The 288358-nt window shown below is 37.3% G+C and overlaps 10 protein-coding genes, 1 long non-coding RNA gene and 1 pseudogene across 31 annotated transcripts; 3 read left to right on the top strand and 9 right to left on the bottom strand.

The window, feature by feature from the left end:
* Positions 1-13900: 13900 nt before the first annotated feature.
* tcea3 (transcription elongation factor A (SII), 3) lies at positions 13901-28378 on the bottom strand. 16 transcript variants are annotated; one of them, XM_049480465.1, is made up of 24 exons: positions 28129-28378; positions 26841-26903; positions 25170-25275; positions 24867-24975; positions 24571-24714; positions 24384-24479; positions 23441-23536; positions 22703-22810; positions 22445-22582; positions 22143-22238; positions 20541-20666; positions 20356-20418; positions 20108-20167; positions 19813-19875; positions 19637-19699; positions 19460-19522; positions 19016-19078; positions 18739-18816; positions 16809-16969; positions 16662-16718; positions 16202-16356; positions 15230-15376; positions 14790-14861; positions 13901-14339 (listed from the first exon to the last, which is right to left on the bottom strand). In XM_049480465.1, exons 1-24 carry the CDS (start codon positions 28195-28197, stop codon positions 14331-14333), a joined length of 2205 nt encoding a protein of 734 aa, XP_049336422.1. In that variant the 5' UTR covers positions 28198-28378; the 3' UTR covers positions 13901-14330. The 16 variants fall into 16 exon arrangements, with proteins under 16 accessions (XP_049336422.1, XP_049336424.1, XP_049336423.1 ...); XM_049480467.1 differs by lacking the exon at positions 19016-19078; XM_049480466.1 differs by lacking the exon at positions 20108-20167.
* A 39066-nt stretch (positions 28379-67444) lies between these two features.
* tent5ba (terminal nucleotidyltransferase 5ba) lies at positions 67445-74963 on the bottom strand. The gene is made up of 2 exons (XM_007251781.4): positions 74489-74963; positions 67445-69159 (listed from the first exon to the last, which is right to left on the bottom strand). Exons 1-2 carry the CDS (start codon positions 74642-74644, stop codon positions 68134-68136), a joined length of 1182 nt encoding a protein of 393 aa, XP_007251843.1. The 5' UTR covers positions 74645-74963; the 3' UTR covers positions 67445-68133.
* A 12252-nt stretch (positions 74964-87215) lies between these two features.
* On the top strand, positions 87216-89452 carry LOC111193843 (piggyBac transposable element-derived protein 4-like; annotated as a pseudogene).
* An 11858-nt stretch (positions 89453-101310) lies between these two features.
* Positions 101311-111006, bottom strand: zdhhc18a (zinc finger DHHC-type palmitoyltransferase 18a). Of its 3 annotated transcripts, none has more exons than XM_007251783.4 (10): positions 109402-111003; positions 109155-109315; positions 108496-108645; positions 108155-108292; positions 107599-107650; positions 107027-107129; positions 106100-106212; positions 105821-105923; positions 105464-105534; positions 103508-103699 (listed from the first exon to the last, which is right to left on the bottom strand). In XM_007251783.4, the coding sequence occupies exons 1-9, from the start codon at positions 109641-109643 to the stop codon at positions 105493-105495; spliced, it is 1104 nt and encodes a 367-aa protein (XP_007251845.2). In that variant the 5' UTR covers positions 109644-111003; the 3' UTR covers positions 103508-103699; positions 105464-105492. The 3 variants fall into 3 exon arrangements, with proteins under 3 accessions (XP_007251844.2, XP_007251845.2, XP_007251846.2); XM_007251784.4 differs by having other exon boundaries at positions 103613-103702; positions 109402-111004; XM_007251782.4 differs by lacking the exon at positions 105464-105534 and having other exon boundaries at positions 101311-103699; positions 109402-111006.
* A 625-nt stretch (positions 111007-111631) lies between these two features.
* Positions 111632-116202, bottom strand: pigv (phosphatidylinositol glycan anchor biosynthesis, class V). 2 transcript variants are annotated; one of them, XM_007251786.4, is made up of 3 exons: positions 115939-116192; positions 112896-114062; positions 111632-112328 (listed from the first exon to the last, which is right to left on the bottom strand). In XM_007251786.4, exons 1-3 carry the CDS (start codon positions 116026-116028, stop codon positions 112032-112034), a joined length of 1554 nt encoding a protein of 517 aa, XP_007251848.3. In that variant the 5' UTR covers positions 116029-116192; the 3' UTR covers positions 111632-112031. The 2 variants fall into 2 exon arrangements, with proteins under 2 accessions (XP_007251848.3, XP_049336324.1); XM_049480367.1 differs by lacking the exon at positions 112896-114062 and having other exon boundaries at positions 115939-116202.
* Positions 116203-118131: 1929 nt separating this feature from the next.
* On the bottom strand, positions 118132-145622 carry arid1aa (AT rich interactive domain 1Aa (SWI-like)). Of its 2 annotated transcripts, none has more exons than XM_007251787.4 (20): positions 144359-145622; positions 133700-133894; positions 132586-133206; positions 131280-131393; positions 129732-129972; positions 129479-129571; positions 129212-129382; positions 127039-127363; positions 126430-126572; positions 126210-126313; positions 125372-125581; positions 125027-125231; positions 124722-124854; positions 124469-124641; positions 123570-123711; positions 123326-123451; positions 123001-123097; positions 121906-122743; positions 121488-121618; positions 118132-121406 (listed from the first exon to the last, which is right to left on the bottom strand). In XM_007251787.4, exons 1-20 carry the CDS (start codon positions 145265-145267, stop codon positions 119481-119483), a joined length of 6897 nt encoding a protein of 2298 aa, XP_007251849.3. In that variant the 5' UTR covers positions 145268-145622; the 3' UTR covers positions 118132-119480. The 2 variants fall into 2 exon arrangements, with proteins under 2 accessions (XP_007251849.3, XP_007251850.3); XM_007251788.4 differs by having other exon boundaries at positions 124469-124635.
* Positions 145623-153206: 7584 nt separating this feature from the next.
* Positions 153207-160259, bottom strand: LOC125802503 (uncharacterized). The gene is made up of 2 exons (XR_007439633.1): positions 159517-160259; positions 153207-153429 (listed from the first exon to the last, which is right to left on the bottom strand). It is a non-coding gene; the product is annotated as an uncharacterized LOC125802503 (long non-coding RNA).
* Positions 160260-161592: 1333 nt separating this feature from the next.
* On the bottom strand, positions 161593-164543 carry gpn2 (GPN-loop GTPase 2). Its single transcript, XM_007251789.4, has 5 exons — positions 163499-164543; positions 163260-163416; positions 162211-162371; positions 161979-162109; positions 161593-161848 (listed from the first exon to the last, which is right to left on the bottom strand). Exons 1-5 carry the CDS (start codon positions 163913-163915, stop codon positions 161776-161778), a joined length of 939 nt encoding a protein of 312 aa, XP_007251851.1. The 5' UTR covers positions 163916-164543; the 3' UTR covers positions 161593-161775.
* Positions 164544-165803: 1260 nt separating this feature from the next.
* Positions 165804-169303, bottom strand: snip1 (Smad nuclear interacting protein). Its single transcript, XM_007251790.4, has 4 exons — positions 168997-169303; positions 168131-168260; positions 167238-167761; positions 165804-166708 (listed from the first exon to the last, which is right to left on the bottom strand). Exons 1-4 carry the CDS (start codon positions 169155-169157, stop codon positions 166450-166452), a joined length of 1074 nt encoding a protein of 357 aa, XP_007251852.3. The 5' UTR covers positions 169158-169303; the 3' UTR covers positions 165804-166449.
* A 694-nt stretch (positions 169304-169997) lies between these two features.
* On the top strand, positions 169998-173481 carry dnali1 (dynein, axonemal, light intermediate chain 1). The gene is made up of 6 exons (XM_007251791.4): positions 169998-170224; positions 171042-171163; positions 171254-171423; positions 172209-172384; positions 172506-172670; positions 173380-173481. Exons 1-6 carry the CDS (start codon positions 170144-170146, stop codon positions 173437-173439), a joined length of 774 nt encoding a protein of 257 aa, XP_007251853.3. The 5' UTR covers positions 169998-170143; the 3' UTR covers positions 173440-173481.
* On the bottom strand, positions 173478-192069 carry gnl2 (guanine nucleotide binding protein-like 2 (nucleolar)). Its single transcript, XM_007251792.4, has 16 exons — positions 191878-192069; positions 190086-190170; positions 189829-189923; positions 188776-188915; positions 184891-185075; positions 184682-184748; positions 183770-183928; positions 182804-182917; positions 180004-180132; positions 177801-177905; positions 177539-177697; positions 176339-176446; positions 175272-175798; positions 174872-174957; positions 174138-174217; positions 173478-173945 (listed from the first exon to the last, which is right to left on the bottom strand). Exons 1-16 carry the CDS (start codon positions 191939-191941, stop codon positions 173811-173813), a joined length of 2238 nt encoding a protein of 745 aa, XP_007251854.3. The 5' UTR covers positions 191942-192069; the 3' UTR covers positions 173478-173810.
* Positions 192070-243787: 51718 nt separating this feature from the next.
* Positions 243788-286251, top strand: rspo1 (R-spondin 1). Of its 2 annotated transcripts, none has more exons than XM_015606461.3 (6): positions 243788-244663; positions 250936-251542; positions 258387-258578; positions 267872-268015; positions 272855-273067; positions 284500-286251. In XM_015606461.3, exons 2-6 carry the CDS (start codon positions 251446-251448, stop codon positions 284652-284654), a joined length of 801 nt encoding a protein of 266 aa, XP_015461947.3. In that variant the 5' UTR covers positions 243788-244663; positions 250936-251445; the 3' UTR covers positions 284655-286251. The 2 variants fall into 2 exon arrangements, with proteins under 2 accessions (XP_015461947.3, XP_007251855.3); XM_007251793.4 differs by having other exon boundaries at positions 250933-251542.
* Positions 286252-288358: the final 2107 nt, after the last annotated feature.

The following is a 288358-nucleotide window of genomic DNA, read 5'->3' as shown; positions in this document are numbered from 1 at the left end:
TTTTCATACTGCAATAATCCATAAGATCCATAACAGCTAGATCTAGCATTGTAAGCAGCACAAGACCATGACAGGTTCAACTTCCTCCAAGAACAGAAAGCTGAGGCTGCAGTTGGCACATGCTCACCAAAACTGGACGACATGGAACGGTTTGATAAATCTCAACTGATGATACACACATGTATTTCCTTGTAACAGAAAAGTGTATTAAGTACATATTTTAAAAGTATACTAAACATGGAAAAGTATATACTTTTTAAAATTATAATATGTACTTAAATATGTACTAAATGTACTATTTTGGAACAATTTATGGCAGTATATTTGTTGTAATTGAGCTACAGTTGCAATTAAGCTATATTTAAATGCAACATAAAAGCATTAAATTGTGCTTCTGAGTGCTTTTTTCATTCAACTTCTGCAAACTGTAGTAAACACCTTTTAATACACTTGAAGTATTTTGTAAATATACTACTTTGCATATACTGGATAAAATACACTGAAGTGCACTTTAAGTATTTACTGCCACTATATATATATATATATATATATATATATATATATATTCTCTGCCAGCACAACATATATTTTAAAGGATATTGCTTAAAAATACATTTTATGGAAATAAAATTAATGAACAATCTCTACCAATCAGTGACGACTAAAATGCTACAAGCTATTTGAGTATTTCTGCTGATAACATTGGCCAAAATGTACCAAATTTCTAATGGCTTTTAACTCTAGGATTGTCAGAACTGTTAATTCATTACAACAGTCTCAAACGTTGTACTGTAATAAAGAACAAACATCCAGTGTGACAGATTTACCAGTGGAAATGTCTGGTTAATGAAGAAAAGAGAGACAGGTTTGTTGGAGCAAAACAATCATAGTATCTCATACCAGGTATATTCCTTCATGGGTATATTTCACCCATCTTTTATTGGCAACTTTTAGCATGACAAAACAATGGTCATCACAAACTGGCTTGGTTCAATGTTCTTTATGGTCCTTCCCAGAATCTTCAAGATTTGCAGCATGAAGATGCTGCAGGAACAACACAAATCTGCAGAAAATGTGATCTTGTAGGATTCATGCCACATGAATTTAGGCTTTTCTTGAGCAAAGAGAGGACTCACCCACTAACAACATAGTGTTTTAATGAATTGATTGTGTGCAATCAATTATATAAATGTTTCTCTTCCCATGTTTGTTTTAGTACTTCACAGAGTGAAGAAGTGCCACTCATTAAGTAGTAAAAGTGCACTGATGGACTGCTGCTGTGTGGATCTTTCTTGCTGCTGTCTTCATGACAGTGACTGATGGATCTCCATTACACACAATTTAGTTACGCAACAGGCTTAGTCACTTTGGTGATGTAGATGTCAATCTTCTTTTTACTTTGTTTCTAAACTGTGGGTGACTATAGAGCTGCTGTATTTTATGCCTTTATATTAGTTTAAGCTAATATTGTTTATTTTCTGCTGCAATCATTTTTTTTCATCTGCCGTCTCTGCTTTCACCTGCTTTTCTGTTTACTGTACATCCTGTCTTTTACAGTTGCATACCTGTCAAGTTTTGGACTTAAAAATAAGGGATTTTTTCCGCCGCCCCAACAGCCCAAACGAGGGAAAAAAAAAAAAATATATATATATATATATATATATATATATATATATATATTTTAATATATATATTTTTTTTTTATTTAATAGATTTAAAATTGAAATTGAAGGGTGCACAAATGTACAAAAAGGACATGGATCAGATATATTCCATAAGTAAATAATAGTCCTAAGGGGCCTACACAATTAATAATCTTTCATTAATACTTCTTTCTATCGTTCAGTCCACTCCTGATCAGTTCAGTTAATTTCAGCCCTCTCCACATTTTCTCTCTCTCCAGCTCAACCATCTCTTCTACCCCTTCTAAATAATACATTACATTACATTATAATACATTACCACAATACTTGAGATTTAAACAAATTCTAACAAACCCTAAAACTAGCCCTGAACTAATAGAGTTTGGAAATGATAGTTATTGGCTGATCAGGCACATAAGGGCAGGGCATTATATATATATGTAGATTTTTCTCAAACCCTGAATATCTATCTAGCTAATTCTAAAGTTAAGCTAACTGAGTCACAAGCTGGATTTTATTAAACACACAGTGGGTTTAATTTATGTTTTGATTCAGAGAAGAGTCTTTTTAACCAGCTATCAGAAACAATCTCATCACATTTTACATGGTTAATTACCTTTCTTTTAGAAAAATCTCCGTATATCCAGATTAGTTTTAACGACAGCTGCTCCGACTAGCTGCCTGAACTCACAGCGAGGGGAGGGGCGGGGCTTCCCGCACACTAAACTGCGCTCCGCAAAACCAGCTAGCTGATTGGCTGTTTCTGCTGAAAGGCGGGACTTTCTCCTTGAACCGGCACCACGATTGGTTAAGAGACACACAGCGGTCAGTGCATTGTCGCCTGTGGCCTATATATTTTTTTATTTAGTATAATACGGGAAATTTACGGGAAAATACTAATACGGGAGGACGGCGGGACAGAGGAGTAAAATACGGTAGTTTCCCGGCCAAAACGGGAGACTTGACAGGTATGCAGTTGCTGTAGAATACAACAAAAGCCTAAATGAAAGATATAAAAAGTTATAGGGGGTTGAGACTATCCTTTTGGCCTTATGAGCAAACATTCTTCAAATAGGTAATAAATCTCTAATTAAGTGCAAAGCTTATTTAAGACTTTTAATTTCCTGAAACTTTTTTAATAGTTTTTATGTGTCTGCTGACATTTGCTAAGGATTAACATTTGCCTGGTGTTTACTAAGCTCTCACAAATCCCAGGAGTACATTACACGTGAATATTTCTTGTATAATTGAATAAATTATCTGGGTTTTTTTTTCAGTTCCCAAAATAATATTTTAAAATATTATTCTAATAGTAAATAAAATAATTTATTATTTTACTTATATTCATTAATTATTTTTTTATTTATCTTCTTACCCTGTCAGGGTTGCGGTGAGTCTGGAGCCTACCTGCACTATTTAAAAAAAATATCTATAAAAAAAAGAGGTAACTACCTGTTAGCAGACATTTTACCATTATAATTTTATATATATATATATATATATATATATATATATATATATATATATATATATATATATATATATATATATATATATATATATATATATATATATATATATATATATATATATAACTGCAGTGCATTCACAGTTTAATTGATGATGTTGTGATGAAGGCTACACCATTGTTTGAAGGCCACTCATGATGAGCCAGTGGCCTAGCTTAATTATCACTTAATGTGAGGGACAAAACAAATCATGAATACTATTAGCATCTAATGAGCTTCGCCTGGTCTTGTCACAAACAGAGGTAATGAATTCTAGTCTGCGGGGAACTCTGTAGAAAACAGACCCTCAAGTTATATTCTTTTATTTTAAAAGTCTTTTAAATCGTTGCATTGTGTTTTGCTGTGATAGAATCTGCACATATAATGCATATAGTATATGTATATATTGTAGCATGTAGTCTATTAAACGGCAAACTCAGAAAACTACATAACCTGTTGTTTTCCTCCAAACAAAGAAGGAATCTGTGGACTAGCTTTGTGTGTTGGTATCTATACAGTGAAAATTTCGACACTACCTTAAACCTTTAACGTCCTCCCCAATAAAAATGCAATGGAATATTTCCTGATTTAGTGTTTTTCTATTGATTTCTGAACTCTTAAAACTTTATGAATATTAACTATGTTTTTTTTTTTTTGCATTATTTGCATCTTTTTTCTCATTTTCTGCAAATATTGAATTTAAGAGAAATGTTGTCCATAGTTTATAGAATAAAACAACAATGTTCATTTTACACAAACATATTCCTATAAATAGCAAAATCAGAGAAACTGTTTCAGAAACTGAAGTAGTCTCTTAATTTTTTCCAGAGCTGTATTTCGTCTTTTTTATCAAACTTAGTTTTGAACATGAATATATTAATACAGAGTAAACAAAAAAAAAAACATATTTTAATACCTCAGCATGTAATGGGTGAGAAGTCCTATCTTTAAGGCCTTTTTGTTCATCACAAAAGAGATTGAGAGACTTGACAGATTGAGAGAAAAATTCAAAAAGATTAAAACCAAAAAAAGGTTGATAATGAACAGGGAGGAGGGTATATAGTGACAGGAGAGAGTGATGGAGGAAAAAAAAAATATTACAGAAGCAGAAAACGTTGAGTGTCAGCAGGAGTGTCAAAGCTGCATTGAGTTATGAGAGACTGCATGGTGTGCTAATCTACATTTTCTATTCCGCACTCAGTAAGTTGTAGTTTAGAACAGCAGGCCTGGCAGAACGTGTTGTTTGGTACATATTTGTATAAAGATGATTTATGGCTTTGTATTGCGGTCAGTGCACATCATAATAATGTATTTTTAGTTGCAGATCTACTATACACTCAAACACATCTCTGTTACAAAAATTCTTTTTTTTTTTTTTATATAAATGGAACCATATATTTGTTGGCATTGCTCAAAGAAACCTTTGTAAAACTTTTACTTTTGTGTAGACTGTAGAGTGGATATTAAACCAATTCTATAATATCATTATGCTACATCTATTTTGCAAATGAAGCTTTGTCTTTTACTAAAATGATTTCTCCCTTATGTGCCACCCTGTTTAAATTCAGGTTATTCCACTGATACTGCCACTTATCAGTACAAACATTTGAAGCAATTTGGAGTTGAACTGTGCTCCCATTTTATGGATTGTTTAGCATTAACTGACAAATATGACAAATAATTTTAATGTTTTGACATTTTGATAAGGTCAACCATGTTTAATATAGGTTTTTAGCCTTGGCTCATTAAGAAAATGTCACATGGACACCGGGTTGGGAATAACCAATAGGTGAGCTCTTTCTAGAACCAAACCAGTAGCAACTCACCCTGTTCAATTAACCAGGGCTGTATTCAAACTCTGCAGATTTTTCTTTAGAACAACCCATTCCACCAACAAGAACATCTGCGGCCAAAATCTGCTTTTGTTTATCAAGTTAAAAAAGCTATAATTGTCATTTAATCTGAGCACAAGTAGTACAGTGAATCAAAAATACTTTCCTGCAGGACCATCCCAGCTAACAGGGAATGTTTTTAGAACAGTTTGCAATGTTTTGGACAAGGTTCCAAAAAGGTTAGAAAGTAACATTACTAAAATAATATTTCAGGAACATTCTGAAAATGTGTGATATAATAATGGTTTGTGTCACAACATTATTAGAAGATTTTTACATAACGGTCCAAGCTCAAATATTAACATCATGTAAATGTAAAAATGTTTCCCAAAAGGAAATAAAACATTGACACAAGTGACACTGCAGTGGTGTTACAAGAATGTTAAAAATGTTAAATTAATGTGTTCTTAGAACATCCAGGTTGCCTTTGTGGTAGTGCAGATGAGGTTTGGGTGGTGGAAACCAGGAATCACCACACAAAGGAGAGTCAAAATACCTCCAGGTCAATTCCAACACCAATGTAAATTTATTAAATAATCATAAATTGAGGAAAAAAATAGAAAAAGAAAAATTGTACAAAAAAAGGAACTAAAATGCATAAAATCTGACCAAAAACACAGCTAATACTAAACCAGCTAATAGTTGCCCTCTCTTACCTTCAGTTTCTTGCACAAAATTGAATCGTGTCTTACAGGACATTGCAGGACATTGCAGGACATTGCAGGACATTGCAGGACATTGCAGGACATTGCAGGACATTGCAGGACATTGCAGGACATTGCAGGACATTGCAGCCTCAAAATAACTTACCTTTTAGCACCCCCTCCCCCACAGGTGTCTCTACCTGCCCTTTTATACCTGTAGCTCCACCCCTCTCATAATTGGGCCATACCATTACTACAGGTAGAGGAACCTTAAAGGTATACACACACATACACACATACATACATTAATGTTGACATTATTTCCAACACATCAACATACAGATTTTTAGACATGTCATTGAATGGTAAGTTTTAATATATATTTTCATTTTAACTTTTCTTTTCCACAGGTGTTCCAAATAGTAAGGAATCCCCCCCAACCCCAACCTAGTAGGACAGCCGGAGCTCCAAGGATACCACAAGAACAGGAGTTAACATGGCCGCCATTCCCCAGGAAGCCCCCCATGGACAACAACCAGGTAAGTATATTTAGTATACTTACACACCTAGTGTTTAATTAATGTCCCCAGCAGTGCTGGTGATGTGGCCAGGCCTCTGCCATCATCACAACTTGATATTTTAACGATGTTAACTGTAACATTCAGAAAACACTTTTCTTTTTTTTTTCTTTTTTTAGCTAGGATGGTGCCAAATGGAACAAACAATGTGATACAAACAATATAAAGTAAAAAAGGTGTGAACATAGATCTAGAACAATAGAATTAATACAATAAATAGGGCAGACATTAGACAATTAACAGGCAGGACAGTGCAGCGCCAGCACAATACTTTCTAAATGTGTGTATTAAGGATAAAATGCAATAGCATGTATGTAACATGCTATTATATGCACATATACACAGTTCATTTATAACATATATCATTTTTTTAACTTTATTTATTGATGTATTTTCTTTCAAGAGCAGTAGTACAGAACATGTGTGCTTACAGGACAATACAGGTATATGTCTTACTCAACAGGATCCCCTTATACAATTCCTCAAGTAAGAAAAAGAAGAAAGAAAATGCAGCTTTATCTAAAAAAAAATACATATAGTACGTATATATTAAAAGAAACAATTTTCAAGTTTTTAATTGTAGGTTTGCAGTTATGTTTTCCATTAAATACACTTACTTAACTCTTTCCCTCTATTGTTGTATTGATGAAGGCTGAGGTTTTACCCAGGAGAATGTAATAATTTTCTTAGCAATGAAAAGAAGAATTATTGCTATTAATATCTGTTTTTTCCTTTGATATAATTCCTAAACTTTCTATATTTAGGCATTTGTTTATTTCATTTTGTATTTTCCAATATTCTAATCATTTTGGGCAATCCCAAAAAAAAAAATCTCCAAAGGAGTTTTATTGCAGTTTAGTAAATAGTAACCCTGCATGATTATCAGTCTTTGCCGAGCAATGACAAATTGTCTTCAGATGTGAGAGAACACTCCATGCATGCTGGCAGATTGTGATAAATGTGAGGAATACTAAGCAAACAGGGACTTTCAGCACAGCAGTGTGTCTGCAGCTACACGATGCAACAATTATAACTTAAAATCTATGACTGTATAGAAGAGTTGTGTTTTGGCCCATGAGTGCTGTAAGAAAAGCTCTTGAGGGGGTGAATAAAAGACTTCTGCTCAGTTAAGCAAAAGCCTGTTCTGCTGTCCCACAGGGTCACCTCAGTCCACTGCAATACAAAAAAAAAAATCATATAAAGACTTGAATGTCCCCAACCAGGGTAAAGTACATAATGCACTGACAGATGGATGCAGTGTGTTCTCTTTTTTATTATTTTTCATATTATGGGAGGGAACGTTGAAACAAATGTCCATAGGGTCAAGTATGTGAATAATGATAATGTGGTCACAGTTTCTCAATCACTTACATTTTATATGAAAAATACATGGCTCACTAATGTTCACTTTTTCACCTTCCCCACACCCCATCTCTGTCTCTCTCTCTCTGTCTCTCTCTTTCTCTCACTCTTTCTCTCTTTCTGTGTGTCTCTCTTGGTGCTGTGCATTTACTTTATAATTGCTCCAGGCATTCGTCCACAATGCGAATGGTAATCGCCTCATCAGAGTGTCCTCGCCGAGGTCAGCACAGTGCCGCTGCAAATGCATGTCCACAGCGTTGTAATGGATTTGGTGTCAGTGAGGTTTAGAGATGAGATGAATTCCTCAGAGGGAGCTGAACGTGAACTTATTTGCCTGCTGACACTTTTCTAAACTGGGAGACATTAACTGGAAACACAATTCAGTGCCTCCCACACACACACACACACACACACACACAAGACTTCAAAAAGATAAGATTGGAGCATGTGTTCAGGTTGCTGCAGAGGTGTTAGCTACTGTCAGGCTTTAATAATGATTTCACCTACACACACCTACATGGGTTTTTTTAGTCTACGATTTGTCTCTTCAAGGACATCTGAATACTGCGGGTTTGAGGGAAAGTGAGTTTGACAGAGGCTGTTCATGAACAGTGTTATAAAAGATCCTGAATGGCCCTGGTCCCTTACCTTACCTTGTCAGTTATTCAGTTTGCAAAGCTTGTGTTAAAGCCTTTAAGCATCAGTTCTTTCAGAAGACTCAAGGACGCAAGTGTGCATTAGACCAAACCTTAACAATTTGATGGACAATTGAAAAATATATTTATTAGGTAAGAGTAAAAGTCTTTAGCATAGGCCCAGTTACCAGACCAAGTTCGTAGCGTCTGGTCACTCGCAGATCCTGCCATACATGGAAGGTAGAAATAAAGCCAGTTACCTGAGCAAACAAGTGGGATCAAACTAGTGGTGATGGGGAGGAGGGAGTGAAATTTCTCTTTTAAAAGTTAGCAAAGATGGCATGTAAGTAGAAACCTTTTAAACCTCCTAATTAAGATTAATTAAGACCTAATTAATCTAAAAAAAATGTAGAAACTTTTGACTGGGATTCCCGCCATCTTGTCTTCAATCAATTTTGTGAATTGTTGTCATGTGACCACTAGGGGCCAAAAAGTCAAAGAGGGTCAAAGGGTCAAAAAAGGTATCATGGTGCAGAGATACAGAAAAGTAATGTCCGCATATGAGGACACAAGGTCTCAAGAGGTTAAGTGCAGGTGGAAGCTAAAAGAATAGCTGGCATATGTGTGAAAGAACAGCATTAAAAGTACCTTCTGGTAGTACTTTTGCTGAGAGTTCATTTTATGGGTGCAGTTTTTTTAACAGTACAGTCAAAATTGTACTAAGGTAAAATTGTACTATATTGAGTAGCTGAAAGAGTGCACAGTCTTGTTCTTTAGGATTTTTTATCTTAACAGCTTGCTTTTTTAACACCATCGGCACCGCTGTCTCTGTACAGTCATCTGTTAGCTGATGTATCAGAGCTAGGGGTCCGGTGCTATCCTCTGTTCCTCTGTATTCTATGTTGGTTGTTTTCAAAGAGATGGTGGCTGATAACATATGTATTGGAGGAGGTAAGCACTTGGGCGTAAACATTTACTACTATGAATCAAAGCCCATCATATTTGCTATAAGCTGATTCCACTGTAGCTAAGGTAGTAAATAACCATATGTACATTTTGGGAAGGACAAAAAAAAGATATGGTGTGGGACATGTCCCCCCCCCCCCCCCCCTCTCTGGTTCCAATGTCAATGGTGGGAAGCATTGCAAGTAAGTGATAGGGGGGGTTCTAATTAGTGTGTGGGTTAGTTGGGTACAACTGCATTCATATATGGTTATACTGAGTGGTGGAATAATAGTATACGTTCTCTCTTCTGTATACTATATACATTGAGAACATCACTGTTCTAGTTCAACGATCTGCAACATCATCATCCTCTATATTCTAAAGTCAGGCAAATATATATTTTTTCATTTATGCATTCACATGTGTGCATTCTGACTCGTTTACCCCATAAATATATTATTTTCAAGTATGGAACAAGTGGTTTGAAAGTTTGAATCATGTCATTAGCATATAATATTATGTGAGAAGACTGAAAAGGGGGATAAAAAATACAGTATATTTTAATATACGAGAAGACGAGGGTGGTGATTGGTTTATAAAACTTTGTTGTGAGCAAATGATTAAGGCAGTGGTGGAATTTATAGGATGTTAGATTGGGAGAAAGAAGGGCTTCAGGCGTGTTCTTCCTCTAAAAATTGAATTATTTCAAAATCCCACTGAACTATCCTTTCCCTTTCAGCGCAGCTTCATTCATCTCTGCACTGCACTGTTACACGTTCTGAACTGTGTGTAGGTGGAATAAGATATTAAACCATTCTACCATTTTTCATGAACAAAAGTCTCTGGTCCTTAAGGCATGATGATGATGATGATGATGATGATGATAGCAATGATGACAATGATGATGATAAAGACAATGAATGAGGATATTAAAACATGCAAGTAAACTAAATATGTTAATGTTATGCTTAGTCACACACTAAACTGCCTGTCGTCAATTATGCCCGCTAAAAGGCTTTGAAACCAAACCATAAATGTCTGCATAATCAGGCTGGACAGATAAGGTATTATCTGGAACAATGTAGAAACTCAAGCTCCTCAGAAGCTGCTCAGTATTGCCTTATTCAACGGTACAAATTACAATACCAATGTCAAGGAAGTCAAATTAAAGCATCTTAAAGCTTCTAGTGCTGTGTAGCCAATTAAAAATCAGTCCCAGAGGATGCATGAGCTTTTTATTTATTTTGCTTCTTTTAGGTTTGTTTGGACCACATAATTTAATGCCTCAGTAAATTTAATTAATTTGATTTGGAATTCAGTATAGGTGTTATTTTCATTATTTTCCCCACCTCCTATTCCCACTGCCATTATTTGACAAGACGTAAAGGTTTCACTGTTGCTAAAAGTACCAGCATTGTGACACAATAACATGTTGTTTTGATACTGTATTAAAACATAAATTAAAACAATGGCATAAAACTGTGGCTAAATGTGGAATCTTTGAGAATATTCACATAAGAATCAAGGTTAGCTGTTCAGTGATTCTTAGAGAATTGTGTGTTGCTATCATCACTAGTTAATACATTTATGATCCCGCCCACTGCCTATTTCCTAGTCCTATTTCCACATTCCAGGTTGTCAGGTAGGGAACATCATAGCAGGTAAACAGAGTGTGCTGCAGCTTCAGCATTGTTCTTCAAAAGTCCATGACCAAAGACGGAGGAAGCTAGAGTAAATATTAGAAATGTGTTTGTTAGATGGAGACAATTTTTAGGCCAAAAGTACTACAAGACGGATTCTGCGGTGAATCATTTTACCCTAAAATGGTAAGGTTAGCTAGGTAATTTGTCACAACCACTAGTAAGAATTGGCATAGAGGACACATTGGAGCACTATAAAGCCCTACACAGTGTGATGAAATGTGCTAATCAAAATGTGCGTGATTATAAACTCTGGGCTGTCTACAGATTCCCCCGGCTTCACCACGGATCAAGCTAGATCTATTTTAGTTCAAGTCTGCTCTGCTGCTACTCCGCTGAGAGATACTTCCCTCCGGGTTCAGCAATATTTAGCATTTCTCTTCAGAAATATTGACTTGCTGTCTGGTAGATTAGATGGGTAGCACTGTCTGTTTGCAGTTATGCAGAAAAAGCACTTTAATATAGTCAAGGTCACAGGCTATAACGTTGGAGTGTGTTTAAGAAAGAGGCAGAACTCTGTGGGGAAATATGGGTGACCATCTAAAGGATTCCAGAGACGACTCTTTATAAAATGCAGTTGTCATGGGAACAGCTGATCCAATCAGAGCTGTCCCTCAATAATAATTGCCCAATATGTGTAAGAGATCAGTTCCAGGGTCAGTATTTGGCCGTAGTGATTGAACTCTAGGGCTGTGACCGAAATGGCTCCCTACTCCCTCATTAGTGTTCTGCTATTTAGGGAGACACTATGTAGTTCACTAATTAGTGATTTGATGGGTGAACAAAACTACCAAGTGTTAGAAGTTTGGAAATTGAACTCATCAGTGCTGTAGTTAGATATCTAACCAGGCAGAGACAGAGCTTTTAGTCCTGCTGATGGACATTTGAAGCTGTGTTTATGTTCGTTATTATATGTAGATACAATGCACAAAACACATAATACAAACATGCAGATAAACTCATTTAAATATCGTTTTTTGTAGTTAGTGATATTTAAGATATTTAAGGTATTTATTTAAGATCATGTTGGAATAAACCCTGTAATATTGTTAATGTGAATATTGTTAAGTATTTTGGCGGATTTGAAACACGTTTTACGCAGTGAATTGGTTTTGTCTAAATCCCTCTGTAACAATCTGGCAACCCTAATGGCTCGCTGTCCGCTCCGTTTCTTCGGCTGTCTGTTGCTTAGTAGTGAAACCCACAATGCATTTTGGGACACATTTACTATAAATCATGATGCATTATGGGAGTTTTTAGTGCCCTCAAAATCACGTTCGAATTACCCCTTATGATTCGGACACTCAAAGAAAAATGGCTGAAATACTCAATAGTGCCTAGTAAATAGGGAGCCATTTCTGTCACAGCCTAAGTTTGCTGGAATTTTATTAATGTTTTTCTTACTTTTTAAGAAATATGTTTTTCCTAAACTGTGGCATATATACTAGTAAGCTGTGATAATTACAGACATGTAATACTTTAATGCTTAACCCACATAACCACTGCATATCATCATTAGTGACTTCTCAGTTGCTGCTAATAATATAATAACTGAGAGTGAATATTTCAACCCAACAAATATTTGAAATTATTGAATGCATTTGAAATGCACCCCTAACAACGGAAAAAGTGTCAATGCTATTTCCACATTCCGGGTTGTCATGTAGGGAACACCTTACAGGTAAGCAGAGTGTGCTGCAGCCTTTCTTGCAGCATTCTTTTACAAAAGTCCATGACCAAAGAGAGAAAAAGTAAATATTAGAATTTTTATTGTTAGATGGAGACAGATTGTATCACAGAAGGACTACAAGATGGATTCCGGGCTGAATATTTTTTCCCCTGAGACTGCAAGGTTCGCTAAGTAATTTATCTTGTAAATCAAAAGTTTGGCTCCTCATCATAGACTCAGTTCAGTTACTGTATGCATATATTGTTATGCAGATCATTGCTATTTCAGAAGTTCTTGAGCTCATCTTGTGCTTTTTTTTTTGTTGTAACGAAGGTGGAAAAAGTGTTGGACTGCAATTCTATTTTGAAGTAAGATAAAGGTTACCATGAACAATAAATTTTATATTTAAAAAATCATCACACTGATATTGTATCCCATGCAGATTGAATATTCTTGTAAATGTGTCTGGTTGTGGCATAGCATCTATGTCTTTAAGGCAAGCTCTTAAGACAGCAGCAGTATGTGGATGAGCATTGTCCTGCTGGAATAGTGCACTGGAGTGTGTGTTCAGAAATATTAGTATCACTTGTTGCAGGACCTAATATATGCAGGACCTATATAATCTGGCATTGAACCACACCATTACAACAGGCCACTAACCGCAGGGCCTCCACACATGGATTTGGTGGTCATTCTGAATCACTCAACAACAGTCTGGCAAGGCTACCTGCTAAGATTCATTCCTGTTGTTTTTATCTATATATACAATGGTATTCCGTATTTGTGAGCTCTTACTTTACCCACTAAAAATAGAAGTACAGATCTTGAGCTCTAATTGTGAGGACCTCTCTGCATGTGGTTAAACCTAGGGTGCCATAGTAATCCAGCTATTTAATTAAGCTACACAATAGCAGGAAGTGTCATGGGAGGAAGGCCATCCTTGAACACTCTGTGGCTCTGTGGGCAGTGGTATGAGAAATAATAAATCTTGAGGTTTCAGTGCTAAAACAGGATAATTTTACATTGGGTCAATCATTTTGTTTCAAGCGTAGCGAGAGGGCAGTGAATAGAGGATGAGCAGCAGAGCATGGTACTCATTAAGGCTCAAATATAGAGACAGGGGCATCATTACCCCTGCTTTGCGTCATTAGAAAACCACGGGCGCAAGAGAATGGATTCATCCCACGTGATACTGCCTTTAGTGAAAACAGGAACAAAGAAAAACATGTTCTCCCGCATCCAGTGTTTACTATTATAGTGTCAGCTATACATTTATCAATATATAAAAATAACACACCATAGTAAAGAAATTGTAAACAAACTCCACACTTTTACTATTTTTATTGAAGAACTGCAGTGCAACTCTGAAGAAAGCACAATTTGAAATTTCATCCTACATTTGGATTTGATTCAAACAGGACATTTTCATTTTAATTTCACCTCAGACCATGCATTTGGCTATTAGTAGAAAAAAAATGTGAAGCAAATTACAGGACTCTATAAAGATAAAAATTTAAATAATTTCTTTGAATGATACAAAATTGCAAATTTTTAAAACGCTGCACCATGTGTCACAGTTTTTATTCAATGCAGAATTACTAAAATAATTTAATTAGAAAAACAATGACCTGTCTCATTAAAGATCATTCCGCTTTGTAAAATCACACACTACTGTATATTCCATCCATCATCATCCAGGTAAAAATGGGCAACCAGATGTCTCCATGTTGTGCTGAAGAGCTTTGAATGGGAAGTCAGCAAAACTAGAAAGAAAACAAGGCACAAATAATTGTTATAGAATAGATAATCAAACAAATATGTATTTATGTATAAATTATAAAAAAGATGTGAATTTTTTAACTTTTTAAATCTTTAAAGAGAATTTTTAAACTTTAAAATTATTCTTCGCACTTAAATGTCTCTTTTACAAATAAAGTTTCTTTGTGCAACCAAAATGTTTTTTGGAATGGAATCACTCAAATAACAATTTGGAGCATGTTTATTTTTAAGAACAAAAACAAAAGAAAATGTAATCAAAAATTAGGGGACCAAATATCATTATATAAGGTATAATGAGGTACAATAAACGTTTAAGCTTTAATTACAATATTTACTAATAACTACACACTACATACAAAACCCTATGACTTGAGGTAGATGGTAAGTAATAATATAAGCTGGCTTAGTTTTTGTTTTGTACATGAGGTCCTTACCTTCCAGCGGTTTCCACACTCATTGCACAGCACAAACGTGGTCATAGGCTCATCAGCACTGCGAGTTTGCACCTGTGCAATAAAAATGGCATTTAATTAACTTAATTAATTATAATTTTTATTTAGAATTATACCCCATTTCTGGAAGGCTAATTCCCTAATCTCCATTCAGAGGAACTCCTCCTATCACTACCAATGGCTCTAAAACAGTCAGACATCTGTACAGCTGACCAACATCACACTAGGAATGATGTGGAGAGGAAATACTATAAATCCACTTTGCTGAGAGAGAAGGGTTTATTGTACTCTCTTGGACTCTGGCTGCAATTAGATTTTTCTTATTTAAGGCAGATGAATATCTGACACGTTCAGAGAAATATACCTGTCTATCATGAAAGATTTGCTTATTGAATAAGAATAGTTATTTAAAAAAATAGTACCTGGTTGTAAGTACAGTTCTTTTTCTTGCACTTGCCGCACTGTAGCAGGTCAGTAGTAGTTCCACCAGTCTTTGCCATCTGGTGCTCACGAATAGCTTCTTGGGTCATAACATTCCTCAGCTGTTTTAGCTCATCACTGGCCATCTCCTACGTTAGATAATATCACACAGATCCATTTAAAAGACCCCATATCTTCATTACATTTGAAGGACAATAGGTAGGCTACTATGCATTGACAAGCTTTTTTAAAAATACTTTTATTTCTAATTTTTCTCCTCAATTTACAAGGCCAATTACCCACTCATTAGGACTCCCTAGCATCACTAGTGATACAACAACACCACGAGGGTGAAGACGAGCACATGCCTCCTCCGATACATGAGAAGTAAGACTCTGCCTCTTTTCAAACTGCTGTGGATGCAGCATTGCCGAGTAGCCAGCATGCTCGGCGGAAAGCGAAGCGACTCGGTTCTGATACATCAGCTTACAGGCAGCTAGTGCTGAGTGACATCATTCGTTGGAGTGATAAGGGGAAAGAGCGCCATCTACCCACCCAGAGAGTGCAAGGCCAATTGTGCACTCCCAGGGCTCCTGTAGCCGAGGGCAAGCTACGTGAACAGGATTCGAACAAGCAGCCTTCCGATCATAGTGGCAGCGCTTAGCCCACTGGACCACTCTGAGCCCCATCTACTAACACTATTAAAGAGCTATAAAATGCTTAAATTTGGGGCTAAACATTTTAATTGAAGGACCCTTTAAAATCATACGTTTAAAAATCAGTAAAAATATAATTAATCTTAAGACTTTTCTACTTAATACAATTTAAATGTAGCTGTTTTAAATGCCTGTACATCTTCACTGTTTCAGGTATAAGCATTTAATGCATTAATTTCCAAATATATGATGGTGACCTGTGAAAGTGTTTTGCTGTTTTCACACAGGATTTTAGCTACAGTGCTGAAATCTCTGTACCTCAGCAGTCATAGTGGCAATGCGTCTCAGATCAATGGCTCCATCCAGGACATTCTTACGCAAGTTGGGATTCTTTGGATCCTTCAAATTGCTGATGCGGCTACGCACTCTGTTTTTATACTTCATATCTGTGGCTTTAATCTCCTGGTAGATATTTAAGGACAAGGTGCAGTTAAGGTAAGAAACACTGAAGGTTAAATTTATGCGTGTCTGTTTTATCACAGTGTGCTAATTTTCATCATTTCATCATGCTGAGGAAAGCCATGCTGAGGAAAGCCTTCAGTTTTAATGATTTTTGTCTAAGACTATAAATTAGTTTCTAGTGTTTACCATGCTAGATTTATACCACACTTCATCTAGAACAAAATAATATAGTACGTGGGGTACATTACTTGTAATAAACATATAATGGTATATAGTAAAACAAGGCAAATGAAATCAGATAAAATAGAAAGGATATGATCTTCAATTTCAGCTCCCATGGCATCACAGTTCGCCCCATAATCTTTGTAGTCATCTAAAGAGAAGCAGAAGTATTCTGTATTTTATCCAAAAAATAAGTTCAAATCTTCTGTGTAGATGTTAACTGTCTTCTACCGTTTCTTACCATCTGTACGCAGTGCAGCGGACAGCATTTCGATGCACTTGTCCCTGATAGAGTCCCCTGTAAGTAAGCGAGGGGACAGAGGTCCAGATCCAGAGCTGAAGGAGGGTGACATGGGGCTGGTAGGTGTGGTGGGCGTCTTTGGAGTCTCAGGTTTGCTTTTCCTGTGCAGTGAAAATAAGAAGCAACATGGTGCACAATCAGACTCATTTCCAGGCAGTACAGTATTGATTCCAGTACCTGACTGAAACTGCATGCCTGGGTGTGGGATAAAAGGTTGTTATGGTGTGGAGCATGAAATAATGGTGCTGACATTACACTCTTGTTGCAGAATGCATTTAAATTCTTACAGCAATGCTCTAGAATATAGTAGATGTAGTATAGTATAATATATCTTCCGTGGACAGTAGACAGTAGACATTCAAAAACAGTAATGCCTTTTTAATACCCTTCATTTCAAAAGAAACAAAGAATGTCCCAATAAGTTTTTTTTCTTTCAATATAGTTTATGCATTCCATAGTTTGGGACAATATGACCTCCTACTGTTTGTTTATAAATGTATGTTTTTATTTTCAGAGGTTAAAATACAATATATTTCTGTGCTGTGGCTGTGAAGTGTTTTTATTTCTAAGCACGCCCCAATTACTTACAGACACCATATACATAGAATTAAAAAAAATATGTATATATAAATACAGCTCTGGAAAAAAATTAAGAGACCACTTCAGTTTCTGAATCAGTTTCTCTGATTTTGCTATTTATAAGTATTTTATAGGTTAAAATGAACATTGTTGTTTTATTCTATAAACTAGGGACAACATTTCTCCCAAGTTCCAAATAAAAATATTGTCATTTAGAGCATTTATTTGCAGAAAATGAGAAATGGCTAAAATAACAAAAAGATGCAGAGCTTTCAGACCTCAAATAATGCAGAAAACAAGTTCATATTCATAAAGTTTTAAGAGTTCAGAAATCAATATTTGGTGAAATAACCCTGTTTTTAATTGCAGTTTTCATGCATCTTGGCATGTTCTCCTCCAGCAGTCTTACACACTGCTTTTGGATAACTTTATGTCACTCCTGGTGCAAAAGTTTAAGCAGTTCAGTTTGGTTTGATGGTTTGTGATCATCCATCTTCCTACTGATTATATTCCAGAGGTTTTTGATTTGGTCAAATTCCAATTCGATTTGGTAAACTCGTCATTTTTAAGTGGTCTCTTATTTTTTTTCAAAGTGCATGGTTATTTTAAATTACCCCAAAAAATCTAACAATCTTCAAAAAACTAGGTTTACAACAACAAAAAGCTTTATTCCTGAGGGGCACCACAGTTTCTTGTTTTCCCTGCTTCTCTGTCACTCTTAAGTGATAATTAGCTGAGAATATTATTTACGTGAAACTGAGGTGCAAACTAACCACATGAGAATATTAAAACAGAAATTGCAGAAATTGCAAAGCCTTAGCCTCTGTCAAAATGTGTATATATATATATATATATATATATATATATATATATATATATATATATATATATATATATTAGTCATTTTCTATTTGATTTTGGTTTCTGACCAAGCTGACCCCATGATCTGCAATTATTATATGTTTCCTAATCTAACAAACTCTAATCAAATCATCATCTGTGTATCAAGTACATCATGAGTTGAGTTCTATGAGTACAAATGGAAAAACACAAATGTGCAGTGTCTGCCTTTGCCTATAAGCACTCTCACAGTCATGGGTCTGAAAAACACCTCATACCTGCTGAAATAAGGGTTCTGAAAAATGCATGAGGCTGACTGGCTTTGAGCTGCAATCAGCCACGGGCAACACTTACTGCACAAAAACGCTGCTGGGTACCTGTATGAATCTGAAAAGGAACGACAGCCTTAAGGGGGGAAAAAATGGAATAAAGTGATTAGATAAAACATTACCGTCCATCATTGCTGTCTGTAGACATCTTCCTTTGTAACAGTCCTGGGTGAGCAGACTTGGAGCTGTGAGAATCCCTCCTGGAAGCACAAAAACAGACAAACCCCTTGCTGATTAACTGCTTTATATCTTTTTTACTGAATCTCAGCATTTCAGTGGAGTGTATAGAGACGAGACCAGACAAGAATTAAGCCATTTGAGACATTAGAGAGTTTAGATGTTTCTGTACTTTAAAATCTTGATAAAGTTACTAAAACAAGTGTGCATAATCGTCCTTGCCTTTCTCCTGAAAGCTTCTTTGCTGGTGGGGAGCTGGAAGACTTTGAGTTTGTTGAGTCCCTTCTGAGGGGAAAAAAAACATGTTTTATGTCTATGGAAGTTAACAGAATAAACCAAAGCCCATAACAGCTGAAGGCTACCACTGGTGGCCAACTTTAAGAAAATATACATGTTTTCAATTTCTGTTATTTTCCACCTAAAATAATAATTTAGCACTAAGGTAAGGTAGCACTGTGGATATGACAAATAACACTGTATACTATAAAATGTACATCAATTACTAAAGTAAAGGTTAATATTCCTCTGTATTTGTATTAATGTGTTAATTCATAAAAAAACTTTATTGTTACACAGTTTTTATATAAAATGTAAACGTCTATGCTTCTATATTTTAAAATCTCAATAAAGTTACGAAGAAAAACAAGTGTTTTTCACTGTTCTTGCCTTTCTACTGAGAGCTTCTTAGCTGGTGGTGAGCTGGAAGACTTTGAGTTGCTTGAGTCCCTTCTAAAAGAGAAAAAGTAAACAATTATAGGTATCAAGAAATGTTTTATATCTAAGAGCATTTACAGAATAAAACAAAGCTCAGAGTAGCTGAAAGATAACACACATACACAATACCTCTGAGGTTTTGAGTCTCTTGACTGCTGCCCCTGGCTTGACTTAGAATCAGTTGTGTCTTTCCTGTATAAAAAACAACATAAACAACATCAAACAAACAATATAAAACCTGTAAAAACTGTATATTCTTCACCAATAAAAGTTTAACATATTTTAGTGCATGTTTTTAACCAGACCTTTCCTTCTTGCCCTCTAGGGTGGGTTTTTTAGGCTGCTGTTTGAAATCTGTGGAATCTTTTCTGAAAGAAAAAAACAAAAAAAAAAAAAAAACAATTAAACTATATATTACCTATATAATGAAAATAATAGGTATATAGTGGAAATCCCATATAAACATGCTTAAAACACATAAGCTGTGCAAACTCTACCACAACCAGCACCATCTTCCAACTACCTAAACATAGCCAAACTAATCCATGCACTGATGCTGCCCTCTGCCTTTCATCCATAGTGACACACATCTATTCCAACCTCTCTTTCTTCATTTCCACAGACAACCTTTTGGGTGGTTTACTGTCCCCAACGTCTCTGCTGAAAAACGAGCACCATTTCAAAACTCTGATATTTATCAACACATGCAGGTCAAGACATTCCCTTTTTGGTTATTTTCTTTAAAACAAACAAGAAAATCTTTAAAACAATGGCCAATTACACACCAATCTTCCAAAAACAGCGGTTCAGTCATTCCAAAAAACACTAATAAATCGCATGCTGCACACCTGTCTTTACTGTGTTCGGAGGTCCGCTGCTGTGTATTCTGTTTTGGAGCTGATGTTTCTTTTCTATAGGTATTATGATATGAGAAGAAATTTTTGGGCTAAAAATTACATATAAAAAAAGAACAGGAAGCTTAATTATCTTAGTAACACAAAACAAAAAAACAAAATTCTCCTTTAGTCCTGACCTTTCTTTCTCTTTCTCCTTTCCTTTGTCTTTCTTCATGTCTAATAAGGGGCGCTTTGGAGGAGCGGGAGGATGAAGATGAAGAGGAAGAGGGGGAAGAGGAGCATCAGGATCCGCAGTCTCTTTTCTGAACGATAAAGAATGCACTATTGATAAAAAAATAGAACCCTTACCTAACCTCTACTCTATGTATTATGCTGTCAGATAGCTGAATGTATAGACAAAAGCATGCAGTATGTAACTATGCTAGATAAGACTGTAACTGTTAAAGCAAACCACATTCAGATTAGTACTCCAACAAAAAAGAAATGGCGGTAATAACTATATGCAATGTGTATTCTGTTTGATAGCATTTTCAGAGCAGTGGAAAAAAAAAGATTTATCAAGGCAAATTATGCCCCGTGTCACCCAGTCTGAAAGGTGTTAGGACAAACTGTTGAATATTCTGGATCTCAGAATGCTCTGGGAGAACGGAGGTGTGCTATTCATCAAAGGTAAGTACTTTTTATCATAGTTTTACTACACCAAAAGTCCATTTTACAAAGTAGTTCTCCTTTAATGACTGACTGTATTGTTTTATAGCACTTTTGTAGTTATTAATAGGGTAATAATATAGCAACTTTGGCTGTCCACCTAGAACTCAAATTCAACTAGTAAAAGAATCATATAAGCGTCTAAAGAGTTATTTTAATGCCATGACCATTTCTACAAACAACAAAGATATTCAATTAGGTATCTGAACCTAAACACATTTTAATTCTTACAAATTTCCCTGATTTCTAATACTGTCTTTGTATTTGGCTTCACAAAGTTTCATTATTAAGGTGTTATCTTGTTAAGAAAAAAAAAAACAGTTATAAATATTTTAAGTACCGGAAGGAAAATGTGTTAACATTCCACTTAATATTCCTCAAGTTTAGAATGGTATCAGTAAAGTACTGAATCCTAGCTCCAATTTCTGCATACAGAATAGTATCCTTTATTTAAAGTATTTCATTTTTTGAGAGAGCAGATCTCAACACACAGTTTCTTATAATGTAAGACATGTTGTAAGACTGGTGCAGTAGTTTGGACAATTCAAAAGTGTTAAAAAAAGCTCAGTATTTCCTAAAAAGCAGGCTAAGAAATGTCACCAAGTGTAATGAGGAATTTTCAGTAGTTTTCTACTATTTCAAATTCTATATCTTCTGAGATAGTAACACTTATCAACCAAGGGACTACCAGAGGAGACACATACTGAAGTTGGACAGCCTCACAGTCCTGTTTTAAATTTGTGGCTAGACCTTAAAAAATGAAAGTTGCCAAGAATGATGGATAAAAAAATCCCAAGTACAAGAACTGAAAAACTTCTAGCTGTTACAAAATGTTTTTGCTACTGACTCGAGAAAGTGCTTAAACTGAAAATGCTCTGTATTGTAAAGAATAGTTAAGAGTTTTTGTTTCAGTGGCCTCAGGTGAGGCACAAAGAAAACAAACAAAAAACAGATTTCTATAAATTTCATTAACATCTTTTTGCCACATGCAGTTTTGCATTATACATTATATCTCAAAACCAAACTAGTAGATACTAAAACTTATTACAGCATGCCAAGCAAAATATGACCTCTCTCTTTTCTCTAAAGCTGATGGTTTCGGAGGGGGAGGATGCAGATGAAATGGCAAAGGAGGAATTGGGGCATTTGGATCTGGAGCAATTTTCCTATGTGGAGAAACAAACATTTTTATTGTCTTGCTCAATGAGGGGAAAATATATATTGTTCCATTTGTGGATGACAATGGAAGAGAACAATGTTTACTAGTAGGTTACTATGTTCTAAAGCTGAATAGAAATAAATAAAATGTCTTTCTTAAAAAAATCTTTCTGGAAAGCATTCAATATAAAAGCATGCAGTAATACAGGCTGACCTCTCTTTAGGAAGGTCTAGAGAAGGTCTCTTAGGAGGAGGAGGAGGTGGAGGAATAGAAGGAGCATGATGAGGAGGGGAACGATGAGAGTGAGAATGTTTAGAGACGGTGGGGGGCAAAGTTTCTGATGTCTCTTTCCTGAAAATGAATAAAACTCTTTTATTTTCTTATAATAACACTCAATATAATCGTTCTGATGATTTAAATCATGTTCTCAAACATGCAGAATGTTCATCACTCCACTCCACAGCCTCTGACCTGTCTCTCTTCACTTCTGGCTGACGTTTAGGAATTCGGATATGAGGAGGAAGAGGATTGTGAAGATTGAGAGGAAAAGGACAACTTTGTGGATTAGAAGCCTCTTTCCTGTGTAATTAAGTTTGTATTCAGAATCTCAAAAATACATGTGGCAGCAAAGTTTAAGTAAAAGTCAAAATGAAAAGTAATAAAGTCAGATCCAAGTCAATTTCTACATTCCGAATGTAAATAATGTCACAGTTTGCAGAGTTAAATGCAATTCTGGATACTGATTCTTAGACCTAAGCTTTGTAGAAGTACAAAATAATACACCTGTGTTATACAATGTGGCACCTCTGTTATACAGGAAACAGGAAAGAGACATGTCTATTCCCTTTATAATGAAATTATGAATTATTTAAAAAAAAAAAGTAAAAAAAAAATTGAAAATTGAATATTTATGCTATCTAGTGGGGTTCTCATTCCTATTTCTGGAGATCTATCACTCTGGAGATCGCAAATTTAACACACCTGAGTTTAGAATGTTAACATGTCCCCGAAGGCGTTAATTACCTGAATCATGTGTGTTTAAATACAGGAAGATAAACTTTGCCATGTGGTACATCACCAAGACTAGGGAGGAGTACCCCTGCCATAAATTATCTCAGTATATACTGTATACAATTATAATTCACCATTTAATATTCTATATGACATCGCCTACAAAATGTGCATGCAAATTTACAAAAAATATCTAACCTCTCCTTCTTTACTTCTGTGGATGAACGCCTTGGATGAGCAGAGTGAGAATGAAGGGGAGGCGGAGGTGGAAAAAAATCCACTGGAGCGTCTCTCCTAGATAAAAATGTGCCAAGTCATTTGGAACCCGTTAAAGTGAAGAACAGGCACATCATGCTGTTGGCATGCAGCATCTAAAGAAGCTGGTGGGTTTCATTTATGCATTTAATAACACTGCAGTACAGTCAAACTAGTCAGAAAGTGAGTGCAAGAAAAACCTTGTGTGAGAAAATTTGTTAAAGGATATTAGTTTAGTGCCATCAAGATGTAATCGCTAAGAAAACATATCATTTATCATCCTAAATTTCACTATTCAACACACTGAATAGTCGTTGGGTGTTGGTGTCTTTCTTCCCTCTGGATCAGACTTTTCCCGCTGTGTAAGCTTGCCTTTATTTACCACAATCCCATCTATCCTTTTGTTTTTCATTCCTTTTTACAGATATTTGCATTGATTCATTCAGGACACACATATGTATTCATGCATACCCATTAAAAAAAATATCCATCTCATACACTCACACACATCTTGTCCAAAATGTTCCTTAAAAATGATGGGGTGGTAGATCTTACAGCATTTTATTAAGACTGCAAATATTTGCATATTTGATTGAATATTCTGAGAATATTCTAACATTAGCACAGCACAGCACAGATGACAGATGATGATAAACATTAACACAAGTAACATGAACATTTTTTGAGTGCTATTACTGTATATTTATTTCTGAACACAATTAAAACAACAAAAAAACTGGTATGCAAGCGTTAGGCAAGCTGAGCCACCATCAAAAAATATGCATATGAGCCACACGTATTTGAACAAGTTAAATGTTTGAGCTTTAGAATATTAACTGAATATGAATCCCGTGCACATGCTTTGAAAACATTCACCAGTCCTAACCTCTCCCTCTTCACTTCCACAGATGAACTCTTGGGAGGAGAAGCAGGATGGGGTGGTGGAGAACGGGAGAAAATGCTGGAATTGAAAACATCCTTCCTACAGAACATAAGAACTCTTAAATCTCGTGCCTTAGTCCGTCTCACCGTTAAATGGGTCAAGAACTAGATGAAGGTTGGATATATCTCACCTATCCTTCTCCTTTGCATGATTACTCAATTGTTTCTCCTTTTTATGGTCACTTTCTTGTTTTTCTTTCTTTACCTCCACCTCTTTTTTCTCTGTTTTGTGTTTGTCAGTAAGTTCCTTGTGAGAGTCTGAATTGGATTTTGGGCTGATAGAAGAGAAAAATGAGATTTGGTAGAATATACATCAATCTATTTCTCCACTGTTTACCTTCTGCTGCTATAAAATATTCAGCTGACCCTTTTTGATTGCAGATCAAAGTGTCACACATACATAATTTATGCTCTTCTCAAGGCTTACCTTGACTCTCTGTCAGGAGAAGGTCCACTGGATGATTCAGTTTGCTTACTGTCGTCACTCCCATTTTTCAGTTCAAGGGGTCTTTCATCCTTTTGAGAATGGGCAGATTCTAACACACATGTAAAGTATGTGTTTATGTACTAATATCTTAACAGAGCCTTACTTGCAAAGACCATTTATGAACACAAAATAAATAGAATTACAATTAGTAAATGTACTGTGAATATACATGGTATAAATGTATAAAATGAAGTAACAGAACAGAACTCATTAAAAGTAAAAGAAAAGACACATTTAACCTACCCAGAAGCCTCTTCCAGTTTTTGATAAGAATCTTAGCCAGAGAGATGACATCCTCGTCCGTGCAATGCTTTCTTATTCCATTGACGGACATGCCAATCCTTGTGTCCTGAGATTAAAAGAAGGAAAACATACAGTCAAACAGTAAATAGTAATAAAAGTGTCTCAATATTTGTTGCCAATTCTGTAATCCACTAAGTACTGTATATTCTCATAGCATGTTACATACTGTATCATTGGACCTTATCCTCACCATGCATATTCAGATTGCAAGGTGTCAGTACTGCACTGTCCTGTCTGTTAAACCATCTCATTTATGCTGTTTGTAGAACTTTATGTTGTCTATATTGTACTATTTGTTCTATGTTGCACCATGGTACCGGACTAACCTAACTACAATGCACTGTGTACTTGTACACTGTAAAACATTACAGCCACATTAAGTTATGTGAACTTATTTGTTCTTTTCAATTCCAATTGCCATGACAAGTTTAGTATATTGAACTCAAGTTCCTTCGTTTTACATAAAAATAATTTAAAATAACATATTGTCTTAACTTCCTGTGAGTTATTCAAATTTACCCAAGTTTATTCAACTTACGTTTTTAAGTTATTGGTTAAAAAAAATGAAAGTGTGAAGATTTGAAAATGCAGAGAGGTAGAGTGATAGGCAGCAAGTTAGAAAAGACTGGAGTACTTTTTACAACTTTAAAACCGTGGGCACATTGGGCTAAACACTTTTTAACCGACGCATAGCAGTTAATAATAACAAGGAGCAAAAAACTAAAGGGGATTACTTTCAGCTGCGTGAGTCACCAACACTCCAAAAAGTAATTCTGTGTTTTAGTCAGAAGAACTAATGTTATTAAGTTGAGTGAACTAACCGGCCAGTACAACTCCATTGTTTTCAACCGGAAAACTTAAAAAGGTTTGTTGAGCCAATGAAAAAATGTGATTTCAACCAACTTTTAGCTCTTTCTACAGTGTTGGTTCGTGCAGCTTTCCTATTGGTTCCTGGTACCATATATCTGCATATTGGGTGTAGCCGCTCCCTTACTTACCATCTTTGTGTTGTCTGTTGCCCAAAGCTACCTTATTCTGGGCGTGCACTAATTATAATATATAGTTGATTGCCAGGCCAATATTTGCATATTGGGCGTGGTCTCTCCCTTACTTACCATCTTTGTGTTGTCTGTTGTACAAAGCTACCTGATCCTGGGCGTGCAGTAATATAATATATGTGTTGATTGCCAGGCCTAAGTGTTGTAGGCTGTAAGAGCACATTAACTTTGTTGTGTTTGTAGTGATCATAGTATGCATAGTATTACTGAAGTTTTACTAACTTGAAAGTGTGTGTTTAAATACAGCTGAATTGTTAGTTTATTTGACTAAACAGAACATTTTTTAAAAAAGGACAAATTAAACACTTGACTTGTTTTAACTCAGTGCATCAAGTTGAAACAATAAGTAATGAGTATTTGAACAACTTGTTTAACTTAACATCTTGAGTTCATACAAATGTTTCCATCAAGTTGAGTTAACTCAGCTTTTTAAGGCAGCAGGGGAACTTATGTTGCTGAGTTTAACCAACTTAAAATGTTTTACAGTGTACTTGGTACTAGGTGGAATGACAGCAAAGCCCCTTGACCTTGTCCTTGACCTGTCTGATCTTACCTGAAGTAATTTAAGAGTCATATTGAAATCTTTCAGCTCTCTCAACAAGTCAAGAGCACCTTCCTGCAAGAATAAAAACAACAGAATTACAAAACAACATCTCACAAGTAACAGCCTTAGCTCAAACAATTAATTAACGTATGCATCATGATATTAAATATTTGCAATTAGACAAAGAATGGAATAATATTTTGCATTTCAATATATACATTTTATTTGGTCTGTTTATTCTGTTCTTTAAACTAATCAATTTTTTGCTATCTAATGTATTGCTAGGTAAGTACACTGCCTGGCCCAAAAAAAGTGCCACCAAAAAAGGTCAACACTAATATTTATTTGGATCACCTTTTGCTTTGTTTGCTGCACGCATTCACAGTGGCATTGTTTAGATAAGCTTCTGCAACTTGTCACACTACGTTTAAATTTCTGCTTTCAAAAAGGTGCTGTTTTTTTTTTTACATTGTTTCAAAAGCAATGTCCTGATGAATGAACTAGGAGAAATGCTACAAAATGACTTAGAGTTGCCGTTTTGCAGTGTGTTTTTGTGGGACATGAATGGGTTAAGGCAGCATTTTGCTCTGTTTGGGTCTCGCTGTGTTGAGCTGGGCTCGTGACCGCGCCTCCTCGACCTTGTGCGCCATTCAGCTGCTATCAGGAAACGCACGCGCACACCTTCTCAACAGAAACAAACAGAGCTCAGCAACCGCGCAAAATTATTAATGAAAAAAAATCTGAAATTACAAATATACTGGAGAAGAAAAAACATTGTTCATTTTAAATCGAATCAATGAAATATATATATATATATATATATATATTTTTTTTTTCCAAGATAGTTTGGCAATGCAGAGAACAGCTGCATTCAGATTCAGTTCCTCTTAAAAAGTGAAAGAGAAAATGGACAATCTTTTTTTCTGTGTGACAGAGACGCCATATGCATGCTGCACGCAGAGCAGAGCTACTGGGTCTGCAGTGTTTCTGCAGTGGCACGTTTGTTTACAGCGACCCCCACCATTTGCTAAATGCGCTCAGTCCTCTGCTGCCAGACACCTGTTGTTCAGCGCGCGCGGTGTCCACCGTGTCCACCGTGTCCAGAGTGATCCCGGCGAGCCTCACACCCCCACTTACCTTCAAAAACCAGCAGATAACAGGAGAAAACAGCGCTCTCACACCTTTAACCCCCAACCAGAGCGCGCCACGACCCGGGGCAGCAGGAAAACCCGCGGAAAACACGAGAGAAAAGTAAATAAACCAGGCGAAGCGCGAGTCTAAATAAATAACATCTCACCATGTTATTTCTAGACACCATCTTGTCTAGCTTTTTAGCAATCCGGATCAGCTCCTCCTCTCGGGTCATTGTGCGCGCATGGAGTCCCGCTTTCAGCACAGGGGCGAACAGGGCCGAGGCGCTTTTTTCTGCATGTAAAAAGTGTGAAAATAAGCGAAATGTTGGAAGTTCTGTTCCCAGTCTGAACTTGCTCTTGCGCGGTCCGTCAGGCCAGGGGGCGGGGCCTCGCAGCGCGAGCCAGAAAGCCAGTCAGTCAAAATGCCCTGGACTCAGTCCAGAGGCTAAGAATAGAGACAGTATCAGAGCTGAGTTCAGTACACACACTGAATGGAGAGTATCGAGCAATTCTGCACTTTACACACTGTAAAGCCACCATGAAAACAAACATACAGACCCACAGTGTTAAAAAAAACACAGTCTAAAGCAGTGTCATGCACATATTAAAGCACTTTCTGCTTATATACATCACATGCATTCATTTAATTCAATAATTTACGGTTAATGAGCTGATTAGTTGGATCATGTGTGTTAGAAGCAGGTAAACTCTGAGAAAGTGCAGGGCAGGGGGCCCTAGGACCAGGAATAAGAAATAATGACTTGTGGTAAAAAAAAAAAAAAAGAATGAAGCCAAACAGGTTTATTCAAGTTTGGCTTAAGGCTTAATGTTTGAAATTAAACATTAACTGCTTCTAAGCATTTGAGTTAAACAAGATGTTATAAAGTTATATATCTAGTGATATAGGCTATGCTCTTTGGCTTAATTAATGGATTAACGTTTTAGTCAGTGGAGTGTGTTTTCCCGCCTTTTGGATGTCTCGAGCACAAAAGCTTGACACTCTGTATAGTTTTATTTATCGTCTTAAGGAAGGACTCTACTGTTGTGTTCTTTAAAGAATTGAATGGTCTGTTTCCCCACTCGCACTAAAATTCGAGCCCCTGCTCTAAAAACACAGGACAGATTCACAGCTAACAGCTGCTTCACAAACCGCCCAGCAGAAGGCAGCCTGGTGTCAAATATCATCAGCTCTCTGTCCTGCAGTACTTTAGTAAACTACTTTAGTTTCAGTACATGTTTTTAAAGACCTGTCGAATAGCCCCAGACCTAATGTAAAAGTGTTTCTAGCTTTTTGTATTTCTAGGACTTTGCTAACAACAGTCGATCATAATGGAAATAATGAAACCCGAAAAGGCAGTAAAATATAACTGACTGTGACTTAGTAAAATGGTAAAAATGTGTGTTGTAAGTAGCTTACAATTAAATGACTAAATGTAACTACACTGTAAAAAAAAATAGTTAAACTATTTTATACAATTCAAATAAATAATACTGAATCAAGCAACTCAAAGATAAAACTAGGTTAGATAAAAATGGTAAATTTGTCATCAATTCAAATTTTTCCTATAGCAGGAATGAACATGAAAAGGACAGATGTACAAGAGTTTAAACAGCAGCCAGGCGGCAGCGTAGTTTCAAATATAACAGTAAGTTAAAAATATTGTGACGCTGCAGTACTTACATATGGTGCTATTTTAGGATTTAGGTTAATAAGCTATTTCAACACTTTGGAAGATTTTGAACTTTTGCTCTCCTTACAATAAATCTGTCATAGGTTTTTGACACCTCCTTACTCTGGTGAACAATTTATTCATGTGTTGTGAGAACAGGAAATCAGCAGGGATAATTTAGTCTGCACAATAAAGACAGACAATGGAACAAACAGGATTAGGGCTTATTGAAAAAAATCAAGAGTTCTAGTTGTAGAGTTGCTGTGACCTGACTTGTTGTGTCTTTTTCTATCCAACTCTTGTAATTTGAGACCATCCCAAATGGTCAAGGCCAGTGTGTGTGTGTGTAAATTTAGTCCGGTACAGAACTAAAATAGAAGAGAAGCAATCATTTCACACCATAGTGGTGACCCACTAGGATTGTACACTCAAGATGTAGGCTTTTGTAGGATCTTTGCCACAATGGCTGAGGAAAAAGGAGCATTGCAACTGGTGCTTTAAAGATCTCAACATAAGTGAGATCTAAGTGAGAGGCAAGGCACTTATGATATAAGAACACACTTCTAACAAGAAGAGCTGAAACAAGGGAGCGAGCCTCTAATGTGTAGCATTGAGAAATTGCACGCTTGTACAAAACAAGTTTTTTTGTTTGAGAAGCATATTAAAGTAACATCTGATGGCATTGTCCAGCAGACATTGGTCAGAGAAGAGCCACCAAGTACCAGCTGCCCCTTTTCCACCCCCACCTTTACAGCTTCCACAGAGGAGAACAGCCTGGCAGAGCAGCAGATGAGAACGGTTACCTGTAGAAGGCAGCAGAGAGTTGAAGAGGATCTGATTAGCCCTGAAGACTAAAGGCTGAACACCGCTTTATTATTTTAATATTGAATGAACAGTAAACAAGTGAATAAGTACAGTGCAGTGTATTTAATAACAGTGGGCCTCATTTATCAAGCATCTCATAGTAAAGGTGCTGATCTAAGATCACCTCTCATCAGGTGTCTAGAATAGAATTCAGTAAACATTAACTGATCCAGGATCAGCACTTTTACTAATAGAAGTTTGATAATACAGGCCAGTTTTAGTAAAGTTCTGAAACTGTTAGCTTTTTGCTGTGTGACCACATTGTCAGCATATTACCAGTATATAGTTCCTGTCCGTTTTTGACAGGGTGAAATCATTTAGTTGTTAAGATTTCATTATTGTAATATTGATTTAACAATGAACTACAATGAGCTACACAATTTGTTTTAAGTGCAATAGCTAGCCAAGGGGTTGGTGGTGGGTGTAAGGTTGTTAGTCACAAGGCCAAGGTGCAACTGGTATCTAGGAGTAGGGAAGAGGAGTTTTGGGAATTGAGGTGTGGTCCAATTCCCTAATTTTTTTTATTTCTTAACAACACTTATTGTTGACATTTTAGATTAGGTGTTTGGAGCACCTTCACTGACTGACAAATCATTGGCCACATTAGATGATGGACAGTAACTGGACAATGTTTTCTTCAACATACAGTTTACAGGTAATTTCATAAACATATGCACTTGTTGTGTTCCATAAATAATTTGATGGCAAAAAGCATTTTTTCTATTTTTTTGATGGGTCATGCCAGTCCACACAGAAGGTGGAAATCTACCTATGAGGAAAACTACCTGTGAGGACTTTGACATACACGCCTTTACTCTGCAGATTCTCTTGCGCTGCTTTTGTCTAGCATTCATGCAGAAGAAGATCCACTGATGTGGTGAAAGGTTCATGCATCAGCGCAGTCTCACCGTAGCATGGTTGTTGCAAAGCTTTTGTACTACCGATGAAGATCATGGGATCTAAGAGGTTGTTGAATGTACATTGTGTCCAGTCTAAAATACGGAATGCAGAATGAGCAAACAATCAGTGCTTCCATTAGATCCACCTACACACTTTCTTTTAAAGTCCTTTTAAAGTAGTTCTTAGGTCAACATACACACATATTTGATTTGTTTACTTTTTTTCTGTGCTGTTTTGTTGTTGCCAATGCCTAAATATTAAGAAACATTTAATTGTGTAATAATCATTCGTTTTTTTATCGGGTGCTTCACACTCAACTTCACATGCTCTTTTACAAAAAGTACCGACAAGCCTCTTTTACCGGAAAGTGTACAATCTTGCACTCCAAGCATATCTACAGTATCTTTTTGTGAGATCATTACTCACTATGGAGAGAGCATACTTCTGATTGTTCCTCCCATATTCACCCTAAGTCCTTAAATACAATTCCAATCCTTTACTGCTTACATAGCTGTAATTCTATTACTTCTAATATCAGTATCTGTATCAGGCACAACCTCCATTTATTTAATTTTCAGTCAAAATGGCAATTTAAGTATAACTTTTCTTCTATATAAATAAATAACATTTTTATATATATATTTTTTATTTAATTTCTGAAGAAGTTAGATAATTTGCTTGTATAAGAGGAAAGTCAAATGAAAACAAATTAATTAAAGGCTACAAAGAAAATGGGCCTCCTAACAATTTGGGAAAGTGTTGGTAGTGGTTAGAGCACCTGTTTATTAATGACAGATATGTGGGTTTTATACCCAGGTTTCCCAAGCTGCCACTGCCAGGCCCTTGAACCTGCCCTTTTAACCCTCACTGCCCCCTGTGTGGCAGTAAAGGCTCCTCCAGGCATGTGTCCTCACAATATCACTGTGAATGTGTGCTCTGCTCAGTAATGTGTGTGTTCTCTGCACAGATGGGTTAAAGGTGCAGGCAAATCTTTATCTTGTAAAGACATTTTAAATATTGTTTAGCCTGCATCAGATAAACAGCTTCAGAAAATCAAGATTCACTAATTCCTTCAGATCTAGAAAATCCACACATGTATCTGTTTAACTCTGAGGGTTAAGAGGGGTGTGTAGCTCATCAAGAACCCTTTGCTGAGAAAGGCAAACAGAAAATAATAAGAAGAGCATGTGTGGTGTACCTGCCGCTTTGTTTGACAAACTGAAAGCAAAAGAGAAGGAATTAAATAATTCAATATTATTACCACCTCCACTGACCGTACAGGAGCACTTAATACTTCTGTTCCTCTGCATATAGAATTATTCTTATTTTAACCTGTCATTCAGTGGTCAGGACCTTACAGAATCACCACAGAGCAGCTATTATTTGGTTGGTTGGTGGATTGTCTACTGACTACAGTCCACCAGAAATATCCAAATAACACAAACTGTGAAGCAACAGATGAGCTTCTGTCTCAGACATCTCATCTACAAGATGTAACAGCTAGGTTGGAATGTCTAATAGAGTGGGCTGTGTTTTTTTTTTTTTTTTTTTAGTTTTTGCTATCGTACCTAATGGACGTTTTATACTTTTTTATTTTTATTAGATTTGTCCTAACTTGCCGCCCGTACCAGACTGAACACTGTGATGACATCAGTGGCCTCTCCCAAACATTATTCCTTCTTCTTTTCCTTGAATTCTGCTTTCATCCGAAACACTCTCTCTCTTTCCGAACTACAGCTATATAAATGCAACATACATTTAAAAAGTGCTGAATGGCAGCAGGTTTGAAGTTATGTGAAATAGATCTGTCATTACACGCTTGGAGCATCCCACATCAGTCAGCAACTCCAACCAGCTCTGGGGAGAAAAAGACAGACAACAAGAGCAGTTTGCCGGGAAGGTCTAGTTTTCTAAGCCACAGAAAGCCACAGCTTGGTTCTGTTCTTGATGACCTCCCACTGCAATTTTATGGTAAGATAATGCATCTACCAGTTTCAAACAGTAAGCTGCAGGGAGCTTGTCAGGAGCCTGTGGTGTTTTCACCAATTACAGACCAAAGACGCCATGCTCGGGCAGTTATGGAGGCTTTGAGATGACATCAGACCAGAAAATGAATGATTTCACCGAACTGCCGTTTTTTAGGTACTGCGTTTCCCTCTAATAAAACCCTGGGAAATGGCTAGGCAGGACTGCCGTGGCATGAGCATTCACCATCCACCACTTTAAGAAGTATTTATAGATTCAGAGTTAAGACGTTTTTGGCTAATTTGTCACCACACACGTTTATATAGAATCTGAAGGAGGTGATATTTGCCAAGGATGTGGGCCACCCAAGCACTTAGCTCTGCATGCCACCTGGTCTGCCTATATGCTTAATGAACCTTCATTCAAAATCACTGCGGTGTGTACTCCTAACTCTTAATTACCTCCGTAGTAGACTCCCAGCAGACAGGAAGTCAAGTAAGCAAGCACTAAATGAACTCAATGATCCCACAAAGCTGCACAAGCTAGAATGTTTAAACATACAAGCAATTTTTAGTAACACTTTATAGCCATGTTTAATATGCATTATGAATTGAGTTCTTTATGCATCATAAACTGCTTTTATAATATGTCATACCTCAATACCAAGTCTGCCTAGAGCATTATGACTAAAAAGCTGCTGCCCATTTATAAACTAACTCTGAGCCACACTTTGAACTATGCTTATATTATAATAAGAATATACAGTATTTATCTTGAATATTACAGTAGAGCAGTTTATATTCGTTTGTAATGTATTATAACACCTAATAATGTATTTAGTCTAATAACGTATTTATGTGCCCCGAGTAAAACGACAGACTGTTATCATAGGAAAATATTAATAATGATAGCTGTATGATATTTAACCCAGCCATATAGCATATGGTGAACACAGCTTAGGCAGCAATATGATTATATGATTCATGATGAATAATTTACATGACTGTCATATGTCTATAAAATATTTATTGGTTCACATGTTTTTAATGCTGTATGAATATACTATAATTTGTTGTGAATTTGTTCATTACGTCTCATTATAGATGTTCATGATATTTACAGAAAGTAGGCCTATCATGATAATTACTTGAAATTAATTATTTGAAAACATCTGGAATATAATTAAGAGGAAGATGGGTAATTACAAGCTATAAAATCAAGCTGAACGGCTTGAATTTTTAAACCAGAAGTGGCATGAAGTTATTCAAAAGCAGTGTGTAGGCCTGGTGGAGGACAACATACCGAGATGCATGAAAACTGTGATTAAAAAACAGGGTTAATCCACCAAATATTGATTTCTGAACTCTTAAAACTTTGTAAGTATGAACTTGTTTTCTTAGCATTATTTGAGATTTGAAAGCTCTGCGTCTTTTTTGTTATTTTAGCCATTTCTCATTTTCTGCAAATAAATGCTCTAAATGATTTTTTTTATTTGGAATTTGGGAGAAATGCTGTCTGTAGTTTTTTGAATAAAACAACAGTGTTCATTTTACTAAAACATACCTATAAATAGCCAAATCAGAGAAACTGATATTAAAACTGAAACTGACATAAATAAATGTGAACCCTTTTTTAATTACAATGTCTGAAACATTTTGCTCTTTAAATGTGATGTAATTGCATTATATATATATATATATATATATATATATATATATATATATATGTATATATATATATATATATAGTTGCTACTATATAAGTGTTTTGTTAGTGCCATAAAAAAGTATTTCAATTATTTCTGGGAAAATATATTGTCAGTTATCTTTATGATTGCAGTAATAGCTTTAAAGTTAAGGTAGTGTTACTTTAACAGGAGTTCAAGTGGTGTCCTCTTTTAAAAGATTCTTAAAGACAGAAGTGTGTTAGTGTGCAAATCTCCTCTTGCTCTCATTTCCCTGCCTACCTGCCGTTAATCCTTTGTGAGAACATCCCAATCCCATTACGCTGACTACACTTTTCAAGTCGCCTACTTCAAAATGTTTACTTACCTACAAGCCCAATTTCACTCAATTAGTCTGTTTGCGGAAAGCACAATGAGATAATAGCGTTTAAGCACACACTGAGAGGCACTACTTCAGATCCCTAAATGGCATAATAAGTTTAGGATGCTGTCTGGGATAATCTCTTTATGGGTACTTTGTGAGTCGAAGAAACTAACAAATATGTTTTGACTTGTTTTTGACTGTAAATCTTTTCCTTCCTAATTATCCTTTTCATTAATCCTTATTTGCTTACTTAATCAATAGAGACACTGAGTGCAGTTCAGTCACTCTTGGATGGAAATAGGAAAAGTGTTTGTACAGCATAGCAACAGAACCCGGCCAGGCTGAGTTTTATTTTTCACACAAGAGAGTATCTTCACTTGCTCCTCTGAACCTGGAATGATTGTATACAGAGAAACTTGTCTCACTGTCATAATCAGATTAGCTCAACTCAGCTGTCCCCATCTCCAGTGTTTACAGCTCTATAAACAAAGTTTTGTATCACCAAGACACATGTGCACACACTTGACCGCCTTAACATTTCCAAGAGAATTCCTTCCCCCGTGACATCATTCAACGTTTCAAGGCATATTTGAGAGTTAGGTGCATAACCATGGTGACTGACTCCTAACTAACCGGACGCTTACACAACCATGTGGAAATATTTACGCTCCTAAATGAAGTGTGAGTTTATGTCAGAACATTATAGCACTATACCCTAAAGACCAGTTGGGAACAAAAAGAACAGAGAAGGCCTAACGATTTCTGAGAACATAAAAATGCTCTATGTGGGCACAAGCATTGGGACAGCTGGTCATTATTTTTTTCTTCTACCCAAGGAAGGATTTCTACTAGATTCTGGACAATGGTAACCCCATCTCATCCCAAACTAGAGCTTAGATTCTCTGCCCGAACCCGACCTGACCCGAGGCCCGACCCAAACTCGGGCCGGGTTGGGCAGAGATTTCGACCCCTTTCCTCTGGTCGGGTCACGCCTTGTTTTTAAATGCAATTTTAATTTCATGTAAACCTATGGCATGCTAATCACAATACAGCAGTAACAAATCAAACTGTGTTATAAAAAAATGTTGCACAAGTTAGAATGAGCACTGTGCACACATGAGCCCCTCCACTTGTCAACGCATAGACTTATTATTGTTTTATGTGTTTTACACTAAGACTCTATGCTTAAAATATTTTAAAAAATTCCTAAACATTGTTAATTATATACGAGTAGACAGGGAGATCGGTTCTTAATAAACATTGTTCTTAAATAATAGGTCTATGCTTCTTTAGTGTTGCAGTGTTCATTAACATCATTCTGATCAGATTTTGCTCATTTAAACAGTTTGAAAATGTTTTGAAAAAGCTCAGTTTTAACGCTCTACTTGCTAAAAAAATGTCTTGTTTAAATCAGACTCAGGCTCACAAAAACAGTTTATGGGGCAGGTCGGCTCAGGCTCGAGCAGAACATGCATGGGCTCATGCCGATCTAAGCTCTATCCCGAACTGCCCACCTCATTCCCAACTTCCCAATTTATACCCAACTCCAAACACTGGATGAGGCACAAAACACCGTTTCAGAGAACACAGTTCTACCAGAAAAACCTTAGTAGCAATAGTGCAATAATATATATTTTAATCTTGATAGTATTAACAATGTGATCAATAGATGTTGCAATTGTTGCACATCCTGCCATACATAGAAGGCAGCTGGCAGGACCGAAATGGAGGCAGTGAAGTAGAAGGAGGGGAAACAAAACAACATGTCTTAAAAGACATGAGTGACATGCATTTGAGTCTCCTAGTAGAACTTGTGATAAAGCTTTTATTTTTACTGCTCCACAGTTTAGTGCTTTATTTCCGTCTAACCTACGCCTGCCATTAGGCAGGATGCCAAACTTCATGTTTGTTGGCTTTAGACAGTCCTATTCTATTGGCAATACATCTCTACAGGGACTACACATTTGCACATGTGTTTTATCATTTAAATACTAGGGATACAGCCAGGCCAGCTTTTCCAATTGGTTAGAATATAAACTTAAGCACTGCATTAAAAGAACAACACAATTAGAGTTTTACAGAAGAATCAACCAGTCATGTATTTAGGTAGAGCAATTTCGTAAGAAGAAATACCACTTCAGTCTCAGATACACATCATTGACTGTGAACAACAGCAGTAGTAAAAAACAGGTTTCAGTCAGCTGTTAGATATGTAACACAGGTTACCTCTATCTCTATTCCAGAGCTTTTTCATTTGTCCTGACGGTGTACGATACTATTACGTTTCTTTCTGTATTCTGCAATGTTGGCTCAGCCCTGCACTAGACAGTGAGAAAATGAATACGACACAGGCTGAAATGTAGGGGTAAAATAAAAGCAGAAGCATGAGGATCTTCCAAATGTTTCTGAGCTGCTCTTTCAAGTTCTCACAAGATTTATAGATGCCACATGAGGTTCCAGCAGCCTGGAGGAAACTGGGGAATCTTATCCAAACTCTCCAGTGGTAAAACCCCTTCAGAGGACGCCAAGGTCATTTGCAGGTCAGAAGGAAATGGCCAGTAAAGTGAGGGGATGGAGGTGATGTCAGCAGTGTGAGGCCCACAGAAGGTGATGTCATGAGAGGCAGTGGGCCTGTTGGCAAAGTCACTTACTAAACCCAGACGTGCTCAGCCCACAAGAGGAGAAGCAGTCCACAGGGGCTCAGAAGTAATGCTGGGCTTTCCACCATTCATGAAAGATCTTTTTGTCCACTCTGCATCCTCTTTCTGAAGCCGAGAGGGTCGAGGTTCAAGAGAGAGGAGGGCGTGTGACTCACATCCATGCTCAGTTTGTTGAGACTCGTACATGAAGCGAAACCAAGCAAAGAACATTTGTTTATCTGTTTGTTTATGTGTTTTAGCTGGGGCAAAATTATAATGTCTGCTTCTTGTATGATTTAATATCATATTAGGAAATCAGAATAGTATTGCAGTAATGTAGAAACGCACTGGAATGAACCACAATTTTATTTAAAACATTTTTTTCCCATTTTCTCCCCAATTTACACGGCCAATTACCCAACCCACTCATTCAAACTCCCTCTCTCAGTAGTGATGCCCCAACACACCAGGAAGGTGAAGACTAGCACATGCCTCCTCTGATACATGACATCAGCTCACGGATTCCTTGTGCTAAGCAACATCCCCCTTAGAGAGCAAGGCCAATTGTGCTCTCTCAGGGCTCCGGCAGCTGATGGCAAGCTTAGCCTGCTTAGCCTGCTGGAGCCTCCTGGAATTAATCACAATTTAAAGGGAGATTATACAGTGGAACATAAATATATTTGTCTCCTAACATCTCCTTTGCTCTTCACTTGTGGAATATACCCTTCTTCTCCTCACCATTTAGATTGTTCTGGCTCTCATTTGGTGTACATTCTGGTGTGGGGGCATGGTTAAACATGGCTCTGTAGAATAGATAAAGCAGGCTTACTATCATTAATTTTACATTTATCCTTTTTAGGTGTGCTATATGTAAGATTCTGATCCTGTAAGATTTCTGAAAGTTCTTCCAAATATATTATAATATAAATAACCAACCCTCAATTATTATACACCAATTACTACATTTTCTCCTTTACTATTTTACTAATTTACTAATTTATTATTTTTTAATTTCCTTCAGGAACTAATAAACATGTCTAAATATAACACATCTTTCAGTAAAAAAAAAAAATGTATTTTTTTTTTAAGAAAGAATGACTAATTTGTCCTGTTAAGGAATGTGGTTGTTCATTGGTTACACAGCAAAACTGTTGAGCTACCACTTTATTCTGGACCTGTTTTCACAAATCCTGCCCTCTAAAATATTACAACTGAACTGACACAACAGACGTTTTGTTTTGAAGAGCAGTAAAAGCATGTCTGCTCATGGTCTTAATCCAATTTTACAGACATCCATGTTCCATATTGATAAATAGTCATATCAATTATTTTTTAATAATAAGAAGAATATTGTCTGTGCTACTCTTTTCATGTGCAGGAGATTGGGCCATGTTCTACCAATTACCACATTTATCATTTGAGGACGAATGCCAATATATTGCCCTGTAATAATATTATGGGAGCCTCCATGTCTATGTTACCTTCTGGCTCTCTGCCTTTAGTTAGGCTGTTTTATTCAGTTCTGCCAGAGTCATTTGCCACACTCTGATAATGTTTTAATATTCTCAGTTTTGCATAAATCCAGTCCAAACTAATTTCATCATTCTGCTTTTCTGAATTTACAAAATTGAACCCAGCAAAATAGAATGCAAACAAATAAAACAAAAATTAAAAAAGACTCAGAATTAAATGAAACTGTCACACACAAGCACAAGCTTTAAATCTTCCATTAGCCCCAAATCTAACTAATATCTTTATAGTGGATACAGGCTGACAATTCAAACCAGTTGGAAATGAGGCTGAATGAGACTGTGTTTGGTCCTTAGTGAACAGTAAATTACGTTTACTCTCTCTCTCTCACACACACACACACAGTTTCCTTAGCAATGCCGTTTCAAAAAGGCCTCACAAATGCATGTTTTACTGTTGACGTGAGCATGTGTAAAGTTCCTTCGAGCCATTCTTTCCAACTGTTTAACTGATCTGAGGAATAACAGTGCTTCAATTTTCTCATCATCCAAACTATCTTGGTGGAACAATAGAGGTCATGCAAATAATTAGATAAAAGCAATCCTGTCTGCTTATACTATTCCTCAAAATTCACAACACAAACACATGCTGCCCATACACGGAAGTAACTAGGAAAAAATGTTTTAAACAAACTTACAAGCTTAATAAGGACAGTGGTTCTACATAACTGAATTGAGTTTTGAACTCAGCATGTGTCAACATAAAAAAAATAGTTATGTCATTACACGAAGCCCTTGTGTTATAAAAACACACTTAAATGTGGCATACACAACTTAAACACTCATAATGTTTACCAACCTCAGATAAATTACCTCAAAATAATTTATATAAATTAGGTTCATTAAACATACTGTATATATTGTCCATTCCAAATTAGTTAACTATATAATGTACAGTACAGGCCAAAGGTTTGGACACACCTTCTCTTTTTCAATGCGTTTTCTTTATTTTCATGACTTTTTACATTGTAGATTCTCACTGAAGGCATCAAAAGTATGAATGGAGTTTTGTACTTAACAAAAAAGGTGAAAAAACAATTTTATATTCTAGTTTCTTCAAAATAGCCACCCTTTGCTCTGATTACTGCTTTGCACACTCTTGGCATTCTCTCAATAACCTTCAAGAGGTGGTCACCTGAAATGGTTTTCCAACAGTCTTGAAGGAGTTCCCTGAGGTGTTTTGCACTTGTTGGCCCCTTTGCCTTCACTCTGCGGTCCAGCTCATCCCAAACCATCTGGATTGGGTTCAGGTCCGGTGACTGTGGAGGCCAGGTCATTTTTTGTTAAGTACATAACTGTGTTGATGTGTTCATTCATAGTGTTGATGACTTCAGCGAGAATCTACAATGTAAATAGTCATGAAAATAAAGAAAACGCATTGAATGAGAAGGTGTGTCCAAACTTTTGACCTGTATTGAGTTAATATCATAGTCTTTACATTACTTACATACACAATTTGCATTAGTGGTCTTTGTAGCATTCATCTAAAGCCACTCTCAGCAATACCACTGAGGGGTAACTGAGGCCAGGCCAGGTAAACAAATAGTGGAAGGTAGCCTGGGGGTAAGTCTACACATTGATGGTAAGTGAAAAAGGAAGACACTCCCGATATGCTAAAAGATGCTGCCAGGAGCAAATGGGAAAAGTGTAAGATTTACTCACTTAAGTTGTACTGCCCAAACCTAATGCACATGAATTCATTACCAAGCTCCAGAAAGACACTTTTAAGCCAAAAACTGCCAGTAGCCAATGAAATGACTTTTGTTGACCATGCCAAAACCTACCTTGAGTATCTTGAGTTTTTGAGAATACTGAAAAGCTCATTTACTTGATAAAAAAAAACACTAGGCATTCATGTTGAGATGCAAAACACAATTGATCTGTCATGCCAATATATTTTCTTTATGTTAAACCAGGGGTGTCCAAACTACAGCCCGCGGGCCGCTCCAAAAAAGGAAACGGGCCGCAAATGGCCCGCGGGCCGTAGTTTAGAGGTATTTTAGAAATAGAATGAAAGTTGGCCCGCTGTTAAGCAGGTTTTTATAATGTGAGATTCAAAGTTTGAACGCAAGGTCTCAGAAACGGGCCAAAGAGTCTAAAAGTGGCGAGCGTGAAGTTGAAGCGCAGAAAAACAGGCCAAAGAGTCTAAAAGTGGAGAGGGTGTGCAGTTTTAGCGCAGAAAAACAGGCCAAAGACTCTAAAAGCGGAGAGGGTGCGCAGTTTTAGCGTAGAAAAAAAGGGACAAAGAGTCTAAAAGCGGAGAGAGTGTGCAGTTTTAGCGCAGAAAAAACGGGCCAAAGAGTCTAAAAGCGGAGAGAGTGCGCAGTTTTAGCGCAGAACAAACGGGCCAAAGAGTCTAAAAGCGGAGAGGGTGCTCAGTTGTGGCGCAGAAAAACGGGCAAAAGAGTCTAAAAGCGGAGAGGGTGCGCAGTTTTGGCGCAGAAAAAACGGGCCAAAGAGTCTAAAAGCGGAGAGGGTGCACAGTTTTAGCGCAGAATAACGGGCCAAAGAGTCTAAAAGCGGAGAGAGTGCGCAGTTGTAGCGCAGAAAAACGGGCCAAAGAGTCTAAAAGCAGAGAAGGTGAAGTTGTAGCGCAGAAAAACAGGCCAAAGAATCTAAAGGTGGCCGTAATTAAGGAGTTATTAAAAGACATCATGAAATTAAACATCAATTTGAAACAAAATGATCTTAGTTAAATCTTAGTTAAACACAACAGTCAAAGATAGATAAAGATAGTAAGTCAAGTAAAATGATGTGTAAATGAAAGTAATCAGGAAAATGTATTATTTAAAGTGGTATATTTCATTATTTGTTTTATTACAGAGTCTGTGGCCCGTGACTTCAAATATATTTCTCCTTCTGGTCCCCAACGAAAAAAGTTTGGACACCCCTGTGTTAAACCAACAGCCACTAAAAAACATTTTTATGAGTGCACACTTGTGTGGCATGAAGCTGTGTTACAAAGAAGGACTATCAATGATTCTTTTTTTTTTAAGCTTCCAGGAGCAGCACACCTAAAGAGCATTTATTCTGCTATTCCCATTTGGTTAAGCTACATTCAGCAGTTTAGCTGGGTCTGGAAAATTGGAGCAAATGCCAGAGAAAATATTCCAGCAGACTGCCCCAAATCTCCTTCCCAGTGTAAACTGAAGCCGGCAACTGGGGAGGAAAAAACACTCACGTCTAAAGAACAGAAATGAATCACATCTATCCAGGGAGATGTAATGTTTATTATAAATTCTAATTAAGACTTGATTGAGTCAGGGATTGGGCTTTCTTGTCAAGAATACAATACAGAACATCTGTTCTAAAGTGGATGGCTCTAAAGAGGACGGTGCTGGATAAAGTAAATGTCATGATAAAACAAGACGCCCAAAATGATTTGATAGTTCTTTTCAAATGTGTGTTTTTGTGTGTTTTTCTGACTTAACAACAGAATAAATGAATCAATAGTACTACGGCCTCTTTCTATTCCTGCTGTGGCTCTGTGTACATCAATACTTTCTAAATATTCAGAATGATGTAGCCAATTATCTAAGCAGGCCTGCTTACAAAATGTAAAAATGTACACAATAAATTAGGAGCCATTATTTTGGATAATCTAAAGCAATGCAATATCAAGATTATCGACTGTCAGTTTATGCAGTTGGTCGAAATTAACAAATGATATATTACTCCTTCTGAGGACCACCCCAAAGGGTACTGGCTCACAAAGAACCCTTTGTTCAAGCATTAACTTTCCATTACCAGAGAAAAGTGATACTTTTAGCAGACCTGTTTCTCTCATCAAGGACAGTGTCACGAATGAGGATGGAGGGATGGACGTAAGTGCACAATATATTTTATTTAAACAAACTAGATTATAAAAACAGAAAACAAAACACGGGTAACGCAATAACTCAAAAAAAACAAGATAAGGATATAAATCTAACTAAGACAAAGACTAGAAAAACTGAGGAAACATGAAACTCTAAATATAACTCTAAACATAAAATAACCTGAGAACACAAAGATTACAACCTGAACAAACTTGGAACACTTACATACAGAGGACAAGGATACAAAGATACTAAGGATACAAAGATACTAAGGATACAAAGATACTAAGGATACAAAGATACTAAGGATACAAAGATACTAAGGATACAAAGATACTAAGGATACAAAGATACTAAGGATACAAAGATACTAAGGATACAAAGATACTAAGGATACAAAGATACTAAGGATACAAAAGACTCAACACTGAACGCTCAAACAGAGGGGCTTAAATAACTGAGGAGAGTGAGGAACACCTGGGCTTGGATAACGAGGGGGCAGGGTTACAAACAAGACACAGGTGAGAACACTAATGGTTAGGGCGGGACTAGGGCGGGGCTAGGGCGGAAACAGGTACAAAAACACAACACAAGCACATGGCAGGGAACACATGACAGGTAAACAGAGGGGCAGGAGCACAATAGACCAGGAGAGGGAGACACAACGAGACAGACACGGGCTAAACTGTGACATTACCCCCCCTCAACGGCGCCACTACCAGAGGCGCCGAGAGAGAGGGAACAGAAAAACAAGACAAGGCTAGACAAGACCAGAGAAAGAACACAGGGGCAGGAACTGAGACAGGAGACTAGACAGGAGAAACATACTGGGACTGGAATGGAGACTGGGGAGGCGGAAAAAACAGAGACTGGACAGGGGACGAGAACTGAGACTGGACAGAGGGCTGTACATTGGGCAGGGATGCAGAAAGGGCAGGGGACATGAACAAAGACTGGACAGGGGACGGAGACTGGACGAAAGACTGGACAGGGGACGGAGACTGGACGAAAGACTGGACAGGGGACGGAGACTGGACGAAAGACTGGACAGGGGACGGAGACTGGACGAAAGACTGGACAGGGGGCGGAGACTGGACGAAAGACTGGACAGGGGGCGGAGACTGGACAGGGGGCTGGACGTTAGACTGGGACAGAGACTGGACTGTGGAGGAGAACATAGACTGGGCTAGGGGCTTAGACTGGACAGAGGACTTGGGCTGGACAAACTGGGACTGGACAAGACAGGGCGATGGAACCGGGACAAATACACTAACTGGGACTGACACAAATACGGTGACAGGGATGGGAACAGAAAAACCACCGGGGACAGGAATGGGAACAAACACAGACACTGGGACCAGGACAGGGAGAGACATGGGAACAAACAAAACTTGGGGATGCCCAGGACTGGCTAAAGTCTGTGGGGTAGTTAGAGGGGCCAGCCTGGGCACAGTTCTTGGGCAGAGGTCCGGGGGCCTTGGGGCGGGCCTAGGAGCCCGTGACCTGGGAGCAGGCCTGGGGATAGGCCTGGGGGCATACAAAGTTCTGGGAGTGGGCACAGGGTCAGAGGCGGCCGGAGCCGCGGGCACAGGGTCAGAGGCGGCCGGAGCCGCGGGCACAGGGTCAGAGGCGGCCGGAGCCGCGGGCACAGGGTCAGAGGCGGCCGGAGCCGCGGGCACAGGGTCAGAGGCGGCCGGAGCCGCGGGCACAGGGTCAGAGGCGGCCGGAGCCGCGGGCACAGGGTCAGAGGCGGCCGGAGCCGCGGGCACAGGGTCAGAGGCGGCCGGAGCCGCGGGCACAGGGTCAGAGGCGGCCGGAGCCGCGGGCACAGGGTCAGAGGCGGCCGGAGCCGCGGGCACAGGGTCAGAGGCGGCCGGAGCCGCGGGCACAGGGTCTGGAGCAGTGGGTACCACGTGGGCGGAAGGCACTGCTGGTGCTGGAGCTGAGGCTTGAGCAGCGGGAGCTGCTGGCGCTGGAGCTGAGGCTGGAGCAGCGGGAGCTGCTGGCGCTGGAGCTGAAGCAGCGGGAGCTGCTGGCGCTGGAGCTGAAGCAGCGGGAGCTGCTGGCGCTGGAGCTGGAGCAGCGGGAGCTGCTGGCGCTGGAGCTGGAGCAGCAGGTGCTGGAGCTGGAGCTGAGGCAGCAGGTGCTGGAGCTGGAGCTGAGGCAGCAGGTGCTGGAGCTGGAGCTGAGGCAGCAGGTGCTGGAGCTGGAGCTGAGGCAGCAGGTGCTGGAGCTGGAGCTGAGGCAGCAGGTGCTGGAGCTGGAGCTGAGGCAGCAGGTGCTGGAGCTGGAGCTGAGGCAGCAGGTGCTGGAGCTGAGGCAGCAGGTGCTGGAGCTGGAGCTGAGGCAGCAGGTGCTGGAGCTGGAGCTGAGGCAGCAGGTGCTGGAGCTGGAGCTGAGGCAGCAGGTGCTGGAGCTGGAGCTGAGGCAGCAGGTGCTGGAGCTGGAGCTGAGGCAGCAGGTGCTGGAGCTGGAGCTGAGGCAGCAGGTGCTGGAGCTGAGGCTGAGGCAGCAGGTGCTGGAGCTGAGGCTGAGGCAGCAGGTGCTGGAGCTGAGGCTGAGGCAGCAGGTGCTGGAGCTGAGGCTGAGGCAGCAGGTGCTGGAGCTGAGGCTGAGGCAGCAGGTGCTGGAGCTGAGGCTGAGGCTGGAGCAGCGGAAGCTGCTGGTGCTTGAGCTGGAGCAGCGGAAGCTGCTGGTTCTTGAGCTGGAGCTGAGGCTGGAGCAGCGGAAGCTGCTGGTGCTTGAGCTGGAGCTGAGGCTGGAGCAGCGGAAGCTGCTGGTGCTTGAGCTGGAGCTGAGGCTGGAGCAGCGGAAGCTGCTGGTGCTTGAGCTGGAGCTGAGGCTGGAGCAGCGGAAGCTGCTGGTTCTTGGGCTGGAGCTGAGGCTGGAGCAGCGGAAGCTGCTGGTTCTTGAGCTGGAGCTGAGGTTGGAGCAGCGGAAGCTGCTGGTTCTTGAGCTGGAGCTGAGGCTGGAGCAGCGGAAGCTGCTGGTGCTTGAGCTGGAGCTGAGGCTGGAGCAGCGGAAGCTGCTGGTGCTTGAGCTGGAGCAATGGAAGCTGCTGGTGCTTGAGCTGGAGCTGAGGCTGGAGCAGCGGAAGCTGCTGGTGCTTGAGCTGGAGCTGAGGCTGGAGCAGCGGAAGCTGCTGGTGCTTGAGCTGGAGCAATGGAAGCTGCTGGTGCTTGAGCTGGAGCTGAGGCTGGAGCAGCGGAAGCTGCTGGTGCTTGAGCTGGAGCTGAGGCTGGAGCAGCGGAAGCTGCTGGTGCTTGAGCTGGAGCTGAGGCTGGAGCAGTGGAAGCTGCTGGTGCTTGAGCTGGAGCTGAGGCTGGAGCAGTGGAAGCTGCAGGTGCTTGAGCTGGAGCCGGCTGTAGAGCTCGGGCAGCGGGTGCTGCTGGAGCTGGCTGCAGAGCTGGGGCAGCGGCGGGTGCAGCTTGGGCAGGCTCGGAGGGTTCCAACCCGAGGAAAGGCGCTGGGAGCGGAATATCTCCTCGGATTTGCTCGGCGAGGAGCCGGAGAAATTCAAGGTCCGCCTTCCGAGTAGCATGCCACTGTGCTACGTCCATATTTAGGTTGAGTCTTATGTCACGAATGAGGATGGAGGGATGGACGTAAGTGCACAATATATTTTATTTAAACAAACTAGATTATAAAAACAGAAAACAAAACACGGGTAACGCAATAACTCAAAAAAAACAAGATAAGGATATAAATCTAACTAAGACAAAGACTAGAAAAACTGAGGAAACATGAAACTCTAAATATAACTCTAAACATAAAATAACCTGAGAACACAAAGATTACAACCTGAACAAACTTGGAACACTTACATACAGAGGACAAGGATACAAAGATACAACGGATACAAAGATACTAAGGATACAAAGATACTAAGGATACAAAGATACTAAGGATACAAAGATACTAAGGATACAAAGATACTAAGGATACAAAGATACTAAGGATACAAAGATACTAAGGATACAAAGATACTAAGGATACAAAGATACTAAGGATACAAAGATACTAAGGATACAAAAGACTCAACACTGAACGCTCAAACAGAGGGGCTTAAATAACTGAGGAGAGTGAGGAACACCTGGGCTTGGATAACGAGGGGGCAGGGTTACAAACAAGACACAGGTGAGAACACTAATGGTTAGGGCGGGACTAGGGCGGGGCTAGGGCGGAAACAGGTACAAAAACACAACACAAGCACATGGCAGGGAACACATGACAGGTAAACAGAGGGGCAGGAGCACAATAGACCAGGAGAGGGAGACACAACGAGACAGACACGGGCTAAACTGTGACAGACAGACCCGGCAAAAACTGATCATCCTCATCTCTCGCTTTAAAGCAGAAAAACAGAATTGCTTGTTTAATTCTCACTAGACTTGCTGAATATATCTCCACTAAAGCACACTACAGCCAGTCCCTATTACGCATTAAGTGGTTTCAGCAGTAATAACAGAAGATCTTTGATATAGCAAACTTTCAGCAGAATTCTTTCACTGAGAACAATGATGAAATCATTTCAGTGCTGTCTGGAACCATTTTCAAAAGGTTTATTTAACACACAAGATGTTCTCATGTCATACAGTTTATATATAATCATTGACTTTTCTGAAGAATCCTCGAAGATCCTTCTTTTTACTGGTGTAGGAAACCTGATATGAAGACGGTTAGAGTGTTTAAGTTACAGATTAAATCAGTTCCATCTGTTTCTGTGTTTGGAATTTGACAGATATATTTCAGCTGGAAGAGAATGTCTAAGAATAGTGATGAATCATTTTAATTAATCTGTTCTCAATATGTGACATAGAGAAATAGACTTTGAGAAAAAGAGAAACTTGGACAGTGGAAAATCAACAGCTGATTTTGTCTAAAAACAAAGTAAAGCATAGCATAGGAGGGAGATATTATGTGACACTTATAGATAAGCACATATTATATTTAGATCAAATTTAAAATATACTGGAAGCCTGAACTTACATTTTACAAACAAAGTTTTTCCTTCATTTCATGACATTAACTTAATCTTAATCTTAACACACTACATCACTTTCAAAGTCGTCAGATTGCTACAACAGCTTGTGCAACCTGTCTTGCCTTAAAATTGTTGTGGTTTATATACTGCATGACTGATCAGTAACAATAAATTAGCAAGAGGAATTCCAACTGACTGTCTGGTTTTGTTATTAAAACAAACAAACAGATGTTCTGGTAAATGAAGCAAAAGCATTTACAAAATAGTTGTCTGTTATTAAAAAGTAATATTTATTTATTATTAATCAGACCTACTTTCCAATTTTGTTTTAAACTGCTAATGCCAGAATAGTATGATTTGAGTGACGGGGAAAGGGTGGTCTATTATGGGGACTAACTGGGACTCTAACCTGCAGATATCTGTGAGAACGTGGAGTAATGAACCAATGTGCCACTCTGGGAACTCAGTTCGATTTCGATTATTGTACTCTACTAATGATCTCGACTGTTATTTCTTTCAAGGCATTTTGTCTACAAACAGTGTATTATAGTTACGATAAGCTAATTCATGTTCCATGTGTAGTTAAGTTACATAATTTTGTCAAGGTGGGGTCAGCTAATATGGGTCAACATGTAAAATTAGCTAAATTAGATTGTATGTTTACCACACGTTAGTGGAAATGGAAAAACGTGAATAAGCTAACCACAATAGAAGCACAAAACTCATTATTTGAATGTACTTACCTCTCCCTTATCCCCTGACTTGCAACAGACCTACCTTAATTTGCCACAGATCCCTCAGTCAGACGAAGTCTGCTGACATATTCCTCTGTGTACTGTCTGAGGTTTTCAACATGACAGAAATTGTGTTTTTTTTTCAACTGATCTAGTGGGTGAGGCTCTGTTGGGGTTTGACGAGTGAGGAGTAGTGCCGGTTTTCTTACTGTGACCTATAACAATAACAGAGCCATTTTAAATGACTAATAGAAGCATTTGATTCCTGACATCACATCGACTCTTTTAACTGATTCACAGATCACGGTGGATGTTTTTTTTGTGCTTGGACTGTATATAGAGGCAAATGAGATCCAAGTGGAAACACAATAGCATGCAAAAAGTGAGTTTTGCATAATATCATCACACAGAGACCAACAAAAGAGGGATTTTAATTTTGTTACTGAAAAACTATGAAAAACAAGAGGAGAGCAAAACAAAAGATTTTTTAGAACTGGAGGAAGAAACATGTTGCAGACAGATTCTCAAAGCCTATAAGGAAAGAAACAAACATGCCAATTTTGAAAATCGTTAAATAACATGGAAGCAAACAAATAAAAGAAGTGAAGAATAATGTGTTGGAAGATTAAAGGATAAAGTCATATTTGGATATGGATAACTGTCACCCACATTCGATTTGAGCCTTCATGTAAGACTTAACGTTCCCATAAAAATGTTTTAATTGCAAAACAGGGCGGATGTTACTGAAGCATTGTGTTCTTTGAAACGATTTTATATGGCTTACAGGGAGGTTATTTATAGAAGCTGAGCTTTGTGAGTGTGTTCCTGGGGTTGTGTTTATTTTGTTTCTCAGCGAGGAAAAAACTTTCGCCTCCACAGAACCCATAAAGTCCTTGGCGTTGGAGACGGCGAGGAGTAGAGTCCAGACAATGGCACAGTGTTCTCACAGACAGTGGGATGCTCTGTCAGTTGGGCCATGATGTCCGCTCCCTTCTCTGGGAAAAGCCCATGTCTGAGCTCACGGCAATCTAGATAACACTGCAATCCCCTCGCAGGCCTCCGCTTTCAACCGGCCAACAAGCTGTGATAACATCATAAGCTGATTCCTGCCGCAGACTTCACACAAGAAGCACATGTGTGGGAAGAGACGACAACCAGCAGAGCACCTCTGAGGCCAAGAGCCCCACCTGAACATCTGGCCTTGAGGAGAACAGCCCACAGCTTTCATCTGGCCTTGGCCAGGATGGGGGGGGGGGGGGGGGGGTGAAGGATGGGTGGCTCCTTAGATACTGTAAATACAGAGAGACTGAGAGAGCTCTCTGTTTTCTCCTAAACTTCATCAGCATAAACGTATGCCACGTCTGCAGCGGAAGAGTCATCTTCACGACCATTACCAGTGTTTTATAATCATGCTGTACACCCCTGTGCTTCAACATTTCACACCACAGCTGGAAGTAACTATTTCCTCCAACGCAAGAATCAGATGTTACTGGTAAAAGTTCCAATTCCATGAGGAATTTCTTTTTAGAGGGTTTCTTTTACTAGATTTAGATTTTTAACAGTGATATTCTCTAAAAGGAGGGGATAAGTAATGTAACTATGCGACACAAACAGCAGCAGCTGTGATTGGTCTGCTGAGCCGCCAACACTTTCCTGCCTTCACGGTTTAAACTGCAGTTGCAGTCGCATATGTATAAACATGGGCAGCTGCATAGGGTTTGTCACTTAAATATGAAAACTTCAATATAAAACTGCAAATTAGTTGTTTTACTTCCAGGTAGTGCTGCAGCTTGTGAGCAACTTATGCACTAAAGCTTTGGTCCTATCTGGATGGGATTTGTTTTTCAGGGTGTCCTGTGGTAACTTTCTCTTTTATAGGAGGGGTTCTCTGTGATTTAATTCCCATCCAGAACGACCATGTATGTGTTTTTCTCAGATAATTTCTCAAATTAACTACTGTTATTCGCTGAACTCATGGTAGTTGACCTTTTTGAGATTTTGAATACCCCCGGAAACCTTAATTCCCTGGACAGTGATAGGCAGTGGCAGTGAACTTTTAAAGAAGTTTTTAGTCCCACAGCTTTAGTTGAAGCCACCTTAAATAGCCAACATTCAGAATGTTTGATCAGTGTAATGATTGTTGCCCAACTCAGTTACAGATTTTATTGATTTAGTTTTTTTTTTCTATAAAATGCAAACACCAAGCACCACAGTTGGTGGGCCTTTTTTGGGAATAAGTCCAGGGCCAGTCCGCCCCTGATTACAGTTGTTCCTGGAAGTTCGCATGGACCTGAAAGTCATGGCAGTATTGGACTTTCAATAAGTTCTTGGGTCTGAAACCAACACAGGATCTAATCTATTCATACAAAGTCAAGGCATACCTAATATGTGGTTAATAATCCTTTAGCAAGGAATAGATTTCGCTAGCCTTCTACAAGCTTCTGGCAAAATTCCTGTCAAAAACTTGTCAGAATTGGTAGAGTTCAGTTAAATGAACTGACTATCAAGCACAGACCTGACTGGCAAATCCATATATTTGAGGTCAAGACTTTGCTAGGTTTTAATGTTTGCCTGCTTTATCTACACTATTACACAACCATCTCTGATGTGTGTTTACTAGCTTATGATTACGAATTCTGAAGTAATCTTCTGTTTTATAATTCCATTCCATGTTACAACCACCACCATGTTTAACAGTTCATACATTTTTTTCTCTTTGTGGTTAAATGTCTCACCCTCTATCTTTCAAACATCTGTGTTTCCCCTGATCATAAAACGCCCGTGCAGATGGCTTTTTCTTTTTCCGTGTGGTCAACTGCAAACTTTAGTCAAGCTTGAAGGTGTCAATTTTGGATGGTAGCCTCTCAGTGATATAAAACTTGCATGAGTGCAGATAGTGACACTGGTGTTCCAGAAGCTTCGAGTTAATAGCAGGCCTGTGTCTTAGTGGTTATTCGGTTGCTTAACAACCATCCAAAGCGATTCCATCTCAGATGAGGGTGACAGATTGGGTTTTTTTTATCCAGCCCTTGGCTACATCTCTGAATAACTTCAATACCTTATGTTTTAAAGCTAAAATAAAAAGAGTTCTGATTTTTTAGATCTGCTTCTTATTACTTTTGTTCTTTGTAGTACTCAATCCAAAAGTGCTGAAGAAAAACGTTTCATAATCACCAACAGAAAGTTAAAAATCCTTGACCTTGGTGAAATTAAAGGCATATTGGTACCACTTTAAAATAAGACTACGTTTATATATGACTTCTAAATGGACTTCTAAATGAAAATGCCTTAAAAATCATTAATAATCAGTTATGTGGCTGTGGGTTCACTATTTGGCAAACAACAAGTCTACGTACCTTTCTAGGTGTGTTATATATGTGTTATAACTGATTATTAATGTTTTTTTAGGCATTTACAACCTAATTAGTAACCATTAGTAAACTATTTATAAACCCTTTATAAAGTTAGTCTTATTTTAAAGTGGTACCGACATTTTTGACCTTCCAAAAGCACATACTTATTTATCTGTTTGTATGTTTATGACACTGTATGTGCAGTTTATATATATTTTTTCCTAGTATAGCTGCATATTGTATATTCATTCTACCCTAGAAAAAGAAAGCCCAATATGGCCATAACATTCATGTTTGTGACGAGTGTTTGATAATATACTGTATACTGTTTATAAATCCCTTTTGGATTCAAGTGCAGGTTATAACTTCTTCCAAGTTATTTTCTTTACTTTTACAAGTTACTTAATTTTAGCTTCTGTCCTGAATGAGCCTAAATTAAATACATTTATGTTTTTTAATACAAAAAAGAAAGAATGACTGATTTCCATGGTTGGTATATGGATATTTGTTGGCAGAGCACATTTGATAAAAAAAAACATTTACAGTAAGTGGAAGTCAACAGTTTCTCTCAGGCATCTCACTTGCAAAATTCTTTTAAAGATTACTTCATTTTTGCGAACCAACAGTCATTCTTCATGGTATCATTCAGATAACTACTTTTGCAACATTGATTTAGTAGTGAAAGATCTCTCTGTGTAATCAGCACTAGCTTATATCAGTAGCCTCTTCCTCCCCGCTCTTCACTTGCTACACTTCACTGGATGTTTGCCCTTGGCCCCTGACGGCCCATCTGCAGCCAGAGTGTTCTCTGTGCAGCTCGGGCCTACTGGGCCACCTAACACAGGCATGTGTTTGGTTTGGGAGTGCGGAAGCTCAATGGGGCATTGGGGCTTGGGCGGGCGGGCAGTGGCTCTGCCCCCCTCGCTGGGTAAACTCCAGCCTGCAGCCCAGACACTGCCCCCATTCAGCAGGTCCACGTGCTGGGGATAAAGTTGGGATTGTTTGTCAGCGGGCTGTAATGCGTGGAATGCGGCGCTCCGGTTCCCCTCTGGGAAAGGAGCATGGGAGGGGGAGAGACTGCCCATCCCTCACTCTCTCACACTCCTTCACTTATTGTGTCCCCCTCTGCCAGCTCTCATTCTTAATTTTAGACTCCTTTTTTCTTTCTCTTCCTCATATGGTGCACAACTGAAGTCCAGCCAACTTCAATTGCCCCTCAATATTCTATTGTTATTCTTTTTCTTTTCTCTATATATTAGACTTAATTAAATACATACATCATGTATAAAAAAGTAATTGATCTGTACTTTCTGTTTTTACAGATTGAATTTGCACATTTATAGATAGGACACCCTTTTTTTTAAATATATACTGATATGTTAAAAGTCATGTGAAAGCAGTATGTACAATAGGGGAGGGCGATATGGCCCTAAAATAATATCACAATATTTCATGGTATTTTCACAATAACGATACTCTTGGCAATATGACAAAACACTGAATTAATGAAATGAAAATTGAACTGTACTATTGCAAACGATATGATATGGCACACCTCTAACTGATATATAAAAAAAATACAAGAATGTTATCAGATTTGTAACAGAAATCAATGATCCAGAATGTCATGTCATGTCATCTCTATATATTAAGGATTTAATAAAAAAAAATAGATACTGGACATATATAATCTGTCTCTATTAGATACTGTATATAATGGGAAATAAGAACAGCATGAATGTTTCTTTTGCTAAAAACAGCGAAAAAGTAGTACCCTAATGTGATTATAAAAGGTGGGTGATATGGAACGATATTTCAGGATATAATATTGTTCACAATATTGAAAAATGTTGGCGATATTATTGCGTACGATACGATATGGCACACCCCTACTATACAGTAAATTGATTATGAAGTGTTACTTCAAGGAATGGCTTGGGGACACTCACACCTGAGTAAATTGTGAGGTGTTATCTGGTAACTGAGGCTGAACACTGACCAGTGTGCTCATGGCAAGGCAACATGAATTATCAGAGTTTGAGTGAGGCCTGATAGTGGGTGCCATATATATGGCACATTCCATTTCCAAAGTTGTAGGGGTATTTTCCATTACTTGATTCACAAGGTCACATGTGCACTGGGAATACGGCATAGAAGATATTAGTGAAATATGCATGACCTGTGATATCTGGCTAGATTTGTCTATGCGAAAAGACAAGTGACTCTGGCAGATATTACAGCTGAATTCAGTGCAGGAGGCACACATGGATATCCTACAGTTCAATGCAGTGTACTTTAGCTTCCATGGGAAATGGCAAAAGTGATGGGACATGATGCTATTTTATGTCCAGTGACTTTTGGCATGTCAGTGTACAATACTCTATATTTGCTTTAATACATTAAACATAGTAAGTACATACAGTAGTACAGTTTGAACTATTACATGTAAAATGTAACTTTTTAAACGTTTTAAAATATAGCCTCTTCTGCTTACTACTAAAACTTTAGAGACCCAAGAGAACTCTCAAATTTTCCACTTACCACAGATGCAGTTAAAGATTCATTACCTTTTTTCTGGAGCCACAAGTCTAATGTTGCACCAGGTCTTCACTGAGGTTGCACACACTTGAGCAATGTGGTTTGGGGTGCAGCTTGACTGACTGTGGACTATAGAAATGAATAAATCTTCATGTCATCTACTGAATGACTGTCTCGAGATCCACTGTAAAGTTTTGTTAATGCTTATAGTTCACAATCAGTATTATCACGCCAGAATTCAGCATTTCCTTACTGAAGACCCAAGACCAGTGTCTGTTGTGTGTTTTTTGTGAGAGCTTTTTTTAGAATGGGTTACTCATTAACTCACTCACTATTTACTATATATAGTACTTGCTAGTATTTGCTATATAGTGAACTGACTAGGGAACGAACAAACAAAAAAACGTTAACGTTTGTGCTGCTCTCAGGACGTCTCACATAACACCACTCCACTGCATTATGGTATACTTGCATAATAGAGTACATTGTCTGTACACTACATTTTGAATGCATTATAGGTGTTTGATAGTGAACTATACAGGGAATGTACAAAATGTACAAAAATGGCTTGCACACCATATAGTGCACTGTTTCTGTAAGAGTGAGCAATTCTTTTTTTGTAATCAAGTTTTTTAATGAAAGTTTTGTAGATAACAGATGTAACAAACAGAGTGTCACACAAACCATGTACAATGTTTTCTTATCTCTTTTAAAATAGTGAGCAATTCTAATATGTAATGCGTTCATTTCTAGTGTTTGCTAGCAAAGTTAGCCTCAGCTACAGTTGTGCTGAAGTACAGAAGCAAACTACCTTAACTAAACTTAAACAAACAGCTGGGATATGTTTTGACACCCAGTAATACCCCAGCCAATCAGTGTCCAAAAAAACACCTGAGAAAACAGGTCAGTGTAAATAACAGCTTAATATGGTGCAGAAGTATGTGACTGAAATCAGAAATTAAACTTTTATGAAATATAGATACTTATTGCTCACAAAACATTGGCAAAATTTTTTTCTGAGCTGTTGATGTTCAGTATGTCTGATAGGAATAGCTGATGTTAGCCGACTACAATTGTAGTTCTGTTCTACCAAAAAGGTCTTTATTTGTTATGAATATTTTTTTGCTTAGCAAATTAAGAATATATTTTTTTCAAGTGTTGTTAAACTGCTAAATCGTTGCTGTCCAATAAAAAACACTTATCTCCAAAACATCAACTTTACAGGAGAGAAAAAAAAACTTGTAAACTTTCAATGGAAGTCAATGTAAAAAATTTATTTCAGGTCATTTTGAAGAGTTTCTATTGGTCTGTTCATCAAGAAATGTTGGCACAGTGTAAGGGACAGTTTGTCTGTTCAAATTATGTAGTGAACTAAAAATCGACAAAAATGAAGATATGTGTTTTTCATTGGACAGCAACGATATATGCTATATTATATTTATTTCATCTATGTTATTAGCTAATCTGCTAGCTGCTAGTTGAAATCCTTAGCCAAACAAACATGGTCACTCAAGTTAGACATTCTATTGTTTTATATATTCATTGTGTTTAAGTCTATATTATATTTACTTTTACTTTTTAATTTTCTCTTTATATCATTGTAACAAACATGAATATGAATATCTGCAAGTCATTCATTTTTCACTAGACACATCCGTCCAAGCCAAGAACTATTATGGAATCTTGATATTCAGAGTAAGGGTTAAATTACAGATCAAATGTTTCAGTGGTGAACTATTCTGGGCTCGCAGCATCACCAGCCCAACAGACCTCAGCTCCTCAGCCCACCGCACGAGGACTTGCCATATTCACCATTTCCTGCAGCACTGGCATTTTCTAAATGCACTCCATCACTCACTGTGACATCATCTTTCACTCACACACAGGTCACACACGCATGCCACATCTTTCTTAGTTTAGATCCTAAAGCTCATAGCGGTGGAAATCAGCACCACCCGCTCCTCCAGTATGACAGTTGTAATACTGCTGGAGGCCCAGAGGGAAATCTCTAATGAATATGTTGCTGAACTGCAGTTACCCAGCTGAATGCCACGGCTGACAAAATGAAAGAGTCCCTCCGGTGCGTCTGACCCAACAAACATATCCGTGGTGAGCTCTGGACTCTGAATGGAGAAGAGCCACACAAGCATTCACCCGTGTTTAAAGACCACACATCCCACATAGATGGATTATGTACTCTGTGTGCTCTGTAGTCGGCCCACCAGGTCAGTCCCATAATTCCGTGCAGCAGAGACATGTGTTTCCCCTTAACTCCTACAGAGTGATGTCACCTCGTAAAAATCATATGATCACCAAAACAAACTTTAATTAAAAACACCTACTGCAGCAGGACTCCATCTGTTTCTCCAACCTGCAGCTCTCTCTCACGTGGCCCGCAAACCAGTGTGACACTTTCTGAGCTCTGGCATGGAGCACAGCTCAGGGCTGTTAAAATCTGCCACCAAATCTATGCTCCAAAGTCAGAATGTTATGGAGTTCTGCTATTTGCATTGTTGTGTTTTACACCAGTATTTTTCTGTTATGACTGGTGGATTACTATTTTCTACTGCACTTAAAAATAAATATTTCTTAATCTTGTTTGGGTTAGAAAGATGAGTCAAGTAAAAAATATTACTTGACTCAGAACTGAATATTTATATTACCGATATGTGGAATTTAAACCGTGAGTTGCAGTACTGTGAAAAGTATTTTTCCCTCATGATTTCTTCTTTTACCAAACTAGTTGAAACCTTCTTTCCTTGCTCCTATGAATACTTTTGCACATTTATCACAGTGAATGCTTTTAGATCTTACCGCAAGATATACACCTTCTCTTGATATACTGCAAAAGAAGGTGAACACAAGCCAAAACCTGGTTGTAACATTATGAGTAGTAAAAAAGTTTTTTTTTAGTTTTTAGTCACTGTGGAACACTTATAGTCAACTCTGCGTTTTTTAGTTGAACACATTAAATACCTTTTATGTTAGAATTGCTTGTTTAAGGACCTGCCACAGTATTTAAATAGGGTTTAGGTCAAGTTGTTCCTTTGCTTGGAATCATTGTCTTGCTACATATCCCAGTTATGTATGAATGTATGTATGTATATATGTATGTATGTATAACTGATTGCCAGACATATTCTTGTAGGATATTCTGAATATATTTTTGTGGCAATTAAGGAAAGCTGCCAATGTTCTAAGGCAGCAAAGTATCAGCAAATCTTCATACTACCACCACCATGTTTGACTGCTAGTATGAGGTTCATAGCGTGGAATACTGTATTAACTTTACACTATATGTTTCAAATTGCTTGGGTGGGTTATCAAAATATGTGCTGACAAATATGACAATATTTTTCTCTCCAGTGGACCCCAGTGGAGTGGTGCCCAGTCTCTTTGTAATAGTGAATTAATAAAGAGTGACCTCATTTAAGGGAAAATTAGGGCTTGCAGTTCTTTAGATGCTTTTCTATAGTTCTTTCTGGATTAGCAGTTAGTCACCTGTGTGAGGCAATTAATGTTTTTATACATCAGACCAGATTTTAAGTAAATAAATGACTGATGTCTTTGAATTCAATTATGAATTTGGTTTAAAGATACAGCACAATTATGTGTTACAACTATTAAAATGTAGAAGAAACTCTTTTTCACAGCACTGTATTTCCAAAATTACAGAAGACAGTAAAGAAAGATTGAATATGTTTACAGGCCTTGGCCAATTGTAACCCTATAACCCTGTACACTGTAACCCAATCCTTATAGGTTCTGTCAGTTATCAAAAGTGGTTTTCTTTGGACATTTTAAAAGGGGGGCATCAGTAAAAAATCTAATGTAAATCATTTTATTCCTAATTATTCCTGCAGCAGATTGCCCAAGACATGTTTTGTGTCAGAGGTTACTTTCAAAGTAAAGCAATAATGCTTAAAAATGACCACACTGGTAATTTCTCCACAGCTGCGAAATTATTAAACAGCTCCTTGTGAAAGGCATTTATTTCCTGAATAATTTAGTTCTTAATAAATCATTGAAATTAGGCTTCATGTTTTGTTGACAGAGGTAGTGTAAAAGATTTAAAACAGGCAGTTCTATTGGTTTACTCTCTGGTATCCATGGTGCATAATTCCTGGGTTTCCTGCTGTGTGGCCTTTCCTATTTGGATGCTGTCCAGATGGTAGCACACACTGTAATGCAGTGGTGTAAGGTAAGAGCTACTATATTTAATGTTAATGCAAATAATAAAGAAACCCTTTACTCTTCATCTTATGTTTTATATGTAGTTAATGAAATGTCAAATTTACTGTTAAATGTATTAACCCAAAAAACATTTCACATATTATATTTTCTTTAGAAAAAAAGGCAAACCATAAACAACACAGTAAATGTACAATCATATCCATAAGTATTTGGACATGGACACAATCTTACAGGATTATAAATAAAAGGTGTTTATAAGTCTTTTAAATATCACAATATAATGAGTTTCCTCCTTTATTGCATTGCCAGGCCTTCACTGTCTTTTTTGTCTTTAGTTGCTGTGTGTTTGTTGGTCTTTTTCTTTCATTCTTGTCTTCAGAATGTGAAACGTGTGTTCGGTTGGGTTGAGATAAGGTGATTGAATGGCTACCAAATATAAATTGAAGATTTGGAATCAACCCCAGTCCTTGCCTTCTTAATTTGCCATGAGAAACAATAGATTGCTTCAGTTTAAATCCACTGGAATTGTGTACAAAGGCAAAATAAAAAACAAATGTAAAAATGTGGATCTTTGTCCAAATACTTATGGCTCAGACTGTACGTCTGCAGTAATGCAATGAGCTTTTATTTTTATAGCCTGTATTGAATGATCATGACAACGCCTATCCATTCTCATATTGCAACATTCCTCTGAGAACAGCGGCTGATTTAGTTTCACTATGTTGAAAAGACACAATTTGGCCCAGTTACACCTGTTGTTCCTGCTTATATTCAGAGTGTCTGAATACATCATAAACATAACAAATTAGAGCAATGTGATGGAGCCATTTCGATGCATGTCTTGTACTGATATTCACACGCACAAACACACACACACATCACTACATTCAGATAATAACTTGCTGATTAATATCATGGCATCCGTGTCTGTACTCTACAGACGTGGAAAGGTGGAGGAACAGGTTTGTGTTCTTGTGTAAAGTATTCACTCACATTGGCTTAAAAGTACATGACGCTGTGCCAACTAAACAGTTTTTAAATACAAATGTTCTCACACAAGAATAATGTGAATTGTTCAGTTATTCTATCTATGTGTCAAAAGTTCCAGATGAATGAGAAAAAAAAAAAATATATATATATATATATATATTTTTTTTTTTCTCTCATTCATCTGGAACTTTTGACATTCATATATAGTTGTTAAAGTTGCTGTAGTAGCCTTTGCTGGGCATTTCTGGGCTCTAAACATGTTTTACACATGTATTTACATGTGTTCCCAGTGGTGCCATAAAACCCACACAGCGTATGTGCTGATTTCAGGTATTCATGTTTCTGCTAGGAATCTCCAAAACATTAAAGTCTAATTTAAGTACTAAAATTACTACAAGAGTACTAATAACTAAATTATAATTACATTATTATTGAAATGTTTTCTTATCTATTAAATAATTCTGAAATCACAAACAAAATAAGGGATTTTTAAAGGAAATATTTTTAAATAAACAGGTTTAAGCCACACTAATTTCCAAATTTAAAAACAAATACAGATGCAGATTATTTAGAAAGAATATGGTCAACATATGATTATGTGTTGGAAGGGCTCAATTATAAGACCAAAAACATGTTCTTATAAACATGTTTAAAAAACAAAAACATGTTTAAACATGGTTTTAATTATATGAATACATTTATATTTATAAGTTAAATTAAAAATTATAAGTGTTTTGTTTTCAGTAAACCTTTAAGTCAAGTTACTTAAATTATAGAAAAAAATTATTGGGACTTTGGGGTTTTAAAAATCAAGTTTTTTTTTTTACTATGTAAAGAAGATTTTCTACTAGATCCACTAAATCCACAATTCCCCAGCTTACTTGAAAAGTATTGGATGGAGTATTCCAGCATCATTCCAAGAAACACAGTGCTACTGCTCCACAGCTCAGTACTGGAGGGCTTATATCCCTCCAGCCCTAGCCTGGCATTAAGCATGGTGTCAGTAAGTTCATGTTTATTTGCTCTGAACAGCCCTATTTTATTGGAATGATTTTCTATTGGGAGTATGTGTTCATTTGTACATATGTGTCAGCAATGGATGCAACTTTAAATATCAGAGAAAAGGTATCCACAAATATTTGGAAATATAGTGTATGTGGACCAGAAGACCAACATGAATCAATAATTTGGATTTGTCCATTGTTACAGCAGCTCACCTAATTTGACTGATTTGATTAACTATGTGTTGTATTTTTCCAGGAAATACCAGCCTGAGTGGTTGAAGAATACAGACTGTCTTTTCAAAATAAATTAGTGATGAATGGACCAATAGAAATGATGCAGAATTACTCACATATCAACTGTCAATAAAAGTAAAAAAATGCATGTGCTGAGCTGGCAGGGTTCACTAAACATTCAAAATGAGGATAAAACACCATTGTTTAAAAGAAAAGAGCACTCACTTGTAGAATACTGTAGAACCAAATATTTTTGTCTGCTAAAAACATGTCTGCTGGACAGATTCTCCATTTAAATTTATCTCAAAATTATATTAGGTCCTAATATCTTCTAATACCTGATACTAGTATCATGTCCCACGACTTTTGTTAAAGAATGCTGCACTGACATGCTGGATGTGTGTGTGGGGTTTCCTTCATTGAATGTGGATGTGATTTCAGCCGAGTCGCTTTTCTGTTTAAATGGAACATTTTAGCCAGATACCGCAGATCATGAACATTGCCACACACTGCACTGTCCAGTGTGAGTGGTAATGTCTTTTATGATGTATTCCCAGCACACGCGTAACACTGTGGCTCAAGGAATGTTAAATGCCCACACTTCAGAAATGGAAAGTTCCAACCATTAGGCCTTGCTTGAATTCTGTGAATCCTTTGACTTTTGCTCTGTCTCACCTTCACTGTCTCACTCTCTCTCTCTTACTCATGCTGTCTTTCTCTCTCTCTCTCTCTCTCTCTCTCCACCCTAAGATATTATATTACAAAAAAAAACATTACTAGCCCCTTACACTAATACAGTAAAATACCAGCATTTAAAAAAATGATTCATGATTTTTATTACTTTTTTTTAATCATATATAAATATAAAATTACAAATATTAAATATATTCGATTTATAGGTAAATATAATTTATTATTTTAGTCTTGCCAATCTAATGCTGATATTTCTAAGAAAAGACCAAATCCACCCAAAAAAAAAAGACCAGAAACCAAAATGCATCTAGTAATATGCATAGAGAAAATATTTGCAGTTTAATTATGTTGTTTTTGTTCTTAAATATTGTTTGATCCAACAAGGTCCAAAATATGATAGCCACTCATGGTGACAGAATGAGAATGAGATTACTCATGTCGGCTGTTAAATAAATTTGTTGTGTGAGAATAATTATCGCTTTTTGTACTTTTTGGTTGAAATTTAGAAAAAGGTATCGAAAAAAATTGTTTGGGTATTGGTATCAGTATCGGTATCTGTATCGAAATGTTTAAAAAGATACTCAGCCCTATTTGGCATATCTGTGTATGAGCAAAGTTGGCAGTTAAATATATTAGAAATAAAACTGTGGGACATTTGTTTGGACGTGCTTTACACATGTCCGAACTGAAAACCTCTGAAAGACCTGATTAAAAAAACGTGCACACTACTGTTAATTGTGTCTGTGACAATAACAGAGGTTGTAATAGCAGCATTTTCAAGCTCTCTGATCCCTGTAAGCCTCATAACTGGAGGAGTATATTTAGAGCTTATCTAATGTAAAGCCTGACACCAGGGAATACCGCGGCCAAGTGCTCTCCAGGCTCTCAGCCACAGCAGCTGCTGCCCTCTCACCCCTCAACTAGGCTGCCTCAATCTATGGGCCAAAAATAAAGCCCAGTTAATTTATAGACATGAAACTCACTCCCCTGACACATACAGAACTAAATGCTACCATTATTTCTTATTGTATGAGGCATAAGTGAAAGCCACTTGAGACTAATGTGTTTCGCAACTCGCAGAAACAAAGCATTCGCAATGATAAGGAACGGGTCACGGCCAAGGTCAACATCTCATCAATGGAGCTATTCATTAAAATCACTGTCGGATAAGAGTTTATTGCTTCAAAATTATGACAGCCTAATTATAAATAAATAATAGGCTAGTTAACAACATAATAAAACATAAAATACTTTTAGATATAGATGTTCAGTTCACAGAAATATCTTATTTTGCTATTTTTTTCTATTTAATATACTTTTTGTATTCTGTTGGATATATGTTTTCATCTTTTGCTTCTGGTGCTTTCCAAACTGTTGCATAAAACTTGTGTAGTCTTAACATTCGGACCCAAAGACAGTCTGTACTACATGGACAAAAGTATTGGGACACCTGCTTGTTCATCACTTCTTCCTAAATCAAGGGTATTGAAATGAGCTTATTCTGGTTTTGTTGAAGTAACTGTCTCTAACGTCCAGAGGAGCACTGCTGTGAGGTCAGTGGTGGATGGAGCATCATTGTCCCAAAGAACACAGTTCCACTGCTAAACAGCTCAATGCTAGACCACACCTGGCATTAGGCCTGGTTCCAAAAGAATCACATTTACATTGTTATTCAACAGGGTCCTTTTCTGTCGGTCTATTGGTCATATTTTTCTACAGAAAGAAGAAAACCTTTGTGTATATTTTACACATTAGTGCCAGAAATGGGTGCGACATAGCAGCTAAAATAGCTAAATGAATTTTTTTAAATTGGAAGGCGTGTCTCCAAACATTGCAACAGTCATTTTAAAGCCCTCTTAGTCACTTTTTCTAAGTTGACAGATAAGAAGGTGGTTTAAAGTGTTTTTTTCTGCTGTAAAATCACATTTTACATTTAAGACAACTCAAGGGTTAAGCTTGAATTTGAGCTATTCTGAAAGTGATACCTTTCCTCTCCTCAGAACTGTATCGTCTCTATTCACTGCAATACTCCAGAACCGTACCTGTGGCATGCTGTATCAGTCTGACCTACTCAGGACACCGCAGGCATTACAAACCAGTCAAGTGAGTTCTAAAAAAAACAATAATATTTCTTGTAATGTCAAGAGAAGTTTTCCAAAAAGGAAGCAAGACCGGCAAAAAATCATTTTCTGAAACACTTAGATATTTAAGTGCACTTAAAAGACGAAAACAGTAATTTAAAGAAACCTAAAAATCTGATCTGCAGAAGAACAGTATATTTATACTTGTTTTTGCAGCACGTTGCTCTGCCAAACAATCTCATAATAGTTCAGTTGGTACACGGGACCCATCATTATGGGGTCATTTCACTGAATTCAGACTAGAACCTTATGTCTGACATTCTGTTGCTGCTGTGTGTTCCAATTTGCTTTCTATTGTCTGAGACTACATTAACCACGTAGCCAACATTCATTTCACTGCAAAACAAATTACCACAGTCTGTAAAGTGTTATCCAATCCTGTGTGTTTGGAGAGCCTCCACGTCTGTTCCCATGTGTCTTTCGATACACAAATAGTACATATTGTCCCTTTAGACTCTTTTGTTTAGAATTTAACTGTTTGTATAAAGACACTGCATTACTTTTTTTGGTGTTTCCAAATACTAAATGCTACTTACTAGAGCAGATCAATAAGATCTCAAATTTTCATTTTCATCTAATTTCTAAAGAGTAATTCTCTGAGTAATCACTGTACACTAAGTGGCGTTAACTATATCGTTGTGTTTTTTATTTAATAACAGTAGCAAGCTAGAATTTTTTTCTTGCTTGTGTGCCATATAGGTTGGTTTATGTGCTCAAGAATATCATCAATAAAGCACATAAATGTCCACAATGCTGGTGAAAATATCAGTATTAGCAAGGACAAGCTCAGCTTTGCAGAAAAAACTACAGTTATTACATGATTTCCTGTGTGCTGCATTTGTAATGTTCTCAGAAAACATAAATTTTCTCCTCTTTAAACACAATTGTAGAACGAGAAAAATAAGACGTTTTACTGGGACCACTGTGTTTTAAAAGACTTGGCTTGGTGTTTGAGTTCTCCTTCATTTTGCTTCAATGTCTGCCTCCAGACTGGATGGGCTGGAGTCACATGACTAAAAAAAAGGGAATGGTACATGAACACACATAGAGAGGAAAGTATTGCCAGAGTAACAAACACAAAATATTCAACATGGGCAACATTACAGTATTGAGACGTTCTCAATGTTGGTTTTAATTTATTTATGATTAACTGCCCAGCCATACTACCAACACTAGATTCTAGATAAGTATTTCGCAACCCTGGTCCTGGAGGCCCACTATCCTGCATTTTTCCCAGCTCCCAGCACCTGACCCAACTAATCAGCTCATTAACAGACCATTATTGAGTTGCAGGTGGTGTGTTCATGTGAGAAAAGCAGTAAAATATGCAGGGCAGTGGGGCTGCTCTGCATATTTTACTGCTCTAGAGGAACACTTTCTAAAAAAGAAGCATTAAACCTTTTAATGTGAACAGCATGAACGACACATACTGTAGATAAATCATTAAAAATACTGCCTAGTCAGATTCTGAGATTCTGATGAATTAAGGCATTCATGTCTGAATTGTAATAATCTAGCCTTCTGTTTTAGTGGGTGAACAGCTAGTGACAAAACAGCTTAACGCTCAAACCTAACATTGAACTGTCCGCAATTTACAGAACATATGGTTTCTTTATGGATTCAGATACAAATATATTTATCATTACACTGCCTTCTGAGTAAGACAGCGTGGACAGCAAATCATTGAGTCAGCATTTACTGCATTTCAGACACAGCCATAGACTCCACAAGACTTGAGTCAGTAGACTTGAGTTTTGTTACTTCTATTTTACAGTTAGCCTATTAGAATTACAATATTTTTAAGCTATATTGTCACAGAGTGATATTAGTGATATAAAGATAATACGGGATGAGTCAAAAGTCTAAGGACATCCTTTAATTTCAGAAATTACACATGGCGGTTCCAAACATAGCCTAAAAGATAGACCTCCTCACACAATACTTGCTGGGGTATTCATATATGTAATTTTTCCTTTCCGTTCGTTTCCCTTTCGTTTCTTAAATAAAAGTGTGTCCTGCAACTGTTAACTCACTGTTAAACTATGCAGTTTAACAGACTACACCCATTTGAAAGACAATGAACTTATATTAAGAAATAATATTGTGAAGGTGCCAGTATTGATGCATACATTGGTCATTGCTGACTGTCTAAAATATTGGTGATGTTTTTTCATATGTAAAAAAAAACCCATTTAATTAAACACAATGGAAAATTTTGAGATCAGCAAAAATGATTGAGGTCATTTCTTGTGACACTATGATGAGTCGATAATGTGATTATTGTGACAAGTTTGTTTCACAATGAATATTGTATTGCACTTACATACTAAATTGGCATTTCAGATATCATTTAATCTTTGATCAACGTAAATATCAAAGTTTATCCATTAGAAATGTGGGTCATGATTATTTTAAGGTTTGACTATCAGGAAATCTATTTTTTTAATGTACAAGGGTGTGTCGCAAAATAGATGCCGAACATATCTTCTATCTTTGAACATATCTTCTTCTAAGACCTGGACATATAAGCAGCTTCCTGGTGCTTTTGTGCAGACAATGAGCAAACAATAGCTGTAACAAATTTAAAAACTTTTTTCTGGAATGATAATTATGATATTTTATAGTATTATAGTGTTTAATACTACTAATAATATCTACACACTCACCACAAACACCTGCAGTCTAAAACACTATACAATCTGAAAGCAATAAGAATCACTACCGAAATGCCACCTTCACTAAAGTCTTTTCAAACATGACAAGCCCTAAGACTGGCAGCTGTGGCCAATCGCTCTTCTTGAAGCACTTTGCTAATGATTTAAATGACATTAAGTGAGAAATGGCATTAATCTGAAAGCAACAGGATTTTGATTCCGGTGCCAACGGGGTGGCTGAACAAAAAGGCTTTTGTCAGTGACTTTAGTGTGACACAAGAAAGAGAAGCCATTGTGCTTTTGAAAGGATCCTTATGGGTCATGTCCTGGTCCTGTAATGGATCCAAACTTTTCAGCTACAGGGTGTACACTCCCAGAACATAACTGTGTCACAGACTACCATGTGTTTTTGTTGTTGTTGTTAAGTTACAGATGCCAAAGAGGTTTCCATAGATACATGTGTTTATGTTGTTTAGAGATGTGCATATAATTACGTAATTGTATTAAAGAACCAAACATAACACGTCATAGTGAGGTGTTTTTTTTTTATTACAAGAAAATACATGCCTCCATCCCTGAAAAATAAAGATTTCCATTTAAATGCTGGAGACAGAAAATCACGAGAGCCAAAATGTTCTCAGTTCTCACTTTTTTTGTACGTCGGTTTTGTTTCAGGCACTTGGAATTACAATAAACATTCCCTTCTTAACAAAAATAAAATGTTTTTGGTCCTTTAAACAACGGCAAGAGACAAACAGAGGTTGATTGAAACCACAGTCAGGCAAAAAGGAAAACATACATAACTAAACTTGCTGCCTCAAAAATGCAGCCTTTTCCTTTTAAAATCCCAGTCTTTTTACGTTTACGTTTTAGCCTGGTACATGGTAACAGACAAGAAAAAATGCTGCGAATCCAAGCCATAATAATTGCTACATTTGAAGACCAAATGTCCCACATCCAGTCGGCAAAGATTTCAGAGAAAATGCAATAGAAATATGCATTAGAATTGGCTCATTTCAGACATACAGCAGTAAATGATTAGTCCACCTCAGAGTCACTTTGTTTTTCAGAGTCATTCAGTTTTCCATTGCTTTATTCTCATCTTTTATTGTGTTGAGAGCAAAACAGCAGAGAAACAACTTTTCACTGTGCTTGCATTTAAATTATCACTCATTCGGAACACAAAGGTTATTTCTCTTGTGTGCTGGATTTGTGGGTCAGTTGCAAGGCAGCCAAGTCTGGTTATAGTTATTGCAGGTGTGAATCAGCGGCTGCACGTGAGCTATGTAGTAGTTGTTGAAGTTAATATCCCGTACATAAGGGGCGGGCTGGTAGTAGCACGTGACGTTGGTAACAGTGGGGATGACATTCTGTTCGGCCAGCACCCGCAGCGCCAGCGTGGAGATGAGATTTAACGTCTGCCGCCTTTCGTGTCCCATCAGACACACCGTGCTCTCGTTGACCACGTGGTAGAGTCTTACTAGACAGTCATAGCGCTTGTGCTCCATGCCAGCAAAGTGGTTCTGCAGGTAGGACTCCAGCTTCCTCTGCTGCTCCCCGATGTCCGGAAAGTCAATGAAAAACCTGGAGCACATGTAGCGCTGGAGCGATTTCATCTCAGCCTCTGACCTCGGCTGGAAACCTCGCACCAGCAGGTGACAGTACTTCAAGAGGCCACCGCCCCGGATCTCCTCAGGGTTGCGAGTAGAGATAATTTTGTCCCTCAGGTGGCTGTGAGCTTCCTCGAAGTCCCCGTAAACGCTCTCCCCCACCACAGTGGGGTGGAAGCTCTCGGACATCGGCGTTTCTGAACAGCGGTCGAAAAGCAACAGTGAGTCCAAGCCTATCTGAAAAGAGTCCACGCTGAACTCAAACTGCCGCCTCAGAGAGTCCACGAACTTTAGTTCCACATTCTTGCCGGTGTTGTTGGAGAGGGAGATGAGGCTCCAGCGGTCGGTGTCGTTGCAAACCTTCACCAGCTTCTGCACGTAGGCCTCCTTCAGGGTAAGTGCTGTGATGCGCTCCTTGCTGACCCCTTCAGGAAGGAAGTCGAGGAGACTGTCCAGAACCACGTCCTTAACCAAGCGAAAGGCCTGGTCATCAGACAGCGACACTCCGAAGATCAAGTCCAAGTCCTTGTAGCCGAGCCCTGTGTCCTGGTGCAGAACATGGCTGGCTGCAGATCCGTTCAACCTCACGTCCCTCACGGTGACTCCTTGCTGCTCCAGACGTTCTCGCACAACCTAGACAAAAAGAAAAAATATATATATTTAATATTTAATTCAGCAGTCCCTTCGATTTTTTTTCTTTTACATAGAAAGCAATGGTATTTCTGAGTTGGGAGGGGAGAAAATATTCTAGTTAATGGTATCAGTATTAGGGCTGCAACTAATGGTTATTTTTTCTATTAGTCGATTAGTCAACAATTAATTCTTTAATGTCCTCCATCTCTAAAAATGATAGAAACAGCTAAACATGAGATTTAAAAGGCATTTAAATGTCTATATATTGTTTTACATGGAAAGTACTGATATTTAGTGATTAAATATGTAATCTGTTATGTTTGGGCACTTTTGGAGACACAGACTAAGTTGAGTGTAACCTGTGTGAGTGAACCATTTCCAATTTACCCATCTCCCATTACTCTTCTGTCCCCAACACTTTGTGTAATGCAGTATTGTTATGAATTAATTATAAGTCGACAATGAAATATATTGATTCTAAAATCAGAGTGGTCTGTTTTGTAGGTTTATTTGATGCACTGTAATTGCTCTGTACATTTAAATATCATTTCATAAGTGAACAAAATGCATAATATACTCAAAAACAACCAATGTTACTTTACACAGAAATTTATTAACATAACATACTCACTTTAGGATTAAAATAATTAACGAACATGTAAAACACACCTTAGTTCTTATTAGTTTTGATATATGAACAGAACCTTACTATGAATTCACTATGTTCATTTTTATAAAAAGAATCCTTGAAATTGTTTTCTTAAACACACCATCGCTGTTACACTAAAACCTCATATCTCCAATACTTCATATCTTTAACTTTAAACGAGAAAATAAAAAACTTTTTTAAGATGCTATTTCCAGTATATGGAATAACAACTTCCCGATTCTACTACCAGGCTTCTTATAAACCTTTCCCTGGACAAATAACCACATTTACATTAAACAATCGTGAGCATTGTTCTGTTTGCCTTTAAAAAGATATGCTGTTGCCATTGATATGCTGTTTAATATACCAGTTAAAATAAATCAATCAATATAGCAAAAGCAGCCTAAATAAGACTAAATAAGGTTAAAATGCTGTGATATACTGGTTTAGAGAGTCAAGGGTTAATGTGATCTTTCTCTGTCTATGATCAATAGGAATTAAAATCATCCCAGGCAGCCTGAATTGCTGTCCTTACACACTGAGGACACTCAGAGCCAGTAGGAAGAAAATTAGAGGGTAGCAGCACATTGCTGTGGTGCTAGTGCCATGATTGATGCTGCGCACTCAAATGCAGCGTTAGCTGTTTGACAGGCTGACTAAATGCAAGTAGACTGAAGCTATGGTGGAATAAAACGAGCAGACAGAATGTCTGTCTGAGACACAACTGCAACAGCTAGTCAACAAACATGCCATAACTTCCATTGCCTATTCTATTCTATTTATAAAGGATTACATATGAAAATTAACAAATTCATTAGATAAGCAAAATGAAGTGTGTAAGGGAAGCCCTGTTTGGACAGAAATGCTTAAACTCAGCTTACTCAGCACGTTCTGTTCATGGCTTGACCTGGTTTTGATCTGATAAACTACTTTAAGATTGTAGGCCCAAAATGTATCTTGCAGTGTAACACCAAAACAAGGCCATTTATTTCCTGAGAGTGGCATTATTTAAACACTTTAATGATGTATGAGCTTAGGTTATATCAGCCCACGTAACCCGTCTCATCCTCGGCCCTGTCAGATTAGCATCAACCACATGAAAAACAAACACCAACTCCAGCCAATCAGATCATTAGTATGCTATTTATATATATCAGGTCAGGTCGTGACTGTGGAATAAATGTAAAGGTGAAGAGAAGAGAATGGGCACCACACATCAACTTCATCCTTAGTCTCAGAACTATAGTTTAGCAATGTGGCAATACTTTATCGAGAGAGATTTCACTTTCATTTTAGCCTACAGCAATGTTTTCTCTGGAAAGAGTGCAATGCCTGTTTCTTTCTTTATGTACTATGTTCTCACAGTTTGCTCTTCAGTAAGGTATGTAATTCAGTACATCATCAAACTTACTAGGGCTGTATGCTGGCAATATGATATGCATCATGATACATGGGTTTCAATACAATATATTGCGATATATTGCAATATTGCAATCAGTGCAATTTAATGTTACTTGTTTAAATTAAAATTTAGGAAACTATAATTGTAAAACATATCATAAGCATAAAAGATTACTTTTTTATCCAATCAGAACAGTGCTATTTAGAACACAGCACAAAATTAACTTGAAAATTAGTAATTAAATATCAAATTGGGGGATTTGGGGAACATAATATTACAATAGTTCAATACATATTTAGATTTTCTTACAGCTCTAATAGTTACATTTGTAAATATATAATTTCTTTCCTAAAGCAGTATTCACATGTTTTTTAATAGCTGTAAAATGTTATATAACACTGTCTATAGTTATGTTAAAAGTCTTTTAAAGTGGATTAATGGGAAACAATGGTGGTACTATAGAGTAACTTACTGACTCTGTAAAGAAAATGGTGCTAATAAGATCCATCAGGGGTTGTGATGTTTGCTAGCAATGAAATAATGGTTTAACTGTGGTGAAACAGGAAACAAATATTTTGTTAGTGGAGGATATTCTGCTTTTGCTTGTATGTAACCTTCCATCTTTAATTAATTTTATTTTAAAGTACATTCAGTTCCAGAACCTGTTGCATTATTTTTGTAAAATAATATTTCAAGTGTCAGAAAATACATTTATAATTATTTCATAAACCTTTCTGTGAGATATATTTGTTTAAAGGCACAGAATTCTTTAGATATCTGTGCATGCAGTACAACCACAGTTCTTTAAGCAGTGATTTAAAAACTCTGCAATACTGTCCTTTAACACTTTAGCAGAGACAGGATCTCCAAGGAGGAAGGAGGAAACTACAGAATCTGTCAAGTGGGCACTTCCATGTTCACAGACGTCATATCTTATTTAAATACCATGTCATTTAAAGTAATATTTACTCTATATGATTTTAAAGATTAGATGTTTGCCTTTGTTAAAGGTACAGCTGTCTGAACTTGCAGATGTAAAACAGACCAACAGAAAATGAAACACATGGCTGATCATTCCTGAGCCTGGTTTATTAAGGACTTAATAAAGCATTAAAAGTTTATATAAAAAAAAAAACATATTAGTCAGCTGCTTCTGTTGGTGGTCTCCAACATATTACATAACAGCACTAACCTCAGAGGGCAATCGCTTCTGATGAGCACTATAATATCAGTATCTTCATTTAGAGTCAATTCTATTAATAGTGCTCAAATGAAAGGAATTGGGGAAATGTCAGATGAAGGGACCGACAATTCAGTGTTGAGCTTGTAGCTTTTAGGGATGGAACAAAAACTGAGCACTGTGTGGAAAGAAAAAAAAAGAGTCACTGAGTTTCGTTTTCTAGGCTGAGAAGGAGCCAAAAGAGAGCTGGTAATCAGGTGATCCTCAGTGCGTGAAACTATTTGGATCCATTTTGGAGGTAATTTGCTCATACACGTGATATGGGGGCCTTCACTAGATGAAATCCAGCTCACCATGATAAAGTTACCAGGGGCTTAAGATTCTGGTTAGAAGGGGACTTCATGGACTCGTGCCAGAGCTGAAGGCCCAGAGGCCAAGAACAGTGTGAGCCTGCCTGAGTCATTTACATAGCACTTAAATTAGCTAAGCATAGCACATTCTCTGTCCTCTGACTAAAGGGGCAAAGGCTAAACATGTTTGGCTTATCTTAGACCTTCTACAAGAAACTTGAACAGACAAACTGAATCACTGATTTCTGACTGTGCAATGACTGTGCAAAATGGATACAGCCTAGCTTCAGTGATCAGACACATTTATAATGATTTGCTTTACTGGCAGTATTTAAAGTGAGTTTAGAGTATATAGTTTTTGAGTATATAGTACTATATAAGTACTGTAGTCCATGAAAATGGGTTATATACCATTATTTGTCTCACAATGATAGGAAAACTCTTTTGAAGTTTAGAGTATATAGTTTTTGAGTATATAGTACTATATAAGTACTGTAGTCCATGAAAATGGGTTATATACCATTATTTGTCTCACAATGATAGGAAAACTCTTTTGAAGCTATATAGAGCCATTCATAAAGACTCTATTCAGAACCATCTGCAATGTGTTAATTTCCACTTAAACCAGGCAAAGTAACCATTTACGCATCCAAATAGTGGGTTAAGAAGTCATGGCTGCAAACAGAACTCTTGTACCAGACAGTCAAATCTAAGGTCTCTAAGTTATGAGTGCCTGTGCATATAGCATAATAGCAGTTTTAGAATAGATGTGCTAGGAAAAAAGAAGCTTAAACTTTATAAAGGTTCTTGACATCTCAAGTAGAGGAAAAGTTTTTTAGAGAAGCAAAGGTGGATATGAATGTGCTATAAATAGTGCTCACTGCCGTGAGTAATATTCAACTCTAAACCTGATAATTTGACAGTTTAACCAAGTAAATAACTATGTACATGTTCAAAAGGTTAGCTTTATAAAAAAATGAATAATAACACAAACCCTAGTCCTTCAAGAGCCCTTTTATGAGTATGCATTAATTCAGTGAAATATTTAATTACAATCGGTTACATCCCAAGTTAATTGGAAGAGAAGTTTCTTCATGGAACCAAAGATGGTTCTTTTATGTCAGGACAGGAATCGAGGGTAGGAGTGCACCACTATTTAGCTCTAATCTTAACCTAATCTAAAAAAAGGACAATTTGACAAGTAAAACATATACAGGTGTCCAAATGGTTGCCTTTACTAAATAAACAATTTAAGAACCCTTTTAAAGTAGGCTATAATTTAAAAAGTCATAGTTAAAATCAATGTAAAAAATATACACCAACTCACCAAAATATACACCATTCACTCTAAACAGTTTTAGTGTATTCAGTTTTTTTTTGTATCACAGGTTCTTTGGGGAAAATGGTTCTTTAGAGAACCAAAGACTGTTCTTTTATGGCAGACTAGAAACTGAGGGTTTCTATCTTGAGGGTTTCAATTTACCTCTAAACCTGACAACTTGAGCATTTAAACAAATAAATAACTAGATGAGCATCCAAATGGCTGCGTTTACTAAATAATCCATTTCAGAACCATTTCAGTAGACTACAGTTTAAAGAAAGTCATATCTGATTTAAATCAATTTGAATGTAAATTTACTTTTATAAATTTCAAATGGGACCAAAAAAGAGGAACTGGTTAAACTAGCATAGGCATCTCCATCCATCTAGAATATTCAGACTGACTGGCTACTGGTTCTTAGATTTACCTGCACGATTTGTCGAGGCTGCACAGAAAGCGTAGGGAAATTTCCTCGTCCGTGAATGGGAACCGGCTCTCCAATAATAGAGTCCAAACGCTGCACCTGCTCCCAGGATAAGACACACAACCTCCGGCTCTGCTCCGAGACATCACCCGGGGACATGGCGAAGGAACAAAGAGACAAGAAGGAAGAGGAGGACCAGAATCGACCTGATGCTGCTGCTGCGAAACTGCTGCCTTTTATCCTCAACTAAACTCTTGATTAACAGCTGCACTGGAGCTCCTGACCAACAGCCTAAACCAGACACTATTCAGCCGCCTCTGTTTCTCTGTGTCTCTCTAAACTCGGGTCTGTCTATAGAGTAATAATATACAGACTGATCTGAAGCTGCTAATGTCTTCTACACACACTCTGAACTCCAGCAGTCTGATCCTCAGCCTCTCACTCTCATTCACAACTTTTCCACAGTGGCTCTCTGCGCCACAGCAGCGTTGTTATACCCGCCTCATTTACATACCACCTCTGATTGGCCGGGCTGCTCATGAATTATTCATACCCATCCCTTTCGTTCTGCTGTGAAAGGCCTGTGGTACACGCCCGCTGGGAGGAGCTACAAGTCCATACACCTTCACACATGGGAAGAGTCCTCGCTTTAAAAACAGCTCGGAAAATCTTACAGCGCTGCTGAAAGCTAAGCTCTTCACTTCTTCTCTCGGTTTCCAGAGCTGTGATGGTACATTTCTGTTTCATAGATGTTTTATGACAGAAAACAAAGGAAAATTACTGTAAGCTTTTAGTGAGTCAGAAGGAGGTTTAGTAAATGCTGCTTTATGAAATATAATATGACTCTGGGTTGTTAAAAATTGTATAATTAAAGTATGCAATCAAACTATATTTTCCTTCTGAATGCTTCTTCTTTTGTCCACTTGTTTTTGTCCGGTTAACTCTGGCAACATTTTTTGTTTAAAATATATGTTCCATATGTATACAACGTCGCTTCTACAACCACAAAACAACATTTTAAAACTAATACATATACCACATCAACATCTTACCAACAAAAAAACATTTAAAGGTTACACCTTTACCAACCACAGAGAAACATCTTAGCAACTAACACCTATACCACAGCAACATCTTAACGACTAACACCTATACCACAGCATCACTTTTGCAAACTCAGAGCAGCATCTTAACAACTAACACCTATACCACAGCAACATCTTAACAACTAACACCTATACCACAGCAACATCTTAACAACTAACACCTATACCACAGCAACATTTTAGTATCACCTTAGCAACTAACACATATACAACAATATCACCTTAGCAACCACAAAGCAGCATTTAAGCAACTAACACCTATACCACATCGACATCTTGTCAACTGCCAAGGAACATCTTACCAATATGGATGGTCTAAAATCACGTGTGTATATGTCAGTTTTGGACTGTTACAAATGGACTGAAACAGTATCATGCATGTATTCATCTGATAATGTAATTTAAATCAAAATTAAATCAAATTAAATAATAGATAAGTAGGTAAGTTATATTTATCACTGTTCATTGTGAGCTCTAATGTGCTGACTTTAAGCTCCTGAAGTTTTATACAGCATGATAAGACTTGATTGGCTTATCATTTAAAGAACAATAGTTGTTGCTTTTTTCCACTCCAGATAAATTATCGTGTGTGTGTTTCCATTAGGAATATCTTTTGTGCTTCTGAGGTGGACCTTTGTAGGGCTTCTGGAAAACTTCTTACAGTTTCCTGCTCTAAACACCATTAAAATGTGTGGATAGACCTTAAACAAGCTGTGTAAGCACAATGTCCCACAAATATCTCACTACTAGAGTCCTAGAACATGGGTGTTTAATCTTATCCACAAGGCTCTGTAGGCTGATGGGCCTATAGGTTTCTGTCCAGCCAAGCAGAAGCACATGTCATCAGTTGTTTGAGGACTGACCGATTGATTGAACAATTGGTATCAGATGTGATGCTGGTTGTTTAGAATAAAAACCTGCACCCACACCAGTCCTTTGATAAGATTGAAAAAGAGAAAACCTTTAGCTACTGCAAGAATTTGCAAGCAAGGATTTCTCACAAAAGGCTTTGTTACAGTGTCCTGATTCAGTATGGTGTCCAAACCTTTGCTTTATTCTTTTTTATTTGTTTTGTTACATCAATTTGCATTTGATTAGCTATAAAGTCTATGTTTACCGCTTCTCAATAGAAAAAAAAAACATTACAGTGCATATAATTTGATCAAGGGTGTCAAAACACTGGCATACAACTGTATGTGGAATACAGAACAATACTGATGTGTGAGTGCATTTTTCCTATAGTGAATTTAGCTTTCAACCTCAGACTACAGAGACTGTAAATCTCTCTGTCCTAACTGGCGATGACAACATAATGAACTGATCTGCTTCTGTATGTATCTTGTTGCAATATGTGCCTTGTGGCTGGGAGCATGTTTGGTAGTGGTAAGACCAGGCTTTAGCAGAGGATAATACAGCTGAGAATCTACTGTTACATATGACAACCCCAAATGGAAAACCTCATTAGAGAAAAAAGATGACTGCAGGGGAAGTCTAAGTTCTGAGGTCAGGAGAATCTAGAGGAACGGAACAACTGAGCTGTGCACACAAACAAAGCACTGAGAAGAAAAAAGAGAGATCAGTAAGATGTTGATAGTTTTGGCTACTTTTTTGTACCTGCTTTATATGTACCGATATACTCTGTCTCACATTCTACATTATTATCCAATTTAACCCTGCCTCACAGGAGCAACCTCTGGTTGTTAGGCAGCATGGAAGACATTATCCCCACCAGGGGGTTAAACAGGTGTCAATATGCAGCACCTTCGTCACTGGCCTATAAAAAACCCGCCATGAGGCAAGCAGACCATGTGGGAGATGGCCCTGGCCTGGTCTAAATTAGAACGCATCGGAAATGGAGTGAAACAAAGGACGCATAGCATTTGTAACCTCACCATAAAAGAAGCTACCGTAAAGCTCACTAAAGACTCTAAAGAGTGTCTCTGAGTGAATTGCAAAACTCTGCTTTATATGAGCTCTTTCTATTAGAGTAAGGGTCCACACCCAATAACCAATAATGCACGTTCATATACTAATAGATTTAAAAGTTCATTTTATTGATCATTTGTTTGTGATTAATCTCTTGGAAAATCAAGTGTAGAACTAGTGTGTATTAGAGGATCAGGAACTGTGAGTCTTGTGGGTGGAGATGGATTTTCCTTTATTTGTTCACACCTTGAGCATTCAAAGCCCAGGCAGCTCAAATAGACAAAGTGCTTGGTGTACTCTACATGGCTTCCTGTAAACTAGCAACTAGTAAAGGGACAATAAACGTTTTACACATTTGCCTGTGAAAACAATAATGTTTTATAGATTAAATAAAAATAATTAAAAAACTGAGAATAAGAGGAACCCAAAGGACAGTATCAGCTGTGAGAAAGCTTATGATGGGAATGTTTTAAAAAAAACCTACCATCACATTCAATTAAACTAAAATCAGTTGAGCAGGCCTGATATAATAATTATTTTGTCTGGACAATATATTGTGCAAGAAGAAATTGTAATAAATGATATATTTTTATTTTAAAATAATTTTATGTCACTGATATAATGGTATAATATAATAGCAATAGAGCATAATGTAATTCTACCCTTTTAAAGTGACAGCACATCAGTTTAGGTGATTTGGAGACCTGGGGAGAATATGTAATTTCACAGAACATGTGCAAAAGTTTTTTTTTTTAATACAGGTCATTGTAAATATATTTCTGTATGAAATTCTGTGGGTTTGAGTATATTGTTTTGTTCATTTTGGTAATTTATAAAAACAGCTGTCATAATGTACAGAGTATTTACATCAAACAAACCTACCAGACCACTGCATGTAGTAGGTGCTGCAGGAAACTTACTACTGATTTCAATTTAAAACATAGTAAAATTACATGCACTATTGTTTTTAAGAGTCACTAATTATAATATTATAATAAATCAGATGTAAATGTTTAATAATATTTAGAAGTTGAAATTAATATATAAATTATATAAAAAAAAAAAAAATATATATATATATATATATATATATATATATATATATATATATATATATATATATATATATATATATATATATATATTTATGTATTCTTAGTCTCCTATCCCTTAAGAGCAGTTGCAGTCTTCTAGTAAGAGCCCACAGCTGCCTCTCTGCAGTGACAAAAGAGCAGGAGAATGTCACAAGATTGACATCACGGTGCAAAATAAAGCTGCAAATAGCCGTGACTAAACAGAGCTAGAGGTAATGACACTGAGTGCACTGCTTTACACTCATCCACAAGAGGCACTCAATTAGAGCTTGAGGTTATGCTGTCATACTCATATGAATTGCAACACACAAAGGCTTTATTTGTATGGGTTTCAGTGATTAATGCTTGTCTCTAGCTGATACTTGGACTACATTTTATATCGCATTTCAAAACCCTCTTTTATGAAGAAAAATGTCTATAATCTTCACTTCAGATTTAAAGTCTATCTTCATAATGGGGGGCTACTAATACTCAGGAACTCACTTTCACCACTTTTATGTGATAGGCCTGTTCATTTGCTGATTTATTGTAAATATCTGTAAAAAAAAAAAAAAAAAAAAGTACATTAACACATAAGACTGGTCCTGCATTTTTACATTAATGCTAAAGATGCTTACTAGGACTGTCATGATATTGATGTTTTTTTTTGTTTTTTTTTATAATTGTATAGTGTATAAACATGACCTTGATCATTTTTGCTGATCTCAATATTGCCCAATATGTTTATTCTTAGCAAGGGGAGTCCATTAACATGAATAAGCCATTATGCTGACTCTGTTTAAAAACAGGGGTTTTATTTATTTATCTAGGTTTTATCTATCTAGGATATTTAATATTCATATTCTAATTGCTATGTCTGAAATTATTTTAAAATTTTATCCATGGTGTAAAATTATTTTATAACTACTATTAATGATAATATTGTTTTTCACAGTTATGTTTGGCACCATATGTTATCCATACAAAGATAGTTATCGTAACAGACCTACTACTAACCCATCTGATCCAGCTAATCAGCAATTTATCAAGCCCTTGCTGAACTGAAATGGGTGTGTTAGAGTAGGAACTCCTAACATGTGCAGGACAGGGTTGGAAACGGCTGAGTTAAAGCAACAGTGCATATGTCTAGGGTATTTGGGGACTTACACAGAGAAGCAAGTACATCCAACAAACCTACCAGACCACTCTGTTTCTACAATTAATTTATTAGACATTGCAGGGATGCTTGTTCCAGGACATTGATATCATTTATTAGAATATAATGTCCCCTTTTAACTCAGGAATACTATTGTTTTCCATTAAAAATAAAAAAATCTTAGGGAAAAAGGGAACACAGTATCAGCAAGTCATTAAAGCAACACAGCAAAGCTTTGATACTTCCTATGGCAACCCCACTGTTTGTGTGATGCAAGCAGGCCAGGATTTTCCTTATTGTAGGTCATACAGTCTACCTGTTTTAGCTGATAAGACGCAGGAACCCTTGTTTGCAGTCCTACTTCAGCAGTTCCGTAAGCAGAGCATTGCCTGTGACGCAGAGGCTGGGCCTCATCAACTGCTCACTCAGAAGTCTTTAGGGCTGCAAGCAAACAATGGAAACTCATCTCTTTACCAGTGAGCTATTATAATAATGGCAGTAGCTTTACTTTGGGGTGAACTGACATGCTAATTACAAAAAAAGTAAAGAAAAAACATCTTAAAGCAACAGGAAGAAAATTAAGAATTTCACGCATACGTCACAATAACAGTGACTAACCATGCCATGAACATGTCTCAACAAGTTATGTAGAGTAATATAAACCTGTCATATTGCCGTTTCCGATAACTTTAATGGTAGGTGCTACATTGTTTGACTGTGATTGTCATTAGAGCTACTATGATGGTTGATGTCATGATTTAAATTAACATGTAGAGTAAACTGTCATGACTTTAATGTTTGATTACTGCTAGTAAAAGCGTGTAATATCCATCATGACATGTTTATGGCATGATTACGGGGTTAAGTGCTTTGCAGAAAAGTTTAACTTTATTAGGGTTTATAATCTTTGTGACAGACTGCAATCAATAAAATATTTGTCAAAATCCCAAACCAATTGTATTTAAATATTTTGACATGTTTTTACACTATTTGAATTAACCAACTCTCGTTAATAGCACGTTAATATATCATAACGAATGATAAATTATAAATAAAAAAATAAATAATAATAACAAATTCTATATTTCAGCATATGCTAATATGTATATACATTTCCCTTTTAGAGATTTTGTATATCAATAGTGACATGTCGAAGTACTTCCTGACATTATATAACATAAAAGAACATGAAAACACACCTCATACACAACACAGACAAAAGAAGAGATCAACTCTAAAATACTCATTATATTTCTACTCTCTCTCTCTCTCTCTCTCTCTCTCTCTCTCCCTCTCCACTTTGTTTCGCACTATTTATTTTCTTCATGCGTCAAAGTCAGCAAGGTGTGGCCAGCAGAATGTGCTCTAGTCTGTTATGTAAGTTTCACCAGTGATTACATGTTCTTAGTGACCGACAGCACAAACCAGGAGAACAACATAGTCTGCATATGAACAATAATTCTAGATTAATTAACTATTAATTAACTATTCCTTAATTCTAGATTAAGGAATCTTAAAGTTAACCTTTAGTGTCAAACTGCCTTGGATTAACCCCTAATGCTCTGTGACATTAATTACACCCTAAGTTTTATTATTAGTTGTTCTTAAATTATATGAGTAAGGGGAAAAAACAGGAACCACTGGTAGTTCTGTCAAGTTTAATAGTTTAAAAGTGTGTATGTCAATTCAGATGGTAAATAAAAACTGAAACAAAGAGCCAGGCTACAAAAATTACATTTCAAATAATATGATCCTAAACATCAAAAGGCAGTTTTAGTAGCTTTTCCTAGACTGTATTTTTTCTATTAATGAAAAATCCCTTTTTAAGATGCTGTGTAGTCAATACTAGGCGTACTTCCTATCTGAGATAAATAAACAGTAAATTTCATACAGAGTAAAAGTCTTGAATAAGCATATTTTCCTCCCTGATTGAGACAATAAGAGATTTTCAGAGTTCAGGGTGATTGACAGTGGTGTAGATATGGTCAGTGATGAGAGTAACGGCGTTGAAATAAACAGCGTTATAAACGCCATTACTTTTTTCAGTAACGAGTAATCTAACTAATTACTCTGACTGTCACTATAAAGTTACTGTTATCATTTCCGACACCCCGTTACTGCATGAAACACGCTCTGAGAAGGTGGGGGCTAGTAACAGAAAAGTAACGCAATATTTACTTTTACTGGTAACTACTTACTTTTATAGTGGAGTAACTCAGTTAGTAATTCAGTTACTTTTTTGGAGAAGTAACTAGTAACCATAACTAATTACTTTTTCAAAGTAACGTGCCCAACATTGTATATGGTATTGTGAATACCTCCACAGCAGCAGCTGTAGGCCTCTTGTTGTTTTTAAGCTTAAGGTTACAGGCGGAGGTCAGCCTTTGAATCAGACTACAGAGGTAAAGTTATGTTACACTAAGTGATGTGTAGAGTGTTATTGACTAAGGCGGGTAGGAAATGGATCAATTAAGCAAACAAAACTTGTTTGCAACAAGTGTGTATGGCAGTATATTAAGGGGCCTATGAGATGGGGTATACTGTTTAAATCACATATAGCATATGTTGTTTAAGTTAGGCTAGTCAATAGAAAGAACTTTAGTTTGTTCTGTACACAGTACAGTCATTTTACAGTTATTTTAAAAACACTATTAAATTCACAGGTCTGTCAGAGATGTAAGAGGCAGAGCTGGAAAAAAACTGGTTATTTTAGATTGATTTGAAGGATTTTAGCATGATTGTAGCATAATTAAAAATTACATATATTTTGTAATTTTACTGTTAATAGATTTTTTATACACTGATGTCCAAAAATCTTGTGATAGCAGTTAGTAAATCGAGCCATTTTATTGAATAACCATATATCGACTGATTTTCTTGTTTACAAATAATTAAATGTACTTTTTTTAGACTTGCATAGTTTTTTTGACACTATTGGCACTTATTTATTAATAATAATAAAAAAATGCATTTGGTCAACATCTGTTTATTTTTGGAAGGGCTCAATTGATTATGAAGTGTTACCCCAAGAAAAGGGAACAGCCACACCTGTATAAGTTGTGAGGAGTAATCTAGTGAGGTTGAACACTGTACATCATGCTCTTGGTAAGGTGATATGAATAATTAGAGCGAGGGCTGATTGTAGGCAGAAGCAGTATTCATGAAGAGACCAGCCAATTACTAAAATTTGAATGGGAGCTCAACCCAGTGTTTGTTTAAGGATAAAATCCCACCCTTCAACAAAGAGAGCCAAGCAGCCACCTGTTTATGCTGCAAAGGGAGGTCAAGATGCTAGTGGGGAAAGCTTGGCTTGATTAGGACATCTGCGCAAGCGCAGTTGCCATACCAAGGCAAAATAAATCTATATTTTGTGCATTATGGAGCCAAATGCTACAAACTAATCATAGGCTTTTTTTCAATTTGTGATGTAAAAATATGTTATGTAATGGTAAATAAACCTTAAATTTTGAGTATTTTGATTTCTTGCTGTTAAAACAGATACAAGGCTGGTCTTGCAAAGATGGCTGCAGAGTGATCTGACTTGCCTATAACAGATGGACGGGACTATCTATTTTGGACGTTGTGTGAGCGTTTGACATTCCTCAATCCACAGTGTCATGGACATACCAGCAGAACATTATAGAATAAAGGTCCTTGAAGTATTCTTTAGCTTCTTTAGGACATGGCAAAAGTCACTGAATACATGGGCACAAAATCCTGTCCCATAACATATGACATGTTAGTGCAGTTCTTTATAGTGTAGTTAATACAGTGTACACCTTTCAATTATACTTGATGCCTTCATATGATTGTAGCAATATTTTTTAATTTCCAATTTCTTATTTCTTAATGTATTTTTAATATTCATTCATCAACAATAGAAAATTTCTTCAGCAGCTAGTGCATATGATACTTTACAGCACAATTCAGAAGCCAGAGACGATAATGTGAACTAAATTAGGTCATTTCTTCAAACAGAACTTCTCAATGAAAATGAAACCTTTAAACCCAAAACTCTGAAGTGTTACTTAACAACTTCCAGTTCAGTATAGTAATGTCTTCTATCCACATCTGCAGGCCTCATTGGGAAGGTTACTGAATACTGGAAACAAGAAACCTTCCCCCCTCGTCATCAGAGGAAGCCGTATGGTCATGAACACTTTGCCAACTGTCAATCTACGCATACCCACACATCACATACTAATGCAAGTGTGGAAACCTCTGCTTATAATACTCCAAAAAGCTAAAAAACAAAAAAAGAATTTTAAATCTCATCCATGTGTAAAACAGAGTCACACAAGAACATTAATGCAGGAATGTGTTGGGAGACATAACATGCATTGCAAGCTCTTCTAATTCCAGAAGCTGAGTGCTCCTCTGCCAAGGACAAAAATATATCCTTGTCCACCATGAAGAGATCAGAGAGGTTTGCTTCCAGACGTTTCTAGGGAAAGGCAGTGGTGGTGTCGGGCAATAAAAACCTGCTCATCAGCACAGTGGCAGAGTCATAAACATACTGTGACCCTATCTTGCTGCACAATTGGCTTGAGGGTAATAACGCTAATGCGTGCGAAAGTATGGAAGTATAGCCAAACCTTGCTTTAACCCTCTGAGGCCATTTAGGCAGCTCTCAGCAAGTTAAGTGGATAGAAACCAGGCAACTACTTCCACAGAAAGTCTAGGTTCAACACTCATAGGTCTTCCTTCCTGCTGCCACAGCCCAAACGTTCCTAGGAACAGTGACGAACTGTTCAGAATACTGTGGGTGGCTGAAGAAACACATTGGAAAGCCATTTCTTGGATCCATTGGGAGTCGCAAGAACCCTCCACTGCTGGACATGTATAGAGTTTCCACTCTTTGTCAACACTCCATTTGACTCTGGAGACAGAGAGGCATACATTATGTTTTCAAAATGATTAATGAATTGTTTTACTACTCATAAAAGCCATTCTTTTGTGTTGTTTCTTCAACAGTATTGCTTGAAAGTTACAGAAAAGTTCAAAAGCTCCTCATTAATCTGTGTTTGTGCCGGTCATCTTAAGTGCAGGTATCAACATCAGGCACAGACAGGGAGATTGTTTATGGCCACAGCCTTATCAGCACTCTTTTTTATTGTTATATTGCTCAAAAAAAGATGCCATGACCATGTAACTCTATGGCTCTATGGCTTCTGTGGCCTTGATTTGTTATATAATAGCGCAGCGATTTTTCTCATTGTGTTTGTGCAGAGCAGTCCGCTTTTGTTAGTTTGTGTACTTATACATAAAAGCCCAGTTAAAAAAGCCCACAAGTTAAATTGTCCGTCTATACTATACGAAAGTATGACGCAAGCCAAAACTAAACAAGAAACCATAAGGCAAGAATGTCACAAAGAGGTAACCTTTGTGAATGTTGACCTTTCAGCTGCAGCAGTTACAATGATAGGCACATCTGAACATGATCTCTATTAATATTTGACTAAATTCCCAAGGTTTCTCAGATGTATGGAGTCATACTGTAGTTTCTCCTACTGTAGTTTAACGCATTGCATCTAAAACAATGAACAAAAAAAAAGATCATATTTTTACATATTTGGTACATTTGAAGCAGAGAGTATGAGGCAATAAAGAACTATTATTGAAAGTGGAGTTCTTATCATCCAAACTCAGCATAGAGATTTTGCAAAGGTCAAGAGGTATTTTTTATCACTCTCTAAAAGTGCTCACACATGTTGAGAATGTTGTACTTTCCCAAACAAATAACAGGGGAAAGGGGGACAAAAACATGTGGAAGAGAATTACCATGGTATTTCCATATTAAAATACATTAAAGGACATGCAAGATTAAAGCACTGATATAGAGAGTGATAAGGTCTGTCCCCCTTAGTTTTCTATAGCATGTTTTGCATCTGCATAGGGCTTTTCATTGTACATATGATACTTTTTTTAATCTAAAGTCCAGCATTAATACAGTGTGAGAGATGTTGACTGGGAAGACTAAAAAATAGTCTATTGTCATGTTAATGATGCTTGAAGTTTGTGGCATTTAAGCGATGATTGATTTGTATTAAGAGGCCCAAAGTGCAGTGCCAAGAATACTTTCCCACAGCATTACACCATTAACTCCTACCAGCTCGGACTGTTGACACAAGGCAGGTTAGGTCCATTAATTCAAGCAATTGTTGCCAAATTCTGAATCCACCATCTATGTGATTCTTTATGCCAGGCTACGTTCATCCAGCCTTCAACTGTCCAGTGTTGGTGAGCCTGAGCCTGAGCCACTGCAGCCTCAGCTTTCTGTTCTTGGCTGACAGAAGTAGAACCCACTGTTGTTGCCCGTCCAGCTCAAGGCTGACTTGGACATACTGATTATTCTTAGACTTGTTTCTGCACACTACAGCTGTACAGAGTTAGTACAGCATTTCTGTCTGGGCATTTTTAGATGACCTTTCTTGTCAATAAGGCATTGCCATTCATATGGCATCAGTGACTTGATGCTCATTGGATGTTCTTTATTACACCATTCTGAATAAACCCTCGAGCCTGTTGTGCTGAGAATCCCAGAAGACCAGCAGTTTCAGAAATACTCAAACCATCCCAGAATAATATTTTCCACTATTCTCAAGGATGATATAAACCTTATCTAAAGCTGTGGGCCCATAAATCTGCTTTCATGCACGCAATTTCTGCCAAAGGTTTGACATAGCAGGAAATTACATAAATAAGCAGGTGTAGGAAAAGGTGTTTTTCTAGTAAATGGCTCTTTGAGTGTATCATTGCAACACAAATATCCCTTTTATACCCTAATTTCTCATTTTATTCTGATGTATTCTCTTTAAAAATGTATTTATCTCTGTAATTTCATATTACAGTCCATTCAGTTAACATAATTCTCATCGTTAATGTCACATTAATAATGAGAATATACAAATCTAAAGTTCAGCTACAGCCTGCAAATTAAAAAGCATGATAAGGCAGGGGTGAATGGTGAAAAAAACAATCTGGTGGATTACAAAAGCTGTTCAGAAGGGGCTCAATAAAGTAAAAAACTGCTGACCACTGAGCAACCTCCCTAAAGCAATTATTTATCTTAAAACAAGACTGAAACTTTCACCTTTGGACAGCATGTTGCAGTGTGTGTGTGGGTGGTCTTCACCTTGCTGCCCTTAGCAGAAGGTAATTCAGAATCTGCATCAGTGGCCTAACCAAAATTACAACAATACCTCTGCTGAAAGAATAACTACATAAAAATGCATGACTCATGATTTATAGTAGAAAACAATAGAGTTTACTGATGCTGTGCATGGGTGATTGGCACATCTCTAGAGTACACATTAGAGAGTACATTAAGTGATTAAGGGATTAATCATTGTAACTGCACATAACTATACACACTAAAAAAACAGAGGTACAATATATAAAGACTCTCTTGTACTTAAAAGTACACTTTGCATAATTGTACCATTAACCCTTCTATTGTGTTCGGGTCAAAATTGACCCGTTTTCAAGTTTAAATGTGTAAAAATTACCATTTGCTTTTTTGTTCTGGAATGAGGCTTCATCTAATCCTCAGACACACCTGATTGAATGCAGAAATATACATTTTTACCTTTTTAGTAAATTCTAAAGGTCTCAAAAAAAAAAAGTTACATCTGTGGTGTTACGGGTCAAAAATGACCCGGCAGAGAATACTGGCTGTTTTATGCATCACCTTAAAGCTATGGGTTGCTCTGAGGATCAATTGTGGCCCAATATGCCCAATTATGGCCCACCCACCCACACACACACACACACACACACACAAGCTTCTTTCACATGCACAGACACAGAGACATATAGAAAATGCATACAGGCACACAAACATTGGCCCACATACACACACACACAAACACCACTACCCACATGAACTAAAACTTTCTCACAGCATATTGATACATTGTTTATAAACAAACATTGGCACATATAAAGAGGGTTTGGGTGGGATATTATTAGTTGAATTTCTGTAGGATTATCAGTCAACATGAGCAAAATGTATTCTGTTCATGAGGTGCTAGATCATATCTTTGGTAATGATGGTGATCTTGAGGAGAGAGAGGAAAGTGAAGCTGAGGAGGATGTGTCTGAGGAGGAGGATGATGTTCAGTATGACCCTGAACAAGACCAAACATCTGATGAGGAGGACCCAGATGTCACAGATGCTCAAGGAGAGGTCTTCAAGTAAAAAAAAGGTGACATTTCATGGTTATCAAGCCCTCCTCAAACCCAAGCCAGGGCACCGATGGAAAACATCCTCAGAATGACTCCAGGGCCTACTAGATACGCTGTGTCACACGCCCAAGACATCAAGTCAACGTTTGAACTGTTCTTTCCACGACCTATTCAGAGTATCCTACTTGAGATGACCAACATGGAAGGGAGAAGAGTGTTTGGTGATAGCTGGACGGAGATGGACAAAACACAGCTAGATGCGCACATGGGACTGTTGCTTCTTGCGGGGGTGTCCAGATCCTGTAATGAAGCTACGGCCAGCTTATGGGATAGTGAGTCAGGACGCCCTATTTTTCGTGCCACAATGTCCCTTCAAGCCTTTCATGTGTTATCAAGAGTGCTACGTTTTGACAACAGGGAGACCAGAGTTGCTCGTTGTGAGAATGACAAGCTTGCTCCCATCAGGGAGGTTTGGGACAAATGGGTGGAAAATTTACCCTTTGTGTACAATCCTGGGCCAGAGGTGACAGTGGATGAACGGCTAGTCCCTTTCAGAGGCCGCTGTCCCTTCAGGCAGTACATGCCAAGCAAGCCTGGAAAATATGGGATCAAAATATGGGCAGCATGTGATGCAAAAACTGCCTATGCATGGAATATGCAAATATATACCGGAAAATCTGCCACCGGAGTGCCAGAGAAGAACCAGGGCAAGCGGGTCGTCCTGGACATGACCAAGGGTCTTCGGGGGCACAACATAACTTGTGATAATTTTTTTACCTCCTATGACCTTGCGCAAGAGCTTCTAAAGAGGAAGCTGACGATGGTGGGAACAGTCAGGAAGAACAAACCTGAGCTTCCCTTAGCTCTTCTTGGAACGAAAGACAGGGCTCCTCTCTCATCCAAGTTTGCATTCTCAGAAAGAACCACAGTTGTCTCCTACTGTCCCAAAAAAAACAAAAATGTCATTCTGATGTCAACTCTCCACAGGGATGCTGGTGTGAGCAGTAGGGAGGACAAGAAGCCAGACATGATCCTGGATTACAACAAGAACAAAGGCGGTGTTCACAACCTGGACAAGGTCACCGGCACATACACATGCAAGCGGGGGACAAAAAGGAGGCCAGTGGTTGTGTTCTACAACATGCTGGACGTTTCGGCATACAACGCATATGTAGTGTGGACTGAAATAGATCCAGGATGGAATGGAGAAAAACCTTTCAAGAGGAGGCTTTTGCTGGAGGAGTTGGGCAAGTCTCTGGTTTCTCCCTAAATCGAAAGACGAAAGAGGCTGCCCCGAACCGAAGCGTCTGTTCATTTGGTGAAAGGGCTTCAGCCAACACTCACATCATCATCCTGTGATACAAACCAGGGAGGAGATTCCAGGAGCAGCAAGAGGAAGAGGTGCCAGTCCTGCCCCACCAAAAAGGACAGGAAGTCCAACACCACTTGCCACACATGCAAGAAATTCATTTGCGCGGAGCACACAATAACCATCAAATACTGTGATTCATGCATTTGAACACACACACACACACAAACACACAAACACACACACACACACACACACACAGTTAAAGTTTCTGATGCTAAGTTTCATGGTTCATAAGTTCATAAGTTCATTCAGAGTGACTCACCTGCACTAACATCATATTATTTTTCAATGTTCAGTTTATGGTTAATGCAGGTGCACACACACACACACGCACACACACACACACACACACACACTGTTGTTGGTCATTGTTGATTTGTTAAAGTTAAATTGCTTGGTTAATTACTATGGTTAAATAAAAGTTGGTTTTATGGAAAGAAATTTGAACACTTGTTGTCTTTATCCTACTATTTATCTATGCGGGTCAGTTTTGACCCGAAACACCAAAGATGTCACTATTGTTAATAATTTTAAATAATATTTTTTTTTTCTTTGGTAGGTGTACTCTAATATAGGTCTATAACACATTTACAGTTTCTAATTACTCAGTCTATAAGTATGACAAATATTTTTTGTGAATTTAAATAGTTTTTGCATTCAAAAACGAGTGGTACTTTTTAAAACACTGTGTCTGTGGAGCCAACTAAAGAAATTTCCCACACTGGTTCCATTTATATGAATGTATACTAAGCCAACAATGAGTTGAAAAACAATATTGGAAGAAAACTGGTGATTTTAAGCATTTTCAAGCATTTTCAAATCACGGGTCAAAATTGACCCGCGAACACCACAGGTGTAAACAGCTTTCTAACACAATATAAGGGTTAAAGGTATAATATTGGTCTTTACAGGGTCAGATGTGTTCCCTCAGAAGTACAAAGTCTTTCCTAACAGCAGAAAGTACAGATTTGTACCATTTAACCAGGAAAAAGATACATTCAGTATTCTGTATCACTGTACTAATAAACAATATATATTTTAATAATACATTTTTTATTTGAAAGCCAGATAAATTTTGGATCATCAAGTTTCTGACACATATTCAGTTGATGATAATGTGTATAATCTTTATAATCTTTACTGGTAGTAAAAAAAAAAAAAGGGTACAAAAAAGACTTTCACTGAAAGGGACTCTAATGTACCTCAATATAAGGTACAGCCCCAGCGACAAGCTTTGTACTCTTTTAAGTACAAACTCTTTTAAGTACAAACTCTGTAACTGCTTTTTTTTTGTGTGTAGTCACATACCACCCCAATTCCAAAAAATGCAGGATGTTGTGTAACATAAAAATAAATGCAAATGAAAACAGAATGCAATGATTTGCAAATGTAATGAACCCACATTAACCATAGTGTGTAGAAAACATATCAGATGTTTAAAGTGTAGGTTACACATTAAGACATATGGCATATCAAAAAAAAAAAAGACTCAAAATCTACAGTGCATAATATCATCAAAACATTTACAGAATCAAGGAACATGGATGCTGGTGATCTTTGGGCCCTCAGGTGGCACTGCACTAAAGCAATGAAAGGCAATGAGTCAAAATAGAAAACCTGGTGAGATTAACCAAAATTTCAAAATGCAAATCATTGCATTACGTTTTTACTGCATGTATTTACATTTTATACAGCATCCCAATTTTTTTGGAATTGGGGTTACACCTGCGTGATAAAAGAACCGTCCATGTGTATTAGGACCAGTATACCACAGGTCACTCGTTTGTAATGTATACCTAAGAGTCCTAAGCTGAGAGAATGCAAGTGAGTAGGTAACTGTTACCATCAGCTTTGTCTAATCCCATATCTGCCAGGCGTCAGATCCAATTACAAATGAAGGGCGATTTAGGGGAAGCAAGTCTATTACATGTAAAGCCTTCTGCACTGTGGCTTACCTTTGTCCCACATCCTGTATCATTCATCCTGTATCATTCCAGCTCTTCTAATCACAAGCATCATCATATTGTTAAAAGAGTATATGTAATCTAGTGTCTTGTTTGGACACTGTTGTTTTGTTGTTTTTGTTGTTTTGGAGCTGCTAGAGGTATTTGCGGGAGTCCAAGTTTACAGTTTTCGTGACACTGATATTCAGCTTTTTGGTAATTTGAACCTTATGGCCACCTTAGGGGACCACGCTGGTGTGAGAGACCTCTTAGTAATGCAGTGGGAAAAGAATGTGTAGCCGAGTATTCCACTTTGAAGAGAACATAAACGTACTGAAATAGGATGCATCATATCCCATGATTTTTGTCATGTCCCATGGGAGCTAAAGAATGCTGCACAGGCCTGCAGGAAATGTGTGTGGGGCCTCCTGCATTGAATGAGGATGTGATTTATGCTAGAGTTGCTTGCCTGTTCGCAAGGTCAGTTCTAGCCAGATGCCACCAGTCACGATTATAACCAGCTGCTCACTGCACTGTCCACTGTGGGTGGTAATGCTTTCTACAGTGTATTGCCAGTACACACTGTGGACCGTCAGTGATTCATGGCTTGAACTCCCACTCAAACCAGTCCAGGAGAGACATTAGACATTTAGCAATAACAGCTGTACTACAGATGTTGTTCAGTAACATAATTTAACAGGCAAACCTCTTCTGGAGCTAATAGAGTCACTCTTCCGTCTGTGTTTGATGGGTTGCCTGAAGAGAACGTTACAAAGCTGTGCCCAGTGAAGGCGACCTCCCTGATTGGTAGACGGTCATTTACTCTCCAAGACAGCCTGAAAACACAAAGCATTAAAGGAGGAAATGGCTTCCTACAATGTATTCCCAGTATACACTGTAAACTAAGGAATGTTAAATGTTCACACAACTTCAGAAATGCAATGTCCCATCCATCTGTCACTCAAACTCAATGAAAAGATAACACCTCACAGCTCATACAGGCATTCCCAAGCTGTCCCCTGAGGTAACACGTCATGATTAATATATTGCTCTGGATAAATACCAAGAATGAGCCATAGAGTAGGTATATTAATCCCATCAGAACAAAGCTATGGAACAGTGGAAGACAGTATATTTATTAAATTCACATACTAGAAGACTAAGATAGATTATTACTGCGGTAACAGAGTGGGAGTATATGTAATATTGTGAAGAAATGTCAGACAAGCAAGTATCTAAACCTTTCAACATTACAGTTGGTTTCCTAAACATGGATTAAGCCTGGTTTTGGTCTGTAATTCTTCCCCTTCCTTCCCTCTGTAAGAAACCGTTCTGGAAAAGTTGGTAAACTCCTTTTAAATTCAATATCATTTTGCTGACATTTGCCTTGAAACTTCATCAGAAGTCTCAAATTTACACAAGAAAAACAAAATCAAATAAACATTCATTAATTTGTTGAGGAAGAGGCTCCAATATTACATATCTGTAATATGTAATAATTACGTTGGTGTATTTTTGCTGAGATAATGTGATGTATGAAACAGTATGTCTGTGTTTGTTAGCAGTGAGTCATGCTTCTGCAATCTCCAACTGCTCACAGCGGTGATGGGGAAAATGCTCATGTGATTTGGGGGAAATAGAGAACCTCTTAAAAATAAATCTGCTAAAAACACCAACACCAGGGGATGACATGGCTCTCCAAACCATCTTTGACCATCAGTAAATTTTACATGTCATCTGGAAATAAAGGGGGCAGAGTCTGGAGGAAGAGTGGAGAGGCACACAGTACCAGCTGCTTGAGGTCTAGTGTGAAGTTTCCACAATCAGTGATGGTTTGGAGAGACATGTCATCTGCTGGTGTTGATCCAAGTCTAAAGTCAGTGCAGTGTTTTCCCGGAAAATCTTACAGCACTTCCTTCTGCTGACAACTTATGAAGATGTGGATTTCATTTTCCAGCAGGACTTGGCACACTGCCCACACTGCCAAAAGTAACAATTAGTCTTATATAATATTCCAATTTTCTAAAACATTTATTTTTGGGTTTTTGTTGACTGTAAGCCATAATCATGGTCATTAAAAAGAAATAAATGCTTTACATATATCACTCTGTGTATGATACATCTATATAAAATATGAGTTTGACATTTTGAACTGAATTACTGAAATAATGTAACTTTTCAATTATATTATAATTGTTTGAGATGCACTAATATATTTAGGCTTTCGGGTACTGTTTTAGGATTGCACGTAGACCCAGGTAAATAGTGAATTATCATGTGAGATTTATGCTACAGGAAGGAAGGAACTGTGGAGTAATGGGATTTCAATACGCTTGGATGTATTCTCAAGGCTTACAGAGAATACGTGACCTATGGCTGAGTCAGAATAACACAGCCTAAGCTCTCATGGCTAAAACAGATCAAGGTAGGGTGACTTAGAATTCAGGTATTCAAAGGGTTACCACTATTTAAGCCCTGAACACTAGAGATTCTTACTCTTCTTGCCGTCTGTCTTTAAACAGTCGTGTTTGCAACATTACAACTATTTTTTCTTTATTCCTGAGAAGTAAGGTACCTCTTTACAATATGCCAACAATTCTGATGTACCAAAAATAACAAATAAAGTTTTCAAGATTTTGTTATGTTTGTTTTCGATCAGTCTAATCCTTTTTGTTTTTGAGTGTTAGCAGTGGGTTGGATGTTAATGATAGCATCTCTTTCTCCCCACCCCCCCTTTACCAATGAAAGAAGCATGCAGTGATCTACATTAGCTATCCATGAAAGGCTTCCAGGTCTTCCAGGCCTCACCAGCACATTCTTTTATTTTAAGAATGAACCTAATTGTTGATTTTAGAACTCTTAGTCTACCTCTTTGATACCTATGTTTTTTTTTATTTCCACCTAGTCATGGCCAATTTTACTGACATCAACACTTCTTGGGAGCACAAACTGAGAGTTTACCACAAACAACTCCTGAATGCAAGGTCAGCACTTTCAGAGACTTTTATTGTCTTAGTTTGTTGTGAGATAGCAAACGGCCACCTCACCTTGAAACTACTTATCAGTCATTTACAAACATCATTCAGTTTTGAGGTTGTAAAAATATAAGGAAATGTGTAAAAAAAAACCTGACAATATATTTTGTTAAACTCAGTTTAAGTTAAAAGTCTATACACTTCAATTCTACACTTTCTTTCTACCTAAGGAACAAACTGTGCATACACACTAGGTGTGGGAATCACGGGGCTTCTCACAATACAATGTTATTACAATACATTGTCCACGATAATGATGATATCATAATACTATGATTCTCTTCAATACTTCACGACATTATAAAAGACTCCCAAATAAGCAAATACCAGGAATTATTATTTATTGGTATCAGTTTCCCAGAATTTGACAACCAATATAATTCACCACTGGTTTACCATGTTCATTTGATAAGCTTCATTATGTGGAGTAATGAAGTAGTAACTTTAGTAAGTCAAATTGGGGGGCAAGTCTTAAGGAGTTTAGAGCGACTATGTTTCAATAAAAGAGTCGATATTCGATTTGAAGTATCGATAATAAACAATAAAAAAAAAAAAAAAGATATATCGCAATATCAATATTTTGTCTCACCCCTATTTTACACTGTATAAACAAAATTATAAGGACAACTAACTGCTTATTCATTGTTTTCTCTGAAATCAATGGTATTATTATTTCTGTTGGAGTCTCTACTGTCCAGATGTACAGTTCTAATTGATTTTGGTACATTGTTAATAAGTAAATATTTGATTGCATTCAGCAAAAAAGAACAGTAGATAAGTAAGGAGTTTAGATGGTCCCAGAATGCAATCATTAGAAGGAGTATCCACATGTATGTCCATAAATACTGTATATACATTCCAAGACTGGACTGGATCACTCAAAGTGTTTATGTCTGTCCTTCACTTATTTCTGTTTGCCATCAGGAAAGTACTTTCAAACCAGTATCAGGTTTCAGATGGAGAAAAACAGATTTGTTTAAAAACTGCTCTCTTTTAACCCTTTGGGCATCTCAGAGTGCTCCCGCATTAAAGATGTTAAAGAAATGTTGACTCTGCCTTGCAGGTACGATGTTTACAAAGTGCTCTTATTCAATTATTGCATCTGTAAACTCCTCATATTGCCATGTTCCTACATACCTCCCTCTAGCTGTCTCACAAAGCTTTTTAAAAGACCTTTAAAGCTTTTTAAAGACTTTTAAAAGTTTTCTGACATCAGCAAGTGAAACATATGGGGTGAATCTTGCTTATTCTGTCCAGCCACAGGTCTTAAACTTCTTTCACTTGATAAATTCTACAGTTTAGCTCTGTGTTTTATGTTTGTGACTGTCTGGAGGTATATTACACCTTGAACAGGTATGACAAACCTAGATTATAAATTATACACTGATTATCCATTATTTCAGCTTCTCTGAGCATATAGGAGCACTCTGTAGTTCTATAATTACATACTGTTGTCCTTCTGTTTCTCTGTATATTTTATTACACTTTTACCCTGTTCTTCAATGGACAGGACCCCACAGAGAGGTGCTGTGATTGGATCAGATACGGATGAGTTTCCGTCTCTGACTTTACATCCACAACGTGGAGCAGTTACATACGATTGTCTAAGGCTACGTTCACATTACCAGGCTGAAGTGACTCAAATCTGAGTTTTTTGCTCAATGTGGCTCAGATCTGATTATTTCATGGCTGTGTGAACATATCGAATCAGATTTGAGTCACTTTCATATGTGGTCCTAAATCGAATAAGTATCTGATACATGAACATGCGACATGAATGTAAACAGTCAAATCAGAATTCATGCATCTTTTTGCTTTTGCTCATGCGCTACGTGCTTCTCTCTCGTACCCAACATCTCTTGTAGCAGCTGCAAAAACAATACCTTCTTGACCTGATTATGTACTTTACTTGATCAAAAGATGCTCCACATATGAGCTGCTAACCCATTTATTTCAAAAATGACGTTTTTGTTGTTGGTGAAGAAGAGGACATTTATACATGTATTAATGTGCGCATGTGAGGAGTTTCATGGACAGATTTTGTTCACATTACATACAGATACAGATCACTTACATTTGTGAATGTAAGTGAAGGTTGCCAAAGCTGATTTGAGCTATGTGGCTTGTAATGTGAACGTAGCCTAATACAGTGGAAATTTAGTGGACACTGTGTTTAACAAGGAGGTGGTCAAAATGTTGTTCTTGATGTTGATGTGTATGAACAGCATAAAACTTGGGCATAGATTATTACTAGTAGCAGAAAAAGCTACAAGTTTTAGTAAATCTATGATGACAGGTAGTAAATGAGACTGATATCTGAATAACTGTGTGCAGTTTGTTTTAATTAACGATCTTGTTTTTTTACTGGATTATGCTAACGACACATTTTTCCTCTAATTGTATAGTTGAAACACATAACCACTACAAGGTAATGGTCTAGACAGCAGTTTTTATGTTTCATGATGACTATAAGCCAAAAAAGCTTGAATCAGGAGAGATGGGTAAGATATGATGATGGCCTTATTACCACATCCCACCACACTGAAAGGATGTGGGCTACCATCTTTCGTCATTCTTTTATAACAGTGCAATTTCAGGCACTTTTCTCCCACTAATTAATATTGTTTATATTAAACCCAGACATTTCCTGGGGGGGCCTTTTAATGCAGTGTATTTGCAATGTACATACATACCTAAAAGCTACACACTGACATTTTCTGGTAATTTTAATATCTTCTTGCAATGCATGTGTGGTCTATATTAAAAAAAAAAAAGGTAATGCAAAAATATTTACATCACTTCAATAACATTTGATTGCTTCATTTCACATCCAGCGAGGTGCTACACAGAAGTAAAAAAAAACAAATAAGGGTGTCCCACTTCATATACTGTTAAGACTGTGTGTGCGCACTGTATACAGTGTAAATATGATATGTATTTACCCTGCCAGTGAGCATTTTTTTATTTGTTAGCTTAATCATTCTCAAAGCTCTCATCACACAGTTACAGTAAGGTTACAATTTAACGCCTATTTATTCAGACCATCATTGGATCAATATCAGAATACTGTGCCTTTTGTTCCAACTTTACTTTAAAAATAGCTTGTAATTATTTTGATTACTTACACTTTAATTCTTATTTTTATTTTTAACTAGATATGCTGACCTTATTCCTTATTCTGTTTTAAATATACTTTTGTATGTATAAACACTGCTATGTTACCATGGCAAGCATTACCTCTGCTGTGTTTGCAGACATGAGAAATATGAATTAAAATTATTAACATTATTAATTGCTGAACATGAAGCAAGTGTCTTCAGTTCCTTGTAAAGAAAACATTACTAATGCTGTGATGTCACTGATGGCAGGGTGGACAGGGAATTCTGGGACACATTTATTCAAAATATTTTGACATTGGCATGAAATTAGCTGAATTAATTATTGAACTATGCTGTTGACACAAATGGCACATTATTATGAAAACTAACTTCATTAAAGTAAATCATGTGAGCTGCTGGTGGAACTGAACAAAGAATGATTTTGATAGTTTAGAGAGACGTCAGGAATCAGACAAGCTTTCTACTCAATTCTTTTGTTAAGAGGAATGTACACAATGTAAAACAACATTTATATAATATTATAAAGATGTAGCCCCAACCTCAACCCTGTCCAACAAAAATATGGCAATATTTCCAAATATCTTCCCAGAAGAGTAAAGGCTGTTGCTATGTTAACCCTGGTGAATAAATTTATATTATTGTCCCCGTCTTGCAAAACCTTGTATTGTAAAAATGTCAGCTTTACAGGATAAAAAACTTCTTAAATGTCAATGGAATTCAATGTAAATTATTTTATTATTAGTCATTTTGCTGCATTTCTATTGGTTCATTCTGACACAACACCTGCCAGATTTAGGTTGTCAAAAAGTCAGAAACGGCAAAAACGCAGATAAAGTTTTTATGTGATGGCGACAATAATAAACTGTTTTGCAAGAGAGTTTTAACCTTAAGAAAACACAATCTTAGAAAATACAAGCTCACCAAAAAGGGTAACTGCGCCACCTTGTGTTCAGGACAGTGTCCAGCAGTCAAGGATCAGGTCAAATGCGGTACTAATAACCAATATAAGACTTCTAAAAGTATATCAGAGTAAGAGTGCTTATCAATTCCTATGTCCATCCTTATTTTTATTGGAAAATCTATTTACAATATTTAGTGTTGCTGCATCACTCCCTCTCTAATTAATGAATGCAGTCCTTACCAGTTTTTATTTCTTTTTCTAATGACTTCTTCTGAATATAAAAGCATTAAACATGTAGGCTTGCCTCTGGGGCACATCCTAATCTGGCACCCTTAACTCATTACACATTAACATGATCAAAGTGAACAAAAGACTCTGATGACCATTTCAAATAGAGGAAAAATTCACACAGTAAATTCAGTTCACTCTCACGTAGAGCTGGGCGATATGGGAAAAAATCTTATCACGATATAGTTTTCCATATCAGTCGATATCGATATGTATCACGATATAAATCAAATCACTTTGTGTCACACTTAAAGGTTTGTTTTTATTAGTGAGAGAATAAGGGAGTGATGGAAGTTTTATCACAATATTTTTTTCTGTATCTCCATAATTATTAGGGCTGGCCCGAATAGCATTTTTTGAGCTCCGGATATTTGGCAGTAATTGGTAGCGAATATTCCAATATTAGTTTTTAAAAAAAACAAATTAATCATGAACGCGAGCCAGAACCCGAGCTTGAACGTCAGCCTGACTCAGGCGCTGCATGAACTCGGGCTTTTTTCCAATTTTTTCCAATTTTCCATGACTGAAAAAAAAACTTGGGCTATAAGCTCAATATTAAATATTTCGTTTGTTTAGAAATTATTTTATATTCTTAAACCATGTTAAATTATATTAGATTAGTAGGGCTGGCCCGAATAGCGTTTTTTGAGCTCAGAATATTGGGCACTGATTGGCAGCCAATATTGGAATATTTGTTTTTAAAAAGACGGATTAAAAACTGATTAAAGTAAAACAAAAATTGCAACTCGGCCCCTTTAATTCACCACAAAGTTTTCCAAGACCCAGCCGGAAAAAAAAAGATTTCCCACCTTTTCCTCAGCTGGGTCGGGCTCAAAAAATGATTTGTGATAGGCTGTTTTTTGGTTTGTTTGTTTAAGCACTTAGGCTTTTGTACTGCTGCAGTGCAATATTTAGATTTTATATTCTGAAATTCGTTAGGTTTTATTTCTTTTAGCATTTTGAACTTTTTTTCCAATTTCAAATTTATTTTTTTCTGTTCGTTATGTTCTATCGGTCCTTGCGTTTTTTGTAGTTGAAGTTGAATTTAATATTGAAGTTCAATATTTCTAATTTATATTTTGAAATTCGTTAGATTATATTTATTATTGTATTTTGAGCTCACTTTAGTTGGTTATTTTCCAAATTCATATCTATTTTTCTGTTATTATTAAATGTTATTAGCTTATTAGCTTAGCTTGTCATTTAGCATACAGAACTTCTCACGGATTTTTAATGAATGTTGATTTATTAATTTAAAAGCTGTACCTTATTAAAAGTATTTTAAGCCAGACAGACACTGTGTGATTTTTTAATGAGTTTATCTGCACTTTTAAATGGTTTGTCCTGTAGGAAACGCACACGATTTGTATGCTGACACTGTTGTCTGACTGAGGAGCTGCTTTCCGTCAAATGCAGCCTGTAGGCAGGAAAAAATCCAGCCAGAACCGACCATATCATGAGCCAGTTTTAAAGCCAGTAATTTAGTAGAGCATTAAACTACAAATCTGAGATGTACCTGCTGTACTTCTTAATCTCTGCCCCCAAAACGGTCCATTAACTTGCTTGACAGACGCGTCAAATCCCCCGCGAGCACGCGCGGCGCACAGCGCACCGATTAATTCATGCGTTGAGCTTTAAACGCGCAGCTGAGCTGTAATTGGGGAAATATCACAAAAATCACAGTGTGATTTGTTACATTAAAAAAAAGACCATTTTCTTCCGCCTAATCTGAGAGGAAAGCGGTGTTCTCGACCGGCCCGAGTTCATGCAGCGCCTGAGTCAGGCTGGCGTTCAAGCTCGGGTTCGGGCTCGCGTTCAGGCAGATAATCTAAATGATAAATGATTTTGTGTTTTTGCACTTGGGCCATAAGCTCAATATTAAAAAGTTCGTTTGTTTAGAAATTATTTTATATCCTTAAACCATGTTAAATTATATTAGATTAGAGGAAAGTCATTTAGACATCATTCTTAAGGTGTTTTTGTCCTGTTACCGCTCCGCAAAAAAACCTCTTCCTTTAATCCGCGCCCCACATACACATTTTTGCAGCACCTGCCCCGAGGTCCTAATATAAATTGAATTAATTACATTTAGTGCTTAAAATTTACTTAAAATTTATTTAAAACGTGCTGAACAGTGCGGCCGTTTATTCCCAAAGTACAAACACTATGGTTGTTTGCGTGTGTCGGGCCATACTCCACTATTCTTTAGGGTTTTTTGTTGCATGCATGAGAATAACTATTACAATTTTCTTAACTATTTATTAATTTGCTCCAGCGTCTTCTGGATTGATTACACGTTGTGTTTTCGTTGTTTGCCGCGCCACTTAGACGGAAATGGAAATGAATGTTTATCGAATTCTATTGCACAGGCTTATCATCGTCATCGAGGGAAAAATTATCGCGAAACAAATCGATATCGTTATATCGCCCAGCACTACTCTCACGTTTGTTTAAATATTGGCAGTGTTCATTTTACTTTCAATTGTACAACACTTCGTTGTGTCCTTGTGAATGCTGTGCTTAAAATATAAATAATTTACAGTAACAATGAACTTGACAGTTGTAACTTTGTCTATACTAGTCAAACACTTAAAAGTTACTTACAGACTTACCCCCCCCCCCCCCCCCCGAACCAACACAAAAAAAAAACAAATGACACCCGCAGAGAAATCCAAACAAAAGGTCAGTTCAACTCATATCCATATATAAACCAGTGTTTCCATTATTTCTCTACACATTGTAGGTCACTAACTTAACATAATCCCCTGGGGAAAATTACACAATTATTACTTCTTTAAATGCACTAGCTTGACATCAAAGGTAACATCTTGTTCTTCTATCATTACCGACCACTCACATAGAAAGGCATAAAAAAATAAATACAGACTCTTTTATTGTGACTTAAAAAATTCCCAGACAGTGGTTCTTAAACTTTAACACATTTACTTTAGTTGTTTTGATTAATGAAACCCCAAGATCAGGTTTTCTAAAAGTATTTTGCACAAGACTATTTTTAAAGATGCTGTATATGATTTAAATCCACTACACTTGGTAAGATCCAGTAAAAGAATTCCAGTCCATTTGTGAACTGGGAAAAGTCTGGTGTTTATGCTCATGCACAGAATTTGGACAGTTTATCTCTGAATGTTAAAAGGGATGAGAATGATGCTCTAATCCTGCAGGACATTGTTTGTGATAGAGTCACACCTGGTTTGCTCAGCAGCAGTACCTGAAAAAACTGTGCCAACCCATAACCTACTATATGCCTACAACGAACATGCATTTGGTGGATTAAGCTTCTAAAGGAGCACTAAAGAGAAGCATGTATTGGATTTGCTGTTGAGTTTACATCAACAGTCTCTCTCCAGAATCGTATACAGCACCTTTAAAATAGTGCATCCCTAATCTAATCTTCCTTCAGAAAAGGTCCATTTTCTCATTAAATGGCAGCCTATAGCATAACATTTTCTTACCGATGCTTAACACGTAGGGGGTTTGAAATTGTTTATATATTTTTTAGGAGGTTTGAGGACTACTGTCCTAGGCATTTCACCCTACATAAGATTCAATTAATATGTTCCTGGACAACAGCATATTTTAAATACTCCTAATAAAAGACACAGGGATCATCCTGTTCCACGCTTGAACACCGACAACTGTTTACTAGTTTGTTTTTAAGATTATATGTCCAAAAGTATCCACATTATCTTACCTAGAATTTAAGACATACCCAGTTTAAGCTGACTGAACACAGTAATAGCCACTGGAAATCAGCACCATCAGAATGAAACACCTAAGCTACCCTAGTATTAGGTTTAGAGTAGTAGAACTACATTCTCTGGTGTGATAGAGGTCTATCCAATACCTGTGATTGGACCAACTATCCAACATCAGCAACTGATCTAACAAATACTGTTAGGGCAGAATACAATCAAATCCTCACAGCAATGTTTCAAACTTAAATCAAGCCTTCAAAAGAACAGTAGAGGCGATTAAGGCAGTGAAAGGCAAACTTGCTCTGTATTAATACACAAACAGTGGGGCTCATTCACCAATATCTCCTTAAGATGTTTTGTACATTTGTTCTCAAGTTTGTCCTAGTGATGTTTTTTCAAATTTGAAAATCCTAAATAAGAAAACAGTGGACATTAAAATCTTCAAAAACTGTGCAGGTAAGTTTTAAGCACGGATAATTTTAGTTGCCAAATATTTAGAGCATCATTACTTTTTCAAGAAGAATGTTTTTCTTAAGAATTGTTGGTGAATGAGTCCCAGACTTTGGATGGGCAAAGTTTAGGACATACAGTATCCCCCCCCCCCCCAAACATCTCCTTTTCATACATGGTTACATGGCAGAAGTCAGATGCTTGGCTTTACATGTAAGGTGAGACTTTCCCTCAAATGAGTCAAAGTCTTCAAAACTAAGTTATTGCTATGATTGCAAGCTAAAGGACAAAGGCTTAAACATGGCTCAAGGCTTAGTGGAACGCCAAACGTGGAACGTCATTCGGACACAGCATTTCTCATGAAACATGTATTGTGCTTCTCATTATTCAGGTTGTGCAGATAACACATAAGAAATGACTGTGCTTAATGCAAAGTCAGCTTTGTAGCCCAGTCAGCTATTCACAAAACTGTATGCTAGGTCCTAAGTTGAGTGGAAATCCTCTAGTGTTACAAGATGGCGTGTCTCCTGAGAAAATCCTGAGTTTAAATGAACAAAAAAACCCTCTCAGCCACTTTTGACAGTACATGGGTTTTCAGGGGTGGCTCAGCTATACTCACGTCAGTGGAATAAAGCCCACGTCGGGAGCATCACTGAGAATGAGAGGGCTATGGCTGAGCGAGTACGGTGGACTGGGCAGACGAAAGCTGGTTTTATGTTTGCTCTCTCTGGGAGGGCAGGCCTTATCTGTGGGGCGGCGAGCCTGTCTTCCCGAGCAGCCAGTAGGTGGCGGCCTACCAGACGCTGACAGAGTGCTGGAGACAGTAATAAGGAGACTCTCCTGAGTCACTGGGGCAGTCTTAGTCGTTGCAGGGGTGCAGGTACTCTGGACCAGCGAAGAGTGAGCAACTGACTCCAGAAGCTCCTTTGTGCTTTGTGTGCACTGCTTACAGTAAGAGGGAGGGTAAAAGGGAGGGAGACAAAAAGGTAAAGAGGTAAACAAGGAGTCCTGCATTTAAAGGGGTAAATACCAGACAATACTAAATGACACATAATGGAGAGCACAAAAAACATGCATTAAAATAGAGGACAAGATGGTATGGTACGAGTGAAGCTGCAGATTTTATCATTTTAGCAGGTTAGCTCTTGTAAGTACAGAACAACAGAGGCAAGCAGTTGCATCAAGAACCACAGATGCATAATGAATGACTTCCCCAGAATCACTAGGGGTGAAAAGACAAGCTGGTTTAATTAGGAAAAGCATCACACATATCAATCTACAATAAACTACACAAAACGTAGTGTCAAGCTGCGAAACCCAGGAGCTATGAGGAAAGAGGCTTCTGAAATGGCTGAAAATAAAGAGAAAATCAGATGAGAAATATAAGTTTACATTAACATGAAAAATGAAACAAACATGGCAAGAGTGTAAGATTATCAAAGTAAGTAAAACCACGGTTGGGTTGTAAGAATGAAGAAACAAAAGCCCTGTCAGCCCTGTACACACCTACTTGTAAATAGGGGTGGTTAATACTTACAGTGCCTAAAGTTGTACCAGTACATATGAGCAAAAACTGGTGGAGACTCCCCATTTTAAAATATAAATTCTCATAATGCTCAACATGGCACCTGTTTACAGATAAGTACCTGCCCTTAAACAAAAAGAGCCAATCAGCTTGATGGATATTCCAGACAATGTTGGTCAAGGTCAGATTTTTTGTTGAAACTGTGTGCAGTTTCAGGAAGAAATTTCTTATTAAACAGTTGGTAAATGAGGCCCACGTTTAGAATTAGGACATGTAGGGTCACTTTTCCCAGACAGGGATTGAGCCTAGCCCAAGACTAAATTTTTCCTTCAAAAAGGAATCTCCAATCAAAATGATGTGTAGTCCAAGACTGGCCTTAATCCTAATTTAGGAAACCGCCTCATAGTTTACTCCTGAACAGCACCTTGAAATATCAAATATCAATCCTTGAAGTGCTTAACATGGTGTCCGTTTACACATCGTATCTTGCCCTTCAACTAAAACAACAAGTGCAGGAGCCAGAACAAGCATATATTTGTGTTAATTATTATACATGATGTGTTATCGTATATGCTTTATAAATGGAATAAGTTTCATATATGTTTTTGAAATTTGGCTATCAATGCTGAGTATACTGGTTACTCCCCATTCACAAAGATTGAGGCCTGGTTGCATGACTGGAACTACCTGTTTGGTAGTGTTGCAAATATGGCTGCTTATTAAACAGAAGACTTTCCTTTATGGACCTATAAGATACCAGTCCACTTCAAATGCTGGATATTATGTATAATGGCATGCACACTTTTGGGCACCTGTGTTTTTTTTTCTTAATTTCTGTGCATAACAAGCAGGAGGTTATGATGGTTTTCAATGATGGTTTTAAAAAATGAAAAGGGAATTAAGACCTTGCATGGCCAGAATTTTATATCAAGTGAACCCAAAAGTTTGCCTGCCAAATGTACATTACAGCAATGCTACAATATAAATACATACTGCACATCACAAATCAACATAGAAGACTCGGAATGTTAGTTAAAGTGACAGTGCAGAGAATGTAAAATATGAGTTGCAACAGAGAACAGAAGACATAAAATGTACACTGAGCTAAGTAAGTCGTGGTTTAGTCATGAGAGAAGGAAGCAAAGGACTAGCATGCAGAACGCCCAGGAACACATTCTTACCATCCAACCTCTGACACCTGCCAGAGTCCTCAGGCAGTGCAGGACACAGCAAAGTCCTGACAGTTGTCCTCCTGTTAAAATCAGCTCATTATGTAATGAAATACATGGGTGAGTTGCAATATTAAAAGAAAACCATGAATTGAGCTCCAGGACATAATAGGACATAATGTCCTTGTCTTTTGGCATCAGCATACTAAACTCCACAAAATAAACCATGTCAGACATAAAGATCAGATCAACTTCTATACTTTACGAAGATAATCAACCTGTGTACTTCTATAAGCTTAATAAACATGACTCCAAAACAGTGAAGCACTGATAGTGGCCTCATAAAAAGGGAGCAGATGATATGCTTACCATGTTGGTGTCATTCTTGGCCATGAATGGATGGAGATCAGCCTCAGAGTTAACAGTTTGAGGGATAACATCCGGCGGTAAATAACCTCTTCTGTCAATCAGACTGCAACAATATATATAATTATTAAATATGTAATTCAGCATTTTTTTTATTAATGTATTTTGCTATTTACAATACTAAGAACAAACAAAATTCACAGTTTGGTTTTCTACTATGCACAATTTTAATCTTTAATCCTAATGTGAGGAAAGTTTGTGTTTCTAGTCTTCAGTACTCACCTGGGAGGCATGGGCCCACACAGCACAACACAGCAGTTGGTGAATATACTGTTGTAGGTGTAAGGGTTCCCTGATTCTTCCGCTGGTCTTTTACCCGACCAAGAGCCTTTTATCTGTAAAGGTAACACATAACAAGTGTTATTTATTTTATATGAACAAATGATAGATGATTATACTGAGTGCAACGACCTACATGTATTCCCCTTATTTAGCAGCACACTCTTAAGATAGGAAATTTTAGAATAACAATTGTGTGTGTTTGTTTCTTCACACCAAAGATCAAAGAAAGAATGTATAGTAGTAATAAGCTATGCATTTGTTATTGTGCAATACATGCTCAGTTCTCATAATCTCTTATACTTTTTGTAGCAACATTCAAATGTTGGGCAATTTTTCATTCAGCCTAAACACCTTTTATATAACAAAAAAATACATTAGAAGCCTGATTGACTTAAGAATTGTTATTTTTTGGGTCCTGGGCACCCCTTACTGTCAAGAAGTAAAATATTGGGTTTTGAGTCACTACTAAAAAACATACTTAAAACATGCATTTCTAGACAGGTTAAGTAGTAGAGTAATATTACACAATTTTAAGCAAAAACAAATGAGATAACACAGAGTTGCACAGTCCTCACTGGTGTTGTCCTACCCACTTCATTAGAGTTACATAATGTTATTGGAAGCATGCCAGAGCAGAATACCAATAATGGAGATCCTGTTCTCTCTTTTACAGTCAGTGGAGAAAACAACATGCTTATAGAGCTACTTTAAGCTAATAATGTTACACAACATAATGCTAAAAGATAATTTCAGCTTTGAACAAACTGGGTTTAGCTGTAGCTTTAAGATAAATGGAGCCTTTGTTTTTTCAAGAATAAGGAGAACACCAATTGGTCTGTCATAGCTAGTGCACACTGAGATACTTACATCTTCATTAGTTGTGAGGTTGGAGGCTACTAAGTAGGTGTGGAATCCAGAGAGGCCTAAAATAGACCAGATGGAGAAGAAACAAACAACCAGCTCCACAACATTGCTAAAAGAGTTAAGGTTTAAATATAGATTTCCGTTGTAAATCAGCTGTGATATATGATATTCTTCAAAATAAACGCTTTCTTTAAAAATGTATATTGCAGCACTATGCTGTTGGAACAGACGGACCAACTGCTCCAACTCCAAACACGCAAACAAACAACCCATGCTGCCTGGTCAGTGACATCACTCTGTTTTCTTTTAAGAGGTTGGACACCTGCTTGGCAGCCAGTCTATAGCAGCAGCAGCAGCTACATGTGATACACAACCCAATGGATTGGCTGAGGTGATTAAGAATGAATGAGATTAGGAGTAGAAGAGGAAACTGTGGCAGTAGCAGCAGCAGGTGGTGGTCTGGGAAACAGACAGCCACATTTGCTCAGACTGTCCATAAAAACTGAATTTATGAAAAATAAGAGAATAATCAATGCCTGGCAGTAAACCAGTGAGATAGCAGACAGAAAGGATATCTGGCAGGGCTCTCCTGTAAGGCTTGTATAAAACCTCTTCCGCTTTGTGATCCTGTAGGTAATAAAACAATTTATCAAATTATGGTTCATAAAATGATTATACAGAAAGCAATTATGGAATCGTTACGTATATACAAGTCATATTAATTGTAAGCATTTTAAATAAATTACTATGATTTTCAAAATGTCTATGACCCAACATTAATTACTAGTTTAGAGTAGTTATCCTTTTAGCAAGCATAGAACACATCAGCTTGTAGTAAATTTAATGACGCTTTCAACCACTTGTTTACTCTGTGTAAGCATCTGACTGCTTAAATCTGGCTGTGTGATGTCAGAGTGAATGACAGTGCACTACCACCTGTTAGTTAAAGATTAAGGCAGATTTAGAGTTACTCATCCCAACACTCTTAATACTACAGTTACTTACAGCTTTTATTTAAGGGTACTAAAGTGCGTAACTGTGGTAATTAGGTTACATTTGTTGTAGATGCTTTAACAACAATCACATTCATATACAGACAACATACTCTCATGATAGCTACAGGTGACTTACTTAAAGTGAGATGTGTAATCACACAACCAAAGATGAAGGAGGTGAGAAAGGACAATGAAATAATGAAGGTATAGAAAAATCGGTAGTTGCGCTTCCCAACGCAATTTCCCACCCATGGGCAGTGGTGGTCAAAACGCTCTGTATGGAGAACAAGCAAACAAACAGCAAATTATCAATGCCATAAAAACATTTTATATTATGTTAAAAGTTCTGACATTCATTAGACAACATCAACATGTGGTTATAACATTTTAACTATTCAAACCTATTCCATTATCACTATGAGTGTAACTCCTGGCTTAAAATGAAAGGATTAGGATTGGTATGATTTTTGGTCTCACCTACACAGTTGTCACAAAGACTGCAGTGAGAAGTGCGGGGTGGACGGAACATCTTGCACGTGAAGCAATACTTGAGTTTGACCACCTGCCCGTTTATAAGGATCTCTTTAGTCCGAGGTGGTGGGCGGTATGTGCCTGACCCAGAGTTATCTGTAAAATCAACCATAGAAGCATACTCACATAATTAACATATTGAATGCCTACTTTCAACAAGCTACCTTGTACAAAAGACCCAACAATGGCTACATTTTTTTTAGGAAGGTGAGGAGTGCCCATCACTTGACCCACCATCCTTTAAGACCCGTGGAGAACAGACATACACACTTTTCTCTGTGGTCCAACTAACTCCCAGTGAGTGTCACTTACAGTCTACCAATGCCAACTGAAGACACGTGTTTCTAAATCATCCTCATCTTGAGGGTGCCCATACCATCTTTTACTTTTGTATTTACACAATTAAACAATGTATCTTTTAGTTTTTGAACATTAAAAATTAGCTAGTGATTTTTTAAAAGTAAAGAATGAAGCACTTTTGTCACTCTGGACACGGGTGCCTGCTAGATGCCTTAAATGTTTATGTAATGTAAATGTTCCTGCACATTGCTAATGACAATAAACTGAACTGAATCTTCCAACCAAAGTTCAGACAAGACTCTTACCGATTTGCCGCTCTATGTCAGCAGCCTCGTCTGGCAAAGCCCTTGGTAAGATCCCTGGGTCTGAAAAGCTGGTCTGAAGAAGGGTGATGACCACAAACAAAAACAGTACTCCAGCAATCACTGGGATGCAGACAGTGAGGTGAGCCACTAGAAAGGGGCAGCTGTTCAGAAACATGGCAAAATCAGTCAGTATCGGTTCTTGTCATTATTACTGTACTAGCAACTGAACCATGTCAGAAATACTCACTCAAACACGAAGAACAGGCCACTGGTGAAGAGAATAAGGCCGAGGGTGAGAGGCAGCACACCGCACTGCCGGGCAACGATGATGCGTCCATCACAGTAGAAGCGATTTCTGCCTGGGAAAACTTCCCATTTCCTTTTTGGGCGGTGGGAGCTGGTTTTCCCACATGGCAGAGTGGAGCTTGGTGTTGAGGCTGGTGTTCCGAGAGCTCGGGGGTCTATTTGTTGATATTCGCAGTTTTTCATTGTAAGAAACTAAATTGGAGTTTAGCAGATATAACCGAGGTTGAGAGTAAAGGCCTGCATCACTACTCAGTTAATAATAATCAACAAATCTTACTACTGAAGACACAATAACACTTGTAACTGATTAACTAGCTAGTAGTCCGGCTTGTGTGTGTTTCTGTAGCTTTGGCTAGCACTGAATAAAACAAGAGGAGGGCCACCAACGGAGATGCCAGTAGAACCTAGCTTAGCTAACGCTAACCAATTTAGCTAGTCAGCTAGCTAACAGACTAACTTTAGCTTTACAGTGTAAACGATACTAAACAGAACGTTAAGTAACGTTTAAAACGTACGAGTAAGACTAATAATTATATGGTTCACAATTGCTTTACCGCCATATAATTTACGTAAAGGTTAGTTATTTAACTAGCTAACCATGTAGATTAAATAAGTTAGCTAGTTAGCTAAAAATACTCGAAACACTGGCTAGGCTAGAACTACATTAGCCTTAGCCAATAAAGAACCCCTGCTGGCCTTAGTATGTTAGACAGTACCTAGCGAACCTAGCTTAGCTAACGCTAGCCAATTTAGCTAGTCAGCTAACAAGCTAATGTTAGCTTTACACTGTAAACAATACTAAACAGAACGTTTAGAAACGTTCAAAAACGTACGACTGCAGTTAACTAAACATCTTACAATTGCTTTTTCGCCAGATAATTTACGCTAGTTATCTAACTAGCTAACCATGTGACTTAGTTAGTTAGCTTAGCTAATAATACTCGAAACACAGGCTAGGCTAACGCTAGCTACATTAGCATTAGCCAATAAAGAACCCCCTACTGGCTTTACTATTTTAAAGACAGTAAGTTAGCTAGCTATAAGCAGTTAGCCATGTAGGTTAACTGCTATACTATGGATGGTAATAATATAGCTAGATAACTAGCTAACTAAACTCTAGACATTTACTTAACACTTAGTTACAGTACAGACTGTGTAGCTAGGTTAGGTTAGCTAGGATTCCCAGACATGCTGCTGATGTAGACCGCTATAGATCCAGTGAGCTCCGTCAGCCAGAAGCTGAAACAGCGCTCAGCTCCAGCTCTTCTCCAGCGGCTCATCTGACCGCGGACTCCATCCACACCCCGCCGTTTCAGCCTACCGACCGTGTCCTGCTACACGACGAGGCATTACTCCACTAAACATCCGTCTGTACCGGTTATGAAGAGTAAATCTAACGTTAACGCTAATGATATCCACGCAGCCGGGGAGCTGTAACGTTAGCTATTCTGCACAAGCACTGTAAGCTTTAAGTGCTAATGACACGAGCTAACGTTACTTTATTTGCCAACCCGTCGTCTCTAGCGAACAGGGTTGCCAGGTACTACAAAAAACCCCAGCCCAAACTCAGTCTACGACCCGCCTTTAGAAGCTTAAACTAACCCAAACTATATCGCTGTCAGACGTTTGAAGCAAATGGCAACATAACTGCGTGTACGACTTAGTATTTTATTTATAAGGGATTTATTATCAGTATTGCTATTTATCTTTTAGCCATGTATAATATTGTAACATTTGTGTTTTATTAGTTCTTTTAAAAAAAGTTTTATATCCCAGTCAGTAACATTTAATAGCAACATAATTCAGCAAAAAAGAACTGACTTTTTCATCACCTTTCATGTGATTTCTGGTTACATTGTGATTTCCCTCTCTCCTCTATAATAATGAAATGTCTGATGAGTGCTTCATCCAATAATACCTATGGGATGAGATGCAAAGTTGAGGATAAAGTGGAATGGTAATCATCCTGACCTCACTAATGTTCCTGTTGCCGAATGCAGTAAAATCCGTACAGCAAGTCTTTCTTCAGCATAAGAGACAGTAACTTTAACAAAAGCATATAAATTGTATTTTAATTCCCTTGATTTCAGTAGAACCAATGAAGGAGGAGGTGTCCCAGAACTTTTGTCCATAAAGTGTGCATTCATATAAGAAGATAAGATAAGATAAGATAAGATAAGATAGCACTTTAATGATCCCAAAGGAAATTGCAGTGTCACATTGCTGTACATACAACACACACAATCAAACATACATTTAAAACAACAAAAGTTAAAGGGCTATTAGCACACAAAGAAAAAAAAAACAAATAAATAAATCAGCATTTCAAAAAAATATATATCTGTTTATTAAAAAAAAAACGGTAAAGGTAGAAAAAAGAGATAGACTGGGATTTATAACAATTTATAATTCACTGATTTTAAATGTATAAAGAATAAGAATATGCTCCAGTTACTTCCTTCACAGAGGAATGTTTTCAAGTAGACAATTTCATTTCAATTTCAATTTATAAAAAAAAAATGTAAGATCCTGAGAAGACACTCTTGATGCATCTTTGTTTCCACTTGCATATTAAGTCCAAGGCAGGAAGTTACAGTGCAGAGCCAGACCAATCAGCCAGTATGAGATGAAGTATCCGAGAATGCAGCGAGTGGACAAAGAGCGAGTTCTCCAGTGCATCAACAGCTGTGTAACGGGGTTGTTCATGCACATTAAGAAACATCCAACAAAGCCTTGTTTTAATGTATCCAGTCGCTGTCCATGATCAAAGCTTTTATTCTCTCGTAATGAAGGCTCACTGGAGAGAAGAAAGTGGGCACTGACCCAATAGACCACAGGGGAAGAGGCAGCTAGAAAACGGGTAAGTACCTAAGGAAAAAAACAGATGTTATATATTTACCTACATTTAATCCTGCAGGTAAAGATCTCATTACACATATCACAATATTCAATTCAAATTGCTATCAAATGCAATAAGGTGATCAGAAACAAACCTATGAGGCCAGAAACATTTTCAGTTTTTATTTGGTGATCGGACCACATTTAGATTTTACTTTTCCACATAATAAGTCAGGTGTAAACATCAAATCACTTAAACAGATCCCATCCACATTTAAAGCAAGTGTAAACATAATCCTGTCAAAGTGTATCCATAAACTATCCAGACACTAAAACAAGGGTATTGTCATGTGCGGACAGACTACACTGTGTTCCAATGTGCCTTTAAGTATTTGCTGTTGAATGATGCATTTATACTCCTTAATTTTTACTGCACCTAAGGACCTTCGGATTTTACAGATTATTTGTTTTCAGAATTTTTATTCTCACATCTAATTCAAATAAAAGCCTTTCTAGGGCTGAAATGGAGGGATGTGTCAAAAATAGAGGAATCTATACAATTATACAAAAGGGCCAATGGTTTTAAGAGAAACTTACCTGGACATGCATGCAGAACGTGCCAAATATAAGTAAAACGGAGCAATGAGCAATGTACACAAACACCTTTGTGCTGTGGAAGTCTGTTGGTGGTTTTCCATCTTTTCCTTTCAGTCCACTTTCTCCCAAACCAAGATATTTACAAAAATGTGGATTAGCCTTTACATAGATGTAGAGTGCCATGACACTCAGTGTAGCAATAGGAAGAGCCAGAAGAAAGTTGGGTATTTGCTTTAACTGGAAATATCGAAGAAATCCCACATCCCAGTAAACATCTTGAATGTAAGAGTACAGCACTGGAATGGACTTCATGCACCAGCTTGGTACTGGTGCTGCTGTATTAGGTACTCTGTAGCCTTTCTCTTGGGCCAATTTAAGGAGCACTGAAGATATCTGGTCCTGAGATACAGAAGGTTTGCAGAATGTATAGTAGCCATAGAACTGGAAGAGACAAAATGGCAGCGCAACAACTGAAATGTAAAGTGCTGACCTAAGCAGGAACTTTAAAGCTGCCATGGTGTAGAGGCACCATCTCCTTTGAGACAAAAATCCTTTGCTCTGGACCCGGACCTGGTCAAGACTCTTCTGTAGGAGCTGGTACAACAGGAATCCAGCATTAACAAGTCCATTAGCACGTGTTGCAGTAGATAAAGCTAGGAGGAGACATGCTCTAAATGTGTAGCCCCTCTCCAACAACCATAGACCTCCAAAAGTGAGAGCTGCAAAGAGGGTTTCTGAATAGCCTGCTAACATAAAAACATTGGCTGGTGTGAGACAATATATAAGGCCTGAGACCAGAGCAAGCTTTCGATCCCCTAAAACCACACGGCTAAGACCATATAGTGCAACTGCACTCAGCACAAAGAGTCCACTATTAACCAGGGCCACTGCCAGCAGTAAACGTCCACGGACAGTGAGAAAGGCACTCAGAGGCCACAGCAAGGTAGCTGCTACTGAACGCAGGATCAGTGGAAACAGAGGAAAGAAAGCAAAGTTGTGTTCATACAAGTAGCCACGCTCTGCAATGAAGAGAAAATGTTCTGCATCCCAGTGACTTAGGCCACCAAGTAGCATCTCATTGCTGCTGTCAAGGAGTTTTGGTTCCTCAGATCTTGGGGGACTGAAGGCATCTGCAGCATGATCAGAAATAGCTGCATTTAGCACTGCCTAGGTAAGAGAAAAAAAATAAAGAAAGTTAAGTACTTCTTGTTTTTGAATGAAGCTCAAAACACTGAGGAAAGGAAGAAGAAGAAAATGGAACCTGTATACAAGATCTAAACACTAAGTTTTAATCTGAGCTTGCCAGTTACAGTCATGGCCGAAAGCATTGGCATCCCAGGAATGTTTGCCGAAAGTGAAGTGAAGTATCTCTTCCAGAATTTTTTTGTAATTTTTGTGTTCTGTTATAAACATGTTTATTTTCTTTGTATATGCATGCATTAATTATGTTGTGCTTTAGTTTTTTTATTGTTACTTCATATAATTTTCTTTTATTTTGTTATCTTGTTATTTTATACAAAATCAGGGTCTTGTTAAGTTACTCTCTACAAAATAGATAAAAGTTTATAGATTAATTTAGTTTCTACTGAATGTATAAATCTCTTCTATTTTACTAAATAAACCTTTAATATGTATTTTGTTGCAGTAGTATATTCTTGAAATGAATGTAAAAAAAACGCCAGTTTTGCCATATTGTCAGAAATATTATCGCAAAAATACCTGGAAATTTCTTGATTTTTTTAAGGCAATATCACTCTCTACCATCCACCTAATATTTGGATGCACCCTTTGAAAAAAGGGAAAAAAAAAGTCAGTTGCTTCCTATAACAAACTTCTTTCTTACACCCGTCAACATGGATTTGGGACCACTCTTCTTTTGCAAACTGCTCTAGGTATCTCGTATTTGAAGGGTAGCTTCTCCCAACAGCAGTTTTAAGATCTCTTTACATGTTTTCAATAGGATTTGCATCAGGATTCAATTCTGACCACTTGCAATAACGGTACATTAATATTTAAAATTAACTATCAATGACAAAAACATTTCAGGGAACAGTCATGGTCCACAGCTGAAGTTCTTTGACCACAAGGTGGCAATATGTGAACACGCATGCTGTCCTTATACACAGTGAGAGAGAGGATCCAGAAGATGATGTATTTTATTTTATGATCGCTCTCCTATAGTATAGAGTAAGGAGGTAGAAATGAGAGTTAAAGGTAAAGGTAAAATAAAGATTTAAATATTGCCTCAAGTCAAAAACCTGTTCCCTCGTTTTGATAAACAGGGCGTCAGACTACAGCAATAAAACTACTTACTGACTGGGGTGTTCTGTCGAATTGTGCAACCCTGTCAAACCGTGCTACCATAGTGTATTTAAAAGGTAAGGTTTAAAAAAAAAAAAAAAAAAAAAAAACATGCTCGCGGTAGTCTCGGTAATATTTTTTGGAATAGTCTAAATCGCTGTATCAGAGCAATGATAAGGCAATATAACGTAAGTGATTCGAAGCAGTTTTATAGTTATTTTTTATTATAGTTTGATAATTTTTTACACGGTTGTAAAAATATCTCACTCAAGCAAAAACAAAATGTCAGTGAGCTCAGATTGTATTATGCACTCAAGAAAAACAGAATTATCAGGGAAAACACGTGAAAATAGTCAAACAAAAAAGCCTCCAAGTAGCACATTTCGATAGGTAGCATAACTCGACAGAACACCTGTTTGAACAACGCTGTCATCATACTGGTGGATCAGCGAGGTCATAGTTAGCCTGCCCAGATTGTTGATTTTTTTTTAGCTGGGTACCAACCGTGTTATTAACTCCAACATTGTACATAAATATATTAGATACGACAGTGGAGTTCTTTAGTTTAAATAACTTGTGTTAAATACTAATGTTGGAGGGCTGTCAGATGTTATTACCACTTCACTGAGCGTGCAGGCGTCACACGCAAACGGGGAAAATATGTAAAATTCTTTTCAAAGCGTGTTTTATTCTTCTCTCAGACCGCTGCAACTAAAAACCGATAAAAAAAGGAGTGTTTTACCTGTAAAATCAGTGATAATCCTCGAGTAAATGCAGCAAAACGCACAATCACCCGAATGTCCAGCTCAGCATGATTATCTATATACAGCATAGTCGCGTTCTCCACAGGAAGCCCCGCTAAACTGGGTTAAATCTGGTTAAATGTAACACTAAAGCACCCAGCTAACTAACTAAACATTTTTTTGTTTTAAAAAACAGAGGCAGGACTGAACATGGGAACTTCCGGCGCATTGAAGTACCAATACGTCAAAATAAAAGTCTTTTCCGCTCCATCTGAAACAGTGCAAATTACAGAGCATTTTTAAAAAGACTGATAAAACTGAATTAAACTAAACATACAACAAAAACATGTACATCAAATACTGAGAAACAAGTTAAAACAACCAGATGAAACCACGAAATATATTTAAATCAGCCTAAGTTCAAACAGGAAATCAGAATTATGATTATTATTATTCACTAGTATCTAAACGAGATCGTCTTTAGAAAGAAAAAATATTATTTTTCTTATAAATGCTTTTTCCTTTATACAGTACCAGTAAAATGTTTGAACAAACCTTTTTATTATTATTATTATTATTATTATTATATTATTTATAATTTTTTTTTTACATTGTAAATTTAATTTAGAAGACATTGAAGCTATACAGGAACACTAGTTGGCTGCTGTTCCTTCACGATGTGAAGCTTTAGCACATCCCAAATAACCCATGGGTTTAGATTAGGGAATTATGGAGCCCAAACACTTTTTTTCGTCCCCTGGATTTTACTATGTAAATGACCTGGGGTTGCTGCTGTTCACTACCTAAATATACATTTATAAATTTAGTAAATATACTGATTATAGACCAGCGAATGCGTGCAGCGAAAAAAAAATGTTTACATGTCCTTAATATAATCTACAATGTAGAAAATAAATTATATAAAAAGTAAATAAAAACTTTTAATGTGTCCAAACTTTCGAATTTTTAAGGGAAAGATTCAGTTTAAATAATAGTGCATGTAGCCTTTGCCACACTGACACTGAAACTGAGCATATTCTTTCACTGTGTAAAGATATATAATTATTTTGGACATGATTTCAAGAATGGCTTAAAATGAAAAAGTTGGAAACTGAGCCACTGACTAAAATATCTGTGAAGGTGGATGTAGTTTTGGAAGACAGTGACTGAGTTCATAGTAAATCCTTTGATTGTTAGACAGTCAATATCAGAGTTCCGCAACCTGCAAATGTTGGCTTACCACTGCTCCAGGCACATGTCCACAACTGTATGCGTTTAATGCATCCATGGGTTAAAGGCAAAATAAACACGGCATCTGTGCGTCCAGCACAGGTTATGGTGAATGTGGTTGTCTTCTTAAATATGTCTCATTTGAAAAGCTGTAACTGTAAGCAACATAAGCAAACATTTAACCTCAGAAAGACCTGTTAAAAAAACTATCAATTTTAACTGAGAACAGCTTCTTCAAAGTTCAGATGCTCTGAGCAGAAATTGCAGACCTTTCAAAACACATTTAAACTCCATTTACCTGAAAAAAAAAGAATGTTTTTGATAAGTTAAATGACTTAAAAGTTTGTAATTAAGTAAAAACACAGTTGAATGAACAAACTCTACCTTTATGGCACGGCAACAGAAGTGTGGCAGTGATCTGTCTCACATTTACAGTTCCTTTTGAGAAAATGTATTTTTAATAATTGGCAATGAATAACAAACATTGTGTCAAATAAAAAAGGTCTTGAGATTTAAATGGGCAACTCCATGATTTTTTTTTCAAACCTCAAAACAAGTAATATAAAGATTAATGATACTACTGAAACTGTACATTTTGACAAAATCCTTTTTGATTGTTTAGTGGGGTATAGTATCTACAATCAGTCCTCCACCAAAAGTTGTCTGATAAAATTTGAAATATTAAGATTTAAGGAATGCTAAGCACTAAAAAGTATTGATAATCAAGTATTCATTTTCCAAAAGCATTATTAATGTAGTTCATTGATAATAAAGCATTTATTCATTAGTCCACACACTAAAAAACAATGCAAGTTTAGGAAAATAATTAAATAATTACATTACATCATAACCTAGCCAATTACAAATCAGTTTTTTTCTAGTAAATTACCTGTAATTTTAGTTATGCTACTGGCCCTGAGCACCCCGTTTAAATGAATAAAACAAATCACAAACATCTTACGAAGATTTAATGTACATTTATTCTTACCACATGGAACATATAGTATAAAGATTTCATACTGAATAAATGATATTCATTGAGCCAAAAAGGGGAAAAGGAGGAATTTACATTAAGTTTTAGCTACATAGTCTGAAATACAAATATGCAGAATTCATATAACTGGAGAAAAAAAAATATCTCGACTGTGTTTCTTCATCTAGAGTTTATTTCATTGTACCAGGAGATGAAATTAAAATATTTCATTTGTGTTTGCTGTACTATGGAGAAACTGTGGGGAGGCCAAAAAGGTGGTTCCTTTTTATATACCTAAGGATTTAATGTAATGAATCCAGCTCAAATGTCCACTTTCATTCTTCATAGATAAAAAGTGTGAAGCATAAGAGTGACAGACAGAGGGCAAGAAAGAGAGACAGAAAAAAAAGAAGTGTAATGTACAACATCTTATATACATCACAGCCTGGGCTGTATCTTAAGTTGAAAATCAGTCCTAGGAGGTGATTTCTTTATAGGGGTCAAGTCATACAATCAAGGGTTAGAGAGAGGAGGTAAGGGTGTCCGAGGTTCTCGATACTTTGGGGAGAAAGCCGTTCTCTCTTTACCATCAAACTAAATTTTAAAAACTTTTTAAAAACTAGAGTGGAGATGCTGAGCCAACATTTCTCCACGCGAAACAGTGCTGCAGTATTTTTACAGTCAGAAGGAAAATGGAGTACAGAGCTGCACAGAAAATGTCTACAATCTACTGCACAGGCCTCCATTGTGGGTCTCCTGCTCACAGATGACAAGGTGGCTCCTGTAGGACTCAACGTGCAGGATCACAATACAGCTACAACACCCCCGCAGAGTTCATTTCTCAAAATCAGACTCAAAATACGAACCAGAGACGTGCACTTACTGCGCCCTCTAGGGGAGAGCATGGGCACAAGTAACTCCAAACTCACTGTAAACGAGACAGCAACTTTGGTCAAGAATTTTTTTTTCTGCTATTTATTTTATTCATTTATTTATTTTGTTATAAAAAGTAACACTTGGGCAGCACATAAAACCTGGGGTCCCTGTCCATTTAGTTTGTTGGCAACAGGGTTACAGTTTGTGTCTATTACTTTTGAGGCTCTGGTTCATGATCCACAGCTAATTTGTGATATCCTCCCCAAAGTGAGACACAGCAAACAGGGGATCAAAGGGTGGAATCCGAAGGGGTTTGCATAAATAAAAAAAATAAAAAAAGAAAGAAAGAAAAATAAGGGAAAGTCATTTTTCTCTGTTTTTCATTCCCTGCACACCGAGGGACACGGGCGGAGAGGAGAGAACGAAAACCAGAGAAGGTGGAGCCACAGCTCCCCACAGCTGTCATGACTGGCCAATCAGAAAGAGTACATCACAGATGACATGGGACACTAAAGAGTTCATAAGAGGGGAGACAGAGAGGTCCAGTAGCCGTGACTCGTAGAGCGTAAACTCCGAGTGGTTCTCCTCCACCTTAGCAAGGGCGTGCAGAGCCCGAGCAGCCCGACGCATCATGTCCACACTGGTCGGTTCAAAGTGTGCCCCCTGCATGTGCAGCAGGGAGCCTTGGCTCTGCTGGAACTGTGTGGCTGCTAAACTGTCCTCAAGAAAGCCTAAAAGATTCCCTACACTGCCTTTTTGTACCGCAATGGCACGGGCTGCCATACTGTCCCCCTGGGCTAGGTTGGCCAGCAGCACGACAGCCATCTCCCGACATACAGGCACCTTTCTTTCCCCAACCAGGCGCACCAGGTTCCCAAAAAGCTTCTCTAATCGACTGAAGGGAGGTGTCGCCAAAATTAGGTCCACATTATTGTCCTGGATGCTAAGTTTACTGAGGGTCTCCAGGACCAGTCTCTGAGGAGATAAAGCCCCATTAAGCCCAAGAGTCGGGAAAGGATCCTGGGCTTCCGCCGACGGACATACGGCCCAATGTAGTAGACCGTCAAGCAGAGGCAGGCAGATGCTCTCAGAGTAGATCGAGAAGTCCAGCTGGCCTGAGATGTTTGCCAGTGTGACGAGGCAGTTCTCCCGCAGCAGCTCCAGACAGTCCCACCACCATTCTTCTTTGCCATGACCAATGTCCTCGTCTGCTTCATCCTCCTTCTCGTATGTTAAAGGCGCTTGCTTACGCTCAGGATGCCAATGATGAAGCAGCACAAGTCGGCCCAGTAGCAGCAGAAGTCCCGGGTGCTTGGACATTTCCAAGTCATTACCAGGGATAAATGAAAGACTGCGGACAATGTTGGAGACACAAACACAGCGACGTGCAAGCGAGTCCTGCCAGTCAGAGAGGGTGATTAGTGGGGCTTCATCCTTGCTGTGAGGTTCATCCTCTAGAACAGTGACCGAGCGCTGACTCTGCAAGGTAGAGCTGATATTGGGGAGAGCCAGCTTGCTGCTCTCCTGGTTCGTTCTCTCGGATCCCTCCTTCTCTTTATCTTTCTCCTTTTGTAATGCTGACTCTGGGGCATTCTCCGAGCAATTAGAGGGCTTCTCTTCTTTCACGTCAGACACATCGTCTTTCGGCTTTTCTGTAGGTGACTGCTGAGAAGTCCTTTGGTCATTGTCTTTTCTTCGCTCTAGACTAGATGAGTACACTGCAGTTACTTCAGTTTCTCTTCTCTGAGCTGATTTCTTCCTTCCAGAAGCCTGGGTGGTCAGCATCCATTTCCGTGGCTGCAATAAATCCATTTTGCTTTCAAAATGGGTCTGAATGTGCTCCGTTGAGTCACCGCCACCAATACTCCAATGCACCAGGCCACTGTCAAACTCTTGAACCCTGCCAAGCTTGTTAGAGCAGTCCACCACAAATGGGTCCTTCTTTTTTACCACCTTCAATGGAAGTCTGTCAAATTTGCTGGCCTGTTTTGGTTTGTCCTGAGCCACAGCAAGATCTGAAGTGGGTGGCTCAGATGTTTTGGACTCTGTAGAAGATGCTTTCTCTGTCACTCTACTATCTTCATCTTTCTTCGAGTCACTTGTCCTCGGTTCTAATTTTATTTGAGGCTGCACTGATGAACTGTGTTCTTGCGGTTCAGAAGACAAGTTGTCTTCATCTCCTTCATCCTCCTCTTCCGTTTCATAATCATCCAAACCCTCAATAAGTGGTCCTTCTTCATCCTCACAATGCTCTTCATTTTTGAGAGCATTAGGGTCCAACAAAGTTCTCTGTCCTGGATCACCAACTTCGTATTCCCTCAGAATGCCAAAGATTTCAATGAGGCAACGCCTGAAATACTCCACTATTAATTCCAAGAAACCAGGGAGCTGTAAACGACACAAATGTTCAATTAGATATGATGCTTGTGATATAATAACCATTATGTGCGCTGCTTAAAAAACACTTACCTGGATAAGATTAAAATTGGAGATACTGTTGTCATCATACAGTAGGATATTAATGGTGTCTAAAGCCCATGTGCTCTCAGCTAGAAGACCTGATTTCAGAGACATCATGACTCTCCATGCCTCTGGTGTGCCTTAAAGAAGAAAAAAACAAAAAAAACAAAAAACATTTTAAATTAAAACAGTTTTACATTTTTGGGTTTTATTTTAATGTGTCACAGATATCTTACATCATTATTATTTTAAAAAAGAAACAACAAATAAGAACAAAAATGCAGTACACATCAACCTTGAAAACACTTGAACTAATGATCGTTTAATAATTATTTACATTTTTCTCTTAGACCTGAACATGTATATGAACTGTATATGCGTTTTTAAATGTTGAGATTATGTAATTTAACCACTACAAATCACATACCAATATCTTTCATGGTGAGCCGCCTGCGTGCCTTTAGAACAGGTTGGGAGGCCTCCACAGAGCCTGGAGGGAATGGAGGGTCTCTTCTCATCAGTGGAGGTTGTACCGATGAGGGGATTATGTGGGATGCAGGGACTGGGGGACCTGCCTTCTGCATCTTGATGTTGCTGTGCATGTAAGGAGATTTACTGGGGGAAGTCCGGCTCTCTATGGGGCGGGGCATTGGTGTGGGGCTGGACACCTGCGGAATGTGGTTCTGCATGGATTGGGAAGACTGGTAGTTGGACTGCAATGGTCGGTTCATGGGCGGGCCGGTCCCAGCTGGGGTGTAGGGGGGTTGCCGTTGCCCTGGCCACTGTCCTTCATGGTTCATGCGTTGTTCTGATGACATCATTTCGTCAGATCGATTCATGCCATGGTATCCAGGGCCTTGTGCAGGTCCTCCAGGGGGGCCTTGTCGGTTAGGATAGTTGGAATAACCCATCTCGCCTCGGCCTTGCCACATAGCACCCTGTGGACCATCAGGGCCAGACTGCATTGAGCTACCCATCATCTGAGGGGGCATAGAGCCCTGAGAGTTGGGGCCAGACCCAGGCTGCATTCGATCTCTTCCAAATGGAAAGGGGAACTGGTTTTGTTGCCCAGGTGGTCGCCGTTCTGATCCTGGGTAAGAACTACCATACTGGTTAAACATATCCTGCTGGCCTGATGAGGGGGCAGTGGGAGGAGCCTGAGGTTGCTGCTGTTGCTGCTGGCCACTGTAGGGCCCGCTGTACATCTCACCGTCATGATGTCGTTTTGCTGGAGGGTAAGCTCCCTCTCCTGGTCTTTTGTAGTTCTGACAGAAAAGAAGTAACATTTACATTTATGTGAAGACATTATGATTTATGATTATGTTATTGGCCCATATATAATAGGCTGATAATTCATTATCATTTTTCCCCACAATGCATTATATAGGACTATAATTCTTTTTTTTTTTTTAAACTGACCTGCACAAGCTTGTTAAATAGCACATTACATTTTACACTGATTTATTAAACACAGACATTTGATACAGATTTAGAAAGAACACTTATTAACTAGAGTACTTACGGACTGCTGCTGTGGAAACATTCCTGGTTGCTGATTTGGGTAAGAGCCACCAGGAGGCGCACCCTGGCCAGGATATTGATTACCATAGGAATCATGCCTGCAAAGTAGACCATGCATTTAGTGGAACATCCACAAACACACAGCAGCCTGATAAAAAAATGTGTTAAGGCTCACAGCATAAGTGTTATAGCTGTTTTCCCTAAAATTTTATTCTTTAATTTTGTAGCAAAGTAATGGACATTTAATTTTGTGTTTTGAATTTGAATTATATTTTTGGACAAAACAGTGGACAGAACAATAAATCTTTAGGTTTATGTGAACTGACCGCTGTTGTTGTGGAGGATAGCGATTTGGCGAGTACATCCCAGCATCAGGGTTGGAAGGGATCATGTTTGGTTGTGGCACTCCAGGCCCCATACTGCTGCCTTCTGGGCCCATCCCTGACTCCGGTCTATAGAACCCAGCAGAGAACCAAGCTTAGAACATTCCTCATAGAGCATTCCAAGCACAGCTATACATATGTCAACATATGTTTTTTTATTATAATTGAAGATTTTCTGTGGCATTACCTTCTCTCATAACCTGGCCCATATGGATACTGCTGCCTTTGTCCCATGGGCATGTTGCCTATTGGACCTCCTTGTCCACGATTGAACTGCTCTCCAAGAGTGCTGTTAGGACCCTGTCCACCTGGTATGAACTGCTCACCAACTACAAACAAAAATGAATTGTTGCTATTAAAAAGTGCCACATCCATTTTGAGTAAAGTTTAAAAGCTGCACAATAGGACTTCCAAAGCATAAAGTACCCTAGTGGTCAAAAGTGCTTTTCATTATGTTTTAACATTTAATGTAATGTGAATGAACAGAAAAAAAACTCATACGAAATAAAATGCAAAGCTAGTAGGGACTATAATGAGTGGGCAATATGGCAAAATATTCCATCAATATATTTAAGGACATTTTCTTAATATATATTATTTATATTTTGGCAATATGACATGCAGACAAAACACTTCAGTAGTGGCATATTCTTAAAAACTGATGTTTTATATATTTATGTATTATATTGCTATACTCATATTAGGCATAGGGATTTTTATTTAAAACAAATTAAACAAGATTATTAAATCATAATTTACAGTGTCATAAATCTAAGCAAAAGTTAACTACTCTCAGTGGTGATAATAAGCTGGTGGATAAATCCCAGCTTTAAATTATAACTACTTAATATTAATACAATTTTTTTGCCAATATTCTGAAAGAAGCCATTAATAAATCATTCTTCACTGTGATTGGTGTTTGGTAAAATCCAACAGCAAACATCCAGATATTACAAGCTGTGTTTTACTGCTTAAAACATGCATTTTCTATGGAATTTCTGAAAAATTAAATAATAATAATAATAATAATAATAATAATAGTAGTAGTAATAATAATAATAATAACGCTCAAGCTGAATATCCTACCTTTGCGCATTCCACCAAAAGGGTCTTTGTTGGGCTCATAAGGGCCCATGCGAGTAGGCATTTCTGGAGTGCTCATGCCGGACTGATAGCCAGAGTTAGGGGTCATAGTGTTTCTTCTGGAGAAGGCTGGGTCATTACTTTCAGCAAATGGATCCTGAAGGTTCACACTGCTCCTAAGAAACAGACTAGGTAAGGAGGTGTTCCCAGTCAAATGAAATGTAAGGCCGTGATACTTGGAGAATGACTGACTCACCTGCCACTTTGCATTGAGGGCATCTGACTATGTGGTGTGGAAGCGGGAGTAGGAGGCTTCAGGTCTCCACTCTCAGCCATAGAGCTGCTTGTCGACTGTGGGGTCTGTGGACCCTGTAGAGAGCCAGATCCAGCTGGACCAAAAAAAAGAAAGGAAAAACCCAGTTAGATAAGAAATAAGGGCAATATTGTGATAACTTGGGGTAGGAAAACATGCCAAAGGAGTTGAAAAACAGGCTGCTCTCCATTGGACAATTACTACACACTTCTACCATAACGAAAATATTTAGAAAATTAAATTCTTACCTGGTGAAGGTGGCTGAATCTTAGGCTGGTTCTTTTTGCTCTCTGTAGATAAGATATCAGGTGGTGGGTCTTCTCCACGCTCAATCTTACATTCAAAAGCATACAGACACTGAATGTACTGCTTCTTCAGAGAGCTGGCTGCACTGCTGGACGTACCAACATTTAGGCTTGTAGCAAGTTCCCTCCACTTTTTATTCTTGTTCACCTGCAAGCACAACATGCCATAAAAAACATTATCTAAGTTCATGCTGCAGATTATGTTGTGTGTTCCACTTAATATTTTTGTGTGCAAGACCTTTATCATACATAATGCTGCCTGTTGGACTATGCTGCAAAAATTCTCACCTGTGTAAGACCTCCAATTTCCTTGACAGACACATAGAGGCGAAATAGATCTAGAGGCCTTCGGCCCACAGCGGGCAGGTTGGTCATACCCATGGCTTTCTCCTCGATGAATGCTAGGTATCGGTCCACCCACATCTTCCGCTCTGGCTCAGAGCCCAGCTCGTACAAACGCGTGATTTTCTCATTGGTTGTTGTGGAGGAGCTTGACTTCTAGTCAGAAGTAGAATTTTTAAAAGGAATTAAACAAGTAACTTAAACAAGGTGCCAAAAATAGTGATGTACATAAACCTGGCAAACTAGTGACCAGGACTAGTGACTCAATAACTCAAATTTATGTGTGAGCAAAACACTAATCATAGCGCTTAAAAATACTATTTAAATACTATCCCAATCCCAATAGTGATTTTTTTTATTTAAAAAAAATATAGACTGCATATCTAACTAAACAGAACTAATTACACTATATAATAAAATAACCAGTCGGTAATTTCTAAGAAGTGACAAAGATATGCTCAGAAAAGCACACCGTATATCACAATAACATGATTCAATAAAATATTCCAATATTGTCCAGCTAAAGACCCAAAACTACAGCTTATTAAATAGCAAAGTCAAGGCCCATGCATGCCATTTTATTTGTCACAATAGACGGCAACTTGGTGAGCACACCAGCAATTATTCTACTTCATGCATTGTATTAGTGAGTGAATTTTTGGTTAAAACAATTAACATAAAGGGTTAGTTAGATTCAATTAACTTGCCAAAATCGAAATGTCCCCAATAATTATTAATCTAATTGTGTTATATTGCATAACTGCACAGGAAATAAGCTGCAAACCTTTGATTTGGACTCCGTTTTAGGTGTCCCCTCCACCTTGTTATTTATCTTCGGGGCCTGGTTCATTTTGCCATCCATACCATATTCTGGACCAGGAGACATGCCTTCAAGCAAAAGAACAGTTTTATAAAAAAAATATAAGAAGTTATTGCTGGACCATAAAGTGCAGAAGTGCTTAATTAATAAATAAACTAATGATTTTTTTATGCTGAACACTCACCACTGCTGTTGTTGGGCATGTTTCCACCCATAGGGAAGGGCTGTGCCTGGGTGTTCATCATTCCTGGCATATTGTTCATGGAGGGCCCATAAGGAGGCCCTGAGCCCATCATACCAGGAGACATATTCGGGTATCCAGGCAGCCTAAAATTAAAAAAACAAATACCAATAATTACTAAGTTTGTGAACCATTTTTGTTTATTTTATCATTTTTATAATTTATAATTGCAGTAGTGCATATAATGCTAATATTTAATTAACAGTTAATATTTTTAGTCAGCAAATAAGACAGCTACTTCTTAAGAACAGCAGTGAGAAAAGACGTGTAACGTATCCAGCTATCTATCTTTTAGTTGACGTAATATGGTGCGGTATAGCTTGCCCTGCTGATCTGGTTTGACTTTGCAGTGATTCACATAGCTGGTCCACTAACCGTCTTGCTGTTCCATTTGCATAATGGTGCTGCTATATATCTACAGAGTTATGCAAGCTTACAAAATAAGCATACAGAGAGTACAGCTGGACTGCAGATTCACCCTCAGATTAGGCCCTGTTGTTGCCAACAAATGATCAGACTCTGTGTGGTTTGACAGAACATCAATGAACATACCTGTTGTGTATGGAGTTTGTGGCCCCATGTTGCATGGCAGCTGCTTCCTGTGGTTTCCTGTTCATGCCTGGTGGTGGGCACATCCCAGAAGCCACCTGTGGAGGCATGTTGCCCATATTGGGTGCCATGTTGGGTGCCATATTAGGGCCCATGTTGGGACCATAAGGACGAGCACCCATTTGTCCATGGGGCATTCTACCTGGAGGCATGCCAGCAAAAGATGGTCCTCCTCCTTGGCCAGGTATAGGATTCATAGATCCGCCCATCCCAGGGCCTGGGTAATTTGCGTTTGGCATGCCGCCGTAGCCTGGTTGCCTGGGGTAACCTACAGAGAGGCAAAAAAAAGTATATTAACTATATAATAATAATCAAATTAACACCAACTAAATGTAGATTTGCTCCACCTACCATACACTATGTTGTGAAACCTGATAACACTATATAGAAAAATAAAACTGCTGTTTTCAGTCAGCAAGTTGATAGTATAGTAAATACTATTAGATGCTATTAGACATAAAAATGGTGTTCATTTTGTGCTGTGTCTAAACCCAGACCCATACACTGCACTGCTGTGAGAACCAAGTAACCCAGTAATATTTGTGAAAATTACTTTACATATAATAATTTTACTTTAAAAGCATAATAAATAAAGGTGGAATAGTGGAGTAAAACTGAATTACACTCCCCACCTGTAGGGGGAGCCCAAGAGCAAAATAAATAAATAAAAAATAATCATAAAAATAGAAGGAGGGGAGGATGAAAAACTTGATTTGATTAATTAAGTGGTATTTTAAGTATTTTTGCAACTTGATAGGTAAACAAGTGAAAACCTTAAATAAATAAATAAACAAATAATTAGAAAAAAATATTAAGCAATGAAAGGCACCCAAACATTGACACACAAAGATCACACACTGTATACTGTAATTTTGGCTTGGGGAAAAAAAAAATCCATATTCTAATTCCTCCTAGCATTAATTATATAAAATAAATTCACATCATATACATCATGCCTCACTTAAGGCCCTGTGGAGAGTCTCAGAGTCCCCTCCGAGTGCACTAGCAGGTTGGAGTGCTGCTGTAGCATGCAGTCACAGTGGCAGCTCAACTGACGTGGGCTGTGCTACGTCAGCTGCCGCTTTTCACCCAGGCTAAAAATAGCTGCACTGTGATCTACTGGGCTCTCAGAGAGCCAGGCAGAGAGAGTGAGAGAGCAAACTGAAGCCCAGTCCAAAAAATGAGTTGCCCATGCAGAACAACTAAACCCTACACTAACTAGCTTCCATCCTGTACTCATCAGCAGATATTGAAGCAAAAAAAAGTAAAACAAATCAAACAAACAAAAAACAAAAACAAACCAACAAACAAAAAAATACAAGTGACAAATTCAGATGATCATGATAATAATAAGCAGTTGTCCAACACTTTGTTACACCAGCATGAGACTACAGGAAAGAACAGCCTAAATACAAATTGTACTTCCGGAGATATTCATGACTGTTTAAGGCTACAGGAACAACTTTTTAAATGTCAGCACACTGATAGGGTTTGAAGCAGTACACACTACTTCTATGGCTGCACAGCATGAACTAAATATTCTATTGCAATTATATTGCTACATACTGAGTCTGACCGGACAACTTCACTGAACACATTTTCTGTGTAGCAAGATGAAAGAATAAAAAAGTAGAGTTGGACAAAAACTACAAACATCTATCAGATGCAAAAAAAAAAATCCTGTCGTTTACCAGAACCCCCTGTGATATTCACACGGAATCATTTGTGGTTGGTCGTCATATTCCTGTACTACACAGAATTTCTGAGAGTGCTTATTTGCATTTTGTGGCCTTTACAATTTTCATACAGGAGAGGTTAATACGATGATATTGTAAAAATAGGTAATCAAGCAGACCTACCAGACGCATTTGTTAGGATGTGTCAAACTGCTAGGATTGCAACAAATTACTATTTTGATCTCCACCAAAGTTACATAGTGCAGCAGCAGCGTGCCAACACTATTCTCCCCAAGCAAGTCAAAAAGGTACAATAGCTACATAATGTTGGTTTTAAAACCAGTAACTATAGTTAGATAGTTAGTTAGTTATAGTTAGGTCAAATTGGTTGAATGTTGAGACCTCAAAACTAACACACGCTTTTGCAACTGTGCCCTCACCTTGTGGGCCATATTGGCCACCCTGAGGCCCATAGCTGCCCAATGAGTTATTCTGTTGATAAGGCCCCATAGCACCATGCATCTGAGCTCCCGAAGACTGACGAGGTGACAGAGCAGAGCCAGACTGGGGAGATCCATAAGGCGGCATTTGAGGGTTCCTTTGCATAAATCCTGGTAACAAAAATAAAATAAAATAAAAAAACAGTAAGAAAAAAAGATTCAAACGAACAAAAAAAATTGCTATTAAAATGTTTGTGTTGGCATTACCTCTCTCCTGGCCCATTCCACCAGGCTGGTTTATAGCAGAGTGCATCATGCCGTCTGACTGACCGCTAGGTGGACGAGGAGGCATTTGGTTTCCTATATAGAAATAAATACAATAAATAAATAATAAATTAAATAAAAACATAAATAACAAGCAAGCATATATATTCACAGAGCAGCAGAAAAAATACTAAGCGCCAAGTCTGTAACAGGGTTAAGCTCTCTTCAACAGATTAGCCTTCTTGCATGATTTTACCTGGCATGGCAGCTGGAGAGAGGGGTCCGGAGCGGGATGCGGTGGCACTAGCGGGCGAGCCGACTGGGGAGGGAGAAGGGCCACGAATGCCTGGTAGGTGAGGTGAGGTGTGGGGAGAGAACGGGGACTGTGCTGGGTTGCTCTGCTCCCCCTGACTACTGGACACTCCAGATGTGCTGACACCAGGGCTGAGGGCTCCCTCTGTACCCGTGGGCAGGTCATCAATAGAGCCTGAGAGGTCCTGCAGAAAGTTAAGGGACATATGGTCAGTACAGTTAACTGTTCAGGTCTTTAGAAAAGAGTTTGTCAAACACATTCTGGTTTAAGGTAAACAGAGCCCCTCTTGCCAGACCAGATCATTTTCATTGTGTTTACAGCCAAAGTCTTCAGAACCACAAATGTGTAACTATCAAAAACAGTAATTTAGCATCAACTCAACAATCACATCACAGGAAGTGTACATGCAAACAGAAAAATCATTTAATTCCCATTTTCCATAACTCATCTACAACAGGAAAAAATATATAAACTTAATCTTAAATCCTGCACACAAAAAAAGTGCCTTATTATCATGACATGGCCGTTTATATATTTCTAGTGATGATCCCTGAATGTTAACATCACAACATAAATGTCAGAAAAAAACAAATGCAAGGTCAGTATTTGTTAATGTTGTGCAGCTCCAACAGCCTGTGAATACATTTAAGAAGGATAATTTAATTTGTAACGGTGGATTTCTTCTTAAAAATACACAAGAATATTTCTTTTTTCGAAACCTTGGGAAACAGAGTACAAACATTTTTAGGAACAAATACAATTATTATTTATTATTATTATTATTATTATTATTATTATTATTATTAGTAGTAGTAGTAGTAGTAGTAGTAGTAGTAGTAGTAGTAGTAGTAGTAAGAGCAGTAGTAGTACTACTACTACTATTGTTGTTCATACGAACAATAATTATAACATAGATGCTTTCTGCTGAGCCACAAATTCCAACCAACCCGCTGGACTTATTTATCTCATCTGGAAAAAGGGGAAAAAATGCAAGGGGTGTGTATGTGTGTGTGTGTGTGCAAGGGGGGTGGTGGGAGGGATGGGAATCCACAAATCGTCCCAGGGGTTGCCATGGTTACAGTGCTTAACTGCTCACATGCTGAGTCAGCACAGACAAGTCTCTCCATCTGTCTAAGACTCAGAGGTCAAAGCATCCGCTGTCTCTCACAAGATTTTAAAACAGCAAGCAAACAAAGAATTCCATCACAGCTCCCCCATCCCCATCAGTGGAGATCTAACCCCCAGATGCAAGATTTACAGAAAAAAATACCATTGTTTAGATTACTAGGAAAACTATAGGCTTGTTAATAATTAATTATTGCCTAATTGTCTTGTAATGTCTAATTTGCAAAAAAAAAAAAAAAAAAAAAATTAGACAGAAAGAAAACCAACAAATAAAATATTTCCTACTCATGCTTACACCATCAACACAAAAATAAAGTGATCTGCACAGCACTGCCATGAGGAGCACAAGAGATGTACAAGACTCACAGGAAGACTGGAGGGCCTGCCCTGCATGTCCTCAGAGCCAGCCTTGGAGGACGCCACTGGTTGACTGGAGGGAGGAGCACTGGACTGGGAGCTGAATGACTCTTGGGAAATCTCCTGCAGTACACACATGAATAACATCAGTGCACAAATAACTGCAACTACTAAGAGCTACACATGATACATCAACATGTATTTTTTGGGGGGGATGCACTGTATATTGGACAACTAACAGTCAGCTAAAAATCGCTTTGTTAAACCGGTTAAAAACACATAAAACTTAATCTGAAAAATGACTAGTGTGTATTTTTTTCCAAGACCAGTGGCCACACTCCACTGACCTCTTCCGCTGGTGTGGGAAATAGTTTACAAACTCCATTTTTCAGTTCATTTTTACACTCTAGCTAAATAAAATAAAATAAAATGTTGCCATCACTTTTTTTATTAGTTTACTATCTCTTCCATAGCTAGCTGTTTCTCTGCTGAAATGTTTGACATGGACAGGGCGAGGACAGTAACAGTTACTAGCTAACTAGGCCTTAGCATTTACTTGTTTATCAACAGACTGGCTGCCTTTCTGTGCAGAACTTATACTTATAAGACAGTCATGGTCATTTTTTAATTAGAATTGCACTGTTGAGACAAATTCCTGTGTGACCAAGAGGGCACTGCTAAGGTAGCTAGCTAGCTAAATGTGTGACTACAGTAGCATTGCTCAGGTAAGTGCATGATTAGAAAAGCACTGCTGAGGTAAATTTATTGTGCTTTCTTGGTATGTATGCTAGGTATAGATTTTGGCCAAATATATATATTTTTTTATTTTATTTATATTTTTTTATACTTGTTTTATTTTTTTATTTTTACATTCTTTTTACACAAAAGAAAAAAAAATGTTCTGGCACAGCTCTAGTTTTCTCTTTTGGTAAAAGTTTAAAACAATTTGTGCCAGGTTTAATTAAGGGCTGCACAATATAATGTTTTAGCAACAATATCTTAAATGTTAGGTAATAACATGCAATGCTATGTACAATGTTTTTAGTAGCATACAAAGAAAATAAATAACACACTGTTCTCATTTTACAACAATATATACCAGATTATTAAATTTTATATACACTTAATACTAACTGTTTTACTTGTATGACTGATGTAAAAGGTCCTGTACACACACACAGACACACACACACACATACATATACATATATATATATATATATATATATATATATATATATTATAACATTAGCAAAATTGTACAGCGCTATTTTGAATTATTCTTAAATTAATATTAAAGCATACATAAACGTACCTGAGGAGGAGGAGGAAACCTCTGATAAGGTGTCTGCTGTTGCTGCTGCTGCTGCTGTTGTTGCTGCTGTGAAGCATTCTGGGGGTATGATGTGGGCTGTCCCTGCGGCATCTGGCCATGTCCTGTGGGTTGCTGCTGGGAGCCGGGCGTGGGGGTTTGCGATGGCTGCTGTGAGGGGGGCTGCTGAGGACCTTGACCAGGGGGGTAGTTAGGCTGAGCCTGTGATCCTGGTGGAACCTGGGAACTGACTGGTTGCTGAGGCTGAGATGGGGGCACCTGTTGCTGTGTGTAGGGCGGCTGACTGGACTGTGGAGCCGTAGGCTGAGAGTATGGAGACTGTGATTGAGATGGACCTTGTGGAGGTCCTGACATTGACCCCTGGGACTGCTGGGGCATGTGAGACTGTTGGTAGGGTGAGCCACCTTGTCCATGAGGGGCAGATGGCTGTGAAGCGTGGGGCTGCTGGGAGTAGGGTGCCTGGTTGCCTTGCTGGCCTGAAGAAGGCTGAGGGTATGATGACTGCTGCTGACCAGTGAGGGGGCCCTGGCCCTGCTGACCATAATAAGGCTGCTGCCCCTGCTGTCCATACCCGCCTGGTCCCTGCTGTCCGTATGAGGCCATCTACATAAGAAAAAAAAACGCATCCTTATGTTAATTTACAAAAAAAAAAGGACTTCAGTTTATTTTATTTCTAAACAATTAAAATATTAATTTGATTAATTGCATTAATTAGATTAACCTCCCAGCCTTAGGAGAAATATCAGAAGCAGAAAGAAAATAACTGATAAAGAAAAAAAAAAGTAAAATAATAAAACCATTTCTGGCTTTTTATGCCAGAAATCACCACTGTTGCAGTGCTAATTTCTGCTAGACAGGCAATGACCTCCTTAGCATCAAACTAATGAAGAAAATTATCACTTTCCCACACTTGGTCAATAGTCAACCTTGTTAAAGAAGAGATAGGCACCTTAGATGTGAAGACAACATTCAATCTTACACACCACCATCTCTATTTAATTCAAACCTAAAAGGCCTCAAATGGTTGAGAAAAAAAAGTCTTTATGCAATTGAATTATTTATTTGTCTAGTGTAACAGGTTGAAACAAGCACTGACCTGCTGGCCATACTGCATGCGCCCTTGCATGCCCATGGGGTATCTTTGAGGACCAGGAGGCCCATAGCCCTGGCCTGGATAGGCAGGTCCCTGTTGTGGCCCTGGAGGCCCTTGATGGGGCTGCTGAGAGTAAGGGCTGCCTGCTCCATATGGCTGACCTCGTATTTTTCCAATCTGATCCATAGCGCCTGGAGCCTGTGGAATCAGAGACAGGTTTATGATCAGAACATACATTTGACATATTGCATGATTATTACATCAGTTTACAGTTTACTGCAACATAACATGGCCATAGTTTCCCTTCTTCGATGACTGTTTTATAACAATGTTTGTAACTGGAACACTGTCCAAAAAGTGTGTGTGTCTGTACTGAATTTTCAGTATGATCCATCATAGTGTGTTATGGCAGCCCCAGTCATTTAACACAGCTATGACTAGCCTACAAGATTAAAGCATAAAGAAGCCGTAGTTTTATGTATAACGTATGTTTATGTATAATGAGCCTGTAGTGGTAAAATCACTGGACATCAGCTGGACATGCAGCTACCATTTACATTCTAGCCTACAATTTCAAATAAACCACCTGTTGATTACATAGAAAAATCACAGTTAAACAGAAAGAGGAAACAAGCAATCAAGCTGAAAAAAAAAGAATGAAAAAAACTGCAGTGGAAGACGGGAGAGTGGGGGATAAAGAGGGAGGAGTGAGAGCAGAAACTTGTTTCCCACGGTTATTAACCTGCATGTTACCTTTTTCTGCTGTAGTTAAGGAAGTCAAGAGTGCTAAATATAACTCATTTCAAATGGAAGGCAGTCTGCCGAATATTTAACACATCCCAGCTGTACTTCTGCTTGAGACTGTGCCAAGCTCACTTTTCTTGCTTTCTTTTTTCTTCTTCTTTTTTTTTTAGAAGGCAAATCTTGGCACTGAATGAATAACACAAACCACAGCAGTATAAACAGAGAGGTCCAGAATCTTGTGTACAGTGTGACAAAGGTTGATATAGTATTCTTAATATACTGATCATAATAGGGCTTTATTTTACTAATTTTGTTCTAAACGACAAGTATAATTTCACAATACTTAATAACAAATTATACTATGGGAAAAATGATACCTAAAGATGCCAATATATAGCTGATCACTCATACCAGCTTTACTTTTTATATTAACTTTCAGTAAAAGTTTTTTTCTTGTACACAAGGATTCTCTGACAATGACAAGGGTAATAAATAAGATTTAAGCACAAAAAAAATCTGTATGTACAACACAGCTATTTTGTGACAAACAGGTAATCATGCTGTATTAAGGGCTAATGTGTGGTTTATATTAACATGATTTGTTAGTCCATTTAAAACACAACAGAGAGATAGAGAGAAACTGTTATTCACAACAACAAAATTAATCATCTAAACTAATATTTAAAAAAATAGAAAAAATAAAAAAAAACTAATGTTCTGCAACATTCTATTTCTTTATTCTACTCCTTGTGAAAGGAACAATAGTAACAATAAAATGACTAACGCAAAACTCGACAGACGATCAAATATTATGGAGTTAACTGTTCTTACAACAGACAGGCAGTCAAAAAGCACCACTTCTCTGGATGAACAAATAATTTTGAAGAAAAAGTGTTTCTGGAGCACATTTGTGTGTATGGTAGCAGGTTTTAAGTTGTGACTGTGATTTTGCTGCGTTTAAGGCAAGAGATAGATATACTTGCTGTTTGGAAATAATTGCCTATGTAGTACACACACATTTCTGGAGGCTTCCACTAGAGGTCAGGCCAGGGAATAATGATAGAGCTTCTAGATTTACACATTGTAAACATGACAACATTTATATAAAAAAACAAACAAAAAAAAATATTGCATTGGAAATTTAAAAAAAAATTGAACTTGGAAAAAAATTGATGACCAGAGTGCATAAATGTTACGCAAGGCAGTGAAACCCAAGACACTGTAATAAATGCTCTCTAAAACTTTCTGCCATTTTGATGCTCAGAATGCGTATACTGCCCCTACTCTTTTGTGCGTACTGCACCATATAAACACCCCAAGAACATTGTTTATTTCTGAAAATGCAACAACCGAATCACCAAACAGACACGGGGGAAGCAATCATGCATACGCAAGATACGCAAGCATATCTCTAGCCTTACTCCTCATGCTACCTTGCTAAGGGGAAAGTGGTAACCTATTAGCTTGGGCACATTACCATCTACATTTTCCTTAAATAGTTGTGTCGATTTAACGTAAGAACAAACATATTTATGCAGCCTAAAATGTTTGTGTTCTTGTACTTGCTACTAAGGCAGTACCTTAACTTGTCTCAAAAAAGTCAGATCAGACAGTAGTCAGTACATGGAAACGTCACAAGAGCTCAACTGTGTGGGAAATTAACTTTGACAAGACACAGACAGTGTGCAAAAGATGCAGTTTGAAACGGACTGACTTGTGGCTTTAAATCATTAACATATAACAGCCTACAAAAAAATCAGCCTACAAAAGCAATCTGAAACTGTCCTGCAGCTTTAAAAATTAGGCCTTTGGGTTGGGCAAAGATGCTTTAACCGCCGATTAAAAAGCAAAATTGTCTACGACAACTTAAATATACTTTGTTTAGAACGTAGTACAACTATTAAGCTGACCAACAAACAATCCAAACAGCAACCTGCAGAAATCAATCTGCAGTAATCTTAAGAGGAGAATAACCATGCTGGAGAGATGGAGAAGAAATTTAAAGAAAAAGTCCAGTCAGGCCCAATAGCATGCAATATGCCCCACAGCAACTACTACCTCAAACAGGTACTCTACTGATTCCTGACTAAACTTTAGAACCCAAAAGGTTTAAATTGGGGCTCACTCAGGACAGTCCAGGAGATACCTGCTTAATAGAACGTTTTACAGCAACACCAGGAACAGCTCAAAACAGGATCATCTGCATAATGTAACCAAAATGCTAACAGCTTTATGCTACACACATGCTACAAACTATAACAACTTACAACCATTAACCAAACTAACTAAACTACTTAATGTACAACAAAGATACAGTCTGGACTGACCATTTTCTCTTAAATATTTTGCTCTTAAATAGTGCAATAGCCAAATGGCCAAATAATGCAGCTGATACATTATGCAACACTATATCTACAGTTTATATATATATATATATATATATATATATATATATATATATATATATATATATATATATATATATATACTATTGTAAAACTTGACATTTGAAAAGACTACTATTACTCTTTTTATAGTAAAAGATTCATTATACTTATTTAATGTCACTCAATCCCTTAACAGAATAACAATGTGTGTATTTTCATTAAAAGAACAAAATGCTGAATGTGTGTCAGAATTAAACACAAACCACTCTAAATCCAAGTCAAAAAAGGTTAAACAGCCCATTATTGTCTGTTTTAGTAAATAGTATAAGCAGTAGAGGCTGAAGAAATAAACTGCTTGTCCAATTACTTGACATCAGGGTGTCTGACTGGCGGCACAGTCTAATACACACAATTACTCTGAAAACATATTTTTCCCAAAATTTACACACACAAAATATGACCGCAACGCTTTAGCTTAATGATTGTTTAGAAAAGCACACACCTGGTCACAGTGCTTTCGTATGGGACAAGCTTAACATGAATTTTTTATTCACTATTTTAAAAATAGTGTTTATCTAACAGTTTGCTTGCTGTAAATACAAATAAAATAGTCAATTAAAATATTAGTTAATTATAAATTAAAATAGTTTTTAAAAAAGTCTAAGATAATCGGCTTGGAAGATGGATTTATTGCCCTAGTTTAATGCTTATGTAAACTGTAAATGTATCATAGCTTTTACTTCTTATTTCTACGGTCTCATTTTGTGAACCTTTTGACTTAACTGCTTTATTTCTTGGGCTAACCTACAGTCAGGAAATTGAATTTGTGCTTTAAGCTGCCACTAAATGACACACTTTACACATACATTATATTATCGTTATGACTTCACTGCATGCAGTGTTGCACATTTCACGAGCACTATCCAGCTTACTTTACCAAAGTTACATAGTGCAATTTCTGGTGTGCCGAGATACAATCTCACAATTACAAGTGTGTACTGTGATGAAAAAAAAAACTGAAGTTAGTTCATCAGTAAGGCATGTTTTATGCGCCTGCTGCATCTTTTAATATGGAACGGAAAATTCTTCAAAACATGCCTTTAGAGCAAGCTTCAGCCTCATACAAAAAGATTTTTGCTTTAAAAAGTACTGTGTCTGTTAAAGATTGAGAATATCCAAGATCCTAAATATAAATGTTCACAAATGTCTATCTCAGTGAGTTTATTTAGCCAGCAAACCGTGAACTTTGATGGATAAAAATGACAACAAATCTTTTAATTGTTTCCAAAACGATACATAAGTTGATTAAAAAGTAAGGAAGAAATACTTTACAGCTGTAAAATTGTTGTAAAACCATATTCAATTAATCATTAATTAAAGTGAAATAAAACACGTTCAATAAAAATATATATATATCATTTTTTTGTTTTCTCATTTTGCCACCACCCTGTACAAACTTCAGCCTTTAGCAGTAGCTGAGTTTATCTGTTTGGATAAAAAAAAGACCATAAAGCCTCAATATAGTCTGTATAATTTAATCCTTTTAAATGTGCCCCTATAAAGCTAGTTTCTAACACACTGTGCAAAGTTTGTGCAATGTACAGACCTGTTCTTCGCTACTTAAGTATTAATTAAATGCTGCTACACATTACAGATTATTATTCAATTAGAGCTAGGCAATAACAATATTTACAGCTTAATGAAAATATTTTTCAAGCATATAAGAACTATACACTTATACATTTCATTATAGAGAAAACATCTGTTAAACTTGATGTGCAACAAATATTAAATTAAAATTACTTTACAATAAATGAGAGTAATTTAATTGCAGTTGAATAGTATTGAACCTGCCACTACTGATGCATTTTTATCTGTGTCAAAACATCAAACATTGTGACATATCATGAAAATGTCTTTAACTAGTTAGTAAAATATTTTACCATATTGGTCAGCTCCATATTCAGTATATCCATATAAAAATACACCAACAAATGACATAAAATACAAATGTGCCATTTCACATTTAGAAGATTTGCCAGTCATCATATCACAGAGAACCAATAATTTTATAAATACTGGAAGTCAAGGACAAGTTTAAATGTATAAATAAATAAATAATAAATAAGGACATTTAATCAGTTGATTTAAACTGCAGACTCAACAGAGGTCTTCCTTTAGTAAACAAGGCCTAGTTTTAAGTGGCTGAGTCAAAGCGGCTCTTGACATTTTCCAGTGTCCAAAAGGAAAAATAAAATAAATAAAAGCAGCACATGGCTAATCTGCATAAGATAAAGCAAAGGCTCCCTTGGCAGGAGACACGGCTGGACTAGCTCTTTGATTGGCTGTGGGGGATGGGGTGGATACCAGAGCTCCAACAGATGAACTGAGGGCAGGGAGGACACCATACAGAACAGCAGCAGCAGAAGCTCTGATTAACATAACCCAGAGCACACTTCAAAACAACAAGATTCATGCAAGTGTATCATCAATACTGACTGGTTTCTGTGCCAACCATATCTGCTAATAAAAATGCAATGAATGTTTAAAAAAAGCGTACATCTATACTGGTGGACAATGGCCCAAATATAATATACTTGTAACTATTATTTGAACTAAAAAGTCTTTAAACAACCAGCACCAACATCCCACTTCAGTACAGGTCATTTCAAGCATAGCAATCCTCCAGCCTCCCAAGCTCACTAATAGTGAAGAATATACTCTGAGAAAACTGAACTTTACACCTAGTACTGTGCAGTGAATCAGATTGTAGATTGCGAGTGTATCATTACACCCCTGCAAGACAATGAACATCATCATGCACACGGCTCTACAATTCTGTGCAGTGATCTTGTAGCCGGTTTGAGCTTTCAATACAGAGCTGCATGATATTGGGGGGAAAAAACTATGCTATATATTTTAATTCTGATATATATATATTTCAATATTAAACACAACCATTTAAAATTGTACCAAAAAGTCAATAATACAGCAAATCATAATATTGATAACGCACTGTGTCTGTAATATTTTAATAAGATTCAGACTTTATCTACCAACTATCTAATTATATATAATTATCTACTTTCAGTAGATCATTTCTTTATATAGAGGAGTCTGAAGAAAGTGAGTCGGAAGTTTTACTTTACACTGTGCCAACAATTCAGGATGCATGAAACATAATGACTTGGAATTAAGATAACTAAGATGCACAGATATGGGAAGTGGGGGCTGTGTATGATCTGATATTTTCCATGTACATACCTCAAAAAGCATATTTTATATATATATATATATATATATATATATATATATATATATATATATGTGTATATGTATATATATATATATATATATATATATATATATATATATATGTGTGTATATGTATATATATATATATATATATATATATATGTGTGTATATGTATATATATATATATATATATATATATGTATGTGTATATGTATATATATATATATATATATATATGTATGTGTATATATATATATATATATATACACATATATATATACACACATGCATACATGTTAAAAAAGACCAACAATCTACAAAAAGCTACAAATGAAACCGTGGATGAAATCTGACAATACATTACATATTTTCACATTTGTATTCTCTTATGGAATCTTAGTATCTGCAACATTTTAACTTTAACAAATACGCAATATACACAATTTATTTCTGGTTAAAAAATGACTGAGAAATTAAAACAGGCTACATCCAACAAAACAGAAGCCCATCAGTTCAAAAACTACAGACAAGCTTAATTATTTTAATTTTGGAGCTGCAAAAGGATTAGAAAATAATTATCTGGCAAACACAATAATGGTCTCTCAAATAATCTATTTTAATTGGGAATGATTAAATAATAATATTCTAGATAACACTTATGAGCTGCTATAAATGACGTCACATATTCGTAAGTGTGCATACTTTCATTTGAGCCTGCTATTTTAAATATAATATTTAATCAGTATAATGGAAAATCAGCATCACTGGTTAAATTACAGCCTTTATATTATAATACTAACATCAGTTAGATGAATGATAACAACCCAAACTAAGGATCACAATTTTAAGAAATTATAATATATAAAAACAGAACTAAAAAAGTAACAATACCGTTATTGCTACTTACCAATCACAAATACTATCAAACACTTGATTACAAATATAAATGTGTTGAGGTGAAACAATCGAATCTTTAAAATGCTTGTATTAATTATCATAGTCCTGCACACATCTTATATTTACTAAATAGCGGTATTAGCTATAAAGAGAAATGCTTGTTTTTGTCCAAGAAGTTTAACATAATTAGCATAATAAACAATAAACTCAGTAGGGAAACTTCTCAAATAGCCTTTCCAAATAAATTAGAAAACTGTAGAATAAGAAACTGTGTTCAGGATAATAATTATGATTGTTGATTAGCCTCGTAGAACATTAACCACAATATGCATAAAAGAACTAATATCACAGGAACTTCCCCTTCACACTATGTTCCTTGCATTTCAAATGGTCCTAAAATCCAACATTTGTCAGTCATCTAGCAAATCATACAATCATAAGGTCTGACAAACACAATTAGTGGCCATAATTGTGAGAGCTATCTTTAACGGTCAGCCAAATATATTAACAGATGTGTTTTATCATCCTGCAGATCATCCTACAAATCTAATGTCATACAAACCTGGAGTCCAACAGTCCTACAAACTTATACCTCAATATGCTCATGCTTAATATGAGATGTATATGACGAACACCTCAACATAGTAGAATGCTAAAGCATATATGTATTTGAAACACCAAACATAGCAAGCTGTGCATTTAAGTAATATAATAAAGACGATTTGCTTGCTTTGATGTATTTCAATCATTTTTAAACTGTGCTTGATTTATGTACCTTGAGATGGTAAAATGCAACTCTAGTGGTGCTCCAATAATTGCAATAAGTAATAATTTGCCTACATTTTTTCAAAATATTAGCAGATACATAAATATTTACTATATATTGTCCAGTCCTACTTATCCCACTGTCCAGCCCATTATCATACCCTATAAGGAGATAAATTCTATTTATTTTTGATCACCTCGATATTGCCCATTGTTGTTTTTTTGGCTAAGAAACCAATAAAACAAATTATTTGGTATGTAACATGTTCATGTTCCATATAAATAGGACATTTTAATATTCTTATTCCAACTCCAACATCTAAATACTGATAATAAATTACTACTAATAAATTAAAAGTAAATTGCTCTTTAAATGAGATTAACTGCACTATTATATTAGTTTATCATTATAATCAGTGGCATAAATGGTCTTAACTATAATAGCACAATTTACTGCAATTACTACAGGCCTATCCTCCTATGTATTGAGACATTAGAAACAGAAAAGTAGAAGATGGGAAAAGAATGGCTGTAGGTGTAATTAATCCATTGCCTTCTCAATACTTCACCTGTAAATCTATTAGCCTATTCAAGTTCAGGTGTTCAATTTCTTTTTAGAATTTCAAACCATAAAAAATAATAATAAATGCATTAAAGATGGCATATTTTACCAGCGAATTCAAATAAAAAAAAATGCCACAACGAAAGAATAAAGTAATTAGTGTCTTTTAAATGTTCATTTAATGAGAGCCCAACAGATTTGTTGTTCTTCAATTTAGAGTGTAAATAGTTAAATAAAAATATCCAGGGTTGCATCAAACTGGTCAAAACTGTGACAGGCCACTTTAGCATAAAAAATGGCAGAAGTAGAAATTCAGATTTCTGTAACAGTTTACTATTAGAAACGCATTTCAGATATGAGCTCTGAAATACTCACTGGGAATATCAGTTCTACTGATCTATAAACTTTTCTGATTAGACATTTTACCAGGGCCACACACCCTTACTGTAATTTTGTAATGTTACCATTGATTTGGTAAACTGGAACAGAATGGATTTTAAGTAAAATTTTAATTCCAGATACCTACTCTGTAATTCTGACTAGTAAAACCTAAACATTTAGACATTAATATTATTACTACTAATTAATACAAGATGTATTTTAAAATAACAATACTAAGATTTACCACTGCACATATCCTAATTACATATTACAACTAGTCTAAATTAAATTAGATATCCTTACTCAACATTTGTAATAGTTAAAATCATATACAGATATTTGGATCTGAACTTGGATCTTACTAATATGAATCACACTGGAGATATGCAATAAAAGAGAGAATGCAAGTACGTGTAAATAAATAGTAACATCACTAGTCAAGACTTATATTAAGGATATGTGCTCCTGGTGAAATGATAGATTTGTTGGATCTAATTTTACTTTAAAAAGAATTGACAGCTGATATCTTTGAGTTTTTACAAGTTAGAACATTTTCTTAAGATAACCTATATGCCATACAAAAGACGTTTCTTCAAAAATATATAATATATATTGATGTATATAAATAATTTATTTTAAGCTGATAAATCGTTGTCTGCTGTTCTGCAAGTCTGTAGATGAGAAGCGCATTCACTAATCAGGCATTGTTGCTGCGTTACATCATTATGCAATTATAAATGGCCAAGAGTAGAGGATGCAGAGCCAATCAGATTTCGGCTAGCATGTCAACCCAAGCCCAACTGTCTCCTGCCTCTGACAGGAGGATTTTACCTCCACAATTCAAATCCCACTGCAAAGCGAGCTGCGCTTACTCAAATCACTTGGCTTGCGTTTACAGACACAGGCAAACTAATGCCAAACAGCCAGGCCTAGCTACGTCTGAAACATGACTTTTACACAGCAAATGCAATATTTCTGACACACAGTGTGACTTTTCTACTTCTAGTATTTTATCAAATGATAAAGAACTATATTAACCTGTAATGTAAGTGTTGTTGTGTGTTTCTACTGATAATTAGCTAACCTTAATGTAAGTAAAGCTAGCTAGGTTAGCTAACGCTACCTACCTTTAAAAACGAACAGGTCCTTCTAACCGGCGTGAAACGACCTCTCCAAAAAACGAATTTAACCAAATGTGAGCAGCTGACTCGTGGCATATGTTTTCAATCTGATAACCAGTAAAACACCGGTCTCTCAGTATCACAATAACTCAAATTTAAACACTTAAAGTGGGTTCAGCCAGAACTGCTAGCCAACCTTCAGATAATTACGTTTAAGCCGCCTGCTGCTGGAAAAAGCAGGGGACACAAAATACGCTCTTTTCGCGCTTCTTCGCAGACCGTGCACTTACTTTAACCGCTCAGTTGACTGCAGTGGTCGTTGAACATGTTATAAACAGACCCTGGAGTCGCAAAATGTCTATATTTCACTCAAATAAACGCTGTTAAAGAAGGTGGTGTGTAAAAAACCAAGGAGGCAGCCATTTTAGAGTATCTGTGTGTTGGACAATAGCTAGCCTAGCGTGATCAGTGTTCACGTTTTGACAGAAACGAGGCACAGAGAGGCAGTCTTTAGCTACCAAAAAGAAGCTCTAGCTAAAGCCCATTTACCTGGTTTCTACCAAGAGGTTGCCCTGTACTTCCCGGGCTCATTGGCGGCGGGTGATGGGTCCTTTGTTGCCAACCCGGATGGCCCCCACCATACTGTCCGCTACTGCCAATCTCCGCTGGTCCCTTGTTAGCACCTTCCTGGTTGTTGTAGTCGCTCTGGGGGTAATTCGGGTAACCCCGGCTGGAGCTCGGGGAAGTTAGGAGCTGGTTGAGAGTCGGGGTGGACGTGGGCTGTGGATTTCCCATAGTATACCTCTGATTATTGTACGATGCAGCCATAGCCGTGGATCCTCCCGCTGGCTGTGGCTTGGCTGCCTGCCCCCCTGCCGCCTGAGCCGGAGTATTGCGCGGGGAGTTCACGGCGTAGCCTTGGCCGGGGTAGGGCGTCCGGCTCGGAAACGGGCCGTAGCTGTTAAAGTGGTGGTTAGGGAAGCCGTGGTCGTGCGAGTTTGCCTGATACGGGTCCATCATGTTGCTAGACAGAGCGCCTGGCCCCGCTGCAGCTGCCATGCCAGGGCTTTGTTGTCCGCCATGTTGATGAAAAGGGGCCCGTCCGTAGTGTTGACTGTAACCGTAGGAAGGCGGTGGAAAAGCGGACGCGTGGTGGTGTACCATCCCCGGGTGGGTACTCCCCTCCGGTCCAGTGGTATCATTTTGAGTATTATTCACTCGAGAAGGGTTTCCGTTCCCGTTCTTCATCTCCGACTCCCCTCCTCCCCCTGCATTTCCAACATCGGCCCGGTCGTGCAGCTCCCCACGGCCCGGAGATCCGCTCTCGAGTCCCGGCTCCTTATTTTCCTGCTGCTTCTCCCCCGGTACCGACTCCTCCTTTGGGTCTCGATCCGGTTTTTTCAGCTCGGAAGGCGGACTGGTGTTGAGAGAGGTAGCGCTGGCGACCTGAGCGGCCATGATACCCCTCTCTCCCTCTCGGCGAGTCCAGTCACAATCAAACGTTCAACATTGAATGTAAATACAGCAGTTTTACAACAATTTACCCGCGTCCCGACTCATCCCCACCCCTGCCGCCGGACCGAATCCGGACTGTACCGTCGGCACGGCTTTGCAGAATAAGTGTTAGTGAACTGAGGTCCCGGGAGTGAATTTAACCGACACAGAAATTGTGGGGGTTTCTGTTACAGAACTAGACTACAGCGGAGGAACGGATCACACCAGCACGAGGCTCATACAGCCATTTTACCGAGATAGGCTGGAGCCTCGCAAACACGGACTGGATTCAGCTCAGAGTGCGGAATGGACTCGGTTAGAGGAGGTGGTTTGGGGGAAGAAGCGGGGGGTGTGTATGTGTGAGTGAGTGAGAGGGGGGTGTCTTGCCATTGCATAACAACTAATGCAGTTTCTTGGCAATAAATAATTTTCTTAAACTTCATACACAGAATTTGTTTTGTCCAATAGTAAAATTAACTGGTTTGACTGCAATGCACTCACAATTTATGGTTTACAATCTAGCATAATCTAGCCATATTCATACATTTATACATTCAAATATCACAATAGCTAAGTGTGTAAATATGATCTTTATATAATGATATAGCAAGGGCCAAACAATGTTTTCTGGCGGGGTGGGAATATGTCACCTCCACAAATATTTAGAATCAGGAAAATTTACAGGAGAAGGAAAACACATTTTTAACATTCAGTGTTAGAATGTAAAACACAAACAAAAACATTTTATTTTAAATCAGATTATTTTAAATTCATAATTTCTACTGAAAAAAAAAACAAAGATAAAAGCTTTTTGTGTGTCAATCCCAATTAAAGACGAATTTGAGTGACATATCTCTAAGCATTCTCCAAATTTTAGATCACCTGGTTTCAAACATTGAGGTGCCACAGGAGAAACTGTAGAAAAAACAGAGTGAGGGGGAGCTTTGCTTGAGTGAAACAGAGGAAGAGGCAAATGCAGAGAGGGCTGTTGGTGGGCTGGGCTAGTCTGAAAGCAGGAAGTGAAAATGGAAAAAAAGAGAGAGAGAGAAAGAGAGAGAGAGAGAAATCAGATAAACCACGCCAAGCGGTTGAAAAGCAGAATACATTATCATCACAAAATAACCTCTATCTATTTATACTGTGGTTCAGCTTGGACTACGAAAGAAACTGAGCCAGGATCTCAAGAGAGAAAATATTTCTCTTTAGAAGAAAAACACGGTCTCTTGTTCCTCACATCCCTCCCCACCCCCTCTCATCTCTCCCCCCTCTCTCTCCCTGCCTGGCTCTCTAGCTGAAGCCTTGCTGCTTGCAAAAGAAGCACAACTCTGGTGCTGTGTATGGGGGATGGGCAGCACAGAGCAGCTTTAATGCAGTGCGGAGCTGCTAGTAGGCTGCTGCCGGCCTGCTCTATCTAGCCTTGGCCTGTAGAAGGAAGGAGATACAGCTGGTTAAAAGATACATTCAGAAGTTAGATTTTAGAGTTTATATTGATCAAACCCACAAAAGATAAATTTATAGTTTACACAATAATCTACTATAAATTAAATGAAACGAACAAAGGACAAGCATTCTCGTTTAGAACAAACAACAAAACATTTTTGGTGGCCAAATATGTTTGGCTTTGGTAACAGAAACCCTGAAAAAAGGCAACAACTAGATCTTATTTGTTCATAGAACAAGAATCAATTTAGTCCACAATGTCTTAATTTGTTGAAATATGAAACAAAAGAGAAATGAACAAAAGGGTTATACATATAATATATTAATATAATTCCTTTTATTGTGTTTTATCACCATTAATATACATCATTAAATAAATCTGTTTGTATCAATATATTTGAACTTGTGAGTTGTGTTGCACATTAATACAGGCTTAATCATAATTTAATGTCAGATTTACTATTCTGTACATTATTTTACATTCACAGAACTGTCCTTCCACTGTTCTAAAAATATTTGTTTTTTATTAATTTGTTAAGTTTTAAACTAATTTTAAACTGTTTTAGTGACAGCTTTATATTTTATTATACACAGTACTGTTATGTTATGTAATTATCTAATTGCCACGATGTTGATGGGAGTGATTTGGAACCTAAAAGGTAAAGGGTATTCCCACCCTCTCACCTTAATTTTTGTTTCTTTCTCTGGGTTGTTATTAACCTATCAATATATGATTATATATTTTGTGTTGACCTGTTGATGTACTTTTACTCTCTTCTAATGTCTCTCTTAATTTATGTTTATTTTTATATACCTGTAATGTTGAAAGAATTGTTCATGTAAACTTTAATATATTTTAAATTGTAACTCATGGTCATTTGTTTATGTTAAGTCAGTTTTGGCAAGATCACAGACACAAAGTCCTTAGTGTCTATAGCTTTTTTCTATAATATGCTTCATACAATTTTACCCTTACACAATTTAAAATCAATTGACTAGGACATGTTTGCTTTGTTAATTTACATAGACTTCCATTAGACATATTATGCTTGTAGTTTAAAATATGTATTTAAATACAATTTAAAGACAAATTATATATCCAGTGTGTGTAAATTGCGATACCTAATTACTGAAAAAAACACAACCCTTTACATTTAAAGCAGCTTAACAAAAATGTAGGTGATGTTTTGTACCTTTTGTCAGCACAAGTGTCAGAGTATTCAGTACGACACATAACCCCCATGCTGAAACACGGCCATGACCCTAAATATGCCAATAAGCTACACCCAGGGCGAAAGGGAGGAGATTGTTTTGAGGAGCCTTCCATTCAATCAGTAGTTCATTCAATCGCTTGTTCTCAGACACACCCCCACATAGGAATCCACAAAGTAACCAGAGCAGACACAGGGAAGTTGGTCCTTGGCCAGCAGGTTGCTGGGCAGCCGTGACACACACAAACTCTGAAGTGCGCTGAAGAAAGCAGTGGCACTCTGGGGAGCTGGAGCTGGAAAGCCTAGCTGTGGGTCCATTCACACCCCATATACACCCATCAGCCCCCCCAACCCAAAATACACAAAATTAATCCATACAAAACCATGTACAACACAATTTCAAAAGTACTATTTTTTTTTAAAGAAATTTGATAATTTCTTTAAAAAAAAAATCATCATTTTTATTTTATTTTTTAAATTTCTCATAAAAAATAAAAGCTTTGTACATGTAATATCTTTTTACTGTGTGTAAATTACTGTTCAGTCTAGACTAGGGTGTGTTTACTGCATAGCTTCTCTATAGGAAATGACAGATGCAGTATATAAGAGTATAAACAAAATGAAAGATATTTTTGTTTTTATAAAAATATGTAAAACCTGAACAGACTGTTTTACATAAAATAGTGAAAAAATATATAACACTTATTTTTTTTAATTAAAAAGAAATAATTCTAATTCCATAGAGTAAGGTTCAGACAGAAAATAAATGAGAAGCCTTAAAAGGGGGAAGAAACGGGGGTTTCTATTTGTCAAACTGGAACATTCATAAGCCTAGGAAGGCAGAAACAAATTTCACATTGCAAACTCCTTCTGCCTGTCTGGCTCCTGTTTTTTGCTGTGCAGATCACACTAAAACTGTGAACTGGATTCTGGACTGAGACAATAGCTGCAGCTTTGCATCACATCCTGTGTAGCCTACACTAAATTCCAGCCCTTACCAGCAGACTCGTCTTCATAATCATATACATCTTACAGCTATGGCCAAGACCTATAACCATATGTAGATGGAATAAGAAAACTGATATAACATTAAACAAGACATAAACCTACCATTTTAACTACATATCAATGGGATGCAATAGTTTATGTGAAGACAGACAGCTGGATCTACATGCCAAAAGTGTTGCCTTATTTGTAAGACAGCTGAGACAACACTAAAACGCACAGCAATAGCTTTAGCAAGAGCTTTATGTTCCTTGTTACACTGCAACGCAGTTGAATATATTACTAATTTAAGATGCATAATACTGTAGACTTAGACCACATTGTACAAAATTATGAAAATGATAAGGACCATAAATGTGGTATAAAACAAAACCCACAGTTTGAGCAAAATCTTGTCAGTTATGCTCAATTCTATATGAAATCATTGTTTTACATTACAGAGGGACTTATCTTGTAGATATTTTTAAAATGAATTATTATATCTTAAAATGGTTTGAGTGTGCCAACTGTTTAACATCCATGGTACCTTTGAAATCAGCTAACACATAACATTGTCAAAATGTTGTCTACTTTCTTACAACATTGCAATAACATTATAGTATAACAAGGTTGTACTACTCACATTTTCTCAATAACTTTAAAAGGTTAATAATAATAACAGAGAGCATTGCTGCTTGCTCACAAGAGCACCATTTGACAACATTTTAAAATTAAAATCATGTCCCATTATCTATTTTTGACAATAGAACACATTATTTATTTTAGAACACAGTGAATTTCAACATTGTGAGAATGTTGCAGGCAACAAAACAATAGGTTGTCACAATGTTGTGACAATGTAACCATGTTTTCAGAGATGGTAAATTATTTACTAAATTTTGCATTGCATTAAAGCAGAGATTAAGCAAACATATACTAAAAGCAAACAAATATTATTTAGTAACAAATATTGTAAATAAAATATAGATGTAAAAAACATTTAGGGGTATATCCTATAAAAAGTAGGCCTATTACTTGAGCTATATAATAATGAATGACAAGCAAACAAAACCAAACATATAAAACATATTTTAAAAAGCAAGTCCAACACATAATTGTGCTGAGGAGTTATAATCCATAGATTTAAATATTCGGACATGGCCTAATTAAAGGTGGCTGCTACTTTTGACTAATTTCACTTAGATAAGTAAATCATTACAACAAGATTTGCGTACTGCTCACCACTGCCTGCATAAAATCAGCATGAATACCCCAAAGAGCAAGTTAAACACCAAAGCAATGATATAAAACATGTATAATGCTGTATACAATAACAGTTTACCTCATATTTTACTCCTTCCTCAGAAAGCTCAATAATCAGTGTTGACCATATTTCTGTTGGCTCTATCTAAAACAAAGCAGAAATACATTTTTTTATATATGTGTCTAATATTTCAACGTACATATTTGCATTATTCAATAGCGAAATGATTTTCACCTTAAACTGAATTAAGTATGCTGTTTCTGCTCTAAGTGCTCTGCTGTGTGGCCGCCGATCCACCCCGGGTTTTAGAACAGCACAGCTACACAGAGTGCGCTAAGAGGCGAAGCACAGCTCTTTAGCCCAGCGTCTACTTCCGCGGATCACACAAGTATGCGTTAAGGTGATTATTTGCGCAAAACCCTTAATAGGCTGTGATGTGACACAAGTTCTACAGAGTATACTGTCGCGGTGAGGACAACCTCAAAACCATATTTTTACAAAGAGAAAACAAGAAAAGAAAAGAGAAGTTCTGAAATCACGAGGCACTATGTAACATAGTTGTCATCTGTCCCTTGCATGTACAATGCATTCCTGTGTTACTCCGCCTGGTGATGGAGTATGGAGCCTTTACAAGGTCCACGCTGCACATGATGGAGGAGGACCGACTGCAGCAGTCTGTCCTCTGAAACAAGTGTGAGAGAATATTACAGAGCCGAGAAATTATATAGATTAAAAAAAAAGCTTTCATAAAACATAAATAAGCTACAACCAAACACTGCCATGTTTAATAATATGCTTTGAGATACCAACTAAAACAAAAGAACACCGTATTACATTTAGAAGACAATCAAATCAAAAGCTGAACATTAATTGCTCATAAAGATTCTACAGTTTCTGTGGATCTACAAGATACACAGCCACTACATTCCACACAAATCTATTTTTTTTGCTCATTTTTTGTCTGACTCCGCCCTCTGGCGGCAAAACTTCTTCCAAACACATTCTCACCTGATGGGAAATGTAGTCTAAGACTACCCTGCTGAAAGAAACAGCATGTCCAGTTCAAGCTGGCTGACCAATTTATATTTTTTTACTGAATGATCCAGCAGTTCAACCACCTTAGCCATCAAAGATCAGTTCAGACCACCTTAATCCAACAAAAGCTGGTATTGAGCTGGATTTTTCAGCAGGAAGGTTTCCTTGACCCAATATATCTAAAAGTATCCAGATACATCGTGTTAATAATTATTTTAGCTATATTAAAGGGCACATCTTGGTAACACACTTGTATTGTAAACGTTTTTTTTTAAGCAGAATGGGATGCTATGCACTACATTATCCTAACATTGCTAGGACATTTTCCAAACTTCAGCCAAATGTGCTTTATGGAATGGCTCTCCATATAATTTCTTTAGGATGTGATGGAGTGGGTTTTAGGTGTATTGTTTATTCAATACAAATTTACATTTTTAGTGTAATGTAATACATTTTAAGACTGACATTTTTTATGATCCTAATTTAAAAAGATTTTATTAGTAAAGGCTTTTTTCATAAGGTCCCACATATATACCGATATGGCGCAACGGAGAATAAAAGAGCCGTTTATGGAGAGCCTGCCCACTTCCTATTTCTCCTTTCATATCAGAAAACGACTAATAGCCGCAAGACGAAGCCCGCGAGTAAGTCCTCAATAAATGGGGCTGAATGGAGCAAATAGGGCCTAACTACTTGTTCAAGATATTGCAAAGAAAACATACTTATGTACTTTTTTACACATCAGTTGTTTTTGAACAATACAGATACTTTAGTATAACTGATACTGTAAGCTTACTGGGTGAAGTTGAACAGCTTCTAAAACAAATGTTTGTAGTATTAAACCATTTGATATCGTTCTGTGTTGAGAAAATGAGTTTATTTTTTACGTATAAAATCACATAAACATAAACAATGATTTTGCTCAAATGCGCCAAAACACACTCTGAAGTGGGCATTCTCCTCTCCAGAAGTTCACCCATAGTAAAGCAACACTGCTGATAATTCATCCGGGTTACACCGCTTCAGAATAAAAGTCTTCCAACGAGGGACGAGGCAGAACATACACTGCCCTGGGAAGGAGTCCAGTTGTACGTTAGAAAACAAAAAGAAATGTACTTTTATTACGTTTATTAATGATAAAAATGGTCAAAGATAATTAAAACACTTGAATATGCTTTTTGTATACCATACTGCTTAAAAAGGCATATATGGCTTCAAACCAGTAACAAAGCTAAAACTGAAGTATAAGAAATGTAAAGTTAAAAAGTATATTAATTGACACAGTTTGAATAAAGAAATCATTATTGTTCTTCTTAATTTTGTAGCATGGTTAGCCCAAATCACAAGGAAATATTTAGTATGTCGAGGACAACTGCTATGCAAAATGAATGACACTATAAAATAAATAGAATGGGACAAATTAACACTGCATATGGAGAATATTTTAACTAGTTTGTCTTTTATATATGAAAAAATAAATTATTTGGAGATTTATTTCAGCAAGACCGTCCAAATCTCAGTGGACACCCCTGGTATAAACACATTCAGCTACTTTGAGTTGCACATATTGCTTTTTAAAGAGCCCTGATTTTAGAATAAACCATGAATGAGGAGCTGTTCCAGTACATCTGTCCTTACAGTGTATTGTTAAAATGACAAATGATTGTATATATTCATACTATAGCATTCCATAAAACATTGCTATAAGGTCACTTTTTCTGTAAATGGACAGCTGTTGTACTCTTTATCTATACACTGAGCCATATTATAATCCCAGTTTAATGAGACTGTTAATTTAGTTTGTCTGTAGTTACATGTGAATCACTGATGGCTGTCACTGATGGCTTCACAGTACCATCAGTAGCTTGAGGCTGATTTGTGTGACCTCCAGGCACTAGTACATTTTCAATAACATTGCCATACAATTGCACTAATATATATAGCTTCTTATGTCTTCATAAGAAACATCAATTTTTATCCATTTTTATTTCAATGTAAAAAACAAATAAAGTGCATACAGGATGCTGATCAGCATGGCAAACCTATTAGTTTTACAGAGAAATAATGTCTGTAATTAACAAGCAGTACATACAACTAAACAAAAGCACTTTGGTGAAGACTGAGCAGTGACTGTTTATCAGGGCCTTCATCTTCATCATTATGCTCCGTCTGCTTGTGTATGCACCATCAACCTGGAGATGACAAAAGACATTTTACATTACAAACTCAAAATAAGTAACAATATCTGATATTTGTTTTAGTTAGTATAAAATATACAATCTTCAAACTGTTTATTAGGAACCTACTTTTCCATTTAATCAATTATATGGCACCAGCAATTTATACCCAGACTGACAGAAAGGCTACAGTAACTCAGATAACCACTCTGTATTATTTTGGTAAGAAGAACTGCATCTCAGAAGCAACATTGTGTTGAACCTTAGGGTGGATTGTGTACAACAGTAGAAGACCATACTGGGTTCTGTTGGCCCAGCATGTTGGACAAAATCAAAAAGCTGCAGATAAAAAGCAGTGGGACCAGGTTAATTAAAAATGGAATATCTAATATTAAAATAAAATTTATGAAAAAAAGGATCAAGCGAACAATATTATGAGCAAGAAAAACTGTTATAAGGCATATAAGCAGATGGTATTTAACTCAGGAAACAAGGCCTAGTCAAAGTGTTCTTACATAATGTTCGTACATAAAAATAAAAAAGCAGCACATGGCTAATCTGCATAAGATAAAGCAAAGGCTCCTTTGGCAGAAGACACCTCTGGACTAGCTCTTTGATTGGCAGTGGGGCATGAGGTGGATACAGGAGCTCCAACAAATGAACTAAGGGCAGGGAGGACACCATACAGAAGAGCAGTAGCAGAAGCTCTGATTAACATAACCCAAAGCACACTTCAAAACAAGATTCATGCAAATCTGACTGCAGTTGGTTGATTTGCCACCCATGTCTGCATTAATACATTACACTAACATTAGTATTATAAGTAGTATTACACTAATCTACATACAGATATGGACTTGCAAAAATGTCATAACAGAACATGGAACAGCGTGCACCTACATGTGACGAATCAATTATTCTTAACAATATGCATTATGTTTGCCATCTAGAAAACAATTGAGTTGGAAAGTTGTGATTTGGAGAGTTTATATTTTTTTATTTTGTTATACTATCATTATTTTATACAAAACCAAGTAGGTCTTGGTAAACAACTGTTTTCAAATAGGCAAACGTTTATATTTTTTAGTTTATACTGGGTGAAACTGTTATATTTACACTAAATAAAACGTTTTGTTGTTGTTGTTGTTGCAAAAGTATAATCTTGAAATGATTATGTTTTATTTAACCCTTGTATGGTGTTCATATTGTTGTTACTCAGACAGTGTTTGTGGGTCTGGTGGACCCGCTGCATTTTAATGTTTTAAATTCTGCAATTCTACATTAAAATACTTAAAAGATGCTTGCTTCACCTAAATTACAAGCAATATAAACAGCTTATATGGTTAATATTTGCCTTTTACCTTTCTTATATTACATTTGTTTTAAACAGTGCTACTTGTTTTTTGTTAGTTTTTTTTATAAAATGGAAAAGAAAATGAATTAAAATAAAGGTATGAGTGGAAAAATTGTTAATTTTTAAATTTACAAATGAAGCAATGTTTTTCTCAACTAATTTTAATTTATTTGAACTTCATTAGAACTTTTACACAAGCTGAATATAAAGCAGTCTACACAACACACCATACCCACTGAACACATTGCCTTTACATACAAGACTACACAACACATGAGGGGCAGAATTTTACTCTGAGTATGTTGCATTTGTCCTTCTTGTACTTGATGTAGGTATATAGTGTTTTCTTTGGTTATTTTGTGCACCCGTTCGTTTGTGGCATTATAACCCAGGATGATCTCTGGTTTTTGATGCTCCTGGCTGCAGATTTGCATATTTCTGTGCAGTGCACTCATAAGTACCACATAGGATACCAGGGAAGTGTTGGCTATGTACACAAACTTGGAAGAATTGACAGGCCTGTTCTTTATATGCAGCAGTTTATATGCAGCAGTATGGTACCTACTACTGTCTCAGCTTGTGCGATGTATAAAACGTTTCGCATGTGAGTCGTGTCCAGGACAACTCTCATTCCTTGATTTTTCTCAGGGACTCCATCTGGCTAAAATGTACACTTCTAAATGGAATAGGTCCATCTTCGTTTCATTTTTCTCTAAAAACAGACCTTCCCTCTAAATAAGTGCAACTCAAAATAATGTTTTGGATGAAATCTGGGATAAAAAGCTCAAAAAAAAGACTTGATGTCCTGTACCGAAGAAACTGCCATCCGCCAACCCTAGTTGCATTCTTATCACATTGGGCAGCTATGCATGGTGGCTCATTTTTTGGGCAAAAGAGCATTCAATTTCTGACAGGTATCCATTGAATTCTACAACAATATTACAACCTTGTACAGGAACAACAGGGGCAGAAACAAAACACACAAACTACACAGCCAGACAGGAGGAGAACAGATTACACACCTTTATTAGCCCCGGGTCCAGTAGACCCGAACATCCTGTATGTAATATAAATGTGTAGGGGGGTGTACAGTGTGTGTTCATCAAAAATGTGTTCTGATATATGTTCTTCACAGAAAATGACCCAAAGCCAATAAGTTTGAGTTAGAAATAATTTGATAAAAAATGTAAACGGGTCCCACAGACCCGAACACCACACAAGGGTTAATGTTTTGTCAAATAGCTAAGAATATTACCCACTAGAGGCCGACCGATCGATCGGCCAGCCGATTTAATCGGCCGATTTTTGTTATTTTTTTATCAATCGGCATCGGCCGATTTTCTTATTTGGCCGCGCCGATTTTAATCCGGCACATCTGCGGGCAGCTACTTGGAACGCAGCGCAAGGTTTCAAGAGTGAGCAAGACTTTCAACGGGTAAGGCATCCATTTTTACAATCCAGTGTCCCAAAGTCTATATTTTCTCTCATGATTAGTAATCTGTGATGTTGCTTCATTTACTGAAAAAGAATAGAATTTCAACTGCATCGGTGTTGTAGCATTTCTCTCCAAACGAAACTATGCTTAGCGTTGATGGCAGGAGTGCATTTGGAATGTGCCCTGACTATGCAAGGCAAGCCCTATCTATAAGCTCTAGTATAAAATAACTGACGTCTCTTCTTCAGAAACGAAAATCTAAGTAAATAAAATCAAATTAACACTTGATATTTTCAGTATTTAAATTATTTTTAGAAGAAATGAAAAAGGGCAGGACTAAAACTGTTTAAGGATATTCGCAGCATCAGCTGCGCTGAAATAATAATTTCTGGTTAGTCAGGATTATTAGAGGACTGTACTTCTCCTTATATATAAACAGTGTTGGGCACGTTACTTTGAAAAAGTAATTAGTTATAGTTACTCGTTACTTCTCCAAAAAAGTAACTGAGTTACTAACGGAGTTACTCCACTATAAAAGTAATTTTAGTTACTTTTTATTATTCGCCCATCAAAAAAAGGAAATCAATTATGCATTTACTATTATTATTAGAAAAATAACAAAAAATAACAAACGAAAATAAACCCAAAATGTTGACAAAAATATAATCTAACGAATTTCAAAAAAATAAAACGAAATTCTCCACACAACCAAAGAAAATTACTAAAACTTGTAATACTGAAAAAAGCGGAAAAACGCGTCTGGGGATGAAATTTAACAAACCAAGCCACACTCAAAAGAAATATGTATATATAAAACAAAATAATGGACAAAAACAACAATTTAATGCCCGTTAAAATGGTATTAATATAACAGCTTCACCAAAAGAGAATAGAGCTTAGATCCTGCCCAAAAAATCCGACCCAGCCGGAGCCCGTGCACATTCTGCCCAAGCCCGAACCATAAACTGTCATTATGAGCCTGACCCGATCCGCCCCATAAACTGTCTGTTTTCGGGCTGATTGAATGAGCGAAATATAATCAGAATTATGTTAATTAACACTGTAACATAGAAGCATAGAACTATTATTTAATTTAAATGATTTTTAAGAACTGCTACACACAATGCTGCAAGTCAAACGCGGAGGCGTTCACGTGCGCCCAGAGCTACGTGATTACAGTTTTCATTTTTATTATAGTTTAATTTTATTTTGTTTTTATTTTTTCTGTTCATTTTAGGGTGGGCTTGCTAGCGCGAGCGCTTTACACAAGAACTAACGGACCACGAGTGCCGCGCGCTCGGCACAACAACTCCCGCTGTACAACTCCGCTGTACAACAGCGCTTATAAATAAATTAAACACAAAATGAGGGTATTCTATCAGTAATTTCAGTTCGTTTTAGTTAGTTTTATAAACACAAAATACAGTTCGAGATAGTTATGTTTTTCCTTTTAATTACCGTTTTTATTAGATTCAGTTAACACAAATGTTTTTCACTTTCAATTTTCGCTATTTCGTTCGCTTTAGTGAACAATAATAATTGGTTACTTAGCAACATTGTGATTATCACACCAGAGCTTTATATAAAATAAAAATAGGAGCCTGATTTCGGGTCGGTCCTCAGGTCAGGTGGGATTCGGGCAGAGAATCTGAGCTCTAAAATAGAAAGCAGCAGCACCACAAAAACCGGAGCAGCTAAAAAGAGCTTAACGTCCTTAATTCGGAACTTGGGCTGTCCACGGCAATCACTGAATTGATTAGAGCACGCAAATCGTCACAATTGTGCCTCACTTCACCACGCCAAACCACAGGCACAGCGGCCAGAAGCTCAAGTTCACCGGACAGAGGAGGGGTTAACCAGGGCAAAGCGAAATAAAAAAAAAAAGTTCATAGAGCTGCTAAAGTAACGTGCAGTAACAGGGTGTCGGAAATGGTAACGGCGTTATAGTTACAGTCATAGTAATTAGTTAGATTACTCGTTACTGAAAAAAAATAACGGCGTTAGTAACGCCGTTAGTTTTAACGCCGTTACTCCCAACACTGTATATAAATAAGCTTTATTGTAAACGAATTAATAAAACAAATAGTTTCTAAAATAATAGAGTTAAAATAAAACATCTCTTTTTCCTTCACTACAAACAGACATTAAATCATGCCGCCTCCTGCTGTTCTGCTGTAAAACTCACCCGTTTAAAGCGGTTTGCGCTGTTAGATATTAAATGAAACGATGAGCAGAATTTTCTGTTTTGTCGGGTTCTACTTTAGAACCCCCTCCAGACTTTTCTGATAAAAGCTCATTTTATCCTGAACCTATAAAGTCCGCGCTCTTCAGCTTTCTCAACTCATTTTCCGCTCACGCACCGAACCTCCAGTACAGCTGATGAGACGCGTTTCTCTGGCTAAGGAGCTCATTTGAAGAAGAAAAAAAACAGATAAAGCTATATTTAAATTACAGCACCTGTCTGTTTTTGCATTATTTATAATTTTATTCTTAATTTAAACGTCACCCATTTTTGTAAAATAATAGCTGCAGTCCTAATGTGAACATTTTATAACATTGTCCTCCCATGTCCATTCGTTTTCAACTGCATGGAGTTGAAGAAGAAATGAGCTTTGCCGTTTTGGAGTAACTATCTAAAGTTGTCACATTATGGAAGTCTTCTTGCACTCTGTTAAACATATTAAAATGAATAATTAATAGACTAACAGACTGCAACAAGTCATACATTTGTTAATTAGTAGGCCCCTACAGTAAATTTTATATAATAGCCAACATAATATTTCTACTATAAACATGAATATATAGTGTATATAGAACATATGTTATATAATGAATAAAATAAAATGTTATGGATAATACAATCTAAATAAAATTAATATTTTTTTTATTAACATATAGTGATATAGTAACATTAAAGTCACTATAAAATGCTAACCTTATTTTCAATAAATTGTGTGAAGTTTACAACTGTTGTGCCTCCTCTTACTATGATTTTAAGCATGCCAAATAAATATAATACGATAGCATATCGGCCCTAAAAATCGGCAGGTCACATCGGCCATCGGCTGACTCTGACCACTAATGATCGGTATCGGCATCGGCCTTAGAAAAACCCATATCGGTCGGTCTCTATTACCCACCCCTAGTTTCTGACTTATGGAACAATAAAAATAAAATTGTGACATTAAATCAAATCGAAGTGACATGCCCACACATTGCCATCACAAAATCTGACTGAAAGGAACAAGTACTGAAGCTAATTTACTTGCTTTTTATCTACTTATAATTAAAGTGCGGCGGGTGATGCCCTCACCATACTGTCCTCTACTGCCAATCTCCGCTGGTCCCTTGTTAGCACCTTCCTGGTTGTTGTAGTCGCTCTGGGGGTAATTCGGGTATCCCCGGCTGGAGCTCGGGGAAGTTAGGAGCTGGTTGAGAGTCGGGGTGGACGTGAGCTGTGGATTTCCCATAGTATACCTCTGATTATTGTACGATGCAGCCATAGCCGTGGATCCTCCCGCTGGCTGTGGCTTGGCTGCCTGCCCCTCTGCCGCCTGAGCCGGAGGATTGCGCGGGGAGTTCACGGCGTAGCCTTGGCCGGGGTAGGGCGTCCGGCTCGGAAACGGGCCTTAGCTGTTAAAGTGGTGGTTAGGGAAGCCGTGGTCGTTTGCCTAATACGGGTCCATCATGTTGCTAGACAGAGCGCCTGGCCCCGCTGCAGCTGCCATGCCAGGGCTTTGTTGTCCGCCATGTCCGTAATGTAGACTGTGACCATATGAAGGTGGTGGTGGAGTACCATTCCCGGGTGGGTATTCCCGTCCGGTCCAGTGGTATTATTTACTTGAGAAAGGGTCCCATTCCCGTTCTTCATTTCCAATTTACCCTCCTCCCCCTGCATTTCCAACATTTGCCCGGTCATGTCACAGTCCTGTTCTTAACCAGCGAGGTGACAATGGTCAAACTGTATATGAGCCAGACTGAAGGGGAGCTTTGATTGAGTGAGACCAGCAGAGGAGGAGGCAGAAGCTGATGGTGGGTTGGGCTAGTCTGACAGCAGGGACAGTGAAAGAGTGAGACTGGATGGAATAACTTTTGTAAACACAGAAGAAGAAGCTGGATCTCGAAGAGTGTTGCCATTTTTAGTAAGACAGAAGCCATTGTGTAACTCAAATGGGGCCCATCATTACAGCCCATCTTAATTCCACAGGTGTCCCATCCAGGTCCTAGAACTAATCACTGACATCCATGTGTAGAACCAACATCATGGAACCTGTGCACAAAACCTTTTGGTTCCAAGTTGGGCATGTTATATGGGATAGTAGTTACTTAAGCTGCTTAGTGTTGTAGCTTGTCCAGAATCATATAAAGGCAAAAATGGGGGTGACCATATTTAGGATAAAAATAAATCACATTTTATTTGGTTTAAGCACACTCTCATTCATTCATGATCAATGCCACTGTTGGAGTAGGATCCCTGCATGCTAAGTGCTGGATTCTAAAGTAGCCAGCACCAACTAATACATCTTAAACACCTAGAAAACCAATTAGCACTTCCGCTTGCACATCTTACAGTAAGCAGCAGACCATACAGCATCCTGCATGTTGACCACATGTTTTTACACATTGTCATGCTGGTCAGCCAAAATCACATGAGCACCCCACTAGCATTAACGACTTGTTGTGTTTTAAACCCTGACTTGCTGGTCAAACAGCCTTTAGCTGTAAAGATCAATACAAATAAAGTGTACTATATGAACAATAGTATTGACACTGTTGCTCATTCATTTCTTATGACACCATGAGTAATACAAAGTTTAATATCATTGTTTAATATTAAATATGAATATTCCAATTATAATATTAATCCTGTACACCATTTCTTATTTTTATGCACTAATTTTATTTTTATTATAAATGTTACAAAGCATATCTACATCCAATACAAAAATGGTATGTGTATGTGTAATAATACATAAAGAAGCATATTAGGCTGTTTTAGGCTGAAGTATATAAGGCTATTAGTATATTCCTAATATATACTTACATTCTTGTTGCTTACTTAAATGTTTTTTTTGTCTTTTGGTAACATTATGTAGACCACTTTTATTCAGGCCATTATGATAAAGTGGTGATTAAATAAAAATACTTATCAAAATAAAAATGATCTGAAGTTCCCAAATAAAAAAATCTCCCAAATAGTGGTGTGATTATTTTCTCTCCCCAAAGATATAATTAATGCCATAGAGTTCTGTAGTGCTTAATCATCTATTCTAAAATTAATACTGGTGTAATTTGATAGTGGATTTTTCTTATTTTATTTGGAATTTTGAATTAAGATGCTGATCACTTACAGTGATGTTACTTTTACTATTTATAAGACTCGAAACTGTTCACTTTATGAAACACATTTTATTAAAAATAACATCAGTCAACAAACAAGCAGTAACAGTGTAAGCTATTAACGTTCTTTTGATTAAGGCTTTCTTCATCTGCTGATCTTTTCTTAAAACACCTGAGAAAATGATTAGAAATTCCAAGTTGTTGCATCAGGCTTATTTAACTAAAAGCACCGTTACAAATCCATGACTTCTTCATCTAAAGTCTTTTTATTGGATTCCACATATCTCTCTTGTACTCCGAGAGTTCTGGAATAAAAAAGTTAAGGAAGATATAAGCATACATTTGTTATTTTAAATTCTATGGATGTAAAAAAAAAAACCACAACACAGCAAAACAAATAACTGAGACAGAGAGTGAGTGATCAAGCAAGGATACGAGGTGAATTGAAAATCTGCTCCCACAGCAGCAGACATCATGGCTTGCAGATTCCTTTCCTCCATGTCACCAAAACAGTAACCATTTGCCTTGTCCACTGTACGTAGAACTTGTGTCATGCTCTCCTTATCCTAATAAAACAAGGTCAAGATCATCATTAACATATGTATGGTTGTCAAAATACAGTCTGTTGACAGAGTGGAAGACAGAGAGAGAGACTAAGAGCACTCACTTGCACATTCAGAGGTACAAAAGACACCAGACCATAGTCCTGAATGACCTCAGCCAACTTCACATTCAGGTGATGAAATTTCTTAAAGAACGGGTCAGAAGCTAGATGTTCCACCAGGTATGACAAGTCCATAACCTCAGTGTAGAAATCAAGGTTGAAAGCTACAACATATAATCAGGCCAGAGAAGATAAGTGATGCCACATATTAGACATTATATGTTTAAAATAAAAAGTGTGTGTTTGTCAAATAATAGCACAAAAACTAGATTGGATCTCAGGATATCTATCTTTGAATAGACAAATTCACACTGTGATGCATTTTTCAGATATACACAATAAAAAAGAAGACACATACAAACATATGTAATACAGTACCTGGCAATAGTTTTATTTTAATATTAAAGATATTAAAGCTATGTAGGAACACATGCAAAACATTTTCTAAACAAACAGTGTTAAACAGAAAATAATGTATACTTGAAACTTTACTATGAATTATTTTGGAAGTAGCCACATTTATAATTGATGACATATTTGTACACTCTTGCACACTCTCAGTGGCTTCATAATGTAGTCACCTGGAGTAGTTTACTCTTCTTGGCATCTTAAAGGAGTTCCTGCATTTCCTTTATGCTTTGCTCCAGCTCATCCCAAATCACCCATCTCAGTTGGGTTTAGGTCAGGGAACTTTTTTGTTTACTAAATAATTCCATACATGTCCCTTTACTGTTTCCATGTCTTAGATGTTAATCTACAATGTAGATAATTTATTAAATAAAGACATAATGAAAAGGTGCGTCCACACTTTTGACACTTTGGCACTGTAGTTTAATGTAGTGTAAGTGTAAAGTGTAATGAAAAGTGCAGTCTGCCAACTAATAAACAAGAACATGAACATAATGTTGTGAATTGAGCAGAAGTTAAATATGTTGTAATAATCTACATTGATTAATTAGTGCTGAGTGAACAGTGTACAGTCCTGTGTGTGATAAGGTGTACAAGTATTTTTCTTAAACTCTAATTCACGACACACCTTTACACCTACTCACCCAGCTTGCCATACTGCTCAACCAGGTCCATCTTAGAGAGCACATTGACATGAGGCAGTTCCACCTGGAGCATGGTGGACAGGGAGGTGCAGAGCACAGAAATGAACTTGGCTGGTTCAGCACAGTAATGGGAGTCCACCAGATGCACAGCTGACAACTAGAAACATTTTAGGGGTTACAGATGAAGGATATCAATTCACCAGAGTAGCTTAAACTATAATATAACTTTTATTACCTACCCTGAAATTCCACTTGGACAACTGGGCGAATATATTTCTGACAGAACTATGGTGGGTGTAGAGCTCCACCTGGCCTGGACAGTCGAAAAGGAAGTAGTAATCCTGATGCTCCTTAAACTTGCCTTCCAACCAGTCCAAATTAGCCTCCAGGTATTCCATACAGTAAATTAGGCCTCCATTAGGACCCAGTTTCAGACCGTCCATTACATCATCCAGGGTGACGAGCTCTGATATGTCCACTGCACATGTATAAGGCAGACCATCGTTTGCAGGGTCCATGTTTACTACTACGACCTTACGGCCCAGGTGGCTCAGGAACTCTTGCATTGCGCGGCAGTAGGTTGTTTTACCTGAGCCAGGAGGCCCAATAACCACCTGACCGAATCGCAGGGAGGGCTGCTTGGGTTGAGAAGACATGATCCAAGTTCTCCACTACACAAGAAAACATTAACCAACTGTCTATACAAATATAAGAGACTCCACAGAAAGTGTGCACTGCAATTCACTCACAGCTGATTCTACACGCCGTCTGGTTTAAAGCGTGAGACATTATAGCTACAGTTAGTAGAGAGCTAGATGCGATTTGTGTCGTTATATTAATGAGCTGGGCTTTTTAAACTAGCTAAACTAACTAACCTAGCTAACTACATTACAACCTACACCCATATAACAACCAGCCTGCTTCCAAATAACAATTACAGGCGTTTAGAGTTTGAACCCAGAAATGCAGACTTTTATTTATTATAACAAATAATTATTTAATACTTAATAATTTTAAAATAATCAATTCGAATAGCAAACCAACTAGCTAGCCTTAGGTAGCACTTGGTTAACTTAACTTACATAATAAAGAGTTACTTTATACCTCCTAAGCTAAAGCTTAAAAGGCAACTCGATCCTACCAAAATACAAACTAAACATTTTAATTAAAAATGTTTTAAATTACACAAATATGAGTTGCACTGAACAGCAAAAAAGCACGAAATAACGATACATCCCCAACGTGAGTAAACGCCGCCGACACAACAGCCGGGTCACCGTCCTGCTCCACTTCAAAACAAAAGTCCCGTAAAGCAGAAAATGCATGTACTTTTCTAATCTGTTATTTTATTCTAACAACGGTAAAGTAAACGTACTATTTAAACGGGCTGTTTTATATAAACCCTGGTGGGGGAAAAAACGACTCGGAAAAGCATGAATTCCATTTAGCAGTATACATTGTTCTTATCTCCAAACATATAGAACTTGCTATTTAAGTAAAACGGGGTAAAAAAAAAAAAAAGTTACTCTGTGAAATTTAATATAAATATACAATCAACTTATTTTTTTAAACATGTATTTTTATACATTTTTGGGAAATATATTGTTCTGAGCAATGAGTGTACAGTAAAATGGCTAATATCCAATATGTAAGTTAATGAAAAGATTTTTTAAATATATATTTTTAAAGCAATTTAGGGGGTAATTATTTTACTCAATTCCAAGAACAACTGCTGCAATTAAATGAATGAAATATAAAATAAAATTAAAAGTGACATACAGACAGTATGAACCTGAGTTAGTGGTATGTTTTAAAAATGTGTTATATGTTCAACATGTATTTTTGGAAATGTGGGGAAACCTGTTTTCCATAATATGGCAACCTGAACAGCTACAGTACAAATTCTCGCATAATTATCCTGCTGGCATTTCAACATATGTGTAAATCATGTCTATAATGTTTCAAAAAGCTTTTCTCGAAGGCAACTGTTTTAATTATACTTGGAATCAAGGCAGTTAATACCAGTTCAATATAACAAGCTGGCCAAATTCTGTAAAATATGAACTTTCACAGTTTCACCAGTAACTTGTAGCTGTATTATGTGATTGTTGGAAACCAAAATACTTTGTTAAAACATGGACAACTTACCCAAGCCGACAAGTGTCCAATAACATTTATTTTGAACTTGCTAGGACTTGGCCTTAACTGGAATTTTTATTTTCAGTTTATTTATAAAATGCATTTTACCCAAGGCAATCTTACTGTAAATACATCCATTCATTTGCATTATGATCATGTTAATTACATTACTGAGCAGCAAGAGTATTCAACTGCTTTACAGAGGGTATTAAATTTTAGCAACCAGCAATCACATTTCCATCTGCTTTCTGTAGTTTTTCTTTTTTTGTAAATAAAAACCTGAGGAACTCACACTCTTACCACAGTACATGGCCCTTCTCACAGGCTTTGAACTTTACATCACATATAAACTTTTTGTATACATAATGTATATAAACATTGTTATTTTACTATTCAAATGAATCAGAAAAAAATCATTATTGCTTGTTTTTTATTTTATTTTACCATACAAAACATCTAAAAATGCATACAGATCTGCAACCCAAAACGTTCAAGCAATGTCATCACATATGAACCAGAATACAGTCTTAAGCTGTCTTAGTTTTACAAAGCAACAATAAAGACATTTTACTGCTATGAGACTTTAAAATAAGAATGTCTACAAACTACAAACAGCTTTTGATATCAAATAAATCATAGAAACTAAAACAAGTGAAACAATGCTCACGTTGCCTACATCCAGTGTATTTACAATGAAAAAGTCTGGATGGAAACCTTTTATTGACAAATTATAATTATCCAAAATATATATTTTTAAGTCATTTGCTCTGGCACTGAACACTTGATCTGAAATTACTACAATGGGCAGTGCTAGACAATCCGAAGCTGATGCTGTTCACCTGAGAATAAGAGTTAAACACAGAAAGTTGTCAGACTGACACCAGTCAAGTTTTTACAGACCTTGTCCACAACATAATAGTAATGTCAAAATCATTAATAAAAGAACAACCCATTAAATTCTGGGTCAATCACAGCGATCTTGATCATTGATTCAGGGCTCCTTTAAAGAGTCCCACACAACAAAAGTACTTTGGTGAACTTTGAGTGGTGACTACTCATCAAGCCCTTCATCCTCCTCATCAAGCTCCTGTTTGGAATCAACTTCAGCGGTGTCTGAGAATTCATGCAGGAGCACATACTCGCGGCTGCTGAATCCAAATTTCAGCACATCTTTCTCCTTGAGCTCGTAGTACCGCTGTGATTCAATACGCTGGTTGTTCAGGTATGTTCCATTGCCTGAACCAAGGTCAATAATGTACGGCTTTACTCTCCTGCCTGTGGTACCATCAGCTCGTTTGTGCTCCACCAACCTGGAGATAACAAACAACAGGTATTACATTAATAAATCATATCACAAATTCATGAGGATTTACACGCTACTTTTGAAAAATTATACTGTATGGGACTCCAGGCTACAAAAGCCATAACAAAACAAGTTGAGCTTATCAATTTTTTTTTTTCATTATTTCTCAAAGTTTTTGTCTTTTCAAATAGCCTTTTCTTATCACATGGAATTGCAGGGGGGATGCAGGTGAGACATTAGTTAAAAAAAAAATAATTAACGAATCTGCCATAAAAGTGTTTTATTTACATTGTCTTAAAAAATAAAAATCACAATCCAATTTAAGTAATGTTTTTTTTTTCAGTTTATTGGTCAGTTAAAAAGAAAAGTTTGGACAAATGGGGTGACTTAACCGGATTTTTTAAATATTGACGTGTGTTTTAGTCAATGCGGTGCCTCCAATTTCTCAAAAAGGTAGAAAGAAAGAAAAAAGGCTGCCAATGCCAGTACAGTAAAATGAACAGGCACATACACCTATTTCTTTAAAGCATCCTTACCTGTACTGAAACACAGCATGCTGTTTTGAACAGGAGGGGTGATCAATAGGTATGTCGGCAATCTTTCTTTGTCTTCCAAGGAGATATGCACTCTGTCTGTGGATGTACATGACTGGAAGTGGCTCATCATTCTTAAAAGGGTACAGTCGCCATCTCCTCTTTGGGATTCGGGCCTCCGGTGGCTCGTTGTACTTAATAACAACTCCTCGAAATGTGTTGGTGTCTTCCACCAAAGCACCTGAGAGTTCAAAGTTGGGCTTCTCTTTCTCAACAGCAGGTCCAGACACATCATCTCCCTCTGTGCCATCAAACTCATGCATCTCATTTCCGCCCTCTGCCTCCTGCCGGAGACGGTTTTCTCTGCGACGCTCATTGTTTTGTTCCCTTTCTGCTTGCTGTTGCAGACGTGCTTCCCGTTCACGAGACCTCTCTCTCCGTCGCTCCGGCCCTCTTTGACGCTCTTCCTCCCTCCTACCCCGACGTTCATCAGGCCTATTTCCTCTTTCACGATGATCATCTTTTTCCTGAAGGAGAAAACACAGATTATGCTTAGTATGTATAAAAAAATCAGCATCACTTATCTACTCCCTAAAGCATAATTAGAAAAACAAAAAAAAATGGGTTAAATTGTGTTTCTGCAATTAGCAAACCCATGATCTAAATAAATATTATTATTATTTGCATGAAAGGCTGGAAATAAACCTGGAAAACAAGTTGCAAATAGTACATTGTTTTGATACAGATTTGGTTGCATGTTTTAGGGCTGCTTTGTGTGGTGGGACCATTAAATGCTATATATATACAAACAAAACTCATGATCTATACTGTGAGGTCATACCACCCAGTCCAATACCAAATGAATTATGATCATTCTATCTTGCAGTTTGAATCACCCGCTTTATCCGAACATCAGAACTGCGGTATGGACTGCGACTTCGCTGGCCTCGGGGGGACCTGTCCCTTTCCCTGTCCCGCTGCTGTCCTGATGATCTGTCCTTTCTTCCCGGAGATCTGTCTTTTCCTCTGTTTAAAGAAAACAAAATGTGTGGCAATAATTAGATTGTTGAGATATTGAACAACATACTTAGCAAGAAGAGACCAGGAGATTATATCTGTCCATCATAATTTATTTTACTTCTGGACAATCCTAGATATAAGGAGTGCATTATTAGTAGCATGATATGTTGGATCATTGACATCTGTTACAATCTGAAGTTACAGGTGCTACATATCATATTGTATACAAAAGTATCCCCATATAAACTGTAATATTCATTTATTGCAGTAGTTTATACTTGAAATGTTTTTAAATTACATATCTTGTCAAACCACCAATATAATTATCACAAAAATACCCCGAAATATCATGATATTATTTTACGGCCATATTACCAAACCATGCTATAAGTTACACAGGTTTGTTTATTCTGTCCACATAACCTGCTTCTTTTTCTTTTTCTCATTAGACTATTGTGTTTATCACTACTACGTTAACCGAATTTCCAACACTCCTTCTAGTGACACTAAAATATTGCTATTATTATTACTAGTTTAATTAGTATTATTACTACAAGCTACTATCATTAGCTTCAGCTACTACTGCTACTTCTACAACTACAGCTTCTACCACTATTGCTATTACTTCTACTACTACTGCTGCTTCTAGTAATTACTACTACCAGATAGATTAACAGAGAGAGAGAGGCAGACAGTGTGTGTTAAGCAGAAAGCGAGTATAGTAGAATAGAGTGTGGCTGACCGGTGGTCGTGTCTCCTCGGGGGGCTGCTGCTGCTCGCGCCGCTGGACTGTGAGCTGGAGCGGCGCGCGATCCGCGGCCTAGCGGGACTAACTTTCTCCTCTTTAATTCTGATCTTCCCGTCGCGCGCAGGGGAGTGCCGGTCTCTTTTCCTGGAGTCCATCCCGAACACAGACTGTTCTCTGTTCTCTTTATAGAGCTAAAACTGAGAATCCGCGCTTATTAAAGCTACATGCCTCACCACAAACTTCCACTGCTGCCAGATCTGCTCCCTGTCCGCTCAACAAACCAGCCCGGCCTGCCTGCGGGAACCGAAATTCAGTTCCGCCCTGTGGAAACTTTCATCGCCACCTGGTGGAGACGCTGATCCAGTTCACAAACAAAACACCACCCTCCTGCCGCTACAGTTGTTTCAAATCTGCGCAGTATCTGTAGATTTAAGGCAGATATTAAAATAATACATATAAATAATAATACATTTCCACCCACATGTGTAAATCTTCTTTTTAATAAATAATAATTTTGGCCAAATTTAATAATCATAAATAATCTCCTCAAAAATATGCAATTATTTGTGCACATCGATTTTCCATTGAATCATAATTGATTCAGCGTTATGGTTTTATACGTATGGTTTGTATTCAACTTTACTTACATTAAATACGTATTTCTTTGTTTGTAATATATTCGTATAGCCTGTACTGTGCTGTTGCAGTGTAGAAAAGTACACCTTTCACTTATTATCGGTGTGAGTGTAGATTTAGAACCCTAACCATTCAAGGCCTATGAAATGTTGTAAGGATTTTTAGTAAAATCTGTCAAAAGTGTCTAAACTGCGTTGTCAGAGCGAACCCTTATGTGCACTCCAGCCATTCATGTGTTAGTTTTAACATAAGCTGTAAATGAACGAAGAATTTGATGTTGGGACAGTTTTTACTAACAGCTGAGTGAGGCACTCTCATTTGAAAAACATATCAGGAAACAGCTCCCTCTAGGTACCGGATTTTGCTGTAACACCGGTTGTTGTTTTTTTTCTCACACGGTCTCCAGGGTTGCCATAGTAAATGTAAACAGTTCTCATACTCAATTTCCTCTGAGCTGAAACGTTACTGAAACTTTTTTTTTTTACTTAAAATTCACTTTGTAAAAATGGAACCTCCCCCCGACTCTCTGCTGAAGTATGATACTCCGGCGCTGATCACACCGACCACAGACAACAAATCACCTAGGGTAAGCTGTAAGAAACCTTTGAGTTAAGTAACGAAGTAACAAATTGGAGGTCTTGACTTTTGTTGAAAAACGACTTATATAACCTATACATTTTATCTAAAACTGTAACTTACACCCCATTTTGCTGATTTTTATTTACAGCAGAATGGTATTCTTTTACTAATACTAACTTCTACATATATATTAACACATTAACAAATACTTATATATGAATTTATTTTTTTGTTATATAATTTAGTTAAAGTTATACTCATTCATTGAATTTTACGTTTGAGTCGATGAGCTCATTCTGTTCTGTAGTAAAATAATTTCTAGAGCATTTAATATTTTTGTGATTCGGTAAAAAAAATGGAATGATGTTCATGATAATGATTTAGGTTATGAAGTTATATTTTCTTTTTTTATGCTACAAACTGAAATATGTGTATATATAGACTTAAAAGTTACATTTTTTTTATGAGGCAGCTCACAATAACAATAGCAAAGAATATAACTTTAACTGATTCTTAACTTAGTAGCTAATATTTAGATTTTGTTGGAAGGGTTTAAATAATGTTAGATCCAGTATGTTCATGTACGTTATTAATATTTCTTCTAATATTTCTGTGATGGTTAATGTAATTGTATGGATAAACATAATTTGTCACTGTTGTAGCTATTTAAGTGGTGATCTAATAGAATGACAGTAACATTCAATGGAAGTGGGAAAAGACAATTTAAAAATATATAAATATTTACTGAACCCATGCTTGAGCCTGTAAGTACATAAACTATCCCATTTATATATTTTTTTCTATCAAACAAACAACGAATCTAGGCTAGACCTTTGAAAGTGAGTCCACAGCAGCTGGTTTTATCTGGGCCCGTCCCGCCTCCACCTAAACCCAAGTCTCCCCCTGCAGAAACTGAAGAGATACTCAATGCAATTCTGCCACCAAGGTAAGATATGTCTTTCCTCTTCTGCTCTATTTCTAAAACAGCTCTTCATAATGTGTTCATGTTTAACGGTTATAAGCACCGATATTGCAGGGAATGGAAAGAGAACAACACGCGCTGGATTCAGCAGGTGTCCAGCACTCCTGCCACACGGATGGATGTGGTTCACCTGCAGGAGCAGCTGGAGCTGAAACTGCAGCAGAGACAGGCCAGAGAAAAAGGCATCTGCCCAGTGCGCAGTGAGCTCTACTCACAGTGCTTTGGTGAGTTTACAAAACAGCAGCCAGAGGAATTTTTAATACAGTACACGTGTTACTAGACACTGATAGCACTGTATACTGGCATGCCAGATGTCATGGGACATAGGGTTTGTATTGTGTCTTTTTCCATGCCCCATGGATACTAAAGAACGCTGCTCTGAGGTGCAGTATATACATATGGGGTCTAATGCATTTAATATGGATATGGATGCTTATCTGTTCATTAAGGCAATTCTAGCCAGATGCTGCCAATCACAATCATTACCAAGCACTGCGCTGTTCATTGAAGGTGGTAATGATAGTGACTGGAGGCATCTGGCTAGAATTGGCTAGTAATTCTGTCTGATATTTCTTCACTAGTGATACTTTGGATCAAATGAATGCTATATGGGCGCATAACTTTAAAAATGGAGTTTCCCATCCATTTGGCACCAACTATCAGGCCTCGCTCAGACAACTTATTCACAACCATCTTATGTAGTTTTTGTGGTGAATTTTTAGAAGCTTTAAACACTTAAGACATCTGCTTCCAATCATAACTTACTGTATCTTAATGAATGAAATGTAGACAATTTCATTTACCCTACAATTGGCCACTTTTTTGAAAGCATTGCTTTGCTTGTGGCATTGTACTTTACTAGCAGAAAGTGAGGAATGATTTATGATCTATATTATTCAATGTTTTTCTTTAATCACTTTAGGGCCATAGGTTCACAATCTTGTGAAATACACAATAGCAAGACATGTAAACACACAGCTCATTTAAAAACATATTATTTGTCCTTTAGATGAGTTAATCAGGCAGATTAGCATCAACTGTCCTGAGAGGGGGTTGCTACTTCTACGAGTGCGAGATGAGATACGTATGACCAACACAGTCTATCAGACCCTGCATGCTAGCGGTATGACCTTTGGCATAAAGAAGGCCCTACAGGCTGAGCAAGAGCCTTCAGGCAAGCAGAGAGTAAGTACATCAGTCTGCCTTTCTCATATATTTTTTATTTTATTTGAAATGCCTTAGTCTGAGACTATGTACTATGTATATCTTATCTGTAAACAAAATCGTAACTGAGCTGTACTTTAAGATTGCAGACTTAGAGAACAAGAATAAGGATCTGGAAAGGCAGGTAAATGAGCAGAAGGCTAAATGTGAAGAAATCGAGAGGCAAGAAGCTGAGCGGCGACAGGTTGAAGAGAAACAGCACACGGCACAGGTCCAGCTTCTCAAGCGCACCAACCAGCAACTAAAGGTACATCCATGACAATCAGTCAGCTTCTTATGCTGTCTTAGTATGACACTGAAATGTACAGTTCCTAAAAGTATTCACTCCTTTGGATGGTTTTCATTTTTATTCTTACTTAAATGAGGAAAACACATAGTCAAAGGGAAAAGTAATTTCCACACAGTGATGTAAATTAAATGAAAAAGCAATGTGAATAGAATGTAAAAGTAGTCTCTTACTTGCCATACTCGTTACGTTTTATGATGACAAATTTAACCGAAGTTTAAGGGTTGTTTAATGATGTAATTTGTATCCATCTCCCGAGTCCTCACTTGTTAACCTTTTTTCTACGAAATGTTATTTTGTCTTGATGTTATATTTGTAGCCAGGAATACTAATTTATAAGTGACTGGACTTTACAAACAGGTATATATATATTAGTTTAAACGTTCACTGCATTCAAGTCATCTCCATTCCACCAATTCTAAAATTAATAACATCTACTGATTGCACCTCTGTTAAATTAGGTACAGTAGTTTTAAAGGGGTCAGTATTTATACAGTCACTTATTTTACAGTATATGGTTTTATTTAACCGACTATCTTGTATTGTATAAACTAACATTTATATTGACAATATATACATTATACTTGTGTATACTAGCAAAAGAGGGGAAAAACATGGAGGTGAATACTTTGTATAAGCACTAATTTTTTTTTATTTTTTATTTTTTTAGGCCCATCTGGAAGAAATCATCACCCCCCAAAAAGGAAAATCATCAGCAATCAGCGAATAATCATATTTGATCCCAGCATATTAATAAAGTTTGACATGTACACATCTGTATAGTTTATTAATGATTTCACTCATCCTTAAGAACACCCAGAGTTTGAATATTGTTGAACAACAACATTTTCTTAAGGCACAAATACTCAGGTAATCAGTGACCACAGATCAAAATTGTAGGTGTAGTGACTCAGAACCATCATTTATATGTGGGTGGAAGGATGATGTTTTGAATAAAGTGCATCTGTAAGTGGCAATTTAATCACAGATTAATCAAACCCTCACAGTAAATGCTCTTCATACACATCTTTCAACATCCCAACCCAATGTCCGAGAACATAACCAAGTCCATAACTAAGACATGCGTTAGAGCAGACGGCCCTATCGCTTCGCTCTTTTGCCTTTACTGCCTTCCGTGGGCATTTTCCGGTTCTTGTTTTTGTTCTTGACGTTGTGTGTGTCATAATAGCGATTCCCGATCTTCTTCACTTTTTGGGCACGCTCCATTCTTCTTTTCTGTTGGAGGAGAAAAAAAGTAAGTACAAAATGAAGAAAGAGAAGATTAATGTGAGTGATGTGGGCTGAGGAAGACCAGAAGCATTCTCTCTACCCTTAGAACACTATAAAGAGCACACATCCATCTGAAGTGTCTGGATAGATGGATGAGATGTCTGACATCAGTAGGGGATCTAGGAGAACAGCACGTACCTCTTTAGATGTGAGTTTGGTCGGCCGCGCCGTCTCCTCGTCTTCCAGAGCTTTCCTCTTTCTGCCGATATGCGTCACAGCTGAAGAACAAAGAGAAGCTGATGAGTGCGACTGTTTGCTCTTTAGAAACACCAAACCAATCTCTGATCAAGCTGAATCTGCACTGCTCCAGAAAACGTGTGTAGATGTGTGGTCCCTTCCCCTGATGTGTTTATCAGTCAGAGGTGGCCACATGCAAGCTAGCAAATCTGATTTAGTCAAGTCTTTAAAGAACAGCAAGAATCTAGCAGAACCATATGTATAGTATGTAAACCTACAGTGTACTTGATAAGACTATTTTTATGTGTTATAAAATATTCTCTATATTCTGAAAGAGGTGTGTTAAGTATAACCGTAAGGACGGTAGCTCTCGAAGAGCAGGGTTGGTGACCACTGGCCAATATCTATTTCTACACTATATCGATATCTGGCATAAGGTTAAATGAGTCTGAAAATTTTTACAAAAAAAAACAAAAAACATTTGAGCATACGTCATATAAAATATATAACAAGCAAATAACCCGCCAACCACAGATTTTTGGCAAACACACTTGATTCAATTGCACAGTTATCTGATAGATTTCTTGGTTTGTTTTTACACTTAAAAATATCAAAACACTATGCTGGAAAGCAGCCTTACAATAAAATAAAAAAAAAGTAGTTGGTGTATTGGCAAAAAAATAGATCGATTTTACCTTTCTGTTGTGGTTTCTTCATGCCCTTCTGTTCTGTTTTCGTTTCACTTGAAACAAAAACCTTCTCAGAAAGGCCCTTGGGAATACTATTTAACACAAAAAACAGAGACCTTATTACTTACAGGACACCCAACATATTGTCAAGGTCTCAGAGGTGCTGCCAGGTCTGTTTCAGCCTCACGGACTGAAAACAACAACAAGGCAATGACGCAGAACATACTGGAAAATACAACATAAATCATCAGACGAGGCCAGTGCTCCTGCCAGTCTGGAGGCGGAAAAAAGGGCACAAGTTCACCTTACAGAACCCGAGCCTGCTTTCACTGCCATGGACAACCTTGTTAGAACAAAGGAAAGCACACATGAAGAGAGAGAGGAAAAATGAAGGGGGTATACAGACCGGATAGCAGAGAAGCGCTTGGATTTGGCACGGTCCAGGAAATGCTTCAATTTGGAGATCTTCTCGTCCAGCTCTTTGTTCACCTCGCGTGCACTCTTGCCCTCTGCTTTGGCTGAAGATCCAGCTGCAGACAATTCTTTTTCATCCTCTGCTTCTTTTTGCTCTTCAATCTCCCCACTCTCCAACTTTTCCTCCTCCTTTCCCTCCTCTTCCTCACTCCCCTCTCCTTCTTCTTCTTCTTCTTCTTCTCCTTCATCCTCTTCTGATCCAGAACAGTCAAAAAGGTCAGGCATCTCTACTGGCACAAGGTCCTCCTCGCTGAACTCCGGCGCCACATTAATTTTGCCGAAGTTCTGTCTGACGCTGGCCAGGATCTTTTGCACCTGTTCATGTTTCTGTCTCTGCTGCAGTGGCATATCCTGCTCAGTGGCCTCTGCTGTCTCTGGACACTGTTGCTCATCCCCATCTTCACAGACATGCTGCTCTGCCTCCAGTTCAGATGTGCCCACTGGAACTAGTGCCTTGCCCTGCGAAAAAGGACAAAAAATATATACGTATGTATGGCATGTGAAAGGATAGGACTGAGGCAAATCTTTTGTACACCTGAGCAGAAAAAGGCCATATCAAATTATCAAAAATATTTTATATCGGCACAATTTTTTTGGGTGGTACTTAGTAGATCTGGGTATAATTTTAAAACTTTCGATACCGATACCAAACGGTACTTTTTTGATACCTTGTTCTAAATTGCAACCAAAAAATACACTCTTATAAAATAAAAATATACTCTTGGATCTTGTTGGAACAAAGAGTGGGAAAGAGAGAGAGAGAGAGTAAGAGAGAGAGAGAGTAAGAGAGAGAGGGAGAGTAAGAGAGATAGAGAGAGTAAGAAAGAGAGAAAGTAAGAGAAAGAGAAAGAGAGAGAGAGAGAGAGAGAGAGAAACAGGCACAACTTTTTGGTACTCTGTTCCTTTTTGGTATCCAGTTTCGATAACCAGCCCTAGAATTCATTGTGTGCTCTTAATCAAATCAGAACATTGCACAATAATAGCATTCTTTAGGTTTACCTCTTCATCCGTCTCAAATCCAGGTGGCTTCACGAAAAATGGGATGCGCCCCCTCTGCCAGTCATTAAGTACCATTTTGGAAACAGTGGGCAGGTCAGGTTCTCCTCCCTATAAAACAAATTCGATACTAACACTTTGTATTTAAGATCAGACATTGCTAAAATTTTAAATATATAAAAAATATAAAAGGTATGCATGGCAATATGTGAAAATAGAGCAGTTGCTAATGCATTGTTCACAAAATAACCAAATCACACATACATTTTTTCCACACCTAGATAAGGTGCTGCTCAGCCCAATCATATTGGAACAAAACTCTAGCTAAATACTCTAGAATGACTACATGCTTTATGGAATATATAATGAATTAAACTAATTCCACAAACCTATGTTGGGCCCCATGATTTTCATTATGCTATGAACGCTAAAACATGATATGACTGAGATTTCAGATATAAAGACAGAAATGTGCAAAATTAGGAAAGATCTGATTATATATTTTCAAACACCTGAAAAATAATAGTGTATTACTGTACACTATACTGTGTAGGATGATTTGTACACTTATTTTGTGGCTGCAAGCCCACAGGTGTAAACGTCTTCAGTTTTATTTTAGTAAGCAAAGAAAATAATCAAAATAATTTAGCTAAATATGCTATTTACTTTCTGTGTGTATACCTGTAGTTAATGACATATTTCTGCAATAGATATATTCAAGAAGAAGAAGAGAAAATAAACACAACCTAACAAATATATAAAATGGATTTCATAGGGCCCTATCTATGAGAAAAGCCTGATTACCTTTACCGTGCCACATGGTTAATTTTTTTTCCCAATCCAGATGCATGCAACCCTTGACTAATATTGGCCAAAATTCAGCAGGAGCTACAAAAGCATGCAGGAATTATTATTTTCATTTACCTTTTACTCCATTTTTATAAACACTTATCATGCCTTTCTCATTTAAATTGAAAACTTTCGCATAGTTAAAAGCAGGTTTTCATTATCAATCAGAAGTAAAAAAAAAAAAAAAAAAAACTGCAGCTCAAACTGATTCCAGACCAATTCTGGGTTCTACTTCTTCCATTGGCATGCTGAAGCACGTCTGAAACTGGGCTTGTTTACTGGGAGCACAGAGTAAACAAACACTGAGCTGGCACTGCACTTTAACGTGCGATCCTCCACAATCAGAAGCCAGACCTTGAGTAGTTTCCCCGTCCGGAAGGCCAGCTTTTCCAGAAAGTCTTCGGCTGAGCTCCAGGACGGGATGCGATAGGTTTTCTGGATGTACTCAGCCTTCGCTCTCTCCAAAACAGCTCCAATGTGATCCTCTGGATTCCGTATCTTCTCCACTTGCACCTGGGTGAAAAAGTGCGAGAGAACACAGTGTGATCTGGTGAATCAATACAGAGGAAAAAAAACACCCATATAAGCCATACTGAGACTGACAACAATCTCTTACCACTCCCTTCAGCACGATGTCAGTCTCACTGTCCTCAGAAGGATACACAACGCCAGGGCAGTCAATCAGAAAAATGCGCCTCATCAGTGTGATGTACTGCCAAACCTAAGAAGCAAGACAGAATAAATATTAAGATTAAGGGATCAGCAGATCACCCATTCTTTATGCAGGGTGCAGGGGAAGGAACTACTGCCCTTCTGGTCCCTTGCCTAGTTCTCTAACCTTATGTTTCTCAACCCTGATCCTGGAGGCACATTTTAGTGTTTTCTCTGCTTTTAACTTTAATTAACATATTAGTTGAGATTAATTAGCATCTAGGGCCATTTTATTACCCCACAGAAAGTTAAACTGCCCAGCTGTAGGGCTTAGCAATTATTTAAAAATGAATTAATCAAAACTGACTTTCAAAACAAACAACGACATTGTGTAATTAAAATAACTGATTTTATCGCAATAGCTATTTATCCTTTTATATTCTTTTTCTTAAAATCTGCTAATACTATCCTCATTTTGTGTGTTTGTGTACTGTTCCTTTCAAAACACACTACCAGTTTCTGACAGGAACACTGAGGAACATCGAGGAACACTAAGGGATCTTACTGCCAAGCAATCTGAGCAACTTAAGCAGCCAAAGAAAAACTTTTGAGTCTGCTGTTCATTAAAACAATTATTTGTTAATCGTACTCAAAATGAAGGTCAATTATACCACACTTAGTTGTGAACCTGCAATGTGATTGTCCGAAAGGTTCTACGAGTTCTGTTATCAGCCGGTAATGCACTGTAAACGAAGTTCTCCATGTTTTACTCTGCCACACACAACCTAGCAAGCATGCAGTGCTTATAAGCCAAACAGCGCAGCTACAAACGGAGCAGCAATGCAACTATTTTAACTCTGAGTCTTTATGACCAAACAGATCTCAAAATCTTTTAATAAACAGCGATAAAAGAAACTGTGATATAAAGCTGCTGTGCTGATCTACGGCATTCTGCCATGCCAATATTACACATTATAACACGAAACCCAAGTGTATTATTGCTTAATTAATACTGATATTAATTTGAGGTCATATTGTTCAGCCCTGCTCAGTTTATGATTTGAAAAGGCTGCTATGAAAAACTGTTGAAGCTGAAAAATCAAATGTTCCATCTATCTGGCCAATATTCAGCTTCACTAACAAGATAACAAACCATCACAGCTTATACAGGTTTGAGTGTTCACAAGCCCTTCCCTAAGGTATCACTTCATGGTCAGTTTACACACTGCTATCCCATGACTTCTGTCATGTGAATGTGTTGAAAATGTGACAGATTGTTTTGAGTAGACAATGAAGTTGGCTAATGAAGTTAGGAAAAATGTGAAATTGTTTTGTTTGACTAAACCTACAATAAATACAGCTCTATCTGCTTTCAGTCTAAATTTAATAATTTAAAGCAAACTTATGCAGCATTTCCACATTAAAATCTGTAAAACAGCTGTGAAATAATTATGATGCTGTACTGTTTTGTAATAGGGGGAGTATGGCCTCTATTGTGCTAATTTGGTGTTGGGTTGCTGCTAACTGCACTATACAACTCTGGTGAAGCAGGTAGGACACAGTGTATTACTGTAGAACCCTGTAAAATTACTGTATCGCATCAGTCCACATGCTTTTCACTTTCAATAGTGTTTCAGTTTCTTATAGCTTGCCCAAAAATGTATGTGTAAAGCATGTCCTGTCCAACTGTAGGAGGAAGTCCATAAGAAAAATATATATAATTTCCGTTATCTGTTTGTACAGTGAGAAGTAAAGTTTGACAAGCTGGGAAAAGGTAAACAGGCCACTTTCCCACACAGACATAAATACAAGCTTGCTGTGTCCAAAACAGACTTGTTGGAAGCTTAAGGCATTCAAAATGTTAACACATGTCACAAACAGCTGCTGTGCCTTATTGCGTATAATCTTTTGATCAGTAGTGTGCTCTGCAATAAACAGTGTCAAAACTGTTTAAGCTAATGTGTAACAACAAATGCGTAGTCGCTCAATGTCTACGATATGACTAACGATTTTTAATTATGCACATCAGCACAACACCACCAAGCTCCCTACAAAGAAAAACCCTAGCAAACAAAGAAGAATGAACTAGCATGCAATCAAAGTGTGCAAATAAAAGGCACGACACATTTCCTTAGAAAATTTCATCAATCAATCTCAATAAATCATACCTTTGTCTCACCAGCGAGCGGCGCCACATTGCAGACCTTTTTGGAGCGCAGGGTGTTGATGACGGAGCTCTTCCCTACATTGGGGTAACCAATAAAACCTACGCTGATCTGCTTCTTGTCTGTGTGGAGCTGTAGAGGAACAGAAAGTTGTACAAGAAGATTTAGAACAATGAATAAAATAAACGGGCTGTCAGTTCAACTTCTAAATTCTTGCAAATTCTACAAATACATCAATTATATTAAAGATGTGATGCACGATCATCAATACCAAAGTTATATTTTGGAAAAAGACTATTCTTCTACACTTCAACTGAACTAAAATGCTGGAAAAAGGTTTGAGTTGCCATTTCAGACTTCATGGTGATTGACACATGAATGTATAGAAATAAAAACAACCAGCAGGGCTAAATCTAGGTTCAAGAAATGCAGTTTAATTTGATAATCTTAGAGTCGAAATGAAGAAACGAAGAAAAGAAAAACTAGAGGAACAAAAAACAAAACAAAGAAAAATGTCTAGATAATAGGGGTGTCACGATTCTCTAAATCCTCGATTCGATTTTATTTCCGATTTTAGGGTCACGATTAGATTCGATTCTCGATTTATTTATTTATTTTTTACAGCACAGAGGCTTATTTCAAAAGGTGGGCTTGATATAAGTGATGCAAAGTGATACAAGTGATCTGTAATACACCACATTAGGCACTAATGGTCAAATTAAAAAAAAATATTTAAGATATATATGTAATGCCATCTAGTGGCTTTTTTGGTAGCAGCAGTGTGCACTATTAAAACAGCAATGTGCAACATAACAAAATAAATAATAAAACAAATACAGGAACAGTCACATACAAAAATAATAGAACAATTGGAGCCTTAACAAACTGAACTCTATCCTACTATAACAGTTTAACATGAAAAATAAGACTTTAAGACTTTTTCGGTCCCTGAGAATTACAAGTTTTTTTCTTTAACAAAGATATATTATTAACTTTATCTGAGAGAAAGATCCTCCTTAAGGTACCAAAACTATTAACATATTTGAGGATAGACAAAACAACTGTTATTTTTATATTTTCAAGTTTTTCTTTAAGGAGATGAGAATGTCCACATTCTCTGGAGAAAGGGCTGCTCTTTGAGCAGTCACAATGTCCGCGACGTCGGCTACAGTGTGCTGCGCCATTTGCGTAGCGTGCGTCAATCCTCTTTTTGACTTCGAGGCTCGAGACCATGACATAATTTCGATCAATTTCGATGAAATATCGAAATTGTGACACCCCTACTAGATAACTACCTCAAAACAAGGGCAAACATAAAAACTAAAAGTTCAGGGGCTCTGAGTGGTCCAGCGGGCTAAGCGCTTCCACTATGATCAGGAGATCGCTGGTTCGAATCCTGTTCATGTAGCTTGCCATCAGAGTGCATCAATGCTGCATCAGGCGGTGCGTGACTTCACATGTATCGGAGGAGGCATGTGCTAGTCTTCACCCTCCTGGTGTGTTGGGGCATCACTAGTGATAGGAGGAGTCCTAATAAGTGGGTTGGGTAATTGACCGTGTAAATTGGGGAGAAAATGGGGGAAAAAAAACAATAAATAAATGATTATGATTATGAACTATATGATTCTGGCTAAATATAAAAAAGAAGGTCACAGAATTAACAGACTTGCTGTTTAAATTTTACGAAAATCAGATGTTCAGATGTAAAAGACTATTTTGTGGGTGTTTGGCATGAATCCAAAAACATTCAAACAAATGGTGGAATGTTGCTATTTGGAAAACTTTAAGTATATTTGTAGTAAAAATAATAGATGGAATAATGAAGGTGTGTGTATACTTGTGTCATAGTATATAACATAGCCTTTGCACCTTATCCCACTGTCCCACCTTATGCACGGTTTCATCTATTAGGTGTCTAATGTCTGTTGTATTTCTTTATTGAACTGTTATTTATATATGCTAATTGTATTGTTCTAGTTTTTTGTGTGCATGTCATGTAGTCTGTGTTGTGCTATTTGTTCCATGTTGCAACATCACATCATAATTTTGCTCCACTGTGAACTTGTATTTAGATGGAATGAGAACAAAAGCCTCCTGACTTAAAGATAACCATGTAAAACTCAGGAACATCAATGAAAAAATGAAATCACTGCACAACAAGCTGCCTTGTTAGCACAGTCCAAACTATTTGCACCTCAGTCTCAGCCAGAACATATAAAAATAACTAAGGCCTGAACTCCATTGCAAAAAGATCAACAAAAATAGTTACATCTGAATGCTTTCCACTCACTTTTCATGACTAAAACCTTTGTAATGGGGGGAGACCAAAGGGAAAAAAGCTATTTGATACACACCTTATGCAAGCCTCTTTAAAGTCATTAGATGGCTGGATTTACAACCTTCTCCGGGTAACCATGATATTTGTGAGCTGCTGTTTTCCCAAGGCTAGAAGTACGTCTGTTGTATAACTTTCAACTGAATTTATATTTCAACAAGCACCTTTCTTCTTTTGTGTGCTTCCAAGTCTTTGTTTACGGTTAAAGTCCCAAAAATAGCCCTGAAGCAGATGTGAAGACAGAAGTGGAGCCCAGTAGCTGTGAAGGTGATGGGAGAAAGGTGCCAAAGTGCTCTCCAAGCCTCTGCTCCGCTGCCTTTATGGACCAGATAACTGATAACATCTTCAAACACCAATCAGTATGATATAAGTGCAGTGTGCTTGGCTTTGTTGTGCCTCTTTACTCATTGCTGTTTGCTTCAGTAGAACAGGAGCACATACATGAGAACAGCTCGCAAATAAGCTCACCTTTCCAAACTGCCGTAGGAGCTGAATCAGAGAGCCCTTGCCGAAAGAGTTGGTGAGGCTGGCGTGAAAGGCGAGGGTGGGGTACTCCTGAGACAGCACCGCAACCCAGCGTTTCTGATGAGGGAGCACACACACACATTTGTTTTACTATGTTAGTGAGAACCACTACTGATGTTTAAACCATAATATTAAACCTAATAACTGATTTGCTATTTATAGGTATATGTTTGAGTAAAGTAAACATTGTTTTTTATTCTATAAACTACAGATAACCTTTCTCCCAAATTCCGAATAAAAATATTGTCACTTAGAGCATTTATTTGCAGAAAATCAGAAATGGCTGAATTAACAAAAAAGATGCAGAGCTGTTAGACCTCAAATAATGCAAAGAAAACAAGTTCATATTCATAAAGTTTTAAGAGTTCGGAAATCAATATTTGGTGGTATAACCCTGGTTTTTCGGCTGTTCCCCTTCACCAGTCTTACACACTGCTTTTGGATAACTTTATGCCACTCTTGGTGCACAATTTCAAGCAGTTCAGCTTGATTTGAAAATACAAAATACAAACAAACAAACAAACAAAATATGTATCCTAGAAGACACAGAAGAGCAAGAAATTTATTGTATTGTATGGTTTGTAAATTTGTGTGCAGCTTCCCTGAGGGAGACTGCAACATTCATTTGTTTAATACCTTGTCAAATTGTGTTCCCTTTAAAAGTGCTCTGCATTTATATATAATGATCTACATTTTTACATGTAGGGCACCGATTTGGCTCTGGTTTCTGCATGATTAGGTTACAAAGTTAAAACAGGAACGCTGACACTACACAATTACTTAATAAAAGCGATAAATAGACGTTCAAAAACACAGACAAATATCAATCTATTTTGTAGAAAAAAAAAACCACAAACAAAAAAGGTCAACACACACTCACTAACATATCTAGATTAGATAGAGGCTTACCGTCACCCAAGTGGGAATAAGATCACACTTGTTAAGCACGAAAATAAGGTGTTTCCAGGACTTCTCCTTCTTTATGTAGGTCTCTATGTTCTTGGACCTGGTGCCCATGGGGTCCCGAGCATCCAGCACCTGGATGACAACATCTGAAGAGTCGATTACCTGCAAAGAGTCAAGAGGTAAAGACAATTTGTGACGCTAAAGGAACTTTAATGATAAAGCCCAGACGAGCCACGATAGTTACCTGTTCAATGTATCGTATAACATATAGATACATGGACATGACATTTCTGAATTTCTGTTTAAATACAGTATGAATGAGCTTCACCAATATTTTAGCTAGTTGTGCAATCACATCAATAATAGCAAGTGCATCAATAATAGCATCTCTATACACACAGAGTGTACTGCAGCATGGGAGAAAAGTATACATCTCCCATACTATTATTACTAGTATTAGTCTTAACAGAAAAGTCTCCAAAAACCAAAAAGGAAATGGCAATTTTAACAACATAAATTATAAATACTGATTAAATGTAACCAAAACACCATAAACCGTACATATAGTGTTTGGTTTGTTAATGCCCAATTTCAGCCTGGTCTTGCTACTGCGCTTGCGCATATCTCCACATCGAGAGTGCCTTCCCCACTAGCTTGATGATTGGCTCTTTTTGTTCAAGGGCAGGAATCTATCCATAAACAGAAACTGAGATTAGTCTTGTGAGAACTCCTATTCATATTTCAGTTAGTGACTGATATCTTATTACTCAAAAGTAAACTGGCCTTAAAATTGTGTTAAAATGATAATTGTTTATTGCAACAATTTCGGGAACAATATAAAAATTGTTACGTGTGACAGACCTAAAGGAGTTTTCACTAACAACCTACATAATGGTAGTCAAATCAATTAATTACCTTATAAAGTTCTCCCCATATCCTTTTTGACTGTCCCTTCTTGAAGATCTCCTCACGCACTTCTTCCCTAAAAAAAGATTTAAAACAAAATCTGTATTTTAGTTTCCAAAAAACCCCAAAAAACACACATCCTTGTTACATCAGGACTAATATGACATGCAACTTTGCCCAGAAATTTTAAATGACATTAATGGGGCATTAATTCTCACCGGACACCACTATCCTCAGTCACCAGGTCACGGTCTTTCTCTGCGCTGTAACCCTGAGTTGAAGCCTCAGCCTTATCCGCCAGCTCCTTCAGTTCCCCCACACTGAGATTAGGCCGCTTTCTCTGAGCCTTAGGCCCAAATGTGGTCTCAAACGTCTCTGTGTCCAGAATATGTACTTTGGAGTTCTGAAAGTATGAAAAGAACATCTTTATTAGTGCTTTATTTCTAGTTTGGCTTCACGAGACAAACAACAAATGTAGTTTCACAAAAAAGAGAAAGATGAGAAATGTTAGGCTTTTTGCCCACCCTGTTTCTCTTCTCCCCAACTTCATCCATCACGACCCCAGGCCCTTCTCTAAAGCTTTGACTGACGTCTGAACTGTATTAAGAGTTCTTAAGTCGATCGGTTCTCAGACTCTCCAAGGCCAGGGAAGCTCAGCCGCAAACCAGAAGAGGCACTGGAAGGCAGTACGCTCACAAATACAACTTATGGCCAGCTGCATTGTGTTAAAAAGCTCTTTTGTACAAAATTAAAACCAAGCATTTAGTTAGAGCATAATTAACACTGTGCAATATTTAAACAAAGATCCATCTCAAAATACAGAAAACCAGTGTGTATAAAACCATTCGAGCCATTAGGGGGCTGTTGTCTCTCTGAACACCAAAGAACTTTTAAGTAAAGTAACAAGAACATTTTGCACCCAATCCATCATCCACCCAAGTGGCACTCAATTTTTTTACGCTGTACTTCTAAAATCAAGAAGACATTAGTGAGTTCTCAAACAGGAAACCTGGTGGCCTAAACCAAAGAGGACACTAAGATCAGCTAAGTTAACCTGTACTGAAACGATGGACACCTCGACACCTTGATCTGACACATTGTAGTCAAAACTTCCTGTTTCATTTCAATCAGCATGCTGGAGTACAGTGCATTAAAGGGTCAATATCTAACTGCTTTTGGAATTTCCATTGAGTAAAACTTGTATTCTTTAACTACCAAAGGAACCATCTGAAAAAATACAAACATACCCAACTGAAAGTCCATAAACAAAAATCTCCTCAAATCACCATCCCAGTCCCTCTAGAGAGGGACACCATTAAAACCCAGACCTGAACTAGAAAATAAGAATTTCCTAGAACATAACTTTCTCATACCCAAGTCCACACGTAAATTACAAGAACAAACGATGGTCCAATGGTGTGCCAGACCAATTTTAGACCCATAATGACCTCTAAAATGGAAATAAGGCATAATGGTAGTAATGCTCATACTGGACAAGCAATTTAAAATTCCTGTCAAAACAGATAACTTTAATAGATATATTTTATTTCTCAATAAAATTAAATGTTCCAATCAAAACCGATTACCAGTAACAACCTGATTTGTGGCAATCATACACACATACAAGGCAGCAGAAAGAAAAACGTGTTCAGATAATGCCCAGCTGACACCCACAAACACACATTTCTGAAAGCTGGCCAACACTGGGCCAGCACACACTGGATCAGAGTAGCTATGGGCAGTTGGTCAAAGCTTACAGAGACTTACCACAAATCAATGCAAGCATTAAAATCAACAACAGGGCATAACATCAGTTTTTTTTTCTCCCTACCAGAACCCTGAGACATTAAAAAAAAAAAAAAGGGACATGGGTGTGAAAAGGAGAACGAAAGGGAAGCAGACATTCATCTCTCACTGCTTTGAGCCCTAAAAGGTCTTACTAACACATGGAACCTATTAAGGGGGGAAAAAATCCCACTGAAAGTCAACAACATTTGCTGAGGGAACATGAGGAACCAAGCAAAACGCTAAGTGTTATTTCAAGCATGTTTTACTCTCTCTATTCTTTAGTATTGGCAGAGACAAGGTTTAGAAAAGCCAGAGAACGGTTTCCCTCCGCACTGATCTCACCTTAAAATACATAAATCACTCCATAACGCAGTAAAGACTTCCACAATACCACAATGATGGAGATCTGTAGTTTGATTCTTTGTACTGTACAGCATGTACTGGTCCTGGCAGCTCTTATTCTGTACCCAGCCTACCCCCCCATTACATACGCTTTCATTAGCATCCTCTTTTTGGATGTAATCTCATTGCAAAGGCTCATGTTCAACATACAGCATGATTCAGATGCTTTCAACAAGTGATCAATAGAAAAAGACAACAGGACGGCTTTAGTATGTGTGTGTGTTAGTGCTGGGCGATAAAACGATATCGATAGTTATCGAGGAAACTATATATCGCGATAAGTCGGGGCGAGAAATTCGATAAACTAAATTTTCTATTTCCCGTTTAAGTAGCGTTGTGAACAGGCGCAGCACGAGATCAGGCAGCACGCTGAACTGCTGCTTAGCCCAGTACAACCCCTCCCCTCCCTCTCCACCATCCCCCTCTCCACCATCCCCCTCCGCCCCACCCCCCGAGCCCCTCCACTCTGAACTCCTCACACAGCGGCTCCTTCTCTCCCATTTACTGGATAAACTTCATTTATACTATTCAGCGGCGCTACACTGGAAAACTCACCTCTTAAATATGAGGCATGCGTCTCCAAGATATTTAGAGAGGTGAGCTTGTTCAGATTTCTGAAGGCAGGTAACGCTGCTCTGTTTGCTGCTAGTTAGATTAGCTTGTCTCCAGTTTAAAGTTAGCGATGTTTACGGTGTAAAAGGGATCTGTGCAATCTGTCATCATTAGCTAAGATGCTTTCACTGCTTTTTACATTCTAATAAACTAATAGGTAACGCACGTTAGCCGTGTTAATCCACGTTTCGTGTAAATTAAGGTTAACTTCAGCACGAGTGAGGGGTTAGTATATAAACACACAGAAAGGAAGCACTTTCCATCTTTTTTCCTAACTCTCACTGTTTCTGTTGGAAAACCCTGAGGGCAGCATTCTCCTCTGTCTTTGTGTTTTATAGTTTTTAACAGATAGAGAGTCTGTTATGCTGGATATTTTACTAAATACAGAAGATTATATAATCTGTCTAGCTGTATTTGAACTGAGCTAAACATTGCTGTTACTGAACTGGAGTTTTAAATACACTTAAGTAATGTAAGTCTAGTCTACTGAAAGCCAGTAATGTTAGTATAAATCTGTACTGCAGTAGAAGTGGATCATTTCAGAAACTTGACTTTATTCCTCCCACCTCCATTACAGGTCACTTACTTTAAAATATTTAAATGTTAGCTTAATTTAAATGTAAAAAAAACCTAAAGGCTCTTATTAAAAAAAAACATAAGCAGTAAATAATCTAAAATTACAACAAATAGAAAATAGAAAAACAGTAAAACATATGTAATACATACTTTTTATATGACCAAAATTAAACTAGACTGAAATGTGACTAAAACTAATAATATCCGATAGACTAAAATGTAACTAAAACTATTATACATTTTAGTGAAAAGACTAAGACTGTATCAAAATCACCTGTCAAAATGAACACTGTGATATACTCTTGTATTTTGCTTTATGTAGTTGCCTGCATTCAGGGAGGGGAATGATCTTTTGATTAAATATAATTTTATTAAAAAAAAATAAAGTGCTATTGCAATTTAAATTAAACAGACATATAATGTAAAGGGTCTTACATATTTTTTAGTTTATATATTTGTCCCCTTTTTAAAATTAATTTAAAAGCTGTACCCACCTGGCAAGATGTTAACATCCTAGTGTCTGTCCACAAGGCTCTGAGCCTGCTAGTGATTTTGGCCATAACTCCCTTATTCTGTCACTTCTGAGTAAAAAAGAAACCTTTAAGTGTAACAGAAAGTGATTTGATTTATATCGTGATACATATCGATATCGGCTGATATGAAAAACTATATCGTAATAAGATTTTTTTCCATATCGCCCAGCCCTAGTGTGTGTGTATACATACATGAGCTTTAATCCGGTCGTGCAGCAGAGACATGGGAAGCTTGCTCTGACGCATCACCACTCTGTATGGATCCTTCTTCACTGCACCCATCTCATCCTGAAACTTCTGCAGGGACGACTGCTTGATGACCCGAGTATTAGCTGCAGAAGCATCAGAGGAGATAGACAGGTTAAAAAGCAGTCCAACGTTTTCTCTCACTGGGCCTGACATCACAATTAAACACTAGTAGGTGTAATCACTTGTGTTGCCAGCTTTTTAGATATTAATTGCTGTGTTTTGAGTTTTTAGACAACAGTAGATCTATACTGCTATACGAGCTATACATTTAGTACTCTAAGTTAAAGCCAAGTGTAATTTCTATGGCGTTCTATAGTGTCCCATGAAAAGATATAATAAAATATTTGCAGACATGTAAGGGGTGTACTCATGGTTTTTGAGATCCTGTAACTGCACAAATTCTGACTTTTTTAATTTCTTGAAATAGATACAATATATGGGGAAGGTAATGGCACAAAAAGTTTAATCTTTGTTGTTAATTTTCAGATTTTGTGTGACATTTCTCATATTCATGTGAATTTCCACAGCAATTAAGCAGGTATATCTTAATATTACCCCTGAAGATAATTTCTGCACCATTACAGACTTGTTTTACTCAAGTTGCTTTTAATTGCTGAGTTGTAAGTTTATGCATAGTGTTGAACAAGTTCATATACAATTTGTCTCCAAAAAGTCAATTTGGAGCATTTCTATAGGTCCATTCATCATATTTTTTTTTGCTAAATGTAAGAAAAACTATAGCAAAATTCAAAACGTGTCAAAAAACCCAAAACAGAGATAAAAAAAAAAAGTTTTGCATTCTTTCACAAACTGTCGGCATAAGGTCTTATCTCTTCCATCAGAAATGTGCAACAAAACTGGACAGGTTAATTTGGATCAGTTAAAGCCAAACAGAAGTGATGCAGTATTTTCAATGTAATTGTACCGTGATGTAACATAATTGTACCTCATAAACAGTATAATTTATAATACATATGAAACAGTTAATAAACTTACCAAACCACTTGATGTTGGGTTCAACTCTGGCTACAGTTCCAGGAGCCACAGTGGACTGGTACTGTAATGTCTTAATGACTTTACCCCGATTGTTGCTGGGGAGAAAATACAAAAAAAACAACAAATACTTGTTAGTTAAGTAAAAAAAAGTGTACAGGAAGATACTGTATAATTCTGTTTTATAGTTATAAATGTGATCAAACAGCACAACACAGACTGATTTTGTGTCATCATTAAAGAATAAAAGCCAAGATTACCATCTCTGTTTTTGTCTGTACATATTCAGACGCTTGATAGTGGCCCGGTCCCTCATGTTGTTTCCTCCAGTCCCCTTTACTCGATCTAGAAAAAAAAGAGATGTTAATTAGAAGCTGTTGAGCAAAATTCATATCAACAGACAACCATAAAATAGTGTTATACTGTAGACTTGTACACATCGTTCTTCAGTGGTCAGAACTGGCATGTGTGTTAGTGTGTTTGTGGGGGTACAAGTAGATCTTTTCTAAACACTGAGAGTTTTTAATCACTGTCCATTCACTGTCCACTCTATTACACAATACCACAAACAACCTTGTAGAACCTTGTAGACAGTTTGTGCTAGTCATCTTCTAGTCTTTTATCAGTGACCACAGGACGCTGCCTACAAGACACTGCTGTGTGTGACTGGATATTTCTCAGTCCAACAGTGACACTAAGGTGTTTTAACACTCCGCCAGCACTGCTAAGTCTGATCCACCATGCACCATCACAACACACACTAACACACAACCATGTCACTGTCAATGCACCCAAATAGTAATACCTGCTGTATGATTATCCTGACCATTTAGGAACAGAATGAAAAAAGGCTAAGAAAGTATACAGAGAAACACACTAGCTTTAGTCCTATAGTTTATAGACTATGACCCTACAAAGTGCTCATATACAGCTCTGGCAAAAAATAAAAGACCACTTCAGTTTCTCTATTCACTCTCAGTTTTGCTATTTATAGGTATATGTTTGAGTAAAATGAACACTGTTGTTTTATTCTATAAACTACGGACAACATGTCTCCCAAATTCCAAATAGAAGTATTGTCATTTAGAGCATTTATTTACAGAAAATAAGAAATGGCTGAAACAACAAAAAAAGACACAGAGCTTTCAGACCTCAAATATTGCAAAGAAAACAAGGTCTTATTCATAACGTTTTAAGAGTTCAGAAATCAATATTTGGTGGAATTACCCTGGTTCTTAATCACAGTTAATCACACTCCTCCACCAGTCTTACACACTGCTTTTGGATAACTTTATGCCACTCCTGGTGCAAAAATCCAAGCAGTTCAGCTTGGTGTGATGGCTTGTGATCATCCATCTTCCTCTTGATTATATTCCAGAGGTTTTTATTTAGGTAAAATCAAAGAAACTCAGCATTTTTAAGTTGTCTCTTTTTTTTTTTAAAGCTGAATATTCATGACAAGAGTTATGGCTGATCTATAGTTATTGCCACCTGCTAGATACCGCATATTCCATTCAGATCATATAATTGGTAGTAATTGATTCTAACACCAACCATACTTAAAAGAGATGTTTAGGTTAGCTAGGTAAAGCTAGCTAAACCTAGCTTAGCTACATCAGTTCATTGCGGATGAGCTAAACGAAGATAAACAATCACAAGGAAAGCCATAGACAAGACTTTATCATAAAATAATAATAATAAACAATAAACGATCTATTAGAGCCGGACACTTTGCTCGTTGACAGGAAAAACTGCTTACGTTAAGAAATAGATGCAAATCAAGACATTTAGCTTACGTTAGCTGACGCTTTAGACTCCGTGACTTTACTAAGCTAGCTAACAAAACTAGCAAAACGTCAGCTCGCGCGCAGAAATACACAATAGCAGAAACGCGAAAATAAATTGTATAAATCCTACAAATACACATAAATACATCCCGCATGATTTCATAAGTCAGTAATCTCAGCATTATGCACTTTCGGACCACAGCTAGCCTGCTGGCTAACGCTAGCTGTTTACATCTAGGCTGAAATGATTAAACCCGTATCTTACCGGGGTTTGAACTGGAGTTTGAGGGGTTTATGGAGCTCCTGCCTTTAAACTTGGGTTTGGTCATGTTGATCAGATGTTGATCAGGTCTATAGGAGTCCTGCTGTTGTGATTAATCGGACAGATCCGCTCCGCTCTCTTCCCTCACTCACACGTGTTACCCTGCAGGTCCACATGCAGCCCGGCGGAAACGCGCACAAACGCGTCATCAGCCGAGCGACTGCCTGACGAACCTGGTCAAACAAAAATATGACTGTGAAATAAGTAGGAAATATTGCGTTTAATTTTGAGTTTATTATCGTGAAACTAGTCAAAAACACGTTGCAACTGCCTGTTTTTTCCACACATTTCTTTTTGTTCACAGTTTTCCCTCTTTAAAAGCTCTAAGACACCCAGTAATCTTAGAGGTCAGTGTACATTTAGCAGTTTAATTTTCTGACTGTATTAAGCTAAATTTGAAAATAGAAAATTGGGTATAAAACTTAATTATTATTTTTTCCTATTCAGTAGAATGAAAAAAAAGTTTTTCATCCAATTTTTCAATATCAAGTTTTTCATTTCAGTCTTTCGCAAACAGAATTTCAAGAAAACAATCTCTCAATTGTAGAGAATCTTCTCTCGATTTTCAGATTTGTCCATTTTTGTATCTTGTAACATAAATCTGATGTTATAATCCTTGCAAAATTAAAAAAGGAAAAATCAGTAAATAAAGAAAAGGCTTTTTATTATTATATGTCCTGAAAATTCATTTGTGAGGTGCAGAGATGAAAAAACAAAAACTGGAAAAATGGACGAAAACTTAATTAATAATGTTTATTATTATTTTATGATACAAAGTCTTGTTCATGGCTTTCCTTGTGATTGTTTACCCTCCTTTAACTTATCACTTATGAATTTATGACACTCTAATGCATGAGCTGCCGTTTTTTTCAGTGAAGTGGGCGGGGCTAAGCGACTGTTTCATTGGCTTGTAAAGCTATACATTGGCTGGTTTATGCTCTATTCTGATGGAAAAAAGTTAGTCTCAATTAGACCCAACTGAGATGGATGATTTGGGATGAACTGCAGCTTCACAGCATGAAGGAAAAGCAGAAACTATTGTTCAGCACCTCCAGGAACTCCTTCAAGATGCTAAGAAAACTATTCCAGGTGACTCTCCCTCATGAAAACACTGAGATTAAAATACCAAGAGTGTGCAGATCTGTCCTCAAAGATAAATGTGGTACTGTAATCTAAAGCATAAAACATATTACGGTTGGTTTAACACTCTTACTTTTTTACGGTTGGTTTAACACTTGTTTACACAATAATTGCGTTCCAGTATGTGTTCCTGTATAGCTTTAAAATCTTCAATATTACATTCACAGTGTAAAAAAAAATCATAAAAGAGATTAAGAAGTGTGTCCAAACTTTGGACTGGTACTGTATTTTTTTGTAAAAAAAAAAAAAAAAAAAAAAAAAACTAATATAGTTTAAAAAATAAATAAACAAACTAAACCAATAACTAGGTAATTGTAACTTATTCATTCTACGACCCTGATAGCAAAGAACATTAAATGAATATATATATTTTTTGGTTTCATTACATCTTTTAATGTTACTTATGGAAAAACATGCTTAAAATAACCTTTATTTAACATGGCTTAATAGGATTCTAAACCTAAAAATGCTTTAAGGTGAAAGGTTCTTCCTATATATAATAATATTAATATTAATCGTTGTTATTTAATGACATACAATTAAAAAAGATGAGCGAGTTATTTAATTAAAGCTATATATTTCCACATGACAGTAACTACATTATATGATTTATAAAAAGTTATGTTTATATATGTTCTTTTTCTAACTTATTAGTTCATAATTTTGAGCACCTTGTTTCATTGTGACAGTAAAAAAAGCTAATTAAAGATCATTAGCTTCCCGAAATTAATAAGTAATAAGTTAGAAGAATATATATGAATTTATAAAATAATTAATAATAAAAAGGAAAGGTTGTGGTTCTCTAACATTGCACCCTTCATCCTATACAGTTTAGTTGAAATATAATTACAGCACATTCTGTGAAGACTGTCATATTGTTTAAAGAACACTTTAATTAAATTAATTTAAAAATCTATTAAAATTCACTGATGGTGGGCGATAAACCGGTATTCTAATAAGAGTCGTTATAAGCTTTTGACTGGTAGAAACTTGTCTTCTGATGCTGTTGTAGGTTTGAGTTTGTCAAACTTTTTCTTGTACCAGATTTTTTTGCTTTTTCCTGTATCCAAATGTTGTTTGATGGCGTGGTAAATTATACCTCAATCTGCTTTATTTGTAATTTCTCTGAAGGTAGGACATACAATTGTTCTAAGGACCTGTTTGTCTTTATTTGTTAAGTGTCTTTTTAAGTCCAGATCAACATTTTGTTTTTAATTGCTTCAGAGAACCTGTGAGCAGTTGACTTGAAAAGTTCCTTAATGCATTAATTTCCATTATTTAAGAACAATTACTTACTTTTTACTAAGTAAAAAGCTTTCTACCACTTGAGGACTTGCACCAGTTCAGTGGAGTTTAAGTGCTTAAAATTCAATAAAACATTTACCAGTTATTCAATAAAACAACATTTTACCAGTAGTTTACCTACTTCACTGCAATGAAATATTTTATAATTAATAATGTTCTCCAATATTAGAGCTGATTGTGTGAACAGAAAGAATTTCAGTGTATCCAGAAGAGGGCATACATGCATAGGTCTAGTAATTACTCACTGGGATGCTGTCCAATGTATAGCTAAATGTGGCATTGGAAAACTGATACTGCAGCATCCTACCAAATATTTTCTTACGGTTTATGTTGGCTTTGTTGCTATTGTTTTTTTCTAGGAATTTTGTAAGTCTTTGTAACGATGAGAGATAATCTTTAACAATGCAATAATCATCTCTGCCCTCTTTTGAGGGTTCCTTACTTACCCACATGTTTACGAATATGAAATGCTGTTTTCTCATCGGACGCTGTTTACAATACCAGTACATTTCCCTAGAGTCCAAGTTTATGCACCGGATCAAAACAACATTTGGGGAAATTAACTAAGTGGTACAGCGCAGGCAGTTTTGAATGTACCCTCAGCCTTCGGTTTCCTACAGTAGAAGAGTCCAGACCGTGGAATGTTCTCTGTTCACTTTCACATGGACAGGATTGAAACTGACAGCATCAGAAATGTGCCACAAATGCACTCCAATCACAGACACGGCAGCTCCCCCTTTTGCCAAGTACATGCCATAGTCTTATTCAACCAAAAACAAGAGCAAGAAATCCTTTTTAATTATTTTCAGATTTATTTCTCCTCTTCAGATCATCTTTCTACAACATACAACATGTAGTAAACAAGAAATCACAGGAATTAAAAACAAGCTAAAAGGCTAAAATCGAATTTTGGGCATCGTTGTAAAGGTTCAAGAAGGTTTATATTTGAGAGGAAATGTTGTGTATACTTTCTTATTTGAACTTGTGTATGATGACTGCAGGTCCCCTGATTACTGGGTAATAAATTCCTCAAAAATATTTAAATATTCCTCCTTTTTAAAATATTGAAAGTACCATGTTTTGCTAGTTTTGTTAAGTCCAACAGATTCAAAGAGATTTTTATATGCACGCCATTACCCCATCATTTACATCTATAGTAAAGAACAAACAAGATCACATTTTTGACCCACTGACTGACTGACTGACTGACTGACTGACAGTAGCTGAACTCAGTATCTTCCAGGCTGGTGACAAAGGCAATATGATGATGGGTCATCACAAAACCCCAAGAACAATTTAAATGTGCTTCAGCATCAATTATACAGCTGTACCCAAGGAACAGAACACAATGCTTTCAAAAATCTTTCCTCAGTTGGTGTTTTCATATTGGTGAATACATCTGATACATTAAGCTAGGATTAGGCTGTACACACTTTTATATACTGTCACGTAATTTCAAAAAATAGCATGGTACACAGTGCACAATAGCGAGTATATCACATTACTGTGATTCTGTGATACTCTATATATCACAAGACAATTCTGTATGATACTTAACAGTGTCTGTGTTACTTAAGAGGATGAAAAACTCCTAATAAAGCAAATACTAGAAATTAGTAGTGAGTAGTGAAGCAGGAACTTCACTAAGTAACATTGGGGTGTGTCTGAGGAAGTTTTAAACACCTATGTCTTAATACAAATATCTTTTTACAAAAATCTCAATACAAATATATTTTTGACACCCCTAGTACACAGCATTACAATTCATTGATAGTTTCGCTAACTTCCTTTTAGGTAGTAATAATAGGATTCATTACATTATTTATTTTCATATCTTGCTTTGATTGGTTAAAGGCACCTGCTGCAAATTGTAAATTCCAGGTTTGCCTGTTTTCTGTTTTAGTTTTCTGTAATTAGTGTGATAAACTGGCAACTATGAAGAGCATGTGTACACATTTGGAGATACCATCATAATTTGTACCTTATTTCTGTTACATTGCCCAACTTAACATTGTTATGGATGGATCTTAAGTGGGATGACAGGGCTATAAAAACTTCTGTATTGCCCCGACCACTGTTGTAATGATAATACAGTAGTAATACCATAGTAATAACATAATAACATTGAAAAATACAGTAACACATGGTCATAGTAATAACCTTACATAACTAAACATGGTTATAACAATGCCAACACAATAATAGTAGCATGGAAACAACATAATGATGGCAAAAGCATAGATAGTAATAACGCAATAATAATAATAACAATAATAATAATTATTATATTGTGGTATTATATTGGTATATTGGTCTTTATGTCTGTCTGTGAAAACACTTTTTTTTCTTCATGAAATGGGTATCTATTTTGTTTATTGGTCTCCCTGTTGCCTTGGATAAGTTTCAGGAGTACCTTATGTCTTGACAGGGTTATGACTGTTCTGAGATTTGACTCTAGACTATTTGTCTAATACATTTCTAGGCATTAGCTTGCAAAATTGATAAATTATCATTACTCACTCTTTACTCTTTACTTTAGTTTCTGTGTAGGTAAATGCCACTGCAATGTTCATATAAATAAACTAATACTACAAACAATAATACTTTATATTGTTTATTAATTCATTGTTTAATCGCTGTTAATCACATGATTGCACAGACATTGTCCAACACAGCTTTCCAAACAAGTCTGCAGAGCTTACACTGACATCCAGTGTTTTATCTTACTCTGAGAGTGGAGTGAGGTCTCTCGTGCAGACGCGGAGTACGGCAGAAGCCAAACCAAATTAAAGCACCGCAATAAATAGCAGACTTAGCAAGCAATCTTATACCAAAATAAAGGATTCAGCATGTATTAGATTTTATAGAACTACATAACAGCTGCAGACAGGGAAGCCCCATGTGCTCTTGCACTTCTTCCAAGAAGTTTGAGTGAGAGGTACTTGAAAGATGGCTTGCTGAGACCTCCACCCACCTCTTTACCCCCTATGACCCAAGTGCACCGCAGTGCAGGAGGGAAAGCTTGTTTGTTTCATTTCTCGTTCTGGACTGGGTAAAGGTGCAGGGTCATGACATCCTTCTTGGTGCACACTTAATCTGTTTTCCGAGCTGCCAGCAAACTGCCTAGCAGCCATTTAGGAGAAAGTGATGATGGATTGAGATTACAGCCCTCTCTGGGTTTTGAGCATGTCTGACCTTTTAGAGAATGAACACGGACTCCCCTGAACACTGTGCCCATTGGCACCCGATTGGTCAGCAGGTTAAGGGCCCGGTGAGTAGCCATCATCTGTCTTAAACTGGCAGGTCTCTTCTGACAGGATATATATTATTTTTTTTCTTGTTATTGTTGCAGCATATGCAATATGTTCTTTGAGATCTGGATGATCTGCTAAATCATATCATTACAAAACAAATTAACATCTTCAAAGCATCATGTGAAGGGGTGAAGTTACCAGACCAGGCCATTCTTCCATTTATTTAGGTTAATTTAAAACAGGAGAGAGTTTAAAAACTGACACCAGGAAGGATAATAACGCTACAACAAAATCCCCACAATCGAACCATACACACATCCCTTCCTCTTTTTCTGTGCTACCACAACACTGTATATATCATCGGAGTCCATTAAAAAACAAGTTTCTCCATTTTTGTTGATTTTCAGTTTGAACAAAGAAACCATCTCTTAAACTGTTTAAAATTTTCATCTTCAAAAACGACCTGAAATTAACTCTTGTTCCACTAATTTCCATTGAGAGCTTAGAAGGTTTTGGTTTGCTGTTTTGGATATACTTGTTTATCATTGGACAGCGACAATATTCATACATGAAAAATAACAAGACTCCAGTATTACCTTGGGAAGATCAGATAATTGGGAGAAGATGTGATTTTTTTAACTTGTGTTTTGTCCTATAAAGCTAAGGCCTTTTAGTTTTAAGTCTTAACCTTGGCGCTCTCTGTTGCATCTCTTTTGCTTTTTCAATTATAAACTTATAAACTTGTGTGGATGTGACTTATGCCAGAAAGATTGCAGTCCTCCCCTCAACAAAATGACAGTGGTAGCAATGGTTTGCTGTTGGTGGTCATTTCCTGTGTTGTCTGCTTGATGTCTGTGAGATTATCGAATAAATACATGTGTACGTTTTGGGGAAAAATATTATGAGTTGTTGCTGAGTACCTTTTATGAGTGGAGAGCTCTCTGTTTTTGTAACTGGCAGCGTGAGCTCATAGGTCAGATACCGGCTTCTGGGGTCTGTATTCAATTATATGATCTATTTTGGACTGCTGGCATGGAGCCTCAGTCGGATGGGAAATACTTTGGGTGAGAGGTCAAAAAGACACCTAACCATCATTTTGCAGCAAGTAATAAAAGGTTAGTACAAAATACCAGAACAGAATGTTGAGGGCTAATTAACAATTAGTGTATTCCTATTTTCTGGAATTTCTAGGAAAAATGTTAGTGGTCCATTTTCCCATCTGGGAATTGGCAGCCCTATCTTTTATTTTCCACGCGGATCAGGTCATTTAATCATTTATGACTTTGTTTTTTCTTGCATTTGTTCATGGCCAGTGTAAGTAGGTGAAGAATAATATGATGAACAAAAGTGACTCAAATTAGCTGTGCAGTTTGTTATTCTGATCTGTGATGTTAAACAAAAGTGATGTTTTAGAGATGAACACAATATCAAACCCTTATGAACAAAATACAACAGTCAATGACTGTAATTATAGGAATAAATCTGTGGCATTACTGTTTGTTTTTGCTCTGCAGTCAAAATAAGGGTTTTCATTTAAATTGCACGGACAAATACTCATTGAAGCATCATAAACAACGCAATTAGGCCATTACTCTTTTACTGTTCTTCAGAGCCCTAATATGCTCTGGCAGGAATTATAAATATTTTCGTTTCGTTGAAAACATGTGAGCTTCCCCTTCATTTCTAGACAAATGCCAGATGCAGAGGATGCTACAGGCTAAAAAGGTATGTGCCTCTTTCAAATCGAAAGCCGGGGAATAATCAAAACAGGCCCAGTGTCAGATATTCCATTGCAGTGCACAGGCACGTCAAATGGAAGTGCCTTGCCTAATAATTGTATGTGTGGGTTTGTGGATAATATTTCAGCGCCGCTCATTAGTTGTGTCTCTGTTTTGAATCAGACATGGATAGCCAATGTGGTGAAAGAGTGCAGACTTCAACTGGTATGACAAAACAAAAGGAGACAAATTACTGATGGCTAGAACTCTAGTTACGCATGTAAATGTGGTTCTATGAAGTCACCAGAGACAGTGTGAAGGACAGTGGGTACTCCCTGTGTGCCTGTACATAGGTTTGGAGCTAAATTAAGCAGTGATGTGTGATGCTGTAAGTGATATAAATACTTTGCACCTATGAAAAAACATCCTCCAGGAATCTTCGTGCAGTAACTGATGGAGGTACATACACAGATACGTAGGAATTGCTTTTTTGTCATTCCTACTGTCTGAATTGTTGTCAGGGCTTGACTGGGAGGTAAATTCAGACATGGACATTTGTCTAGACCTACTTACTACAATCACTACAATATATATATATATATATATATATATATATATATATATATATATATATCTCCACCATCAATCGTCCTATATCCATGATTCGGGTACCTGAATAGTTTCCTGAGCAGAACAATTTTCTTTTTCCAAGGAGATATTTCAAAAACTATAAAGACTACATTACCCAGAATTCCACTCCCTCTCAGGCCAAAGTATCCTGCCCTTCATTAACCAATTATGGACAGCCCCTGTGCTTATGGTCACCTGAGTTCTGATTCTCTGCAGCTGTGAATAATTACTGATTGCTCTCACCTGTGCCTAATTTCCTAATTACTTGTGTATTTGTACAGTACCTTTTCTGCTTGTACTTGTTCCTTTCTCTAGGTATTGTCTACATTTTTGTTAGCATCTTTTGGACTTGACCTTTTGCCTTGTTTGCATCTACTTAATTATTGGTCACATGGCAGAAATAGGCCCTGGAGTGCCAGTCCATCACTGAGTACCACAGGCAAACAGTGTCTATTTATTTACATACTCACACCTAATGGCAGTTTAGCAAAGATTAGGGGTTCTTAACCCAAGGGGGTCCTGACAGTCTTTAGTAGGTCGCAAGAGTGATGCTAAATAAGGGCATTTTCTAGACCCGGATATGATCCAGATTTGTCCTTTCACTGAATCAGAACAATTGATTCTACTCGACTCTTTGACTTGATTCAAGTTTCTGCACGCACAACGTGAGTCTACACATCAAGGTTTGCTTACAGTTACATACAGTCACCAGAGCAAAGACTGAACACACAACCTCTGTGCTCTGTAGCTGAGTGGGGCACACACACACACAACTGCAGTGTCACCCTGTCTAATTAACCACCAGCACACTCATAGTAAATTAGAGAAAGCAAACTGATCTGATATGTCTGCCATGTCACAGCATCTGAAAAACTGGATTCAGCCACTTTTCTCTCTGGATTCTTTTTTTTTCCAGTGCTTCCACCACTTTAACGCTCAGACCAAATGAACTGAATGACCTCCAGCGCCGAGCTGGACAGCTGCCAACAGGTGGCGTAGGAGGGAATACAAACCTTTCTACCTTTCTTTCACCAGCAAACCCAGGCCACACTCCCAATGCCAACCAGCACCATATAAAATTACAGAGGTGCATCAGTCATGACGAATCTGATCTTAAGTTAGTGATGCACTATTTCTGCAGAATACTGAATTTTCTCAGTAATCTCAATATAAAATTGAATATTATTAAATCCTTTTGTTTTATCTTGCAGCACTGTGTGAAACACTGCTTGCTTATTTCTGGTACTGCTGTCTGTTTTCATGCATGCACAGACTGAGAAATCTGAGAATATTCAATTAAAGAGTGTACATGGACTATAACATATGATTACAATTCTCTTATCAGATTTTGTATTCAGATTTCTGTTTAGATTGGGCACCAGGATTAGGAATTAGATAAACTGAATTAAGTTGCAACCCCCTTGGATTTTTCCTTGAACAACATTTTAGAAAACAAGCACATTTTCTCCCAGTTACACCAATAGATGAAGAGATAAATTGTGTAACCAGCAAGACTACTATGAATTTGTACAATGACATCTATATTGGACAATAAGTTTAAACAATCAAGTTCACAGGTTTGTTGTGACACACCATATAAAATACTGCTTTTGTACTTGTATTAAATATTTTGGAACTTTTACAGGATAAAAGATGAAGCTGTCAGGTTTTTAAGACTTTTTTCATAGGTTTCCATTAAAAATAGAACATATTCAGGACACACCTCCTACAAAGATCAGCAGATATAGATGTACAGACGTTTCCTGAACTTGAAGATATTTGTGTTTATTAGATTTTCAAAGAAAATTACTCAGAAAGAATGTTATTAGTGACCAGCTGACACAGTGGAAAATGTTCTCCCAAGAAGCTGATGCTTATCTTCTGTTTAAGCTTTACAGGAAAGGTGTTCTGTGGACCTTTTTGGTAAAGGTTATCATCTTTGGAGAGAAAGAAATGCATACAAACACCAAAACTTCTTTCCTTCTAAAAAACAAATTTTGGTGAAGATAGCAAAACATTATGGAGCTGCTTTGCTGTTTGGCTTGAGGTACCAATGAAATTCTATCTGAGTGAAATCATGATACCTGTGACTTTAAACTCAAAGGAAGATCAGTCATGCAACATGCAAGGGACACAAAACACAGGAATAAACAGCAGAGAAGATAAAAGAAAGAAAGTTGCATATTTTAGCTTTTTGCTCAAATTAAATTTAATGTGTGCAGCATGGGGTTTTGCATTGTCTTGGATGTATCTGGAAATGATGTATTGAGAGCATTACATATGTTGCTTTAATATTGAGTCTTTTGGGTGTTTTGGTAATAACACTCTGAAAGGTCCATTTGTTCTTTGGTTCTTTGGAGTCAATTTGTTCAAAAAACAGATATTTAATGTTGCAAAACACTCCTAGCCCATAGAATTTGTTTCTTCTTCTGGACATGGTTAACATAAGCCATCATAGGTAGATTGAAGCTACATTTGTGAATGTAATTCAGCATATAGTGCTTTACAAAGCTTTTCCAAACTTATTCTTTGCCCATGTGGTTCTATCAGTTATTGATAAATAATAGTCTTTGATGAGGAATCGGAGATCACAGGTTTTCAGCTTAGGCTTGCACCCATTCTTTGGTAACACTTTACTCGGATGGTCCATTTGATGGCCTCTTTGATGCTCAACTGACATTTAACTAACATTCAACTACATGTGTGTTAAATGCAAATGAACTAAAAGGTGAAAGTAAATGATTCTCTATTGAATATAACCCTACATTCAACTCTAATCCAAACGCTTATCTTAATATTTTAGGATTGGATTCAGGGTTAGATTTAAGGGTTGATTAAGGATTAACGTTAGGGTTAGGTGTACGGTTAGGTTCTATTTTGAATCATTTACATTCAACATAGGGTTAAGTTAAATTTAATGGACATTCAATTCAGTGTTAGTTGAATGTCAGTTGAGCATCAACAAGGCCATAAAATGCACCATCCAAGTAAAGTGTTACCCATTCTTTTTATGCCTTGAAATCTCTACAAATTGATTAAATCATTTAATGGTATGGTGCACTGTAAAGGGAGAATCTACATTTTTTTCTTTCTTTGAGGAACACTGTTCTTAAACTTTGTAATAATTTTCTCATACATTTTTTTACAAACTGGTGACCGTTTCTTTACCTCATTACCAGACATATCTGCAATTTTCCAATTATAGAATCAACACTTAAATAGCTGCACCGCATCTAGTATTTATAACTTAATTTGGCCTCAAGTTTGGCCCATAAAAGAAGTGAAAGGTTAAGGTTATGGCTTTACACTATTTAATTGTGTACATTATGTGGTTGTCCTAATATCTGGTCATTCCTTGCCTGGTGTGATCTCATGATACAAGGCCTTCCCCATCTCTCTACACTCTGCAAACAGGCCAAGCAAACCACCCACTCTTCCTGCATTCATCCTACACCTCATTCATATAATGATGAATCATGGCCTCAGAAAGAGGAAGATGTGAACAAAGAATGAAAGCGATACAACAGCGCTAAGAACTTGTTCTGCTAATGTGTTTTATTCTGTTTATGTTGCTCCACCTCCTCAAATCCTCCACTTGTTTAGTTCTGCACTCTCTGTAGACACAGTTTTCACAGCACATAAATCACTGCATTATCTGTTGGCAGAAGCCAAGGCAGGGAGTAACACAACCATGCTCAAATGAATAGTGTTTACCACATGTAATCCACCATTTCATGGAAGCTGGTCCAAACTTTTGTGTTTACATTCAGCCCTGTCAGTTGTCTGTCGGTTCAGTGAAAACTGCCTCATCAGCTTTAAAGACTTTATTTTATGGTAGAAGCCAGATTGCAAGTTTTTACTATATCTAAAAGTAAAAACTATAACAAAAAACTATATACAGCTCTGGAACAAAATAAGAGACCACTTAAAAATTATGGGTTTTGATTTTACCAAATTGAAAATCTCTGGAATATAATCAAGAGGAAGATGGATGATCACAAGTCATCAAACCAAACTGAACTCTTTAAAGTTTTGCACCAGGAGTGGCATAAAGTTATCCAAAAGCAGTGTGTAAGACTGGTGGAGGAGAACAAGCCAAGATGCATGAAACAAGGGTTATTTTACCAAATATTGATTTTTGAACTCTTAAAACTTTATGAATTTGAACTTGATTTCTTCGCATTATTTGAGGTCTGAAAGCTCTGCATCTTTTTTTTTTTTTTTGTTATTTCAGCCATTTCTCATTTTCTGCAAATAAATGCTCTAAATGACAATATTTTTATTTAGAATTTGGGAGAAATGTTGTTTGTAGTTTATAGAATATTGTAATTTTAATATTTGCATTTATTAAAAGAGACTCACATTTCCTCAAATGTGCTCAGCATAATCTGATCTAATTAAAGGAGCATTAGGTAAGATTCAAGACTAGGTATACACAACAACACATCGACCGGCCTTCCACTCCCAGCCAAGAACAAGAACAGAAAAATATATTTTTTTATGTAAATGAAACACACGCACTTTACAATAAAGTTTTGGTTTCATCTTTGCCAGAATCTCATGAGACATAAATTTCAGGCTGACAGCTCAATGTAAAAATGACACATTATTCAGCATGGGCACTTCTTTGATTTGTGTCCTTTCTTTAAATTTCATGTTTAATGTTATTTAACGTTTTACACTTTTTTATCATCTGGATGTATTATACTCAATCACTCATTTCTATTGGCTCATTTCATTTCTATACTACATATTAATATAGCTCTAATCAGAATGGAATTGCTGTCCAAACAAATTTTTGTCAGATATGACAAAAAAGATTATATTAGGGTGACTTTTCCTGCTGTGTGAATGTAGCCCTATTCCTTAAGTACTCTACTCTTTGGTATTAATGTGGCTTTGAGCCAGAGTGGGCTATATACTTCCATGTTTGAGGGATTTTATGATGTGAATATTTTAAAAATCCTTAAACACTTTGAATTAATCTCATAAAGAGATTTATTATATGAATGAAGTGTGAGGATAGTCATGTTATGTGTATGCAGTATCTACATATACAGCTATACCTATATTAGCTGGTCAACACCATTAGATGCTGCTGATCAGTATTACAGTACATGTAAGTATCTTATGTGTGTATTTTACTTAGGTGATAAAGATTAAAGTACTTGATTTATTATGAAGTCTGTCATAAGTTTTCAAACATATGGAGCCAAACACATGGAGATGGAGAAAAAAATGGGGGTATTAAGAAGTGTCATTCAGAAACAACCATACAGAGATCAGTGTAAACACAGACAAGCATCCGGTCTGTGGCGCTGTTTTCTCAGAAATCTAATATACTGTATGTGCGGATGACATTGCTGAAATATTTACTTGTTTATTATGTTCTACATAATTCACAGTTTAGAATTAGTTCAACGTCTTTGGTTAAACCTGTGGTAGTTATTAGAAAATCCAAATCACTTTCCTCTCAGTGGTCATTTGTCAAGATAAGCAAGAAAATCTGCTATTAACGCAGAATTACAAGCTGACGGTTACAGGACACTATCGCAAACCTGTTTTGATCTGAGAATGTGGATCAAAAACTGTCTCTTGCTGTCTTTCTCAAAAACGTACTTCTAATGCACTCATCTGTTTCTTACGTCCTGGTATGTCAAATAAAACGGCTCACAGAAGGCAAGTATGCAAAGCATCCTGTTGTGTTTAAAGCAATAATAAAATAATTATCCTCCGATAAGAAAAATATGTGTGGTAAAAGGGATTCTCGGAAACCCTGTGCTAATCTTAAGTGAAACACGAAAATGATTCCTCACTCACAATCTTGATTTCCCGAGCTTTTCTGAGGCTGCCAGAGCACTTGCTTAGAGAAGCTGGCAGATGTAGGAACGTCTATACCTTGGCCAGAACAAACAAGCTCTTTCCTCTTAAAAGGCAGACAATGAACTGTCATGAAGTTGGGATCTCGCTGCAGCAGCGTGTCTGTGTGTTTGGTCCACGGCATGAGAACTGTTGTTCGTGAGAGAGAGAGACTCTGAATAGCTGGCAGGTCATCCAATCCTGAATTGAGACTATTAGCTTTTAAACATGACTAAAATAATAGGCAACTTGCAGCCATTAAATAAAGATTTATGATAAACATTTGCCTTTTATTAACCAAAAATAAAACTACCAGTTAAGGAGCATATTTATTAAGTCCTTAAGTCTGAGTCAGTAGCATACAAAGTGTTCTGCTTTGTTTTTCTTCCCCAAAAGGAGGGGAAAGTGGCCAAACCTAGCGTAAATGTTTGAATGTTGCAGCGCACTGTGAGTCCAGAGTTTATCAGCTGCCCTTTTCCTTAGATAGGGACTACAGAGCAGGCCATTTTTGCTCTTGCTGATGTTGTTATTAACACAGGCTTCTGTTCTCCGTGTGCTATCTAGACTGCAGGCCATGACGTGAAGCCATCACTCCATAGGGCCCAGCTCAGGGAGGATCAAAAGAGGCCACACACTGCTCCATTTGTTTCAGGTGACAGCAAGTGTACTCGATTCCTTTCGCTCTATTTATACAACAGATAGTGGGATTCCTATTTACTTCTTCCATTCCTTGAGACTATGGTGCTGTCTCCTGCGCTGGGATTATTAGAGCTGCTACAGGCAAAATCATTACTCAACTATTTAATTATATAAAGGCATGCTTTAGAAGAAATGTCATACATATATAATTTCAAAGAACAATTGATTCATTTAAAGGAATTTGATTATTTTTGGTTTTGGTTCCAGTTCTTAGCTATACCTTTGTAGTGTCATTCGACCATTAATCCCCCTCATTTTATTCTCTTATGATTTCCAATAGAAAAAATCTGTGTGCTTTGTAATAACTACACCACTATTACAGGAACTGGTGTAGCTAAGTTGGAAGCAGGGCCAGTAGAAGTGGGCTGCAGAGCTGGTCTCTCCTATTTGCTCTATACGCATGCTGTATAGGGTCTTGCAAATCGACAAAAGTCAACTGTGTTATGTTAACTGATACTCATTTAAAATGCATTAGATACATCAAGACACTCTGAAAATTCCTTACTATCCCGCCTTAAATTCTGCCGCTCTAGTCACAGATACACTAACATTTTTACTGCACCAGCTAAAGGTTCCTGGATAAAACCGCTGCACTATTTAAGGTATCACAAAGCTACAAGCAGAAGCCTAAACAGCTATGTTGGCTTCTTTGTATTCTATTTCACCTTAAGTGCTGCAGCTATTATAGAATTAGTGTTCGCCAGCTGCTGATTTGTCTGTTCCACCTTAAATAATGATGGAGAACTCCACTCAAATCAACTCAAAACAACATCTATTTATTCTTAATCTAACAAATGCGGTGGAAAAAAGAGAATAGTGTTATTAATTGGTTTAACAAATGTATTCAATAAAATCGATATTTTTGTCAAAACCTGTTATTGGCATTGTTTTCCAGCATGTTTATTTTTAAATTGGCTTACATTTGCATTTTTCTTGTAAAGGTAATGTCCGTTTTTTTACTGCGTTTCACTGTTTGTGTTACTGTGCTTTATTACCGCACAGACTTTCAGTATAAATACTTCCTAAGGGAAGTTGGACTTTCTCAGTCATTCCCAGATGCAAACCAACAGTAAATTTTCATATAAATAAAAAAAAACTGTAATTTTCTATATGGTGTAATACATTACATTACATTACATTACATTACATTACATTTGGCAGACGCTTTTGTCCAAAGCGACTTACAATAGTCAAGTACAATGTAAAATAAGTTTAAAGGAAAAACATCTTTGGATAGGGATAAAAGGAGGACAAAGGGGAATAATAGGATAGGAGTGAAGGAGAGGAAGAAGGAAATGAGGTTAGAAGTAGTTAGTGTGTTAGAGGTGTTAAGAGAGTAAGTGCTCTATTCAGAGATAACATTAACAACTCATTTAGAGCTTCACAAAACTCACATAAAATTTCAGTCACAATTGTGACTCATGGGATTAAATGATGGGAATAGCATTTGGCCCTTTACAACAATGCTGGAAGTGGAAACTGGGCATTTCTAAGCTACCGTTAACCACTGCATACAGTGTGTTTCAACCCCTCCGCAGCAGAAAAAAAGTCTTAATATCTGACCTGAGCTGACCTCAGTTTAAAACAAGGCCAGTGAGGACTCTTTTAATAGCTGTCCTGCACAATGCCTGGGGCTGTGTTTACTTAGTGCTGTCATGGTCCTTTGAATCAAGATGCTGCAGCTCTAGCTTCATTTAATGACCTTGGCCAAGGTGGTCATAAAAAGAGAAGGTTAAGCCCCGGCCTCAGTCCCGTTTACCATCTGCACTCCTCTTCCATCCTGCACTCTGTCTCCCTCCTTTACTTCTCCTTCAGCGACTCTTCTTGCAGCTGATCAAACAAGAACGTTCATCACGGATGGCGTATTCCAGTTATTTCTTCTTTTTCACCTCCAAAAGTGAAGTGGATCATTTTATCATGACTTTGTGAAGTGCGGTCCATTCTTACACTCTGTCAGCTAGATTTGTAAGGGAAGGGTTTCAAGTTTACAGACGCTGAAAGAGCTTCAGCCAGTTTTATGAGTTTCTGTATAAATAGCATAAACCCCTCCTCAAATACTTGAATGCAGGCTAGTTTAGAGACACACATAGTAAAATAATAATAATGTAGTAGACAGAATTGGTGCATACTTATGCATATTCAGGGTCAGGGATCACAATGCATATCAACCATTTCTCCCTTTTGGGAGAAAATGTTTATTTTCTTGACAATTAAGTTATTTTCTTTCAGGCGCCTCCAGAAGATGAGAGATATAAGTCTAAATAAATCTCATGGTAGTTTTTAATGTAATAGAAAGATCTGTAAACTAAATAGTGGCAAGAAAAGACAAAATGCCCTATTAAAATAGTGATGAAGTGTCTACTAGAGTGCCCCTTTATTCAATAAACTATAATGATGTGCTCTCTGGATAAAGAAATGTTGATATTGTGTCTTAATGAGTGTCCATTTACTATCTGTATTTCCTGTAGAAAAGGGAGCCTTCTATACTACACCTACTAGATATTGTCCTGAAGGGTGCTCATTCCAAGAGTGCCCCACCAGTGGATTAAATGTGATGTGGTGCTCCATATATATAGGTTCTACATTGGTAGAAACTGTATTATATAGTAAATAAGTAATTAAATTGTTGTCAATGATGGCACAAAAAGCTTAAATAACACTTATATGGAGGTCTGGACCACCCAGAAGCCTGGCATCTGGATTTCTATTTTTTTTTACTTGCATGTGACTGTTCAAATCTAGTTCAAAATCTAGATTAAAATAGACAGTACTAAGTACACATTTTAATAAATAACTGTGCATGGAGTGCTTAGCTCAAGCAAATGAAGTATACTGTTATCATTCAGCTACACATCACTGTTGCCTCTGGATTAGAAAATGTTCAGCGTCATTCTCAGCCAACCACAACATTTCTTTAGATGCAAGCCCCAGGACCTGTAAATTAGAGTGAGGTCCCCCTATGCTTCCATGTGATGAATGACCCATGCCGAATAATGGTGTTTTCTAACCGGGCAAACATCTGCACCAGCATCGGCACGGCCAAGGCTTTCTTGCAGTACTTCCCTCCATAAATTCAGCCCCTCTTTTAGTGTAACTGAGGTCATTCTGCCTCGGTCTGCTCAAGCACTTACTGTGTGAATGGTGCAGAACGACACTTATCAAGCCCAAGTTATAGCAGACAGTAACATCTGCGCTAGGTTACAGAGTCTCCTTTTCTGCTTTCAGGACTCTCCTAAACCTTCAGTATAACACTATGCAACTCCTCGTTCATATTTTGACAGGGGGAATTTGTCATGCTTAGCTTAGTATATTTGCAGGTCAGACTGCTGTGTGTGTGTTTGAGACAACAAACCCTGGGTCTTATCTCACACGGCAGCCTCAGAAAACCACTTGGAACAGTACATTTACTAACCCTGCTATTCATTAGCTCTGTCTGTATTTCACTTTCTCTAGTGGAATCTATGCCAGCGTTTGTACCACAAGAAACCGTCCCAGTACTTTGTGGGCAAACAGATTCTGTAAGAAACATTTTCTATTTTATTTTACTGTTTTATCAAGTTTATCTACAAGTCCCACAAAATTACAGAGGAACCATCTGACATCAGCATTATCATCAGTTCACAATAAACAAACGCCTTTGCGAAAATCCTATCAGAAAACAGTCTTGTAAAATGAATAAGGTCTGAACAAACAGAGCTCAGTTTATGTGAACAGAAACAAAAGGTGTGTTTCCTAAAGCACAATAAAGTGATGTGACAGTGACAGTGTGTTTAGGAGTTTCAAACATTTTCAGTTACTTAACCTACCTCTTATTCTACACCTAAATATAATCTTAACCTACACCTTAATAAACACCTTCATCTACACCTAAACCCAACCTTATCCTGCACCTTGATCTGCACACAATACCTGTATACAAATGGACCTTCACTTTGGAAAAGCCAGTGTTTGTGTGTATGTTGCTGAACAGCAGTACCAGTAGGTGAGTGATAAAACAAACAAATCTGTCTGATTTTTTTCTGCTGGAACCATTTATTCATCTTCGGCTCTACTGGTTTACAGAATGGATTATCTTTTTTTTTGCACTTCATAAATAGCAAAACAACTGAAGGAATGTTAATAATATATATCAGTCCAGCTCCAGCACACATTGTTCTAGGAAATTCTTAATTACTCCAATTCCAGAACACAAAACAGAACACGTTTAAAAACACTATTTATAATACTACCGTCAGAATGTTGGTAAATGAAATCACATCAAGTCTGTTCACTGACTGCTTGTTTTTTTGTTTTTTGTTTTTTCTTTTGGGAATGTCCAGTTGTTGTAAGGTTTTGGACTTTTGTGATAAAGTTTATTTCTGAGCTGTTAGATATAAAACTACAATTATGTCCAGCTGTTTAGTTATCATGTGATGCTTCGGCACGGTGGCTTAGTGGTTAGCACGTTCGCCTCCCAGCACTGGGGTCTTGGGTTCAAGTCCCTATCTGGGTGGAGTTTCCATGTCCTCCCTGTGTCTGCGTGGGTTTCCTCCGGGGACTCCAGTTTCCTCCCACAGTCCAAAAACATGGAGATCAGGTAAATTGGATACTCTAAATTGCCCAGAAAAATTGAATACTCTAAAAATTTATCTGGTGTGTTTGTGTAAAGTGTGTGATATGTATGTAAGTTTGTGTGTGTGTGTAAAATCCAGGTGGACGGTCCTTTCCGGTTGAGAGTACGCTGTGCGCTATTGGCTGCCGCTTCTCACCGGTGTGTGGATGAGTGTTAATGTGTAATGTGCTTGTGTGTAAAAACGTGTAAATTCTAAAGTGTCCTTGGGTTTCTAGAACGGCGCTATATAAGTTGACTTCATTCATTAATTCATTCTGGACTTAAATTGAAGCTTGTGCAAAAGAAGTTCCTGATGGCCGACCACCTCTATAAAGGCTATTTTAAAGCAGTACTTTGAGTCAAATTTTTGGTGAGGAAACATATGGCTGCAGTATTTTCTGGACATTTTGATTCTGGAGCATCTACAGCCAAGCGTTGTAAGGCTATTTCAAAAACTGTTAGTAAATGGACAGATGCTGTGAATTTGGTTTGAAAAGGATCATATTTAAAAAGAGGGATAAAGGATGGGTGTTTTGTTTTCCTCCAGTTGTTCTGTGATTTTGTGACTGTAACATTTTTTTTTGTGAGTTGTGAATGCATGTATTGGTTTGATTTAATTATTATGAATCCAATAAAATATTATTCACAAAAAAAGTATTTTCACTGAAACCGAAGCTATACACTGCAACCAGAGAAGAATCAATATCCAGCATCCAGGTTAAGCTGTGTTCACCAGGTTGCCTGTGTACACTGAGGGCAAGAAAGATTGCAATAGAATAGTCAGTGTTTTCCTTAGATGCAGTAACAGCTGCTTTGTGTGTCTGTGAACTGGAATCTTACTAAACATGAGCCAACTATGCACTTTCAAAAGGAGCAGTTTGAGGTTTCATTCAGTGCAGATCTATGCATTTTGCTATGCTCTTGAAGCCACAACTCAACTTTTGCACTGCCACTACACTGGCTTCCCACAACCAGCTATTTTCTTATATAATCTTCATCATGTACAGTAAAGAGCATTGCATATAAATAGATACTCTTATTTTAAGACAGAAATACTTTAAATTTAACTACATGCAAGTGTCTATAAGATGTACAATAAAGTCACACTTGTGTGCTATCACACTGTAAAACCCGATAAGTTGACTGAACTCAAAACTTTTGTCGTAACCGATTACCTAATAAATTTTAAGTTCATGTAAAATATTTTTAAGTACAGTGAACTTAACAAATACATACACAAACATATTTTAAATTAATATTTTCCTGAACTTGTATTTAGTCTTCTTTCTGGTTTCATTCAACTATTTGTTTTAAATACACATAGAAAAGTAGATGAAAGAAAACAGTAAACAACTAAAAGTACTGAGAGCACAGCAAAAACACAGAGTTACTGCAGCTCAGTAAATTAGGCTTGTTCTACAGCCTACAACACAGAGAGCAAGTATTTAATCATAATCTGTGATCTACAAGTTTACCTAAGGTAGCCCCGGGTGAATCACTACACACTGATGGTGAGTGTCAGTAACTGTTGGACACACCCAGTATGCAAATAGATTGTGACAGAAGCCAATGGAAAAGAAGCTGTTAATGGCAACAGACTAAACTCAGTTATTATAAGTTGGTTCAACTCAGAGATCTCAGTTTTAATGTATATATGTGCCCACAACTCAAAAAAGTTGAGTATTGTTTAGAAATCTCCAATTTTGTGTAAAACAGACTTAATTTATTTGAGTTCAAACAACTTCTGGGTTTACAGTGCATTAGTCATTATTATTAGTTGATCCCTTGATTAAAGATAATACACTGTACACTAAAAAAAAAGGTGTCAAGACTTAAATGTTACGTAGAGTAAATAAGTGAACTGAACTTCAGTCAATTCTTTCTTTGAGTACACTTTACTTCATTTCTGCTTAGAATACTACCTATACTATTACCTATTACAATTACTTAATTTATACTATATTACTCAAATAATTTATGATACATAATACATTATAATTTCTGAAATTTATATATTTAAAGTTAAAACACACAAATTACACTGTCTCAACACATGGATGGCATTTTAATACATTCTTTTTAAAATAATCTCTGTTTAGAAAAGGTCTGTTTACAAAATACATCTTTAAGATTATGTAAATATTTGAATGTGTTATAATAATATTGTATAAATTAAGTAATTGTAATGAGGTAATATTGTATGCAGAAATTAAGTAAAGGTTACTGAAAGAAAGGATTGACTGAAGTTCAGTTCACTTATTTATTATATGTAACTAAGTCTTGAGTTGAAGTTACTTACATTTATCTGAAATTAAATTTACTGAAAAACTTTTTTTAAGTAAATTTTACTCATCATTTTTTGGGGTCAGAAGACTTAAAATCATCTTATTTAAATAGAACATCCAGGACCAGGATGCTATGGAGCAGTCTCACATGAGCCTAAGTTCACCATGCCTCATGGCACATTCTAGAAAGTAGTGTATTGAAAAAACCTTCTGGACTGGATTGTTCTAATACATATAGGCCGCAGTCAAGGTGGGCTGCATTTCATGGCCGCCATGTCATAGAACCTGCTCCAATCAGAAGAATCCTTCATATATAGCCGAGAAATACAGCCAACAATTGGAGTGATTTGAAGAACTTGTCTTATGTATCCTTTACTGCCCTAGCTTACCCACAATTTACTGCTCATATTTTCTCCAGTCACTGTGAATGTTAACATGTTTTGGGTAATAAAATCATGCAGACATATCATTTTTTTTGTGTGGTATTAGTTTAAGCAGACTGTGTTTGTCTATTGTTGTGACTTAGATGAAAATCAGAACACATTTAATGACCAATTTACTGCTCATGTTCAACATTAAAAAAAAGGGTAAAGAGCAAAGTCTCAGGAGCAGAGGTTTGACTTTCGAATGTGGTGGGATAGATTTGTTCCAATAGACTACTGAGAAGGAGACAGTCCTATCAAGGACCCAGCCTACCTCAAAGGCAGCCTAGACTTTGGGACACAGCTTGTGTGTGTTCTTCTCTGAAGTGATGGAGCACCGGCCAGTATCTGAGAGACGGGTTGGAGCGCTGCTTGTGAAATGAACGTAAATGATACTTAAGGAATTTATTTTGTTTCGTGTTGTTGATAATTATTTATTCAGTAATAATAGTCTGTGTTAAATGCCTGATAAATCTGGGCCTACACTCTGCTGAGTTTACAACCACAAATGAACAGCTACTGTTTCTAGTATGATCATCCCAACCAAGGACATCATTACCATAGTTCAGTAGTTTTTAGCCAAGTAATAAAATATTTAGTGCTAGCAGATTCCTGCTGGAACCATCTAGAATGAACTCAGTGTTTGGACTGAGAGATACTTGCCAAAATATGAACTCACGCTTAAACTCACTGTGGTGACTGAGTTACATCTAGGTAAGTATGTGCATGTGTGTGAACTGCAGGAAAAGGCAAGACATACATGACTTGCTAAGTTGTTTAGATTGTTAAACAGGCTAATCTGTTTTGCTAAATAACAACAAAGTGTCGACTCGAGTCAAATGAAGTGTCATCAGGTTTTCAGAAATCCTTAAATCTGAGGACATGTTTGGCAGTGTTTTAGTACTTGGGTCCTGTCTTGGTTTTGAGTTCAGCCTCCAGACCACAAAGTAATGGCCTCAGTCTTGTCCAGACATGATTTTTATTTAGGGTTGTCTCAGTGTTTGGGTAAAGAGGACAAGTAAATCTTTTTTGTGACTGGTCAAATGTAAAATGACGCACATTTAAAACTAAAAAAAGACTTTTGAAAAAAAAAAAAAGCCCTATTGCTGAGGAAGCATATGCAGTGGACAATGACTCTTTATACTGGCTATATGGGTTGGACAAAAAAAAACAGAATTATCTATGCACAGCTTAAAGCTTTTAACCTTTTCATATATACTATGTTGCCAAAAGTATCCACTCACCTGTCTTGCCTTTGGTGATGTGAGGCTTGGATGCAGCTACTCGGCAATGGAAACCTGATCCATGAAGTTCTCTACGCTTTACTGTTCTTGAGCTAATCTGAAGGCCACATGAAGTTTGGAGGTCTCTAGAGATTCACGTTGTAGAAAGTTGGTGGCCTCTGTGCACTACATGCCTCAGCATCCACTGACCCTGGTCAACTCACTCTGTCATTTTATATTGACAGTTGCTTTGCTCCCATTTTGTTACAATAGCACTCAAGGGCGTGGCAGAAAATGGACAATCAACTTTCAGTTCTATCATGGGCGATGTAAGGGGGTACTGATATTGAGAGTGTACAGGGCCCAGGACCCCAGAACAACCTCCCCCCCCCCTTCCCTAGATCACCCATGATAGCACTGACAGTCGACTGTGAAATATTTAGTAATGAGGAAATTTCGTGGCTGGACTTGTTACATAGGACATAGGTGGCAACCTATAACCCTATTCCTACAAGACCACAATACAGTTGTCTATACTCACCTGACTTTTACTCCACCCTAGTATTTTTTATATAAAAAAGAGCAAAAAACAAACAAGAAGATAGTATATGCCTAGTTGTAGACTATATTTTCCTTTCTACTGAAAATGTACATTAAAAATGCTGTGTACTCCAAGACTAGGCTTTATCCTGGTCTGGAAAACTGGCCCATAATGTCTAAAATCTTACCCATTCCTGATCCTAACTTTGACCCAGAATTGACCTCTAATTGGTCATGGTCTTGACGCTATTGATCTAAACTACAACACTTACATGTAGCTCAAACTCAGCGTGCTTTCTACCAGATAAATGATCCTGTTTCAAGTACAGAGATGCTAGAATGTAAACATGCTACACAAATTCAGCTAATGTAAATCTATTGCTAATCATCATTGCATTAAAAATGTAACTTCAGCTAACTGTAAGCTGTTCTCTCCCAGTCTAACTCACACTAAACGTGTTGAAAGGTATATTTATTGGAGCAAGACTCTGAGGGTTGTTTCACATGGTTTCAATTCATCAGCCAGATTTTACATCTGTTCCTACTTCAGACAGACAATGAGAAAAGCTTAACTTACAAAATATGTTTATTTTGTATTAAATTTTGTAACATTGTGTCCAATCCTGATATACAGCTGTGATTCATGTCCACTAGCTGGGTACATCATGTGGGGTCATCTGTAAAATGTTTGGTCACATATTTAAATAATTGGCATTTTCCTATTATTGATTAAATCAGAACTTTGAAATAGTTGCTGTCTGTGTTTCTTTTAGAGTTTTATTTCTTAAGTTTGAAATCTTTGTGGAATAGAACTGTTCAGTTCCAGCAGCGCTGTGGAGTAAAGCCTGAATGCACAGAGAAGTTAAACACTGGAAAGTGTGGTTTTTCACTGGGAGATGTTACAAGCGACATTTCTGGTCATTGAGCAGGTTTTGTGTATAAAAGCTTGATATTTGATATTTTCATTTACAGTTTGTGTGAAAAACTTGCAACGTCACTTGAGCTTGCTGAATCAGCTTGACAGAAGGATGACTGGCTCGATCACAACATGTGGAGCACATTAGGTTAAACTAGTCTAAATTGTGCATACTTTCATATTTGACAGTTTTTTGTCTTGATCATTGCTCTGACAGTGTCTCATGTCATTATCGCTGACTGTTACAAGCTATGTTTTGCCACTGTTTCCTCAAGTTATGTCAAGTTAACGTTACATTTGCAAAGTATCACACATTTTAACAATTGTGTTTATGTGTTTAATAGCCTTGGTTCATTTTGATGCATTATTTATTTAATTTTTCATTCATAGACCTAGTTGACACTTTTGTTCTTTTGTTTTTGGTGCACGATGAGCATTTTAGGACTAAATATTTATTAGTTTGTCAAATAAAAAAGAACACAATATAAAAGACTGATATTTTATATTTATATATTTTTGCTGTCTAAAACAAAACAAGTGTCTCCAAAACATTAGCAATTATTACATGTAATTAGAGCATTTCTTTAGGTGCATTCGCCAGGAATTATTTATACAACGTACAGGGTAGTTAAAGAGTTAACATGGTGACAAAATGTACATAAATAGAGAAAAGAATTTTAATTGGTGAGCAAAGATATGTTTTGTGTATTATTTGCGCATGTCACACCAGCAACAAAAAACATAATACAGGTATCTCTATTTCTTTAACAAATAAACCATTTCCAACAATTATCCTGTTTAGTCTTGACAAAAATATTCATACATTTATTAATAGTATACATTTATACTTATAATGACTTAAAGCAGCTTAATGTAAGAATCTGCATTTCTTGCTCATGGGCTCCCTCTGCCTCTAAAAGGTTAATAATCATAAGTGAGGCAATAAATAATCAAAGTGAGGCAATACTATTGTAATATTACAGGATTTTACATAAACATGGCTTAGGTTTTGCAGTGATAAGCAGTTCTTGTAAGATCTCACTGTAAGTCTGACCATCTGTCGAAAGTTACAGTTTGTGGTTAGCAGTTAGCATACTGAACACACAGAAGCAAAATACATGTGATGCTCACTATTATATATCAGTTATAACATGATTTTGAAGATTTTTTCTTAAGATAAACATGCAGCATTATGCTGCTCTGTGCCATTATGAATTATTTGTTTAGTTGTTCAGTATTAATTGGATTTTGTTTACCAAAGGCTGATACGCATATAATGGTCTTTACAATACGTGCATGAATGTTTCGAATGTTTTAAAGGACAATATCACATATTATATTGATAGCTTGGCACACGATTAAAATATTAAACCAGCAGCCTTAAGAACCATATTTGAAAACTATAAAAATATATTGAGCCCATTTCACATTATTTCTAAGCAGGACACTGTAATTCTTAGAAAGTAGGAACATTCTATCTAGTCAACATGAACAAAAATGCTTTTCAACATTTTGGCTTGCTATTTTATTGGACCAAATCACACAGTATATATTAATTTACACTGTAAAAAATGATGTGCTGGTTTTACTTAAAAATATAGTGCAACGTTTTTGCAAGCTTGTTTTTAAGTGTTACCCACAAATCTTTTTTGATAACTTTTAATTAAAATATTAAACTGATATTACTTAATAATTTGCTTGCAAAAATGTTGCACTATGTTTTTACGTAAACCCATAGAAACATTTTTCGTCATTTTTACAAAAAAAATTACAGTGAAATTACTTAAAAATAAGGTTGCAAAAATGTTGCACCATATTTTTACGTAGAACCAACAAATATTTTTTAGTCATTTTTAACTAAAATCTTAAACTGACATTACTTAATAATAAGGTTGCAAAAATGTTGCACCATATTTTTACGTAGAACCAACAAATATTTTTTTACTCATTTTTAACAAAAATCTTAAACTGGCAATACTTAATAATACGTTTGCAAAAATGTTGCACCATATTCTTAAATAAAACTAAGAAAAGTTTTTTTGTCCTTTTTTCAAAAAGTCTTAATACTGACAGTACAAAAAAAAATCACTTTACGCCTTCACATAAAAAAATGTCTTTGTCCAGTGAATAAACTTAATATTAACTTAACTTAATATTGTAAGATGAACATGAGCAAGACAGCAGGTTGAGCAGCTGAACATTAAATATTTAAAAGCAGTTAAAAAAAAGTCTTAGACCATTTCAAATGAACTCCATTTATTTTTTTAACAAACAGTCTGTAATTATAGAAATACATGTGTTTTATGCTCATCTGCAAAAACTCTGTAAAACAGTGTAGAAACAAAAATAATATTTTATCCCTTTGTCTCCCTAACCTGCAGGCCAATTACTGAAAAAAAGCATTTTTACAGTCAGTTGAAATAAGTAGATCAGAAAGGTGTTTGTACATAACTTTTTATATTTATTGCACATCAGAATAGAGCAGAATAAAATCCTTTAAAAAAACATTTTTTTTTTTTATAAAAAAAAAGCAAAAGCAAAAAGTAAACAGTTACAGAGAGTGTCACAGGTGTGCTTCGGCACACGTGTAAAAACACTGGCTCTGATTGGCTACCACCTCTGTCCCGCATAACTCGCCACCTGATTGGCTGAGCCCAGACCTCTTTTTTTCTCAGGCTGAAGCCCATGGAAACGCGCATGCGCAGTTTATCGCTGTAGAACAAAGAGAAACTCCTAAAATAAACCGTTAAAGTTGATAATATTTTTTTCTAAAAGCAGTGCTCGGATATGAGGATTACTGGAGACTGGACTGATGGATGTTGTGATGTTTGGAGGGGTTCTGAAGCCCGGACTCTGAGGTACGCGCTGATATTCTCTGTTTGCGTGTGAGGGGTGTCCTGTAGTAACCCCAGGCGGATCAAAGAGCGTGTTCACAGACCGAACCGTCTAACGCACTCTTATTCAGGAACCGTACATCCGACAGTAAAACGGTTTGCAGCTCCGTAATCCTGAGAGTCAGCAGGCTGTCATTGATATATTGAGCCTGTAATTATTCATAAACACAGCCAGATATTAATTATTATATTTATCTGGCCCGCCGTCGGGCCAGGGCGTGTTAAGAGCGTGTCAAGTTCAACAGGTGTTACACCGAGAACTGTCACCTGTTTAGACCTGGAGTCACAGATCTCTATAGGTCACAGTTCATGGTGAAACACCTGTTACTACTCACTAGCCTGGGCAGGGGTCCGCTCGAATTACTGTTATTATATCATTATATAGTAACGCACTGCTTTTAATCACCAGTAACGTCAACGGCGTTGTAACGACAGGAAAAGTAATTAATTATTTTATCCCGTTACTGACAAAATGACGTCGTTACCTAACGCCGTTACTTATAACGCTGTTATTCCCAACACTGATAATTATAGAACTAAGTGCACCAAGCTGCTCAGTGAAAAGGAGAATGTAAAAAAGGGGTTGAAGTGGCCAATCATTGTAGCTAACATGCGTTAGCCTTATAGCACGCGAACAATACTTTGATTAGCCAGCTAGACCGACTCTGGTCTGGCGTTAGTCACCGGGGTCTCTAATGCGGTGCACGCTAACGCGGTGTAAGCATTATAGCACGCTAACGCTGTGTTAGTTAGCATTACAGCACGCTAACGCGGTGTTAGCATTACAGCACGCTAACGCGGTGTTAGCATTACAGCACGCTAACGCGGTGTTAGCATTACGGCACGCTAAAAATAAGTTGATTAAGCCAGCTAGACCGACTCTGGTCTACTCACCGGGGTCGCTAATGCGGTGTTAGCATGACGGCCCAGCCCGGTTTGTACGCGCCCAGTGCCGGAATAGCCACCCGGGTGGTTAGCCTACGTGCTAGCTAGCTACATTTGCCCTTTCTTTCGGTTTGATGCTTGCCTATAGCTGCAGGCCAACACAGTTCACTATAGCACCGTGTTTCTAAAACCAACTTAAACTACACAGATAACTCACAACTGTAAATATCTCAAAAATAATCAGTCACTGTGCTCTTACCCATGCAGTCCATGCTCGCTGCCTTCCAAAAGTTCTTCATCAGTGGAGATAAGTACTTGTATCAGTGCCTCGTGGTCTCCCAAGCAGCCTTAAAATATTTAGTTAGGCGTAACAAAATCTTAACATAATACACACTAAAACTATTGGGTTGTACTTATTTTTGTAATTAAGCAAAGTTCGAAAAGTATAATTTTAGGTAAAATCTTCTCATTATAATGAGCAAACATCACTGGGCTCAAATCATGTTGATTTTACTCAAATATTCATGCAATATTTCTCCAAATTTCTAAACAAAATAAACACACAAAATATTGGGTTGTACATACTGTTTTAATTAAGCATAGTTCAAAAAGTATAATTTTAGGTAAAATCTTCTCATATTAATGAGCAAAGTTTACTGGGCTCAAGAATCGTTTTTTGCAGTACCCTCTGGAGAGGTGTGTGTTATTAAAGGGACTTTAAGACAAAAATACTACATCCTAATCTGTTAATTGACTGCAATTTAGTTTTATTTATGTGCCAATTAATGGGCATGTCCATGCTGACGGTGTCAAGAAAAACTTCCTTAAGGAAGAAAAATAAAGAAATCAGAGCAATGAAGAGTCATACACAGGAAATCCAACAAAGCAAAGGCAAAAGAGAGGTACAAAAATGCATAAACAGTCAAACAGGCAAAACAATGAAATGCGCTGTAGAAGAGCTAGTAAAACTAGATTTAATAAAATAAAGAGGAATATATACTAGGGAGGGCAGGTGGTGCCAATTAGTGCCTTGGAGAGCGGGAACGACATAGCATTATGTGATCAGTGGAGTCAGAGGAATCTGGTGTGGTGCATGCTGGGAAGTTGAGTCTTTATAGCACAGTTCAGACTGACAGTGTCAGGACTGACACTTAAATTAATCCTATTCTTTGGTTGACACTGGACAGCTGGAATAAGGTAGAAATAGTTTGAGACTGTTCCTGAAATTAAGCAGACTCTTTTGGAATCAAACAGAAGAAAGATCAGGGAGATAAGCCTATGACTAATGTCTGAAGTATGTCAGAAAATAACGATCTGGTGGATAACAGCCTGATAGACGTGAGAGAAAGGTAGGTAAAGAGTTGTATATATACATATGTGTGTGTGTGTGTGTGTGTGTGTGCGAGGCAGTAAAGATAAAGTTTGGATAAAAACTAAAAGTCATTTCACTTCAGGACAGTGTTTTAGATTTTGTAGCGTTGATAAATGTAGGAGTGTACAGCTCAGTCTGTGTGCTAACGGATAATGATCAATGTCTTTTTAATGGTCTGCAGCTAGGTGGTAATGTGCTTGTGTACCACAGGTGTCCTGAGAGACCCACATGTTCCCAGAATTCATCCCAAGGTAGCAGTGAAACACATTTGTGGCTTCCAAGTGCAATAGTTTTAAATGAAGACGTACAGTATTGCGTGTGAGAAGTATATGCGTGATTTTAAATTATTATTTATAAATTATATAAATTATTTTATAATTATTTTAAATTTTGATTTGTCTTTGTTTATCCTCTGAGTCTTTTTTTAAGGCTGATAAAATTTGAAGACCGGGAAAAGTAAATCAGCCAGTGTTAAATCAACACTTTTATTATTAAATTTATACTGTGAGTGTAAAAAGTTAACACCAACAGGGTTGATTTGACACTAGCAAATGCACTGTGTACTGTTCAGCAGGTCCTTCATTTCCTATAACTCTGTGTTTCTGGCTTAATATAGTTAAAATTGCTGGTGAGCCCAGTTTCTTTCATTACTAGTTATCTAACAGATCCGTTAATGATACCTGATGAACCAAGATATCTAAACTCTGACAAGAAGTTTATAATAACTAATATTATAATACTAATATTATAATATTATTATAGTCTCATGCCCCAAAACTACATTTCAGTACCCTTAAACATTTGAAGAGAGACCACACTGTTGTTTATTGGATGTTTAAAATCTGCTGTTTTCTAAAAGTTGAGTTTTCCTGAATGTTCCAGAGGTTAAGTGAGGACTTGCTTTCCCGTGACATGGCGTTTACAGGTGTTTGCAAATAATTAGCACAGAATTTGCATCTACTAAAAAAGTATCCCTTTCTCATTATGCATCGCTCTGACTTTATTAGTGAACATTTAGCCTTTAAATAAACAGAGGGCAAACTAATCAGATGAAGCAATTAAAGTAAAAGAGAGTTGTGGAAAAATAATAAAACAAATTAATCCAATTCAAGAGTGGAACAATGAAGTGAAGCACAATGATTAAACAAACACAATCAACTTCTTAGTGTAATTATCATTATCTCCCTAATGTGAAAAGCATGACAGGAATCGACAGAGCAATGTGTTAATTTCCTTTTATTAACACTTTCTCAAATTGAAGAAAGTCTGTGGAAAGATTTAAATAACAAATGAATGAAAGAAATACAGCTAAAAAGGGAGATGAAAAAGGTAAAGGACAATATACATGAAATCCTATCATTTATCTTGTTGATTATGTCAGCATTGTTTAATAATCATATATATAAAATAATATATATGTATATATACATAATAATATAGAAATATAGTTAAGGTGACACTTGGAGTTGTATTTGCAACATTTGTAGGTTTGCTATAAATAAATTTGGAGCAATAACTTGTTGGCATTTTTTCTTTATCCACTCTGATCATTTTAGTTAAATCATTTATTTTATTTTGACACCCAGCATTTCCAATAAATACTAGTTATACATTGCTCCCACTTTGACTGATGTCCTTAAACTCATTTATACAACTTACAAAACATATACATTCAGGAATAAATATGTATAGGATTACTTTGCCACACACATATACCTATTCTCCACACAATATTCTGGAACTGCTGTTGCTAAAAACAGTTTCCCTCCGTTTCCTCATGTCTGAACAACATATACCTTTGAAAATCTTTCTGTTTTATACCCTCTGGGATGTACGAAAGTGTCTGGAAAGGTCAACCAGTTTATGAGAGTAGAAATGTTTTTATATGGATTTTCTTTTTTAAATCTTGTTATTGCAATTGTCAGTATGTCATGCCTTACTCAGATGTCAAACTATTTGTAAAATGTCAAAAGTCAAGCCATTTTTATGTTAGTTTGAGGACTTGAGAAGGGATTTCTTTTTATTGTTTTAATAAGTGCGCTTCAAGACATTTGGAAACAAGTATAATTGAATGATTGTAACACAAGCCATTCCAAGCTAAACACTTAGGAAATATTACCCTAAACTTTGTTTCTTTGGTTCCTTAAGTCTCAAGCGGTGGAAACATGATATGCAAAGTGGAAAATTGAATAAAACATTATGGAGGTACAACCAAAAGCAGTGCAAGTACTTTCTGTAGAAACATTTGGGACATGAATGAAGCAATAAAAATTCATCAGAGGATAAACAATTGCATGAAGATCAGTAATATCTTGTCACTTATCAGTTCATGTGAAGTCAAGGATTAGGGGAGTACTGAGTGCAGGCAGGTCAGGCTGTTTGAAGGGCAGGGGTAAAAAAATAGAAAGGGCACATAATGCACAACATGGGACCCAGGCAACTCTTAAAAAGGTATGATGCGGCATGTATAATAAACTAGTCTGCTGGTGGATCTCTATTACATCTCTATTACAGGAGTACCATTTTCCAACAAGGAAAGGTCACCATTTGGGACTCTGTTTAGTAGTAGTGCTTTTTTATTTATTTTTCTACATTCCTCTGACTCTGCCGGTGAGTGTTGTAATGAATCATTGTCTTAGAAGGTCCTTGGGTGCAAGCTTCTCTGGAGAGCTTCTCCCACCCAACAGGTGACTGCCATGCATCTGTCATGATATAATGCAAACAGAAATAATAAAAAACAAGCATTAAATTAAACTGAATTAAGTGTCTGAAGTTACACACTGCTGCTGTTTCTATAGAAATCACCAACCATCACCTTTACCAAAGAACCTTTAAAGAACTCTTTTTAAAAGAGCTCCACAGTATTAATACTCATACTGCTCTGATCCTAGACCAGCAACATTGGTGCCCTGCCAAATAATTAGGTAAGTGATGCCTTTATAATGCAGAAAAGTCATTCAGACATTTTGCATTATAACTGTTCAGACACATTTTAAGATGCTTGACTAATGATTACTTACATCAGTCTACAAGCAGAATCAAATATTTTCAAATTATTTTTAAAACGCAAAATCATATCATTGAAAACATAACAGTTTTCTCACCAGATGGTTATGGCCTTTCATACTGCCAGTAACACACAGTCTCCTCACAGCAAAGACAATGTCAGCTCTTTTCAAGTGTATTAATATTCTGCCATATCATGCCCGGTTTAATTTCTCAACTAAATGTGGTCCCCTGTTTAAGGTTTTAAAGAGTGCACGCAAACATCTATTCCTCTTTTTCTCTGTTTTCTGGCATTCAGATTTTCATGCCGCATTAGCCATGCTCTATAAATATTTATCCGGCCAGAGCTGTCTTCCGAAACACCTGACAAGCGTTAAGATTCCCTGTCCAATCCGCTGAAAAGAAGCCCTCAGACGTCTCAAGCGTGGTGAGGATTTCGCACAGGGCCACGCATGAGTGGGAGTCCAACCGGCCTGGATCTCTGTAGATATTGTCCTGGGAAGCAATAACACCCCCCTTTGCTCCCCTTTACTGCCTAAAGGTGAACCCCATGTGCTTAACCCATTTCTACAGCTGAGCCCTCAGCAGATCACTTGATGTACCTTTATGATAATGGTAAATTTGGTTAAAATGCTTTCGAAAGCTGAATGTTGCGCAGTTACCGTTTTATTAGTATCTGGAGGGGTCAAAGGTGAACACAGAGCCGGATCAATAAACTCATAAAACATTACACTGGATAACTGCCTTGAACTTCTCCTTCTGGATAAGCAGAGGAATTTGGATTATTAATACTGCAGATGCTAAAAGAATGAACTTCTTTTACGTCCAACTTGATTTTTCAGCGCTCCTTTGTGCGTCTCTGTTTATGATCAATGGACTCTTTCTGATACCTGATTGTTGTCTAGGCCTTCATCAAGTTGGCACACCCCTCCCAGAACTATTGTTTTATATTCCACTAACAAATATAGATCATCCTCTTGCACAAAAGCCAGACGTTTCTGCTGCTTTATGGCATCACTACTCAGGGCCTCCACTTTCACCTTAGATTGCCTCTGCCTCCCTGAGGTGAGTATTCTTGGTGATGCAAGGGCATGGAGCGTATCTGAATCCAGGCTTCATACCAGTGGAGGTTTTGCCTAGGACATAAATTGCTCCTCTTGTTAGACTTCCAGGTAATTGAGTGTCTCTCACTACAGGAAAGAGCTCAGCTACAAAAACATCTGAGCTCAGAGATACTCTGTCCAAACTGAGGTCCGGAACGTTTTCAGACCAATTAAATCAGTAAGATGAACTGTTTGCTAGGAGAATACGTTTTACTGGATTCAAACAGAAGTGATACGGAATGCAGAACAGACTTGACTGAGTTCACATGTAAAGTACATGATATTCAACAAAAACAACCTAAATTTGGAAATGTTATTTCTATTTTTACTGTTAAGAGTTTTTACGATAATTTAAGTGTTGTGGTTGAAAGAAATGTTACAGTAATAAAATGAATAAAAGATGTTCTTTTTGTACTTTTTATCACGTCTCTTTGGGGTACTGCTTAGTATCAGAATGGCGGGGTGAAGTAGTGAAGGACTGAATTCGTTTTCATAGTGAATTATATTAACACTCCTTTTCATTTCATGAACATAAAAACAGGATGACAAATAAACAAATCACCTCCTACTGGTTTGTGTGCTCTAAAAAACAAACACTATATTTTCAGAAGTATCCTCTCGCCTATCCAAATAATAAAAGTCAGATTCTATTCACTTCCATGGCCACAGGTGTATAAAACCAAGCATTTAGGCATGTAGACTGATTCTACAAACATAGTGAAAGAATGGGTCACTATCAGGAGCTCAGTGAACTCCAGCGTGGTACCGTGATGGGATGCAGCATCTGTACAAGCCCAAAATTGAAATTTCCTTTTTTTTAAAGTATGAAAAATGAAAAATGAAAAAAAAAAAGTCAAATGTAAAAATGAAAGTCCTGTTGTCCACTGTAGAGAAAAGTGAAAAAACATCTAATGGTTGAAAGGTAAAAATCACTTTACATTTCTAAAATCTTACTAGGTTGAAGTTAAGAATCTCATTTTGAGTAAAAAAAATAATTATTAAAAACATAAAAAACAATGATGTGAAAGGGGCAAGTGCAGTATTTTGATGTCCTGTTGACAGTATACTTGGCAGACAGATTGAATAGATGGTGCTTAACCTATAAATCCAAGAATCTTGTTTACTACAGTGGACAGAAATTAATTTAAAAAATGAACACCTGGTTGTATGTATTTAATGACTGATTGGTTTCATTTTGTTTATCATAGTGGGTAACACTGCTGCCTTTAATTCAAACTGGGGTTTAACTGCTCACCCAATGCCATACAAATTCTAGTGCTTAGACTAGACACTTATACATTAACCTCTCTCTATTTCAAGATTAAACTGCTGCTCAGTCTGGATAAGGAATCAGTTCCTTCAGTTCAGTGGTTTGGGAATCAGACATTATATTTTGTACTATATAATCCAATTATTTAGTTTTTACATGTTTATAAATTTGAAAGGACACTACTAAATGAAACCACAGAGAAGACAGAGCTGATACATGTTTGACAAGCTTGATAAAACATTTAGTTCGGCTCAAACACTTCTCCCAATTCGTGAAACCGTTAGGATAGCTCTTGTTCACTTTCACTTTGGCGAGGAACCCAGGGAAATGAAATGTACCCTAACTCAATTCAAAGCCTTTTGATCACGTTTCTGAGAACTATTCGGATTTGTTTGAACTAATAAAAATTAAACTGATATTGGACTGTTTGATATTTCTTTTGAAACTTAATGATATATCACTCACACATGTTTCAAATAGTCTGGAAATAACACACCGAATGTTTCAATGTCTGACACAATGCTGCAGACTGAAAAAAAAAAAAAAAACAGTAATAGACTGGGCTGAAAAACTGAACACTCTTAAAATAAAAGTACTTTAAAGGGGTTTTTGAGCTCTGCCATAGAACAATAGTATAGAATAGAATAGTTTATTATCGCTGAAAAAACAATGTTAAAAACAATGTTAAAACAGTGAAATGCAGTTTTAGCGTCCTCTCTCTAAGGCAGCGTTTACAATAACAGACTTCATCATTAAAAATCATTAATATATATATATATATATATATATATATATATATTTAGCACCATATCAATAAGATAATTCAGGACAATATATTAATACTGAGGAGAATATTGAAAATGCAATAAATAATATTATTTATATAAACAACTTTCAGTTCACTAAAAAAATGGATATTTTTTATATAGATGTATGAATATGAAGGAACTTTCACTCACACTTCCACACTTCTGCATTGCAAAAACGGTTCTTTATTAAAAGAAAATGTTTCTTCTGCAGCATCGCTTAGTTGAGGTACCTTTTGAAAGTTATTGTTCTCCTGCGTTACTGACATGCAATCATATAAGGCTTTCTCAGTCAATGTTTCCAGGTCATCCAATAAATTTTGACTAATTCTTTTTTGTGTGTTGCTAATGTATATACTGCATTTAGGTAAAGTGCATCAGCTCAATTCTATTTTTTTTATGTATTTTTCATTTCTGTAGATCATTTAAACAGAACATATTTAATTATAAGAGTTAAGCTTTTAGGTTGAAGAGATGGAAAAGCTGAGAGAACGCAGGGATGAGTAATACCTGCTGGACTGTAAGCTCTAATGTCATACTTTGAGTGTGAAAGAAGAATCTCATACGGTTTAGTGAGAAACACTGAAAGCTGCCAGAAATTTATAACAACTCATTTGAACAAATCTGTAGACACGTCCAGTGCCAGGTGTAAACTTAAACCTTAGCATTTATTGATTTAATGATTCAGATACATCATATTTCCATTTTTTATTTGCTTAATATACACACGTTGTGCCTGTCTGCAGTATACACAGTATACTCCTCTTTGGCTTTGCTGTTGAAAAATAATTTAACAAATGTGGAAATTTTCATGTTCATTTAATATTTGAGTGCGGACTACAAATATCTATTGTCTGAGATTAGCAGAATTTCAGTGGATTCAATAAATAATTATGTTTATTTATTAAAGTTATATTTTATTTATTTATTTACCTATTTTCTGATGGCATGTCCTTAGTTAATATTCTTGATAGTGTAGTGTAGTGTAGATGCAGTTTTGGGTTGCCAAGAAGAATTTTCAAGGTGGGACAATAGAGAAAAGTCAAAATCTACATAATTAATAAATAGAGTAAAAATATGTATGTGTACAATCAATTGTGTTATGTTTCATAATTAGATACAATGGAATCAAGTTACAAATTGATTAAAGCCAAATAAAATTGAAATAAGCTGCATATAAATAAAATGAAATAAATAGAAAGGACACAACCTATTACAGCATGTTTTGATTATGCAGTTTTTTCACTGGGGTTAAAACAATTTACTCTAACAATGCTAATTTCATGTTTAGTTTAAAATATTCAGTAGTGTTTAGAATATATTGCCAGAAAAAAGAAAAACAATAAAATTCAGCACAAATAGCCATATATCTAGACATATATGCAAAGAATTAATGTAACAGTGTTAATTTCACATTTAGCTTGCTTATTCACTCATTTAAGTGTTTACAATTAATCATTCAGCAATTTACTATCTTACAAACAGAAAAATAGGTAACTGTAATACATAATGTTCTTCTTTGCCAGGATGAGGATATGAGACACCTGGAAGCGGGTGCTTGAACCTGTAGCTAGTGTTCTTGTCGGGTCATAGGAGTAACAATGTGGCATGCACATGTTGGCAGTTGCAAATATTCTGGGCACAAGGTTGCAGCACGATCAATCCTTAGCTTGAAGCAGTGGGAAGGGTTTCAAAGAAAATACTTCCCATAACATTCCTGTGTTCCACATACATCTATTCACATGGCAGGAAAAAAGGCTTTTATTTGGGTGTTCTCGCTAGACTTCAGTGTGACCTTTTTTAAAAGGCTAGACAAACTTAAGTAGCCATCAACACTGACAGTTTGACTGAATAAAGATCTGACCTAAATAAAGTGATTGATTACTTGCTTTTTTTTTGCTACAAAACAACTAGAATTGTTTTTAAGTTGATTCTAAATCATATGTTGGGATTTAGATTTAAAGATGACTTTTACTGTGCGAAAGGAGCAATTTAAAAAAAAAAAAAATTGGTTTGGAAGCTTAAAGGATAAAAATGTTTATTCAGGCATTTCCCAGAGATACACTTTTTGTATGGATTATTTAACTTGTAATTTTAATACATTGTAAAATAAATATACAATCAAAATAGAAGCATTTTCTCTAATAGTCTTCAACACATCTGACAGTAAAAATGGGATATTTTATTTAGGTATATTTTTGTCATACATTTTTAACAAAGCATATGGGCAAACTAACTTATTGTAATAGGAAGAATAGTATCTTATTGTCTGACTAGTGCCTTATACATTTGGCCACAATTTAATAAGGAATGTATCAGTAGAAATGCTCAAAACAGCTTAGAATTAAACTTTTACATTGACTTCCATTGAAAGTTAAGAATGTTCTTTTTCTTTTCCTTCTCCTGTAAAGCTGATTTCTGGTGACAGTGATGATAAACAGGTCGTCATAGGAAGAAAGAAATGAATCAGAGGAAATTAATGGGATTGATCTGAGTGAATGCTGAGTAATACAGAGAACAAAAGAAAAAGTGAAGCTTTGCAAGATGGTTAATTTTTAAGGCACTGGTGGAAGAAGCTTCAGTCACAAACACACAGTCAACTAGCCAGTGTTTAAAAATCAGCAGTGACTAAAGTGGTATCTCCAATTCAGATCTAGGAGATAGACAGCAGTAAAGAAGGTTGGAGATTAAAAGCACACGTCCCGTATGAGCGATGGTAATGAATTATGTAAGAGAAACAGTGGAGCAGCTGTTCCACAGGAGAATATCAGTGCATAGTGTGATCAGAAGTTGTTCTGACTGAACACCTTTACACATTCTTATACTGATGAGGAGGTCTTAATAAGTATAAAAACACAGTTGCCAGCAATGTTTGGAGAAAAGACTGTTCCTCCAGTGCAGTTCCAGGTTGTAGAGTTAAGCAGTGAGATACTAAATAGTAATACAATATCTATCTATCTATCTATCTATCTATCTATCTATCTATCTATCTATCTATCTATCTATCTATCTATCTATCTATCTATCTATCTATCTATCTATCTATCTATCTATCTATCTATCTATCTATCTATCTATCTATCTATCTATCTATCTATCTATCTATCTATCTATCTATCTATCTATCTATCTATCTATCTATCTATCTATCTATCTATCTGATTTCTGAGATGACAATAAAGTTATTTGCAATCCCTAAAACAACTAACAAACTCTAGCTCTATCTGAAGTATATAAGCAAGGCTCTGTTGAATTGAAAAGTTCAGGAAAGTTCACTCTGCTCTGTTCTGCTCTGTTCTCTAACATATGGATTTGTTTCTCCTCATCCATTTTTAGGTAGCTTAACCATGTTTTGATAAAATGCGGTTGCTTTCACAGCAGTGTTTTTGTGGAAGTGGAAAAAACAGCATGACGCGACACGTTAAAAGAGAAACAGACGCCAGTAAAACTGCCGCTCTACTGCCGGCGACTGGTGTAGAGAGCTTGGATGATTCTGATTTGTCGATTATAATGGGAATGCTTTGATTTTGTCATTGCCACTCACTTTCCTTGCTGTTAGCACATGTAATAAACATGTTATTATTTATAGTTCTTTTGGAATGGCTTTTTTGCTATTACTACAGAGTAATTTCTAGTATACTTATGAACAGATTAATATTTACACTTCTTTCATGCCTCGGCCAATCACACTGCAAGGTTGTAACTAACAGTGGTGTAATGTATGTTGTATTTTTTGATGTGTCCCATCGTCTTAGTAATATCTGTTGGACTCTCAATTTGGTAATACAAAAATATGGCATTTACAGTTAATTTTTTTTTATTTAAAATAATAATGTTATTTACATTTTACATAGTTATTTTACATTTTACTGTGAATTTACTTTACTTTAATTTTACAAATATTAATTTATTTTATTATTAAATTATTTTTTTTAATCATTTCAAACTCTAAGGATACAGAGAGATCTTTTTGGTTTGGTGAAGAACGACAAAATAAAAAAAGATTTGTATTCTGCACGGTTTGCCTCACATTTTCCTTCTAGAACACTGTGCACAGTGCAGTATGAACAAGAGAGCCTTACTATGAAGTTCATTGTGTTCTTAGAAAAATGCATTTTACGTGCTGCTAATGTCTTGCAAACATCATGCTAAGATTTGTGGTAGCTTATAAGCCTATAATTACTTGGTTTTTATTTCATCTTACGAAATCATCTAAGCAATGTGAACTGAGGGATGCCCTATCTTGGAAAAACCTGCCAGTGGAATACACTTACTGTCTGTTTGCTATTGGCAGCACTGGAGCTGCCTGCCTCTCAGATCTTAGGCTGGTATCTGGCTGCAGTTAGATCATATTGGAGATATGAGTTAACCTGTTGGCACTGATCTTTCAAATATTCACTCTGAAACCTTTGTTTTGCCACCTGCACATAATGTCATGGTTTTTATATTGATTATTGGTCTTTTAGGTTTATTTCGAAAAAAAAAAGAAAGACCTTTTGAAGTCTGTAAAAAGGTTTTGGGACTGTTAGAAATATTTCGGTAACTCTGAATGATGTTTATATGGAATACTTTTCTTAATTCCCTTGTCTCTGCTCCCTGTATGACATCAGTGTGGTCTTTCAATAAAAATCCACAAAGCAACTCTCCTTTACTAGTGCATTCCAAGCTATCACTGATATATAGTAGCTGGGGAATACCAAGAAAACAGGCAACGTTCTTTGATGTTGGGCCAGAAAGCAGTCTTTAAGTTTTACAGCCATACCAGGGTTCCTGAGTGAATGGAGAAAGTGAATGGGTTGGAATCCTCTCACAGTATTTCCCCAAATAGGCCAGGTTGCTAGGGTACTTTTAGTGCCCCTCATTAGTTCTGCTTTCTTTGCCAAATAGTATTTTTGACATAGACCAATCGTTACTTTCCTAAAATATCACTGACAGTTTTGAGACGTTTGAGAAGTTTCATTTTAGTAATTTTAGTAATGTAGTAATCTTTATATCCCGACTCTGGGAATTATATCAATAGCAGCAAGGCTCATTTCTTTAGTAGCTCATTTCTGGTAGTATCAGATCTCTAAAGTATCTAAAATTTGGGGTCCATCAATACAAGCCTTAGATGTTCCAAGTAAATGGCTAAGCATTTCTTGTTGCTCCAGATGAGACGATTGATTTAATGCACTGATAACACCACTACCTGCTGAAGAGCAACCACAAGATGTGGAAGACTGGGGTTCAATTCCTAGTCAGGGTGACTCTGCTCTATCACACAAATAATGTTGCTCTAGCTATAGAGATTGTAGTAGAGTCTGAAAGCATTCAGTTAGCCTTTTTGGCTTCTCTAAAAATCACTAAAAAACTAGCGAGTCCAGAGTTAGCCCTAGGAGCAGTTAAAATCTAAAATAACTCATAATTGAATTGAATTTAGTGTTACTGTAACGCCAGACAGAGTGGAGTGAAGCTAGCCGAGTCAAATGAACAGACTGGTTTATTAACAGGCTGATAACCAGATATTACGATACCAGAGCCAAACAAACAATAATCTCACCAAATACCAGAGCCGTAGTAGTATAAACAGTCAGTGTTCGAAACCAAAAGACAGTCCAACCAAACATCAAATCAAAAAGGGGCAAAACAAGAGACATAAACCGATAAACCAGAAAAGAGGGTTGAAACGAGAAGGCACTAGAAAAATACATGAAAAGAACGCTCAGTATGCAACCAAAGTAGACAATACCTCGCAAAAATAGTTTACATAATGCAGCCTTAAATACAAAATACATGATGAGCATAACCCGGAACTTCCTCATAACACAGGTGAATCAGAGCGACGGAGCGTAACGTGATTGAGGGGGGAGGAGAGCGACTGACGGTGATGTCATAAATCATAGGATTCTGGGAAATGGAGTCCGGTAGTGTGGAAGGAGAGCGTGGCTTACTATATTAATTACCACATCACAATTCAAATTTCAGACAGATTAAAAAGGTAAGAGCAACAAATGTCAGTATATATTGAAAAGTTCACTGTTCCAAAAAAATACCTTAAAATTAAATAAATTGCTAAATAGTTGGTCTCTAATCTTAGAACTGACTTGGTTCTCAGTCAGCTAACCCTTTTAAGTAATTTTGAAATTCTCTGAAAGTGATTCCATTGTTTTATACTTAACAGTACATGCACATTACAATATACAAATTATCGTCCATCAACATCTGATCCAAGTAGTTTCTGCCTGTTGAGGAAATAACTTCGACAGGGTACCTCCAGGGGGTGAAGATAAATTTCGCTGAGTAGACAGCCCAGATAAATGCTTCTCAGCTCCAGGCCTGGGAACCCTCTGTTCTGCACACATTTAAATTTTTCTCTGCCCATTTAGATCATGAAAAACTAAAGTAGAAAAAGGAGATGTCACTAAAGCCAACAAAACTCCCAAAAGGGTAAAAAAAATCATATATTTTATTTATGTGCCATTAATGGTTATTTTTTTTATATTGTGTCTTTAGAGCAGTGTGTCTTAAATGAACAAGCCAGAGTATTAAAAACTAGAGCCTAACTAACATAAACTCAACAAATATGGGACAGTCAGCTAATATATTTGTAAAAATTTAAATTATATATCTATTATTCTTCTAAAAACCTTTACTTGAAAGTTCATCAAAGCACCTTAGGTGGTTCGTTGGCCATTTCAAATTGAAGAACCTCCAAAAGGTTGACAGTCATCAGCAAAAAACACATTCGGCATGAAAAGCAAGGGAATTTTTTTACTGCCATGAAAATCTATGTCTTCTATTATTAAATGTACATCATTGTTGTAAGTCGCTTTGAACAAAAGCATTTGCCAAATGTAATATAATGTAATATCAATAAATAACAAAGGCTCCATAATTATTCCCAAGGTTTGAGAGTCCTATCAGTTCATTATGGGTTGTAATCCATAAACTAACACTTAAAGTTTATGCAACAAAGACATGTCTGTAGGTTTTTTTTTGAGGATGTGAGGAAATCGTAAATCCTTCACTTTTCAGGCTATTAAAATAAGGGTCCCAGGTAACAGTATTAACATTGTTAAATTATTAAAAAATGTCTCAACTAATTATTATTATTTGACAATAATTGACATGTATTCATATCATATCATATTTTAACAAGTATTCATTAATAATTAGTTGAGACATTCTGTCTTAAGTACTGTTATTTAATGTAGCCTTATTTTGACGTGTCACCAACTTCCTGTTTAATTAATTAATCTTAAGGTCAAATAAACACTCCAGAATTAGAATGTTATTTTAAATTGCTTGTCAGTAAAACCTCAAATCTTGTTTCAAGTTAAAGTGCGACTTTTTAGGCAAAGCTTTGTGAATGATAAGCACCAAAGTGCAAAAAGGACAATATTTTCAGAACCGTTTCAGCTAAAATGTTCTCAAAGTAGACATGATCATAGGGATTTAACACACATATTGCTCCCAGTGGAAGTTCTAGAAATGTTTAATACATTAACGGAGCAGAAGGGATTGTGGTCCATTTCATCACTTACTCAGACCTTTTCGTTTTTTCCCTTTTTTTGGCCCAGTACTTAATATTATGTTCTTTTCTGTGTGACGGATTTGAAGAACATCCACATAAATTATCCTGACATTCCCATCCTGCTGCTCTGAGAAGGCTGATGTTGGAGTCATAAAGCTATCATTAATATCATTAATCCCCAGTTCTCTCGTTATATTGGCCACGCAGCAGTCTGCGCTGGAGGTATTACAACAACCTTAACTGCAATTGGCTGATAGACACTGACAAAAATTATGACCTTAATAAAGTCTATTTTTTAATATTTGCATGCATAAGCGCCTTATATCTGACACTGAAAGCGCTGTCTGGCTCGGGTTAAGAGTTCCCTCAGGCTGTTTCTTGGCCGGGGAGAGATGGGTGGCACTCCCATTTGGAGACTAACTTGAGTGGCTGAGTTTGAGTAAAACAGAGCTCTGTATTTCAACCTTTCTAATCCTATTTTTGCCGTTATTTATATCACTGCTCTTGTTCCCGGCCCCGCCGCTTTAGTCCTGAACGTAAAAGCAGATAGGCTGCGTGCAATCATCAAACTTTAAATAATAATCACTGTACAGCTTGTAAATTCCAAGAACGCAGTTTATGGCTGCTAAACCTTACATCTCAATTATGTTGATGGTGTGAGGTGGGAAGGTTATTTGATTAGGGCTGGAAAGTGTGAAAAATCCTGCTGACACTTGAGACACAGGTTAACAACCTAATTTCAGATTGTGGTGGAAAAACGATCTTATGCTTTTAATTCCATCACAAATATGTTCTTCCTGGGTACTCTAAGTCCTCTAAAGCAATGCAAATATAAGACCACACTTATTTAGGACTGTGCAGTTCTAGCATTATAAAAATGTAAACAGGAAAATAAAACTGTTCTCTTTAACACACCACTAAAAAGTCCAACAAAAACTAAGATAATAAAAAGAAATAAAAAATCATTAACTATTTTTAAAAAGGTATTCTGTGTGCTAGACATCTTTAGGAATTTAATACCACCACTAAGCATTATAAAGTTAAAATGTTATAAAAGCAATACTATTGCTTTATATGTTACTGTGCTAAATCTGGCTTTACTGGATGATTAGTCAAGCACTTCAATTCATGATGCTACAGAGCTCCATAAAACAGCCCAGTGACATTTAAAAGTTGAATTCCTTCACAATGTCTGTACTTTAACATTTAAACTCCTAGAGGGAGTTTGGTTTTGGTTATTGACTGTTTGTTTTATAATGTCTACTACAACATAATCACATAATCCAGATACAATTGATTGTTTTATTTTTACATTGTTTAAATTAACATTTATTAATCTAACATTTCTACACTACAAAAAATAAATTACAAAAGTTTTAATGACTATTAAAACCATACAAAGCCTTTAAAAATTGTAATATATATCTTTTTTTAATTATAGTGTCAAAATATATTTTTTAGTAAATAAGTAAATAATATATTATTAAAGTATATACAAAAAAAATAGGAGAGCAGTTTTTCAATTAGTTTCTCTGATTTTGCTATTTATAGGTATATGTTTAAAGAAAAAGGAAAAGGTTGATAAATTTTACTAAATACAATTCACTGGGATTATTTACAGTAACTTACAAACTGAACATTCACCAATATCAAATTTATTAATTGTGGTTGTGTTTAAGTACCTGCTTTACAACAATTGGACAAAACATTATAAAAAGTACACCTTAATGCATAAAAAATACGTTCAAATAAATGTATTTCCAACCATCATCATCATCATCATCATCATCATCATCATCATCATCATCATCATCAGCAACAGTTCAATTTTACACTAAAATAACAATAGAAAATATAGTTACAGAATTTAAACAGAATTGTTCATACTAAAAAGATCAGTAATAAAAAAGCTAATTTGCTTTTGTTTTCTACATGCAGTCACTGAATAACCGGTCTCAGGGTGTAAAACACCTGGGCATTGAAGGGGTTAAAGTGATCTTTGTTGTGGAGAGGAAATCAGATAAAAAGCCCAGCAAACGCTAAGCTTTTATCTTTGGCCCTCACTCAGACTATAAGCCCTGAGAACCCAGTGCTCCTGGAAAAGCCTAACCTCGGAGAGAAGGCTCTGATCAGCTTCTTGCGTCCACTGTGAGTTTCATCAACATGTTAAGTCATGCTGTAAAACAGTTATTACACTCCTTTGTATAAGAAAAGCTACTGCTGTTCCCCCTCCCCACAGTATATGTACGGGATAATGAGAATCCCACTCTTCAAACAGCGCTGGATTTAAAACCTGGGGGGTGGATTATTGCAATAAAGGTTTATTAATTTCCTTGAAAGCTTAGAGGTCACAGTATGATCTGAAAAAAGAAAAAAAGTTCATACACTGTCTGCAGGAGTCATGTCTGTGTGTTCCAGTTTAACACTAGACTGACACAGGGGTTAACCCTTTATAATCATAAAGCATAAGGCAAAATCAAGCCTTCTTATTTTCAAAATTCATAGTTTAAAAGCTGTAATCATATCGACATTGTTAAACCCAAACTTTAGATTACATTTATTTATCTATTTAGACAACTGTTATGGCAAACAATATACACTCTGGAAAAAAAAGAGACCACTTAATGATGATGTTTTTCCTTCATTTTACCAATTTAAAAACATCTGGAATATAATCAAGAGGAAGATGGATGATCACAAACCATCAAACCAAGCTTGAACTTTTGCACCAGGAGGGGCATAAAGTTGTCCAAAAGCAGTGTATAAGACTGGTGGAGGAGAACATGCCAAGATGCATGAAAACCAAGATAATTCTACTTAATATTGATTTCTGAACTCTTAAAACTTTATAAATATAAACTTGTTTTCTTTGCATTATTTGAGGTCTGAAATCTAGCTATCCATGCTATTAAAAAAAGGGTAAAAATATGGGTTGTCACATTCTGTGAAATTAAATACATAACAGCCCTGATGTTTAAGCACAGTGTACATTTGACCTCTATTTATAGAAGTAATAGATAGGGTCAGATCATTAGGAAGACATTACAAAAGTTTCATTTTTGCCTGCTATCCATTCTTATTCCACATTTGATATTTAGGCACACTTTCCCATGTTAACACCAAATCAAACCAATCAATATATGTATATTGATTGATATTCAATGTACCAGTTTTCCAAAACAATCCCAGACACCACTGTGCTTAACAGTTTCTACACTTTTCTTGGGGTTGAATGCTTTAAATTTGCTGCTCCACATATTTTGGCTTCATCTAACCATAACTTCCATCAGAGGCCTTGTTTGTACATATTATCAAACCTTAGAGAAGCTTAAAGGCCATTTTTTCTTAAACTCCAGCCTAAGCAGGGGGACACTAAAATGTGCATGTTGTCCCCAGAAACAGGATTGAGAAACACTTAAAAAGCTATGAGATTTCTCCTTAAAGGGAGAAACGATTAAACGTGAGTTTTCGTCATGAACACATTACAAAAGTTCCATGTCTTCTTGTATGTTAACACATTATCTTAAATATTTGATGCCGTTATTGTTTGGAGTTCAATTCCTCCTCTGAATTACTGGTTCCCAATTGACACTGGGTTTGCATCAGTTGAGACTAACTAAAAAAAAAGCAGTAAAGTGGCTACACCTCCTAATAACTTGTAATTACTTTTGCAACAACTTCTGTTTTAACAGATCATCTGAAATTCTGTTTAGAAAAGAACTGCTTAGACATTTCTGCCTTGTTTAAATTAGGGGTGCAACAAAATATTAATATTGTATTGCGATAAATCAGATCATTTTTATTGGTGCTATATTATTGATGTTTGGCACCATATACTGATACATGTTTTAAAACATAGGCACTATAAACTAGTTTGACTTACTAAAGTTACTGTTTCATTACTTTACTTACTGGCACTAAGCAATTGAATAGCATAAACCTGTGGTAAAGAATATTGGTTGTCACATTCTGTGCAACTGACACTAATAAATACATTTTTCTGGTATTTTCTTATGTAGGAGTTTTGTATCCTCTTCAGTAACACAGATGCTGGGAAGAATAAAATATCATAGAATCACAGTATTGTTATTCCATTGTTATTGTGTACAACATATCGTGATTATATCATATTGCGCGATGCCTTGTGATTCCTATGCCTAGTGTAAATCTATGATCATTCTAAATAGATTTGCACCACATTATTTAAACTTTCCTATTGCACTCAATCTAGTAAATGCTGTCACACAAACCCGGCATAGATTAGCTACCAGCTGTTGTCAATCACGATCACTAATGACATGTTAAAGTGCATTTTTTCTTGGCAAGGTTTAAGATATTTCAGAACTTTTATCTCCTTTCTATCACCTTTTATCACTTTTATTTTAGATGTTTGCTCATCTAAAATATTGCTTTATTTTCTTTCAGTTGTGTATATTTTACACTTACTCTGCTTCAAAAAATATATATTATTATTGGTCAGATTTTAGCTTATCATTCAAGTTCATGATAAGTCCATACAATCCTCAGGTTTATCCTTTTTAGACCAGAATTATGTTCCAGTGACAGAAACTTATATGAATGCTGTTTTCTGTCTGTAATGCACACACAAAAATACTCTAATATGAAGTGTATATAAAAATTAAATCCAATTAACTAATATATTGAATTTATTTTAATGTACATTGCATTAGATGCCTGTTTAACATTTTATTTTTTAATAAATAAAAAGGGTTCTAAATAACATAAAATTAGGAAATAGTTTCATTGGCTTGCAAAGTTTTTACTGGCTGGTTCATGGTGTATTCTGATGAACAACAGGTCTTAAATAGTGATATGTGCAACAAAACATCATAGAAAAAAGAAAAGAAAAACATGATGTCCATTGTAATGGATGCAGGGTCTGAAAGGGTTAAACCAGCTGGACACATTAAAGCAAACTAAAATTTTATACAGCACTTGAAATTTAGCTGTTTCTAAACTTACAAAATACACACACTTTCCAATGTGTCTAGATATATTAATAAAATAAAATATGCTGTAAACTATACATATCATTTACTGTTACTATAACTTCTAATAATGATAAGAATAATATAAAGACAGCATAATTGGGCTGAGAAACATGTTTACTATGACTCTACGTCATGTTGAGGGTGGTTTATTTGACTCCAGTTCTGCTGGAAGCAGCTCCATCTCTTTAAGACTGATTGCTGAGCCAGAACTCGTTAGGAAAACTCTGCTGCTCTTTATTAGCCAGTGGCACGCACCCTCATCCCTGTACACACTGAAATGGTGCTAGGATTTCTCCACAACAAGGAAAGAGGAAATGCATTTGGCTATGAACGTGGATTCTTTGAAGTACTGAGCTTACACAAAGCTTTTTTTTCCCCTTCTGACACGATACGAACCCAGATATCGACTTCTAGCTTCTTACACTCAAAGAACGATGGACAGCTTAACGAAATAAAAACCTAATTATGGCAAACTAACATACTTCTTATCCTGACTGCCATCACTCACATGTAGCCAAAATGCACAGCTGTTGACCATCAAATTCCAAGCTAGCTAGACAAGGAGAGAGATGAAGCAGAACCCCCAAGTACAAGGTGCAATTTACCTTTTACGTCATGAAACCCCCTGAGAGCATCACAGCCACCTTCAATAACATCAACCCTGAGAAAAAAGTCACTGTTCCCGAAACAGTAGTGAAAAAGGCCAAAGTAATCTCACACTTTTGTGCTGTTTAGTGATTTAAGGTAATGTCAGATGGTTTGTTTCTGGGCCTGGAAGTAAACCAGATAAAAAGTATCTCATGTTTTGGTCTTAAGCAGTTTCTCAGGTTCATAATATTATTCCAGGTAACCTTATGTCTGTTATGAACAGTACATGTAATTAAGAAAACTTTTCAAAGGTAAATAATCTCTTCACTGTGAGTTTATTAAAAACATGGGAAATTCAGAACTTTATCAGAAAATAATACCTTGAACAAACATATAACAGTACATACTTATACTACACGTCTAAATAGTGTTGGGACAATGACAACAAAAGACTGGAAAAGTTAGTGGTTCTAATAAAAAACATAGCTGCAATACGAGAAATAATAATACAAAAAATGACTAGTTACTTGACTTGACAGTGTATAAAAAGAGCATTTTAGAAAGAAAGAGGCTCTCAGAAGCAAAGCTAGGCAGAGCTTCACCATCTGCAAAAAACTGCATAAAAAAATGTGTGGAATAATGCTGTGCATTGCTGTAAAAAAAAAGTTATTTATGTTCCAGTGATGAAAAATATATAAAATAAGAATGCTGTTTTCTGTCTGTAAAACATATATTATTTGTATTTTTATTTTAATTTCAGTGTAATACTTCAATGTCTAACACTGTCATTTTTATTTTATATAACTTTTATATAACTTCTTTATTTTACAAATCATCCCTAAGCAGTAAAAATAACTCATAACATTATTTTTTATTTTTTCCGGTGCAGTAGGCAGGGCTAAGCTGCTGTTTAATTGGTTGATAAATATCAATTCTAGTTGACAGCAGGCCTCAGACTGCATTAATGCATCTTCATTTAGGAGGGGTGTCAGTGTGTCTTTGCTATCGTAACAATGAGAAAAGTACACCTTCTGTGTCTCAGAACGCACATAATTAATTAACCAATCAGCATGTCACTTTCCATTCTCTTAAAGAGCCATGTGTGCTCTGACTTTTACAGACTGCATATTTGCAGATTACAGGGGCAGCTTCCTGTATGTGTACACCGCTTTTCAGTAGAAGAAACTGACCTGCTTATTCATGATCTATAGATGTGTGAGCAGGTAATTTACGACAAAATGTATTTTGTGTTCTGTTTATTGTTGATGAAAAAGTATGCATATCGAGCAACTGGCATGCACAATGGGTGGCAATGAACGTCTGACTGTTGACAACTGTCTAGGTTGTATTCAGTCAGTGGTGCACCTGTGTTTTCTATTACAAAGATGGCAATAGGCCAGTCATTTTCTTGAACATAACTCATTTCGAGACCACCACAACCATCAGCGTAGATATAAGCTCCTTTGTTAGGCGTAGGTGGAAGGCATTTTAAAAAAAGATTGTTGGCGGCGTGTAAGATAGCAATGAGCATCATGACATGCTTTGTGCAGGATGCAAAATAGGGCCCTGAGTGTTAAACTAACACTGTGAGTGTTTAACAATTTTTGCACCAGGAGTGGCATAAAATCACCCAAAAGCAGTGTGAAAGACAGGTGGAGCTCATTCCAAGATGCATGAAAGCTGTAATTAAAAGTTATTCCACCAAATATTGATGGCTGAACTCTTACTGAGTTAAAACATTAGTATTGTTGTAGTTTCCAAATAAAAAAAAAATCATATTGCATTATATAAATCTATGAGCACTGCATTTCACATTTTCTGCAAATAAATGCTTTAAATGACAATATTTTTATTTAACTTTTGGGAAAAAAATGTGTCAGTAGTTTAAAGAATCAAACAATAACATTGATTTTACTCAAACATAAATAGCAAAATCAGAGAAACTGATCATTTTGAAGTGATCTCTTATTTTTTTCCAGAGGTGCATATTACCCATCCTTCTTAATTATTTATTCTTGTCTGTTTGCTATTTATTGGTATATAGTTTCCCCACCAAAAATGTTAGTCAGTTGAAATAGAAGCAATGTAAGACTAACTCACTTGGTATGGTCACTGTGTATAAAAGCAGCATTTTAGAAAGACAGTGTCTTTTAGAAAGACACTCTAAAATTTGTAATCTAATCTAATTCTAAAATGGAATCATTTTAGAATATTTTTCTTTGGATATCCCGCCATGTACAACTTATAGAGCTATGGAAAAATCAAAGACCACTTAAACATTATGAGTTTCTTTGATTTTACCAAATTGAAAACCTCTGGAATATAATCAAGAGGAAGATGAATGATCATCAAACCAAGCTGAAGTGCTTGAATTTTTATACCATGAGTGGCATAAAGTTATCCAAAAGCAGTGTGTAAGACTGGTGGAGGAGAACATGCCAAGATGCATGAAAACTGTGATTAAAAACCAGGGTTATTCCACCAAATATTGATTTTTGAACTCTTAAAACTTTATGAATGTGAACTTTGCTTTTGTTTTCTTTGCATTATTTGAGGTCTGAAAGCTCTGCATCTTTTTTTGGTTATTTCAGCCATTTCTCATTTTCTGCAAATAAATGCTCTAAATGAGAATATTTTTATTTGGAATTTGGGAGAAATGTTGTCTGTAGTTTATAGAATAAAACAAACAGTGCTTGGTTTACTCAAACATAAACCAATAAATAGTAAATTGAAAATAAATAGATTCAGAAACTGGAGTGGACTCTTAATTTTTTCCAGAGCTGTAATATCATCAAAAGATTCTGAGAATGAAGACATTCGCCATTTGGCCATTCGTTTTTTTGCAGGATTTAATTAAGTTTAACACTTTCTTGAGTAAATGACATAGTCTAAATGTATTTGCATTGCTGTAAAAAGGAGTTACAACAAAGTGTTAATTTTTAATTTTTTTTCAGAAGGTGCATATTATAAAATATTACTATCTGAGCCAACCCATCCTTTTTAATGATTTATCCTTTCTTATTTATTTATTTATTTATTTTTGCTATGTATTTATCTGTAGTTTTCCCAACAATAAAATATGTTAGCCATAGTTCAAGTGATACAACAAAGCTTTATATTTCCAGCCTCCTTATAGAGCAGGAGAGTCCAGGCCAGGCTCCAGCACAGGTTTTCCCTCTCTCCTGTGTGTGTGTGAGTGTGTGTGTGTGTGTGAGAGAGAGAGGCTGTGTTGTGGACTGTGCATGTTGTGTATGTGTGTGTGCATGGTGTGTGTGTGTGTGATGGTGTGAAGGGGTGGGGCCAGACCGGTGGTGCGCGCGCTGAATGTGCGCTGGCTGGATGGAGTTGGATGGAACTTGCTGAGGCTGAGGCTCGGCTGAGCTGGATGCTGTCCGGGTTTAAAAGTGGATTTATGTGGAGAGCGCTGTAGAGTGACTGCAGGCGCGCGGGAAGAACACGCAGCTGGACGGATCCAGGTCACTGTGTGAAGATTTCTGATTAAAGCTGCTCATTAGAGGCTGCTGGACCTCTGCCTCCACTTCCATCAGTGCAGGAGGATCTGTGACTGACAGCTGCTTCTGAGGAGAAGAGTCCGAGGACAGTGACTGATGACAGACAGACAGACAGATACAGACTGCACTGATACTCAGAGTCTGGAACAAACATGAGAAGAAGATGAGTGGGACAGATCAGAGGAGGTAGGATACAAGTTCATTTCTCTATTTATAGCAACAATTATTTATTTATTTATTATTCATTATATATATTTTTATTATTTATTCTGAGAGATGTTATAAATATGTTAGTGACATTTCGTCATATTTATATTATATTATATTTAAGATATATTCATATTGAGTTTATACAATTGTTATTTCTTTTATATATCTATCTGTTTATATGTAAATCTATAGGTCTATCAGTGTGCATTTATCTTTATACATTTTCATTTTACTTTATTTACTTCTTATTGAAATACAATAACATATCTATGATTATTTTTCTAAATATTGTTAATTCATAGTATTTTAATCATTTTAATAATGTTAATATTTATAATTACTATTCCCATCCCATGTTCTTTTTAGACAAATTATTTTTTTTCATACAATTAAGTGCAAATAAAAAGAAAATAAAAAAAAGAACAAGTAAATGTAATAGGAATGAATAGGGATAGTGTGCTGTGCGTCTGCCCGTTTTGAAGGTCTGTGTCAGGTTGAAATATGAGCCCCTTTAAATGCCTCTATCTGAGTCTATTAAACATCTCGTTTGTTTTAGGACGTGCTCTTTATTTATGCTCTTTAAACCCAGTTATGGGTTTTCAAAGTCCATGCACATTTAAGGCAAAAGGTCACTGGGAAAGTAAGGACTGATTCTGGCACTGCACACTTGACACTGCTGATCCACCAGCCTCACCAGACTCATACTTAACTTATTTCCTCTGCCTCCTCTGAACTCAGCAGCCACTGCTCATTGGTCTGTGACCATAACTGAAATGAATCTCAATTAATAATTTTTGCATTTTTTTTTTTTTTTACATTTTTATCTTAGTTTCACATCCCACCAATATTGGAAACTTTATGAACTATCTTTCATTAATATAAAACTTCAAAACTGCATCTCAATTTATTAGCTTATGGCTCATTTAGAGGAGAATAAAGTTTGCAGCATGAGCGTGCTGGTATAGTATCTGCAGCAGGGATAGGGATCTTGTCGTCCTTCAGTTCCTCTGAGAAAAGCCAGAACACTAGAATGAATAAAGCAGAAACCTTTAAAGCCTGGCTTACCCATGTATACAGTCATTTGCCAAACTTGACATACACACAAACTACATGAAAGAGGCCGAGGTGACATAAATTACACACAAATGCACAAATTACAGTTATAGTCACGGCCAGTATTAGGATGTTTTTATACTTGTTCGTTCTTATCAGACTTGGTTTAAAATGGATCTAAGATATAACAGCATAAAGGTGGTGGACTTATGAAAATGTAAGCCAGTTCACGATGAGCTCTAGTGTTTCTTCGACTGGTAGGACATAAATCTATGTAAAATAGCTGGATCTCTAAGATGCGTTAATAATTGTAGGTAGATCTATCAGTATCTAGTATTTACTTTGAGCTTTTACAGCTTTTTTTAACCTTTTATTTCTTTACAAAATAAAACAATTTTACATTTTTAAAAATACTTTAATTTAGACTTATATTTACTGTCCAATGAAAAACAAATATCTACATTTTAGTCTGTTTTTAGTTTACAACATAATTTGAACTGTCCCTTACTTGTGTCAAAATTAATTCTGTTTAAAAAAGTCTTGATCAAAAATTCTCCTGAAATGACCTGAATTAAACTCTTTTTACATTGACTTCCTTTAAAAAAAAGTTAAGAAGGTTTTATCTATCACCTCTAAAGTTGCTGTTTTGGAGATACCAGTACATATTTTTTCATTGTTCTTTATTTATGAAGGCACTTAAATTAAAAAAAACTTACAATATTAAAGAAAATAACAGATTTCTGAAGATAAAATCGGTAAACAATCGTTGATATATGCTTATTTGTTGGAAGGGCTAATTTGAAGAATGCTTGATCATTGAAATTATATGGCTATTAGACTCCTACAATCAGATCTCCTCTTATCATAGCAATATTTGAAGCAATGATATGAGAAATTAGGTGGATGATTAAGGAGTAAATATTTGTAGAACGGTTCTCGTATAACTGCTGTCACAGCAAAGTTTGGTATCTCAAACCTTTCCATGTTTTTATGCTTTAACATAATTTCAAAAAGGCCGGCTAACTTGGCAGAACCGTTCTTGATGGACCAAGAGTTACAAGAGAAATGATTAAAACATTATAAGTTAAGATATTTCCCATTCTACAGCCTTGTGGACTTCAGAGTTCACTTGTGGGCTCACTTTGTTGCTCTGAATGACGAGAGAGTATGATTTTAGGGGCAGAAGAAGGAAGTTCAGGGTAGACCCACATCTGTTCTACATTCACACAGCTTTTAACATATAGTGCAGGACCTGAGCGCCTAAACGACTGAGGCTCCTGCTGTGGTCTGTGGTCGTGCCAGGTGTGCGTCTGTGCAGATGTTGCATGTACATTTTTATGTGGCCTTATATCTTATAATACTAGCTTTATAAGATATGAAAGCTTACTTTTACAGTCTGGATTGGAACTGTTATTGTACATTACAGCAGCTTTTCAGCGTGAGTGGGGGAGTTTTTTATGGATTTGGAGAGATTACGCTCATTTTGCGTCCATGTCAGTAAAAACGTGCTCTGGGGAATTTATAGGTCCGACGTACAGTATGTTTATTTAATCTTGTTAAAGAGACGACTGTACTGAAGGGACTGCCTGTAGGTTATTTATTTTTTTAAAGAGCTGCCTGGAAGAGACCTGAAACCTTATCAATTGTCCTTGTTTTTCTTTGCTTGCTTTAATGTATGGCTTTTAAGTCGTCTTATTGTTGGGCATAGAACAGACCAGACATCTACTTTGCTTTGCTCAGTGCTTTATTACTCACTGTGTTTACGGCCTGTTTATTGCTCGGGTCTTTTCATGGTTCTGCTTTAACTTGCTGCTAAATCTAGTGCCTGGTGGATTATACAGGGCTGTAGGAAGGTTTGATCCGGAATGGAAAAAAAAAAGAAAAAGAAAAAAGCTTTATGTGCTCAGGGAAAAAGAGGACATGGCCAGATCTCCCGACTATGGCAGGTATACTGCACATCCTCTGACTTTTTTAGGGCTCTTTTTTTATCACGCCAGAGTGCCCTCTTGAGCGCTCTCCCTTGGTGGCAGCTCTCTTTCATTGCTGCTTAAATAATTAATAAATCAAAAGAACTTACAAAGCGGGCAATTTAATCTCTTGAGTGTTTGATGAAGGGTTTCGGTTGCTAGTTTCAGTTTGTCGTCTGGCTGAAAGGAGGCAGTGGAGAAGAACATAATGGATGAGGAGGCAGAGACAGAGCTCAGAGTGAAGTTGAAGTGTCTAAGTGCCCCTCAATGAGTCCATCCCTCATGTATAGAAGATGCCTTCCAAACTCTTCCTCGGGCTGCCATATTAGGACAGCGCAAGGTCTTTGTAGTGTGACATCTTCGAGAAGATTAGAAGATTAGATCGCAGATGAAGAGGGAAAGTCTCTCACACTCTTTTGCTCTATGTTACTTATAACATCTGTTTAAAAAAAAAAAAAAACAGAAGGTTTTGTCTCATCTGCGACTGAAAATTGTCTTAAACAAAGGTTCCAGACTATCTTTCCTGGTCCCACGGCAATGGCATATGCCTGTGTCAGACATGACACATCGCTCCCAATTAATATCTTTTACTCGGGCCTCGAAAAGCCGGCGCTGCAAGTTTTTGGCTCGTGCTAATAAATATGAGGAAGGTGTTGAAGACGTTTGTCTATTATTCATTGTCAAAGACAAATAAACGCTGGGCGTAGAGGAGATGTCTTTGGGGAAGAGTGGAAAGAAGGTAGTGCTTGTGGAGATGATGTGAAGCTAATGGCCTGTTCCTCACAGCTCTCATTTAAATCATTCATCTAGTAGTGGTCGCTGTGGAAGATGGAGGCGATCCAGATAGTTTTTATGGATTTTTTGTACATCTGTACATATATTTGTGTGTGCGTATGTGTCTGTATCTGTGTGTGTGTGTGTGTTTGTGGTTCTGTTTTTGGGTGTGTGTTTGTTGGTCCATGTCTCAGTATGTGTTAACAATCATTTGCTTGGGCGTAACATTGGCTTTAGGCAAGAGCTCTCTGGATTGTGTTAAGCGTGATTCCGTTTGATATGGTTTCGGAAATACGATGACATTTCTTGTTACTACCGCTGTGGCCCTCTATGTGCCTCCTAGAAAGCACAGTAATTAATCAAAACACCTACGGTTGTGACAGTGACAGTGTCAGATGGGGTGAGTTACAGTACTTAGTGTAGTCTGAGTCTACACACCTTTCTATTTCCATTGAACATAAAATATATTCTTAGCCTAGGTTATTACTTGTATGTGAAACTGCCTCTATAGGTTGATATCCTGGACAGAGATTAAGCCTAGTCCTGGACTATACAGCACAGTGGATGGAGATTCTCCATTGAAAAAGACATTTAATCTATGCTGGTAAGTTATTAGGTTCAGTCTAGTCTCAGACAACATTTTTCTTTAATAGAAAATCTACATTCAAAAAGTTGTGTAGTCCAAGACTAAGTTCAAAAAACAACCCTATAAGTAGTTGCCAGCATGGCTTCACTTAAGCGAGGGCCTCCCCTCTGGGATATGTACCTTTAACAGATGATCTATGACCTATGAGAGTAATTAAACACTGTCCTACTGCGCATTAATACTGTTTCACAATGGCTTGACATGCACCAAGGGGCCTTTTCCCCCCAAATGAACTTTGACATGTGGTTTTATCCGCTGCTTGAAGAAGGCAGTCTGGTCGATCTCAAGATCATTCCAGATTACTTCCCTGTTAGTCTTCTGCGCAAACTACGCAACGGGAAAAATCATGCTAGCCTTGTATGCCTGGCCTTTCTCTGTGTACTTTAGCTTACTTTCCATCGTCAATGAACAATGGGTTAAATAACGCTCCTTAGGTCACGGAAACGTCCTGCACCTCACCGATAAAAACCATTAGCTAGAAAAATGTGATCTTATCAATGTAAAAGCTGCTGAATCATTCTGAATGAAGTTTAATTGTTTGTAATACTTTCAGTGTTTGGTGTGTTTCGGTATGCAAAGAATCAGCACATGCTTTCTTCTCTCGCAAAAACGCAGCAACGTCCAGAGGAACCGTGTCCTAATATGGCTCTGCTTTCCTAGACACTTCCAGGCACGAAGTCTCTCTTGCGTAGTTTCAGGCCGGCCATCCATTTCTACTGGAATGTGAGAATCAGCATTTTAGGATCAACTTCTCTAATCTATTTCTCTTTCATAAAGAGACGTGACAGTTGGGGTTATTTAGCACCGGACTCTCGTGCTGTGATTTTTCTGTCTTCGCAGTGAAAAAAGACAGGCTTCTGTGTCCTCATTGTTTTCCGAAAAATGGAGTAAACATGTTTTTTCATTCATCACCCCTCTAGACAAGGCAACTCCAAGTGCATTGACCAAAAACTATTTGTGGCATTTGCTTCATTGTGCCACGACTGCTAATGATTTGGTGGAATCGGCCTCAGCTTTGATGCCAAGACATAGCAGGCGCGTCTAGTTCAGCAGGGGCTCGGATATCGTGCACTTTTTAGCCACATGCATATACTGTATCTGGCAAAGGACCTCATAAGACAGGAATTTCTGGGTTTTTGTAGACAAAATAGTAGTTTACATTGTGTTTTGTGAGACATTTTTGTGTTGGTTGACGGCATGTTCTTTTAAGGCATTGTGAAGAAATCAATTCAGCAGATTCTCAGTACTTTTTCTATGTTTGCTGACAATGAAAGAGATTTAAGGATTATTGTAAAAAGACTGCAATGTAAGCACTGAAAAAATATATATTTTGTATCTCTTTTAAGTGTATCTCGATTAATTGTCCTAGCATATTGACAGTAGACTTTTTGAGCATATCGAAGACATCAGCAGTGCTTAAAGAACATTAAGGACCCAACTTTACGTGCACATTTGAATAGAAGTTACTGTATTAAATATAATGCTGTATTCAATATTTGAATAGTTTATTTAGCATTTGTCAAGATTGGTGCATTGGTATATTGTCATATACTGTAATATCGCTTCCATATCGCCGAGCCATAACTTCAAGAGCCTGGTTAGAGAACTCTTTATTTTCTAGGAGCGCAATTCAGTGAAGAGGTAATATAGAATTTCCCTCCAGGCAGGATATTTGGATTTTCTTTTGACATGCTGATTTAACAGAGCAGTTTTAAAGCTCATGTCTCATTGTGTTTTTCTCCCCCTTCTCTCCACCCTCTCCCATCCACCTCCAACTCTCTTCCCATCTCCTTCTCTCTCCCCAGCAGGTCTTGGCACTGACAGATGCGTTGTCACGCGTAGGATTCCAGAACCTCTCTCCATCTTCTCTTTTTTTTCTCTCTTTTTGTGTTCCCCCTCCTCCCAGCATCCCTAATAAGACACATGCTCCTGGGCTGGGGTGCTCACTCACACCAGCCTCTCCTGGCCGCCGCCGTTAAGGGCTACAGGCTGCTTCCAGCGCTGCCCGGCTTCATGGGTTGAAAAGGGTCTCTCTCTACCACTCACTCGCTCTCTGGGCATCTCTCAGCTCTCACTTTCATCTCAGCACATCTCTCTGCACCTGAACCACGTCCACCATCCTCCTGGTCCACGGCTGGGTTATGGCTCGTGCCCTGGGCATGCTTGGACTTGCAGCTGCAGCAGCCTCCGCCGAGGGCAGCGGTGGCCTCAGCTGGCAGTAGAGCGCTCCACCTGCCACAGCGTGGAAGGGGGTGCCCCCCCCCACTGCATCCGTCTGCCTGCAGGGGGAGACCCAGCGCAGCTGGGCAGCAGAGACTATGCAGCTGGGACTGGTGGCACTGGCGGTGGTCTTCCTCAGCTCCATGGGTTACAACAACAGCCTCAAAGTCTCCAGAGGAAGGAGGCACAGACACAGTGAGTCATCACATTCATCTTAGAAGTGTCTTAGAAGTGACCACTCTCTCTCACTTACTCTCTCTCTCTCTCTCTCTCTCTCTCTCTGTCACTCACTCTCTCTTCTCTCTCTCTCTCTCTCACACCCTCTCTCTTCCTCTGTCTTTCATCACATTTACAGGGTGCTTTCTAGTGGTTCACAGCCACTCAGAACACAGTGGTGCATTAGTTATAAACACTTAACTGCAGTGGTAAAGATTACATTGTTTATTACAGTGTTTATATCTGTAGTTTGCTTTCCCATTACAGATTATTATATATTTTTAAGTTTCTTTTAAATTATAACTTTTCCTTTTTGCTTTAATTTATTTTTTTGCTTCTTTAGGTTTATGTAAAGATTTTTTAAATTTAATTATGGTTGTGTTTTTGAAAGCTATAAACAATATTTCAGTAAAGTAAATTAGGATTTTGCCTTTTTGATGTGAAACTTACTGTTAATTGAGATGTTAATTTTGATTTGTGGTTTCACAGCCAGGGCTCAGCAAAATGCAAGAAAATACACCTTTCATAGGTAAATGGTCCCATTTGACCTCATGTCCCCTTCACCCTTAAATCACCCTATTTAGCTATCTGTCTTTTATGAGACAGATTTTATTTTGTAAAGTTATAAGCATAAAGTAATTTATTACATAAATAGATAGAAATATATGAATTAGAATACTAACTATTTATGCTAGTGTACTATGTTTTAATAAGGCCTGTCACAATAATCTTATATAAATATAGATTTGTACAATATATGGACATCACCTCAAAGATTTCTGCTGACCACAGTATTGCATTTTTCATATGTTTTTCTGAGCAGAAAGAGACCATTAATGTGTATAAGACAATATATTGACTCTTCTTATTTTATTCATGTTTAACTTATCTAGGATAAAAAATATGTATGTTTCAATTTCAGTGTTTGAAAATACTTTAAAATAATAATAATTATTATGCATTAAATGCCTTTTTATTATGCTCTTTTACTATTATCATTATAACAGTGGCATGAAATAGTCTTAAAATGACAATATTGCTTATTGCAATTTGTTCTGTGACTATAAATATACATATTATCTGAACAAAAAAGGGAGTGTGACAGGCCTAATGTTTTATAGTTAAAATATTTTGAGATAGTTTTTAGTACTTTTAGTACTAGTTGTTAAGGCATTTTTACTGTCATTTGTAGAGTATAAAAGAGCTCCCTCTAGAGAATGTTCTAGTTAATTAAACGTTGGAGACTTGGCAGAACATTCTTGCAGTAGAACGGCTGTACGAAAATGAAGACAGAATTTGTGGCTGGTTATTTATTTCATTTGTGGTTCACCATGCTTTTAATATAATCAGTCAGCTGCAAAAAAATATAAAAATATATAAAAACCTAAAAGAAAAACTGTGTGGTAATTGTCTCCTCCATCGCAGCGTTTTATAGCATGAAATAAATCATCCCACACAGAATCTCTCAGGAGGATCTTAAAATCTTAACACAGGCTTAACCAATACCCTGCCTCAATCCAGAATGAAGACGTTCGTTTTAATGAAGACATTAGTTTTAAAATGGTTTCATCAGTTTTATGGGCGAGCATGCTTCAGACAAGCGCTATTACACAACGGGCTGCGCTACTGTCAGATTTTAGTGCTTGTTGGCAGTCTAAAAATGTCTAAATCAGTGCAACAAAAACAGCTACATTTCATTTTGCCTGAGTGTTTAGTTGTGTTTATAGTCCGATTGTGTTTATTATACAGATTACTTTTACAAATGAGCTTACTCTGCATCCCAGTATTATATACTGATTATATACAATCCATGATCCAGTAAATGAGCGATCATCTTATCCAACTTATCCAACTCATGTTAGCAATGGATAAAAATAATAAAATCGTGTAAATACATGTTTTTTTTAATATTAGCTTACCTCAGCATTCCATTCGCAGACTATGGGGACTTTTAGGGTCAATTAGTACTAAGCGTATATGTATCTTGGTTACATATTTATCTGGGTCAAAGCTATTACTATTTGTTTGTTCTTGATTTTCTATGAAATCGGATCTTGGAACTGTTGCCACAGGTTACGCTAAGGGACGCTTCTATTAATTTAATAGTGTTTATTTAATATTCTTGAATTTACGGCACTTAATGTGCTGTCTTCACCCGTTCTTGCTTTCTTGTGTTTTGTCACAATGACCCCGATGTTAAACTTGCACTAATTCAACCAGCTATCCACACTAGCTTGAATTCCTGGAAAATCAGAGTTCTGTGTGTGCTTTCTTGACCAGAACTGAATTTTGGGCCAAAAATGTCTCGTTGTGATGTCCAGCTAAGCTGAGCAAGATTACTGTTTTCATTTTAGGAAAACAGACTGCAGTTCATTTATCCTCCGCTCGTTTATTACCTCCAGGATGCTTGAGCAACAGCAGAGAGAGAGAGAGAGAGAGACAGTGGAGGGCAGATTTATGCTTCATATTAATTTACTTCAACTCTGACGATGATCTTTCCGCTACAAGCTGGGCATGAAGGCTACTCAACGTACAATCTTATCACTTGCTGTCCTTCAGGATGGACAAACGACGTCATGAAGTCCTGCCTCCACCGATGAGGTGGCTCCTGCTGCTGTTCTTTATTTTTCGTGACTGCGGACAGTTGTGCCTCAGCTTGTGCTACATTGTGTTGGCTAACCACTGTTCCATAAACCCAACCAAAACAGTGATTTGCCCCAACCATCTATCATTTCATATTTGTTGTTTCTACGCAGAGGCTTGTTCACTTTGAGGGCGTGGAAGGAATGCAGTGATCAGATGAAGAACGCCTGTGCGCTTGATGAGGCTCTGTAGCAGAAGTGTAAATGGTGCTGAAGACGTGTTTATGTTTAGAGTCGCTGGTCAAACTCATTCTGATTCAAACACCTTGAGGCGGAGTTCTGTACCGAGTTACACGGGCCGAACAATATGGCTCTCGCGGTTCCTCTTGTAATGTATGTTTTGTTGAGGAGCGCCTTCACGTCTGGCGACAGCGGCCTTTAATTGATGTGAATGATTTATGCAATACATCTACATAACACAAAGAGCAAAAATGTGAACCTTTTACGCAGATGTTCTCCTGGACCTCCAGGGTCTTTTGTGTCTGCGCGATTTTTTCCTGTGTGTGTTTTTTCTCACCATATGTTCAGTGCAAATCCGTCATGTTCCCAGTGCCTCTGCCTCGTATACTGCGGTTAGATAAGGATTATAAGAATCACAACTGGGAGAAACATAGGTGTTGCATAGACTAATCGATTAGTAGCAGCAGTGGGAAGCTGTTGACTAGTCACAAGAAGAAAATTAATAGAAATTTACGCTTTTGAAGCAAGCTACATAAAACTGGACAATTTTGTTATGGTAATGGCAAAATACAGTGGCATGAAAAAGTTTGGGCAACCCTGATAATTTTAATGATTTTTCTTAATAAATTATTAGTTATTTAAATCAGCAAGTTCAGTTAAATATATCATATAGCAGATGAACACAGTGATATTTGACAAGTAAAATTAAGTTTATAGGATTTACAGAAAGTGTGTAATAATTCTTTCAAGAATCAGTGACAAAGTTAAATTTGTGCCGATGCTGGATACTTCAACAAGACAACAACCCTAAACACTAAAGACTGCTCAAAATCTACTAAAGCCTTCATACAGAGAAACAAGTACAATGTTCTGGAATGATCATCTCAGTCCCCAGACCTGAATATTACTGAAAATCTGTGGTGTGATTTAAATCTGCTGTTCATGCTCAGAAGCCATCAAACCTGACTGAACTGGAGATGTTTTGTAAAGAAAAATAGTCCAAAATACTTTCAACCAGAAGCCAGACTCTCATTGGAAGCTATAGGAATTGTTAACAGGCTGTTATTTCTGTAAAAGTAGGATCTAATAAATATTGATGTAATTTTTCTGTTGGGGTGCTCAAATGTATGCACCGGCCTAATTTTGTTTAAAGAATTATTGCACACTTTCTGTAAATCCTTTAAACTTTTTACATACCACAGTACTTTTTAAGCATATAGAGGACATTATTACTGCTCAAATAACGCTGACCTTACTGTGTATTTAGCGTAGTTTAATTAGATGACTTGGTTTATATTTTTAATAACTAGTAATAAATCTGTTTAAATATCATGACATAATGTTTTTACCAGTGATTTGAAGCTATACAGAATATATGCAGAATAACTTTGTAGAGAACATGCTTTATACTTTACTTTTTTCTTATAAGTACCACATTTAGCCTTGAGGACAGATCTGCACTCTGTTGATAGTTTAATCTCAGAGGCTTCATGAGGTAGAGTCACCTGACTCTTGAAGGAGTTCCTGGAGGTGCTGAACAATAGTTGCTGTTTTTCCTTCATGCTGTGAAGCTCCAGCTCATCCCAAATCACCGTAAATCACCATCTCAGTTGATCAGGTTTAGGTCAGGGGATTTTTTTTTCTTTAATATTAATCTACAATGTAGACAATAAATTTAAAAAAAAAATGAAGACAAACATTGAATGAGAAGGGGTGTTTAAACTTTTGACTTGTACTGTATTTGTTGACTGCAGAAGGAAGATAATTTAGCAGAATATTACAACATTACTGTCATGTTTACTCCCTGTTTAAAAATCCACTGTGTGGAAGCCAGTATTTAGCTGGTATTTGAAATACAGTTTGACGCATTTGTTCCTGTTGTCAGCATTAAAGAACACTATTTAAAAAGAGCTACAAATAGCAACTTCCTGAGTTATAGTTTAGTTGCTTCAGGATTGGTAATTGGTAATATGGTAATTACAACTAGTCGACTAGTTAAGTACTTTTCAAAATAACTAGTTGACTAGTAAAAAGGCTATTCATGAAGCTCCTATAGCCAGAGCATTCTAGTGGGCTTTTAAGAATCTGATTTTTAACAGTTTAACAATAATGATACATATGACCTGAACATCTCAACACCTTGGCTTTCAGTTATATATATATATATATATATATATATATAGATAGATAGATAGATAGATAGATAGATAGATAGATAGATACTTTATTTATCCCGAAGGAAATTTAGGAATAGAATAGAATAATTATAGAATTATAGAATATATAGAATAATTAATTCTTTATTTGTTAATATTAGCAGTGATAAGGTAATGGCTTATAAGCTACTTGCAGGCATCCACATGCAGTGCTGACCTCACTCCCCATGGGTGCAGCTGATTCTCAGAGGTGTATTTTTAACACTTTTACCATCCGCTTTATCTCAACGAGACAAGCCTCGCTGATGAATTGCCCTCAGAGTGTGTATATTTAGAGATGATACCGTGTAGACCTGTAAATCAGTGCAGATGACCGCGGTTTTGACGGTGATTGGCCCCAAAAACAGGATGTGCACTTTATGCAATCCTTTCTTTCTACAGTTGGCCACAGAGACTAGCATTTTTTGGACCACAATAACAGTGAGATTGCGAGCATTCATGCATGAACGACAAATCTGAGCTTTTTCTTGAGATTATTCAGTGGTGTCAGTTGTCACTTTTAGAAAATATATTTGTTTTCATAGAATGATGCACAGACCAATCAGAATATTAGGATTACCACATTGTTTCTACACTCACATTCCATTTTATCAGCTCCACCGATCATATAGAAGCACCTTGTTATTTGTTATTTGTAGTACTCATAGACTGTGTATAGCTGGACAGAGCATCGTCTCTCAAAAGTGAAGCCACCATAGGTCGGGCGCCCCCTGCTGTTCGGTTTCAGAAAGCTGTATAACCCCACCCATCCCCATAGGTTTCAATGTCAAAACAGACAACTTTTAATCACGTTTTTTTCTAATATTCTGTAATTCTACCTCCATTATTTAAATGCAGCAGCTAGTGTAACCTCTGCTTATATTTTACATTATTATATCCCCACAGAACTCGCTTTTTAAAACGTTATTCAGCTCTATTCAAAAAAGGTGTGGTTATTGTAAAAGGGCTGGTTATGGGCGGGACCGATAACAGACCGTCAGCTCCGCTCTGCAGCCTGTGACCGCGAGGCAGCCCTCAGGGGCGGGGTTATTCAAATGAGTAGCTGTCTCTCCACAGTCTTTCTCCCTCCTCTGGGCTCTACTGCGCAGACTCGGGTATCAGGATCGGCAACATGGTGGAAGATTTTGGCTTCATTTTCACTGAATGAATGGGAACGGAGACACAACGTGATCTTTTTTTACAGTCTCTGGTAGTACTATACTGTAACCTGTTTGAAAACCCCAGCAGCACTGCTGTGTCTAATTTACATACAGCAGGGGTCATCAAAACATCTGGCCCGTGAGGTTGTTTGAACTATAATGAAGAATAATGAAAAAAATAAAATGCCTCTCTGGTGAGCTTTTGTTTCTGCCAGTTATCGTTTTTCCGCTCGTTCTTGGGCTCCCTATCTCCTTATAGGGGCATTTTTTTCACTAATTCACTAGCCAGGGCAGTGGTAGTATATTGGACTGCGATCCTGATGCCACAGGTTCGATCCCACATGAGCAGTGGTGTGTTTATTTGTTTATTTTTTCTTTCTTTCTTCTTGGGCTTACCTGCTTTGAATTTAACTGTTCTGCAATAAGGTTCAACAACCCTCTGGGCTGGAGAGCTACTATTTTCCAGAACAATTTTTTATATAGTAAAGTATGCAGAGAAACAGGTAGATAACCTGATCTGTGTCTCTTCATTTGAAAGATTTAAATAACTTTTTAATACAACATATTGAGGTCTTCTGAACAGTGTAAACAGGCTGTACTAATAATATTCTGTGTCTTTGTTGTTTTCACCTCTGTATCCCAATAGCAAGTACTGAAGTACCGCCATCATGCTCCAGTGGTTGTGAAAGCTGCTCTGAATACAACGGATGCACCAAATGCCGACCGCGGCTTTTCATCCTTCTGGAGCGGAGTGAAATTCGTCAGACAGGGGTGTGCCTGGCAACCTGTCCTGTAGGATATTACGGCATTCGTAATCGTGATGTGAACAGGTGCACACGTGAGTATTTTTTTGATTATACAAATTAAAAAGAGCATACTTACAAATCGAGCTTTCTAAATCAGGTTTGTGAACAATTTTAGAAGATGATGACACTAATTAAACATTGCATTTAAAAGTTTGGGCACCTCTGGTTAAAATATTGCTTATTGTGCGTTATTAAGTAAGTAAAAGAGAAACTGATCTCCAAAAGGCATAAAGTTACAGTTATATGAAACATTCTTTTTAAAATAAAATTGGTGCAGATTTTTTGTTTTAGAGTGAAAAAGCGAAAGAAGCCAATGCAAAGGTTTGTATAGGCCTAAATGATTTGAGCTCTCAGATTACTTTCTACCAAGGTCTGTTTTAGCTTGTTAGCTATGGTTATTTCTTGTTCAAAGTCATTTTAAGCAAATTTAAAAACACATGTATACTTAACAAATACTTCTAAAACTCCTACAACCAGCAGCAATCCCCTCTAAGCAGTTGCCTTTCATCTGAAAATTAAAATTAATCAGTGCCCACAAAGCTGACAATGGATATAAGAAGAAAGCAAAGCCTTTTTAGGCATTATGTAATGTCATTTAGAAATTACAGGGAATTGGAAGGATATTTTAGAAACTTTTTTCCAAACTCTTTTGGTTACAAAAAGCAACAGTGTGTTTGGAGAGTAAGAAGGATGCAGAATTCATAGACTGCACACTTGCCCATCTGTTAAGCATGGGGGTGGATGAGGGAATATTTCTGTGATCACACCGTCACTTAAAACATAAATTGTGATTTATTGCTGCTTTACTTGCACTTTTGCACCTTAAATAGCTAATCTGTTACAGTATATTGTGCAACAGTGTATTATTTTTTATAATAATAATATATTATAATTTTTTCCTGTTAGTCTTGTAGTCAATTTTATTATAGTTTAGCTTATCTTAATCTTAGTTTCTTAATATTAATCTATATTAATAAAGCTGTATCTGAGTCTGAATGTATCCAGTCAAATGTCACGTCTGGTGCTGTTAGCTCCTCTGTCCCTTCCACACCAAGCTCTAACGGAGGTTCTCAGGTTAACAACTACACTACCCAGAATGCACCACCCGCTGACATCACGCACTCACCTGATCACGTGACACCTCACCTGCTTCCTCCTGGAAGTCCCGAATACTGATTACTGGCACTATAAAGGTGCACGCCAAACAGACTACCACGCCGCGTATTGTAGGTTATCCTCGTACAAAGCGTTACTTATCTCTTGTCTCAGTTTACTTTGTGTATGACCTTGCTTTTGTTTCTCGACGCCGATTCTTGCCTCTGCCTTTGATATTGGATTGTTTGTGTATGACCTGGACTGTGCTTTCACCACCGCCTCTTGGATTATCTCTGATACTGGATTGTTTGTGTATGAACTCTGGACTGTCTCTCGTTTATGGTATGGTTTTGTCTTCATTGCTCTGTCTACTGGTGATTACCCTTATTTCTGTATCGACCCTGATTACATCTGTTTATTATTTTAATAAACATACTTTGTTTTTATCAGTATCTGCGCTTGTCTGCTATTCTGTTCTGACCATGACATCAAATGGCAGCAAATTCTAGAAGCCATTGCCACACTATGTTTAAAAGACTCATAGCAAGCTGTTTATAAGCTGTAATGCTTACCAAATGCTTGTTTTCAGCTTTAAAGTAAGATACTGCACATTTTGCTTGGCACTGTAGCAGTGAATTTATTTAAGTAATATAAAGTAAAATATAAAAAAATAAGTAATATAATTCTTTCTTTACAAAATGTACAATTCAAATATACCCTAAATCCATCAAATACTTAAGTACTTAAGTGAGTAAACAGACTAAAAATGATCCACCTCTGCTGAAAAGAAACTAAAATCCTTTTTTGAACATGATGTTTATTGTTTTCCCCTGCTCTCCTTAGTCAGATCTCGACAGATGAACAACTGCTTTATTAAACACGACTTATGTCTTATACATTTTTATTATTACTTTCTCTAGAATCTTGCACTGGCCTGGTCGTTTTTAACGTGATATGGGAATATGACTTAATTGTTTTGGACGATGTACACAGAAGATGTTTAATGATATGATTGTCATGCTTAACAAAAACCCGTATGAAAGTAGAGAATCATTCATTACATGCAATTTGAGGAACTCCACCAGTGGCAGTAAACCAGAGCGTCTTACCCAGCGTTGCTGAGCCAACGATCTGTTTTCTCTTACTTTGTGGGTGAAAAACAGGATTCGGGGAAAAAATCCAAAGCAAAACATTGGTAATACACTGTTTGTCTGTTTCTGTAAGGAAGTCTACATTATTACTTTGGCTTGGAAGCAGAGAGTTCATGTTAGTTCACAGCTCCTCCACCTTTTTCTACTCAAACACTAACAGTCAGGACCATAGATTATTTATACAGTATATTTTTGAATACATCACCTCTATACATCAAATTAGTGTATTTAAAATGAATTAACATGTGATTGAAGGATTTATCGAAAATATGACACTAATATTTAGGAATTACAGTTATTTTTTAGCATTTGACAACTAATTTGACGGATATTTTTTTTTCATGGATACAGATGATTTGCCATCAATTATTGTGTAGAGTCTGAAAACTAGAAACATCAGTAAATGAGTTTCTTCCTTCGAGCTGATTTACTAGACCTTTATTGCTACTCTCTTTATTTACTGTGGGTCTTTCTTTGTTTCTTCAGTCTTATTATTATAGAGTAAAAATTATATTCGATTGAGTTAGGGCAAGGTGACATAAAAAAACTCTATAGTTTTATCATAAGAGGCTCTTAAGATTCAGCAGTAGGTTTGGGTCACTATCTATCTATACAGTGAAACACCATCATGTCAGTTTTGTAATATTGCCTGAATCTGAGCAGAAAGTATAGCTTTATCTTTTTATTCTTTTTTTGAACATCTGCCAGCTGTCACATAATCAGTAAACACTAGTGACCCAGTTTCGTTGGCAGCCATACATGCCCACGTCATAATAGTGCCTACATCATGTTTGCCAGATAATATGGTGAGCTTCAGATCATGATCTGTTGGTTTCATCTGTTCAAAGAATCTTGTTCCTGAACTGGGCAGATTTTTAGATGTTATATATATTTTTTATTAATATATATTATTTATATATTATTATTATATATTTTTAAATAATTATATATATTTTTAATGCATATTATTATATATTTGTTGTGTTTAAATTATTGAAGGCGCTTCCTTATTATTAAGTTTTATGATATTTCTACTTCCTTAGGAGCAAATCATTTTGCTCTCATCCAAAGCTTGCCAGTGCATTCCTTCTTTCTTAAGAAGAATGTTAATTTGTTTTCTCCTAACATTTCTGCTGTCTCTGATACCCCCTGCTACCTCCTTCACTTGCATCATCACTTCCTCAGACCACATATTTAGAGATTTCTTTAGGCCTCTCGCAGTAACTATTTTTTTAACAGTATGATTGTCCCAGAAATAATTGTAATAAATATTATTATTGTCATTTTAAGATAATTGTGTGCCACTGACGAAATAATAAATCAGTTTCATAGTAATGGAATTATTATATATTTATTGGGGCGGTTTCCTAGACAGGGATCAAGCAAAGTCGTAGACTATATGGAAAATTTCTATTTAAATTAATGTCCATTAATGTCCATATCTTATAATAATATAATAAAATATAATAATTTGATAACATAATTATGGTAGTCCTCGTTTTAATGTACAGCCACCCAACACAAATTCAGCACTTGAAATCAGCTCCAGAAATGAATGAAATAAGGGATCCCTTCAATCCATTAAAACTGGCCATCAATTAATTGCCCAGTTGTCAGGTGCGGGTGCAGGGAGGACGCGGAGGTGGACGCAAATGCAAACAAAATGGGATTTATTAACGAAAACAAATGCAAAATACACAGGGATATACCAAAAACAGGACTGAGGAAACTGGGGAAAACATGGAGCACTGACAGACGATAAACGTACAAGGATCGACACCGGGGAAATGGAACACGGACCTTAAATAGAGGTGCACACACACAGGAAACAGGAAACACCTGGGACGAAGGGGCGGAGCTACAAATGAACACAGGTGAGTGGAAAAACACTGGGAATGAAACACAGACCTGAGAATAACACAGACATGAGAAGCAGACAGACAAAAGACCTGACAGAACCCCCCCTCTAACGCGCAACTCCCGGGGCGCGTAAAAACAGATCCCCAGGAGCCGGGCAAGAGGGGGTGGAAAACACAACAGGATACCAAACAAGACTAAGACTGGGCACAGACGAGAGGAGACTGGCCAAAGGACGGGACAGGAAACTGAAACACAGACTGGACCCTAGACAACAAAGGGGACTGGACTAAGGACGTAAACGGACATTGGACGTTAGACTGGACACTAGACACAAATGGAGACTGGACATTGGGCAGGACAGGGGATGGGAAATGAGACTGAACAGGGGACTGGACAGAGGGCATAAACGGAGACCGGACATTGGGCTGGACAGGCGATACAGACTGGGACTGGAATGGAGACTGGGGAGGTGGGAAAAGCAGAGACCGGACAGGGGAAGAGAACTGAGACTGGACAGAGGGCGGCACATCGGGCAGGGATGCAGATAGGGCAGGGGACATGAACAAAGACTGGACAGGGGACGGAGACTGGACGAAAGACTGGACAGGTGGTTGGACGTTAGACTGGGACAGAGACTGGACTGTGGACGAGAGAACCGGGACAAATACATTTACAGGGACAGAAACTAGCACAGTGACGGGGAAAGGAACAGAAAAACCTAAGGGGACAGGAACATGAACGAACACAGATACGGGGACCAGGACAGGGAGAGACAGGGGGACCAAAAACATAGGAGGGTGCCCAGGACCAGCAAAAGTCTGTGGGGACAGCCTGGGCACAGTACTGGGGGCAAAGTCAGGAGGCCTTGCTGACACGGGGCCTAGGGCCAAACATTGTTCTTGGAGCAGGTACAGGAACAGGAGCGGCGGGCACCGCTGGCACTGGAGCTGAAGCAGTGGGTACCACGTGGGTGGCAGGCACTGCAGACACAGGAGCGGCGGGCACCGCTGGCACTGGAGCCGAAGCAGTGGGCACCACGTGGGCGGCAGGCACTGCAGCTTGGGCAGGCGCGGCGGGTGCCGCGGGCACAGAGTCAGAGGCGGCCGGAGCCGCGGGCACACAGTCAGAGGCGGCAGGAGCCGTGGGAACAGGGTCAGAGGCGGCTGGAGCCGCGGGAACAGGGTCAGAGGCGGCCGGAGCCGCGGGCAGCGCTGATACAGAGGCGGCCGGAGCCGCGGGCAGCGCTGATACAGCTGGGGAAGACGCCGATTCAGCGGGAGCTGAGAGTGCGGCTGCCGCCAAGATCCGGCCTGGAACCGCAGATTCAGCAGTGGGCGAGGCTGTAGAAACCGGACCGGAGCTTGCTTCTGGAGCAGGAGTCGCAGACCTGGAATCCGGCCGGGCTGGAGAGCTGGAAGCAGGTGGGGCTTGAGAGCGCGGTGGAGCTAGCAGGCTAGCTAGCTTAGCCGGAGCTTCAGAGAGCGGCGCTGCCGCCGGCGCTTTCTCGGGGGGCGGCGCGGCCACCGCTGAAGTCTCGGGGAGCGGATGAGCCGCGGGGGTCTCGGAGCGCGGAGCCTCAGCCACGAGCTTCTCGGAGCGCGGATGAGCCGCGGGGGTCTCGGAGCGCGGAGCCTCTCGGCCTCGGGATTCTCGGAGCGCGGATGAGCCACGGGAGTCACAGAGCGTGGCGTCCCATCCGCTGGCTTCACAGAGCACGGCATCTCGGCCGCGAAAGTCACTGAGCGCGGGTAGAGTACAGCCCCTGGGGGAAACGGCAATGGAGTACGGGCTGGTGCGGGGTAGAGCTCCTCCTCCTCCTCGGAGCTACTGGGCGCACATCCCAGGTAGTCCCACGGGCTGCGCGCCACTTGCCTCGGGTACTCATGGCTACTGCCAAACACGGGATGAGACCCGAGGCTCAACGCACCAACCCTTAGCGCCCCCCCAAGAAAATCCTCCCCCGTAAAAGGATCCTCTTCATGCTGGCGGGACCCCTTAGAACATCTACCCCGAGGCCTGTGGCGTCCTTTAGGCCTCTGGGATTCCAACGCCGGGGTCCCGCATGGTGCATGGCGGATCGCCAACCTGGAGCCGGTCCACTTGTTTGCTGCGTCCATATTTAGGTCGATCCTTCTGTCAGGTGCGGGTGCAGGGAGGACGCGGAGGCGGACGCAAATGCAAACAAAATGGGATTTATTAACGAAAACAAATATAAAATACACAGGGATATACCGAAAACAGGACTGAGGAAACTGGGGAAAACATGGAGCACTGACAGACGATAAACGTACAAGGATCGACACCGGGGAAATGGAACACGGACCTTAAATAGAGGTGCACACACACAGGAAACAGGAAACACCTGGGACGAAGGGGCGGAGCTACAAATGAACACAGGTGAGTGGAAAAACACTGGGAATGAAACACAGACCTGAGAATAACACAGACATGAGAAGCAGACAGACAAAAGACCTGACACCAGTTGTTTTTGATCCTGTGATAATAAAGAGATTACTTATTCTTTTAAAAATCTATAACCTCTGAATTATTACTGATGTATTTTGGTTGAACTTCTTATATTTAGGCTGAAAAATCTACGCACTCCACTTCAATCACATCTTGATTTCTTCATTTCAAATCTAGGCAACATTAAAAAAAACAGGTTACTGTCCAAATAATTGTGTGGACATGATTGTGTATCTCTCTCTATATTTGTGTGATTTTCTAACAATGCTATTTTTTTGGATTCTGAAGTACTACCTTCTGTGATGCCAGCATATGGGAACATTTTGCTGTGATTGAAGGAATGTCAGGGAAAATGAAAGATAAACAGCTGCACAGTGTGTCTTGTAAACTGATGGTGGTATCTCTACAGAGGCTGAGTTTAGCCGAAGTTTAGCATTTTTCTACTTTAGGCCAACCGAACTTTCCTAGTTGTAAATTGAACAAACCTTTTCTTTTCTTTTTCTTTTTTTTTCAAGTAGAAGCAAAGCTGATTAGTGTGAACTGCAGCTTGGACTCATTATTTTTGGTTACAGGAAGAAAATACAGGCTTTTGTTTTGCGAGATACCCACTCACATCACGTTACTTAATGTCTCTCAGATGTTGCTGTGATTTGTCTTTTTTCTAAATGGTCATTAAAGGTAATCTCAGTTTAGACATGAAAGTGAAGGGGGATTGCCCTGCAGTCTTTGCATTTCACAACCAAACTCAAGGATTCTCGTCAGTGCATTTTATAATTTTATAATATAATGGCTTCAATAATCATTTTTACATAGTATGATATCAGTTAATAACACAAATACTTTATCTTATGGATAGTAACAGAGGATGCTTCCACAAGTGTAAACTCTTCCCAAATACTCTTTATTTAACTGTATAAGATGTTGCAATAGACTAAGCATACATTAAATCAGTGTTTCCTCAACACTGGTCCTGGAGGTAATTATACCTGCCAATTTTGTTGCTTTTACAGTGTCACAGAAATGTGCAGGACAGGGTGCCTTCAGGATAGGGTGGTATAAAAAATAAATGTTTAAATGTTTTTATTACATCGCCAGAACTAGGGTAACATTACCAACCAAGGGAGCAGCTATGCTGCTGATTGTATTCAGGTGACAGAACTGGGCTGGAGGTGGAGTGAGGCAGAGTGTCAGGTAGAAGTCCAAAGTGAACACATACATCAAACTACTTCTAAACCTGAGAAAAATTTGTGCTGAATAACATTTTTAAGGAGCTTAAACCAATTTAGAATATTTTGAGAATATTTAACAGCATTGTTGCACATCACACCTCTACTCCAGGATAACGGTTAAAAATGCTGCTTTAAAAAATTGTTATTGAACATATAAACTAGCTCATTTCCACCTTTTTCTTTTCAGCACAATTGTTAACATAGGCTGAATTAATTAATTGCACATGCAATGAATGATATTAGACTATATATTTATTTAAAAAGCTGAAGAAAATGTACTTTGCGGTGGCATTGTGTGCTGTAATAGGTTACAGTGAGGCTACAGTGCATGCTAGCCCTTCATTTCAACCTTCCAACTCAAAGCCCTCAGTGGGTTTACCCGCTGTAATTATTCAATCAGCTGGTTGTATTCGATTCATCTCCAAATCCCCGAGATGTCTTGTTAGCAACATTTGTCTTACATTAAGCTTACATTTGTAAATGCGTGAGTAAAAAAAGTATTCTCTCCAAACATCACAAATGTCAAATTTAGTTGTCAAGCATTTTAAAGTAGTAATTGAGAGCAGAGGTTATAAAGAAAAAAAAACAAAAAAACACGGAGCCAGAACGCTCTAAAGCCCTCTCCTGTCTTTGGCCCGAACTGAGCGGAGGAGATATGTGTGTATAACTGCCCCTAAGGTGTCCACTCAGAATGCTTTTTTGACAGGTTCCCATGCTGTAATCGAGTGTTTCTTCATATCTCCAGACCATTTAATGTGATCTTCTCACTGGAACCGGTTTTACGATCTGACCTAATGTTAAATTGATACTGTATAGACGCCATCTACAGTTACAGACGCTCAGATCACCCAGATTGCTGGATTCCTGTATGAAGGATTACGTGACGCGGTTCCTAAGAGCAAAGGAATTAGATAATGGTGATGGGAAGAAGGTGGGGAAGCGTATGCTGGTAGTCGTGTTGGTAGGTGTCTGTTTTTCATTGCTGTAGAGCTCATAATTGCCCCAATTTAGAGTAGTTTAGTTGGTTGTTTGACTGAAGAAGCTGAGCTTGTAATGAGATGGAGGCGGTGTACGCAGGCACACACACACAGTTCTGACGTACAGGGCTCTTGGACTGGACTTGCTCACCCCTGCTTGTTTTGAAGGGGAGGGGAGGTAGGGGATCGGTGGCTGCTCGTGGACATATGCTTTAAAAAGGTTTTGGGTGTTATTTATGGTATAACTTAATGCCTGCATATATCCTCTCTCTCCATGATTGCTTTTCCCTCCTCCACCAATAAATCTCCAAACAGCGGCTATTCAGCCTGCATATTTCACTTAAACATGCCCGTGAAATATTACAGCTTCCTCCAGGGAACATCAACATTGTCCATTAGGTATCTCTTTCACTCAAATAATAGAAAATTGATAGCCACTAAGTATAAATTCACTGACAGCTTTAATCTGAAAGCACACAAAAGTGGCTAGACAGGTTCACCGTTACTGTCGTTTGCTGACCACTTTTGTCTTTTTTCTTTCTTTCAGAATGCAAAATAGAAAACTGCGCAGACTGCTTTAGTCGAACGTTCTGCACAAAATGTAAGGAGGGTTTGTATTCGTACATCGGTCGGTGTTACCACAGCTGCCCTGAAGGCTTAACCACCATCAACAGCACCATGGAGTGTGTAGGTGAGAGACTCTACTAATTAAAAAAGCTGACCTAATGACATTTCTGACTTTCATATATGATGAATACTTTCTACAGAAGAACAGAACAATGATGCATACACATCAGATCCCTGGGAAGCCCCACACTATACATTAATGATCTGTAAAATCCTTTCTTACTTATGTGATTTAAAAACACAATAGAATTTGGAACTAGAAATTTAATCATAATGTGTCTTGATTTTTTAGCAAATATAGAAAAAAATGTACTATATACAGTGTTGGGAAGGTTACTTTTAAAATGTAATCCCTTACAGATTACTGATTACATCACTCAAAATGTAATTTGTAACGTAATCAGTTACATTACTTCAAGTGAGTAACGTAATCTGATTACTTTGGATTACTTACAATATTGTCGTTTTTTTAAGCCTGAATAGATGTAGCAACCACATATTGCATATTATTCTTTTATTTTTCTTTCCAGTTAACAAATAGATAAACAAATAAAAAAGCCTTTTCAATCACTCTATAAAAATACTTATGAAACAATTTCATCAAACAATTTTATGAAACACTTCTATAAATTGATGATAAAACAATTTAAAACCAAACAATGTAACAACAACTGTAAGCTATCTAATTGCAGGTTTGCCACCAGTGTTAATTTTGACAACAAATTGTGATTTAGTCTTAGTTATAGTCTTGTGACGAAAATAGCATTTAGTTTTAGTCACAATTTAGTCATCTAAAATGTTTTTAGTTTTAGTCGACTTAATGTCATAAGAATATAGTCGACTAAAATTACAGTAAATTTAGTCGACTAAAATGTAAAGGGTGTAAATGTAAATGCTTTTTCATCAGTTCCCTTGAATTATTAACTATACACTTATATGAAATGAAACGTTTAATAACCACTTGAGTAATATTGTTAATGTTTGAATGTGAAATATATTTATATATGATTTAATGTATATTATTATTATTATTGTAGGTGTGTGACTATATGTATTTTACATTTAAAATTTTGCTCTAGAAATCAGGTCATAAAACAACTGAATAGTTAAATTATAGTTTAAACAGAGCTGTAAATGCAAAAAGAGCTTTTAAATGATCTAGTTTTATCTCCAGCAGTAACCCAGCACACCTACTGGAGCTACATTCTATAAATGAGATCAAAAACACACCTTCACACACTGTCCTGTAGAGATGCTCTCAGGATGTACTGAGAGACTTCATGAGTTAAAGTGAGAAACTTATGAGAAAGTGCTGTAAGGAACTTTACACAGACTTTTGGGTTCATAGATTGACTTATTTTATTGTTTTATTTTCGTTATATTATCGAGTTCCTTTCTGACCTGTTCCTGCTTTAACACTAGCTATATCTTTCCCACTGTGAGACTAAACAGATGATCTGATCTTAATGAGAGATTTCTGTATCAGTTCTGTGTTTTAGTGCACTGCTGAGTTAAACACATCAGCTCATGAAATAACATCAGTATTAAAACGCTGATCTCTGCATGGAGATCTGTGTGACTCTGGTCTGCTGAAGCTGAAAGATTAGTGGTGTTTTTACCGGAGATGGAGTCGCTCCACGCGGTTTACACGTTATCTTGTTTTTCGCGACGTCAAAGGAGAAATATATCGCCTCTCCTCTCCTCTCTCTATCTCCCTGCTGAACACTGTCGAGTTAACTTCCAGTCGAGCTCCGTAACGACAGGTTAATTCCCGGGTTTGTAACTGAGCGCGCAGCGCTACTGCAGGAGAGGCGGGTACTGATTGGATGAGTACCCCGCTTATCCCGCCTCTCCACCTTCGCTAAAGTAGCAGTGATTGGATCTCTTCCTAACTGGTCCCTACCTTTCACAAAACTAAATCAGTTCTGATTGGATTTCGTCCCTGCCAAACATTTTCGTCTTGTTTTTATTCGTTGACCAAAATGTCAGTTAATTTCGTCTCGTTGTGTGTGCGGAGCCGCTGTCTGCCCCTCCTCCCTGTGTGTGTGTGTGTGTGTGTGTGTGTGTGCAGCGAGATGGGACGAGGGGCAGACAGTTCCCTTTCATATCAGAGCGATTTCACCGCAAAATGTTATTTGCGTTTTGTCAGTGTTGGAAGAGCAAAAATAGGAAAGTACCGCAATGTAACCCTTTTATTTTAGCAGAGTAACTGTAGTCTGATTACCACTTACTGAAGCAGTAACTGTAACCGATTACAGTTACTTATAATTTGTAATCTGATTACGTAACGCCGTTACTTGTAATCCGTTACTTCCCAACACTGACTATACAGCTCTGGAACAAATAAAGAGACCACTTCAGTTTCTGAATCAGTTTCTCTGATTTTGCTATTTATAGGTATATGTTTGCGTAAAATGAACATTGTTCATGTTGTTTTATTCTATAAACTACAGACAACATTTCTTCCAAATTCCAAAAAAAAAATGTCATTTAGAGCATTAATTTGCAGAAAATAAGAAACGGCTGAAATAACAAAAAAAAGATGCAGGGCTTTCATATTCATATTCATAAAGTTTTAAGAGAAACTTATCAGAAATCAATATTTGTTAAAATAACCCTGTTTTTTAATCTCAGTTTTCATGCATGTTGGCATACTCTCCTCCACCAGTTTTACATGATGCTTTTGGATAACTTTTTTGCACTCCTGGTGCAAAAATCCAAGCAGTTAAGCTTGATTTGATGGCTTGTGGTCATCCATCTTCCCCTTGATTATATTCCAGAGGTTTTTAATTTGGTAAAATATTTTTTTCCACAGCTGTACTGGTACAATGCACATTGTTCTATATGTGAAAATTAATCTGTATTTTTTGCCTTATATATGTCAGTACCATACACAGTAACAGTAACACATTTTACTGTTGGAACAAAGCCTTTCAGCTTTATTCAAGAGATTTAACATATTGAAAAATATTGCATATTGTTCTTTTAGGTAATAAGCCACTTATTACAGTCTTATTACAGACATTTAAACTGGCTTTACATTAATTACAATATCATAATTATTAAATTAAGGAGCATTTTTAATACCTTGATTTAAATCATTTGTTTAAGTCGCTAGGCCAGTAATTCAGCCACTTTCAGTTGCTGCTTGTTTGTGGATCTTTATGCCTTTAGTAATAAAAAAACTTTATCAGTTGGGTTAAGGTTAGGAGACTGACTCCTTTAAGGCCCTTCAATTAAGAACCTTCATTTAAGAACCTTTAATGTTACCTTTAATTTTTAATTTCTTTGCTCTTGGATTGCTTTTGCTGAGTCATTGTGTTTTTTTTATTTTACTAGTCTTTCACTGAATCTAAACTTAGTTTAGTTAGAAGCATAGTTTTTTATACACTTCAGTCAGCAACTATAAAATGTATGCCTAAGCCCATGTTTGACAGTTAAAATTCTAGACAGTTATAGATCCAAAACATTTCCTTTTCTTATCCATCCTCAAATTTTGGTACCTGTCCAAAGTACTTTCTTTTTTTTCCTAGATGTTTTTTTGTCAGTAAATCTAACAGTCAGTTCTGGCCACATCTTATTATGAAACCTGAAGCTTTTTAGTCATTTGCTTCATTACTTTTGAACCTATGAAAGAGGAGGTACATCTTAAAAAAGTGCCGTAATTCTGGTAAATGCACTATTTTTGTAAACACTTTTAAATTAGTTTACACGTCAATCACGTCATCCTGATTGCTTCATTTCAAATCCACAGAGGTGGCGGACCGAGGCAAAATGACAAAACCTTGTGTGCTTATGGACCTGACTGCATATGGTGCCAACATTTCATGATGACTAAATTAATAAGTTAAAAGTGTTTTCTTTTTCCCGCAGAGTTACTGGGTTTTGTTCCAACGTGTAATTGAATGATTTTGTAGGAGCTATTTGAGGTTATGTGTAAGATTGTTGCTTATTCAAGGGACTCGATTCTGTTTCCAAACATGGGAAAATAACAGACATGGATGTTATGAAAGTTCTGAGATTGAAATTCACGTGGGACTCCCCCTTTTTTTTTTTTGGTCTTTGTTAGACAGCATATTCGACCCAAACTATTTTATACAGTCTTCACTTCACTGCGAAGCAGTCACAGCAATGGTACGAGAGAAAACTCGCTGGGCTACATACAGCTTTTTTCTGCTCTGTTCTCCACGTTTCTCTGGGGTTTCTCAATCGCTAGTGAAAGGAACGTTGGAGAGCAGCCTGCTGGATGATAAGGGCTTTATTGATTTATTTTGAAAATTGTTCTGTCATAAGCAAGCAAACACAGTGCTAATAGCATTACTCCCTGACTGCCCTGGCTTCCCCAAGCTGCTTGGCTTTTAATTGAGGAGCCTCGACTTCCAAGGTAACATTACCCGTGCTCCCTTACCTTCATCAGAGAATCAGTCCAACACTTCTTATCATATATTTTTCTCCCTGTAATTGTTTTTGGCAGTGTCAAGCTCCTTTCAGCTACTCTGCCACATGTGCCATGTTAAAAAAAAACCTCAAAGATAAAAACGATCAAGCTAGAAACTTCCAAACCCCAGAAAGAACAAAAAATTAAGCGTTGAACTTGGTGTCCAATTGAAAACAGCTCAGACCACATTGAAGTCAGGACTAGAAATTGACAGTATGTCATAAGGTTGGATAAAAATGGAGCCCACCACAGATAATCATAACAAAGGCCCTCCCTCTGATCGAGGAGGAATAAGAGGATATGAGTGATGCTGGACATTACCAGTCTGATTCCTAGTCCTGAATTCCTTAGGGTTCACTGATATGAGTTCCTCCATACTTGTTTGCACTGAGTCAGTCTGATCTTGGAATGAAAACGTGGAGGAACGTGGTTCTTCATGACAGCTTTTTTTTTCGCTTGTTCTAGTGCAATGTGAGCTGGGGGAATGGAGTCAATGGGGCCCTTGCATGAAGAAGAACAAAACGTGTGGTTTCAAAAAGGGCAATCAGAGCCGTAGGAGGGAGCCCACGCAGCCCCCGAGTCCAGCCACTGTCACTGGACACGCGTCTGCCTCTACCTGCGCTCCGGAAACCGAGTCACGGAAGTGCACTGTACAGAAGAGGGTCCCCTGTGGAAAAGGTAAGCAGCGAGACAGGAAACACACAAGACCAGCATGTGTGGAAGGGAAGCTATGAATTATGAGTGAATAAATATTTGTCAGTTTTAATTTAATATTTACAGGCTGTATCCTGGGCATAGCCATTCTAAGCTCGAAGTTTGAGTTTATTTATGCAGCAGCAGATAGACGCAATGTTTTTTATCACAGCAGAGGATGAATATATCTGTGAATATGAACAGTAAACAGCAGCAGTGCAGCTGGAACATGATTTGAAGACAGGCTTATGTTCGTATTTTTCAGTAACCGAGTCGAGTCCAGCAGTTAGCAACAATAAGACATTTAGACACTAGAGAAGAGATGGAAATCAAATGGGCCAGCATGTGATAAAATCAAGGTACTTCTGAATAAATACTAACAAGGCTTTTAATAGCTTTTACTCTTATTTCACTCTAAACTGAAATATGAAAAAGAAATATGAGTGATGGGCAGCTGATCTGTGCTGGGTGGTGGGAAAGGCATAAGCCTAAACATTTGCTAGTAGGGCATTTCTGTAGGTACACCATTCCCATTCCACCTTAAAGGGCGAAACAGCAGTTATACTCTGTCACCTGAATGATTTAAGGTGGAATGGGACAGTTAAAACAAAAAAAAGCTAGCTTCAAATGGTTAACTTTAGCTCCCTATCACAGAGGAAATAGAACTGGACAATAATAAATACATGTCAAAACCCCTCTACTCCTTTTGAAGAGATACAGTGTCCTAAATTTAACTAAATTCCAGCAGTGAGGTTGCTGAACTTTATCGCTCCTCTACTATTTACAGCAGACTGGCAGGGTCACCAACAAAGCACCGCTAGTAGCCTGGAAATGAAGTAGTGTTCTATATATTCATTTATTTTGACCATGTAGGTTATCCCATTTCTTAAGAGAGGATTTCTACCACTTCCCCTTAAAACTCATTGTGAAAAAACAAGAGGTATTGGTACAAATAAAAAAATGGGTTTGGGCCTTTTCTCAACTGCTTTGAATTAATCAATAGTGGCTATTAAACTGATATATAAGATTCCATGTGAAGTTATTAGAGAAATAAAGAGAAATTGGGTCTTTTGTTAGAGTTTTAGAGGCTGAATATCTGACATTTGCTAGTAGATATCACATTTTCACTTTGGACCAGAGCGAAAGCTGTCAGAGAGTTTTATGAAAAACGTCGACTGTTCACTGGCCAGTTTACTGCCTTGGTTAATAATCTGGCTGACCGCACACTGCTGTGCGTTTATATGATTTGCAGCCGAATCAAAGACATCATGTTTGGTCAGCTTGTTTTCATGAACATTGAAATTTTCTGCCTGCTCATAAAATGGACCATGCAGAACTTCAGAACTCTAAACACAGTCAGATCCAGCAGAGGTCTGGGAGACCACTCAACCTTGAAAATGAGGCACAAAGTACACAGGGTGGGCATTTAGTTCATTTGCAGTTCATATAGCTGCAGCACATGCTTCTTCTTACTCTTTTACCTCTATCACCAGTCCCAATACACACTGCTCATAGCATTAATACAGTGCTAGTCTGGCTTCCTCAAGATGCATGGCCTATAAGTGAGGAACCTTACTGGGGAGTCTGAGATTAATATTTTGGCACCACTCGTGCTCCCTCATTAAGTGTATGTTTAAGATCAAAATTCAAAGTTTATTTGTCACATTCATACATGTCACAACTTGAGGTGAAATGCTTTGATCGCTGCCTGGTCTCATGAAACAAGTAGAGTTGATAATTATTATAAAATAAAAAATATAAAATAAAGCAAAAACAAAGATGTCAAAGAACATAAATATATATAGACACAGATTGAATCTAAATTAACAGAACAGATATACAGAAATTAAATATAGAAATATTAAGGGATCAGACCAACACTTTGCCAACTTTATTCCACAAGATAAAGTTTATTTCAAAAGATTCACATAATGCCAATAGTGGAAAATTAGTCAATATTCAAGAAATACCTATAATAACAACACTAAACATTTTTTCTCCCCTTAGATTCACCTTCTGTTCCCAGCCATGAACAAAAAGCTCGCCTCCAAGATTTTTTTTTTTTCAGAGAGCCTTATCATCTAATCATGTTATCTGTAAAAAACTGTAAACATTGTTTTGGTATCACAGCGGTGTTTGGCTAGAGTGGCCACTGAACTCCCATATCTGGAAAATGTGCTGGTGTTAGTATCCCCCCTGTGAAATCTGGCTCCTTAATAGTGATATATATATATATATATATATATATAAACCTAAAAAGCTTTGAACCTGGCTTATAACAGTTTGCTCCTTCTGCTATGAGAATAGTCTGTATAGCAAACAGAGTATATCTCTGTATATCAGAGTATAGCAGAGGATTAATATTTCTTTGTACAGAATTTCCATGAGTTTTTCATTCACTACATTTGTTAGCGGGTTAAAATCGCAAATGACAAGGATTATACATTTTAGTAATAATTATTTATCTTCCCTGTTCATTGTTTGAACTCGAACAGGTCAGCGCATTATGCAAATTTACTGCATTTGCATACTTTCAGTGTAAGTTCTGCATGTTTCTTGTTGTGACATTATTTTTGGCAGCAAAGAGTAATTGTATGGCACATAAATGCACACTTAAAATCCTTCCCACTAGCTCTTTCGTGGCTCACAGGCGAGTATATCGTACTGTAGCCTGCATGTTTACCGTGTTAAAACAAGCTACATGGGACGAACCGCTAGCTAATATTGCCCTGCTCTCAGTGTAGCACTAGCGGTTAGCCGGTAATGCAAATGCTGCTGCACACAGCCTTAGTGGAAATCTGAAAATCTAAGCTTACTGTTAATAAATTGAAGCCCTTTACTCACCCAAACAAACAGTTTTCAGGAGGGAAATCTGTGTAGATTAACATCCAGCACTCATTTGACTTGGCTTTTAATTGAGGAGCCTCGACTTCCAAGGTAACATTTTGGCATTACCCGTGCTCCCTTACCTTCATCAGAGAATCAGTCCAACACTTCTTATCATATATTTTTCTCCCTGTAATTGTTTTTGGCAGTGTCAAGCTCCTTTCAGCTACTCTGCCACATGTGCCATGCAAAAAAAAAAAACTCAAAGATAAAAACGATCAAGCTAGAAACTTCCAAACCCCAGAAAGAACAAAAAATTAAGCGTTGAACTTGGTGTCCAATTGAAAACAGCTCAGACCACATTGAAGTCAGGACTAGAAATTGACAGTATGTCATAAGGTTGGACAAGAATTGCAGTTTTGTTTACTTAGCTTAGCTTTACTTAATTTGTTCCCCTCCTCCCAAACTTGTAATACTCATTCGAAATATTTTTAGTGATAAAAACTTTTTAGATATATACTGTAAACTAGATTAAAGATTATTTCTCTTGCCAATTTTTGGTTTTGTTTGCAGGTGTGTGAAGTGAGCCTGTGTCAGTTTTTTAGGTCTTTTTAAGTGTAAATACTACTGTGCTAGATAAGAGACAGTGCTAGATAAGAGTTGTAACATGGCTCCTCATGTGGTTGTTAAAACACAAACATTGATAAGCGAACTCCTCGTAACGTCTTAATCCTGACAAACAGTCTTAGCACCACGCGTCGTACCATGACGTTTTTTCCTCTTCTTTCTTCTTCTGAGAGGTTCAAGTAGGCTGTGGACCATGTTCTTCTTCAGGGGAGAAGTGGGCTCCATGCTGGACTGTGTATGACAGCACCATCTGAGAAATGAGAGGCAAATTTACACTGCGTGACGCCCTCATTGTGGAAAGAATTTCAGCCCCGGGTCCATAAGAATAATTAACAGTGAAATATTATAAACTACCCCATAAAAGAGCTATACTGCCTGCCAGAGTTTTAAACTTAGTGACCACTTGTCGGAAAGAGGGCGGCGAGAGGCAGGGGCGTGTTGCGCTGACGGCGCTTGATGTGTGGGAAGACGTCGGTTTGCAGTTCGTTCTTGAAACTGCTGAAACTTGAAGTTTACATGTGCTAGAGCTGCACAGGGTCAGCAGCTGAGCTTTGGTGAGATGTGAGGTGTGAATGGAAGAAGCAGTGTTGTTCTTGTTCTATGTATTAATGTGTAGGTTTCAGGTATCCTCAACCTTCTTTTATTTTTTTTCATGTGCGTAAATGAGCACCTCGTGCTAAATTAGCAAGACTGTTAATACATTTGCTGGAATTGGCCAACAGGGCTGTTGTAAAAATCACAGGGGGCAGCGCTTGTATAACACTGATTTACTGGTCTGCAGAACTCACGCTTTGCGTCAATTTGGCCGAGAACTTGCTCTTTTTTCCCCCCTCTCTCTTCCTGTAGCTTAATAAATAGGTTTGCACGGAAAGCGGAGTTGCTGGACGCGTGATTGCCTTAGTCAGGCCCTGGTGTTTAGGTTGGATTGAGGGGAGCTGTAATCACTGCTGTCATAAATGAATGGAGCCTGCCCCATTAGTGCTTTATCAGAGGCGAGCTAATGAGCGTCCTGCGCGCTAAGCCCGAGGCTAGGGTTCCCCTCCTGACTGATGAGGGCTTTGCTCTCTTTAAACTAACTTTAGCCTGCAAATCATCATTATCAGAGGCTATTACGGAGGGGTATCGTGTACTTATGGCTACTAAATTCCTTTTGTGAGGAGGAGTGTTCTCTGCAGAGGCCCTCTGAATGTGGACTAAGTTGTGCAAAACCTTCTGTGTACATCTAGTGTACTCTCCAGGAACCCCCTTATAGACAAGCTTAAGATATAACGATTTATATTTAGTTCGTGACTCTCCAGACGCCTCGTTTCGTCTTTTGCCAAGCTGAAGGAATTCGAATTATTACACGTTTTTGTTGCAGGAGAACTCCAATAAATTGTTTAGAAGAAATTTAGAAGAAGTGTTCTGCCAAAGCAGAATAAGATGACATTTGAAAAAATAGGATGAGATCACTCCTTTTCAATGCAGTTCTTCCCACCTAGTTTTAAGAGGTTGAAGGTTAGGCATCACTTTACAAAAATTAGACCCTGTTTATTGGGGAATAAAATCATTATACTACATTAATAACATTAATTTGGTAGAACATTGCCATGCCCACGCGAAATGTTTGCGTAAACACGTAGTTCGAGAGTTGTATAATCAGCAGCAGCAGCAGCTCGCTTTATGCTTTTCTCGCACGCAAAAACGCAACCGAATTCTGAGAGCTCTGCTGTTTGATACAGTGGAGTGTTGTGTCTCTATGAGGACGAGTTCAGAGTATCAGAACAATTTGTTTATATGCACAAAAAAACAAATGGTCAAATTTCCTCTCTGTACTGACGAACTCAAATTATTGGATAAGACCGTGAATCTGTTCTGCCTCTGCTTGCATGGTGAGCTTGGAGTTTCGTAGCTGTGTCTGATTTTGTGTCTGAAACCTGTGGTGTTTTTTTTTTTTTTTTTTTTTTAAGATAAATAAATAGTCTATTATGCTGTTTAGCTAGTGGCCTGTGGTTGAGATTTTTTTGGGAGTAGAAATCTCTGGAGTAGAAAGCCTGATCTGAGTTTTACTTGGCTGGCTCACGTTCTTGTTTGATACTACACTGGCATGCCAAAAGTCATAGGACACATTGCGTCATGTGCCATGGCTTAAAAGAATCTAAAGAAAGCTGCACTGACCTGTGGGATATGCGTATGAGGCCTACTTCATTGAATGTGGATGTGATTTCCGCCAGAGTCGCTTGTCTGTTTTTCTGATGGTCACTGATTGTGTGTATCGGGACAGACATTACCATCAGTGGATACTCTATGATAACTGTCGTATCTCACTACTATGGCACCCATTATCATTCTTCACTCCAGCTCCACCAATTCACAATTCATGAGCACACTGGCCAGTGATAAACCTCACTCACAAGATAATACCTCACAACTTATGCATGTGTGTTCAATGACATTTGTCATTGGCCAGTCTACAGTGTTATAAATTCTGATTTGAATTCTAATTAATGCTTACTTCCATGTTTGATACTATTTCTTTTTTATTTTATAATTGATCTATTAAATACTAAAATACTACTTTTTTATTTTTTTTTTTATTCTCTACATATATAAAGTTGGGATGCTTGTAGGGTACCAAGCAGGGCACTTTCAAACCATCATGACCATTTTTTCCAGTCTTTTTATCCTCTGGAATAAATCCGGTTGTTTGCGTTTTTGTGCTTTTTAGGCTGTAATGTACTTAATTAAAAAAATCCCTTAGTCTGAAACACTTCTTATATGGACAACATAAATAGGTATTCTAAACTTTTTGAGTTGGGTAATATGAAGATATTTTATTATATCGAGAAAAATTGACTTATTGCCATACAGAATATACTTTTCTAAACAGATTATGGATATTAGCAGACAACTGAACATTTAATTCTGTATTAAATATGGGATAGTACGAATGAGTTTGTTAAATAGCATTTAAGAATTTGGAGCTGCTCCTTTTATTTACATTATATCTGCATGTAAGAATATTGTCATAAATATTGTGTATCATCCTTAAACATTGTGATATAATATGCTTACCATATTGTCTACCCCTAGAATAAACTTCTTATATGTAAATGTATTTTGCCCATTTTTGAGGCATAGTTTTTATGTATATTGAGTACTGAGGCTGATATTGATTTATGCATTTAATTCCACTATATCCAACTAAATATATAGAATATGAATCATGTATAACTAATATCAAACATGATAGAGGAATGATATGGTCTTTTTAATGATGCTGTAGTCACTCAATATTAAATATTACAGTTGCTAATTAAATGTAACCTTGCATTAGAATTGAGATGATATTACCAGTACTGTACCAATTCCCAATCTTTATGTTACTAAAAATAGACTAGCCTTTTTTTGTAGTACCGTATTTTTCGGACTATAAGGCGCACCGTATTATAAGACGCACTATCAAAGAACGCCTATTTTCTGCTATTTTTCCATACATAGGGCGCATCGCATTATAAGGCGCGTTAAGTGACACTAGAAAGGGTGCCTATATCAAAGTGAACAGGGGTGGCGCCATGTTTCCCTTCCCCCACCGGGGGTGGTCTCTTGCCGGTGGAGCGTCTCAGTATACAAATCTAGCTCTTTCAAAGTCAAACGAGTGCTGGATATTAATCTACACAGATTCCTCTCCTGAAAACTGTTTATTTGGGTGAGTAACGTGCTTCAGTTTATTTACAGTAAGCTTAGATTTCCAGATGTCCACTAAGGCTTGCTGCACCAGCGTTAGCATAGCTATCCGCTAGCACGCTAGCTAGTCACCTAAACTAGTAAAGTTAACCCAAACTTAAACGACAGCGTTACACTGAGTAATCCTGCGTGTTCTGGTAAGACAGTGAGATATTAGCTAGCGATTCGTCCCCCGTAGCTTGTTTTAACACGGTAAACAAGCAGATTACAGGCTGATAAAACTCACCTCTGAGAGAGTTAGCGCTTAGCATCTAGCTAATGCTAGCCAGGCAAAGCAGCACAGACTTACAGGCCGATAACTCACCTCTGAACGGTGAACGCTTAGCGATTAGCATCTAACTCTAATAATACTGCTCCAGCAGTATTAAAAGTGCTAAATTTAGAAAATACTGATCTCTGAACAGTGAAAAAGCTAGCTAGCTAAGCGGTTAGCATCTAGCTAATGCTATTGCTGCTCCAGCCTCGGAGCGGCACGGCTCTGCACGGAGTGTGTGTTTACTGCTCCTTACACCTGACGGGTAAAATTTAGATAATACTGATCTCTGAACAGTGAATAAGCTAGCTAATGCTATTGCTGCTCAGCCTCGGAGCTGCACGGCTCTGGACTCTGTATAGCACTGAAACTCTGTATAACGCTGCACGGAGTGTGTGTTTACTGCTCCTTACAACCTGACGAGTAAAATTTAGATAATACTGATCTCTGAACAGTGAATAAGCTAGCTAGCTTAGCGGTTAGCATCTAGCTAATGCTATTGCTGCTCCAGCCTCGGAGCTGCACGGCTCTGGACTCTGTATAGCACTGAAACTCTCTATAACGCTGCACGGAGTGTGTGTTTACTGCTCCTTACAACCTGACGAGTAAAATCCATACAAAAGGCGCACCGTATTATAAGACGCACTGTCAATTTTTGTGAAAATTAAAAGTTTTTAAGTGTGCCTTATAGTCCGAAAAATACGGTATATACAATATATGATCCAATAGTTTTTATTAAAATGAAACATCTCCATCACCTTTAAAGCTTGCAGAGTATGATCACAACACAGAACAGATACATGTATGTGTATGTACCTGTGTGTGTGATATAATGCCTTCAACAATCAGAGCTGCAGTTTCAGGAGTGCACCGTGGCTGTAAGGCTCATGTCATGAAACGCGGCACAAATGCTCTCCAGCCCCGTGTGAGTGTTGACTCGGTTTCCAGGGAACACCGAGACTCACAACACCAACTTCATAACAAACATCAGTCAGCACAGAGGCCTCGCTCCCCCTTACAGTAGTGCTGCTGAAGCTGGTGGGAAGTAACCCAGCATGTGTTCCTTTCCCTTTGTTTTTGACAGCGCTGTGGTTAAAGTGGTCTTCTCGAGCAGCGTCAGTCATCTACGCTCAAACGCAAGCAAAGTATTGTTACTCTAAAAATATAATAACTCAAACTCCTCTTAATGTGTGTGTTTAAAAGCACTTTATACTACGAAATCGTACAATCATAAACTTATGTTTTTATAAAAAGAAATCATAAAAGTTAATCAGGTAATCAGATGATGGGAAAACTCCAGAGTTTAAATGAGTCGGGCAATAATCAGATTTTTACTTTTCAATCAGCCAATAATTTCATAGAATAAGACATGATTTACTGTGAACATCATCTTAAACTCAAACTTTTTGAGATTAAATCTATCAGTTTCAGTTTTAAATGCTTGCTGTTGTCCTGTACCCTGCTCTGTTTTCTCACATTCACACACTAAGAAATCTAAAAAATACTCTGTTTAAGAATGTACATGTACATGAAATATGATTACTGTGCTTAAATTAAGCTATTTTTTATCAGATTTCTAGACCACACTCCTATCAAGTTATTCAGAGTATGCTGATCACATGATTACTTGAGTAGTTAGATAACTGCATTAATCTATGTGGTGTCTATCACTGTATGAACTGAATTTTGTTAGATAACAAAATCTTCGCTTTTGGCCTTATTCTTAAAATACAGAATGGACTGACATTAGACACAAAAAAAAGATTTTAGCAGTAAATGCAAAAAGGCAAACATTTAAATGCTAAGTATTAATGTCACCAGGAGGGCTGTTTAAAGGCAAAAACTTGGCAAAACTTTGCATATCATGATACAGGGGTAACAATTGAATATATTATGATATATTTCGATACTGTAAGCAAGGCAATATTGTGAATGTTTTAGTCACATTTTTGGACAACTGTCTAACAATACTCTTATCTAGCAGTTTAGACATGGCAGTAAAGGTAAAAAGTAGTAAACACTAAAAAACAGAGGTACGATATAAGTACTTTCTTGTACTCAAAGGTACTCTTTTTTATAATTGTACCCTTAAAGGTATAATATTGGTCTTTAGAGGGTCAGATGTGTTATCTCTGAATTATAAAGTCTTTCCTAACAAACAGGAAGTACCGATTTGTACCATTTAACCAGGAAAAGAGTACAATCAGTATTCTGTATCACTGTACTAATAAACAAAATCTATTTTAATTATAGATTTTTCATTTAGAAGCCAGACAATTTTGACGCATATTCAAATTTGACACATATTCAGTTGATGAAACTGTTTTTACTTTTATCTTTACTGGTACAAAAAACAGGGGTAGAAAAAAGACTTTCACTGAAAGGTACTCTAATGTACCTCAATATAATATTAATATAATATTTCAGTTAAATTTGAAAAGAAGACAGCAAAAGATTTTGATTGGCTGGTGTGATTTGTTGGTCCTGGGACATCATCAAAGTTGTTGCTTGGCAAAATCAGGAGGTGCGTACAGCCCCAGAGAAAAGCTTTGTACTTTTTAAGTGCAAATCTGTACTTATTTTCTTATCTTAGAGTGTGTATTTGAAATTCGATACAGTATTGTCCAACTAAATATTGCAATACTTTCATATAGTGATGTTTTCTTACAACCCTATTCAACAGTACAAGCAGCACAAATCCACTACAGCCTCTGTTCAGTGTACTCGCAGGGCATGCCAAAAGCTTGAGATATTATGTTTTACATATAAATGACTGTAAAAGTTATATCAATAATCCGAGCTGTGTTAGTCTTGGGACCTTTCATATTCTGGCCTTTTATTTGGAACGTCTCACGTTCAGGCCTGGTCGTATTTCTCTCTCTGACCCCAGGCCTCTGAAAGCATCTCTAATGGATGTTTGCATTGATGAAGTAGTTATGCACTTAAAATAAGTGACAGACTCGTACACACACTGAGCTTAGCGGCGAGAGGCTGCAGGGAGAAGGGCTGTTGGAAAAGCGTCTCACCTCGGCCGGCTCCAGTGTTTATAAAGGCCATTATGTTCCTTCAAGCTTTGTCTCCTTGAGTGTTGAGACCTCTCCAGCTCAGGGCGTCAACCCTCACAAGGCCTTGATTATTACTGTCTGGGCTGCAGTTATGGAATATGGAGAGCTGTTGTGTGTTGCTTGTCAGATCTGCATGGTGCTGGGCTGCATCATGATTACGTTCAGTTTGATGTTCTACTGAATTCGGGACTGGTGGGTGGGAAGTAGGCCGGCCTGGGTTATATTCTGTATCTTAATGTCATAAATATGTATATGAATTTTTATGCTTTGTTATATCATAAGTCACCGTATCAGTTATATATATATATATATATATATATATATAACACCAAAAAAACTTAACATTTACTATTTTTAAATATGACCTATTTAACTGTTATCTTATATATAATAAAGCAATATATACATTTTAAAATTACATACATCTGTGTAATAAAATCAAATTAAGTCAAAGTAAACATAACCATTTTCCATAGTGTTCTAACCTTTTCATGATTTAGTGTTGTACATTTAAATGCAATAATAATCCTATTACACAGGCATGTTTGCAAAGATATTTACTGGTAATTAAATAAGAGGGAATTAAATATGAACTGAGCTATGTGGAAATTCAGGAAAGGCAAGTTGGCCCAGCGATTTCCCTGCAGAACAGATGTATGTGTGACTGTTTTCCTGTGGATAATACACAGTCAATGGGCTAGTATTAAATCAACACTGTTAAATAAGTGTCAAATTTTAACACTTGCCGTGTTAAATGACCAAATCGGTGTAGATTTAACCAGGGCAAATGTATGTATGTTAATGTATTAAGTGTAAAGACTCTGAAATAAATAGCCCTATGCATGTTTCTTCAGGCTGCACCAAGGCAATAATCCATGCTCTTTAAGTTGTTTAATCGTATTATTTTATCTTATTTATAGGAGACAAGGGGATAGGCTCAAAGAACAAAGGAGCTTCATTCGGCAAAAACCGTGTCCGAGACTCCAAAGAGAACAACAAAGGGGGCGGAAAAAGGAAAAAGGTCCAAACCCCTGCTACTACTTCTCCATCCATTATAACAAGCACGGTGACCTAACCCCGCAGTGGCGTGTAGTGGAGGACTAACAAGCGGAAAGAAGAGTCTGAGGAAGACGAGGACTGAAGAGGAATTATGCTGCTGCACATTCACAAAAAAAAGGCTCAAAGAGAACTGGAGGATTGCTGCAATAAATAATGAACTATGTACTGTATTAAGCTAGGCGAGGAGCAGAGGAAAGGCGTTTGTCTGTGCAGTTGGAAGCACTTTGAAAGACTGTACTTCTGAAGGTTGCCCTTTTGTCAGCCAGCCCGTAACAAGGGTTTGGCGGGCAAGATGTTTTGTACGTCCCACATTTGCATTTGATCAAAGGATTAAAGACTTCTATAGTTACTCTTTGGACGACTCTTCAAATGAAGTGTTCCATCGCTCCATGATTTAAGAACATTTAAAAGCCGTTAACATCCTTGTTCATGTTTTCCTAATCACACTTTAATTGGTTTTCCTGCTCCAGTGTCGGCTCTGCTTACTTTTCTGACAGGTACTGAACAGATGGTGTCTGTTGGAGCGCCGTTCGTGTAAGCAGGCCCGGAGAAAATGAACACTACGGAGATACTTTAGTTTTTTATTTGTATTTTATGATGAAACAAAGGCGAGTCACTGGAACTAATTTGTGCTTTGAGAGAGAGAAAGAATTTATTTTGATAATGATCGTTTCTTTTGATAAAGTGTTTCAAAATCAATTTGTATGTAAGAGGACACCTAGCGCTCCAACGAACTTGAGCAAGAGTTTGTTAGACAAAGCTTTCCACTTTCATATTCGTTTTAGCTGACTATGTACAACAAGAGGCTGATCAAACAGTACACAGTATTTCGCACAAAGTGTAGTGATCAGACGAATGTAACGAGCGTGTTCGAGTTGTATGTGATCTGTGTTTGAATGGGTATCTATGTGTCTGTTTGTTTGTTTTTTACATCTTTGTGTTCTGTGTTCAGTTCTGTAGGAAAGAGGAATAAAGATTGTGTGATTGGTCAGAATGGTCTGTAAAGGGATGAACTCCCTTTTTCATGTTATTCGTGTTACCAAATGTGTGTTGTTTGGTACATGTACAATATGTCTGTCTATAAGTTGGGTCACAGTACACACAGTAGCAGTGTGTAACCAGCCCACTAAAGCAAAAAAAAAAAACAGCAGAAAGGAATAGTAAAAAAAAAATAGGAACCTTATACCAGCACAGATATTTCACTAGCCTCTACATACCATACAGCAATCTACATACCATATGGCTGCTCAGTTATTATGCATTTATGTTTGCAACAGGGTCAGATATATTTAGCACATAATCCATGATGATCAGCATTACACACCAGTATCAGAGAAGGCAACACCATTTATTTTTCATGGACAGTACTTGTAGCATTTTCTTGGTCTTTTTTTTTTTTTTTTGCATGACACAACTACTTGCTTCCTCCAGTAGATATTCACCATGGACCTTCATGACGTGAATTCTAACACTGAAACTTTTGATCTTCTATTGGTTCTGATTACTTCATTAATAAAATATACGTTATGTTATTGTATATCTTATTATTTGATACTCCTGCATAAAATAAAATGTACAATTTACTTCAATAAAATGCAGTAAATACATTTTAATTGCTCTGATGTATGTTTTGTGTGGCCTGATTAACAGTACGTACATGGAATCTATCTATCTATCTATCTATCTATCTATCTATCTATCTATCTATCTATCTATCTATCTATCTATCTATCTATCTATCTATCTATCCATCCATCCATCCATCCATCCATCCATCCATCTATCTATCCATTCATCCATAGTTGGTTATTGCCTATGAGCACTAGACTCTCCGGTTCAATTCCCTATCTGGGTGGATTTTTCATGTTTTCTTTGTGTCCACTTTAGTTTCCTCCAACAGTTCAAGAGCATGAAGATCAGGAAACTGGGCTGCTGTAAAATGTATCTATTGTATGTGTAGATACTGTACTGTGTAAGGTTTTGGGCCTCTAAGCAAATGTCTCAGCAAAAAGGGTGTTTTTGCCTGAAAAGAAACCACCACATTGTGTTTAATGGATTTAAATAAACATACAGTAAATACAGTAAAATGAGTTTCTAAAGCATATCCTGTTAGCTAGTCTGAAGAGCAAATTGCAGTTCTAGATTTCTGCTGGAAGCTCCAGCCAGCACCTTAGAGGATATGATCAATTTCATCACCAACACACCTGATTAAACAAGATTAAGCACTGATTAGATAACTGTATAATTAAGCAATATTACACTAGAGGGAGTGCTATAACATGTAATATTGGCACTGCTGTGCTGCGGTCATAGGCACGAGGTCTGCATTGAAACTATGGTACCTGTATGTGGAGGACTAATACAAGGAGAGCCTCAGTTACAGTGCATTACCGGCTGATAATGGCATCCATAGTATGCCTCTCAGCCAATCACATTGCAGGGTCATAACTAACTATGGTATAATACTACTTGATGCTCACGAGGAAAGCTTTGGAGATTTAGTTTTAATGAACACAGTGATGGAAAAATACAACTTTTTAGTCATGTTTGTTCTGGTACTAGTGTTTCACTGAGCAAATCATGTTAATAAGACTTTTGCAGTACTGTATGATTGTATTTTTGTCAATGCGTAAATATTTCTGATGTCCCAGATATAGTTTAGATTTTCAGATTTACAGTGTTAATAGTGTAAAACAAAATATGAACTATTTTAACTAATTTGAAATATTAACTAACAGGTTAACAGATAAAAAAAATGACTAAATCAGAAGCAGGGATCGTTTCTCCTAAGACTGGGATTCCTGTATTTGCTGAAGTTTTTTTTCTGAATGGCTGGAGTGGTGTTGCAGAGGAAAAGCAAGTGCAGGTGATACATTATCACATTAAGTTCTGGGAATCGACGCTTCCAGGCCATGACTTTGAGCAACAGGACGCCATCTTGGGAGGTGGATGTGTGTGCGTGCTGTGCTAATGCAACGCAGCGACTGCAGATCGAAACACAGCAACAGTTGGCGCCCGGGCGAGAGCTATAAAAGTTGAGACAGAAATAAAAACTAATGATGTGTCATCGCCAAGGGGGGGGGGGGGGGCTAGTGAGGCCTGCGCCCCGCAACCCCAACAGCCGTTTCTCATTACGGAGGAGAGGGCAGGGCAACGGTAGAGAGTTCACCGTAAATTACGCTTTCATCCCCCTTCCTGACCATAAATTCTTGCATCGACTCCGTGGGATGCAGCTTTCCCTCTCATTCACCCTATTCCTCTTTTTCTCACCCCGCTCGCTTTCTTCTCACTTCCATCTCTCACCCGTTTTCTCCCTCGTTCTCGCTCCTCTCTCACTGATAGTTTGATGGTATCTGATGGGGTGTCTTGGATGGACTCTGCTGGCAAATCTAAATATGAGGTGTTTTCAGTCATTTTTTAACTCCGCTATTGTGAAACCCCTGTAGGACCACACCAGCGTTTGGAGCCGCAGCAGTACTTATTATTATTACTGTAATTCCTTTGATGGGAGTGAGATTGTCATTGTTTTTCTTTTAAATTTTCGCCCTCTTCTGACCCCCCAACATGAGTGTGCTCAGGTGCACTCGAAGAGTGCAGCCAGATTTCTCCCACACATATCCTGCAATCTTTTTCAAACATGAAAGACCCTTTCTACATGAATTCCCCTCCTGCCAGCGGTTACAAATGTGACTTCTACCAATTTTCCCTGGGCATGTAACA

This window comes from Astyanax mexicanus, chromosome 6 (assembly GCF_023375975.1).
Source record: "Astyanax mexicanus isolate ESR-SI-001 chromosome 6, AstMex3_surface, whole genome shotgun sequence".
In the NCBI taxonomy this organism is placed as follows: Eukaryota; Metazoa; Chordata; class Actinopteri; order Characiformes; family Acestrorhamphidae; genus Astyanax; species Astyanax mexicanus.
The sequence above is the reverse complement of the archived record's forward strand: the minus strand, read 5'-3'. Positions and strand labels throughout refer to the sequence as shown.

Bases quoted from the DNA above. Each gene is read 5' to 3' on its own strand.
- rspo1 (XM_015606461.3), top strand. From the start codon at position 251,446: ATGCAGCTGGGACTGGTGGCACTGGCGGTGGTCTTCCTCAGCTCCATG. The intron at 258,579-267,871 runs GTGAGTATTTTT...TCTTTCTTTCAG, and splicing joins TGATGTGAACAGGTGCACAC to AATGCAAAATAGAAAACTGC. The intron at 268,016-272,854 runs GTGAGAGACTCT...CGCTTGTTCTAG, and splicing joins CAGCACCATGGAGTGTGTAG to TGCAATGTGAGCTGGGGGAA.
- zdhhc18a (XM_007251782.4), bottom strand. From the start codon at position 109,643: ATGAAAAACTGCGAATATCAACAAATAGACCCCCGAGCTCTCGGAACA. The intron at 107,651-108,154 runs GTAAGTCACCTG...TATTACCTACAG, and splicing joins GATTACACATCTCACTTTAA to GATCACAAAGCGGAAGAGGT. The intron at 105,924-106,099 runs GTGAGTACTGAA...ATATTGTTGCAG, and splicing joins TGTGGGCCCATGCCTCCCAG to TCTGATTGACAGAAGAGGTT.
- tent5ba (XM_007251781.4), bottom strand. From the start codon at position 74,644: ATGTCCCCGGGTGATGTCTCGGAGCAGAGCCGGAGGTTGTGTGTCTTA. The intron at 69,160-74,488 runs GTAAATCTAAGA...CTTTTTGTCTAG, and splicing joins AGCCTCGACAAATCGTGCAG to GTTGTGCGAGAACGTCTGGA.
- arid1aa (XM_007251787.4), bottom strand. From the start codon at position 145,267: ATGGCCGCTCAGGTCGCCAGCGCTACCTCTCTCAACACCAGTCCGCCT. The intron at 129,383-129,478 runs GTAATGCCAACA...TTTTGTTACCAG, and splicing joins TGGAATGGGCCAGGAGAGAG to GATTTATGCAAAGGAACCCT. The intron at 124,642-124,721 runs GTGAGTCAGTCA...TCTGTTTCTTAG, and splicing joins CCCTCAATGCAAAGTGGCAG to GAGCAGTGTGAACCTTCAGG.
- gnl2 (XM_007251792.4), bottom strand. From the start codon at position 191,941: ATGACCAAACCCAAGTTTAAAGGCAGGAGCTCCATAAACCCCTCAAAC. The intron at 185,076-188,775 runs GTATGTATACAC...TCATACTTTCAG, and splicing joins ACGACCGGATTAAAGCTCAT to AACTCCAAAGTACATATTCT. The intron at 175,799-176,338 runs GTAAACCTAAAG...CCTTTTTCGCAG, and splicing joins GATTTGAGACGGATGAAGAG to GGCAAGGCACTAGTTCCAGT.
- pigv (XM_007251786.4), bottom strand. From the start codon at position 116,028: ATGCTGTATATAGATAATCATGCTGAGCTGGACATTCGGGTGATTGTG. The intron at 114,063-115,938 runs GTAAAACACTCC...TCTCTTACCTAG, and splicing joins GATTATCACTGATTTTACAG to GCAGTGCTAAATGCAGCTAT. The intron at 112,329-112,895 runs GTAAGTTTCTCT...TTTTTTCCTTAG, and splicing joins CGTTCTGCATGCATGTCCAG to GTACTTACCCGTTTTCTAGC.
- tcea3 (XM_049480465.1), bottom strand. From the start codon at position 28,197: ATGACCCGAGAGGAGGAGCTGATCCGGATTGCTAAAAAGCTAGACAAG. The intron at 24,715-24,866 runs GTAAGCCTTGAG...CTCTTCTATCAG, and splicing joins TCTCCTGACAGAGAGTCAAG to CCCAAAATCCAATTCAGACT. The intron at 14,862-15,229 runs GTACTATTTTTT...TTTATTGCACAG, and splicing joins AGAACTGTACTTACAACCAG to GTGCAAACTCGCAGTGCTGA.
- dnali1 (XM_007251791.4), top strand. From the start codon at position 170,144: ATGGAACCTCCCCCCGACTCTCTGCTGAAGTATGATACTCCGGCGCTG. The intron at 171,164-171,253 runs GTAAGATATGTC...CCGATATTGCAG, and splicing joins AATGCAATTCTGCCACCAAG to GGAATGGAAAGAGAACAACA. The intron at 171,424-172,208 runs GTGAGTTTACAA...TTTGTCCTTTAG, and splicing joins GCTCTACTCACAGTGCTTTG to ATGAGTTAATCAGGCAGATT.
- gpn2 (XM_007251789.4), bottom strand. From the start codon at position 163,915: ATGTCTTCTCAACCCAAGCAGCCCTCCCTGCGATTCGGTCAGGTGGTT. The intron at 163,417-163,498 runs GTAGGTAATAAA...AAATGTTTCTAG, and splicing joins TGTCCAAGTGGAATTTCAGG to TTGTCAGCTGTGCATCTGGT. The intron at 162,372-163,259 runs GTGAGTAGGTGT...TATATGTTGTAG, and splicing joins TGAGCAGTATGGCAAGCTGG to CTTTCAACCTTGATTTCTAC.
- snip1 (XM_007251790.4), bottom strand. From the start codon at position 169,157: ATGGACTCCAGGAAAAGAGACCGGCACTCCCCTGCGCGCGACGGGAAG. The intron at 168,261-168,996 runs GTCAGCCACACT...TTCTTTAAACAG, and splicing joins CCGAGGAGACACGACCACCG to AGGAAAAGACAGATCTCCGG. The intron at 167,762-168,130 runs GTGATTCAAACT...TTTCTCCTTCAG, and splicing joins CTGATGTTCGGATAAAGCGG to GAAAAAGATGATCATCGTGA.